The sequence below is a fragment of the Eleutherodactylus coqui genome, chromosome 10 (genome assembly GCF_035609145.1).
Source record: "Eleutherodactylus coqui strain aEleCoq1 chromosome 10, aEleCoq1.hap1, whole genome shotgun sequence".
NCBI lineage: Eukaryota > Metazoa > Chordata > Amphibia > Anura > Eleutherodactylidae > Eleutherodactylus > Eleutherodactylus coqui.
In genome coordinates, this window is record NC_089846.1 from 29,910,740 (window position 1) to 30,199,097 (window position 288,358).

At 44.2% G+C, this 288,358-nt stretch overlaps 1 protein-coding gene across 2 annotated transcripts; it reads left to right on the top strand.

Annotated features, from left to right (window-relative positions):
* Positions 1–17,004: 17,004 nt before the first annotated feature.
* On the top strand, positions 17,005–235,764 carry PBX3 (PBX homeobox 3). 2 transcript variants are annotated; one of them, XM_066580761.1, is made up of 9 exons: positions 17,005–18,577; positions 20,006–20,079; positions 199,767–200,008; positions 205,910–206,100; positions 210,964–211,099; positions 221,011–221,176; positions 224,439–224,551; positions 226,689–226,778; positions 234,938–235,764. In XM_066580761.1, exons 1-9 carry the CDS (start codon positions 18,381–18,383, stop codon positions 235,028–235,030), a joined length of 1,302 nt encoding a protein of 433 aa, XP_066436858.1. In that variant the 5' UTR covers positions 17,005–18,380; the 3' UTR covers positions 235,031–235,764. The 2 variants fall into 2 exon arrangements, with proteins under 2 accessions (XP_066436858.1, XP_066436857.1); XM_066580760.1 differs by lacking the exon at positions 224,439–224,551 and having other exon boundaries at positions 234,938–235,019.
* The last annotated feature ends 52,594 nt before the right edge of the window (positions 235,765–288,358 follow it).

Genomic DNA, 288,358 nt, shown 5'->3' on the forward strand with positions numbered 1-288,358 from the left:
TAGCTGCCTATTTCAAAGAAAGAAATCAACATCCGAAAAGAAATCTCCAAAAATTGCACGGCTAGCCTTGATCCCAGTTTCATCAGCACTGCATCCAGCACCTACTCACTTTCTATGTTAGAACCAATGACAGTGGAAGAAGTCTCCAGGCTGCTTTCCGCTGCCCTCCCCACCACCTGTGCTAGCGACCCTCTCCCCTCTCACCTCCTCCAGTCCCTTTCCCCAGCTCTCATTACTCACCTCACCACAATCTGCAACCTCTCCCTAACCTCTGGCACCTTTCCCTCCTCATTTAAACACTCTATCATATCCCCTCTGCTGAAAAAAAACCCCAACCCTTGACCCGACCGATGCCGCCAACTACCGACCCGTCTCAAACCTCCCTTTCATCTCTAAATTACTAGAATGCCTGATCTATTTCCACCTCACACACTTGATCCCTGACAACTCACTCCTCGACCCCCTCCAGTCTGGTTTCTGCTCTCTACACTCGACCGAAACTGCCCTCACAAAAGTATCAAATGACCTGATGAGGGCAAACTCGAGAGGTGACTACTCCCTACTAATCCTCCTTGACCTGTCTGCTGCATTTAACACTGTCAACCATGACCTCCTTCTCACTATGCTCCGATCTATTGGCCTAAAGGACACTGCTCTCTCCTGGTTCTCCTCCTACCTCTCTAACTGCTCTTTCAGTGTTTCCTTCGCTGGCTCTATCTCCTCTCCACTTCCTCTTGCTGTCGGGGTACCCCAGGGCTCGGTCCTTGGTCTCCTTCTCTACTCTATCTATACAGCCCCAATTGGACAAACCATTCGCAAATTCGGTCTCCAAAACCATCTCTACGCTGATGACACCCAACTATACACCTCTTCTCATGAGATCTCTGAACCATTCCTCCAAAATATCACGACTGTCTGTCAGCTGTCTCTAATACCATGTACTCCCTTTTTCTCAAACTTAACCTCTCTAAAACTGACCTTCTCGTCTTTCCGCCTTCCAACCGACCTTCCCTCAACATCTCCATTACAGTGTCTGGCACCATCATAACCCCCAGACAGCATGCCTGCTGCCTTGGAGGGATCACACTGGACTCGGACGTCTCCTTTACCCCCCACATCCAATCTCTGGCGCAAACATGCCACATGCACCTCAGAAATATTGCTAATATACGGCAGTTACTCACCACGGACACGCTAAAGACACTCGTGGTCGCTCTCATCCACTCCCGACTCGACTACTGCAACTTGCTACTCATCTGCCTCCCCCCACACCAGGCTCACTCCACTCCAATCCATACTAAATGCGGCAACTAGGCTGATTTTTCTATCCAGCCATTACTCAGATGCCTCTGCACTATGCCAGTTGCTGCATTGGCTGCCCATCCACTGCAGAACTAAATTTAAACTCCTCAACTTCACCCACAAAGCTCTGCATGGCACCGCACCACCATACATCGCCTCCCTCCTGTCCATACACCCCCCAGCACGCTCACTGCGATCCGCTAACACATTCAGACTAAACACCCCTCAAATACGAACCTCACATACTCGCCTATAGAACTTCACCAGAGCAGCACCATCCTCTGGAACGCTCTACCCCAAGGAATCTGGACAATTCTCAAAGCACAAAATTTCAGGCGCACCTTAAAAATGCACCTCTTCAGGGAGGCATACCAAATCTCCTGACCTAGTCCCCTGCCACTTCCTATGGCTCCCCACACCTTCCACTCTGCCTATCACATACAACCTCTACCCCTGCACCTCCTCACCGCCCCACCCCGTTTGCTTTCTAATAACTGATTTCCACATGAAAACCCCTACTGCCTGTGTTCCCCCATGCTTTACCTTCCCCCCCCCCCTCTGTACCTTCTGTACTACCCCCACCCCGTTTGTTTCAAGCTGACTGTATTTCACATGTAATTATTGTATTGCTTGCATTTCTCCCATGCTTGAAAGCGCTGCGGAATAAGTTGGTGCTATACAAATAAAGATTATTTTTATTATTCCGAGAGGTGGACCCCTGCTGGTCAACTATTAATGATCTCCTGAGGATAGGTCATCAATAGGAAAAGTCAGAACAGAAGGAAGGGAACATGACTGCAGGATCAGACTACACAGGATTTGTTTATAGTCAGTAAATAGAATGTCCTCCTTTTTACATTCTGGAGCAGCAGAGGTATGTATTCAGATGTTCTGCAGCATCTAAGATGTGTACTGTAATGCTCATAGCAAGGTGTGTGTTATGAGGTTCTGCAGCTGAAGAGTCATGTGTTTGGATGTTCTGTAGCATCTGATCTGTGTATTGTGATGCCCTGCAGCATGCTGTGTATTATGATGTTTGCAGCATCTAAGGTATGTATTATGATGTTCTGCAGCAACTGGGATTTGTACTGTGATGTTCTGTAGCATATAAGGTGTGTATTATAACAGTCTGCAGCATCTGACGTGTGTATTATGATGGTCCACAGCACCTGAGGTGTGTATTATGTTCCGCGGCACCTGAGGTGTGGATTATGTTCCGCAGCATCTGAGGTGTGTATTATGTTCCGCAGCATCTGAGGTGTGTATTATGTTCCGCAGCATCTGAGGTGTGGTTTATGTTCCGCAGCATCTGAGGTGTGGTTTATGTTCCGCAGCATCTGAGGTGTGGATTATGTTCGCAGCATCTGAGGTGTGTATTATGTTCTGCAGCATCGGACGTGTGTATTATGATGGTCTGGGGCATCTGAGGTGTGTATTATGTTCCGCAGCATCTGAGGTGTATATTATGATGTTCTGCAGCAACTGGGATTTGTACTGTGACGTTCTGTAGCATATAAGGTGTGTATTATGATGGTCTGCAGCATCTGACGTGTGTATTATAATGGTCTGCAGCATCTGACGTGTGTATTATGATGGTCTGCAGCATCTGATGTGTGTATTATGTTCCGCAGCATCTGAGGTGTGTATTATGTTCCGCAGCATCTGATGTGTGTATTATGTTCCGCAGCATCTGAGGTGTGTATTATATTCCGCAGCATCTGAGGTGTGTATTATGTACCGCAGCACCTGAGGTGTGGATTATGTTTTGCAGCATCCGAGGTGTGTATTATGTTCCGCAGCATCTGAGGTGTGTATTATGTTCCGCAGCATCTGAGGTGTGTATTATGTTCCGCAGCATCTGACGTGTGTATTATGTTCCGCAGCAGCTGACGTGTGTATTATGTTCCGCAGCATCTGAGGTGTATATTATGATGGTCTGCAGCATCAGAGGTGTGTATTATGTTCCGCAGCATCTGAGCTGTGTATTATGTTCCGCAGCATCTGAAGTGTGTATTATGATAGTCTGCCGAATCTGAGGTGTGTATTATGATGGTCTGTAGCATCTGAGGTGTGTATTATGATGGTCTGTAGCATCTGAGGTGTGTATTATGTTCCACAGCATCTGAGGTGTGTATTGTGCTCCACAGCATCTGAGGTGTGTATTATGTTCCGCAGCATCTGAGGTGTGTATTAAGATATCTACAATGTCTCTGCTGTATTATGTTTTGCCGCAACTAAAATGTGTATTATGATGTTTTGCAGCATGGAAAAATACCTGCACAATTAAAAATATATGGATATTGTGTGGAACATCACGATACGCACAGTGAAGGAGCTCTATGTAACGGTAGTGTTCATTTTTAGCCCATAATGCTGGTGTGAACCAACCTTCGCTGTGCCCTCTGAAAAAGGAAGGATGAAAGCAACTCTCTAATCAGATCAACAAGCTTCTTAAGGCTACGACTACACAATGACTTTGGCCACTAGACATTAAGTTCACAATGTCGCAATTACAACAAATAGCAGTGACTGCGATTGTGTTGAGAGACACAAAGTAGCAGCGAAGAGGCAGTTGCCAAAACCCCAAACCTGCTGGATTTTGACCTGACCACATTCACTATCATTAGCTACGATTTAGTAGTGCGACATTTCCAGGAAGCAGTGCCTGTCAGTCAATGAGTAGCTGACGCAGAAGGAGGAGGTAAGTGGTGTCCGTAGTAATACTCATCTCTTTATAATCGTCAGCTTCTGACATCAGAACGTGATGTTAATACAAATATCATTTACAGACAATTCAATATTGATGTGTATTATAGCCATTAGTAATGCTGCACAGGATATCTATTGATTCGGTCCGGACCATTTGTTATTGATCAAGCCTCTAAAATTTTAGATGCTTTTGGATAAGAGTCGCTTCTCTCAGTGCATTTATGTGCGTGCAATAGATATTTTTCGAAGTGGCTGCCTGAGCATTACAGAGAGCAGGTAATGCCAGCAGGGGGAGGAATAGAGACTTGAGATTTCTGTTGGTTGTGCTGTGATGTGATGCATGCTGTATCTGTGAGAACGGTTAATTAAACTTCAGGTAGTCATCTGATTCAAAGATAAAATCTATCTATTACACAGTATAATTGCGAGCTGTGATCTAACACAAAGCAGAACACAATTAGAGAGAACAGATTTTAGGGCAATGGAAAATGAAATTCATGATGGCAAATATAGTCAAATATATCCGTGATTCTGTGATGGGCATTTGTACCCATTACGAAAATGGAAACATTGGGGACCCAGGAAAACACCCAGCGCCATAAAGAGTTAAAAATCAGAAATAAAACTAGTTCTCCGCAGTATTTAATGTTATATATAGTACTCAGAATACATACTTCAGTCGCTATTAGTACCCAACAAGGACAAGGGGAACGTGCCATAAAGAGTTAAAAATCAGAAATGAACTAGTTCTCCGCAGTACTCAGAATACATACTTTAGTCGCTATTAGTACCCAACAAGGACAAGGGGGACGTGCCATAAAGGCAGGGGTGTTCCGTCCATAAGGCAAATTGAGCCTGTTGCCTCAGGCGGCACCATCTAGCAGGAAGGGGGAGGTGGTGCAGCAGAGAGGAGAAGAGGAGGGAATAATATGCAGAGGAAGGACCTGCCATATTGTCATAAGACGCAGAACTAGGATTGCATCCTTTGTAACCAAAAAACACTGGCCAAGGTAAAGGGGCCATGCGTGGCTTATCATGATGTGTGATTTTTTTCTTCGTTATACCACCTGTAATGAATGAAATAACTGACGACTATCTGCTACCATTCTTATATTGTGACACTTTTCTCTAAGGCACCCTTGAACTAAGGTGCTATCTGCCAAGGTCTTCTTTATTGTATGGCAACTGGTGATACTCCATAATAAGGGATCAGACGTAGACACTCCCCATATTGTAGCACTGACCGTTGTACTCGCCAGCTAGTATAGTTAGAGGTGTACATAGAACTCAGGAGCCCCATAGCAAAGCCAAGAATTTCTCCACCAAAAATGTATATATATTCTGTATGAAAACCTCATAACACCATGGGCATCGATACAACAAGCTTAGATACAGTGGCCCAGCTTTACCATATCTATAAATAATGCAGTCACCATATAATAGATACCAGCTGTTCACAGTGATAGTGATCATAGTGCAGTTACTTCCAGTGATCACAAGTGGTGGGTCTTCTGATTGGAGACCTCTTCTTTTGTTTTTTTGGGGGTACAGACTGCCATGAACAATTTTTTCAGCCATAACTCATTTCTGCCCAATCTGTCCACCCTAATTCTACCCCTCAGTACCGCCATAGTACTAGTGTCCCCTTCTGTAGCCCCACAGCAAATAGCTTTCCCTCTTAGAAATTGTGTCTCCTTCTGTGGGCCCTTAGCTATAGTTCTCCCCTCTGTACATGTAGTTCCCCCTCTGTGCACCGCCTCTTAAATACAGTTCCCCGCCCTGTGGCTTCTTTTTAGATTTAGCTTCCCTCTCCATGCCCCCCCCCCCCCCACACACACACACTTAGATACAGCTCACTCCCTCTGTGCTCCCCAATATGCTATTAGTTCTGTGTTGTGCCACCTTGCGCCTTAGTTATGGCTCTTTCCTAACTTGGGCAACCAGGGATATACCCTTCACTAACCAGGGCCGCCAGGGATGTGGCGCCAACCCTTTTAGTGTTCCTGACACCCTTCGGGTATGTTCACGTGTGGCAAATACGCTGCAGAAAATCCACAGCCTATTACAGCAAAGCGCATGTGATTATGAGAAACCCCATTCACATGTTACTAAAGAAATCTGCAGTGTAAATTGGCTTGCAGTGTTGATTTTAAATCAATTTTTGCTATAAATTTTCAGTGCGGACGTCTCTTCTTTAAATGACGAGGTGGAATCTGCATCGAAAGCCACGCTGTAATCCACGTTACAAGCGGATTTTGGTGCCGATTCTGAGGCAGATCCAATCTGCTGCACCAAAAATCCACCAAGTGTGAACATAGCCTTAAAGGGGCAGTCAAATAATTAAAAAAAAAACAAGAAAATGTCCTAGAATAGAAAAAAAAACCTAAATAAAACACCCCTCACCTCCTGAGGCTCCCTCCAATCCATCACAAATGCTCTTCTGGCTGTCTGCTGGTGCTTGCCAACACGCTGGCAGTGCTGATGTTCTGTAATGGTACGTGGCCACTGCAGCCGATCACTGTCCTCCGCGTTACCTGTTGTTCTTACTGCCATCATCGCAGTGATTTTCAGTGATAGTTATATGGTGTAAACACGGGACCCAACGGTACGGAGCAACGAACCGCTCACTGAAACGAAGCGACTAGGGACTTCTCATTCAGTATAAACAGGCAGTCTTTCATCTTTGAATGACTACCTGTTCACAGTGAATGGAGGGGGCGGCCAGAAGAGATCTCCGCTGCTCTCTGCCAACATTCACTGAATGACTTTCACTCCTGTGTGAAAGCACAGGAGCAATAGTTGTCCCATGTAAAGTAACCCTAAGTTTGTGCATACTTGTACAAACATATATATAGTTTTTCTTCAAGGGGCGCCATCTAGCTCTTTGCCTCGGGCAGCAGAAAGGCTAACATACCCCCGCATATAAAGGTAGCCAATGCAGCTGCTATGGACCCTTGGAGAGAGTGTGGGCAGCCCTGGTGAAGCCCCCTTTGCAGTTAGCTGCTGAAGACCTAAACAGGGCTCCCCTAGAGGAACTGCACAAGAAGTGCAACAATAGTCTGCAGTAGCCCATGTTTGGTCAGCGCTCAATTGGCTCCAACCCTGCCACCAACTAAGAGTCAGCGGTGCACAGGAGACTTCCACTGGTTTCCCTGAGTAATTCGTCTGGTCTAAGGGCCTGCTCAACAGTCTGTGTCCGTCCACTGACAAGAAACCCTTCCGGAAGACCTATGGTTGGCTCACCATAGCTACTAACTCCATGCTTGTGAAGTGCCGCAATGCTGCATTATAGCAGAAAAGATACCCATCACTAGGGCTGAGTTGGTGATACTTGCTTCACCTTGTAACTAAAAACTCATACTTTGAACCCTTGACCAGTTTTCTGTTTATATTCCCCTACTGTACCTCATCCTAAATCTCCATTCCCAACCACCTGTCTCACCTGTTCCCACTGATGAGAAATGTTACCCCTCCTGACCCACATCACAGCCTCTCACTAGCCAAGGCAGGATCCTACTGCACACTGGTGAGGGGCAAAGACCCTGAAACAGCTGTCTGTGCATGGATTCTGGCTTGGTTTTCATTTCCTAATCATTGCTCTACAGACCTGTATAAAGGGTCAAGCATTGATTTGAAGGAATGCTGCCATTCAATAGGTGGCGCCGCAGAGGTATTGGTCCATCTTCCTTATTTACCTTTTCCCACTGAAGCGCCTTACTTACAACACCCCCCTACAGACGTGCTGCGGGCACCAGCCTTGAGGTCAGCGGCATCTTACCCCCCCAGACCCTCTAACTATTTTAGCTAAAGCCACTACTTCGCTTTTTCTTCTTAGGGGACCACTTGGCCCCTCTTATGGTCCCTCATGGGAACCCTTGTAGAAGAATTGACCCAAGAGTAATTGAAAGAGCATGAAGTGGAAAACAAAGACAAACCCTGCCTGGATGGCAAGACCAGTTACCAAAATTGGGGGTTTGATTTTATCTTTGCTATGGAGGTCCCTCTCTGCTGTGGTCACTGCTGGGACTGAAGTGACATTTATCCATCTGCTGTTAACAGCATACGAATGAAAAGAAAGGCAAGTAAGAGTCAGTATTGTGGGCTGTAGGACTGTGGTGTGAGTGACGGAAAGTTATTTCCTCTGTGGTAATCAATAGGATTTGTATTAGGAGGGTCCTGATCACATGTCCTAGAATTCTGTAAGGGCGCCAATCCACAGTGCGGATTTCCGTCGCAAACACAGGTAAAGATTTGCTGACTGCCAAGCGGCGCCTAGAAGAACCGCTGTAAGTGTGATAGAAGGCATAGCTCCCACTGAAATCAGTGGGAGCTATACTTTCTGTTGCACTTCCTACTCCGACCTCAATGTGGATGGAGCTGTTGTAAGAGAGGGGGGTGCGGGGTAGGACTCCCTTTATTTCCCCCCCCCCATGTTATAAGGATAGTGCAATATGTTCTGTTTGCAATGTTTCATCTCTTAATCGCATCCCTTTAAGATGGCCTGGTAAGCGGCCGCTGGTGAGGTCAGCGGTCGTGGGCAGGACCTAAGGTCACCGGATGTGTGCAGTGGTCTGGCAGTAGCTGTGTGGTGAGGGCGGCCGAGGGAGCAATGGAGTCGCAGGTGGGACTGAAGGGAGCAATTCCTGTCATCCAAGAGAGTACACCCTACGGGATTCTTGACGTTAGCTACCTATCTGTCCTATGGACGGTAAGTGACTGTGTCAGGAGGGAGGAGTCAAATTCTGCGATATCGGTACCGAGACAGTTGTGCGTTTCACTAAGCCACTCCCCCTGGCAGAGCCAGTGCTCTTACACCAGCCATGTTTTACCAATATTAGCGCGGCATCCCAAACGCCTCGCTAGTCACGGTACAACGCTCCCATTAATTCAGACCTGCGCTTGAACGTGGCGTTTTTAATGCCGTAATTTTCGAGCGCAGTCTGATGTATTTTCTGTGCGTTTTCACGTTTTTTAACACACCCCATCCCCCATCACAATGATGGGGTGCGTTAAAAACGCTATCAAACGCTGCGACGTGCGTTCCAAAACGCCATTCAAATTGCGGTAAAATGCATGTGTGAGAGTGGCTCAAGGGTCCTTCTAGATGAGTCGATTCTCAATTGAACGAGCGGGTGACGTCACCGCTATTGAACCCGTCCAATCCGCAGCCCTTCTGCAATGACATTGCGAAAAGGTCATGGATTCCGCGTCATCGCTAGGCAACGACGCGGGAAAAGCCGTAGTTAAAAAAAAAAAATCTGTACTGCGCATGTCCGACGGCGAGCCGTGCGGATCATCTACAGCACAGATATAAGCTGAAAGTGCCAGGTGACGCGCGGACGCCGCTGCTCCCAGGGCGCAATGGGCATCCGGCTGTGCAGGAGCCCTTAGGGGGAAAAGATTTTTTTGCATAGGACTGAATGGCTTTTGCAAGGTGCCAATAAAATGGCGCATATGAAGAGGCGCCCAATTCAGTCATGGAGGTCGAGAGCGTCTCCAATATTGGCGCTAATGCCCGTATTCGTACACGTGTTCAGTATTAGTATCGGATTAGAGTGTAAACTGCCTTCATTATACAGCGCTGCTCTTTATTAGTCTGCATTGCTCGGCTCTGGCTGGGTCTCGCTGTGAAGAGGGCTGCTCTGCTATGAGGAAGCCGCTCTCATCATGCACAGCATCCCTCATCCCTCTGCTCTCTTGCTGCCATGGCAATCAGCTGAGGACCAGCGGAGGCCCCGCCCACTCACCATGACATCAACTTTCGAATCAACCAATCGTAAGCAAAAGAGGCGGGCGGGAAAACACGTGCTCTCAACCAAGCTTTTGCTACACTTGCAATGCCAATCTTGACATACGGAGCCACACCGTTCCGGCGTTTCATTGGTCGTGTGTCGCATCTCCCTTAGCAACGGTGGCAGGTTGCGTGACAACACTCGTCCTAGCAACCACCTCAGCGCGCCATTTCTCTGAGGTAGTAGTAAGTCTCGCCGGTCTCCACCTCCGGGCGGGGATAGGTGAAGGGGGTCTGAGACGGAGCTGTAACCCTTTCACTGCTGGAAAGGTGACCTGCGCTGCTCACACTGCAGTGAGGACAATCAGTCAGGAGTTTAAGGGTTATTCACTGGTCACCGAGTCCTGTGTATATAGCATGTATATAGCAGGGAGGGGGGACCCACTGAGGGTAGCTCCGACAGACGACAGCTCGGGGACTTTCTGCAGTGACAGCACATTGTCTGTGTGTGGAAGTTCATGTCAAGTCTTCCACTTGCGGTCTATGGACGGCTTGTATGACATTGTCGTACATGTGCAAAGAAGCCTTGTTCAGTGTGCCAAAGTAGCGCTGAGGTACCCACAAATGTGCACGCGCTCGTGGGATGGGGGGAGGTGGAGAAAGGTGCAGCTCTGGGACCCCGCAGTGAAGTGTTAGGGCTCATTGAGCTAATTACACTAATTGCCCATTTCAATTAATGGGAGCGCGCTTTTGTGTTTTTTGCGTGCGCAAATACATGGCACAATTGCGTGTATGCCCGTGTAACACCGGCCTTAGGCTGCTCTCATTTCAAACGCCGCGCGAATCGCGATACAACGCTTCCGTTGATTTTAATGGGGTATCGAAGACCAACGCTCGAATGCTGCAATTTTCGAATGCCGTCTGCTCTATTTTAGCTACTTATGATTTTGTGTATTATGGCGCAAGTGTAAAATGCGTAGTCTGATGACAGAATCCCTTTACGGGTACGTTTACACGTAGCGCAAATGCTACGGATTTTCCGCGATAGAAATTTTAATGGTAAAATCAGCAGCATTTCCCCAAAGACAGTGAGTTAAAACCCACGCCATCCGTGCGCAATTTGACTAGAGATCAGCTGCATTTCAGCACCTCCAAATTCTTGGCGCTGTCAGCGCTTCCCCACCTCTAGTGAGTGCGGCGCTGCTGCTCGGGTGATGCCACGTCCACATCATCTGACCAGCAGCGCTGCGCTCACAGCATTTGCGCTACGTGTAAACGTACCCTAATTGCAGAAATGCTGTGGATTTGAAGGCGCAATGTCCACGGGCGGATCGGATTCCGCATGCGGGAGCCTGTAATGGCCCCTACCCGCAACCGAGGACACTGCTTCCCCGACCGGGTCTTCTGCGTGCCTGTCCAGGTCTTCTATTACCTTCTATTATATGTGCTAAGTGCCGGTCGCTGTGGAGTTTTTTTTTTTAACTCCTGCTTTCCCGCGGAATACGCGGTCCATCAACAATTCAGTTGCGGACGGGCCACAGATCGGATGGCTTCCATTGACTTCAATGGGAGCCGTCCATGCAGGAACCGCACTGAAATGGTCCGCAAAACAAATCCACATGCTGGGATTCAGCTGCGGACGCCCATGCTTCTCTATGGCAGCCTGACCTGTGGATCTTCCGTGTGGATTCCGCAATTCAAGTCCGCCCGTGGACATTAGTCCTAACTAGAGATGAGCGAGTATACTCACTAAAGGCAATTACTCGAGCGAGCATTGCCTTTAGCGAGTACCTGCCCGCTCGAGACCAAAGGTTCGGGTGCTGGCGCGGGGGAGCGGTGAGTAGCGGCAGTCAGCAGGAGGGAGGCGGGGGGGGAGAGAGAGGGAGAGAGAGATCTCCCCTCCGTTCCGCCCCGCTCTCCCCCACAGCTCCCTGCCCGCTGCCGGCACCCGAACCTTCGGTCTCGAGCGGGCAGGTACTCGCTAAGGGCAATGCTCGCTCATCTCTAGTCCTGACGCTTCTATTTCAAGGGTTGAAAACTGCAGCAGAAATAGACATCTGCAGCATGTGAAAAGGATTTAGACGTTTCCTCCACATGGCTTGTAGTGGAAACGCTGCAGAAGTCCCGTTGTCATTCCGGCAGCAGACGTTCCGCAGCGTTTCTGCCGTGTGTGAAACGGCTGCCACATTGTTAAAAGAAACAGTGCTTGGAAATGTTTCTAGAGAAAACTGGGATTGTGATGAATCTTCTACAATAAGGGGGGTCAGTGCTGCTCCTCCTGAGGAATGTATGAATGGATTGAGATCTGGGTGTTATCAGCTGGGAGGAGGTGTCTCTGCAGAGTCTCACATTGTCCAATCAGTGCTGACAGAACCAAAATGTAAGGACACACCCCTTTGGCAAGAAGAATGGTAACACCCAGTTGTCATTTTATTTAGAAATATCTAGGAGGAATAACGGAGGAACAGCAATGAGATGAGAGGTACTGTTGTATCTTGTCTCCAAGAATGGAAACCAGAATCCGCTGGTCTGTGCTCCTAGCTCCGCTGTTATAATTCCCCCGGCGACCTTCTTCCTTTCCAGCTTCAGCGGTGTAAGTTCCCCCCGACCTCCTCCTCCTTCTCTTCCTCATCCATTGCATTCCCGGCTGTCACTATCCCCAGGCAGCAACCCCTCAAGCTGACACCGCTGTGGGCTCGTAGGTCCGCAGTGATACTTCCCCCTGCGGCCTTCCCTGCTGGCGTCGGCGCTATAATTTCCCCCTTTCCACTCCGCTGCATTCCCCCGCTTTCACTGCCCCGGTGCTCTGCCTTCTTCTCCCGTCCTCTGCCTTATTCTCCTGTCCCTCCTCCGGCGAAGTCGGTCACCCACTGTTAGTCTCCTCGCCGGCATCGCGTAATGCTTGCAATAGGTGACGGCACCGAGGAGACTGACAGCGCAGGAGATGTGAAGGGGACAAGGGAGAGTGGCGGTGTGTCCCTGTCCCTGGCGCTCTGCCTTCCTATCCTGTTCCTGCTCCGGTGCAATCTAGTGCAGAAGCCGGTAAGGGCACAAGGGAGAGCGTCCGTGCGGTCAGTGGCACAACGAGGCAGGAGGGGACATAATGGAAACCCATTCTCCGGCCCAGCCAATCAAGTTGTGGCCGTTGCTTGTGGGCATGCAGCTTGTCTCCACCCATTCTTCTGGTGGAGACAAGATACAACAGTACCGAGATGAGACACTCCAGTATTGTTATATGGTAGGGAATAAACTAGAGTATTTTTCTGACTATAAGGGTACATGCACAGGAGTGCAAATCTTGCGCATGTTTTGTGCGTTGCAAGATGAGTGAGTCTTGTGCATTGCAAGACACGCAAATATTGCGCAAATATGATGCAAAGTATAAAATAGCCGCATGTCCTATCTTCTCGTGTTCCTAATCCATTGTTTTCAATGGGACAGTAAAACACATTGCATGCAAGTGTGATGTGATGTTTCCAATTGAACTCAATAGGAAACATTTGTGGTCCTCTAGCACGCATGAAACATGCACCTGAGGATCGCTATTTCACAGAAGAATGAATGACAAACACCTTGCATCCACGTGTAAAACGTACATTGGCAAGCGCAATATCGCGCCCGCTTGTGTGAATGTAGACTGAGACACAATTTTCAGCAGGATAAAATTTTGCTGAAGACACATATGCTCCTTATTGTCCAGAGTCAGGGGGGTCTGATAGATCCACAAACCCCTGAACGCTGCCTTAATGATCTGGCAGTGCACTGATACAGGGGAGAATTCTGCAGCCATACAGTCCCCCCTCTTCCTGCCCCTCCAGCAGATAACCCTGGAGATCACTCACATATCTTCCCCGGGGTGCAGGTCCTCCCCTGTACGCACAGGGACATACAATAGCAAAGTTCAAAAGTCTTGCAATAGCGGCAGGACCATAGATGATGCCATAACCAGCTAGAAGAAGTCATGTATTACTGCACTTGTATGTGGGCATTCAGTGGTAATAAAATCAGTGTGTAGCATGCCAGCTGCAGGTGTGTGTGTGTGTGCATGTAGCAGAGCTGTGTGTGTGCATGTAGTAGAGCTGTGTGTGCATGTAGTAGAGCTGTGTGTGCATGTAGCAGAGCTGTGTGTGTGCATGTAGCAGAGCTGTGTGTGTGCATGTAGCAGAGCTGTGTGTGTGCATGTAGCAGAGCTGTGTGTATGTAGCAGAGCTATGTGTATATATTACAGAGCTGTGTGTGTTGTGTGCATGTACAAGGTGTGTATGCAGCTGTGCTGTGTATGTGTATAATGTGAACTTATCTTCTTTCGCCATTTTCAAAGTTAATGATGGCAGCCCCTCCACTTTATTAGACCCCAGAGATGTTTGCATAAAAAAAGACGTTTACCATAAAAATATGGTATTTGCTAAGACAGACATGTCAGGAGAGGTGACATGTCCACTTCAAGGCCACTCTCACACACCGTCTGTAAAATGCCGCGTTTTACCGTGATTTCACCCAGTGTTCTTGAACACATTCAAGAGCGGTTTTTAACGCACCCCATCATGACAATGGCTGATGAGATGTGTCAAAAAGCACTAAAATGCACTAAAATAGAGAAGCCAGCATTCGAAAATTGCAGTGTTAGAAACGCCACGTTTGAACACTAGTCTGCGAAGCCCTATTGAAATCAATGGAGGCATTTAACTCAGCGTTTCAAACGGCGCACCGACGGTGTGAGAGTGGCCTAAGACTAGGGTGAGGCTCTGTCCACACCTGCATGGACAGCTCAGCTCAATCACAGGTGCAGTCAGAATTTAAGGAAAGAATAGCGCAGCGTGCTGCTGGCCGCCGCCAGTGTGTACACCGACCCCAATACAGCTCTTCAGCGCCCGGACAGCTGTTGCACGTGTTCTACGTGTTCCGTACAGGACAGTTCTGTTAGGAGGATGGGCAAAGCGGGCAGACGGTGAGGATATCACAGCCCGGCGTCCAACAAAGAAACCTCATGTGACTGAGAAGTAGAGGTACACCTTAAGCCCCAAAGTATCATCAGCACAGACCGTTCTCTAGTCCCAACTCTTAATGGGCCGCTGCAGTAAAAAATATGTTGGCATATTCCCTACTAGGTAATCCTCAACTATTAAAGGGGGCGCTATTAGGCCAGGGCTACAACGGCGACCTTGGCCGTAACACAGGTTGCAGTGCTGCAACATCACAAACTAATGGGAGTTATTGCCATCACATTGCGGCTTGCAAGTCGCTGCGACCATTGCAAGAAACCTGCAGAATTCCGATTTCTTATGACTTGTGTGAGCCACAAAACAACTGCATTGACCCCCATCAGTTTGTGATCTGACAGGACGGCACTTTGGTTTGTCTCAGCCCTAACACCATGGTGCGAATGTTAGCACTGGGCACAGCGCAGGCTCCTTCTGCACTATTCTGTCCGCAAAAATGCCATTCGGCATATCAGAAGCTGGACAAACCCCATTAAAGCCAATGGAGTGCCCACTCAGTGCCGTTCGCTTCTGCGTTGTGACAGTAAGGGCTTGTCTTAGTATTTCCAGCTCTTGGGCAATTTGACATTATCGTGTCTTCAAGTTATAGGAGATCTTTTACTCATTTCTGGGGGTGTCATCTTGCAGCAGTGAAAATGGAGCACCGCAGGGTATTCTTTACAGTTCAGTAAAGGAGTCTGCGCTGTGTCCAGTGCTGTCATTCAGCACCATGGTGTTCAGGGCTGAGAGGCAGCGCTTGCTGTAAAGAGCCAGATGCAGCAACCTGAGGCCGGGGCTACATGGTGACTTAGGTCAAGTGGAGACCTGTAACAGCGCAAACTGATGGAAGCCAATGAGATTGTGTTGCAGCTCACAGGTTGCTGTGAGACGGGAGTTATAAATTTTCTGGGTTTCTTACAATGGTCGCAGCAACTTGCAAGCTTAAAGGGGCCTCTCACACTTCTAGCTGTTTTAGTCAGCTCCATACATGGCACAGTGGCCTGGCTTGGTACTGCAGTCCCATTCATTTCAATAGGATTCCGCCTGCAGTACCAACCTGGGTCATTGTGCAATGTACAGAGCTGTCTGAAAACAACTAGAAGAGGGAGAAACTCTTTTAGAGTCACAGAAGAAGGTGTCTTTGTTGGACGCCGGGCTGCGATATCCTCGCCGTCTGCCCGCTTTTTCCGTTTTTTTCAGAGAGCGGAAGATGGCTGATAGACTTAAATTTAAAAAACTGTCCTGTAGTTTCTGATGACAGAAAAGAAAAAGGAGTGCCATGTCATATAGCGGTCAGTCTCAAACACGGACACGACTTGCACGCATATCGCTGTATTTTACTGTACTTTTTCCGCCGCAGGGCATATTCATTTGCGCGCGGCAAGCAAGACGCACCTCTTGCAATGGCTAATTAGTTTTTTTCCAGCCGAATTACGCAGCGTATCATTGCGTGTGTCAATGCCCCCCCCCCCCATTGACTTCTATGAGAACCTTTTGGTGCGCAGGAAAATAAAGCATGCTGCTTTCTCTTCGTGCAACCGAAATACGCAGGACTAGTCCTCGTCTGCGAACAAACCCATTGAAATCAATGTTGTATTCTCTGCGTATCGCACGTAAATCCGCCCGTGTGAGAAGCAGCCCTCACTGAGCACGTTATCATCTCCCTGCACTTCCCTAGAATTTCCGCGGCGCTCGCTCCAGACGGATCACGAGTTTTTTTTAATTACCCTTTCTTACAACTCGGAGTGTAATAAACAACCTCATACAAGCTGACCGCAAGCGGAAGACTTTGACACGAACTTCCACGCGACAGACAATGTGCTGTCACTGCAGAAAGTCCCCCGAGCTGTCGTCTGTCGGAGCTCCCTCGGTGGGCTCGCCGTAGAATGTTCCCTTCTGCACAGAACTCAGTGGCCATAGAACGTTATACATTGTATCACCCTTTAACTAAACCGTCGCGAGGAGCGTGTCTCCAGCAGTGAAGGGGTTACAGCCCGTAACTTCCACCAGCGGCGAAGTCCCATCGTTCACCAGAAGGAGCCGGCTCCGAGCAGCGGCTGGTTGGTGAACGACCCATCGCTAGTGCGAGGCAAGCAGCGCCGCCTTATCCCCCCACCTTCTTCTCCTCCTCCTCCCGGGGCTGAAGACACGGGGAGGAGGAGCCTGCCTCCATTATTTATATTTTGTCTCCCTTTTTATTTCCTCCCCTCCTTCAAAGTCTGACACGTCCGCAGTGAGTGAGTGGCGTTGGCAGCCTGTCAATCCGTCACCGGGGCCGGCAGCAGCAGCGTAAAGCGGGGCAAGCAGCCGGAGCCATAAATCCCGCCCGGGAGAGCCCCGACTACCGGCCCCCCATCCATCTCTCCCTCATCACCCGCCGCCGCTGAGGAGGAAAAAACTTTTTTGATTGCTGCTCTGAGGCATCATCATCATCATCCTCCCCATCTCACCGGGCACCTTAACCATTTCTATCACCTCTCTCCCTTTCGCCCCGACTCCTCTTATCATTAATACTCCCCCACCCACAAGTTCTTCTTCTGCTTCCCAGAGACTTTTTTTTTTTTTTTTATACATCTTATTTGTTGTCTTTTTTTTTTTTTTTTTATAATCCCCATTTATTTTATTGGCGGTGATCAGCGAGGAGCTGCAGCGACTACTACTACTACTCCTCCTAGCACTACTACTCCATCATCGGGCGCTGATTTATTTCCGGGGAAGACAAGTGGCGGAGAGAGATTGGCAGCTCCTGGACGCAGCGAGAGAACAGGGGGATGAAGGATTGAAGATCCGAGAAGGAAGAAAATAAAAGACAACCCAAGGACTGTGATCCGAGAAGCCGGGGAGAACCATGCCTTCTTATTACTCTTCTTCGTGACACCTAATCACAATCTTTGGGGGGAGGGGGGGAAATGATCTTTTTTGAAAAAATGATTTTTTAAAAATTTTTAGGATTTTTTTTTCAATTGTTTTTTATTTTTCTCCGTGGTTGGAATAAAGCATTCGCTAATCGATTGATTTCTGATCTTTAACCCTGCCGAGCTGAAGAACTTGTCCTTAGAAGAAAGTGCTGCTTCTTCTCTACAGAACATCCTTCAAGACGTCGGCTTCTTTCTTTTACCCCCCTTTCTCATTTTTTTTTTTTTGGGGGGGGGGTCTGGACGGAATAAAGCATTAAATTGCGAAAAAAGAAAAACTGATTTCTACTTGGGACGTTTGATGACCAATGCATTGAGGGGCTTCTTTTTTTTTATCTTACTCGCGTCCTAATGGGATGAATCGGAAGTGGCCTTGCCAAACGCTAAAGAAGCCGAAGACCTTTGACCTTTCATGAGACCCCCAGAATTTGATGCATTTGCTGTAGGCGGTGGGATAAAACTGCACTGGAAATAGACTTGATCTATGTAATTTGTGTCTAGAAGAGGAGCTGCAGCCTGCGTTACTTTGTATCAGCCGACGGCAGCAAGGTTTTTTTTTTTCGTATGGAGTGAAGAACTATATTACACACCTTGTTTGCCAGTCAGTGTACCCAAAGGCTGGAAATTTTACGCTTGTTGTCATTGTTGATGTGCGGGGCACTGACCCCCAAGCGGTTGTGCCCCTGACTGTGAGGTTGTCTCCTTGCAGTCTGTATTTCAATTGATTTGGCTGCGGAGAGGAGTATGGACGAGCAGACCAGGATGATGCAGACTTTGGCCGGGGTGACCATGTCCGGTCACTCGGTACAGGGGGGAATGACTTTACCTCCACCCCATGGACACGATGGGACAGACGGGGATGGCAGGAAGCAGGACATTGGTGACATCCTGCACCAGATCATGACCATCACTGATCAGAGCCTGGATGAGGCACAAGCAAAGTTGGTTTCCATTGCAATAAAAAAAAAACACGCACACACATATACACGCAGCATCACGCTTTTTCCCTCCCCACACATGAGAGCAGCTCATCACTCCTGTACATCCTGGAGTGAGCAACTTCTCAATGCAGGCAGTTTGTCAAATAATCCGACACATGTTTGGGTAGCGACGACGAGCTGAGGCTGCCATGCAGCTGGAGGCTCCTTCTCGCAGGGGGGACGAGGTGATGCTTTTATAGGCAAACTGATATAAAGAGGGGTCGCAGCAGCTGTGTGTGTGTAAAGATGCTGCTCCCTGCATGCTGCTTCCTCTCTGGGCAGGATCTGGCCCTCTATAGGAAGACTGATCATGATCTATAAAAACCAGCACGGTAGGGGCTACACACAAGTCAATCCTGTATTAATCCATAGATTGTTAAAGCCATGACCATAAACGCAGCTAGTCCCTATATAGAGCATTATTTATAGGTCAAAGCTTTCAGGACCACTTAGCTTCCTCGCAACAAGCAATCATCTGTAATGTAAGACAACACAAGAACTTCCTCTTTAGACCCAGCGTCTTCCACCCCAGCATCTGCTGGCTTATTCCTTTACATTTAGAAAGAAGGTGCTGTTGGGATCATACAGCTCTTTGTGCCCGTTTTATGCCCATCTTATTACCCTTAAACAACCCATCTGCCACTCTCTTCACCAGCAGACTCGTTACTTGTCTATGTATGTTTTTTGCATGTTTTTTTTTTTTCCGAAGATGCTACCGCCAAGAAACAGAAAAAAAAAAAGGAAAATCAATGTTTTCGGAAAATATACTGCTGTGTAAAAGTTGGCCCCTTTTTTAATAAATCAGTTTTGATCCGGATTGAAGCCGTTTATTGCCGACAAGTGTTGATTTATATTTGCCATAATAGCTGGCTAATCTGACGTGTGACTAAACATTACAAATTGTCAAGCCTTTTAGTGGGGAAAGCTCAACTTTTACACTTTTTTTAATTAGTAGCGCTCTCAACATGGGCACTGGGCATTTAGTGGAAAAGTTCAGGACAACTTAGCAAAGTTCCCCTGATAGTGGCATCAGATGTTTGTTGTGGTAGGTAGCTGGAATCATGCTATGTGTTTATGGCAAATACCACTGTAGTATACAGTTATGGAAAAGGTATAGTGTTTATATAATATGCTGTATTGTATATTTAGGCATTTATAGTTATACAGTAGTTTATATCATGTAGATTTGTATATGTAGATTTTACCCGTATGAACACATAGAACATATACATGAAATGCTATCTATCTATCTATCTATCTATCTATCTATCTATCTATCTATCTATCTATCTATCTATCTATCTATCTATCTATCTATCTATCTATCTATCTATCTATCTATCTATCTCCCATTGCTAACATTGTTCTTCTGCATCCTTTTTTTTGCAGAAAGCATGCACTAAACTGTCATCGGATGAAGCCGGCCCTCTTCAGTGTACTATGTGAAATCAAAGAGAAAACAGGTAGGAGTTGGGATCTTTTTGTCTTTATTAACCCCGTTTGCGTTCAGTTTAACATTTACACCATTGCTTATAAGCCGGGCAACGCCATCTTTGTTTCCCATAACATCGCGTGGTTAAGAACTAGTACAAAAAAAAAAAAGAAAAGAGTATTGATCATTTGTGTGCAGATCGTTGTGTATGTCGGGTGGGGAACAGGTCACCTGCCACAGGCAACACTTTCTTCTGTCAGGCTGTGGACCAAGTGACGATGAAAGGTTAACCCTTCAGAAACTGGGAGGGAGGCAGTTGTTCACGTTGAACAAGAATAGGCCACAAACTTGTCCCTGTGTCTTACAATTCCCCAAAAAGAAGACTTATGTGTATGTGTGTGTATATATATATATATTCACATATATTATAGGATTCTGAAAGTGATACAGAATGTGGATAATATTGTCAGGGTTATTTTCTTCCATGAAACCCCCCCATGAAAAGATCAATAAGGAATCTGTTGGTAACGCCAAATCACATCATTTAACTCAGTGCCAAAATCACTGGTAAAGATATCGTTCTTTGGACGGGTGAGAAATGAGTCCCCAATATAATCTCCAATTAAAGGGAAGAAACAAATAGAAGGAATTTTATCCAGGATTTCCTTGACTAGTTGGAAGCGCCCTGTTCTACATTCACGAGCACAAGGCAGACCTATGTCATACTTATACTGTACACGCCAGTACATTTCTACACATCACATGTATATTCTATACACACGTCATACATACATGACGTGTGTAATATATACGGCGATACGCCAGACTATCTAACGTCACAGAATGTGTACACGGTTGCGTCTTCTTAGTACATAGGTCACTCACATTCCTCTTTTAGGAAGAAGAAAAATGTATATTTTTTTCTACATTTTTTTTTTTTGTCTTTTGTGGAATGTTCTTATATATTTTCATAGAAAGTGATCATTAAATAATCCAGGGATTTCAAGGGTGTCAAATCACCAGAACCTATTAAGGGTGTCAGTTTCAGTGTTGAGCTTGTCATTGATACATTGTAGCAAATCAAATGACTACAATATATATATTAATTGCTGGCACACCTAATCAATCACCGTCAATTTCTGTGTGCAGAAAGATTTTTTTTTTTTAAAAACCCCAAATCTATCTCTGTAATTGCTGCTTTCTGCTGAAATAATACACAATGACCTGATCTTAGGAGCATTTTATAATGTTTACTAGAAAACCGCTCAGTCATTTAGGAAATCAGAGGTAAAATTTTTTTTGTATGGCTGTGTAATTCCTTTCAATTTCACGCTCATTATATGTGTGCGCATACATGTATATATAAATATCTATATCATAGTGTATATGTGTGTATATGTATGTATATATATATATATATATATATATATATATATTAGGATCAGTCAGTATAACAGCACAACATGGCACTTGCATCGTATTTAGCGTCTTATTTCCCAGCCTTTGTCTATACATCGCGCGGCTTTACAACGTATGTTTCCACTTAACAGGGAACATTTTAATAATTGAAATAATTGTACACTTCATTCAGCCTGCAAAACGAACCTAATCAGAGTGACTAGTGCTGTAAGCAAGGTGTCAAATCTCAGATCTTCATAGATTAGATAGAGGCGAAAACCGCCTCCGTGGCTGAGAGGGCTGATCGGTACAAATGTCCACTGGCACCCCCGGCTTATAAAAGTGACAGTAAAATTGACAAAAGGAAAAATGGAAATTGGAAAAGACGTGCCTATTACATTATGAATGAGCACAGGACTCTTTAGTCGTTTTAGCAGACAAAGAACGCGGAGCATTGGCCATGACATCAATAACCAGCAGAATTGTTTAAATGAGAAGATTCGGTTTGCATCATCATCTTTTTAGCGTGATGTAAAATCTTCGGGCGTACGTATGGGTTTCACACGTTGCAATGCCCGAGCGGTTGGAAGCAGCTGCCTCTGGAGTTAGAAACAATGCAGAATTTCAAGTGTTTGTTTTTATCCTCAGTGGCGGCAATCTGTTTAATGTCACAGAGGGCGGCTGGTGTGCGTGTGCTAATACCAGCCCGGCAACTTTACCTTATTAGCTGGGAGAAAATGAAAAGGGTCAGGAAACGGCTTTGTTTTCTGACCGCTTCATTGTTTCAAAGCTTCTTCCCTATACAAGAAATCTATCAAAATATTGCAGGAGGGAGACGCTTCCCTCTATCCCCACCTACACTTCACCACTGTTGTATTATGTTTATTCATTTTAATTATCACATCCGCCGCCAGGTTTTATTGAATAAAAAGCCAGATAACAAGCAGGTTTGACTTTGGCCGGGACATTTATCTTCTTCCCATTTTTTTTTTTTTTTGCATACCGGAATTTTAGTTGCGATTCTTGCTCCCCATCACTGAGAATTGGCGTTTAGAATGACACACTAAGTTACCAGGCTTATTTAATGTTTGTGCTTTGTTTACGGCAACCACAAGGTAGCAGCATGCTTTTGCCTTTTTTTTTTATTATTCATAATTATAGTTTTTTTTGTTTTTTTTTTAACCTAAAATCTTGGGTTTTGGGGACAATGACAGTGTTTTGGGAATCAGATTTAGAATTGGAGACATTAACCTGCTCAAGAATCATCATTCTCCTCTAATATATCATTGCTATGATAAATTTTTAACTGGAAGCCCAGGCGAGGAAAAAAAAAAAAAGGCGAGAGAGATTAAGGCTGCTTGAGCTGTGTTTGTTGCATGTAGATGAGAAATGACCTTTTTTGGAATTAAATAAACAGGCTCTGGATTTTTCAGCTAGCCACAGGCATAAAAAATCAATACACGTGAACATATGATTGTGTATGGATGTGTTTTTTTTTTTGTTTTTTTTCTTCCTTTTTTTTCTTTTGTCAAGTAGCCTGAGCCTAAATGTAAGTTTTTATCCCCAAGTGGGTTACACACTGGCAAAACGTAAGATTGCTTCATTAGTATTTGTGAACCAGGAAAATTAGAAATATTTGTTAGTTTGTCACGGAGGCTCCTGTAGCACCATAGATCTTGGGACACAAAATGATATATATATATATACACAGTATGTAATATTAGAGTAATTTGTCAGCCCCCTGGCAGTACACCTGTGCCTTCTTCCACAACTGTATGTTTTCATCTTTGATTTTAGCATAAAGACTTAACAGCAGAAAAGGTCCACTGACAGCTGCCAGCCACCCATAATATAGGCACCGCGGGCAGGGAGCTTAAATGCCATTCATTTAGTAGTAATGTCTAATGGCATACATGATGGTTTGCCAGATTTGTGGCCTTTTGCGAGTCTTATAAGCAGGACGGACTTGGGAAGATCATAAAATGTAATGAACTTCTCCACTGAGCGAGGTGTCCGCAGGGGGAAGCCAGAAGGACCGTCTCAGGCTACTTGAAGGATTTTTATATGCCTAAAGAGAGTCAGTAGAAATGCTCACTGAACATTTTTGACCCAGAAAACAAGATGTGAGTCGCCAGTCGGGAGAACGTTAACCTGTTTGTCACCGAGGCAAAGGATGGCAGCGCCGGGTTTAAACATCTACATGCGATACAACATATAGGATAAAACTTTGCAAGATAGAAACATTACAGTCTAGAAGTAAATACTGTATAGGATAAGTCTATTCGCTTCACTTGTTGGTAAAGCGTATAATGTCATGAATCAGTGGGATAACCTAAGCAGACGATGCGAGTGTTAACCTGCCGGCACAGGTATCATCAATATATATATATATATATATATATATATATATATATATATATATATATATATATATATAGAACAAAGCACAACTAGTGGCCACCTATTCGGCGCGATCATTCGGTTCTCTTCATCCTGGGGGGAGAATAAAATTATCTATAGTTAGAGAGCAGGAATGTGCCAGGGTACACGGGAGAAAAATCTCCGATATTAATTTCTCAGCTTGACATAACCTTTAGAAAGTGCTGATTCGAAGTGATCAGGCATACCTTTGTTCTTATGTCATTTTTGGAGTTGTAATAAACCACCTCACTCAGATCTTCCCCCACATGTGTCTCCCTGTGTGTTTTCTACACCCACCGCTCCGAGTCCTCACAGATTACAGGCTGCCCTGAGTAGATGGTAAAGATCATCCATATCACACATACAATCAGCGCCGCACGTACGAAATCTTACTGTACATAAACCATTTTTGTACCTTTATGTCATTCTTTTTTTTATCATACAATTGGTGGCGTATTTGCCTGATCGTTTTTACTGTAGATCTAACGGTCCATGTATAATTTGGCTATAACGACACCTCCTCAGTGCCCCTCTTTTGGAAGGGCAGTCCCTATTTTGGACTCAAGTCCCGCTTTGGCTCTTAAATATCCCTCTTTATGACCTTGGAAATAGATTAGCATTAATAAACTTACCGTGTTGCTCCGTAAACGACGGTTCCTAACTAGATCTGAGCCCAATTTGCTTATTTTTTCCATTCTATTGCGTAAAAAAAAAGAAATGGACAAATAGAACCGTCACACAATGAACCGTAAGTGTCAATTTTTGACTGTCCAAAAAGTTGGGAGGTATTAATATAGCCGTGCTCATTTTTTTGACCACCCTTGAGCTGCTTCGGTTTACCCTACGATCCGGTGTGATCTCATGTAAACACTATGGTGCACTTACTTTTACTGCATCTGGAAACCGCAACTCTGCTACATCTGAAGTAGGTCCCCAAATCTTTTGTCGTCAGTCCTATTGGTTCTACTTAGGAGCAGTAGTGCAGTTTTCTCAATTCGTATATGGCAGGGTAACTAATTCGGAAGGTCGAACTGCAGTCCCATGTAAATACTGGGATGCATTCACTATCGCTGTGTCCGGCAGACTAAGCTACGCTACATTTTTTTTAAAATTGTCATAAATGGTTTTTATATAGGTCTAAGATGATCTCCAAGTCCCCCATGGGTGCAGCTCTTTCAGGCCATCCTGATTCTCAGTAGTTCTGCATTCGCATGGCATGAACCTCGCATGGTTCTATATAGGAGCAGTAGTGCAAGGAACGTATGGGTTAAACATCCAACAAAACTTCAACTCAATTACAGAGCTCTGTTTCCAGTGTACATCTCAGCTTCCTCTTGAAAGGTTAAGCGGCAGCCAGTTATCAATGCAAATTTAATAAATGAAGATAATGAGGGGCCGTCTCAGACGGTAGGAAGCGCGCTCCTGCGTTCTACGTAGCAATGGGGATCTTTGGAATAATCTATCTTAAACTGGTTTTATTGTGGACTTTGGAGCCAGTGGATGGTACACGGGACCGCAGCCTCACCCTCCGTCACCGCAGCCTCACCCTCCGTCACCGCAGCCTCACCCTCCGTCACCGCAGCCTCACCCTCCGTCACCGCAGCCTCTCCCTCCGTCACCGCAGCCTCACCCTCCGTCACCGCAGCCTCACCCTCCGTCACCGCAGCCTCTCCCTCCGTCACCGCAGCCTCTCCCTCCGTCACCGCAGCCTCTCCCTCCGTCACCGCAGCCTCACCCTCCGTCACCGCAGCCTCACCCTCGGTCACCGCAGCCTCACCCTCGGTCACCGCAGCCTCACCCTCCGTCACCGCAGCCTCACCCTCCGTCACCGCAGCCTCACCTTCCGTCACCGCAGCCTCACCCTCGGTCACCGCAGCCTCACCCTCGGTCACCGCAGTCTCACCCTCGGTCACCGCAGCCTCACCCTCCGTCACCGCAGCCTCACCCTCCGTCACCGCAGCCTCACCTTCCGTCACCGCAGCCTCACCTTCCGTCACCGCAGCCTCACCTTCCGTCACCGGGCGCCTTTTGTGTCAGGCATTATGCGGTGGATTTTGTCTTTTTTTTCTCCTGAAGTGATGCATATGTTGGCGACATATAAAATGTGCAATTATTACAGTGTTGGGACACGGGAATATTACACATTTTATTTCTTGTCTGCACATCGAGAACCATTTTATGAGGACGGCATGAAATGTCATATATTTTCTGATAGCCCAATAAAAGTTAGCACATCCCGAATAGGGACTCTGAAATAGAGGTTTTTTTGCATAGAGGACATTTTACCGTAAAGTAGGACGGTCCGAGCGGAATTAGTAACTTGCGTCAAGGAAGGATATACTGCCGATATCGGGGAATGGACTTTTTAGTTAGTTCTAACTGAAAAGTGATGTCGCTTTTAAAGAGATCGCTGACGCCGCAGCTGGAGCAATAGCAATCAAGGATTCAATATGATATCCTTTACCGTATATCGCTCCATAGATCACACTGTTTTCGGTTTCCTGATCTGATAGAAATCTTAGGTAGTGTTGGGAAACCGTACTACGGTAGTCACCCTGAAAATGAAAAGTAGGATCGGGGGTCAATATTTCGCAACACACAGGATTCAACCTGTCGATTTGGATTTGTAAACTATGTGTTCACTACATGCGTCCCTGATATATTTTTTAATGATCCCTTTTTCGCCGCCATTGTAATAACCGTATCCGCTTTTTTCCCCCAATAGCTTTTATCGTTGATTTGAAGAGTTGCCCAGTATACAGTATTGTGCAAAAGTCTTAGGCAGGTGTAGAAAAAAGGCCGCAAAGTAAGAATCTTTTCACAATTAGAAGCGTCAGTTAACCAAATGCAAAGTGAACGAACAAAAGAGAACTCTAAATCCCATCAATATTTGGTGTGACCACCGTTTGCATTCAGAGCAGCATCAGTTCTTCTAGGTACACTTGCACACTGTTTTTGAAGACACTCAGCAGGGAAGTTGTTTCGGACATCTTGGAGAACTAAGCACAGATCTTCTGTGGATGTCGCTCAAATCCTTCTGTCGTTTGTATTCCAAGACAGACTGGATGATGATGGGGTCAGGGCTCTGTGGGGCCGTATCATCACTTCCAGGACTCCTTGTTCTTCTTTACACTGAAGATAGTTCTTAATGACATTGGTTGGATATTGGGGTGGTTGTCCGCTGAAGGATACATTTGGAGTCCATCAAACACCTTCTGTTTTTGTAAAGAATCCTTACTTTGTAGCATTTTTTCCCACTCCACACGTTCGCACAGTACTGACATATCTGTATCCAAAATGATTGCAAAGTATAGGTGACGCAGCGCACGGCGGTGGGTCATCTCGTGTACGACGGGTCAAACAGGTGACATTCTTGCACGTTCTTTCTGCGTTTGTCCACACTGTTGCTTCTGTTATATACGTTTCTATCATCACCTGCGCTGACAAACGCATTAACGTTGTAACAGGTCGTACTGATACAGGTACTGGCTGAGCATCTGACACGTCTAATTGCTGGAGAGAGAAGGATGTGTTTGTTTTTCTCTCCCATAATCCAGGAATTCACACCAGGAGGAGAATGCAGGGTTTGTCTTGTTTTTTTTTTTTTTCACAGCCCCAAACTCTGCACCAAGGTGAGCCGCCACAAAGCTGGCCCATCTCCTCCGCATGATAACCTCCTGTCACTCCTGCTCTTTAGACGGCCCAGGTTTTGAATTATGAAGGTTGTAAATAATTCACATCAATATTTAATATAAATTATTAAAGTTTCTGTCAGGTCTTACATTCGCCGTCTTTCAAAAGTGCGGGCGAGTTGTGATGAAGGCCAATCTGCAAAAAAACATGCAAGTTCGGGACAGAAATGCCGTAATTTAGAGCTCCACCCTCTTACCGAGCGCCCCGTCACCACGCGACTTTTCACTTTTTTTTTATAAATGCAGTATGAAGCGAAGTGGGAGAAGGATTAGGATGGGACTATTCCTGCTTCGCCTTGGAATGCTTCTGAGCAGACGACGGTTATGGCGTTACAATGTGATAATCCTAGGCTCTTTAGACGCAAGGAATAGATTTATCCCTTACAGAGATTTTCCCAGTGCTGCTTCTTTCTGAAACTGTGGACAGTACTGTTTTTTTTTATACTGGTAATTAGTTTTTTATACATTTTATTTAGATCGTAGCTGAATTTAATCACAAACCATAGCACATAGGCTATGCAGGCTGCTACCCATTTTGTTTGAGAGATCTCCTATGTTCCATGCGTAGTCTTTCCTGACCTACTATACCGCTACTATTTATTGTATTAATTCAACTTTCGGCATGACTTTAGTCCTTTTTTAAGAAGTTTGTGTGACTCCACCCCCCCCCCCCCCCCACCCCGCATGTTCCCCAGAACTGCACTCTCTGCCTTATGACATAATTTGCATCTTTTTCTGACCAGGCAAGTGTTGTTGTTTTTTTTTAATGCATTTTTGTAAAAAAAAAAAAAACCTAAAAAATAAAAACAGCTAAATATCAAATAACACCCCATTTATTTTAATCGATTGTGCTCAAGTCAGTGCAATTTTGGGGCTCATTCACACGAACATATATTCTGCCCATGTTAGGTGTGTATTTTCTTACGCGCATAGTGCGCACAGCATACGCCCCATTGATTTGCATTGAGGTATTCAGACGTGCGGTTTTTTACGTGCGTAAGAAAAAAAAATATCACAAAATGCTCTAGTTTGTTACGGACTGAAATTGCTCATTAAAGTCTATGAGATTGTGTGAAAAAAAACAGCAAATACACAGTTGCGCGCGTACTCGCTGCATTTTTACGTACGTTGGCAGGGACAGTGTGGAAAAAAATTTAGTGACATCCACTGGGCCTTCTTGACTTTTTATTTTTGCGTGCGTGAAATAACGTCGTCTATACATACGCAAAAAAATGCATATGCACCAAATACGTATATATATATACCTGCAATAAAAATGCTGGGCATCTCATAGACTGAAATTGCATACGCCCGTGTGAATGAGCCTTACGTTATCTTTGCGCCCTGTTTAAAAGAAGCTTTCATCATTTTTTTTTAATTTAGTTTTTTTACGGGAACCAGATCGACAACCGCTGCCCGGGACAATATCCATCATTTTCAATCAGTTACCTCTGTGATTAATCACTAGGGATTCGGTTTTTTACTTCCCATCGGCTTTAATAGGATAGAAAAACGTGTGTTTTTGTGGGGCAGATGTCAAAATCTTTTTTTTTGCCTCCAAAAGTATTGAAAAACCGAGGCGGATGGCGGTCGCCAATTAGATCAGTTGTAGAGAATTAAACAGGCAAAAACCCCTAGCCTGACATAAACTTCGGAGTAATTGTGTGATTTTACTGACTGTAACAGGCAGACAGATCCGTCCTTACATCAGCGAGAGCGCATAAAAAGGCAAATTAGAAAGCCGGCATTTTTACAAACTGTGTACGATCTTCCCGGTGCGTGTGTTCTCCTTACAGCCGCAGGGAGCTTATAGAAATTGCCAATAAATTTAACAAAGCCCCAGAAACGATAGACCTCAAGAATTCCCATTTTGTCACATAAAATTGCAATGCACACTGAATTAGCTGCCAAAAGGGGTCATCCGTCCTGCGCGAGGTTTCCCCCCTTAAGCCCAACGTCAGAGCTTCTGTTCATTGTCTACCGTTTTCGAGAGGGACACGGGCCAACAATGTGAAGTGACAGAGCACATTCTAGCGCGGTTACAGATGTACGGCTGGATCGCTGACACCGGGAATCACAAGTGAAGTGTTTTAGAGCAGGAGATTATAAATAATCCTATTACACATATGTTGCGTCTTGTGTTTTTTTATCGGCGTTTGTATTCCGCACACCATGAGTGGCTTTTATTTAAACCGCCGCAGCGAGAGGAAGTTTGTACTGCGCGTAATTATTCTTCAGCGTTAAAAGTAACCCCCTAAGAACCGGAGTGCAACTAAGGTGTAACCAAATGCCTCGATCAGGGAGAAGTGTTACCGTAGGTCGGTCGATACGGTATTGTATCATGTCGATGACGCAACACGCAGACGAGTTACTCGTAAGTAAGTCGTGGCGTCGTCACGTCGAAGCATTCCTGGACCTTGTTAGTGCAGACAAATGCCGAGAGATATACATTTGCGCTTTCAGGCACAGCACGTCCTGAGATAAAACACACAGACAGACTAAGTCAGCAATAAACACCATCCACTACTACAGAAAGTTTATATATAGTTCTGTCTCACAGCTAGTGAACTTTGAGCTAAGGCACAACAGAAATATATGCATCATCCCGGCGTCCTTGCAGGGACGGCAAGCCGTCTACGGACTTTTACTGATTTTCACGTGTACTATTATTTTCGACATTTCCTCATTATTATTCATTCATCAGATTAATTATTATTGCTTGGATGGCGTCGGTAATATCGGTCTCTACTAGGTTATAGAAGCAGTTGGTATTGCTTATCACCAACTGGTCACGGTAATGCGTCGACACCATATTGAATTATGCTACACCGATATTAATATGAAGCAGGTTTGCGTCTTTGTTTTCTCTACTAGTTTATTGTTTTTCATTCTTCACTCTGTTGCACTATTGTATTACTGAGTTATTCCGGAGCTTCATTGTCTATAATGCTACTTTGGTTGGGAAAGACTTGTTGCCGGTGTCATGTATCAATGAAGATGATCAGATGGTCGTCTTTATGTTACTCCATTATCATCGTTGGGTAAGGGTATTTAATTCGTGATTACAGGGATTTAGTCATTGTCCCTATTGTAGTAAGTATCATGGAGAACATTTACTTTGTCTTTAATAGAGAATACATGATTGTTTATGATTGTTCGGATTGGTTTGCTGAATAATTCAATTAATGCAGATGTTTTATACAGATTTTATTTACTCCAAATTATAATTTTTAGTTTGCTCATTAAGATTTAACAAGAGCTGCCGACATGCTAACGGCCAGGAGTACGGCCATCGGAGGAAGCGAGAATCCAAGTAGTTGTAATTTGACCTGTTTGATCATCGGAGATAATCGTCATCGGAGGTGGCCTCCTGGTCTCGGATAGTTGACATTTAGTGTCAATGGGTAGCTTAAAGTTGTATTATTCTGCTGGATGCCATTTGCCCTCTAAATAATTACCCGAGAAGAAAAGAGACTGCGTTTTAATAGGACGACACAGTTCAAATAAGCTGAGGTTCTTGTAGGTACGCTCGTAGATGCTTTTGGGGACAACTCCGGGTGTGTAGAAGAAAACCAGTGATAGTTGCCATCACACCTAAGGAATTCTTATCATTAGCAATTCAATCTTTACTAATTATCCATTGTGGGGTTGAACCAACTGCATCCACAAGTATGTATACTGATATGGTTTAGTTATCTAAGAAGGGGGCTGACCCAACCTTGAAATGCATTGTTTATCTTGGGCAAAGATTTAGTTTGTACTTGCCTATCTGAGTTTTTAAAAAAAAGTTTCAGAAGCCGCCCCAGGTCTTCATTGGCTGCTGCACCCAGTTTGAACTGCATCGTTTCATTTTTACATGTAGAATTTCCTATTTTTTTGGCTGCCTTGCTGTTTGCAATCTACTTACAGAAGAAAGTGTCCTAAGCAGCCATTGTGACAGTATTGTTGTGGCTGAGACTTCCTCTCCCACCCTTCCCATGCTGCCTTGCGTAACCCTGCTCCAATCAAGGCAGCCTCTGAATGCCCACCTCTTTGTTGCATGTAGTAACCATTAGTGTCCCTCTTTCTAGAGAAACCAAATGCCTAACAACAGGCAGTGGATTGCAAAAGGGCTGGAAAGGAGACCCCTAATGACAGCCACTTCAAACTTGGATTTTCAGTGCTCAAGTAAAAAAAAAAATGAACAGAAGTATATTACAAGATTGATGACACTTAGGCCGTTAGATTAGCATACGTTGTATGAAAATGTAGTGTCCATCATGGCTATGGAAGAATAGCTTGTTGGGGCTCTCCTGGCATTGGGCACCCAGAGAACATGTCCCACCAACACCCCCTACAATGCCTTTACCAACAGGAAGCAGAAATGTCTACAGCTGAAATCTTATTTTTTTACCTTTGGTCAGGAGTTGAATTCCTCCATAACTTTATTTATTTAAACTTCAAGAATAAAATAGGTTCCCAGATAACAGGTGAGATAACATGGGATTCATCACCATAACTAGTGAGAAGAGGAGGAATCCGTGGACCCATCTGTAGGTTTTCCAATATAACTGTCAGATCGGCTCCAGCATGTGAGGAGCTTCAGGCCAGGCACTCTGGCAGCTGTCGAGCTTTATAAAGTACTGCTGTGATCCACATAGTTTTCCAAGCTACACAACCAAACCATGGGCCAACTTTTTCTATGGCTAAAACGAGTCCTAATAACTTCAGGCAAAGCCAGCGCCTCTCCTGCTGGGTTTCATAATTTTATGCATATCATTAAGCATGCAATACTTATATTGGATATACACTGGGGGAAATGCAAATATTGCAACTGCTGAAATATATATTCAGTGTACTTTAAAACAGATACGCTCCAGCTGTTTGGGTAAGCGGAGCTCCTAGAACTTTTTAGTTTGTAGCGATCAGTTCCTCCTTCTCCGTGGGTGAAACGCCGATGCCTAGTAATGATCCAAATGTCATCGGGCGACTGCTGGCGTCTTTACGGTTTCTGTAGAGCGTGCCGTTGCTTATCATGCCTGGTACGATCTGTAGCATTGGTGTTTGCGGGTGTGGACTCATTCAGGGGCTACTATTACGTTACTTTTTTCAGTCAACCATCAGGAATGGTATTTAAGTCTATGTAGAAAGAGATAGATGAAAGCTGTGCCAGAGGTGCTACCTATGCCCCTTTGTGCCAACGCTCTTCCCTCCCATTATTCAAATGACATGCAAATTCAGCCTTTTCATCGCGATAACTATTGGCTGAATGATTTGCAGATTAGGTAATCAGTGGTTCCTAATCTACACGAATTCTGCTAAAATATGCCTTAAAACCGCCCACTTTTACAAAAGCCATCCCCCTTATGGATGCTGACCAAGTATTATAGCTAGCAGTAATATTATTAAACTGGACCTGTTATGTTGTAAAGTCCATGGAGCCACAATATAAATAGAGAAGTCCTGCAGCACCACTTTCAATACCCAAACATGGGGAAGAATTCTCTGCTGCGGATCTCCTTCACTTATAAAGTCCATGGAGCCGGCTGCATAGCCCTGCTGACTCTTATCAACACTTTCTTTTTTCTTGATACTCACCCGGTTGCCCATACGGGCTCTTCTTAAACCCACCTCCTGGTCAATCTGTCAACTGGGCAGTCCACACCACTCATTGTCAGTGGGTGATCTCAGACGTCATTGACAGTGAGCGGTGAGAACCACCCACTTGACAGATTCACAACACCAGGAGTCAGTCCTAAGAAGAGCTTGTATGGGGGTGAGTATCAAGAAAAGTAAAAGCAGCAACAGACCCAGCGCCCCACTGACTTTACAACATGACAGCTCCTCTTTGAGTAAGTAGGTACAGGACGATTTCTTAGAATTGGCACTTTAAAAAATTGTGTCCACCTATTGTACAGCAGAAGAATGGTCAAACTACATCTAGGAACATCCGTTTTTTTTAATGTCATGCAGAACTGAACCTAAAGTTACAACACAAAGTTTTTACACAAAATAGTCAAGAAAATGATTGTCTAAAGGTTTTACCCTAGGACTCCCCACATATACAAAATCTGTAATGTAAAAGCCTGCAATATGTGTGCAGTGCTATATAAGTAATTATCTATCTATCTAATATCTATCTATCTATCTCATATCTATCTATTTATCTATCTATCTATCTATCTATCTCATATCTATTTATCTATCTATCTATCTTATATCTATCTATCTCATATCTGTCTATCTATCTCATATATCTCTATTTATCTATCTATCTATCTATCTATCTCATATCTATCTATCTATCTATCTATCTATCTCATATCTATCTATCTGTCTATCTATCTCATATCTGTTTATCTATCTATCTATCTATCTATCTATCTATCTATCTATCTATCTATCTATCTATCTATCTATCTATCTATCTATCTATCTATCTATCCATCTCATATCTATCCATCCATCCATCCAGCATAACCTACAATGTAGCAGTCTCTGGATCTTGTAAATTCAGATACTTAGCAGATGCCGATAAGTTTGGCAATTATCATTTTCCTTTCTTTTCTTCCTTCGTCTTGGCGAACAGTAGTAAAACAGTGTGCGGTAAAAGTGTTTAGAGAGAGAGATAAATAAGTTGAACAGTTTTGCATTGCAAAGTGGTTGGTGGTATGTGTATTTTTTTTTTTTCTCTCAGCCTTTCTTGGCTTCTTCTAAACTGCTATTGTGAGCCCCAAGCAGATTTTCCCATTGCTAATGTCCTAGAAGTATTAATTCACTTTGAAATGCTAATTAGAGGGCATTATGCAAGAAATGAGATTAAGTGGCAGCGTGAAGCCATTTGCCTGTCAGTAAATTGAGAGTTTTAGCATCAAGAAGAGCTTTGTTTTTTTTTTTTTTTTTCTGTGCGTTTCCCTCGATTTTGCATATAAATAAAATTGATTGAAAGCACTCAAGAAGCTTCCAGAACTAAGCAAGATCTTTCCATCTTTGCATTCACCCTTTGTTGCTTTTTTTAAATATTTTGGATGTTTATGAAGTAAAGGTGAAAGCTACAGAAAGATCTGAATGAAGTAAAGCTAATGTAGCACGGCCCCCAAATGATCCGGATAAATATTTACAGAGTGGCATTGTCCGCGCCACACTCTGCAGTCGCCATATACTACCAGTATAGGGAGAACTTGACGGTAACAGCATGCCAGAAGTTACAAATATTGCTGATTGGAACAAACTGACTGAAATTCTATATAATATGAAAGAAATGTAACAAGAACAGCGTAAATTATATTGGGAAAGGGAAAATAAAAAGGGCGTTTCCGAGAATTGGGGAAAAAAAATAGCCATGGACTGGGAATGGCACAAAGCAACCTACTATAAGCCATACCCGCTGGGCAGATGTGCCATGGGTCCAGCGCAGCCACTCCAGTTCAGGAAGTTGCTGCAGCAGTCATGTGATGTTCATTGTATACTTAACTGCTCACCCAATCCCTGGCCTTCGTGTTCATGTCTGCATGAACGGGGAGTGATCACTGAGGCCAGTGATTGGCTGAGCCACATGTCCAATGAACGGCAGGTTTAGCGCTGTGGCTGCACTGGATCGGGGGGACATTTAACCGTTGAGTATGGCTTATTTTGTGTCAATGTAACGGGTGTAGTGTGTGATGCAGCTAAAAGTTTGAGAGTTAGGGGGCAAGAGAAGCCGTGGAAAGACCATCAAGGAAAGTATGATCTACTGTGAGCCCTAATGAGCCTGAATACGTGTGAGAGACACACCGGAGACAAGTAAACTCTTGTTTGTGTGACAGCGAGGTTAGTGAGGAAACTACCGCTGTGAGGGCCTCCCACATGCATCACCTGGTTCCACTTGTGAAGAGCATTAGAGAAAAGCACCGCAATGCAAGCATGTGGCCCTGTGGTGTGTTGTCATCCATCTGGCACCCCAGTCCCTGGCAGACCATCCACAGGCAGTATTACAAGCAAATGACCCAGTATGTCAGAAGTACATCTTGTGTCATTCTTAAGCCATCCCGCCACCAGGGTAGACCAGTCCAGCGGCCCTGTACAGACTGTTAAACCATTCCCAGACCTTTGCGAATTTTTCTTCAACTCTCGGAAAACCCCTTTTAATGCTCTTCATCACACTTCCTGGTAGTCTAGTATAGGTACAGGAATTAAGGGGTAAGTAATGGGTTACCCATTACATTCCAGCAAAGCTCCACCAAGTGATGCATCATGGGACCTAAATAAAAATCTACAACTAGTATGTTTGTAAAGTCCTATTCTCCAGTGTTATTACTGATATCCTGTTGTCAGCCGTGTAATGATTTTTGGATGTAGGGGTTGAGATGAGGTTGCCCAGTTAATAATGCATGCTTCTGATGGGCCCTTTTACATGAGACGACCTGTTGAATGCAGATGCCCAACAGGTCGTTGTCCCAGCGATGATTGTATCTGTGTTTTTAACACCGGAACGAGCATCACTTAATGAATGGACATGGAGGAGGACAGAGATCGTTACGACCCGCCTGCCTTCATTCATAGTAAACAGGCAGTTGTTCATAAATGAATGACTGCCTGTTCACATGGAACAATCCATTTTTCAGTTTTATGGATACAGAAACTAAGTGACGAATGAGAAGCGAACGAATTGTCGTTTGTTGTTCAGTCGGCTTTAGAGATGAGCGAGCATACTCGCTAAGGGCAATTACTCAAGCGAGCATTGTCCTTAGCGAGTACCTGCCCGCTCGGAAGAAAAGATTCGGGTGCCGGCGGGGGAGAGCAGGGGGGAACGGAGGGGAGATCTCTCTCTTCCTCTCTCCCCCCCTGCTCACTCCTGCAACTCACTGTTCACCCGCGCCGGCACCCGAATCTTTTCTTCCGAGCGGGCAGGTACTCGCTAAGGACAATACTCGCTCGAGTAATTGCCCTTAGCGAGTATGCTTGCTCATCTCTAGTCGGCATGCATTTATCGTAAATGATAATGGTTCAGATTCCCGCTGGATGCAGGAATCTGACCGATTTATCGGCCCGTGTAAAAGGGGCCTAACTCTTCCGGTCAGCAGAGATGGCCACATGATTGGCGCCAGTGGTGTTTGTCATAGGTCCCCAACCACAGACGGCGGAGGGATACACTCAGTGCTGCTGCTATTGGCTGCATTCTCTTTGTGAGGCAGGCTGAATTACAGTATTTGCTGCATCCATAGCTTCCTTTGCTTGTGATTATTTATATATATGTTGGAACCAGAGCTCGCACAGTACTAGTAAATGTCATTACTTTGTATTTTATAAGAGCCATTCCTTACAAACTGGCCAACCCATTGAAGTCAGTAAATTGTAGTAGACAGCGGAAACTCCTGGAAATCCGTACACTCCCAAAAACTTGGCCTACGGTAATTTGTAGCCACGTGGGATACTGCGCTTCCAGGTTTTGTCTAGCTGTGGTACATGCAAAGAAATGTAAATCCAGGAATGCTACTTGGTAGCAAAATGTAACTCGAATACTTTCCTGAAAATGATCAGATTTAAAGGAGTTTTGTGACAACACCAATATTTTTGATGGACTTGAATCTACGCTGTAGGCCGCAGTACACTTTTTACTCTGTTCATAAAGACCCCTGCCAAATATATTCTCCACCTGCAAGGACTCCATGGGGAAACATTAATATAATCACTCAATGCAGGTAATGAGTCTTCATGAATCAACTCCATGTCCACTAAGTCCGCTGTCTGTCCTAATAACTCCCTGGTAAAGATATCTTCCATCACAATCCATCTCATTAGTTAATGTTGATGCATTATATGATAATGAGAACCAACAGGTCCACTAGCCTGTGACTAGTAAAAACAAAATACTCATCAGACAATCGGGGAAACCATGAAGCAGAAGACGTTTTGTTTCTTCGCCAAGTTTACAGTACTGTAGTCCTGTTTTTTTCATTAGCCGTGGACGACTATCTTTTTATGGCTACTGATAAACACTGATTGACCTATAGTAGGTCTTTCAGTCCTGAGGTGCCGTTGATCTCTATGGGAGCGCACACACACAGTCCGATGATATGGCCCGCCTTCTGAATGCACGGTCCGCCTGACGACTTACGGGGCTGACAGTGCATAAGGAGGTGGGTAAGTATAAAAAATTACTCCACAGGCTCTTGGGATCCAGTGTTATGAGCATCATAACTTTGTTTATGGTGCTTATAGCCAGTGACAGGTTCTCTTTAAAGGGATTTATGTCACCAGGTTCAAGAAGTTTGACTCAAAGCTGAACTCAGAGTCAAAAAGGCGGGCCATGCCATGCCGGCTTCTCAACTGTCCATTCACATTGACTTACCGCGCTCTCTCCCTTTTGTATATAGGGAGAGAGCCCTCACTCTTTATGCTGTGGCCCCGCCTCCGTGACTCGGAGTTCAGTTCCGAGTTAAACTTCATGAACCTGGTGACAACCCCGTTAATTGATGGGGATCGGAAGAACAGGTGCAGCTGATGGTTTCCTCTTTGCGTAGCATTTCCATGTGCCTGACAGTAACTTGTCAATTGCCTTTATACGGGGGCAGCCACCGACCGATGTAAGTTTCAAAACATTTCCGATACATTTTTAAAAATGTTTTACTAGCCCTACAAGTCACACAGTGACTATTGTGTCTACGGCCAACGTATCACTTCTTTTTACATCGAAACGGCCATGATCCTGTATATACCTCCTAAGTTTAGTGGTCTCATGCCTGTAACATCAAATCTGAATAGTCTGCAGACTCAACCGACTAAATATTCCCAGTTCTGCTATTTCTTACAGCTCTCTCTGTCTCAAAGTATTTGCGAATTCCTCTCCCTATATCCTGTCATAATATGACTTAGGATTTTAGCCTTATGGTCAAAATGTGCAATGATTCCTATTTGACCTCCTGGATGTATATATCTTACCATTCCTGAGTAAATTACCCCTCTATAAAAAGTACAGCCAGCGATTGTGCAGAGCCTAACATGATCCATAGCGCCAATGTGTGAGTTTTATGGCATTTTATGCTGAAGTTTTCTCAAAAATTATAGCACAATCCTGTCACTATAAAACCAGATGATAGGTAATAACAGGCAGGGGGAGGATTTCAACATTTTTTTTCTTGTTGTTCCTGAAGAAATTGATTGTATTTTTTTTTTTTGTTTTTCTTTTTTTTTTTCCTTTTTCCACAAGCAAACAGCAAGCTCTCTGAAAATTAAACTGTGGCCTAGCCAATAGATAGGATGGCGTTTATCGGGACAACTTTTCATTGCACCTCTATTAATACTCTCGAGTCTTTATGACAGCACTGATGTTATCAGTGCGCCAATTAGTAAATTGCCCCAAAAATAGAATTCTGGACTCTTTTTACACTCTGATCAGACTTTGTAATAGTGTTCAAAGGGGTTGTCGCCTCATCACAGCCCATTTTTAATGCCTTTTTATGGCAGATCAGCCTACTCTTGGGGCTGCCTGCTCTATTAGCCACAGCCGAGTCCCACTAACAAAAATTTGAATGGGTGGCATGTAATACTACTTTTTTCCTGCTGTGGATACTGCAAAGAGAATATATGCCTAGCCATAGCAATAACTGCTGATCACCAGGGAAGTCTGAAGCTGGACTCATAGCAGTCGGCTGATAGCCAAGCCCAATTTAATCTAAAAAGGCTTATTATGGTAAGAGAACCCCTTTTAGAGGGCTCAGCTAGTTTCCTGGGATATAAGAATCATTCCGGTCACAGGAAAACAAATTCTCTGCATAGAACGTTCTTGTCTAATTGTAGTTAATTACTCCGTATATCGATACATGGAGAATGAGAAAAATAGTTGAGCGTCACTGACATATGTTTTGGTACTCGTAAAGAATTGTTTTGTTAGGTATATGTATAGACTTAGGCTAAGTGTACACTGCGTCTGTGCAGTTCGGCTAACCTGCGTACCGGGAAAAAGGTCTCTGAATACATTAAAGGGTTATTCCTAAAAGTGACTTTTATCACCTATCCATAGGTCACTGTTGAGACCGCCACCGATCCGAAGAACCGATTCCGTGTTCTCCTCTTCTCCTTACTGTGCGTTTACTGCACACCCCGCCGTTAAGAGATTGAATGGAGCGGCGGTTAAGCACGAGCAGCATCAGTCCCTTCATTTCAATGGCGCTGACGGAAATGGCGGTGTACAAGCGCTTGACTGTGTCCAGCAGTCCCACTGAAGTCGAATGAAGTGGCACCTTGCATGCTTGACCGCCGTTGTTTTCAATCTCCTTTTCACTGCTGGGGATGCATCACTGGGGAGAGGGGGACGTAGAACCATTCTTGGGATCAGTGGGGGTCTTAGCGGTGAGACCCTCATCGACCAGACTTCGATGAACTTTTGATCAACTTTAGGAATAACCCTTTCCATGGGGTCCTATTCACCTTTCTGGCCAGTACGCACCTCGTAACGTTTTGTCAACTGTATAGGAAAGCATAGCAGACTACCGCCCAAAAATATACCATGCAGTACGTGTGTATGTATGTGTGTGTATATAATAAATATATTATATCTCTGATGGAGGCTTGTGATGGATGTATATGTCCTGAGCATATGTACCCCAATGTAAGCAGAGTCTTACAGGCATGACGTTTTGCCATTGGTTGCGTCTGTGAGAAGCCTTATCCCAGAAGTATCTATACTGTATAGTCTTGGTATAATTCTGCAGTTACATTTGCTATGATTGGCGATGTATTGGATTACGGATCTAGTTCTGCTGGTACCAGATGTTACCCATATCTTACGTACACGTGATTTTTCTCTGCAGTAAGTGCTTGTCTTTTCCTCCAACCTACAATCTCCGTTTTCTTTCCGGGCGTCAAGAACACTTACGCGGGGCAGGCCGCCTCTAACAATTGCAGGTTCTGCACACAATAGTTTATAATGTAGGAATTCTAATAGTCTATACTTAAGTACACAAAAAAGTTCTCTGAAAAGAATAGCTCTCACAATAAATAATGAAGTAGTCATAGTTATTTAATACTACAGAGGAAAATGACATAAATGTGTTGTTCCTAGAACCGTGCAGTAAGTAACATGCCTCAACAGCGGAAATGGAAAAGGACTCGTACCTGTCCTCTATAGTCAACCTTTCCATGACCATGGGTCATTCATGTGCCCGCATCCGGGTCACATTCTGCAATTCTGGTATTCCCAATGGTATTTTTATGACACTTATTTTGCAGGAGAAATTACACTTTCTCTTTATTCTGTCGGTCAGCGTGAGTCCGGCCATAGCAAATTTATTTAGTTTTATTAATACTTAAAAAAAATAAAATAATATGCCTTTAAAAAAAAGAGAGAATTGCTTTCTGTCGCCATAATTTAACCTCTGAACTGTTTTATTTTGCTGTTCATGGGCTATGCGAGGGCTGGTTTTTGCAGGGAAACTTGTAGTTTGTAATGGTACCATTTTGGGGAACATAAGACTTTTCAATGGCTTTTTGCTCCATTTTTTTTTTTGAGATTGAGTGACGAAAAACGCGCAATTTTGTCAATGTGTATTTTTTTTTTCTGATGCACGGTTCATAATGTGATATTTTCATTAACTGGACCATTATGCATGTAGAGATACCAATTTTTAGATTTTTTTTTTATATTTTGGAAGCATTTTTTTTAACTTTTAATATTTTTAATATTTACAATAATTGAAAATGTTTATTTTACTTATGTTTAACTTTTTCTTCATTAGTCCCCATAGGGGACCAGATTTTGCGATCACTTGATTGCTTATACAGTGTAATTCAATACGGTGGCATGTCTTTAATAGGCAGGCTGTTAAAATACAGTATAATGCAATACTGTGGTATTGCATTATACCGTATTTTAACAGCCTGCCTATTAAAGACCTGCCATAGGCACATCTTTAATACGCAAATGATCATGGCAGCCCCAAGGACTTTCGGAAGCCCCCAGGCTGCCATGACAACCGGTCGGTACCCCTGTTTGGGACATTTAAACCCCGATCGGGACATTTAAATGCAGCTGTCAAAACCTTTGCAGGCAGGCGTTGGCTGTCGGAGACAGTTGATTCCTACTGTGTACGGAGGAGGTTCAGCTCCCAAGCCTATTCCATATACTGCTTAGGCTGTGGACGTCTATATACATGCTAACTGCATGGCGTATGTATATAGGTGTGATGCGAAGGGGTTAACCTATCATTATATGCACTTCGGACACTAGTTCATCTCAGTCTGTGGACAGATTACTAAGAGACTGACACTCTTGTTGCAAATCTGCCTTTTGCTGCTTAATGAAATCTGCAGGATGCAAATAACCTGACTTATTTTTTTGCAAATCGATTGCTGGGACGCTGACAGCTCTGTTTTGCATGACAAAATGGTCCTTCTCTTAAAACTCTTCCAGTTTTAGGCTTCCTCTGCTTATCTGGGTACTCAGGGCAAAGATTTGTATATTTAAATGAAATTCAGATTTTTAATATTTTGCACGTTTCATCATAAAGCCGGGCAGTCTTCATGGAAATTGACTCCTAGAAAATATGGCCTTACTGTTTATAGAAGCCAAGCAGAATTCAGCTTTTATACTGAATGGCCACCTTATTACTGCTAACGAGACCATCACTGATAGACTGGTTGGGGCCAGGATTTCATACCCTGCCAACCTGGTGCGGTTTGCTAGTGCAACGTTGTGGAGAGTTTCCTGAAAATGGTGTGACCAAGGATCAATGTTTAGTAAAAGGAGATCCTATAAACAACTAGTTGGCGAAAGGGGTCAGAAGGAAGTGTTAAGAATCGTTCTGATGAACAGAGGCCGTGCACAGTCAAGCATATTGCAGCCGAATACAACGTTTGGGCTCCAACCAGCATGTCCAAACACGCAAGTCGTTGTTCCTGAACACAGATGGGCTATAATAGTAGACAACCAGTTCGAGGAAGATTGTTGTCTAAAAGAAACAGAAAGGCAAAACTCCAGTGGGCCAAAGAATGCAGAAATTGTATCACCGTGCAGTGGAAAAACATCGCCTTGTCAGATGAATCCAGACTTCTGTTGCACCATGCTGATGGGAGGATCTGATTTGGCACAAGTAGCATGAATCGATGACCCCTTCCCATCAAGGGTCAACAGTTGAGGCTAGTAGAGGGGGAATAATGGTGTAGGGAATGTTTTCTTGACACACCCTAGATCCTATGATACCTGTGGATGGACGCCATGACTGTTCTGAAGGGCAAAGAAGGTCCAGCATCCTACTGGGTGGGTTTATCTAGTCAAGTGGCCATTCCGTGTCTTTTATCATTTCGGACTAAGAGATAAAAGGTGAACTGAGATTATTTTTGACAAGACAGCTTAGATGTTCACGTATCATACAGCTGTGCTCCAACACACCACGAGTGTTGAGGAGTACATGAGTGATGGAGTTGAGCCCAGATACTTGGAAACCCGTTCTCTATGTGATAGTATATCAGATATGGATATGCTATTGGCAAGTTTTTTTTAAATTTCATTTAAATGGGTTATATCCTGACTAGATACTTTTGTGAAAGTCACATTGGTGGACATTTTGCATTCGGAGAGTTCAGAGTAAGAAGACCTGATGTCTATAGAGTATGAGGTTAGGCGGACCAAGGGTCTAATGGGCTAGAAAGTATCACCGTATCGCCAGTGTGAAACAGATCAGATGACAAATGGTAATCTCAGGAGAAATCAGCCACAAATTGGAGGTTCGGAGCAGAAGAGCACCGAAAGATGACGGGATCTCGAAGGGAACAAATAGAAAGGGGAATGATGGAAGTCCAAGGAAGAAGCCTGGGGGCTCTTACAAGGCAGTAGAAGACAAAGGAAGATATGAATTTTGAAGAGTAAATGGAGCAAGGGAGGCCGGCGTGTGACGGGAAAATAGGCAAGGGGACGCGGTAAGAAACGGGACGTGGAACTAAAGTCATTGTATTTTTTTGGGGGGGGGGGGGGGTGGTGAATATGTTCTCGCCAATCATTTCTCATTGCTTTTGTAATGTATCAGATAACATCAGCCTGAAAGGTGGTGCGTTCCGTCTTTCATGACTCCTAAACATAACTGCAGATAGCTTACAATTAAATGGGTTGTCTCCTATACAGTTTTAATAAGGCTGTTTAAAAAATCCCCGTCCAGCCTCTTTACCCTCTATCGCCTGGCGTCCCCAGCAGTAATAATAACACAGATCACAGCGCTGCTGGTATGTCACCCCAGAGGTGGCTGCACGCTGACCTGTGAGGAATAATTGTAAGAGCACAGTGGCACTGATAGATATTATTACAGATTGCCTGTCCTGGCTGGAGCTTTGCAGCAGGAAAGCAACTTGTCTTGTTCACAAAGTGCTAGTGTTTCTGCTCTTAGCCGCAGCATCAATATAACCCATTCTGTCAGCGGCCCGGCTGTGGTCAGCAGTAATGTAAATATTTGTAGGATGAGCGTGTTCTACAGGCTTCAATCTACTGGTGTAAATCTGTTCTGTAAGTATATGCCGGAAAACAGATTCCCATTCATCCAGAAAACAATTGTCTTTCTTATCGGAGAGGCTGTCCTGGTACTTACGCTGCCACCAAATCCAGGCCCGCTGCCACTAGCTGGTGGTAGCCACTGCCAACACATACTTCCCATGCGTCAGTGCCAGGAAATGGATACTGAAAGGGGATTTATCACAGCTCTGACAATTTTTTTTTTCTTCTCCCCCCTGTATTGTTGAACGGATGGTTAAATGGTTTACACGAGGACCAAAAACAGGGAAGGCAGAATAACGACAGAAATGTTCATGTTTCGCTTTCCACTGATGGCTGCCTAGTGAAATGTTCATTGCAAGTCATATACCGCACAGCTGTAAAGCCTGGTTCCACATATATTCTAGATTGTTAAGTTGTCACATCATGGCACTCAGATGTTATCCTGAGGATTTTACCCTCACAAGTGCTAGCCATGGAAGCATAACTTGAAGCTCCCAGGCTCGGTGAAATATTACGTATGTCCTGCGCCATGTATAATACTGGTGTTTTCTCATGAGCTCCGTCGGAACCAGGGCTTCTATCGAAGCCTTGTAGGCACCACTAGCTACTTCCCTGCATGGAATTTATTAAGGGAGATGCCTCTGGATAGACATTGGTGTCCCATCAGGGAATCCAGCAACTGTGCCAAAGTGGCTGTGGTGTTTTATGGGCAATAATGGGTCGACCATGTACTATACAAAGAAAGCCAACAGAAGACAACATGGCAAACTGATTTCCTAGTTCTCATGCCACGTTGTTTTAGCAAATGACAGGAGTTGCCGTGGTTAAACCCCAACCATCTGACATTGGTGGAATATCCTTACATACAGGGTGAGTCAAAAGTCAATGATTATATTGACTTCCAATGTGTGAAAGTATTAATTGGAAGGGAGGCTACGTTTTTGTCAGAGATTTTTTGGCGGCCATTTTGAACTCAGCTTACTTGTCTAGGAGTTAAATGAGGGCAAAGTTTTAAAGAGTGTTTTACGTGATGTGTTCAGTGTCCACCATTCTGCCAGATAGTTAAACATTTAATCCAGTCTTTGGGAACAAACTGAATAACTGCAGGTGATATTTCTCCACAGCACTGTAATTTTTGCTATTTCTGGTGAACCATACTGCGTATTTTTTTTCTGCATCCACAAGGGACTTTAAATGGCCCCTATAGATAAAAGTACAAAGGTGTTAAGTTTGGTGACCTTGGCAGCCATTATACCTGACCTCTATATCCAATCCAGTGCCCAGGAAATGGCACATCCAGCCGTTTGTGTACAACTACAGCAAAGTGTAGAGGTACGCCATCCTGTTGAATATAATGTGGGAACTTCACGGTTCTTATTGAACACAAATAGGAATATGGTATCTTGTAACATCTGGTTCTCACTGTTAAGTGATCTATCAATGAGAAAAGACCCTGAATGTCAGACACAATTTACCAACTTTGTCCTTGCTTACCTCCTAAACTAGTAAAAGTAGGGCAAAACTGACAATTTACAGTGTGTTTCTGAGTTAATTCTAGCCAGGAATGATATATCACATAACCCCATTCCCATTTGAAAAACCTGAGCTGAATTCAATAATATCACCGGAGTTCAAAATGGCCGCCGGAAACGTCTCCTCCACCAAAAAAAATGCAGCCTCCCTCCCAATGAATACTTTCACACATTGGAAGTCAATGTTCTCATTATTACAGCAGTTAGGAGTTTTGCCTCACCCTGCATATCTATCTTCAGACTACCCTGTTAAGTAGGACATGTACACGGACATGGTAAGGTGTGTCAAAATGTGGGGACCTTTGTTTTCATATGTACAAAAATATTTATGGAGAGGAAACTGGGAAAAAAAGTTCAAGTTCAGTCTTGGTCTCAAAGCAAGACAATTGGGTACTTGGCCTAAATCTGGTTTCCTACTACCACTATAGAAGACTCAAACATAGTTTCTAGTCCATTGTAACTTTCATGTAGTCCACCATGTCAATCCTTCATTGTAAAAGTCATTAACTGTTGTAGTCCTGCCAGCCTGTTGGTAATGCCTTGTACATGCGTAACCTAGAATCACCGGAAGGAGGATCTCTCACCGCAGCTCATTTATCTCCATGATCACTCAATACTTTCTGTTTGTGTTGATATATGATATATTGTACTTTGAAGCAATGATGACTTGGCACGTGTCACTTCTGCTGTCTATGGCCAGTGTTGAGATCTGATGGGTATGTGTATGAAGAACAATGTGAGCCTATGCAGAGAACTATCACAACCTCAAACAAGAGGTCAACGTGTACAAATTCTATGGACACAACACATCCTGGTAATGAAATATTGTATCTTAATAGTCCTGACAAACACATTTGTCTTCATATACAAGGAACGCACATGGTACCATATGTATAGGTACTAAAGAGGAGCGAGCACCTTCGGATAAGTCAGTTACTCGAGTGAGCCTCGCTCTTTTCGAGTAACTGCATTCTTGTCTGAGCGTGCTCGGGGGGGACGGCGGGGGAGAGAGTGAGAGAGATTTCTCTCACCCCCGCTACTGCCCTCTCACCCTCGCTGCCCCTTCGAGCACGCTCGGACAAGAATGCAGTTACTTGAGAAGAGCGAGGCTCGCTCGAGTAACTGACTTATCCGAAGGTGCTCGCTCCTCTTTAGTACCTATACATATGGTACCATGTGCGTTCCTTGTATATGTCCAATTAATTTGTTACCACCTCGCTGATAATGACGGTTGGTCATAAAGTCATGATCCGGTATTGTAAGCGTCATAGTACTGCGGTTGTACCTATCTGAATAACAGATTGATAGAATCCTTTCAGCATCTGCATTATAGATGCCATATCACTCATGTACAGCGCCACATATTTCCTGGTGGAAATATTTGGTACTATAATCCCACCTTTAATTGGGTTCTGCCCCATATTGTTTCGCTAGAGAGCTCTGTACAATACCTAGTTTAATTATCCCCATGAATAACCACTTTTTGAATGTCAGTGTTATAGCTTTTAATATGATGAATGCAACCGGCTATTCGAATATACTATATTCACTTGCTGGTGTGCGATTCACCAGCTGGGGCAAAAAAATCAATTTGCTCCCTCCTGGAAACTTTAGACTCGCCCCCAGGTGCAGGAGGGAGCAGGTAATAATGTCACCAACACCAAGGCCATGTGACTGCTGCAGTCAGTCAGCCAGTGAATAGTTGCAATGGTAATACATCCTGGTAACAATGATGTCAGTGCTCTGCACCCAGAAGTGAGGGCCAGAGGGGACCACAGCAGCAGAAGAGCAGAAAAAATTAGTATATCTCATTTTAATACAGCCAGCTGAACATCTTTTTCAAAACAAATATTCCCAGCTAAGCGCTCTTGCCCCTTAGTGATCAGCCAATATTCCTGACCCTACTTCAAATGGCTGTAGCTCTGATTCTCTAAGAGCCAAGCCAAGAATCCTGGCTTTAAAATCATACCAAAAGCATGTTGGCAATACAGAAAGAGCAGCAGCAATATCCATTTAAATTACAATGAGCTCAGTTCAATTGCAATGTTAATGGGTTATCTTGCCAGGCAGATGCCCCCCTTCCTCTTAGTTCTTACTGCACCCGTTGCACATGCCCCACCTGCCCCCTTAGCTATGCCCCTGGTCAAGAGGTGGAGTAACACGAATATGCCTTGGACTGTGCAGAAGTATTGGTTCTGTTACCCTTCCACATACCTTTTTTAGTGCCTGATCACTCACTGTTTACCATTTGTGATGGATATCGCGCACATCCTACCTGCATTGCTGGGGTGTTATATCGCTGATATTCTACAGGGGTGGATAATCCCTTTGAGGGTGGAATTTATGGTCATGTAGTAATGATATTATTGATGGTTTGTCTGCAAATGTTTTCTATAATTTATTATGGTTTGTATTATACAACGATTTATTGCGGTCCTGGACTGCACACCGCGAGGGATGGAGGCATTTGGAACTTAGTTTTGCACAAATTGAGGTTTTGGAAGGAACAGACTTTTTGGCTTTTAGATGAAAGGACTTTTTTACATTTCTAAAATAAATTTTTTTATTTAACTACACAGAAACTGTACCTCTGGGGAAAGGCCTATGTATATACAGTAGAGCAGATTCACTTTAGTTTTTAGTGGAGATGGGATTATATATTGTTCGGTAAGGTCTCCCAGCTAAATCATTGGAAGCGCTGCCCTTTGTTCAGACTTGTATTATAATCCTGTAACCACAAAACCACCAGCTCTGTTAATGAAAAGGAGGGATGGAGGCAAGCGAGTCCTGCTTTTATCTTAATCAGCATCAAATTCGGCTGTTTTCAGCCAAGGATATTTTATTATAGAGCAGTGTATAGTACCGGTACTCCTCTACTATGATTGGTGGCGCAACCTACCATTGCAGTATTTATGAGACTATAGCCAATCACTAGTGACTTCACTAAAGCTAAAGGCGTAAAGATTTCATCCCAGTCTAACAAGCAGTACGTTTTTCATTTGCGTTTGTAAAGGTCCTCAGGACAGGAGTATACATAAAAAAAGAGAATTTCTGTGATATCAACAATTTTTTTTAAAGCAAAATCCTTAATAAAAGAATAGAAATATCATGAATTTGTGTTTTTGTTTCCTTTTTTTTTTTTTTTTTTAAGTGAAACGGAATTTGTCATTAGAAAATGACTTCTTGTATAAATTAAGGTTTTATGTGAAATCTACTTTTAAAGAATTTTTGGTGATTTTTATATATGTTGTTTTTTTAAAAAATTCTCGATGTCATGATTTATAGTAATAAAAAATATATATAATCCTGCAGTTTTCACGCTGGCCATTAAACCTAATAATAAGTAGTCTGACACTTCCTGTTCTGTAGAGAGAACTTTTCAGCAGTCATCTCATCACTGGCAGGAATACAATGAAAGGTAACATCTATTTTTAAAGAGGGTGTAGTCAAAAAGACGGATCCAGCGATGTATCTCAATCATGGTGGTCCTATAGTGTAATAGCAATAGTGTACCTAAAAAGGAAGTCATGGATGTGCTAGATGATGGTATGGCGCATGGCCCCTGTAAGAGATGGAGAGTAAAACCCAATTGCAAAAGTAAAGAGTAACATGTGAGAAGCAGAAGTCCGCTTTCCACGTCTCTATAAGTCCCATAAGACCGCTGCTATGGCTGATGTAAGGAAAGTGTGCTCGAAGTGGCCTCCTTCTGTTACAATACATACACGGAGCTGTTGTTGGACCTGTGTTGATTCCGGTACGTAAATCTCCTGCAGATAATGGCAGATGACTTCCTGGATGATCTGCCCCTATCATAGCAGAAGGAGGACACTTTGAGTACACCTTTCCTTACTTCAGTCATATCGGCGGTCCCACAGAGACGCGGAAAGCGGATTTCTGCTTCTCACATGCTACTCTTTAACTTTGCAGTTGAGTTTTACTCTCTGTCTCTTACAGGGGCCACAACACAGAATTGAAATCCATGTTCTAGGGCCCCCAAGGAGTCTATGTGCCGTACCATCGTGTAGCGCATCCATGCCTTCCTATTTAAATATGCTATTGTTATTTCAATATAGGACACCAATACTGATATGTACCCTATTTCCCATTAGATAAGTCCTACCCCAAAAATAAGCCGTAGCCTAATTTTCAGGGAGGCTTGAAATAACTGCCCTATCCTGAAAATAAGCCCTAATTACACTACATTAAAAAAAAATACATTACCTAACAGGCTTGATCCAGATCCCTCCTGCTGCTCTCTAGGGGTTCGGTGCACTTCTCGCAGTCCTCAGACGCTCGTACAACATAACTTCCTGGTTACTGGACTCTTAAATCCCACCTCCAGGAAGCGATGCCTGTAATTGGTTCTTTGACTGCTGTTCAGCCAATTAATGCAGCGCTGGATGAACTAATGCGATGGCTGTGATTGGCTGAGGCTCAGCCAGTTCATAAATCCTCTACAATGTGATGGCTGTTGATTGGCTGAGCAGCGGTGGAAGAACTAATCAACAGCCATCGCTTCCTGGAGGCGGGATTTATGAATCCTGTAACCAGGAAGTGATATTGTATGAGCGGCTGAGGACTGCAGGACGCACGTCGAAGCTGTAAAGGGGAGGAGTGGAAGAGAACCTGGATCGAGGTAAGTATAATAAGAACTAGTGCCTCTTTTGGGGCAAAAATTAATATAAGACAGGGTCTTATTTTGGGGGAAACACGGGTAGCAGTGGATCAGTCTTTGACTACACCCTGTTTATTGTTCATACAGGATCCACCACCAAAAGGTGATGGTCATGGCTAACCTCACCCTCTTCCTTCACAATGATCTCTGCATAGGTCACAGAACATGCCTAAAACACCCCCGTAGAAGTCAAAGGCTGGGTTTCTATGCATTTTATGAATGGCCTATGAGTTCTGCTCTAAAGGGCCATTTAGACACAACGATTATCGCTCAAAAGATGTCTTTTGAGCAACTTTTGATTGATAATCATAGTGTCATTTACAGCGCAAGATGATCGCTCAAACGTTGATGATCACCTTGCGCTCCCGAGTGGAGGATGCAGAAAACAAGTGGGGATGCTTGTCTTCTGCATACTGTTGTTCCCCGCTCATAGCGCCCGGCTGTTGTACAGCCAAGCGTTTCGAGCGGAGGATGCAGAAGACAAGCGGGGTTACCCAACTTGTCTTCTGCATCCAGCTGTTCTCCACTCGGTGCGCTCGGCTGTTATACAGCCAGGCGCTCCGAGCGGAGGATGCAGAAGACAAGTGGGATGTCACCCCTTGTCTTCTGCATCCAGCTCTTCTCTGCTCGGAGTGCCTGTGTGTTATACAGCTGAATGCTCCGAGCGGGGTATGCAGAACACAGCTGTACCGCTCTGTTCCTCATACCAAGCCTGTCAGGGAGCAGGATACAGCTGAAACAATGGTATCAGCTGTATCCCGCTGTGAAATCCCTGATAAGGCTCATCATTGTCTTTCAGTATGCTTAAAGACAACGATGAACGACGGCTTAACGAAAACTGTACGATGTCAGTGCAATTACACACAACGATTATCGCTCAAAAGACGGCTTTTAAGCGAATTTTGAGCAATAATCGTTGTGTCTAAGTAGGCCTTAAAGCATATCTTTGCTGTTATCTGCTGCTCGGACAAGATGGACACCCCATAGTCCTACACAGACAATAGAATAAAAAAACCTTCAATCATAAAATAAAAACAAATGAAAGAAAGTGAAAACTATTTCACTATCTGGTTTTACTTAGTTGATACATTCCTCATTAATGTAGCCAATGAAAACCGATACTTAATGTTTTTGCGCGACAAAGAGTTAATAATGCCTTTTCATCCATGTACAAGTCCTCACTGTGTATTTTTATTAGACCATTCCAAGGACACTCTCATTAAAACTTCTCAAACTAAGATTCCTAAGCCAGGCTGCAGAGTTCACCCCGGTAATTCATCTGACTTGTATTTATACATTCTTTTACCCTGAGGTATACATTTTCCTTTTCACTTTGGGAGGACTGTAAGGTAATACAATATATATGGCCCGTGTAGAGCCTTCAAAAGTGGGTTTCTAAGATGAAAAAAATATATGATTGCACAGAAAAAGAAAATCGAGATAAGCAGAATCTGGGAATTCAACAAGCAAACAAAATATGCAAATGTTAATTACCGCACATTGATCAAGTTACATTCTTCATTTTGGAACGACCGTTGTAAATTGAAAACTTTGGAAATCGAGGCCATAACTGCATGGGAAATTAGTAATTGGATCCAAAGCTCTAAATGTCAACCAGAAGTAAGAAAAAAATGAAAAATATGTAGATAGTCAAAAAAGATAAAACAAAAGCCAGAAAGAGTTGTTGGAAGTTGTAACTGACTTTGCATGTAGAGGAAGGGAGCAGAAGCTTGTCCGGGGTCTAGTGCAGTGCAAATACCGTCTGTTACCAAGAATGGGGAATAGAAAAAGTTTTGGTAACATGTTGGCCAAGAGAACAAAAATGAAGAGTCTCTCCTTACCTACTTGTTTGCTGGGAGCCCAATCTGTGGCAATGAATAGCAGCTACAGATGGCATATCTGGCTCATAACATCGGCTGATGAGAGGTTAAAGAGAACGTGTCCGACGCCCTGGCCTGCGGGTAAGACACACTGATTTCAGCGGGCTGCCACTTATACCGATCGATTTAGTGTTTTTGCAAATCTCACTTTTAGAATTTTGCAGGGCCGGACTGAAAAGGAGTCCGATGAAGCACATATACAGTATATTCATATATGCACACTCCCCCCGCCCTCCTCCTCCCTCCAGATGCTGATTGGCAGGTCCTTCTGTATGCACAGTAACACAGGACGACCAGTCAATCAGCTTCTGGATGGAGGAGGAGGGCAGTAGGGGTGTGCATATGTCGCGGGTGGTGGTGCAACGCAGGTTCAGGATGGCGCAGCAGCTGACAGGCACAGGCAGAGGCGGCACATGTTTACAAAATAACTTTTTTTCAACATTTGCATAATAGACAATATTACGCTCCATAGTAGACTTTTTGTACTTTAACGTTACGTAATAACTTGAAGTAAACCCTCTCTTAAGTGACAGTGTGCTACATATCCTCTGCAACGCTGAATGTACTTCTCATCACTCTTCTGCTACTAAGGAAGATGGAACAATACACCTGGCAGCGCCACCTATTGGGTGGCAGCATTCCTTCAAATCAATGTTTGACCCTTTATACAGGTACTGGCATCTGTCGCCGACATTTACATCTCTTCTCATAGGCTCTTGGCCGCAGCCAAACAAATGACTACACACAACTATCAGCGTTTTTACAACGTCTCTTGTCTGGGGTATAACCATTACATACATCATCTTTATGGCCGTAGACCTAGACCTCACATACCCCATAGCAGCACTGTCCTTACCCACAGAACACAATGCACATTGTAGACATCACTAATATCCAGAGGTTGTCACAATACTGGCAGTTCAATACCCCATGTCCCCTTACTTGAATCCTTGCTACCGCTATACTCTGTCATATGCCTCACTATGCCATTACAGATCAGCATCCGCTTAACATCATATACATTACACTTATGCATAGCTCCTTACATAATGTCATATCACACTGCACCATAACACACCATGACTATTCTCCCAAAGTCTCTGAGTCTTCCAACAAATGGCGTTGTGCGTCTCACTACATTGCCCTGCTTCTGCCACTGCTCTTTCCGGTAGGGGACTGGGCCGACAAAGAGGTCCGTTAATGGCACTGGGAAGCTTCATTCTCTGCTACGCTCGCCGTCCCTCTTTTCCGACTACATCTCAGAGATGGATGGGGCAGTGCTACATGCAGTGGCTGTTGGCAGCCAAGGCAAGCGCTGTATGCCGCTCCTCAGTGTAAGGGGGAACGCTACTCCGCTACTCTTGCACATATATGAACATACATGGACTTCGTTGGACTCGACTTCAGGCCGGCTCTCCAAAGTTTCCAAAGTAAAAAAAATTCTAAACCGATCGGTATAAGTGACAGACCGCTGAAATCGGTGTGTTGGTCATTATACCCTGCTACTCGCAGCCTGGCCAGCTTCAGGCACCAGACAGGTTTCACTTTGATAAGCTTCAGCCAAATACTAGGAACTCTCCAGTAGGTTTTGGAGATTGTCCTTTCCCCTTGCAACCTCCCTTCTTTACTTTGGTCCTACATTTCCAATATTGACTTAGTTTGGTGGAATAAGTCAGAATTTAAGGTCTTGGTACATCGGACATTGGTGACAATACTGGGATATGCAACCAATGTCCCATCGGCTGGAGTATAACCACTGTGAACCCCCCTCACTGATCGCTAATTCTGCTCCCGTTGGCTTCGCTCAAATGGTTTCCAGGTAGGTTCATGAAGGTCCATTATAGTAAATGTCAGACAGTCCCCTAACTTTCGGACATTATTGATATATCTTATGCCATATGCCATCAATGCCCCCTTTAAGCAGGGATACAAGAGCTACTTGCCAATCCATGAGAGAAAAGCAGATGGCACTCCATGTAATCATACTTATTTACGATGCAGTCATAATCCAACAGGATGTCTCCAATATCGTGGATTTTGACCCAAGTATACAGGGAGCTTCATAGCATAATCTTCTCTTAGATGGATGTACCCAACTGTCAAGGTACCCATACAAGGAGCAAGTACTCTTCAGATAGTTGCCCAGAGAAGTCGTTGAATCGTTCGAGCGACAGTCTTTCGTTTGCTTTTATATAGAACGATGATTGTTCATTAGCTCTTTGCCAAGATATCTGTCATAGAGGGATCTCCATGCAAATTTGTTTGCACGTCGTTCAAATACAAACGACCGTGACATCAGATGGGTTTCGATCAACCAGCGACTTCTTGTTTGGTGAGCTGAAGTTCTAGAATTAGTGACTTATCACTCATCACTGTTGGTGACCATGTTTACTCTCAACAACTAGTGTTTGAATGTTCTCTTTTGTGGATAGTCCTCCTGTGTAAAGATATCTTTACCAGTCACTATGTAGGTGGTTTAGAAGCCTCCTCCATCACATTGGTCAGTGTCAGTATTAGCTGAATTGATGAAAACCCAACCCTGAATGAGGGTTGAAGGAAACGCTTGTCGAATACATGGTTGGCTTCTATTTTGCTTTCTGTAAGAGGCCTTGTATTCTACATATTGCCCCTCTAATTCACCGAGTATATAGTAGTCCATCATGCTAAAATAATAGTCCATTATTTATATTGTTAAAGGGGTTATCCAGGCAGGTAAAAATGTGTAAAATCAGAGGAGTGGGGTAGAAAAACATTAAAGTCCTACTTGCCAGATCCCCCACCGATCCCTTTGCCTGGTCCCTTGCTGCTCTCCTCTTCCTGCTGTAGCAATCAGGGCCATGTGACCACTGCAAACTAATCACCAACCACAGTGAGCCAATGATTGGCTGTAGCAGTCACATGTCCTCACCGGATGAACAGGAATGATAGGGATTGGATGAGGTGAGTATGACCCTTTGCCACCACTTTCAACTAACTTCAAAACTTTTTTTTTTCCCTTCCTAGATAATGGCTTGCTCCAGAGGCGTAAGCTTCCGGGCCCCAATGCAAAATCTTTAACAGGGCCCCCAATTATAATGCTTGATTCAAAGTACTGGGCTCCCAATATGGAGAAAAGAGGCCTTATGTGCCCCTAAGGGTCCTGGGCCCGGGTGCAACCGCATCCCCTGCATCCCCTATAGTTACTCCCCTTGCTTGTTCACATCAGCATTGGACGTTCCGTTCAGAATTTCCATTGCTGAATTCCATGGAAATAACAGGATGAAATCGTTTTCCGTGCAGCGCTGTTTCATCCTGTCCACTTCGGTAAAATGCCCGATGGCCACCAAACGAATCCCATTAGTCAATGGGGCCCATTCAGTGCCTTTCAGTTCCGTCATGACGGTTCACTCCCAACTACTGGGTGCGGTTTCCTTGTTCCCATAATGGAGTAGGCAATTGGAACCCAAAAGTGTCGACATGAACGAGCCCTAATCCCTTTAAACATAGTGACGTCTTACTACATAAATAGGGATCACCCTGTGAAGGTACCTTTACAGAGCAACTATTATGCAGACGCTCAGAAAACACAATGAAGCGTGCGAACAACAGACGTTCGTCTGCTTTTACCCAGAGTGATGAGTGGTCATTATAAGTTGTACGCCATAGTATCATAGATGGGATCGCAACGCAAGCCTGTTCGCAAATACCAATGACTGTGACTTTACACCAGACGACTTTTGATCAGCCAATGATTTTTTTTTCGCGTAAGGTAAAGCGAAACAACTAGCGGCTTATTACTGGTCACCCCGTGGGCGGCCATGTTTTATACTGAATGACTATTGATCGAATTCGCTTTTTCGAGCGATTACCCGGCTGATAGTGGCTCCGTGTAATGGTACCTTTTATAACACACGATGAAATAAACAGACGGAGACGTGCTGTTCCTGTACAGTACAACTTGATAAACCCCTCTTAACTCGCTGCGTTTTGTATTCACGTTCATTTATATCAAAATATTCAGATATATAAAAAAAAAAAACCCTACTCTTGCGACGAGGCGCGCTGTTCTAATATTTACATTTTGCTGTGACATGTCAACATCCCCTCGGTGCCATTTCTGATATGTTGCTATCAATAACTTTGTCAGGCACAATAGAAGCTTCCCATTTCAATCCACCCACCTCTATGTTTAATCACACACTTTTTTTTTTTTTTTTTTTATACACGAGATGTGAAATTAAGCGTACAATCGGGCTGAGGAATCTCCACCGCTTCTGCCGTAGAAGCAGGCAGCCCTTCTCCTCGGTGCTTAGAATTCACCGGCGCGTTCCGAGTCTCCTTTCAACATGCTTAAATTTACTACTGCACAACACACCATTCAATATCTGTTCACTTATGTACACTGTAATTGAAAGTATTGTATTTTCAATAGGAGTAAAACAAGATTTTTCCATCGTTATGCCGACTGATTAAAGGCTCCTCTTTCCCTATTAAGAAAGTGCGCAATTTTCTAAAACTGTTTTTTTTTTCTTTCTGTAGTATTGGGCGCTATACATGCAGAAGGAGCTCAATGCGCAATGATATCATGTATTTAACCCCTTTATGATGCCCCCCCACCACACCTTTTTTTTTTTCAATATTTGGTTCTTTCTTCCGACTTTCAAAAAATCATGACTTTTATTTTTCCGCCAAAGTAGCTGCGGGACGAGTTGTATTTTTCAATGGGACGATGTCAAGTGCCATATAATGTACTGAAAAAACTTTTAATAATTTCCTCTAAGTGGAGTGAAATAGAAAAATGTTATTTCAGAATCTTTGGGGGGGGGGTTATTGTTTTTATGGCATACAAACTATGGCAGAAATTGCGTGATAACATTATTTTGTGGGTCAGTGCGATCACGATTAGATCAATTTTTTTTTTTTTTTTTTGCTGTACTATTTTTAAAAAAAATAACATTTCTTTAAAAATCGACATAACTATTTTCTGTTGCCATCTTCGGACCGCCATGGCTGTTTTAGATTTCCGTTGAAGGTGCTGTGTGGGGACTCATTTGTTGCAAGATGATGTGTGGTTGTTTTTTTTTTTGTTAAATCACTTTTTATTCTGGTTTTTACAGTTTACATTTTAAGCCTTTGCAATCCAGTTTTGGATTCAGGATTTCCTAGGGAGCTTTCTCTTTCTGCCATTATACAATGGTGCCATCTGCTGGCTAGAGCCAGTACTGCGGTATGGGACATGCTGGAGAGGCCCCCCGATAACAGAGCGGCCAGTAATATACAATAAGAATACCCTGCTGGACATCTTCCGACATCGGAGCTGTACAGCCTTCAATCAGAATGTCTTCAGACGTCAGACAGTGGATTGGAAAGGGTTAATACAACTTTCCAAATTCATTCAATTTTTCCTCAGTGTTAAATGCAAAACATTTCCAACTGTATTACAATTTTAAAAAAAAGCATGTTTTCAAAAATTGGACATCTCCATAGGGGGTTTCATTATATGATGCATGTGACTTTTTGGTTGCTTTTTATGAAATTTTTTCTTATAGACAGGGTGACCGAAAACTGCAATTCTGTTGTTGTGTTTTGATATTTTCTGACGACTTTCCCCTTTGAAGATAAATAATGTTTTATTTTGATAGATTGGACTTTTATGGACACGGCAATAGCAAATATATATTTTTTTTGTTTTGAGTTTTTTATTTTAATTATGGGAGTTTTTTTAAAAAAAACAAAACTTTATCCTCCTATTTTTTTTTTTTTACAAATAATGCAAAAACTTTTTTTCACCTACTTTTCCTTTTTCTCTTTTAGCTCCCTAAGGGGGCTTGAACTTGCTATCATTTGATTTCGCATACAGTATAATGCAGAACCATAGTATTGCTTTACACTGTATTCTGACAGACAGTCTATTAAGATGTGCCACCGGTGCGCTTAGGTAGGCATTCATTTATGGCAGCCCTGGGGGCCTTCAGAAGGCACAACCAAATGGCACCTTGTGATCTCGTCACGAGGGGGCCATTCGGGACCACTGAATGCCCCCAATTCTACTCCATACAAAACTCGCACCTGGGGGACGTACAAGTACGTCTTTCTGGATGAAGGGGTTAATGGGAGCATTTTTGACACAGTTTTTTATTGAGTAGAGGTTAACCAAGATCAATATTATTATAAAGATCACTGAAGAATATTCTACGAATCGATACGGAACTTTTTAGAGGGACCACAAAAATATACCGTCTCCTCTTCGTTTATTATGCGCCAAATGCAATCTGTTGTCCCCTGACATATTCTTCAGTTGGACGGCCGTTGAGAGCGGCGGAAAGAAAAATGTCTGCCTCCATGATCACTACTTCATCTGATGTATCTCCAGTTCTGAGAACCTGCAGAAACCTTTCTATGTACAGATGTGAGTGATGGCAGCAAGGCTGTTTGGGACCTTGTAAGGTCCCTTCACAAAAAAAGGGAAAGGGGGACTTGTTATTTGTATAGTGCCAATTTACTCCACAGTGCTCTCATGTAATTTGTTTATTACCTCCCAGCAAGCTGGGTATTCATTGTACCGACCTCGGGAGGATGAAAGGCTGAGTCAACCTTGAGCAGGCTACCTGAACCCTGCGGGGATTGAACCCGCAACCTTCAGGTCATGAGCGAGAGTTTAGGACTGCATTCTGCTGCCTTAACACTCTGCGCCACAAAACAATCACAAGGTCCGGATTATAGAGCCTGTATCAAATGCATTCACCATGCAATAACATAACAAATAGGCCTATACTCTCCTCTCCCCACTGTGTCCCATGACGCCGCTCCGGTCTGCCTTCTGATATCAGGTTTAGATGCTGCCCCAGCGTGCTTATGGGACGTTACAGGTACTGCAGCCAATAACGGAGCTCATCAATCGATCGCTGTGACGTCCCACAAACCAGGAGGGACTGCAGCTATAGACAAACAAAGGAGCGGAGCTGCCGAGAGGCGCTGTGGGGCGCAGCAAGGACAGTATAAGCCTATTTGTTATGTTACTGCATGGCGATTGGCTTTTACACAGGACCTATAACTTGGACAACCCCTTTAAACTATAACCACGTGATTATGGATGACATCATCAGAGCGATATGACTGTTTTCTGATTAGTATCATAACAGTAATTTAAAGGGGTCGTCTAGGATTATAAAACCAATGTAGAGAAATAGCGCCACTGTAGGTCTTAGTCTGAGCCAGGCATTGCAGCTCATCCTGATTTTCCAATTAACTCACTAACGTCAATTCTTTATTTTCCTGTGCGAGTTCCATCCATATTGCAATTGAACGGCCTATTTTAAAGGCGTTTCCAGGGTCATAAATGTTTTTGGTTTTTTTTTGAGAAATAGCGCCACTCTAGTTCATGGTGGAGTCTGGTATTGCAGCTTACCTCCATTCAAATAAACAAGCAAGGCTGAATTGCAATGCCGGATGCAGCCCATGAACAAACAGGGCGCTGTTTATCAAAACCAAAAAACAAAAGCAGTTCCTTTTTTTTTTTTCCCGATCCTCGATCACCTTTTCGGAACGGATGAGTTCCGTCCGTCGCCTTACTCACGTCATCTCTGACAAGTCAGGACTTTGCGGTTTTGGCTTCTTTCAGGGCCCCCGTCATATTTTTTTCTCAGCCTCTCAGTATTGATCATCCTTTGGGGAAATATTGAAAGTTATTAGCTTAAAGAGGGTCAGCGGCAGAGTCGCCTTCCAACACGACTCCTCTCTCCGTAATGACGCCGCTATTTATAGATCCCCATTTCATTAGTCGCGGAGTTTCAGGGAAGAGGATTTCTCCTGGGGAATGGGATACTTGAAGTTCATTTTCTCCCTGATGCACATTAAAGCGCAGGGAAGGAAGAAAAAAAAAGGAAACCTTCACGCCGCCTTCATCTCTCCGTATTTATCTAGGACACAAGCTGACATCTGGAGGAGGCTGGTATTCCTAAATATATATTTGTAGCCAAGTCTGTGGCAATCCGAGGGCAGCGCGTTCTGTGCGGTGTATTAAGTATCTGACAGCGCGATATCACTTAACCCGTTTCTTGCCAGTGTGATCTCGCCCTCTCAGGCACACGGCGCGCTTTAAAATCAAGTGCATCTCGCGGAGGGTCCCTACTTAGGCGGGGGCGAGACGAAGACATCTGTCACACTGCGGCCTATGGAAATGCACGCAGCTGTGATGTACATGTAATACCGCGCCCTTTTGTGTTACTTGCAAAAGTTAGTTGTTTTTTTTTTTTCTCATGTGGATTCTGAGTTTTTGTTCATTTTTTGTGTTTCAATGTAAATGAGTCATCCGGGTGCAATCCGTTTTTCATGCACGTGAAAAAAAAAAAAGGCAGGCGGCCCAAGTGATGTCATTTAAAACTCCCACTGTTATTGGGTGCGTGAAAAAAAGAGAATGCGTTCAGCTTGCCGGTGTATTCTGTTTATTCTGTAACTCGCTCTTTGTGGCGGATATACTATTCACAATAAGAGTTTTCTAGAGCAAATCTTGCCAGGAAACGGCCTGCCACGCTCTACGCCACATTTGCGATCTCTTTTTAGACACATTCGGACAGTTTTTCCTCCAAAAAAGGGGCATGTCCGCCATTGTGCCCAAAATTGCACCAAATTTTGCCAAAATTTTGGTGCAATTTGCGTTGGAAACTATGCCAACTATTAGGTGGTCTTAACTTCCACTAGACCACTTTAAAGTTCATCAGAACTATCATTCAGCCAAGCTATTAGGATAAATCTGAGACGGTCTATGCTAAGTTTCCACTGTCTAATTTTTAGACCGTATTAGTAAATAAGCCCCGTGGCTTATATGTGTGATTCCGGTCCGATAGAATCACACCAGCATAAGACTTGCTATGATTTTCCTTTTTTTGACACGGACCATTGGTCCATGAAAACAATCAAACATGTGAATAAACACATTGGGGCTTATTTACTAATACTTTCTCAACGTTAGATAGCGCAAACCACAGCCTTAAAATGCACCCGATTTATCACAGTAGTTCAACTGAAATCTGTCAAATTTTAAAACAGTCTACGTTTTGACCACCTATTAGTCGGTTGAGTTTATACCATCGATTGCACCAAAATTTTGGTAAAATTTGGCACAATTTGGGGCACCATTTACAAATTGCACCTTTTTGGGACGGTTGGAAAACCTTCCTAAAGTGTCTAAAAACAAATCGTAAATGTGGTACAAAGCATGTAAGACCGTTTGCTGCAAACTGTTGACCAGTAAATCTGCCCCGTTGAGGTCGGAGTTCTATCCGAGTTCTATCAGTTAAAATGGACCTTGTGAATAAGCCCTTAGGGTGCGTTCACACGTCGCTCATTTACACTTTGGCGCAGATTTTGGGGTTGATCTGCAGCAGATTGCACGCTTTCAACCGACTTCAAATTGAAGGTGTGAAATCTGCTGCCGATCTGCAGCAAAGTGTGAACGCACCCTTATTCTCACGCAGCTTATATGTACAATCGTACCGCGATCTTCCAGCCATAGGGTGAAAAAAAAGTTTACTTATGTCGTGTACCTTCTAAATCGCACAAAATAATATGCGGTTCGGGCTATGAAAATCTTACGTATGTGCTGAACATAGCCATAGGCTATAATATATATTCAATAGGCATTATTTCTCACTGTATGGAGACACGTACGCTACCATAAATGGATCACGGACAATGGGAGTCACTGGGGGGACGTATGTAACTACCGTATATGGCATACAACGATATACAAACAAGAACCGAGCCGCAATCTACCGTAGAATCGTCCCATTATTTTACGACCGCCATGCAGATTTCCATTTATTGTCTTAATTTATAAAGCTTTATGTTTTTATGAAAAAAGTTATAATTTTTTTATTTTTAATCATTAGTATTTAAAAAAAAAAAAAATCCCCAAACCCCTCTTTATCTAGTTGCGTTCCCCTTAATTAGAAGTGACTGGCGAACGCTTCCTCGCAAGGTATTTATAGTATTTTCTTTTCTGTATTTGCATTCCCGAAATTAAGTCCCCCACGCCAGTACTCGACATGCCTTTCATACATTAGAATGATGAATTGAGAGCAGAAATGGGGGAAAGACTGCAATGCAATGAAAATTTAATCAGCATCTTCTGCTGCTTTAATAAGGCAAATAATTCTTATTGGTCGCCGCGTTAAGATTTCTAATATTTAATTCATAACAAACCTTGCATTATTTCGCAGCGGTCTCAACAGCAACACTTTGCTGCCTGCCAAAAAAAGGCAACCATAACAGCTTAAAAGCAGATGTAAATGCCTGGTACAACTAAAGTGACAAGGAGGAAAATCCACCACCGTGTCACCAAATCATTTGACAAGTCCAATCTGTTTACCAGATCATATTAATGATGGACAAGCGGTCGGCCGCCTCGATGGTAGGCGGGAAATAGACGGTCGACGTGGCGGTATATGGTGGTGATGAATATCTGCCCCCCCACCACCATTCCCAACCCCACCCTCCTCTTTCATTATTACCGAAGGGATCTCAATATATATATATATATTTTTTAATTAAAGCCCGTTGATATCCGTAAAGCCTCGGCGCAGACAGTATTAGTGGTATCTTTCAATTTTAAGGTTATTAAACCATCCGCACGCATTTGAGCTGTCATGTCCAAAGGAAAAGAGATGTATGGCAAGAAGCAAGAGCTGGCTGCTCCTCTTTGTCATGATATTGTAAGCAGTCGTGCCGGCTCAAGTGAGGCCGTACTACAGCGCAGGGCTAATACCGTTCATGTCAGTCTAGCCGCGCCGCGTGGAGTAGGATGCAGGGATGGGGGGGGTAGCAGCACCTTGTATTGTGTGCCGTTACGGCTTAGAAAGGGTCGTGTCGCTATTCTGTGTATTGCAATTAGGATTCCATTGAAATGTAGGTGTGCAAAGCCCCCCCCCTGCATCATGCAGATGTAGCAGAGCCGGATTGGTTATTTAACCCTTCGCATCATTTGTGCATTGTTTTAACTCTTTCGGGTGAAGCCGAAAATCGGATGTCGCGATACACGCAAGCGCGCGCACGTTCTTCTCGTTTTAAAAATGCACGTTGTATTGCTTTGAGACCGGATTTTATTTTCGGAATATGCTTTACATACACATTTTTATTTTGTAGTAGGCAACGTGGATAATTAATGGGGCAGATCCCCCCCCCGTGCCGGCTCCTAATGGCGACCTCAAAAGTAATAGAGTCGGCAGCTTTTAGTAATGTAACCATGTTATATGAGACATCCAAAAAGTCAGGATATATATGTGGGTGTGTGTATGTATATGTGTGTGTGGATACATATATTTATATATGTGTGTGTGTGTATGTATATATGTATGTATGTATGTATGTGTGTGTATATATATATATATATATATATAATGCATGTGTATGTGCGTAATCTATGTATATATTTATGCATGTTGATATATGTATGTTATAGAGTAGGCAGCTTATAGCAATGTAACCATGTTATAAGACATGCAAAGTGTCAGCACTGGACGGGTGAAAGATATATATAATATATGTAATGTGTATGTATATATTTATGTAAGAATATGTGTGTGTGTGTGTGTGTGTGTGTGTGTATATATATATATATATATATGTACACACACACACGTGTATATATTTATACATGTATATACGTATGTAATAGAGTTTAATTATACCAATGTCATTATGCTATATGAAATCAGCAAAATGTCAGTACACAAAGGCTTAAAGATATGTGTGTTTATGTATATATTCATGCATGTTCATATATATGTGTGTGTGACATGAGACAGCAGAAAATTACATAAATACACACACATGTATATAATGTATGTGTCTATGGATATATATGTATATATTTATATAATGTATGTGTGTGTGTGTGTGTGTGTGTATATATATATATATATGTGTGTATAGATATATATGTATATAATGTATGTGTGTATAGATATATATGTATATAATGTATGTGTGTATAGATATATATGTATATAATGTATGTGTGTGTATAGATATATGATGTGTGTGTGTGTACAGAGATATATATGTATATAATGTATGTGTGTGTATAGATATGTATATGTGTGTGTGTATAGATATATATATGTATATAATGTATGTGTGTGTGTATAGATATGTATATGTATATAATGTATGTGTATAGATATATATATATGTATGTGTGTGTACAGAGATATATATGTATATAATGTATGTGTGTATAGATATGTATATGTGTGTGTGTATAGATATGTATATGTGTGTGTATAGATATATGATGTATGTTTGTGTATAGATATATATATATATAATTTTCCGCTTCATGTTTGACAACAGCCAACACTCCAGACAACAAGCGATAGGCAGGTTCCCCATTAGAAGAGCATCCTTGTTCTCCAAACTCCTTTAATTGATGTCATTTCCCCAGAGGTGCAGCGCTCCCCTCAGCCCCGGAGCCGGCACCGTCCACCCTCGCTGCGCCCTGACAGTCCCCGGCCCATGTTTGGCATGACAGGAATTAATACAGGAAGGCTGCAAGAAAGCAGTGATTAATGTCAGGTGGGAAGGGATGCTCGCTTGCTCTCGCTCTGCTTTGATCGGGATTGAGAAGTGGAGAAGGCTCATTTCCTTCGAAGCAGAAAGCAGAGGTCGTGCGGAGTACATTAAAGTCAATTTCTCCTTATCTTCAGTTTCCCGTTAATATTTTGAACCCCTTCCACGCCGGCGGCGGAGAAACGTCTTCCCATGCAACGGAATTTAATTCTAAGTCATTGTTTAAAAACCAACGCATTTTTACGTCCTCCCCATTTAGTCAAACGATCCTCCAGGGTTTCCGAAGGATAGGTCAACAGATCCCTCTCCCAACGGGGGCCTCCCTAAACATCCCACCTCGTTAACGCATTTACTTAGCCACTTTTATGTGTCCGGAGGTAAGTGCTACCTCTCTGCGTGCCGTGCGGGGATCACGTAATGACCAGCGTCCTACGGATATAATAGAGGATCGGCGCATTGTAGTTATTTACCGCAGTCTATACGGCCGCAGAGCCACAACTCCGGGGGAAACGTCTCGCAACTTGGCATCTGATGACTGTAATTCTATATCATTTAAAGCATATTCCACAAATGTAGGATCAGAGGGAAACAACAGCACATGTCAAGCGCGGCGCGGAAGGGCGAACGTAAATGGATCGGGGAAAGCGCACGGAAAATTGGTATTAATCGTGATTACAGAGTTAAATAGTAGGGGTCTATTAAAAGGCAGCAATGTGGCGCCCGCCGCTTACACTGCATTCTGCTTGCACCGGGGACTTGGGGATAACACAACGTATTAATCCGCTTACAATCTATTCACGCCTCCATCTATATAGTAAGATATACCCATATAGGGGCCTTTGTGCTATAGAGAGCCGGGATACCTCTTCTTCTTCTTCTTCTTCTTCTTTCCCATTCATCTACAATGCAATATATATATATTTTTGGCTCCAAGTAAAACCTGTATCTCCTTTTTTTTGTAGTCCCCATGCTGAAAATAAATGATAATAAACTCATTTCTTGGTGTTTTCCGCCTTAAGACATATCCTGGGCTTTTATACCCCAGTGAAACGTGAGCGAGGAGCCTGTCAGTAGCAGTGCATGACAAAATAGATTATTAATGAAGATCTGATCTCCAGAACTCTATTAATTTATGTCTGCCTGTCGCATCTCACAGATATATCAGCCTCCTCACTCAGGGAAAAAAAAGATCTGCCAACATTTCTGCTTTGTTTTAAAGTTCCTCCTAAGATAAAGGATTCGTTAGGAGGAACACGGTGTTTGCCGGCGCTTTAGCTGGAGCATAGAAAAAAAAAAGGTTTTTTTTTTTTTTTTTATCATGTTTCTAGGAAAGGCATTGGCAAGAATTAATAACTAGCCAGGTAGATGCTAAAAAAACGTATCTCCACGGGAGAAAAATGAAACGGCGAGACGGGTTTTTTTTTTTAATAAACTAAACTTGCATTCATTAGACGAGTTTTGTCTTAGGTGATTATAGCGAGGAGCAAGCAAATAAGTGTATAATCTACAGGGCTGTGCAAAAGGTTTAGGCAGGGGTGGGGAAAAAAGGCAGCAAAGTAAGGGCGATGGTATTTGCACGCGGTTTTGGGATATACACGCGCAACGCGCAGTGAATAGAACCCGTTGAGGGCGACGTGTTTTGTTTGGACCTACTGTAGCTTTCTGAGAACGGCACAGCAAAGGCCCGTATGGGAGTCTATGGCGTGTGCAATACTCCGCGCAATTCTGTGACATAGAGAACAGATATGGACCACATTAGGATAAATACTTTATACATGTAAGGCGGGGGTGGGGGGTGTTGTGTGGGCATGGGAACAAGCCCTGCATGTACAAAAAGAACAGCACTATGTGCGCAAAACCACCGCTTGGTGAGATGTGCGCAATCGCTGATACGGTCGTCTGAAGAAGCCCCTGGAATGCTTTCAAAAATAGAAGTTTTATTTTTGGTGATTGACAAAGTGCTAAGTGAAGAGAAATCTAACTCACATCAATATTTGGTGCGACCACACTTTGCCTTCAAAAGAGCATCAGTTTTTTAGGTACACTTGCACACCGTTTTTGAAGGGGAGATTGTTCCAGACATCTTGGAGAATTTAGCACAGATCTTCTGTGGATGTCGGCTCACTCAAATCCTTCTGTCTCTTCATGTAATCCCAGACAGACTGGATGATTGTGAGATCAGGGCTCTGTGGGGCTGATCTTCCATCACTTCCAGGACTCCTTGTTCTTCTTTATGGTGAAGATGGTTCTTAATGGCATTGGCTGGATGTTTAGGGTTGTGGCGGAAGTATCATCACTTGACTAACGGCGCTGCGCCAACTAGAGGCCGCCAGGATGTGCTGACAGCGCAAAGACTTCCGAGGTGAGGCGAGCGCTGAGGCTTCTGAAATCAGTTGAAGATGCGCAGCTGATTCTGGACAAACCCGCGCCAATGCTGTAGAATCTTCTGGTGTGGAAATTCCGCAGAATTCCGCTACGTGTGAATATATCCTTACGGTCCTTTTACACGGGGCAATTGTTGCGCACTTAGGGGCTTGACGGCTGCCCCAATGATTGTGACTCCTATGCTTTCACACATGCGATAATCCTTCAATGAGCAGAGGCGGAGTGCGCCGGAGATCTCTTCTGGCCGCCCGCCTCCGTTTGCAGTAAACAGGCAGTCATTCATAGACAAACAACTTCCTGTGCACATGGATTGATTGTCGCTTCATATTTGTGTCTTCCTAAACTGAACCACCGACGATTCACCGGCAGTGTTAATGCTGAACGATTATCACTCAGTTTCGCCCAAACCGGCGAGAATCTGAACAATAATCGTTCCGTGTAAAAGGGCCCCATGCCATGCAGATTCTGGCGTAGATTTCTACGGCGGCAAATTCCAGGACGCGTGAAAGAGCCCTAAACAGATAATGATTGGATGAAATGGATCTGACAATGTAGTGATTATCAGTACGATCGCAACGCGCCATTCTTACTATACATACCCAATGGTAGCGTCACACAACTACTATACGCAGCGCTTCACAAGGTGTATCCCAGCTTATTGCAATCCAATGAATTGTTCAAAGGCCAAATAATATAATAATAGCATTTATATCTGATTGCCATCCTCACAATCTCCCGCATACATGTTTACGCATTTTAAGCCCGCTTACGCTTTCGTTGTTTTCGCTGTTATGCAGTGATGTTTACACGCAGGCGTTTGCTTCGCGCTCGTCACCGAGTGTTGTTAATTTCATTTCTAGTAATCGCTGTATATTTACAGTACACAGCATTGTTTTATTGCCTTTAGTATATGTTCTGGATCCGTTTCCAATCTCGCTGCTTGTTACACGTTTTTTTTTTTTTTTTTGTGCCCGGAATGTAAGTTGCTTTTCAGACGTAAGAATGAAAAATGAACGTCTGTGTCTTTAGGAAGTAAAGGCAGAGTGCTCAGTTCCTTCATATCACCTCCAATAAATGCATTGAAGCCCCCCTCCATGTCCCCTCCTTCCAGACACATAGACGCGTTTTCGAGGCGGACAGCTATATTTTTCAGAGTGCCTCGCGCTGAGAGATTTCTGCTCCCTGCCTGACACTAGACACCAAGAATATTTCCTGAAGTCGGGAGAATTTTTTGAAAGGGTAGAAGAAGAAGAAGAAAAAAAAAAAATGAACACGCCGCAGGATGAGATTCCGTTAGACGGGAGGGGGGAGGGCAGGGGTGACCAACAAATGCATTTAACCCATTTTTGCAGCCAACTTCATTATCAGGCCTGCATCCATAACCTTGTAGAATCAGTAAGGGACCTAGAAGACAATAGCCGACACGGTGTCGACGTCTCCTTTAAGGACACGCAAAGATGCCTTTCCGGAAAGAAGGAGTAGTTACAGCACAACTAGGGTGATTATGGAATATTTAGCAGGGCATCCCTTTGCTTGCCATGCATGTCCACACATTAATGACAGTTTGCTAAACAGCTTGGCCATTCAGCTCTTGGAAAACGCAGTCCTTGGCATCGAGCCTTTAGCAGTATGAAGTCCATCTCATTTGTAGGGTGCCGAACTCTCCTCCAGCACCGGCCCCCGCCGGCCCCCACCGGCGGCAGAGGGTTTGTATCTTTTTGGTTTAAAAAGAATCGTCTGGCATTCTCTAAGAATTTATTTCCCCCGCTGGTCTCGGCAGCCAGATTTTTTTTGCATGCGTGCATGAATATTCTGACGAGAGCAGGGACTGGAAGCATCCCATGGCTGCACAAAGACGCAAGTTTGGCCAGCTCCTTCTCTAGGAAGAAAAATTGATGGCCGTGCAAACAAATCATTTCTATTTGCCAGTGCCTTAACCATCACACACAACAAGGCGAGGAACAAAAGATAAAATAGCCCAATCAATCTGTTTAGCAACATATGCTTTACACAGGGATTTGGATACGAAGGTGTCGAGGTGGCAGATAAAGCTCCGTTATGTCACAGTCTCATTTTATGGCCCACAGTATGTTACGGTTATAGGAATGGGAATGGGTTATGGAGCGGGGCTTGCAGCCGTTCTCGCTGGAGCTCTGGAAACGGGAAGTCAACCCATAGCATCTGTTAATTGTGTTCTGTATAGTAGTCCTACATTCCCAAATACATTACTTGACTTTATACTTTTTTTAAAATAATTGAACAGAATTCTGGAAAATGTATTAACTAATTCAGTCTTACAGCCTCTCATCAGTGCTGAGCATCCATTGCACCAAGGCACAAGTATAAGACCAGGACTTTGATGCCTAGTTGAGTTCTTCGCTACTAAAAATATAGTAATATTGAAATTTTTTTAAATTTATGATGCTGAAATTTAACACGAATGTTGGATCTGCTGTATTGTCGCTATTCAACCCTCTTTGTTCAGGGGGTATATCAATAATAACCGAGAGAGCTGGGGAGAAGTTCCCATTCCTTATAGTTTTCTTGCAGATCTGTCTGCAGGCATAGGCCGTTCACAGTAGCCTGTAGTATGGAGTCCATTGACGGACTACCGGCATCCATTAAAACCTGCGGATAGACCTACAGTAAGAGTATATATATACACGTGGACAGTTTTCATGGGCAAGTTCTGTATGATTGCACTAAGGACAGCCCATTTGTTTGCAGTTCTGCGCTTCTCTACAGAGTCCGATCCGAGAGCAGAACAGTCTGAGCGGTCACGCAACCTCGTTGTAAGAGGTATTGAAAGAGCGACTTCCGACTCACTGACAAGTTCTGTCTCCTGTTGTTCATGTAAAGGAGGCGGCTCATTCATGAATGACCCGTCATTACCCCGATCCATGTCCTCCGGATCATTGGGGGTCACAGTGGTCGGACCCATATCTTGTAGATAGGGAGAAACTTGCTTTCATGGGGCAACCGCTTTAAAGCCTTTGTATTGTTACATTGCATCTAAAATGAAAAACAAAGGAACTTTATAAATAGTCGTGATTGGATATATAGCATTTTCTGTCTACAGTTCCTCTGCAGACCTATGTGTCTCCATGGTAACAGACTACCAATAAACTGTAGTCTGATTCTGCAGTAATTCCCTCTACGTCCTGCTAACATACAGGCAGTAGTTTACCAACAATTTAAGGGGTTGTTCCACTTCCTGCTGTTTTGCTCTGCTCATTGTGCAGTGGCCTGGGCTGAGGCCCAATCACTTCAATAGGATTCAGCCTGCAGTACCAACCCAAGCCACTGTGCGGTGTATGGGGTTGTCTGCTTCCTGCAGCTAAACAGCTAAAGGTGGGACAACCCCTTCAAGGGACAGATGAAAAAGGATCAGACTACACATGGGTTGTTTATGGCTTGTAACCATGGAAGAGAATGGCAACATGTTTTGAAATGTATTTTAGATGCGTTGAAGTAATAAAAAAATGGTTGCATAGATGTATATAGCTCTTAAATGGGTATTCTAGCTCTGCGGAGGTCATCAGTAGTTTATGGGTGGGAGTCCACCGATTTGGATTCATTAGCTGGGATCTGGCCTGCTGTCAGTCCTCAGCGGTTAGCGCAGAGAGCGTCGGCCTCACTCCCATTGAAATCAATGGGAGCGCCGCGCTGCTATTCCACTTCAGGCTCTCGAATAGAAGCTCGGCGCTATCATTGCTTTCATTGGGAGTAAAGCCGACGCTCCCACTCTCTGCTCTGCCAGCAGGCCAGACAGTCAGCCGACGGATCCCAAGCAGCGGACTCCCGTCCATCCACTACTGACGACCTATCTAGACGGTAGGTCATTGGTTGAAAAAACAAAAAGCCCCGAATACTCCTTTTAAAGCAAATCCCGAAGTCACAGCTGTTTGCTTACTTGTAAGATCTCCATCCTCCTTTTTGTTCAGGAAGGAATATTCTTGTATGTTTGTGTTTTTGTTCTTTCCTCCTTCTACACTTCATTGGGTAACATGGATCCAGCAGCCTGCTATGAAGATCTTCCTTTTGTAAAGTCCGTCATACCCTTCATTTGTACAGCCTTATATACATAAATTAATATTTACACCTGCTTGCACAGGAACATCCCGAGCGTTCTTGATCTCCTCACATCCAGCCGCCTGCAGAAGGCTTAGCATGAAGTAGCATGCATGCGTTAGTTAGCAGAGGATGGGACGGCTGTAAAGCATGGAGCGATGATCTGCTCCTTCCCCGCCACCAGCATCTGAGCACAAGTACACGGCATCCACACATACATCTTCTCTGTGGAGTAGCAAAGGACATTTGTCTTTGCGAATTGTGGTGAGATTTTAAAGAGCGGGTTTGACAGGAGACATTTTGCTGACATGGAATATTTTGTTCACTTCTGACTCTGGAATAAGTGCTACTTCTGTCACAGTGATTGATTTATATTTGTTTCAGGCCGCACCGCTCTCTACCGTGTGCTGCTTGCCGTTTCCTCTTTTGGTGTTGATCACTAACGCTATATGCGACAACACATTTCTACCGACTCACACTTCGTGTCAAATAAAATATAGGGGAAATTAAATGTAGCTAGTTTGGATTTTTTTTTTTTTTTTTATCTCTTCAGTTTTTTCTCACACCGGGCAGAATGGCGTTGTTGGGGCAGATTAGGATCACACGGCTTCGAGTTGTCTTCTTTACGTCATAAATGTTTGCAAAACACTCTATATACAGTATACAAAAGATATTACTAAATGGCATGAGCTACTGTAATACCGTAATATAATACTACTAGATATAAATATACATGCAGTCTTAAATCAAAGGCTTATACCCGAAGACTGCTATACATTGTTCTAGAATGCCCACACAGTATTGCCATTAAAGGGGTTGTCAACTATTGATGGTGTATCCTCAGGATAGGTCATTATTAATAGATTGGTTGGGTCGGTTGCCTGTTCAACAGAGCCAGCAAGGTCACGAACTGAGCTGATTTCTACAGGAAGTTGACAGCTCAATTCTTACTGTAGTGGTCAGGCTGGGTATTGCAGGCAAAGTTCCCATTAAAATGAATGGGAACTCGGCTTGCAATTCCAAGCCATGCCACTACAGTAAGAACGGAGATGTCTGCTTCCTGTAAAATTCAGAATATGAATGCATTGGCCCACTGATTTACAATTGCATTTAGTGCATGAGTGCATAGTAGATCAGTAAGGTACCTGAGCAATGGATCTACCATTGATGACCTGTCCTGAGAATAAGCCATCAGTAGTTTACAACTAAGTGCTTAAATAATACCTCCATACAACGTCTAAATAGCAAGGGGATTAAAGGGGTTGTTTCATCACAGCTGAGATCTGCAATACTGCCTTGACGCGTCTTGACCGATGGGACAGCATAGGCTGTGCATCTACACCTCCACTCCATTCACTGCAGTGGGACTACCAGGGATGGCCGAGCACCTGAACTCCGCTATCTCCGGTGATCCCTTTAAACAGAATAAAGTGGAGGTGTGCATGCTCGTCATCCGCTGCCCCACATATTGGACTACATCGGGGCTGCATTGCAGATATCAGCTGGGATGAGACGACCCCCTTACTGATGCCTGTTGGCCTAGAGTAGATTGGCTCCAGTCCTGGGGGGCCCCTTACAATGTAGTTTTCCATAAAGTGAATAGAACATTACAAGTTGTTAGGAGCTCTTCCTACCTGTACATGGAAGCTTGTATTTCCACCTTTGTATACTACTAAAAGGTAAAGGGAAGTTCCTAACTTCCTTCTGTACGAGGTGTTTTATGGTCCCGATTAGAGTTATTTATTATGTTCTTCTTGTCGATAAGAGTAAAACTAATGAGCTTCTAAAAACGAAACTCTGAACTTATCTGCTTTCTTCTCCTTCCAGCTTCGTAAGATCCGCATTACTGCTCTTCTATAGGTTCTCGTCGCACGGGACAAAATGTTTTAGGTCTTACCATTCCCGTTGACGATTATGGTTCTCAGTATCTGGGGTTTTGTTACCTTGAAGCATCTGCTCTGCAGACACAGGCACGCCAAGATAATCCTAATTTCCATTATCTGTGACAATGTGAACCAAGCCAGGAAAGTTTGGCATTGAAGCTTTTGCACAGAGCACACAGATTGTTCCACCGTACGAAGCAAAGCCAGATACTGACTCGGTCTCATAAATCAAGTGTTCTGTTCTGGGACTGTGCCTGATGAAATCCACTGCCTCAACACAGGATGGGACCTTTTGTCAGACGCTTTCTGCGGGTTTTTTTTTTTTCCCTCTGTCAAATTAGCGCTAACTCCGGTTGGAGAATGGTAAAAGCTTTCTTACAGCACAGTAGGGGCAAAATAATATATTAGTCATAAAAAAGGAAAAGAAATTAAAAAATTGTTATAATTGAATCGATTTATGCTTTAAAAAATATTTGGATTTTTACGGATTGCCAGTCTTCATTTCTAGCTCTGTACTAGCTGCAGCTTGGCCAACATGTGCTTGGTAAAGCTTCTATAAGCATTCCCCGCTAACACAGTAAGACTGGCGGGCACATAAGGACCTTATAGCTGTTCCAATGACTGTCAGAGGCGGAGTGGGCCGGAGATCTCATTCCCTGCCTGGTACTGTAGACTCTGCGGAATGTCCACAGCCATTCCAAAAGCGGGAATTCCGAAGAGGATCCTGCTGTTGTGAAGGCGCTCTTAGGGTTTCACAGTTATTTCTATGAGTTGCGAGATGCGCAGAAATCGTACGTGGACAGAACCAGTTCAATGGCTTAATTTACATGAGCGATTTTTCGCTGGCGCTGTGATTTTTGTTCTCTCGATGTCCTATTTTTGGGTGATTCTGTTGAAGAATCGCCCATTATTTCCCATGGGAAGCAATTCGCGCCATAGTTCGTACGGCGGAGATATTAAAAGCTACATCACATGAAAAAAAAATTGGCATGTCAATTCTTGACATGGTTTCTAAACTACAATCGTACATGGATTTGCCCTATTGAAATTTCCTACACACATAGCTGATCCACAGTGGTGCAGATTTTGGTGCTGATTGGCCACTGCTCCATGTGGATGAGATTTTTAGAACTCCATCTACATGGTTTGTACTGTAAATGCTGCGGATTTTCTGCAGCGTTTACAGCCTAAATGGAGCGGCGGTCAAGCATGCGCTCTGCCACTAAACGTAAAGTCTATGGGGCTACTGGGAACCGCAATGAACTGTACTCTACTGTCTCTGTCAGTCCCATAGACTATGAATGGAGCGGCAGGGCGCATGCTCGACCACAATGGATATCAACCCCTTTTTTGTGGATCGGTGATAAATATCTGTCGTGGGACAAGCCCATTAAACTACGCTAGAACATAGATACAACTGCAAATTAAAAGGGTAGCATATTAGTTTAGATCACAGGTTCTCAAGTTTTAGCTCTTCAGGTCCAGCGAAAATATAACCCAATATGTCAGCTACTATAATTTTGCAAAAATTACAGTTTTGATCCTAATAATGCAACAATTTTGGGGGGGATTTTCTTCTTCACTTCTCAAAAGCCATAACTTTATTATTTTTCTGTTGACATGGCCGTATGAGGGCTTGTTTTTTGTATGGCGAGCTGTATTTTTTATTAGTACCGTTTAATGTATGGCATAACTTTTATTAATTGTTTTTGGTGGGCAAGGAGAAAAAAAAAACTGATTCTGCCATTTTTTTTCCCCACTGTTAGACCGGCTTCAAAAGGGGCGTCAAAATCGTATGAGATTTGTGCACAAATATTCAAAAGAATGGGGTCATACACATGAGCGATGTTTTCCTGCATGGCACCGCGATGCGATGCAGAAGGCAAATCAAGGCATCACAGCAACCATTTTTTCATTGAAAGCAGTGGAAGAGAGACACTGCAATCTTCTACTGCGGCTGTGACAGCCGCGCCAGAGGATCCCTGCTTTCCCGAAGTGATACAAGGTTTTGCCATTAAAACGCATCACATCCCTGGGGATTTCACATGTTGAGGAGTGTGATATGGGGGCAGGATTCACGGCTTCATATCGCGCTCACCCGTGTGAAGTTAGTCTTAATCATGCAGCATTGGTTGCGGGTTGGCACGATTATGACAGTAGCAAAATTACATATTATTTATGGGGTTTTTTTTTAGGTTTTCCAACTTTTGCACAATAAAACACCTTTTTTTGGGAAAATATTTTTGCGTTTGTACAGCTGCATTCAAAGTCCCATAACTTTTCCATTTTTCTATGGACTGAAATTTTATGAGGACTTGAACCTTTTAAATGCCGTGATCGCGGCATGTAAGTGTTTAACAGCGGGGATCTGTGTTATCCCTGATCCCTGCTGTTGCAGGGTGTACATTTACCTCCCAGGGTGGGAAGGGGTTACATCCACTCCACATGGCTTGTATTGTAAATCTTGCAAAATTTCTGTAGCACTTCCAGCAATGAAAATTTCACACTATTTCCTTCCTGTGAACGCGGCCTGAATCAAGTGCTCCTCCCATGGATTACATTGTTACCATTTCTCCTGGGTAAAGTTTCTGTCTATGAAACTTCTCTGGAGTAGAATTCCCCATCCATAGAGAATTAATGTAACGGATCGCGTACATCTCCCTCTGACCCCACTGCCCACTAATGGCTTAGAAAATTGCTCATTAGAGCATTCGATACCTAACAAGCTAACACCTCAACAGCTAATATCCACCTTTCAGATGGTTGCTCGCTTTCCGTTTTATAACCACATTTGATTAGGGGTCATCTGAAGCCAAAGTCATCAACCTGCGTGATTTGCGTGAAGTTGGTTGGAAATTTCGAGTCTGACGTGCGCTGTATGTTTCATCTTTAGTGTCATTTCTCAGGTTTGAAGCGTGACATAAATCATATTTAACCTAAGGTTGAAACTAGCAAGAAATATTAATTTTCTCAATGTAGCTCAGTTTTAGTTCGCACGTTCTTTTTGGGTTAGATTCACACACTAAGGGGAAAAAAATTTAGGGCCAGTGTTTCATAAGTCGGGGTTAATGTAATTTCCGCCGGCTCACATTGCACTTAAAATATGACGAGGCGCGCGGCTGTTCGTATATTCAACAAACCATGCCCACTTTTCAGGAAAGTGGCAAAGAGTGGTGTACCATCCAATCTGCCAGTTTCAGGTCCTACTTTCGGGCGTCCAAGATGGCCTACGCAATATTCAGACTAGCTAATCCCCACAGTGCCTTGGTAGTGTTACATTAATAATGCTCTATATTTGCTCTCTGATTGGCCAGAGCTTCTCATGTGATCAGCACCGGCCAGTTAGAGAGTAGTTCACAGTGTGCATTAGCTGGATAGAGAATTGCAGCCGTCATTTTGGATGGCTGAAAACCAGGACTGGAATTGGAGGATCAGACGGATGGCAGAGAAGTGCATGTCATGTACACCGTGCCTCCCCATACGGAATTTTGGGTCGTTTTATCAGAACACTGGGTAAAAGTAAGGAACAGTGATACTCCTACTCCAAGACCCGAGGGATGGTGATTCAAGTATTCTCTTTGGATGGCCGATGTAACATTTTCCATCTCTTTAGGTCCTACACCAGGCATAAGCCAGTATATCAGTTTGGCTGAAGTGTTCATTTAAAGGGGTTGTATCAAGAGCATATTTCTGTTTTATATGCCCTATTGGGGCATATGAATGGCAGACCTTGTGCCGTCCTGGTATTACAAGATGGCTATCCATGTAAATGGCCATCCAGTAATACTACATTTCCCCTGCAGGGGGCACTATGGGGGAATTGTGTGGCTTCTTTGGTTTCTCCCGTCAAAATCAACTGATTGCCAGCAGAGTCGAGAACAGGCCCCAGGGCAATCAGCTCTTCGGCCGGGCCGTACATTCTGAGCGGGTTGGGCATGTTGGCAAAAAAACCTTTAAATTTAGAGAAGCTAATTAGTAGGAAATATACTTCAATGAGAAATACCAGCCTTACATTCTTTTGACGTACCATTAATCCCTTTGTTTCACCTGATTTTTAAATATCCTTCTACGCAAGTCTGAGTAAATAGCGGGGACGTCCTCCGTTCAGGATCCTCCTCTGTTAGCCAGACGGTAGACCGACTACAAAGATCATGTCTCTCTGGAGGACTCAATACATGGACAGCTGATTGATTTCAATAAACACCGTGTAATACCTTTTTTCCCCTGTCGTGGCGCTGCAGGTAAATGAACCACTTGTTACCAAATTCCTTTGCCCATTACAGCTGATTGCTGGGATTCTAATCAACTGGACACCCACTAATCAGCTAATTACTGTATCTGGTGACCCTTCTAACATGAAGGGATTTGCCCCAAGCATACACCCCCCTTAAGCGTAGCGAAGTTCCAGCTCTCTATTGCAATTTGATTAAATCTTAACCTGTTCGCTGGACATAAAGTAGAGAATTTTCCGTCGCCTAGAACTGCAACAAACACTTTGCTTAGAAAATAAACTTGTAATAACCAGGTGTAAATAGCGAGGCGGGCACCTCTGCTCTCCGGGAAGTAATTTCTTCCTCTAGTTAAACCATGTCAGGCTGCGTAGGCATAGCCCTGTCCTTGCCTGTTCTCCGGAGAGCGCTGCACAATATTTGTATCCTTTGCCGTTGCGGAGGTCAAGCAGACTAATAACAATGGCGAGATAAAACGACTGGAGTAAAGTGGTTATATATTGTGTATACCTCTCGGTGCCCCCTTTATTAGCACAGGACATGTTATAAATTGTGTGGGCTTTTAAATGGCAATGATGCCAGGATGCATAGACAGAAAATATTGAGCATCTCATCCCAGAGAACCATGCATAATGGAAATCAGTTTTAGTACATGGGTTTTTGAACCTTTTCAAACCCACGCCTCATAATCTCTTGTTGGGCTCCCTTTAGAGATACGCATCAATGTAACACCCAGGCGCAGTCACGTCAGGTTGAATGAAGCAGTGGTCGCGCATGCGCGGCGCAACCCCATTCATTTCGATGGGGCTGACAGAAATGGTCCCTTTGAAAATTAACGGAGCAGCGCTGCACATGCGTGACCGCCGCTCCCTACTATCTCCTCTTCATTGCAGGGAGTATAGCGAGCCTGCAGTGAGGAGAAGAGGGGGGCTTAGGGTTGGTAGGGGTCTCAGTGGTGAGACCTCCACCGATCAGTCTTTTACCGCCTGTCCCATGGATAGACGATCGAAGTGAATCTTGGTACAAGCCCTTTAATACCAGTTCTGCCCAGAGATCTAGTCTTTGCGACTACTGCCAGCAAAACGTCTTTTAGGGTATGCACACAGGAACCAATTTCCAGCGTTGGTTCAGATGTGCTACTGCAGAATGGGTAAAAAGTTGATAAAGAGAAAAAAAAAAGTTGACTCCCTTTTTTTAAAATCCTCCCCCCAATCCTGTACACAGTCGCCCGGTCCGCACTGGTTTCTTCTGACCTCCAGCAATGTCGTGTTATTCCATGTGACCGCTGCAGTTTATGATTAGGAGCCATTGATGGAGGTCAGGAGAGGACCAGGCAGGCCTATGCAGGACAACAAAGAGAAGAAGTCAGTACAATGGATTTTTTTACTTTACAGCTTTTTTTCCCCTACTGTACAAATGTCCCCACGTGAGTATTTTTCTGAAAGTGATGTGCAGTAACATTGGGATTTGTTCGGCATTTTGCTTTCCCCATTGACCTCAATGGGCAAAATCTGCAACAAATCTGCCATCAGTCCGCAGTATCATTTTAAAATCTGCACCGCCGGCCAACCTAACTTTAAGATTTCTTGATATCGCTCCCGTTGACCTGTACCGTAATATGTGGCGTAGTTTCTGCACGCTAATCCATGATGGAAAATACAAAGCATGTACACCACATGTGAACATAGCCGAAGGCCGCCTTAGAAGGGGCCACAATGCTGCCGAATCTCCACTAGCAGAATCGCAACGGGACAAGCCATGTTTCCGTAACAAATCCGCATAGCGTGTTTAGGGCGGCTTCAGATTGATGTATTTGCGCGTGTTTTTATGCACACAACATATGCGCTCGCAATATGCAGAGAATAGAACCCAATTCTGTCAACGGGTTCGTCCTCATTCCCTTTTTTTCGTGCATGAAAAAAAAGAGGACTTGCTCTATTTTTTTTATGCATATCTGTGCACCCCGGGCCCCATAGACGTCTATAGGAGATGTATGTGCAAAACTGAAGAACATGCGCAATACGCTGCGCCATTTCTATGAAGAAGAGAACACATTTGTACTCATTAGGCTAAATAGCCCTTTAAATCAGGGCGGGGGGGGGGGTGTGCAAAAAAATACAGTTCTATGTAGAGACGCGTGCAATTAATCCTAGTTCAAGCATCTTGTGCGGAGGCGAACGCATTCAAACACCCCGGCCAAATCCGCACTATTTGGGTGCGCATTTCGTTACTGTGGTTTTCCGTTGCGGACTGCCCGAGAGCGATTACGCCTTATGCTTCTTACGGACCAATAGTAAAAAAAAAAAATCCATGATGTAGGGCCAACAAACCCGTGGTGGTGGGGTGGGGGGGGGGGGTATTGTCGCACGCCGCCAAGGGTCAAATTGGGTAATAATAAGAATAGAAGGCTCTGATAGAAAAGATGCGCTATTTGTTCCGAGATTTCTTGCTAAGGCAGCACCTTTTACGCTTTAAACAAAAGTGGGAGACGGCAGCAATATGTACCGGGGGAGGAAGGCGAGAAATAATCTTCCCAAACACGGCGCATTATGGATATATTTGACAACATTAGCAATGTAAACTACAGATTGAGCGTATAAAAAACTAACTAGCAGGGAGAGGGCTCGCAGTAACGCCGGCGAAGGGAGCTTCTGTGGTTTTCATGAGCAATCATCAGTTATGGTGTAGCAAGTTCACAAATCAGAAATGATATCTTCAGGCAGCGCTGTCAAGTACTATTCAAATAACACCAGCCTCGCATGTGAAGAACAGCAGACATTTTGAATTAATTAATCAGAGGAGATAGCCCGATCCCTCTTCTCATTAGTCTGCGGATTGGGAACAGGGAGATGTATGCGATGACGATGATAGTCTTGTCTTTAATGGTGATTTATGAAGATCCGGGATTGACTGAGATTTGTATGAGGGCTTCGGATAAAATAAACCTGTGTTTTTGATTAGAAGCGTCAAGCAAAGCAGGTTCACGCTTCCTTCACTCCACCGAAGACCTCGCGTAGTAAATTATACTAATCGCCGTCTACTCGGCACGACGCAGCGGCAAAACACGTGGACTTTCAGGCAAAATAGACACCGATGCAGGAAGGTGCGGGCACACGGCTACGAGGGGCGATGCAGGAAGGGTGCGGGCACACGGCTACGAGGGGCGATGCAGGAAGGGTGCGGGCGCACGGCTACGAGGGGCGATGCAGGAAGGGTGCGGGCACACAGCTACGAGGGGCGGAAGGGTGCGGGCGCACGGCTACAAGGGGCGCTAATGCCAACTATCTTATTATGTTGGCAGGGGTCCTTCCGACAAGCAAAGGCGCGAATGTCATTGCGCAGTGAATGAGGTTGATTTGCCTGCGTATCGGCACTTTGTACTGTACATTTTGCGCACGAAGGGCTTGTTCATAGGCGCGCGTGAGACCCCCTCACTCCCCCCCCCCGCCCTGATTTAAAAGGTTATTTAGCCTAATGAGGTCCAGATGTGTTCTATGCGTCATGGAATTGCGCATTTGGGGACTTGTGCTGCGCAAATATGTAGAACCATAGAGCAGGGCCGTCTGAAAAAGCCCTTAGAAGCAGATAATGGCGGTATGGCAATAGAGTTTGAACATTCCTGCCAATATCCTGTAAATTTGGTTGCAGTTCAGCAGAGGGGCCGCCTGACAAAATGGCGACTAACGTGAAAGTGTGTTTAAAGCAAAGGCGTGGAATTTAATTGCTCCCGTTGACATTCATCGACACTTGCTGAACATTTACGAAGACTTAACGTTGGATGCAGGCGCAGTCAGGCGGTGGCGGCGCATTTCAGCAGCGGTGACGGCCATGGGAAAGACAAAACCCATTCTAGACAGCTATACAAGAAGCAATGCTGTGCGGGGTGCCATAGGAATTCAGAGGCATACAGCAATATAAGAGGGGCCCCATAAAAGTCTATGGGGTGTCCTGTTATGGCTATGCACAATGTAAAGGTTGCATGAAATCCCCTTAGCTGGAGTTTTAAGGATGAACAACTGGTCCCCCAAATGTGAGCGAAGATGGACTTTATGTTATGCGCCCCTTTAAAGATTGGCGCCTCTTTTCACATACTTTGGAGGTTGGGTCCATCAGTCATTTTCTCTTTGTACTCCTTTCTGCTCTGCTGCTCACTGTTCTTGTGCATGGGCAGAACGTAGGTTTTCGGAAATTCCCTTGCTGTAACCAGTTAAATGTCTTCACAGCAGTACGTTTACGTTGCAACCTATCAGATATGCCTATCACTGGTACCTACTAAGTGGACAACTACATGAATTAAATGGGCTTTCTAGGAGTAAACTAAGGTGAATGGGACTGAGCTGCAGTACCAAGTACAGCCACTATACAATATGTGGCGCTGTACCTGGTATGGACTGAAGTGACAGCGCTACTCAACTGAGTGCCGATGTCACTTCAATCAGCTGATTGTCGGGGATCCCGAGTTGCAGACCACCCCTGCCGAACAACTATTGACGACCTGTCCTGAGGATAGGTCATCAATAGTTTACTCCCAGAAAACCCCTTTAAATAGGCATTCTACTAACCGTATGTAGGATGCATTACTTACGGTATTACTTGTTCTTTATGTTCCGAGTTCAGATACTGAAGGAATCGGCACTTGGAGACAGAATCTTAAAGAGACCTTTTCATCACCTCTGAGCACCACAAACAACGTCAAAGGAGAAGGAACGAGGAGTTCGGGGAGGTATGCTTCATACTCACCGGGTGCTCCGTTCCTGCGCTATATCCCCATGAAGTTGGTGTTTGCACACAGTGTGACTCTTTTCAACCGCTTTTGTGCGCACGCTTTCCCATTCATCTCTATGAGAGACTGAGCCATCGGAAAAGAGTCACATTGTGTGCATGCGCTAACTGTGGTGGGGACAGAGCGCAGGAACGGAGCACCCGGTGAGAATGGAACCCTCCCGCATTCCTGGTTCCATCACCTTCATAACATAGCTAACGGTGCTCAAAGGCGATGACCGGTTCCCTTTAACGCTGTGGATTCGGCAAGGCCAAATTTCCAACTCCTGTATTTTTCCACATTCTCGAATCCATTATAAATGGCGCGCGTACATCAGTTACATCTAGAATGTTCTGTAGTAAATACGTAACATCAGGCTTAATATATATTACATATTAATATATAATCATTTTATGTCTCGCAAGTCTACGGATTCCACGCCTCCGACCGCGCAGCCCTCGTGTTCAGATTAATGCTATGCCTTTAAAGACGCTCGCCCCCTATAACGATAAAGCGCCAGTCTTTGCACTGGAGACCTGCTTAGTAGACGTGGGCCCGGGCGTGAGATCGCTATTGGGATGTGTGGGAAGAGCCGAGACTCTGCAGTTTCAGACCTTTTTTACAAGCTTATCTTTGCAACTGTCAACCGCCGCTGTAAACCTTTACTACCAGCCGTTAACTGGCTCTGCTTTAATTATAGGCAAATTCCTCATTCTGTCCTAAGAGGAAGTTCCAGCAGTTCTATATTTACAGCCCATAACAGAGTTACTAACCCGCTGATACAGATGTCAGCTTCATAAAGGCAGCCAGCGCCTGCCAGCCGGAGCACACAGCCAGATCTGGGAGCGCTGACGAAGGTCAAGGGAGGAAATTACTGGTGGAAGCGACTTGGGCTCGTTCACATTCATGTTCAAGGTTACACGGACCCATCCCGGCCGTACCAGTAATGAGAACAAACGATCAAATATACTCGTTTCGTAGTATTAACCCATTAACGACCAGAGTATTTCACACCTTACGGAATCAAACGCAGGCAAACCATCGATTTCCAAAGTGACCTAAATCCAACTAATACCATTTTTCCCGCAAAGCAGGATTTTCTGTTCTGCGACTTTGGACGCTTTGGAATTAAACGTGAACGTTTTGTCGGTACTTGAGTGATTTTTGACTATAACCTATTGCTAACGATGCAGTAGGCACCATGAAAAGTACTTAACCGCTCTTCGGAAAGCGGGGAGAAGCCACTTTAGAAATCACTTCTTCCCTTTGTGCTGTGCTGTGTAGGTGGGGGTGGGATGCCAGAGCGATTTCAGCATAGATTTTTTAACTTTCTAAAATTCGATTTTTTTTTTTCAACTAAAACTTTATTAATTGTGTAGACTTTTCTCGCTGCTTGGGCGATTTCACACTAGCAAATGGATTGCTTTCCGTTCGCTTCCGGTTTCCATTGACAGTAATGACCACTGCCATGGGCAGTGTGATTTTTGTCTTTTTGTCTTTTTTTTAATTCCCCGCTCTGTTTAAAGTGGGATGGCATATGTATCGCCGCTCATACAGAATGTATTGCGTATGTATCGCCGTCCATACAGAATGTATTGCGTATGGACCCCGTTGCATACACTGCCCATAGAAAGGAACAGGGCTCACGCTGCGTGGCGCTCAGAGAAATAGAGCATGCTGCCATCTTTTTCTCGTACGTATCTACACGCAGTGTTTACACGCTAATGTGATTGGATCAAAGATAGTCCGTTTACTTTCATTGACTCCAATCACCGCGTATCATGCAGCCGTGCATCCTGGGCGTAGTACATGCCAAAATCACGGCCGTGTGAATGAGCCCAGACGGAAACAGAAAACGCTAGTATGAACATAGTCTAAATGTATCTAAAAACAAAAATCGTAATTAGTAACTACCATATCTTGGCATGTTGTGTATACAGCTCCCATGCAGTTAATATGTCTACATGGTTTGGAAGACTGTAGGTTAGGGCTCATTCACACGGGTGCTTTTTTACAGTCGTATTACAGTCTGCATTGAAAACCATCGATTTCCATTGGAGTTTTTCATGTGCATCAAAAAAATTGCCGTATGTCTAATTTTGGTCTGTATTACGCACCACAAACGCCCATTGGAGTCTATAGGAACATTTAAAAAAGGCAGCAAACCTTGAAACGGTGTAAAAAAAAAGTGCCATGAATTTAGTCTTTTTTGCGTTTTTTTTGCGTGTGTGAAAAGCGCAGCAGTGTAGTATAAGCGCAAAAAAAGGCATATGCACTAAATACGCTCATATACATACAGTGAAAATTGCATGCTACCATGTGAATGCACCCTAAGGCAAGCTTCACTGGAGCGTATGCACAATTGCGCATGCCTTAGCACAACTTTTATGCGTTATGAGAGCAGCTTTAAATGGTACGGTACGTGCAAATACATTCACCTCGGCACAACATATTTGCGCAGTGAACGAGATGGATGAGGTAGATTTATGAGCGTATCGGCGCATAACTGTATTATTTGTATCTGTGTTCACTGCTTTTTTATGTGCGCAAAACAAAAAACAATGTAAAGAGGCCAAAGTGATGTCAGGGTTTGCCAAAAAAGCCCCCAAAACGCAGTGAGTATAGATGCTAATGCGTATTCTCTGCATTTCTTTTTTACGCACCCATAGACTTACATTGACCAAGTGATGACCTGCTGCACTGCATGGAAGTGACTGCTATACATACACAGGAGACCTCCAGAGTGCGACGGGCAATCAAGCGAGGGGGGCAGGGATAGAAAAATCTGTTTTCCCTGGGGTGACCCTTTAACTAATATTTTCTTGAATGGGTTTCTCTTGTAGTTTCTCTTTTAACCAAACAAGCCCAATAGTTCAGCCTCCATCTGAGAACAGTAGTAGCCTAGAATCAGCCGGTAGCCTGACCCCCGAAAGTCACTTCCACCCAAGTTTTCTCCTTGCCGCGAGTCGCTAACTTCCAAAGTCCTTTTTGTCGTTTTTGTGGCCCAAAATGTGTAGTACACACGGTAAAAACAAGCTTCATGTCAGTGTGTGGATGTTGACGCTTTAAGCCGTCGGCTGCGCTTCTCCTCTGTTCTTATTGTCACATCTTCAGACATACGTGCAAGAAAATGGAGCCCACATGGTGTTCCAGGTAAAAATCAGATTTATTCCACAGCAGCAGGAGTCACAAAAATCATCTCATAGTTTGCAGACTGATGTGACAATGCCTTGTTGTAGAAAGGACTGTCAGTATTCTAATGCGCATCACCAACGGAATAAGATCTGGTTACTGTCTTCAACCTCAAGACGTACGGGAAGACTCCCGACCATCATGACGAACGCTTATTAAGGGCTGCACCTACAAAAGAAAAAAAAGTCACGGAGTAGTCGGAATTGTTACTTTTAATGGTTAATATGTAAAATATCCCCTAGAAGAAATGTCAATATTCTTAGGGCATATGTCATATCCGTGCCTGAATATCGGCAGAATCACCATTACTGTCTATGAGGTAGAAGGGCTCATCGTTATTTCCTCGCTCTCTGTACAGCGAAGGGCCTCTCTAGTGCTCTATACATATTATGAGAAGGCAAATATGTTTTGGAGGGTGGAATAAATTGCCAAATCATTCAAATAGTGCAGGTTTTATGGCTATGAAAAAAACATTACAAGAATTTGAATGTGCCCATTCATTCCTAAAGAATGATTCTTAAACTGCAGGCAGAAAGGCAGAATGCACAGGTGTTACTGAGTGAGCCGCTCATTCCGACGCGCCCAACATATGCTCTGTATTATTCCCATTATTAATTGTGGTAATAACATGTAATAGTCATCCGATGAGATACAAATGGATGCCATTCAATAGACTGCTCCGACAGCTCAGCAATTACCCAGACAGCTCGCAGTCAGAAAATCTGTTCAAATCTGAGATTATCACAGATACACTGGTGACAATGGCACCTTGTCAGGTCTAAAGGATGTGCGCAATCTCCATCTTAATTGGCCTTGTTTATTAATTATTCTTATAAGACAATCTTCATTTGTTTTTATTGCGCCCTGATTTAACTCTGTCCTTGCAGGCGCAATGGGGCTTTTGGAATGGGGTTTAGATTAGTTATAGCGGTATGTTCATGTCCTTCGTTAGGAGAAAATATTCGCTTCCTTTGTGTCTTAAAAGGGTTTTCTTGGGACTAGGATATTGATAACCGTCATCAATATCAGACTGGTGGGGTCTGCCTCCCAGGACCCCGCTGATCAGATGTTCAAAAGGAGTGCCTCAGCCTCGTCTCAGGCTGGTGGCTTCATGTTCATTTGTCACAAGGCCTTTTGGCAGCTCAGTCACATGCAAGGGATTGGGACTGAGCTCCTATAACAGGCGCTAACACTACAGCACTGTCCCTGGTATGCACTGAAGAGACTACCTAAAGTGCCCCACAGCAGCTGATCTGCAGGCGCCTGGGGGGTGATGAGTAAACAGAAACAGTTGAACTTGTTTCAAGTCTAACTTTGCTAAAAGTTTTGGTTCCATGTGAATCCGAACTTCAGGCAATTAGTTTTGGGTGGATCGACTAAAATTTTTGATCCTTTTCATTTTTCTTTTTCTCCTTTATTCTTATTTCTCTCTTTCATTCATCACCTGCTTCTTATTCTTCCTTGTCTCCTTCTTCTCCTCTTTCTTTCTTAGTATCATTCTTCTCCTCCTCCCCATCATCCCTCCTCTTTTTCTATTTCTCCTCCTTTTCTTCTTTTTTTCTTACTCCTTTTTTTCTCATCCCCCTTTTATCTTCTTCTTCCTCTCCTCTTTATTCTTCTTCTTCTTCTTCTCCTCCTCCTTCTCCTACTCCTCCTCTTTCTTCTTCTTCTCATCCTCTTTCTTCTTCTTCTCATCCTCTTTCTTCTTCTTCTCATCCTCTTTCTTCTTCTTCTCCTCCTCTTTCTTCTTCTTCTTCTCCTCTTTATTCTTCTTCTTCTTCTTCTCCTCCTCTTTATTCTTCTTCTTCCCCTCCTCTTTATTCTTCTTCTTCTTCTTCTCCTCCTCTTTATTCTTCTTCTTCCCCTCCTATTTATTCTTCTTCTTCTTCTCCTCCTCTTTCTTCTTTTTCTCCTCCTCCTCCTATTTCTTCTTCTTCTTCTCCTCCTCCTCCTCTTTCTTCTCCACCATGTTTCTATGGCTCCAAGGCCGGTCTCACACGAGCGATCAGGATTCCGCATATGGGAGCCTGCAGTGGAATCCGGCTCTGACCCCTGCCAGTGACCCTGCATACCTGTAATTTCTATACTGTGGATGGCCACAGATGCTCACTGTGCGTCATGCACAGTAGAGGTTGAAAAAAAATTGCACTTCCCACACCGCCACTAGGCAATAACGAGAATAACTGTGGCCTATCTGCAATGTCTATTGCGGATGGACTGCGGTTTGGACAGCCCCTATGGTCTTCAATGAAAGCCGTCCACGTGAAGTCTGCAGCAAAATAGAGCATGCTGCAATTTTTCCCCCGCTCACGGGAATCGCAATTCATTTACGCAAATGTGCAGAAAAAAGCAAAAGTAAATAACTTTCAACATATGCCTTTTGCTGCGTATCCTCCGCAGTGCAAATGCGGGCATGTGAGGCCGGTCTTAGACTGTGTTATGCACCAGTTTTAGGGTTCTTGGTGAAGTTTGGATTTAGTTTGAACTAATTTGGACTAAACTTCTTGCCCAAATTTGGCAAACTGGCCGAACTGAACTTTTTAAAAGTTTGCTCAGAACTAGTTCTGAGTAGCAGACCGGCACTAATTGGATATTGATGACCTGTCCTGTGGATAGATCATCAATATTTGAGTCCCAGAAAATCCCTTTAAAGCTTTTATATTTGCTTTGATACTAAGGACTCCTGTACATGGCCAACATAGACTGTACAGAGGGCACACGGCATCCATTCAGTGCTATAGGATGGAGCCGTATGTAGTCTTGGGGCAGACATTTGGTACTGGTTTTGGGTGCATGCCATTCTTTTATAGGATATTGCCTCAATACAACATCTGATCTGATGGAGCGTTGCGTATTTTTATTACACTTCAATTCGTACAACATCCAACTGAAATCAGAGGTACTGTACGACCCCCATAGACTTCTAGGTATTCTTCTACAACCCTAGCTATTCCTTTGGAGGGAATTGGATGAGCTAGCTTACCTTTCTCAAAGGACTTTAAGTGCAGGTTCATCTGTATGCCCCAATCTACTATAGATCTGCAAGGACAGCGATTCCTTGATAGATTCTTATCAATGATATGGCTTCTTTGTCTAGTAGTTGCAATCCGATTAGTAGGATGTCAGCAGAATGGCCTGTCTATGGAGCAGCAGACGATCTTAAAGGGTTCCTCCGGGATTAGAAAAAAGTTGTCAGATTTTTTTTTTCTTCCAGAAGTTTTGCCCATGGCCTTCAGTTTATGCAGCATATATGGGGTGATTAAACAAGTATGGTGCAAAAGTAAAGCTGATTTCTTCGTAGGTGAAGTGACATACAGCAGCCAGAATGACACGACATGATAGAAGAACTCTTGGAGGTTTTAACCTTACAGATGTTGGATGTGGGCGCTGTTGTGACACGGCAGATGTCAGCTCAATAGTCCAGTTCTGCCCAGATGCGTCCTGGCATATCCTCCGTTATCAATTCCACTGCAGTGGAGATGCCTTGTTTTAGGTTGTCTAATGTCACAAGCGGCACTCACATCAAACATCTGTAAGGTGTATTAAAAGCTTGAAGGGTTCTCCTAGCTTTTCTGCTCATTTTAGCTGTTTGTATGTCAGTTCACGTATGAATAATCTGCTTTACTTTTACGCCATTCTTTTTGGAATCCCCCTATACTTGAATGGAGGCTGAGTGCCAATACCAGGTATATCCTGATGGCAGCATTAGCGCTGTTTTTGGAAAATGGGCAGCCCCTTTTTTTACCAGTCGTGAACAATCCCATTAAGTTGATCTTGCTACTTTTTGCTTTTCTTTGGTTTGATGGACTGCAATGATAACAGCATCTTACGAGACTAAAACCCTAAAGAATCCCCGAATGAACACACAAGGCTTATCCTTTTCTTAGGAGATTTTGTGGTAACTAGTTCCCAAACTGATACGACCAACATTTAAGAGGTGTTTAAATAGAGATGAGCAAAATCAAACCTGTGGAACCTGAATTCAGGTCGAACTTTGGTAAAAATTTGGTTTGGTGAGAACCTGCACCTCAGGCGGCTCGTTTTTGCAGAACCAAACACTTTAAAACAAGTATGATGTGCGAATGGGGGTCCTTATTCAGTGGCTGTAGCTCAGTGATTAGCAATGTTGCCTTGTGATGGAGTCCTGAGTTCAAATCTGACAAAGGTCAATGTCTACATGGAGTTGGTATGTCCTCTTTATGTTTATTCTTGTTCTCCTTTGGAGAAGGAAGAAGGAGCATGAAAGTTTAGTGGTTAGCACTGTTGCCTGGCAATGCTAGAGTCCTAAGTTCAAATCTGACCAAAGACAACATCTGAATGGAGTTTGCATGTTCTCTTTGTGTTCTTGTTCTTCTCCTCCTCCATGGAAGGAAGAAGCATGGTGGCTTAGTGGCTAGCGCTGTTGCCTTGAAGTAATGGACTCCTAAGTTCAAATCTGACCAAAGACAACGTCTGCATGGAGTTTGCCAATCCTATGCAGATGTGCTTGGTCATATTTCAACCTAGGACCCGAGCACTGCAAGGTAACAGTGCTAACCCCATTGAAGAGCTACCACCACCCACGCTGCAGCATTGTCTCCAGGACTAAAAAGTATGGCTTATGGGTATTTACATGATTATTCCATGTATCATGTCTGTGAAGCCGCTGACTAGTCCATATATGCAGCTTGTCCGATCCCTCGTAACTTCAGTACATCTTGTGCAATTTTGGTCTCCTGAAGATCCGCCTTGAGTGACCGAATTGGGACATGGTCTTTTTCCACGATGCAGGATATGTATCATTGTGGAGATTCCTCTTATCAAAACCATTGTGGATTGTGAGATAAAAGCTCTCCTTAACATGACTTAGTGCCTTCCATTCTTGTTTTATTGATGTACACGAGTGATATCTCTGAAGGCCAAATGTGTGTGTGTTCTGTCGGGCAGAGTAGACTTTGTTGGCTCCTTGGGAAAAGAGCAAACCGTTGCTTACTTTATTGAATAGAACAGCTCTATAAATCCTTCCTGTGATCAACACCAGGCCAGCTCACAGCGAAATACAGGACACGACTTTACTACATGATAGAGACTGTGGAAACTCATTTTCACGTTCAGTAGGCACCTCTCCGAACTTCAGGGCTGATTTATAATTATACTTTTATTATTTGACTTTATACTGATCTCCAGTGTCACCGGGAATGGGCACAACCAGATACTGCAAGATGCGCTCTGTGGACCGTCCATCCTAAATACTAAGGTAAAGGGGGAAGGCACATAGGGGGCAAATATCCTAATCTGCAGGTATTATGTAGGAAGTACTGTCATGTCATGACTTATTCATGTTCCTCATATAGCGAGGTTCACCACTATGAGCGCCTCAATATGGCTTCAAAGCCAGGCAATAAGGAAGTTGCCGTAAACGGAACTTCCTTGACATCGCTAGTTTATCTTGGATCAGCGGCAAGTTACCTTCGCTACCCTTTAAAGGGGTTTTCTGATACTAACCTATTGATGACCTATCCTCGGTATGGGTCATCAATGATTGACTGACAGAGATCCACCACTTGGGATCCTCCCTAATCAGCTGATTGTCGGGGATCTGGAGTGGTGGATAGTCTATGTCAAGGATAGGTCATAGAAAACCTCTTTGAGGTGCATTTAGGCTGTATGTACACAGGCGAATGCGATATATAGGTAAGTGAAAATCTGATCTAAATTGGATTTGCTTACCAGCAATTTTCATGCATGTACGATGCATTTTGGTATTAAAAACACACAATTTGCATTGATATGCATGCATTTGTCACGTGAGTGAAAAAAAATTGCATGTGGTTAAAATGGTAAAAGAAAACATCACACTCACATGGCATATGATTTTATTTTTTTTTTACTGTCATGTGAAATAATGGCTGGTTCTTGAACAAGAATCACCCGAAAATAGAAAAATCGCAGCATGTCCTATCTCAGACTCTTGGTCCGAGAGAAAAATTGCTTGTGAACAGAAACCCATTGAAATCAATAGGTTCTTTTCCCGTGTTCCATCCACATCGCAATCAAATGGACCTCACACCGGAATAGCACCCATATGAATATAACCTCAATATAACCAAACTTCATTGATCAGCTATTGCTTATATGGCCTTTATCTGTGCTGTCTCTACAGGAGATGTGCCATTGCTTCTACAATCGGGGCTGTGATTGGGTAGAGGAACATTCGTTCATGATCATTGCCCCAATGAAGAAGACCTTTACCCTTGGCCTATCATTCCTGTTCGAGGAGATGAGTAATTACTTCTGCTTTGCACCGTACTTATCTAATCGCCTTTTTCCAGAGGTCATTCTTGTTCTACTCTGGCACCAAAGTGGGTAAATCTTCCATCTCTACCCATGGAGACGCTATCAACAGCTGCAACAGTAACAAAGTTAATAAAGTTACAATTAGACCTAACTTTGAAACTTCACTTCCCCATCTCTCACACAGCCCTGGATGTTGGAGAACTGCCTGTGCTGGAGGGTAAGACATACCATAAATTTGTCTGCGCCCCCTATAATTTACCGTCGCCACCTCTTAACTGCATTTCTCCCCTTGATGCAGCCATATTGTGTCCACAGCATACACTCTTGCTTGGTGGACTAAATGCTTCATTTAGGAACCATGGCATCCCAATAGATTGTGGAACGACAGATCAGCTTGGGGGGACAGTTAATTGCAGATGGCACAGACAGCTGCTTTAAATGAGATCCCAGTACGACTTATATGCAGTAACAGAGACCTTCTCCTATTAACTACCAACTCAAAACTCTGTTGTATTGTACATCCGAGTCACACAAATTGCTTTGTTCCTGCATGCTGATCCTTTAGGGGCTTCGGTAGAAGACACCATGTTATTGAAACTCCTAGGAAGCAAGGCTTACATATCGGAAGATAGAGGAAAGACGTTTTTAACCATTTAAAGGCCAAGGCAGCGCATCACGACTCTTGTATGATCCGACAAATGGCTAAGAGCTCTGCCGTGGCACACAGGTGTATTAGATCGCTTCCTCATAATGAATGCTTGCCGCTGGTATAAGGAGGATGAAACCGTAATAATGTTAATAAAGATTCAAGAACTGCTGGCAGCCCGGAGCACTTCCTTAGCTTCTGTAGCTGTCCGACTTCCGCTGTTTCATTTGAAATCAGCAGCAGAACTAACGCTACTCATGGTCCTAGCTCGGAGGTAGCCTCTGGCAAACTGCTTTATCTCCTTGTGTTTCTATTTACTGAAGTCTAAGGGGGTCGTCATAAAAAGACCATTTCCCAGCATCTTTCCCACTGACCACTGTATGCTCTCGTCTCTTGCCAACCACTGCCTGCCAAAGAGCCATTTGAAAGGCAGCAATACAATTTAGCTCAGAAACTGTAAATTGTGGGAGCGTGTTACTTGACTGCAAGATTACGAACGTTGTCAGCCGATGCTTCTCTATAGAGCTCAACACGGACGTGACTGACTCCGCACCTTGCTTTTGCTGTGTGATGTTAGATACTCTTGTATAAAAAAGCCAACAGTATATGGAGGTGATACCTTTATTGGCTAACCAGAGAAATTGTATGAGCAAGCTTTCAAGGCTACTCGGGACTCTTCATCAGGCTGCTGTAACAACATATATTAGAGGAATATATAATATATATATACATATATATATATAAACAGTTATGCAGACTTTTGAAGCTACTTAGATCTTTTCATCAGGCTATAGTAACAATATATAACTGGAGACACTATGTACAGTGTGAGTGCATTTGTGTGTATGTCACGTGACCATTTCACCTACGCAATATCATTGGTCATCATAGCCAATGACCATCTGCACCTGCTGAATATGCCCCATGACCAAAACAAAAACTCTCCCCTATGGTTTGTAATACTCCTTTCCATCCTCTGTCTATTGCATGCACTGTGAAGGCAGGATATATGTAGGGGGGGTTGGACTGTAATAATAGAGAGAGGGAGGAGTTTTAGCTGCAAGAAAGGTGGGGAGGGAGGAGTTAGAGCCGCAAGAAAGGTGGAGAGGGAGGAGTTAGAGCCGCAAGAAAGGTGGAGAGGGAGGAGTTGAGCTGCAGGAAAGGTGGAGAGGGAGGAGTTTGAGCTGTAAGAAAGGTGGAGAGGGAGGGGTTTGAGCTGTAAGAAAGGTGGAGAGGGAGGAGTTTGAGCCGCAAGAAAGGTGGAGAGGGAGGAGTTGAGCTGCAGGAAAGGTGGAGAGGGAGGAGTTTGAGCTGTAAGAAAGGTGGAGAGGGAGGGGGTTAAGCCGAGGGGGAGGAGGACTGTAAAAAAAAAAAAAGAAAAAAAAAAGAGAAACAGTATCTCCCTATGATGTACAGGAAATAATTGACCCGACCCTTTTATCAGGCTTGTTGAGTTGAACAGAGCACAGTGATCAATGTAACCGGTGGGACAAAAGGAGAAGGAAAACTTTATATAATTGGGTCTGTCTTTTTGCTGCAGAAACAGCGCCCCTCTTAGCTGTGTCTGGTATAGCAGCTACTTACTTGGCAATTGAACAGAGCTCAGCACTGAGTCACTGCGCGGCCCGTCGGTGCTACAAGGGTCCCATCTTCACATGTTTCTCCCTATAATGTGTTCTGCCTTCTTCTAAGCACTATAGAGTAGTCAGGTAATCCCGGTATAAGAGACCCGCGCCATTTATCATTACACATCCCCTTTCATAAAGCTGGGATTGATAAATAGAAGATCTCTCGGCCATAGACGCGTTTTATACTCGGCAAGGAAAATGGTTAATTTGTTCCAACAATGTCAATCGTTGATATATAAACGGTAAGTGCATATCAATACTTTCAGAAGGGTTATGAATTTGCAGAACAGATAAATTCTGTTCTAAGAGCTCATTAAACCCACAAACACCGAGTCCTGCGCAGGTATCCATTTATCAACATTCATTTGAAAATGCTCCCCAGGTACAAATCTACATTCAACTTAGAGTGATACCGGCACCGCTCACTGCAGCTAAATGATCGGATAGGAAAACAAACATCTGCATTGATCTGGCATTAAAAGCAAGAAGGCCGGATGGGGGGGAGGGGGGGAGGGGGGGGGGGGGATTGCGCCATTACAATAATGCTTCAATACATTCAGTAAAATACAGTAGTATGGTGCGCGCAGTGCAGTATGCCAGGCGGGGTTCACATATTTCCCATGACAAACGGAAGGCGATTTCAGGGAGTTCCACATGCTAATATAATGTGTACCATTTGTCCAAAAAGGGAATGCTATACCTGTATTATTTGTCATTGATTAAAAGCAGATACTGGATAAATATTCCCTTTTCATTTTCTGATTGTAGGTTATTTTTGTACATTATTTTTTATTCCATTGTCTGTATATTACTACGGGGGCAGCCATATTGCCTGAGCTGCTGTTAACACCATTCAGATGCTTTACATCATCCATAGGAACCTGTAGTCCGGAGAAGTTATTTGACTTCTATGGGAGAATGTTGTGCAAATGCTCTGTGATCTTTGCAGGAAAGGGGCGGAGGTCAGCTGTGACCGTCACCTTATGAACGTCGGATCCCATGTTAACCCGTTTCATTGTATTCCTGCCTGTGATGATAATGTGATGTTGAAAAATTGTCTCTATAGAAAAGGACGTTTCAGATTACGATTGGGCTTAGTGGTCATTGTGCAGAGGGGGAGGAGGTGAGCTGTGAGGTCAGCTATTGTGAATAGTAGATCCTGTATTGCCTATACATATGTGTCCCCTTTCATTGTAATCCTGCCTGTGATTATAATGAGATGACTGCCTATTGAACAGGAAGTATCAGCTTATTATTAGGCTTAGTAGTCATTATACAGGGAGGGGGAGGAGGTTAGCTGTGACTATTTTCTATTGTGAATGGCAGATCCAAAGTGATGTATATGTGTCCCGTTTCAATGCAATTCTGCCTGTGATGATAGTGAAATGACTGCGGAGAAGTGATCTCTACAGAACAGGAAGCACAGATCAATATTAGGCTTAGCGGCCGGTGTGAAAACTGCAGGACTTTTTAAAATATAGATGGTGACATCGAAACTTTAAAAAAAAAATTACTAAAAATTGTAAAAAATGTTTAACATAAAAACTTTATGTCTTAGATATGCCATTTGCTCATGATACATTCTCATTGCAGATAAATGCCCCTCCGAGTCGTCGCTGCACCTATATGTTAAATACATCTGTGTCATTTAAAGGCCCATGTCATTCAATAAGAAAAAACAGCTGGTAGGTCAGAAGTTTTGATCAGTGTGGGGGCGCAATAGTGACCACTGATAGGCCCTGAAGTGTCCTCAAATGAACACTACTAAGACTTTGATTATGATATGATCCATGGTTTGTCCAAATTAATGCCAGATATGGAATTGGTGACTCTTGTGGGTAACGATTGTGACATACAAATACAGAATAGCCCGCAAAGTGATGGCAAAAGCGTGCCCACCGGCCGCTCGCCTTGTTGCTATATTTTCCATAGCTTGATACATTTACTACTTTTCGTAAGTGAATGCAATAAAGACACATTTAGCAAACTCTAATTGACGTCTGCGCAACTCTTCTTTCTATTTCTCATTGTTCTTTCCATGGCGTAATTAATGCAAATATTAAGAATATCACCAGGTGTAAAATAGAAGTGACAGTAGGTTTACCGCAACGTTATTAACTCAGACAATGGGAGCATTAAACGAAGAGAAGTGGGAAATAAATGGCTTGGAACTTGCAGCAAGTTGGAGAAGCCTCCTGCCAGGGAGATAGATTTGGGAAGAGGAGGAACAGACAAAGAGAGAAGAGAAAGTGTTGTCTTTGTTTTCACTTCTACACATGACATGTCAGCAGCATGAAGGACACAACTTATTCTAGAGCCGTGGATTGGCACCGCTTGTCAACACTTTGTAATGATGTTAAGTCAGCAGTATGTAGGATTTGGGATGCCACAATGTCTCAGTGTCTCCCGGGATGCATGTTTTAACTGTGCCACTTCACCAACTCCTCACTGAATCATTAAAAAAGAAAGTCTGTGTTTCTTCACTAAACCTGTAGCATCTGGCAGCTGAAAAAGTGCAGCCGAAACGAGCAACATGGTGCAGAGCATAGGAGAAATTTCATATTGTGACAACACATCAAAATAAATTGCTGTCAACAGACCCAAACACAGAGTGCTGTGATTTTATCTGACGTGTGAAGGGCTGAGACAGGCTGTCTTGACAAGTATTCCTGGAGCACCTGATATATACACAAGACAGTGATGTAAATCTGATTTGCCTGATACCAGTGTGTGGATACAGTTACAGCTGTAGAAAATATCCCTATTCTCTTATTAGTCACACACACACGCTGGCCTTTGATTCTGGCTCCAGGTCCCTTCCATTGCTGGTCATTGTTGGCCAAACATAGCAAAGCGCTTTCCAAGCAACGAAAGAAACTCCGCCAGGGAGACACAGCGCGTTTGGCCGGCCCAGTTTTACGTCTACATCTACGTTGTGCTGTAAGAAAATAAAAACTGAACAGCAACACTCCTACATACTGATTATGCAAGTTGTTGATGTTGGCAAGAGCAAGAAGAGTCATAAACCGTTTGAAAGAAGAGTTAACCGTGGCCTGCAAGAAGAGTCATCCGCGGTCTGCAAGAAGAGTCATCCGCGGCCTGCAAGAAGAGTCATCCGCGGTCTGCAAGAAGAGTCATCCGCGGTCTGCAAGAAGAGTCACCCGCGGTCTGCAAGAAGAGTCATCCATGGCCTGCGAGAAGAGTCCTCCGCGGCCTGCGAGAAGAGTCATCCGCGGCCTGCAAGAAGAGTCATCCATGGCCTGCGAGAAGAGTCCTCCGCGGCCTGCGAGAAGAGTCCTCCGCGGCCTGCGAGAAGAGTCCTGCGCGGCCTGCGAGAAGAGTCCTGCGCGGCCTGCGAGAAGAGTCCTGCGCGGCCTGCAAGAAGAGTCCTGCGCGGCCTGCGAGAAGAGTCCTCCGCGGCCTGCGAGAAGAGTCCTCCGCGGCCTGCGAGAAGAGTCCTGCGCGGCCTGCGAGAAGAGTCCTGCGCGGCCTGCGAAAAGAGTCCTGCGCGGCCTGCGAGAAGAGTCCTCCGCGGCCTGCGAGAAGAGTCCTCCGTGGCCTACGAGAAGAGTCCTGCGCGGCCTGCGAAAAGAGTCCTGCGCGGCCTGCGAGAAGAGTCCTGCGCGGCCTGCGAGAAGAGTCCTGCGCGGCCTGCGAGAAGAGTCCTGCGCGGCCTGCGAGAAGAGTCCTGCGCGGCCTGCGAAAAGAGTCCTGCGCGGCCTGCGAAAAGAGTCCTGCGCGGCCTGCGAAAAGAGTCCTGCGCGGCCTGCGAGAAGAGTCCTGCGCGGCCTGCGAAAAGAGTCCTGCGCGGCCTGCGAGAAGAGTCCTGCGCGGCCTGCGAGAAGAGTCCTGCGCGGCCTGCGAGAAGAGTCCTGCGCGGCCTGCGAGAAGAGTCCTGCGCGGCCTGCGAGAAGAGTCCTCCGCGGCCTGCGAGAAGAGTCCTGCGCGGCCTGCGAGAAGAGTCCTGCGCGGCCTGCGAGAAGAGTCCTCCGCGGCCTGCGAGAAGAGTCCTCCGCGGCCTACGAGAAGAGTCCTGCGCGGCCTGCGAAAAGAGTCCTGCGCGGCCTGCGAAAAGAGTCCTGCGCGGCCTGCGAGAAGAGTCCTGCGCGGCCTGCGAAAAGAGTCCTGCGCGGCCTGCGAGAAGAGTCCTGCGCGGCCTGCGAGAAGAGTCCTCCGCGGCCTGCGAGAAGAGTCCTCCGCGGCCTACGAGAAGAGTCCTGCGCGGCCTGCGAAAAGAGTCCTGCGCGGCCTGCGAGAAGAGTCCTGCGCGGCCTGCGAGAAGAGTCCTGCGCGGCCTGCGAGAAGAGTCCTGCGCGGCCTGCGAGAAGAGTCCTGCGCGGCCTGCGAGAAGAGTCCTGCGCGGCCTGCGAGAAGAGTCCTGCGCGGCCTGCGAGAAGAGTCCTGCGCGGCCTGCGAGAAGAGTCCTGCGCGGCCTGCGAAAAGAGTCCTGCGCGGCCTGCGAAAAGAGTCCTGCGCGGCCTGCGAAAAGAGTCCTGCGCGGCCTGCGAAAAGAGTCCTGCGCGGCCTGCGAAAAGAGTCCTGCGCGGCCTGCGAAAAGAGTCCTGCGCGGCCTGCGAAAAGAGTCCTGCGCGGCCTGCGAGAAGAGTCCTGCGCGGCCTGCGAGAAGAGCCCTCCGCGGCCTAAAAAAAAAGAGTAATCCACCGCCTGCAAGAAGTGTCACCCACCGCCTGCAGATCACGTCTTAAAGCATTTGTAGAAACTCTCGAGTTTCCCTTTAACCACTTATCAGCAAATACTTGCAGTATTTAGAGGTTGCTTACATGTCTTCTGCATTGTTGCCGGTCGGTAAAACCGTCGGTAACTTTTCTTAATGCGCAAGTGTTAAGCGCGCGGCATCTTGAAAGCGATAGTTGTCTTCTTGTATTTACCTTGCACAGACAATCCATTTGGCACCTACTCAGAACCATTACAGATCATTTAGGAATGCTACACAATCTCCCCCAGATTCTCACCGTCCTACACGTATAAATACTGCATATTTCATCTTGCCTGTGGCAGCAGGGAGCTCAGAATGATGCATAGAAATTTGACTCTCACTAGATCATCTTCTTGTATGCATATTTTGCTTCAATCATCTCAACGCATTTTGTAAATGGAGGAGAGTGATTGTGGAAGAGCTATGCTTTCAGTGCGAAGAAAGAGGAGGAAGAAAGCAGTGCATGTAATCTGCATGTCAGGGCATTATGCATAATTCTGATTTTTCTCGATAGCTCTATAAAACAATATTTTGCTTGTGGTCTCCAGAGACATTATGCATGAAGTGAGTGGATTCACATTGCAATTTGCATATATTGCAGCGCTACTGCAAGGTAGAAGAGCAGACTATATAAATAAAAAAGATTTCCTACGCTGCTGACTTTCCTTTTCCTCTGTAGCAAGAACCCATAATTAATGCTGAGAGTTGTAGTTCTGCAGCAGTTGGAGATCCACAGATTGCTGATCCCCGATCTGACTTCATATATTACAGGCTCTTAGACAATTTCTTATGTAATGCAGGTTTCGCAGATGTGCAGCTGAGCAATGATAACTGTATGAAGATGAATGATTGTATTAAAGGGTTGCTCAGTTATAAACTATTGATGGTCTATTCTCCGGTTAGATCATCAAAAGTAAATCCGTGGAGGTCTGTCACCTAGGAACCCCACTGATCAGCTGTTTTCTGGGCTGATGTGCTTGTGCATTCTGGTGATTTCTGCAGGAAGCAGACAGCTCTATTCCCACTGCAGTGGCCAAGCTTGATCTTGCAGGCCAAGTTTGCATTCATTTCAATGCCTGCAATACCAAGCCTGGCCACTACAGTGGGAACAGAGCTGTCCGTTTCCTGCAGAAATCTGCTCAGTGCCGACCGCACTGGCTCAAAGAACTGCTGATTGACAGGGGTCCCTGGCGATGGATGACCTATGTTGAAGATAGATCATTAATAGCTTATAGCTCGACAACCCCTTTAATTAAAGTTCATCCCCATACTGCAGATCATCTGCCTATGTAATCATGATTATCATGCTGATTGTGGGTTGACGCTCATTGCGACTGGCAGATGATCTGCCTTTGTAAAAGGACCCACACAATACTGCTGTAGTACTAGTTTACGGTCCAGCTGTCACTATCTAGTCCCTGCCTTAATCATTGCATGTTAACCAAAGGAAGAAGCTCAGGAGAACATTTGCATATATTTAAATCATTTCCTTATCAACTGCTGGGTGAGAAAAGTAGATTTCCTCAATCAGGTCTACTGAGCCAGACTGGTAGAAAGCGGCTGCCGGGCTGCAGACTTGGCGCAATTGTAGAGGCATACAGAGGGGCATCTACGGGTGTTAACTTCTACTTGCTGGACCTGGGAACGAGGGTGATAATTGCTGGTCAGCTTCCCTCTCAGAAAGTTCTTTTATTATTTTACTTCTATTTGTGAGTAAAAAATGCAATAATAATAATTGCTATTTTTATTATTTTTACGAGAGCCAGATAGATGAAGAACATTCAGGGACATTTACTAATTGTGACTTTTCTGCTTTCTATGCTAGCCTCACCACCTTCGTGAAAAGCAGGACTTGTTGGAAGGGGGTATGGCCGCCCCAAAACTAAAGATTTACATATAATTTACACTATAAACTGGTCATGCCAGGTCAGACCCGGCGTACATTTCCATTTATGCCCACGGAGGTGCAGAGATGTGCCCGTTACATGAAGAGCCGTAAACCTCTTTATGTATTAGGTCCATTGTGCGCCAGGGGCAGTTATACTAAGGCCGTGTTGGAAATACTGGTCTTAGTAAATTTCCCCCATTGTTCCCTGTGATGTTACTACTCCCGCATTTCCTGTTCTAAAATCTCTTCTATGTGAAATTGGTGATCACTTACTAATGGTAATGTTGGGGTTGAGTGGACAAACTACTACAGTAGTAACTTCCATTCTTCTGTACCTCATTTACTCATTGTTAAAGGGAATGTACCAGAAATGACTTCTATCACTATTCATGAATTGATGATAAAAGCCTGATCGATGGGGTTTCGTCACTGAGACCCCCAGCAATCCCAAGGACAAGGGTTCCGTGTCCCTCTCTGTGTGCTCGCTGCACCCTCACAATGAGGAGGAGCGTGCATAGAGCGGTGGTCATGCATGCACGGTGCCGCTTCATTCATCCGCAGCGACCGCTATTTCTGCCAGCCCCGCTGCAATGAATGGATCGGCACTGCGCATGTGCGACCCTTCAATCCCCTCTTCACTTCAGAGGGTGCAAGGAGCGCACAGTGAGAAGAGGAATTTCTAAGGATCTGTGGGGGTCTCAGTCTATGGATAGGTGATAAAAGCCAATTCTGCTACAATTGCTTCAAGATTTATATTTAGCTATTTCTTAGAAAGCTGTACGATCGCCCATCTGGCTACTATTTTTGGGCAGCTTTCCCTAATTATTGAAGGGCTAGGGCGCGTTTCACACCAGTATTGCATCTTCTGTTTATAACAAAGCCCACAATGCTGTGCCGGATGTCTTCCATGATGGACCCATTCTGTCCTGGTGTTGGTTGTTTTTATTGCAGATATACCACTACATGCAGCACTATTTCCCCACCAGCTGTCCATCCACCTAAAAACAGCTAAAATAATGCAAAATCAGATAAAAGAATACAAGCAGTAACTTTCACCCTACCGATCCCCCCCAATCCCATTCCAACAAGTTCCCCACGGGTCTCTATACTCCTGATGACACCGACATACGACCGCCGAAGCCGTATCATCAGCCGCATCCTATCTCGATATCATTGGGATTCTGCTCCGTTTTCTTAAACCTCCCTGCCATGCCTAAAGAGTCGAAACTTGCGAAGAGCCGACGTCCGTCCCACCTATAACCGAGGCTTTTGTAGCAATCCCACTATTTTTGTGTTAAAATGCTAGTCGCCTTTTTCCTGTATTGTTATTTTATCCCTTAAAGGCTGCTAATGAGAAATAGAGCCTCATTATGATTTTAAGGATGAGAGAGGAATGCTTTTAATTAATGATATGTAAATGCTCTTGAATTGATTATGTTAGAATATCAAGAGAGATGGGTAGAAGCTGTGGTGTAATATATTTTAATTAAGAATTAATTAAAAATGATGGCAATTTCATAAAGCCTTGCAGAAAATAGTGGGAATTTACTTTCTGTCAGGAGTAAATTAGCTCGTGATTAAATAAAAGGGCCTTGCATTAATAGAGGAGTTATTTTTACATTGCGCAATGAAGGATTGCACCTCCCTCCTAAATCTATAACCCACCATTCTATGCATTTCTTGTAATGCTGCAAACATAAAGATAACGGGGGAGGGAAAAAAAACAAAAAAACTCGCTAAGAAGTTTTTGGTTTTTTTTTTTTAAAGACAAAGGCACGCACATAAAAGAAACGTATCGGCGGCCGGCTGTCAGTTTGTGGCTCCGACCAAACATCACAGGATGCAGTAGATGGATCATGATGTCTGCGCTGTGTTGCATCTTCCCAGGTGACAGTCAACTCTCCTGTCTTAATATATGCCTGGCTCCTGTCCATACTTTAATATGATGTCCCAGGGTTAGTAGCATCACTTGTGCAAGGTGACCTGACTGGTAACGTGCGATACCCATTACTAGTACAGAGGAACAGGATGAGGAAATCATGACAAGTAACCAGTAAATACCATTACAAAGCCCGCAGTCTTAATACTGGAGATTTGTAAAATGTTACTATATAAGATATTGTGTGTCGGGATTTTGCTAACCTTATTCTTGATAGCGACTATAAATGAGGGAATATGCATTTATTTGAAGGGGTTGTCAATCTACCTAAATAGAAACATTAAAGGCTATATAATAACAAGAGGTAATAACAAACAAAAGACGTAATAACAAACAAAAGACCTACCCTGCTTCCCTGAAAATAAGACATACCCTGAAAATAAGACCTAGCATGATTTTCCAGAATTTTTGAGGATGCAAAATGATTTTTCAGGCTTTTTGAGGATGCTTGAAATATAAGCCCTACTCCAAAATTAAGCCCGGCTAACAGTTAATTTAAAAAAGTCAATTTAAATAGTGTCCAGGCAGCTATACATGTAAAAAAGTTAAACCTTTTTGAACAAAAATTAATATAAGACACTGTCTTATTTTCGGGGAAACGCGGTAATACCTTATTAATCCCCCATAGCTCCCATGCCGATGCTTTCAGGGTTCCCCGCCAGCCTCTGTTCTTCCTGCCCCAGTTATATGACATATGATTGGCTGTAGTGGTCACATGTCATGTCAACACATCATCACTGGAGGCGGGGGAATATAGACCAGCGGAGGACCAGGAAGTGTTGGCACAGGAAATGTGGGGGATTAGTAATGTAACTATTATATTGTGTTATTTTCTAACATTTTATACAGATTTTTTCCCTATTTAGAAGTGGCCGGACAACCCCTTTAACCAGGGGAGATGGCTTTTCTAAAGCGCCGCCTTCATTACTTAAAGGGGTTGTTGCTCACTAATTCACTCTTCCAAGATGTGGCTCGCCAATGTCTGGCCACCCGCCGACTCCCATTGTGGTTTGCATTGGGGTTTTCAGTAGTTTCATTATCTTTGGTGGTCTCTTCATAAAAGATGCTCCTATTAGGACACTTTGTAAAGGGGCACTCCAGCTATATATGTATGGCTTTATTACTGCATAGGTAATAAACTCTAGATCTCTGCACTCGGCTGTTGGCGCCTTAGCATTAGATTAGAGCGGCAGAGCGCATACGCCACCACTGCTCCTTTCAGACTCCTCCTAGCAAAGTCTTGTGGTTGGAGAAAAGAGGAAACGGGGTTCCCCCAGTTCTGGTGATCGGGGGGGGGGGGGGGGATTTGGTTTTTCTTACTGCTTTCATTCTTCTATGTAGTGTAATGCACGTTTGCCTGCTATACAAGTGTCATCTTTTCTGCTTTACCTTTGGTTGCTTTTGCTATATACTTATCTGGAATTGTTGCTTTGTGATAGTGTTATCAACCCACTAGGATCCAATGATGGGGAGACTTTGGCATAAAAAGTCACTACCTTGTATGTTTTAGGTAAAGTATACTCTGTTTCCCTGAAAGTAAGACATACCCTGAAAATAAGACATAGCATGATTTTCCAGAATTTTTGAGGATGCAAAATGATTTTTCAGGCTTTTTGAGGATGCTTGAAATATAAGCCCTACTCCAAACTTAAACCCTGCTAACAGTTAATTTAAAAAAGTCAATTTAAATAGTGTCCAGGCAGCTCTACATGTAAAAAAGTTAAACCTTTTTTGAACAAAAATTAATATAAGACACTGTCTTATTTTCGGGGAAACACAGTACTTGTTCATTTCTTGGACTTGGCATATAGGTTGAACTAGCTGTTTAGCGGTTTCAGTTATTTCATATACTGTATAATAATTTATTGTCTCACTGGTCTTAAAGGGAACGTATCGCCTATATTTTTGAACTTCTTAAACGCACACAGTGAAACATTTTCCATTTTCTGATTGTATATTTTTTTTATTCTATTCTCTATACATGACTATCGGGCAGGTCATTTGCTTGTGCCGCAGTTACTTTTAGAGATATGCTTTATAGCATCCTAATGGCCTTTCACACGATAGATGTTGTAGGCATATTCTGTGACCTGTGCAGAGATCATTGAACAGGGCAGAGGAGGAGGTGAGCTGTGACCATCATCTATTGTGGTCCTGTTTTATCTATATATAGGTGTCACTGTTTAGTATAATCCTGTTTGTGATGATAATAAGATGACCCCTGAAAGGTTTTCCCCCTCGGAACAGAAAGTGCTGGACTATTATTAGGCCTAGTGGTCAGTGTGAGAACTGCAGGATTTTAGAATTTTTTAAAATATAGATCATGACACTGAAAATTGAACAAAAAAAAGCCCCAAAACTCTTTAAAATTATATTTAGCTTAAAAACGTAATTTATACAATAGGCCTTTTTTCTGATGACGCATCCCCTTCAAGAATAAGACTTAAAGGTACACAGAGGGTAAAAGCCCATCCACATCCTGTCATTTTACTGCGACTCTTGGGCAACCAAAAGTCTCTTGGAGCCGAGCCTCCCAGCAAAGGCAAGTTCTACTTTCATCCATCGTCGCCCTGAGATGACCCTTCCTCATTACTCCATTGGAATCAACAGGTTCGTTGGGTGAATATCATTCGTTCCCCTAAACACTGAGGATACTACACGCCACATCCATGTTTACTGACTGATATATGTACCTACTGTTATTTCTGTATATTTTTGCTGCAGAGTGCCCACCGTGCGTTCTCTGTATCGCACCCCTCAGGGTATGCCTGGCACGCCTTACCCTCATTCCCTACGCATAGCATACAATCATTGTGTTACAAATAAAAGCCTAATTGGAAAGCCGGCGATATTGTAGTGGTGTTAAATGTCTGAGTGCTATTCCCCCACCCCTAGCATGGCAGGACAACCGACGGCGCGTTCTGCTCTCTGCCTCCCCGCGCCTCCGGTTTCGAGTGAAGAGTTCGGTTAAAGGAACATTCCTGATCTCCATACACGCCATGGGTTCAGAAGCACTTAGCCCTGGGAGGGAGGCAAAGACTATCTCTGAAATGGTTCTAAATTGACTTCACACCCATCGGAGCATCAGGGTTCATTCTCTTTAAGTATTCTCTTCCTCACCACGATGCCACCTAATTGCTTCTTGAATAATTTCCGTGTTTCTGCCTGGACAGTCGTTGCCCGCCGGCCCAACCGCATTTACCATTCTCGGCGTGAGAAGCGTTTTCTGCTCCTGCCTTGAATTAGCTTTGCTCTTAATCTCTTGTTCCATCTCTGTTTGTGCTCAACCAAGATCAGCTCATTTACTTGCTGGGTAAAGAGTCTTCCTTGGCATGCTCCGCTACTAATAACTTATATTTACATAAACACAACAGCCATTTGCATTAGAACTTATTTTAGTTCATTATCCGCTTAGTGAATAATTTGTTCGCTTATTATATAACATTTAAAACGCGTTAGCTATGTTTTATTGCCTTTTCTCACTCATTAGGATGGTATCATCTCGGAATCTGAAGGCACGATGATGACACTTACACAAAACGCGCCGTCACCCGTACTCTTCGAATCCGATCCATATGTGTACGTACACGAGCGCGTATAGCTTTATCGATGCTTTTATCGTTCCGCGGATATCAGACTTCAGTTTTTCTTTTTTTTTTTTTGGCTGCATTAAGCAAAAGCTTTGTTTTTTTTTTTCCCCCTCCGCGTTAAGCGTTTTTTTTTTTTTTTTTTGCTACGCTGCCCTCCACGGTATCCGCACACTTAATTAGCCATCAAATATTCACTCGAAGGGTTAAACCAAAGGCAAATTATATATGCGTACCTGCCAGCCAACTCTTGTCACACACCCATCAGCCGGAAAACATTAAATGAGTCGGAAAACATTAGCGAGATATGACAGCAGCAGCTTTTAAAGCATTTAATGCGTCTGCTACCACTCAAACCACAATGACCTCCCAGGACTGAGGGGTCTCGCAGAACCCGCTGAGGGGATGGCGGGGGTGCATTTTTTTTAAAGACGGAGTTGCGAGGAAGGGGTATAGAAAGGTGACGGTAATTAAAGGGATAAGTTATTGGATGACTTATTTCATACACACGGGTCTAGGAGCGTTCAATAATCTTTGTCGCGTTCGAGTCCGTAATCCGACCGCTATATCGTTGCGTGTGTGTATGGTACGGTTTACGTTAAGGCAAGCAAAGGTGGTCAAGTGAGGTTAATGGAGGAAAACAAGAGCTTGATTGATGAAATATTTCACATCTGTGTTTATAGCCATCAGCATAAAATAGCTTTCGGGCCCGAACATGACGTTCGCGGTCCTTGCAGGTTGCCATCCGTTCGGTGTCACATGCCACATCGGTGTCGTGAAAATGATTTGTCCTCTCTTTTGTGCTACTTGACATTAAAGAACCCGCAGCAAAGATCCAGTAACAAAAGGAACATTTCTAGCTTGGCGAGGACTGCGTTGTAATTATACAGTTCTTAAACCTTCAGACCCCCTGGCTGCTTCCCCCCCCCCAGCTGTGCGCCAGTCACATCGCACCCCTGCCGTCTCCCCATGCCTTCCCAGGAATCCTTCCTCACACCACCCTCTGCGTTACAATCTGCCAGCGCAGATATAATTGCCGGGTAGCTCCTCTCTCTCTGTCTCTCGTTCTGAGCCTGTTAAAAGTTGGAGCTGACACTGCCCTATGAATCTCCTGTCAAAAACCGTACAACCTGAGCTCTTAACCCTCGATGTGCAGGACCGGCGGATGGCTGGCGGGAAAGGAAAATGCAAGAACGAGCTGCTGATTTTTTTTTTTTCCCCATTTCTAAATAGATTTGCTACATTCTAAAATCACATGTTACAATTTAAGAAACCATTTATTTACTACAGTAAGCCCGCAAGCTACACTTACTGCTTATGTGTTTTTTGCATTATATACTGTGCTTTGCATAGGATAATAACGCTTGACGAAGTAATAAGAAAGAAAATCGCATTTGGAATACAAACCGGTTTACCTTATATTTACATACATGGTAGTTGTGAATCAGCACCAGAAAAGGGGCACTATTTAGGTTTTTTATTATGAAGCCCCTGCTTCTCTATGTACATTGATTTGAAGGGAACCTTGTACGTCCCTACCGCACTATAAAGTATTGGATGCAATTTTTATACTCCCGGGATCCAGCGGTGTTCTCGCTGAAGTCAGTGTAATCCCAACTTTTTGCATGTGCGCGCATTCTCCTAACAAGTCTATGGGAAAGCACGTGCATGGGACTCTAAAGAGTCCGATTTTAATGCCATGCGCCGTTTCAGAGGGCGACACCTCTGGATCATGGGCGAGTATAAAAATACATCACCCAACTCCTGGTCACCGCCCCTAACAGCACCATAACTTAGGAACCTGTCACTAGTTTTGTGGTGCCTGAACCTTGGACGGCATGCACCTGGGACAGGTCTGCGCATTGCGCCCATGTATGTTTTATTCTGAATCACTGTGGCTGTGACTTCGCACCACAAATCCGCAATCTCAGAATTCATCCCAAATTTAAAAAAACAAAACATTGGTCAAAGCCAACTATTTGTATTAAAAAAATCAAGTGTTCAGCAGCACATACCTTCAACCGGAGTTCAGTGAGGTAGAAAAGAGATACAGCGCTCAAAGAACTGTGAACCATACGTCCTCACAAGGTCCAAAATAGAGAGATGAGGGCAGCAAACTTTGGTGCAGTTTAAAAAACTTCTTTTTATTCCTGTACGACATTAAGAACAACCAACAACGTTTCAACCCATCCAACTTGAGGAAGACCCTGATTGGGTTGAAACGTTGGTTGTTCTTAATGTCTTAGAGGAAAAAAAAATAAATTATTGATTCTATATTAATATGTGGATTGTTTCAACACAATCTTTCCGTTGGGTCAAACCAGATTTCTCTTTGCTACCTGGACCATGACTGGTTCTTGTGTAGCTTGGTAGTACTAGTGGGTACAGCCAAGAAAATGGTAGTTAAAGGGAGCCGGAATCTCAGGGCAGATCAGTTCTAAGGATAACTGAGAGAGATTATTGACTGCAGACACGCAATATGCCCAATTGCCCATTCTTATTAGCATGAGTTGGGGTTTCAAAACTATTCCTTATCCACAGGTTAGGGAATAACTTTCAGATCAGTGGGGGTCTGACCTCTGGGATCCCCACCGATCCCAAGAACAGGGCCCCAAAGCTTCTGCATAAGTGGAGTGGTGTCAAGAATGCAAACCATTGCTCCATTCATCTCAATGGGAAAGCAAGAAGTAGCCAAGTTCAAGAGCATTGGAACCATCAGGATTGGTGGGAATCCCAGCAGTTGGACCAACACAGATCTGAAAGTTATCCCCAAAGGTCCTTTTACATGGGACAATTGTTGGGCGCTTAAGTGCCCAATAGTCATCCAAGCAATTATTGCTTCTGTGCTTTCATACAGGAGCAATGATCACTCAGTGACTGAGGAGGATCGGGCCGGAAAGCGCTTCTGGATGCCCGCCTCCATTCACAGTAAACAGGCAGTTGTTCATATACGAATGACCGCCTGTTTACGGAGGCCGATCATTGTTTGATTTTTATGCCTGCACAAACTGAACGCCAAATGATAAGCAAATAACTTATCCTTCGTCGTTCAGTCTCTGGCAGCATTTACAATGAATTATCATTCAGATTCGCATGATAAAGCAAGAATGTGAATGATGGCAATTCTGTGTAAAGTGGCCCTAACCATAACCTTCAATCCTCACACAGCCCCTTTAAATCGATAGGAACATTTATTGTAAATGTTTATTCACTTAGGTGGCTGCTTGGGGTTGGGGGGGGGGGGGATCAGCAATTATTTAGAAGCCCTTTAGAGGTGGTCCTAGGTTCTCACCCTTCACTGTAGTCGAGTTCTCTGCGATATTGAATAAATTTGTTTCTTTTCATGCCTGGATCTTTCAATTCTCAACGCCTCTTGCTAGCAATAATAATCACACAGTATGTGGCTGAGCTGATTATACAGCTGCTGGCTCCATAGGATTTTTCATAACAGATATTTTTAATTTATGTTCATAATCATATTGAGGCTCAGTTCACACTAGTATTTGGAAAGGATGAAGTATTTAAACAAAAAATGGTAAAAAATAGGGACAGGAAAACATTACGGCAGGAGAGGTTTTGGGTGATCTTTCTTTTCTTGCTTTCTCCATTTAATTTTTTTTTTTCATGATATTAGTGTTTATAGCTAATACAATTGTTGATGTTGTTTGGTCCCCTTCACATCTACAAATAATCCAAAACACATAACCTCCCCTTCAATTCACAGTAAACAGGCAGTTGCTCATCGATGAATAACTGCCTGTTCAAACATGCCGACAATCGCTTGGTTTTAGGTGAGCTAAAAACCAAGCGACTCCGACAAGTGAGTGATTTTTTTATATTTACACGGGACGACAGTTGCCCGTAATAACTCTTTTGAGCGATTACTCAGGTGGCTATCATGCCATGTAAAAGTAGCCTAAGTGAAAAGGTCCTGTTTAGAGATGAGCGAGCGTACTCACTAAGGCAAACTACTTGAGCGAGTAGTGCCTTATGCGAGTACCTGCCCGCTTGTCTCTAAAGATTCAGGTGCCAGCGGGGAGCAGCGGGGGAGAGCGGGGAGGAATGGGGGGGGGGGATCACTCTCTCCCCCTCGCTCCTCCCTGCTCACTCCCGCATCTCACTGCTCTCCCCCACCGGCACCCGAATCTTTAGAGACGAGCGGGCAGGTACTCGCATAAGGCACTACTCGCTCGAGTAGTTTGCCTTAGCGAGTACGCTCGCTCATCTCTAGTCCTGTTATACTCCATAGAATTGCAATTTAGAGAGTCCAACCAAGTGCCAATCAGTTACACATTCATTGGCTATACTGTACTTTGCTGCTTTACCCTGGTAGGTTCTTCCTCATTGGAAATCAAAAGGTGAAAAAATGGCACAGAAAAATGAGAGACATTACAGTTTATTAAGAAAACCCAACAAAAACAAAAGCAGGCTCCTGAAACAGTCAGCAATGTGCCGAAATGGTATAAATAGCATTTGTTAGGAGCTTGTGCACTACTATGCAACATCTGCCAGCTGCCATAAAAAGAATGCACGGTGCTAGACCGTATCACACTACAAGGTGTTAACGAGCCCTTACCTATAGAGCCAGGTCACCTCAAATAACGCCGGAAGACGAAAGAAAGAGGTCGGATTATTTTTCTATCTTACAAGAAGATCTATAAACAATCTATAAACCAAATGAGGAACGATACCATCCCATTTACTGCAGAGTCAGCAACCTCATTCCTAGCCCTTCACAGTTGGGAAGTAATAATTGCCATAATTGATATGTACACAAGTGAATGGTTTTACGGACTTCATGCGAAAACCCATCAATGGTTGAACGCAGGGAGATAGATGGAGTGATCGAGATGAGAAGTCGTTCTTATGAGCAATAGAATAGGATAGAAGAATAAGACATTCATGTTGTATAGAATTTGGATCCTCACAGTGACCCCAGTGACAACACTTACTGATGTAGACTCGTGACTAGAAGCACTGTCATCAGGATCGGCACCGATCTCCGCTTCAAGGAATCTGTTCCTTCATTCTGCTGACTGTGGGGGCCTAAGGGTTGGACCTCCTCTGATCATAGTAACATAGTATCTTAGGCTGAATGAAGACAATGTCCATCTAGTTCAGCCTATTTCTACCCTCTAGTTGATCCAGAGGAAGGCAAATACCCCAAGAGGCAGAAGCCAATTGGCCCATTTGGGGGAAAATTCATTCCCGACTCCATAATGGCAATCGGAATAATTCCTGGATCAACCTTTGATAGTTCCTACCTGAATGTAAGACCCGGAACTACAAACCTGCTGGTCACATAATGTCTATATCCTGTAATATCATAGCACTCTAGAAAGACATCTAGTCCCCTCTTAAACTCCTCTATGGATTTTGCCATCACCACGTCCTCAGGCAGAGAGTTCCACAGTCTCACTGCTCAGACTAATGGCCTATCCCTAGGATAAGCTATCAATGTGTTTCCCTAGATGTCCACCCTTTTTAAATGATTATTTTAAATAGTTCTTTCCTCCTGAAACTTAATACCAAATATTTTTCCACATTGCATTTGAAAGATATTGTCCCAATAGGTGATAAGGTATGACCAAGGCATTTGCATTGGGTTTATAACCTTGTATCCAAGGTCTACTGTTGGGTCACACATCAAGGCCATTGATGTGTTAAGCCACTCAACCCTAATTTTGTCAGCATCCTAGTACGGTATATTGGTAATACCCTGGAAATAATAAGGCAAGTAATATACTACCGTGGTAGGTCAATAATGGAATGAGTGAAGATGAATTAGGAATGTGAGAAGTTTTTTATATTTTTGTATCTTTAGTAGTCTTTTCAAATATTTAGCACAAACAAGGGCTGCGGCGACTTTCTTTTACAGTGGTCCTGGTATTGGTAATATCCAAGTTCTCCCACAAATGCTATGCCCAATAAAAGTGTGGAAATGGGTGCAGCAACCCCAAGAGGATGCGTATCCTTGTGAGGTTAATAATAATGATATATCAGGTAAGGGTACAAGGTGCTGCTGGACCACGGGATGCCTCAAAAGTTCATGGGTGTGTCAGTAGAGACAAAGATAAACCATAAAAACTGGGTAAATAGTGCAACCCATTTCAGATGATAGACACTTGAGACCAGGATAACGTGACTTCTCTTCTTATGGTAAAGAAACCAACACCTTGACCTCTTTCGGAGAGGGGGGTGCAGCCCCTTCCTCAGAACCGATGGATAGGGCACAACTTTGTGATGATGTAAAGCCTAGTTATGTCCTTCAGAGTGGATGATCTATAAGGTAGTTGTGTCCTATCCATCTGTTCTGAGGAAGGGGCTGTGTCCTCGAAACAGGTCAATGTGCTGGTTTCTTTACCAATAAAAAGGAGTTAGGTGATCCTGGTTTCAGGTGCCTATCATTCGAAAAGGGCTACGCCATTTGCCCAGTTTTTCTCTTTGTCTCTATGCCCAAAGAAAGATGTTACACCCAGCCTCAAGCCAAGGAAGAGATCTTCTGCTTGAGGCCAACCGGTTGGAGCATCTATTGAATTTCCTCTGAAAGGTCGATAAGATATCTTGTTATCATTGAAGGCTTTCTGAGTCAATAATAATTTCTTTAGAAGGTCTGACAAAAAAACGAACCTCACGCCTCTGCTGAATTCTGCATTCCTCTCAATATTAGTTCAGCGTCTAAAGATTTGGGTTCATTACCAGTACTGAGGCTTGTTGACCCCCGCCAATGCTATCTTCACACATCTGTCAATGACCTAGCAGCACATTTCTAGTCGGATAACTTTTGAGCGTCTTTTGTGTCCCTTGTACCGTCTATTCTATCCATTGGCATCATGTGGCTTTGTGCCCTCTGCTGCTTATTATTAGGAACAATTTGAGCATTTAGCACTGTACTCTTGATATTTTCTTTTATATGGACAACCTTTGAGAGTGTTACGGTCCTCGCAACCTGGCACCGTCCGTGGCATCACATTCTTTAGGTGCTACTCCTCCCTGGAACCAGCTGCAATATATCACTGTCAGCCCGGTGCCCTCCACACCTCGGATCTTCAGATCAGGTGCCCGGGCGGCACTCACTGCAGCAGCTGAACAATCCTGACACACTGTCCCCGGTGGAGAACTGAGGTGAGGCACGGTTGGAAGGCAGAGAGATTGGCGTCACTGTCTGCTGCCTCCTTACAAGGGGAAGCCTGATTAAAACTGAAAGGAAGAATTTATCGTTAGCTGTCGACACGGGCAAAAGTAATCCTACAGTACGGGGTGCACACAGATCCCGCACACCTCTTATTACTCACCCTGCGGCCGTCACTTCTGTAAACCACGACATAAACGGGGTTATGGGTTTCTTGCATCAGTTATCCCGCGGGCACCGCACATCATTTTGCAATGAAATGCATCATTATTGGGAGTCGTATAGTAAAGTATTTCCTACATTTGCAACCAACCGCTACATACGTGTAGTACTTTATGTCTTGTGTTAACTTTATCAGGCCCTGCATACGTACCGTTGGCCATTGCTAGGGATCTCATACTGAGGAAGGAAGGGGTTAAGTGTATTAAACAATGTGCCGTTTCGATCCGACTCCTTTCCATTGTCATGGCGGGTGTGCAGCAGCAAAGAGTTGTGGAACGGTGGCAGTCACAGGGACGGCGGGGGGAGTGTGGATGTGGCTGGATGTAATGTAGGCAGTGACACAGGGACAGTGTAAATATCCCAGTGCGGCACAGGGGAAATTAGATTTACTCCAGCAGCTTGGAATCAAGGACAGGCAAGCGCCCAGTGCGTATTACTGTAATAAAGACACACTGTTCCTTGTGCAACGCTACAAGCCACCCCTTGTGTGTGATACCGTAATACTGATGCCCAACGCCGGGCATTTAATACTTGATAATGGATTTGGTGCGGCTGGGTAATACACTATTGCTTTGTAGGTTAGAGAGTAATATACTCTGCACTGTAATTCGGAGAGTCGGGTATTGTAAGGACATCTGACAATTACCAAGGGGTTATTTATAAAAGACCTGTTCCAAGATATAAAAAAAGGACGTACTGCCAGCCGCAAGACTGGGATATAAATGGAATGGGAATTATGCAATGCATACCCCCCTATTACTTTTATATGTGACTAACCTGTGACCCTGTACAATGGCATGTTATATTGTATTACAGGGTACCGTCAAACAGACGGATCCGGCGCTATATCTCAATACTGGTGTCCTATGAGGAAATAACAATAGCGTACTTGGATACTCTACACGATTGTTTGGGGCATGGGCCTCGAAGTGGAAAGTACTCGAAGTGGCTATAATACATACATGGAGCCATCGTAGGACCTGTGTTCATTCCATGGACTCTCAATACTGATTGTTTCCTGAATCTCCTACAGACCATGGTGGTCAACTTCCTGGATGATCTGCTCCTATCGTAGCAGAAGGAGGACACTTTGCAGACTTCTGCTTCTCACACGTTACTCTTCAACTTTGCAGTTGGGTTTTACTCTCTCCTGCAGGGGCCACAGCAGAAAATTAAAATCCATGTTCCGGGACCCACAGGGACCATACACCAAACCATTGTGTAGAGCATCCATGCCTTCTATTCAATTACACTATTATGTCAATATGGGGCACCAGTACTAAGATATAGCTCCGGATTGGTGTTTTTAACTGCACCCTTTATATTGAAATGATCCTTGTAACTATAGGAGGTCTAGAGGTTGCAATCTCACCAAATTCCTGTTTCACACAAGAGTGGCCTAAGGAACCCTCAACTGTATCAGTGGAAGTAAGTACTACAAGCATCACGATGGTGAGGGGGTTTGATATGGATATTGAATTGAGGCCCACCAGCTCCAATTTTCCACTTCGCCTTACAACATATTGTTGCCTGTAGTATAACCTCACCTGGATTCGTGTGATTGCTAATTGGACACTAGAGGACTGGCAACACGTGGTCCAATGAGTCACGGTACCAATTGTTTTGGGTTGATGGTAGGCGTCATCTGTGGCACAGACCCCATAAAGCCTTGAGCACTAGTTGTCACCAAAGCACTGTGCAAGCTGGTGGTCCCTATTGGTGTGGAGTTTGTTCTTATGGCATGGGTTGGGTCTCCTGGTCTGCCTAAACATGTTATTGACCGGTTCCTCTACGTTTTACTGCTTGGTGACTATTTACAGCCCTGTAGGGACTTCATGTACTCCCACAATGATGGGATATTCCAGCAAGATAATGCACTGTACCATTAAGCCAAAGTTATCCAGAATTGGTTCGAGGAGTATTCTGGAGAGTTGTGCCCTGCACTTTTGCCCAGCATGAGGCAATCTAGCATTCATGGGATGTGGTGGAGAAGCCCGTTCGCACCCAAAATCCTGTACCTACAAATACCACAGAACTGTGGGTGGCTATCCAGATAGCATGGCTCAACAGTCCTCCAGGCGTCTTCCATACTGTTGTGGAGTCAAGTGGTTGCACTTCACCAGCCTAAAGGGGATTCTACAGGATATTAGTTCCTGTCCCATGACTTTTGGCACATCATATAGCAGGTGCATTATATATACAAGTGACTAATGTACATAGCCGCTACCTGTACAGCATTAGTCCCCAGTTGGTCTACGGCCCAAAACGGTTAATAAAAACCATTGCAAACTTACTTAACATTTAGCATCCAGTACAAAGGACACTAAGACTGGCTTCACACTGCCGAGAAAATCAATATCGCCCATTGTTTTCAAAGGGGCCGGCGGAAAAAGTGTCGGCCCCATTGAAAGCAATTGGAGAACATCGCGATCCCCTGCTGAGGCTGTGACAGCTGCAGCAGGGGATTCCTTCAGCCCCACGGGGATGCCAGGCTGTTGCATCCAGGCGTTTCCACGTGTTCTCAATGGGACCGGTTTGTTGCAGACATTTGGGTGACTGCCCCGTTCATCTGAATGCATCTTGCTGTACGCTGCAGATACAGTGGATATAAAAAGTCTACACACCCCTATCACCCCTGTTGAAATGCCATGTTAAAAAATCTAATAAGGATGACTTGTTTTAGATTTATTTCCTCCTTCACTGTGACCCGTTATCTGTATAATTCCATTGGAAAACAGACCTGAAATCTTCCAGGGTGGAAAAAAATCCAAAAGAACCCTAAAACAATGCTATTACCTAAATATACACACCCTAAAACTAATATTTGTTGGTGTACCCTTTGACTTTCTGACAGCACTCAGCCTCGTTGGGTAGGTGTCTCTCAGTGGGGCACATCAGGACTTCTATCCCCTGTATAGCACCATTCATTGGGTGGAACAGATTTGGCAATCTCTACCACCAACCTGCCCTGTGTGACCAGTTCCATTCATCTCTTCCATGTAAGATTCACAAGGATTTGGTTTGCCTTGATTTAGTGCTGATTTGAGACGTCTTGTAAATGCGTCTTATTTAGGGGCTTTTTTAATTGTTGCTTTCAGAAGCTTTTTGTGCCGCTCCTTGCCTCCGCCTTCTGCATGGTTGGTTCTTCTATGTGGCACTTTGTATGGGGAAGTCATGTTTATCTCTTACAAGTAAGCAATATGTCAGCGCACACCCAGGCTTCTAACTACGAATGTGCGCAGGCAGCAGATTCTCTGAATGAGGTATACGTGGCCATATGTTTAGCTCTACATTTAGATTCCTTAAATGAAACTCCTATCTTTAGGTTCCATTGTTTCCTTAGTGAAGTTGTGAGGCCGTAGCGATGGTTAATTGATGCGCCGTCCTGCAGAATCCATTGGACGATCCTCTTATATGTCACTAGATCTGTATGGACACAAGTGTGTTGGCCGAGACATGAGGAGAATTGGAACACTGAGTTTGAAAATGTTCCTTTTTTTTACGGGCTTCTTACATTTTTGAGAAATGTCCGAAATTCAGATGACTATCAGACAGAAGTGTCATTACAGTAGGATATATTGGTGGGACTGGAGTTCCAGGTAGACCCCATTAATATCTTTTCGTAAGATAGGTCACCGGTATTCCCAGAAAACCTCCTCAAGCATCAAGATAAAATTCCGTCCCAGGACCGAAGAGGACAAGGGGGTACCTTGCCTACAGTTGTTCTTCTCTGCCATCCTTCCAGTTCTGGGTCCTGTTTTCGGCCATCAAGAATGGCCAATGCAATCTTCAGACTGCCTGATCCCTACAGTGCATTGGTAGTGTTAGACTCTTAATGCCCACTATACCTGCTTTCTGATTGGCCAGCACTGGCCAATCAGAGACCAGTGCACAATGTATATTAGGTAGATAAAAAATTGCCGTGGCCATCTTGGACAGCTGGAAATGGGGCCTGAAAGTGGCAGATTGCTGAGACCACCACTGATTTCCAGTATGGGGGTCCTGTGTCCCCTTCGTCTCTTAATTGCGTGCTTGTTGCACCCACCCGCATTGATGTCAGGTTGCATGGACCAGTGGTCACACATGGGCATCACCACTCCATTCATTCTAATGGGGCTGAGGGAAATAGCTGAGTACAAGTGCTTGGTTAACTCCTGCGGTCTCTATGAAGATGAATTGTGCGGCACCATGTATGCACAACTGGGGCTCCATTCAGTCTCCTCCTCACTGTAGAGGGGCAGTGAACACAGGACCTCCTTTATCAGGTTCGGTGGGGGTCTCCGCAGAAAACCCCTATTGATCCGACTTTCATTACCTCTGCTGTGGATGGGAGATAAGTCTATTCTGGGAAACTCCTTTACAATTGGCAGCTACTCCACATTTCCTCTGAATTAGTGCTGATGGATTTCCCCCATTGTTTACAGTGCAGGACAGCTCAGTGTGGGCGGGGCTACGGCGTGACTGACAGCTCAGCTTGCTGCACCTGTGGTCCTGTGGGTGGAAATAACTGCATAGTCAACGTAAAACCTCATCACACGTGTGAAGATTAGGGTTTACAGTGCCCCAATCTACACACAAATGGCGTAAAACTAATAGTGTGCTGGCTTTGTCGGCGGAGATGATATCAGACGGCAACATTGTTACATCTCCTGGAGTGAAGAAACCGTTCAGGTTCGTCTTTTTAGTTTTTTTTTCTCTTTCTTCCTTTTTTTTTTTGACTAGACCAGAATTACCCATTTTAGCATACTTTTATGTGTATATTAGCCATCTGACCATCCTATACTGTGCCATATGGTGCGTGCGGGGGTCATTATATATGGTGCGTGCGGGGGTCATTGTATTATATATGGTGCGTGGGTCATTATATTATATATGGTGCGTGCGGGGTCATTATATTATATATGGTGCGTGCGGGGTCATTATATTATATATGGTGCGTGCGGGGTCATTATATTATATATGGTGCTTGCGGGGGTCATTATATTATATATGGTGCGTGGGTCATTATATTATATATGGTGCGTGCGGGGGTCATTATATTATATATGGTGCGTGCGTGGGTCATTATATTATATATGGTGCGTGCGGGGGTCATTATATTTGGTGCGTGCGGGGGTCATTATATTATATTTGGTGCGTGCGGGGGTCATTATATTATATATGGTGCGTGGATCATTATATTATATATAGTGCGTGCGGGGGTCATTATATTATATATGGTGCGGGGGTCATTATATTATATATGGTGCGGGGGTCATTATATTATATATGGTGCGTGCGGGGCTCATTATATTATATTTGGTGCGTGCTGGGGTCATTATATATGCTGCATGCGGGGGTCATTATATTATATATGGTGCGTGCGGGACTCATTATATATGGTGCGTGCGGGGGTCATTATATTATATATGGTGCGTGCGGGGGTCATTTTATTATATATGGTGCGTGCGGGGGTCATTATACTATATATGGTGCGGGGGTCATTATATTATATATGGTGCGTGGGTCATTATATTATATTTGGTGCGTGCGGGGTCATTATATTTGGTGCGTGCGGGGGTCATTATATTATATTTGGTGCGTGCAGGGTCATTATATTATATATGGTGCGTGGATCATTATATTATATATAGTGCGTGCGGGGGTCATTATATTATATATGGTGCGGGGGTCATTATATTATATATGGTGCGTGGGTCATTATATTATATATGGTGCGTGCGGGGTCATTATATTTGGTGCGTGCGGGGGTCATTATATTATATTTGGTGCGTGCGGGGGTCATTATATTATATATGGTGCGTGGATCATTATATTATATATAGTGCGTGCGGGGGTCATTATATTATATATGGTGCGTGCGGGGCTCATTATATTATATTTGGTGCGTGCTGGGGTCATTATATATGCTGCATGCGGGGGTCATTATATTATATATGGTGCGTGCGGGGGTCATTATATTATATATGGTGCGTGCGGGACTCATTATATATGGTGCGTGCGGGGGTCATTATATTATATATGGTGCGTGCGGGGGTCATTTTATTATATATGATGCGTGCGGGGGTCATTATATTATATATGGTGCGTGCGGGGGTCATTTTATTATATATGGTGCGTGCGGGGGTCATTATACTATATATAGTGCGTGCGGGGGTCATTATATTATATATGGTGCGTGCGGGGGTCATTATATTATATATAGTGTGTGCGGGGGTCATTATATTATATATGGTGCAGGGGTCATTATATTATATATGGTGCGTGCAGGGGTCATTATATTATATATAGTGCGTGCGGGGGTCATTATATTATATATGGTGCGTGGGTCATTATATTATATATAGTGCGTGCAGGGGTCATTATATTATATATGGTGCGTGCGGGGGTCATTATATTATATATGGTGCGTGCGGGGGTCATTATATTATATATAGTGTGTGCGGGGGTCATTATATTATATATGGTGCAGGGGTCATTATATTATATATGGTGCGTGCAGGGGTCATTATATTATATATAGTGCGTGCGGGGGTCATTATATTATATATGGTGCGTGGGTCATTATATTATATATAGTGCGTGCAGGGGTCATTATATTATATATGGTGCGTGCGGGGGTCATTATATTATATATGGTGCGTGCGGGGGTCATTATATTATATATAGTGCGTGCAGGGGTCATTATATTATATATGGTGCGTGCGTGGGTCATTATATATAGTGCGTGCGGGGGTCATTATATTATATATAGTGCGTGCGGGGGTCATTATACTATATATAGTGCGTGCGGGGGTCATTATATTATAAAGGGTGCGTGCGGGGGTCATTATATTATATATGGTGCGTGCGGGGGTCATTATACTATATATAGTGCGTGCGGGGGTCATTATATTATATATGGTGCTTGGGTCATTATATTATATATGGTGCGTGCGGGGGTCATTATATTATATATAGTGCGTGCAGGGGTCATTATATTATATATAGTGTGTGCTTGGGTCATTATATTATATATGATGCGTGCGGGGGTCATTATATATAGTGCGTGCGGGGGTCATTATATTATATACGGTGCGTGCGGGGGTCATTATATTATATATGGTGCGTGCGGGGGTCATTATATTATATATGATGCGTGCGGGGGTCATTATATTATATATAGTGTGTGCGGGGGTCATTATATATGGTGCGGGGGTCATTATATTATATATGATGCGTGCGGGGGTCATTATATTATATATGGTGCGTGCGGGGGTCATTATATTATATATGGTGCGTGCGGGGGTCATTATATTATATATGATGCGTGCGGGGGTCATTATATTATATATAGTGTCTGCGGGGGTCATTATATTATATATGATGCGTGCGGGGGTCATTATATTATATATAGTGTGTGCGGGGGTCATTATATTATATATGGTGCGTGCAGTGGTCATTATATTATATATGATGCGTGCGGGGGTCATTATATTATATATGGTGCGTGCGGGGGTCATTATATTATATATGATGGGTGCGGGGGTCATTATATTATATATGATGCGTGCGGGGGTCATTATATTATATATGGTGCGTGCGGGGGTCATTATATTATATATGGTGCGTGCGGGGGTCATTATATTATATATGATGCGTGCGGGGGTCATTATATATAGTGCGTGCGGGGGTCATTATATTATATATGATGCGTGCGGGGGTCATTATATTATATATGATGCAGACGGGGGTCATTATATTATATATAGTGTGTGCGGGGGTCATTATATTATATATGGTGCGTGCGGGGGTCATTTATACTCTCGGCTGTATCTTCTTTCCCGTCTTCTCCATGTTGTCACAGCAGATGATTGGACATTCTCTCCATACAATTAGACCCCGTTCCTCGTCCTTTCTTCCTCCGTCGCTTCTCTTCGCCTTGCTTTTATTTATTAATAAATGACAGCGCAGCAAGAGGGGACGAAAAAACAAAACAAAAGATTTTTAATAGCTGGCGCTGAGTCTCCATGGCAACACCCCCCCACCCCCCTCCCCGCCAATATACCATACCGCTTGCTTTCTCTTAAAGGATATGACATTAGGGCCCAGAGAAGTTTTCAAATCTAAGTAATGGAACGCGTTAGCCGCCACGCCATCTACTAGTCATTTTGGCCACGGCGCATAGAGGTCATATGCTGAGTTCAGTGAAGGGAGCCAGGACGCCAAATGATGCTGAGCGTGCGTCTGGGATATGAGAAGAACAGAATTACAAGAAGAGTGCAGACCTGCTGAGGCAATTACCACTTAATGGGGTCATTTGGAAGGCAATTGCTAGGGGTTAATGTAGTATGGAGAGATGAGGTGAGATTGAAGTGAAATTTGGGGGCTGCAAATATCTTAAGATAAGAGAGATCAGAGAGCAGAGAATTTCCTTGCAGCCGGGACACTGATGGAAATAGTCGCAGGCAGGAAGGATGGGGGGGGGATAAAAAACAGTGATGTCACAGGGGTGTCATGGCGGAGGCGCCGGCTCCTGGATGACCGGTAGCCATGCTTACCTGACCCTATGAAGAATAGACGGCGCTTAGATCTCGGCAAACGTCCTATTAGATGTAGAAGAGCCGAGTTTGTCATTCAGCACAATTCAATGGGTGTCTTTAATTATATCAATTGGGCCACCTTCCGTTTTTTTTGACACGCTTGAAAAACGGATTGCACTCGGATGTTAAAGCGCAAAAACGAAACCGAAAGTGATGTTAGCGCACGTGCACTCGCAGTGACCGAAATGGCACCCGCCCATGTGAATGAGACCTACAAGCTGTATTCACACCACACTCCTTGAATCCAGTACGTTTACCTGCATCGTGACAGCGGAATGAATTGCGCCAAGTCACAAACGGTGCTCTGCTGCATTTGGCGAAGTCAGCTCTGCTACATCTGTGAGCGGTCAGGTTCACACTTTGTCGTTTTCTCGGCTAAGGCTCGTTCACACCCGTGTTCGGCCTTTCCGTCTCTCTTTTCCGTTTTTGCAGCGGAGAAACAGAACTAAATGGGTAATCAAAATAAAAGGAGTTTTTTCAGTTTGCTTCCCTTCTGACATTTCCGTTTTCTTGAATGGAACTAATAGCATTGCAGACTGCGCCATTTGTTTCATTAAAAAAATATGAAAAATTATGGAAAAAAAGCAAACTGAAAGCATCCTGTTTTTTTGTTTTTGAAAATCTATTAAAAAGCAACAGGTTAAAAAAAAACGGAAATGTTTAATTTCGCTTTAATTCCTTCCTTCTTCTTCAAAAACGGAACATAGAGACGGAAAGCCCAACGCAGTTTCCACCATACATTCCTGGGGTCGGAAAGACACGGAAGTGTGAATTACGGCCGTTATACAGTGAATGGTTATCATCCGGATCTCGCCGGCTCACGGGAATCTGTATGATAATCATTCGGCGTAAATGCCGTCAGCGACCGAACAACAAACGATAATGCGTTCGCTTTTTGTTCGTTTCTACAGGCGTAAAAATCAAACGACCGCCGTCAGTCGTTCATCTGTGAATGGAGGCGGGCGGAAGCGATCTGCGGCGCGCTCTGCTTCCGTTCGCGGAGCGATCATCGCAGCTGTGTGAAAGCGCCGGAGCGATTACCGCCGCGACGACCATCATACGTCTAATAATTGTCCCGTGTAGAAGGACGCTTAGACTTCGGAAACGGCGTTCAGGTCACATAATTGAAATCTGTTGGGCGTCTCCAAAAACTTGGCTTTTTAGCAGAAAGAATTTAAAAAAAAAAAACAACAAAAAAAGTAAAAACAAAAAGAAATCTCTCCGCGGCTTTGTTTGATTCTCCGGCGTGCGGCTTTGGAGCACATCACGTTTCCCAGCATCAGAGCAAAGCAAAGAGAATGTCAAAATATTATATGAATATCAGCTAGCGTTCTCTGAATGGGTATTTGGGTTGTGCGGAAAAATTACAGGTGTTTCAATTAAAAGTGTCAAAACGCTGATGGCATAATGAAAGTCATCATTTTTGTGTTAACCTATATTTTAGGCACTCGTGTACAAACCGGGCCTGGAAGCTGGGAGTTCAGACTAATTTCTGAATAAACCGTTGGGAATTTATTAACTATTATAAGGATCACAAAAAAAGAAGCGGAGACTACGGTAGCAGAGAACCGCGTCAGTGATAGGCAGTGAGGACTGCGGAATCGGGAGTCGTTGGATGGAAGCGTACCTCTATATCATCGGAACACAAGTAGGAACGTTCCCATAAAGGATTATTCCCAAGGTAGACTTTTATCACCTATCCACAGCCTGATTGGTGGGGGTCTCACTGCTGAGACCTCCACCCCAGTTCTGAGCCGCATGTCCCCCTCTTCCCAATTCAGGGTTGCAGCAACCACCCGCAGTGATGTGGAGATTGAATGGAGTGGCGGTTGTGTATGTGCAGCGCCTCTTCGTTCATTTCAATGGGGTTGACAGGAATGGCCGAGTACAAGCGTTCTGCTATCTCCGACGTTCCCATTGAGAATTTGTGGCGAGTGGCATCGCGCATGCATGGCCATCACACCAGTCAGTCTCATCCTCACTGTGGGCGGCACAGTGAGGCTGCAGTTAGGAGAAGGTGGGGGGCATAGGACCCCCGTTCTTGGGATGCCTGAGGTTCTCAGCGGTGACACCCTCACTGATCAGGCTTTTATTACTTATCCTATGGATAGGTGATAAAAGGTTTTTTGCGGTACTACTACTTTAAAAGGGTTATCCCTTTAAAATCATTTATTATTTGTCCACTGCATAGGTGATAAATGTAGGATAGTTAGGGGTCTGATGGCTAGGTGACATACATAATCTATGGGGATAGCCGAGCGATGCACTCAACTATCTCCCTCTGTCCCATTGAAGTGAATGAAGTGGTGGTCATGCAGGCGCACCACTGCGCCACTCTTTAGTGGGACAATGGATTTGCCCTTCTTTTAGATAGCTGGGGGTCTGACCATTGGGAAACCCAGCCATCCAGAGAATGGCACACCCTGAATCCTGCTTAGTGATTGCAGTGGCACCACTGTTCCATTCACTAGGAGGGGTTTAAAGTGCACCATTCCTGTGATCACCGGGGGCCCCAGCAGATGTAGCCCCTTATACTAATTGTGCCCCCAGTGTTGTCTCTTATAGTAATAGTGCCTCAAATGTAGCCTCTAATAGTAATAGTGCCCCAGGTGTGGCCCCTTATAGCAATAGTGCCCCAAGTGTGGCCCCTTATAGCAATAGTGCCCCAAGTGTGGTCTCTTATAGCAATAGTGCTTCAGGCGTGGTCCCTTATGGGAATAGCGCCCCAGGTGTGGTCCCTTATAGCAATAGTGCCCCAAGTGTGGTCCCTTATAGCAATAGAGCCCCAAGTGTGGTCCCTTATAGCAATAGTGCCCCAGGTGTGGTCCCTTATAGCAATAGAGCCCCAGGTGTGGTCCCTTATAGCAATAGTGCCCCAAGTGTGGTCCCTTATAGCAATAGTGCCCCAGGTGTGGTCCCTTAGTAATAGTGTCCCTATGTGGCCCCTTATAGTAATAGTGCCTCAAGGTGGCCCCCTGCTAATATTTGCCTTAATAGCATTAGTGTCCTGAAATATGGCCAACAAATACAGTAACATGGCGGCGACTCTAGCCTGTGGTGTTGTCACATCAAACTTCCTGTCATGCCGCAGCGCCACTCAGTCACATCACCTGGCAACATCAGAGCCCAACTCCTCCTCTGTGTCTCACGTGCCATACAGCATGGACTGAGCACTGGAGACAAAGGGGAGGAGTTGGACTCCTTATGATGCTGCTGGGCGATCATGTGACAGAGTAATGATACAGCTTGATAGGAAATCTGACGTGAAAGCACCACAGGGCGGCACTGGTTGGGGCCCGCATTCATTAGACTGGATTATAATAGGGGTGGTTTGAATGTCGGTGGTCCTCTCTGGAGCCTTGGGCGCAGGACGGTTGCCCCTGTTGGTGGATACCCTTATTAACAGTACACCCACGGGTGGCTTCCTACACTTTGAGATGCTGAAGAACTGCAGTCAGACACCTTTCTATTCCTTTCCTACTTCATTGTGAAGGGGAGCAAGAAGTAGGGTACAGAAGGATGGGAGTATGTCTGCAGTATCAGACTACGCAAGGTTCGGCTTGTAGTCTGTTACCATAGCGACCTATAGGTCTGCATAGCAGCCGGAGGCACAAAACATTTGAATATTTGTAACCAAGTTTCTTTTTACATTCGGAGGAATTAAAAAATATCAAGACACAGCCCGAAGCAGATAGGTCGTCTTCCGGCTCATCTTCCACATTTCCTTAGAAAGAAGTGCCGCCGGTCTAATTTTCTTGCAATCAAAGACGATCGCTCATCAGCCCTTCATGGCCTTTATGTAAGAACTGCACGGCCGCTGCTTATCATGATTGGATTTACCGCTAATACAGGTATTCCAGCCACTCGTTGCGTTTGCCCACATTATCATTGTCGTTCATGTTCCACCCTGAAGAAGATTTGAAGGAGAAGAATGTTTCCATTCTGAAAAAAAAAGCAGCCTTTTCTTCCTCCTCAAAGCGAAAGCGCATAACGAGAGAAAGCATTAAACAAGAGAGGGAAGCTAGAAATTATGACTTAAAAAGTCTGAAGGGTTGGAATTCATTGCCGGCCACGTCTGGACTGTTGTAAGGTAGAAAAATCAATGATGCAATCTTTTCCCTCTCTCCTTGTCCGAGGCCTAATTGAAATGGAAAATCAGATGAACGGCCAGCAGATAATTGTTTTATCAATAGTGCCTGCCTGCCCTGGAAGGGTCAGCGTAGAATGATCGCGAGCCAGAGGTATGACGGGGACAAAATGTGAAATTGAACGGGGAGGAGGTCATAAATCAACCGTGACAAGGAAGAGTGACCGATGTGCGTGCAGCTGCTGGGACAGACTTGCTCTACTGCTTGGGATGTCTTAACCCCTCGTGGGGATACAGGTGTTCAGAAGAATATCTCGGGCATGCTAATTACAATGATGTGTGGCGAGTGGGCAAAATGACAAGAAGTTGGCACAAGAAGGTTCCACGTAGAGTCATTCCGCATCAAAGCATGAAGGTTCCCGGTGCCTGATCGTTATTATTACAATTAACTTCAAGACCGAAACCTTCATCCAAATACGCTTTTTATATAGTAATATTAATGGAGCGCCGTCTATATTTAATACCTTGAGAAACGCCAGAAACGACCAGACGCTTAGATTTATTTATTTTTAGCTTTTTATTTAACTTACATTTATTATATAATTTTTTTTTATTTTTATTTTTACAAAATCAACGCTTTTTATAGAATTTAGGCATTTAAAAAAAAAAAAAAAAATGTAACATTTCGTTAGGTTGTCAGGTTCAGGCCGGGCTTATAGAATGATATGGTCATTGCATATTATCAGCGCAGTCTTTAATACGCGGTAGCAAAGAAAAACGCGCATGTTCTATCCTCGGGCGTGTTATGCTCGCATACACATCAAGATGGCGTATGGGGATTGGCGGCACGCTGGAAACACGGTCATGTGAGCCCGACCTCAGGGCTCATTTACAGGAGCGTGATTTTATCGCGTATTACGCGGCGATTGAAGTCAGTGGAAGTATGTTGATTTTCATTGACCCACTCACACGAATAGGCGCATAAAAAGAACGCAGCGTGTTCTATTTTTTCACGTATTACGCTGGTACAGCCCTTTTGTTCTCTATGGGTTGCGTATTCATCGCAGTACATACGCAATACCTGCGGCGTTTAATACGCAACGCCGTTGAGGGACAGAGCAAGGAATTAAAAAAAAAAAACTGGTCACGGTGCGTGGTCGCTACCCTACGCAGCGATTGCCGGCTCACCGCTGGCTCACGCAGAGGTTTATGTATACGGCCTTGTGAACGAGCCCTGAGGCCACTCTCAGACATGCGTTCAGGAAACGGCACTCAAAATCGCGCCATTTTCACTGCCATTTTGAGCGGTGTTTGTGAACGCATGTCACAGCGTTTTACAGCGGTTTTTAATGCACCCCATTATTGTATTGGGTGAGGAGTTGCTTTTAAAAAAAATCGCTAAAGTACGCAAAAATAAAACGGACCGCTCAAAAATAGTGTCGTTAGAAACGCCACGTTTGAGAGCATGTCTGCGACACCCCATTGAAATCAATGACGGCGTTGTACCGCGGTTAGCGCGCCGCGTGAGACACCACGCTAATCGGGGTAAAAAGAGGTGTGTGTCAGAGTGGCCTTAAGGATGTGGGTTGTTGTTTCTTTATGTTGTTGTGTTTATATGGTTTTTTCGGTTTTATGTTGTGTTTATGTTGTTTTAGGTTATGCTTATATTGTTGTGTTTATGTTGTAAATATCGTGTTTATGTTGTTGTTTTTTAGCTTTTATGTTGTGTTTATGTTGTGTTGATGTTATTGTGTTTTTTTCGGTTTTACGTTGTGTTTATGTTGCTCTGTTTTTATTGTGTATTTAGGGCACAATTAACTGTTACGCCAGGATAATAATCCATGACTGCCGACGACAAAAAAATGGGTTAAAAGAAAAACCTAGAGAATAATTAAAGCCAGCGGGATTGGGTTAAGTCCATAAAGACGCCTCCACTGGTATACGGTATATCCTGTCGTCTCCCTTCCTGGCTGTGCAGCAGTGCAGTCCCCGAGGTCTGAAGTGTGGATGTAACCTCTTGTGTCTGGAAGATCATGACGGGGATGCACAGATAACACGTCTCATATATCTAATTCTGATGTAACTTGTTTTGAGCAGTAAATGGCATGATGTTGATATATATCCCCACCTGACATTATCTAGCAGCTGGAGCATCAAGCTGAATCCTCCGTCACATGGGGATCCAGGTTTAGTGCAGTCAGACCATCCTGACAGCCAGTTGATGCTTGGAGAAGCAATGTCCCTTTGTGCCTTCAACACATGAAGAAGATGTTTCCCTCCAGTCTCCATGTTGCTCATGTCAGGTGCTTGTTTTGGTAGAACCTCTTGATTTTCAGGCACCAGTTGCTCCTTCTTAAATCCGTGTACTGATGTAGCAGAGCTGAGCTTGTCAGCACAGCAGAGCGGTGGTTTTTATTTTGCACTAAGACATCATAATACCTAATCAGCTGTTCTATACAGTTTACTTCTCATAGATTTTTATTTCAATGGCACATCTAAGTAGCCCTCATACTGTTTCCTTGGGCCGGACTCACACGGATGGGTCGGATTCTGTATGTGGGAGCCCACAGCGTAATCCGGCTCTGTCCCCAGCTGGCGACAGTACAGATTTTTTTTAAAAAAATCTTTGATTTTCCTGCACCGTCGCTAGACGATGACGCGGGTACCCATGACCTATCCTCATTGTCAACTGCGGATGGGCCGCGGGTCGAACAGCTTCCGTGGACTCAAATGAGCGAATATGAGAATGTTTTGTTTTTTTTAATGTGTGTGGAATACCGCGGATCGTCCGCACAGATGATCATCACAAATTCCGCAATTCAAATTTGGTCGTGTGAGACCGGCCTTAATCAGAGCAATGTGTGCGGGAAAAAAAATGGACCGATTTCGTAATCCTCATATATGTCTGCCTGTCATCTGTATGCGTTGCGCGTCTCTGTTTTTTTTTGCTTGCATGCAAAAAAATAACCGAAGGAGGCCTCGTTTTTAATTTTTCTTTCCAGTGTCGCTTAGCAGCAATCCGTGAAGCATTGTGGGCACACCGATGTCATCCATGGGCTCTCTGTTTTTTCCTTTATTTTGCGCACTTATTTTGGCCTATTCGTTAATACCTTCTAAAAGTTAGACAGGAGGACGATCACAAAACTTTTATACCAGTTTCTGGCATTAAAAAGTTGCTAATTTCTGCACAAGTGAGTCTTTCTGCGCCATCCTTGACTCTTTCATTAAAAAGCGGATGGGGTAAAAAAAAGTGCATCGTTGCCCTGGATAGACACATTTATGTATAATTTCTATCATAAACCGCTATAAATTATACCAGAAGTCTACACCAGGAGTACTTTTCGGTGTAAGTGCATGGAGGAGCCGGGAGGCGCTTGATATATGAATGGGCGCCACGTCTCTGCATGTATCAGGCACATCCATGAGCATGGGGAAATGCTATAAAGACGTGTTTAAAACGCCAGTCTTCATATCTCTCCCCCATAGTCTTAAAATGCTCACAGCTTGATGGTAAGGGTGGATTCAGACGACCATATATCGGCTCGGTATTCACGCCGGGCCGATATACGGTATCCTCATCTGCAGGGGGGGAAGGATGGAAGAGCCAGGAGCAGGAACTGAGCTCCCGCCCCCTCCTCTCCGCCCCTCTGCACTATTTGCAATGGGGAGAGGCGGGGCGGGGCTAATTCTCAGAATTTAGCCCCACCCCCATCTGGCCTCCTTTCAATGCAAATAGTGCAGAGGGGCAGAGAGGGTGTGGAGAGGAGGCAGAGAGAGAGGGGGAAGCTCAGTTCCTGCTCCTGGCTCTTCCATCCCCCCCCCCTGCAGATGAGGATACCGTATATCGGCTTGGCGTGAAAACCGAGCCGATATACGGTTGTCTGAATCCACCCTTAGTCTGTAAAATTGTAAGTCTGTCTTGATTGTTTGTAGCACCTTAGTTGTCAAAAAAATTGCACCAAAACTTTGGTGCAGTTTTTTTGAAATTTGCACATCTTCTGGCGGAAGTTATGAAAAGTGTCCGAAAGTGCCTAAAACACATAATAAATGTGGCACAAGGCATGTGAGACACAAGTCACACCAGGAAATCATTGTATTATGAATAGTAAATCTGGCCAATAGATTGAAGTCTCCGACGCACATGTGAATAGAGCCTTTGCCATTCAGGACTCTGAGGGACCTTTCACACGGGTGGAATTTTGCCATATCTCGCACCAAGACTCCGCACCTCAATCCACCGCTGTGGATTCCACTCCAATCCGCAGGTCTTATTGGGGATTTCGATGCTGAATTGACAGCAGGACTAAGCCATTTTCATTCTGGATCAAAGCATGCAGTGCGGTATTTGCCGCGGCACTGGATGAGGAAGAATTCCACACATGTGAACAGTCCCTAAGAGTCTGATCACACAGGGCAGAAATGCTGCAGAATGTCCGAAAATTCCGCAGCATTTCCGTATTCCAAAACAGAGTCAAAATCCATGCCATTGGTGCGGATTTCGACTGACAATCAGCTGCATATCCGCAGTGGCATCACCTGACCAGTGGCTCGGCGCCTTCTGGAGGCTGCCAGCGGCATTGCGGGGTGCGGAGAGATCTGTATCTGCTGAGATATCTGCAGCTGGTATAGAATTGCGTGGATTTTGACTCTATTGTAGATGTAGAAATGCTGCAGAATTTTCCACTTCGGACATTCTACAACATTTCCACCCCGTGAGAACATACCCTCATTAGACAGATGAGGAAACCATGATGCCGGAGCTGAGCTGCGGGACTGCTGCACCCAGTTAGGTGTTGGTCACAGACTGACTTCTGTGCAGTAACAGTCATCTAGAAGTACAGAGGGGCAGATTGTTTTTGTAGTGTCTTAAGCATACGGCCTTGAAGACTTACAGGAGACTATATATATATATATATATATATATATATATATATATAATTTGGTCACTTAGAGATGGACTGTGCCTACTGCCCATGGTAAAAGACTCTATAAAGGGCAAAGGACTGATCGCTTCTATGTACTTGCTGAAGGGAAGAAAAGGAACAGCAGAATAGGAATCAAGAGTAATGGTAGCGGTGATTATCCCCTCCTTATGTGCCATGAATGGAGCGCTCACCTGCCGGTGGCAGCAAAATTATTTTATTCAGGATTAAAATTAATATTACCTTGAAATTGAGAAGACAGTCATGCGGCGGGCTGCGCAGGGAGGTCACACACTATTGTACGCCATTACAATATTTCTAATTATTATAATTAAGCCTTCAGTATCTTCGTGCTGCACAGTGCTCCTCCGTTACTGCTCAATGCTTTCTTGGGGGGTGCGAGGGGGTATGATTGGGGTCCATGTCAGCGTATTATGGTATGAAGGTTACATTAACGCATAGATCTTTGTGCATTCGTGTGTAATTAAATACCCGTTCCTGCAGGTGGCAGTGTTTTAGGTTTAGTGTAATATGCACCGCTTGGTTTATGTTGCCATCTGTCACATTATGTTACCAGGTTGTTACATCCAGTCAGCAGATAGCAGCTGTGTTTGCTACTACACAGCTAGAATATATATATACTGGCCACTGTATTGGAGACCCCCATCTACTAGAACTCCTTTGGTCTGCAGCAATTCTTGTGGCATTCGTCAGTAGGTATTAGAGAACCGGCATGAACAGCTAACAGCAAGGGTTCAGCGATTCATGCTGCTGGCACCAAATTAAGCCCTTTCATCAGCACGGTGCATCAGAAATCTGGATTCCTCTAAGCAGGCGATGTTTTTCCACTGCTCAGTGATACAATGTTTGCGCTCCTTTGCCATCTGTTGTATCACTATTCTGTTTCTCTTAGACAGCGATGATGCTGGATCGGGTTGTGTCCTGTAATAGCTCATCCATGCTTGGAAACTATGAGTCGTGCGTTCGGATATATTAGTTGGAGCGCCAGCGTTGTATTCGGCTGCAGTTTACTTGACTGCGCACCGCCTGTTCGTCAGAACGATTCTTAACATCCTCCACTGACCCCTTTCAGCGACAACCTGTTTCCATCCACAGGATCCCCGTTCACTGGATGTGCCACCATTCTCTCTATACTCTCCACATTGTTGCACTAGAAAAATCCACAAGGTTGGCAGTGTATGGAATCCTGACCCCAGGTAGACTAGCACCAATGACCCGGCCTCGTTGGAAGTTGCTCAGATTGCGAGATTCTCCCATTCTAATGTGGATTCACACAAACTGATTCACTTCAAGCTGGCTCACTTGACTTTATGCTTTGTGCATTGGTGGTAAATTTGGTTTTCCCCCTCTCCTGCTCATAAAACACAATTTTAATGATAAAGACATTTAAAATAGCAAAAGTAAGAAAATGTTCAATATTCTTATCAGAATTCCTTACTGTTCCATTTTTGCCACTGTATCCCCTACTGCGTATTGATTACATATCTTTACACCCTTGATTGCACATCACATGAGTGAACCAGTCATTTGCAGGTGACATGAAGGCACCATGCCACAACTAGCTTTCCCTCTCACACAGGGACAGTTGTGATGGGAGCCTGAACAGCGGCAGTGACTAAAAAGTGAAAAACTCTTAACCAATCTCACACCGGCCATTTTTACTGCGTTTAGCGCAGTGTTTGAAACGCTGTGAAATGTCTCCATTGATTTCAATGGGGCCTCTCAGACAAGCGTTTGCACAGACTTTTCAGGGCAAATCCGCCCCATCTGCACCCCACTTAAGTAAAATATATTGAAAAGCTTTTTTTTTTTACATGTTGAGCAATTTTACATGTTTTTTTTATTTTTGAACCCCCCAAAATGCCTTTAAATATGAATTAGACGTCCGGTACAAAGATATAAAAAGAGGTTTATGACATCATAAATTCACAATCCGCCCCCCGACATGCATATCATGTATTGGGAATCATCCGCTTATCAGCGAGCTTTAAAGAATCTCTCTCCATACAACCTCCAGCTAGAAGCACTTGGACAAAATCATCACTTTGCTTCTACCTAAAGTCTCTTCCTATCACGCTCCCGCCTGGCACAGAGAATTGACAAAAATATGAAATTGATTTGGTCGAGGAGTGTTAAAGAGCCGAGAGCCAAATGTCACAGCAATGAATGGCCACCGAGCCGGGAAAATCGATGCGGAGGTTACGGTGGGGCTGGGCAGAATGTTGTGTTCCTGGAAGAGATCAGTCTGCTACGGCCTTGGAGAGCCATCATCCGAAGAGCCTGAGAGGTTTAATGACAGTGGATACGGAGGGGCTGACAGTACGAATGTATACACAGAGAATCACTACTAGAGATGGAGAAACTTCATTAGGCAAGACCATATTGCCTTCACGTATGTGAATGTCTACGCAAACCGCGCCGAGTCACGGAGCTTACACTCTAATATTGCCAACGATGGCATTAGATATTACAGCGTCTTGTGAAGGATGTTCGTATGTGTGTATATATATATATATATATATATATATATATATATATATATATATATATATACTGTAGAATATAATCAACTGCCATAGAGGTTTGATCAGCTGGGACAGCGGGGATCCTAAGATTTGGGGGTCCCTTGTCCTTCTTGTGTAGAGGAGAGGCAGCTGCACACCCTGCCTGTTATACCCATGGGAGCTTTAAATGTATCTTTCGTAATTGCATTATGAGCAGTCCGGATTGGCAAACACTGCTTAATTGCTGCAGGCATTCTGACATCCGCATGGCTTGTACTGTAAATGCTGCGGAATTCCTGCTGTGAATCCGCTTGCGGAAATTCCGCAGCGTTAACTGCCCTTATGAAGATGACCCAAGGCTGCTTGAAATGTCTCATTGCTGACTTGCAAGTATTGTGAGCAGTCAGTAGTCTTAGGACTGACAGCTTACAGAGGCTGTCGTGATGCCCATCTAACGGCCACTGAATGTTGCTGACAACACTGTTAATGGTGGACTACTTCCACTTGTAAAGGCAGAGATTCGGACAATAAGACTCGGTTCACACAACCCTTGATGGATCCATTGTCTGGTGTAGTGTTTCTCAATTCCAGTTCTCAGGTTTCCCCAAAAGTTCATGATTTGAGGATTCGCTATAGAGAGAACGTGTGGGGCAAATTCTGAGACCCTGACAATAATTACATCACTAGTACAATACTGAATGCCCTTTTACACCCTGTAATATCTTTCCAGTGACTATTGCCAATCAGTGAGGTGGGTGCCTGTTTACCTCCTTGTGCACACAGGGAAATGTGCTGCCAACAACAATGAATGTTTTCGGTTGCACAATTCTCAGAGGGGCTCCAATGGGCTAGGTGGGAGCTGCTTTATAGAAGTTGGGTTTCCCAATACTATGGGGCTTACCTTTTGGCCGGTAGACACACTGAGGTTGATGGTGAAAGAAGTCACAGGACAAGAAGTTCCTGGAGACCAGCTGGTATGGAAGTAGATTTAAAACTTTACTTAACACCGTTGACAAATCAAGTCCGGAAACAAATCACGGCCCGGAGTATTGTACCACTTCGTTACGCTCTACCAAACGTTTATTTCCGAGAAGCCTTTATGTGCTACCAAGCTTCTGTCCTGCAGCGGCTTCCAAAAGTTACTGCAAAGTTAGCTTCAACTCTCATGGCAGCCCTCAACCTTTTCCACCCGGCAACTAAATTTTGAAGAACTATGTGATTAATGAGTTAAAAAACTTTCTCAACAAACGATTATTATACCCTCCAAGGCTGGAGAAAACCCCTTTACACGATCATGCGATGAACGAGCATTTGGCTGATTTGGGTGCAGCTTCAGATGGCCTAATGTTCGGGGAAACTAACATTTTTACTTGTTCATCAAGTTGTGTGGAAGGTCCTTAAGAAAGTCTTGCAAGCCTGACTTTTTGAGGACTGGAATTGACAAACACCGGTCTGGTAGATCCAAATGGTCATTGACCAATTCTAAGGGGTCCTTCAAAATTCTAGCAAGCTTGACAGAAGCCCCATCAGAGGTTCACGACATAAGTCTAACTCAATTCTAAGATCTACAATAATAATCTCCATACCGATAACACTATTAGGAAGCTAGTAATGCCCTAATATAATACAACTACACCTTGGGGAACTCCGAACGAACACGTCCCCCTTTCACAGCCCCCAAAGTCTTTCCTTGACCCGTATTTACTCCACGACGTCTCCTCCTATTCCCCTTCTTTCTGTAGCTTTTGTCTGTGTTTCTGTGCTCCGGTGTACAATCCACACACCTGCCAGACTTTCATTGCACCACCTTTTGCTCCCACATCTTAATTACTTCCCGTTTTAATTCCCTCTTTGCTGCCAACCCCCGTGCCTCCCCTAGGCTCATCATTGCACACCCCATCCCCCCCCCCCCTTTAGATTCTGCCTGTTTTCTTTCCTTTTCTTTTCCCGAAGAAAAATCGCCTCATTAGTGTTAAATTCCCAATTGCCACATCATCTCAAACAGGGAAGATTATAACCTGAGAGGAAGAAAAGACAAATATAAAGAAAAAAAACCCTGCAAACCTATGGCAAATAGTCTGCGAGTGGACCGCATCATAAAAATGCCCCCTATGTTGTTGGGAGTGTGTTTGGAGAGCCGCCGCCATATGTTCCTTGGGTTTTTTCGCTGGGATTATGCCATCATTATTGCTGATAAAAGCTGTTTACTGCCTTGGCAGAAGATTCCTGCTCGGAGCCATTCTGGAAATTGGCATACAGTTTACAGAAAAGTTCATTTAATGCCAGATGCCACAATACAGGGCTTTTGTTTTACGCTGCGATTCCAGGCTGCAGCCCGGCCATTCCTTCTTATTGTCCCTCATATTTGCCTAGCCAATATCACTTGGGTTTTATAGATATTGTTTTGCCATTTGGGAGGCTAAACATACCAAGAATGCAACATGGCAATTATATACTTTATTAGTAGTAGCGTATGAAAAATGGAAAGACCCCCCCCCCATCCCCACCCAACATGTGGTTACACATGGGCATCGGCACTCTCTCTCTCCATTGTCTTTTTCCTTTCTGATCTATGCAGCATTTAAAGAGTTAAGCCGGCATCCGAAATAGTGACCCGACTAGGACTACAAATGTCAGGTTTAGCTACACTGTCTGGTTTAGCACCGGCTGACCTTAGAGAAGTAAGCGATCTATAATTCTCGTTTGGGTAGGATTCAACCTGCGCTCTCAAAGTGTATAAAATTTACTGCTCTGCCCGCTGTAAACTTTAACGGCTTGTGCCAAGCTCATACTATAAAAGTGGGAGCTTTTAGGAAGGAATGGCGCTCGTAGAGACTCACATGACATAGCAATCTTATGGCCTTCCGAGATACTACTGGCTCCGCCGCTTAAAATTGATGACTTGCCACTTTTATTTTTTTGCATGTCATTTTCATTTTTATTGTACATTTACATAATTATGTTTTTTTTTTCCCCTAAGAGCGGCTGCTAAGGGCATATACAGAAGACAGGGGAGGCTCCTTCAACGGTTATTCCCATCTCTGCTTTTTAGAACCGAGGTGGAAGAACCTCTGCCACGGCTACTAGCCACCCAGTTGGAGCCTACGGAAAGAGAAGAGGGATCAGCACAGCTTTGTTTCAGTAGCTCTCCTTGAAGTGTATGGGAGCTACAATGTTGTGAGCTGTGCCACTCTGTTTACCATAGCGCCCATTCGCTTCAATGAATGCTATGGGAATAGCGCCGTTCTAAGCGCTCGGCTCTTTCCGACTGGTGGTTGGGATAGAGCTTCCGGGTTTTCTCATCTTGGCCATGAAACGTCAAGATGGGAATAATATTTAAAGGAATTGTCCTGTGTGAACAAGCCCTGCTTATGTTAAAGGTCCGCATGACAATGTGTATGGCGATGCTGGTTGAAATAAATTAGCATATCATACGTAGCATGAATGCGGTGGTTTCTGCAGCAAAAGATCCACTCTTTTGCTGTGGCTTTCTGGTCTAACTGATACAGAAAAGTCGCAATCTGGGATCCACCCTCGTTAGTTATATCACAGGACATATGAAAATGGGGTTCCTAAGCAAACAGCCCTTTTGATGAATACAGAATGAGTTCCATTTGTTTTACTGATACAGGTTCATGAAGGCGGCACATATACATTGGGTAGCTGTCGGTTGAGTGCTCGTCTTTCCAAATCTCACCATACACCCCAATACACATGTACACAGGGCTTTGCCAGATTGCATGTGTTCTGGATGTAGAGAGGGGAGAATGCTGCTGGTTGGGGCTTATCTCTCCAAGAACAAAAGGATTGGGCAGTTGAAATCCCTGTTTATATGTAGGAGGGAGTGTCACTCTAGATGATGCGGGTGCGGAGAAACCCCCATGACTCCATGCTGCATTTGGAGCCGATCATCATACATGCCTACAATATACATACCTTTGGGCACCATGAACCTAGTAATAGATTCCCTTTAAATTGATGCGTCGGGACAAATGTGTCAATACTGTCTTGGAGAAAAACTGGTCCAAATGGCTTGTATGAGATTAAAAAAAATAAATACGGATGTTTTCTTAGAAAACAATGCCCCTGCTGTCCATGGGTTGTGTTTGGTATTGTATCTCCTCCAATTCAAGTGAATAGGCCTGCCCTGCAATACTATACATTGCCTATAGGGAAGAGTGGTGCTGTTTTTTGAAAACTTTTACATGGGGTGACAGTCGCCCGAGTAATTGCTCAAAAGCACAATTATGAACAACCGTCGTCCCGTGTGAATGAAGCAGGTGGTGGTGTTATGTTTGGCGGGTAGGCGGCACATTTTATAAAAACTGAACTTTACTGAAGAAACTAGAATTATGCGTCCCTCCATTGAGGGTATGAACATGTCTAATGTAACATAGAATTAACTGGGATTTTACACTTAATAGAACAGTCTCCGCACTCCGCGCACGAGAGATCAATGCACCATAGGTGTAGGATACATCTCCTCCACTTCCCTTGGCGTTTTTGGCCAGCATGTCCCTTACACATAAGGGGCTGACTTCGACAGGACCAGGCACTTCATACTTGTACTTCTATCCATTATCACTAACCCCTGTCCTTATGGTACTTACTACTCATCATTGTACTCCATATTACTGAAGGGCCGCAGCATGTCAACCTCGCACCCTAATGCACCGTGTCACTGCAGGCTCACACACACCGTAGGTGCGAAGATCATCTCGAGTAACTTTAATCTCAGCTGAATCTAACATCATCTCATATAAGCATATAGTGCTGTCTTCCCCGAAGTGCCCTGTCCCCCGTCACAATGCTTTACACTTCACATCATATCAACAAACATCCTATAACATGTGAACATCCTATAACTCCCATCGAGTAAACCTCATATAAATCCCATTATCTTACTAAACACGAAGCATCCCACTGTGGCATCTCAATTCTTGCATTCCCTGGGCAGATACTCCCTCAGTCCAAACTTGTCCGTCATAGTCCCTGTCCCTAGTGTGTGCACACTACAATTCTGCATTTCTTGCAACTCTCATGGAGTACAAGTCCACGGTGCTATCATCTTTTTCAGGACTCCCTCTCCTTCCACTCAGTCTGTAACCTTTTGGCCCCTGGATCATTGGGCCCTCTCGCTGACATCTCTGCTAGGTCTCTGATAATAGCTGCTGCCACGTTCTTCGAAGCCCTGCATGCCGCTCTCACACTATGGTTGCCCACATACTGGTTGGAGTCTGTTTCTCTCTGTCTCTGTGAAGCAGCTCCTGCTGCTGCCACATATACCACTCAAATATATGGGTCAAGATGACCACCATGACGTCACCTGCGGCCGGGATTTAGACCTCATGCTCAACCCAGCACACAGAAGTAGTCCCAGTGACTTTCAGGACCGTAGTCATGTCACAATCTCTATTTCTGGAATCATGTGACCTCTGTTTCTGAAGGCCCTTCTACCCAGGCAAGAGTATCAAAAAGGGATTTAACATCCTACGTTCCCCCCTTACATAAACACAAGTACCCGGCATGTGAGACTTGTTTGATTTTCATCTCACCTGAAAAACCAACAGACTAAAAAGACCATTATCCATCGATGAAGACGGCTTCTTTATTATGAATGGAGGCGGGCGGTCAGAAGAGATCAGCGGCGCTCTCTGTCTCCTGTGAGCGATTTATATGTCCCGCGTAAAAGCACAGTAGCGACAATCGTTTTTACGGCTGTGGGCGCCCGTGTAAAAGTACCCTGAGGCCTCCCTCACATAGGCGTTCAGCAAAGCCCGCGATTTTACTTTCGGCCGCCAGCTGGTTTAGCATACCTCATCATTGATGAGGTGCGCTAAACGCCGAAAAATAGAACAGACTCTGCTCGAAAATAGCGCCGCGATCGAGCGGCTGTCTGAGAGGCTCTGTTGGAAACCATGGGATCGTCTTACCGCGTTAGTCGCGAAAAAAAGCACCCGTGTGAAGGAGGCCTTAGGGCAGGGCGCTCAATGTGAAGATTCCCATCATTACACGTGTCGCTTTGTGCCCATAGGCACTGGAATGAGGAAGCATGCCCTCTGATTGGTTGCATTGGGTGAAACAGTTATTTTTTTCCCCTTACACGGTCTTCAGGCCCAGGACGTCTCCTGTATGAAAACCGCTTTATGGTGACGGTCACTTTTTGGTAGACGAGGCCCGTTGTGACTTCCTGTACTAGAACACTAGCAGATTGGTTTTTCACCTAAATGAATTGTGAAATGCGTCTGCCAAGAGCATCAGTGTAGAACAAGTGTTAGACAAGTCTAGCCGCGCCGCATTGTCTTTATATGAAAATTTCCCTGTTCTTCAGTCCATAATGAAACGGTAGTGAATTCATCACTGTCCCAAGCTGTTTTACTTGTCCCCTGAGCAACTATACATTGTCAGCACAGGCAGGTAGGAGAGGAAGCAAGGCTCTGCCTAATATCAGACGTCCCCCAAAACCCCAGCCGACCACTACTTTTATTATATTCACTCTTCATTCATCATTTTAATACTACAGCCACGTGACATTTATCATAATGCAGCCAGGGGTCTGAACTGCGACAACCTCCAACCATTAGAGGTAAGTCAATGTAGAACGAAGACCGGTCCCCATCACATCCCACATACTGCAGCCTTCTGCTATGGCCTCTTTGCTATAAACCTAGATTCTGGACCTGCTGACCATTTCCAAATCCATGCCCTATGCATCGCCGAAATGCTGCAGAATTTCATAGCAGATTTTTTTATTGCAATACAAAGAGAGGAATCCATTGCTATATTCGTACTTAACCCTTTCCAATCCACTGTCTGACGTCTGAAGACATTCTGATTGAAGGCTGTACAGCTTCAATGTCGGAAGAATTCCGGCAGGGTATTCTTACTGTATGTTACTGGCTGCTCTGTTGTCGGGGGGAGCCTCTCCAGCATGTCCTATACCGCAGTACTGGCTCTAGCCAGCAGATGGCGCCATTGTATAATGGCAGAAAAAGAGAGCCCCCTAGGAAAACCCTGAATCCAAAGTTGGATTGCAAAGGGTTAAAGGGGTTGTGCCAAGATACACTTTTATCACCTGTCTCACCGCTAAGATTCCAACTAATCCTGAGCCCTGAGTCCTCACAAGGTAGTGTAGAGGTTTGCACCCGGACCCTAGAGTCTTAGAGGACCCATCGCGTCTCTCTTCCCCATATGACCAGTACTATAATGAAGTTGGGGACCTCGTTAGCAGATTTAGCTTTGGGACCCAGCAGCTTCAAGTTACACAGTTGCATGCCCCTTATTCCTCACTACTACAGAGATGCTTCTCCCATCGGTAATGAATGGCATGGTGGCCATACATGTACGGCTGCCGCTACATTCAGTTCAGTGGGGCCGACGAACACTTGCACTCGGCTATTGAAAATGAATGGATTGGCAATGTGCACGTGCGGCCATAGCTCCATCCCATCTCCTGTGCAGATGCAGCCAGTCCATGGTGAGAAGGACGGCAGAAATGGGACCCTGTTGTCAGGATTGGTGGGAGTCTCAGCGCTGAGACCAGACTATTATTACATATCTTGCGGATAGGTAAGCCCCTTTAATTCTGCATGGAGCATACTGAAGACCTTTCATTAATAACATCACAGTATCATCCATTTTTTTTTTTATATTAGCGACTTAAGTAATGAACCGTTGTCAATGACCCGGGCCCATTAGACCCCTGATCAGGTCTAGCCGCCTGGAGAGACAGATGCAGGTCACCTAGCTAAGGAGAAATCTACTACTCCAGCAGAAGTAATAGGCTTTTCCCAGAGCTTGAGGGTTTAAGCAGCCAGCTCTGTTGTACGCATTTTCAGCTCCAGCCCAATTAATAATTTGCATAATTAACACACATATTAAATTGGGACTGGCCTTGCGTGTTTGCTGTGACGGAATAATGAAAGCACAGAGGGGCTGCTGCAGATCGCCGTCAGCCAGCACGGGGAAGCAGTAATTTGCGCTGGGACTGACAGGCCAGTTCGGGCAAACCCTGTTTGGCAGCTTTAATCGGTGACAAACGGCTCTTAAAGCCGTAACAGTGTTTCTGTCACTTACCCGGTTTGATGTCACCGTTAGACACAATAAATCAATAGTGTCAGAATTCTGCAATGTTTACAGCTAGCAAGCTTTATTATTTCATACGCTCTGGGCTGCGGACATCTGCAAATCGTCATAGACAGAGCCCTACAGAGCCGCGTTGGTGTAATATCAGAGCGTGCACGGGGCGCGGACAGCATTGGGCGCAGAGGTGCCGGCACCTCCTATTTGGCGTCATTTATACATATAGTGTGCATAATCGGATGCATGCAACGATGCAAGACCTTGCTGAATAGTTTGGGCCCATATCGTAAATGGAAAGTGACATTCTAGTGGGGTTTATCCAGAAAGGACGGTATAATATATAGGTAATAACCATATGATATATAGCTCTTCCATTACAACACTCCACTACTCTCTAGTACTTGCTCGTTAAAGGGATATTCCCATCTCCGCACTTCCTGGATGAGATGAGAAGGCCATGGCTGGTTTCCCGACCACCTTGCCCGGAAACAGCTGAGCCTTATGTTGGTTCTGTAATTCCCATTGAAGTGAATGGGAGTTACGGAAACAGAGTAGCACAGTATAGCTGTTCTATGCTGTTTCCGTAACACCCATTCACTTCAATGGAAATTACGGGAACAGCATAATTAAGGCTGCTACGCTCAACTGTTTCCGTAACACTGGGCAAGGCGGTCAGGAAACAAGCCGTAGGTTTCTCATCTCAGCCAGAAAGTGCTGAGATGGGAATACCCTTTAATTTAACAGTTTCTTCTCCCCACAACCAAGAACCCCCTTCTTCCCCGTATACAGAGCGTTTATACTTGGCTACATCCAGAAGTCGCATTGAAATGAATAGAACGGTAGGGCACACCATTTCATCGATGCCCTGGACCCTCATTCTTGTGATTGGTTGGGGTCCCAGCAGTCAGACCCTCAGCGATCAGAAACGCATTACCCGTAGAGTTGGTTCTGATGATCATCAGTAAGAGCAATCACTGATTTTTACACCTTGGCTTTGATGTGTTGGTCGCACAGAGTCCAATGCGTATTGCCCAACAGTAATTCTTACCTTCTTTACCCCAGTTGACTGGATGTGGATTTTTAGCGCTGGGCACAGAAAGCTGCTTCTCATGGGACCTGTTAGGGGTTTGGCAGACCAACCTGCCTTCAAGCTTACTGTATATGTGGTGACCAATTTGTCACATCTGAACATTGTCCGATAGACTTGGAATTAAAACCATATAGTCAATTATTGGGTTGGGAGGATTGGGCTAACTTTGATAGTATTATAGCAGTTGTCCATATACACCGAATTGCCACCTTATTAGAGACACCAAGCCTTTTCATGATTGGAGCTTGGAAATTAAGACTCCTGACCCCGGAGTGCAACATAAAAGCAAGTGACAAGTTTCTGTGCATCCATTTCAGTGTGAAGCCACATTAGATGGGGAAATCCAGCGATCGGAGCGACTTCCAACGAAGCCTGATCATCGGTGCTAGACTAGCCGGGGCCAGGTTTTCATACTCTGGCAGCCTTGTGGGGTTTTCTCATGCAACAGTGTGGAGAGTGGTGTGATCAATTAAAAAAGCATCCAGCAAAAGGGGTCCTGTGGAGGCAGACCGCCTGGATGTCAAGAATCGTTCGGACAAATAAGCGGTGCATATTCAAGCAAATTGCAGCAAAATACAATGCCGGTGCTCCAAATAATGTGTCTGAGCGCACAACGCATTGTTCTTACCACAAATGGGCTATAATAGCAGGTAACCAGTTCAAGAGTTATTGCAGTCTAGGAGAAAAGGAAAGACAAGACTCCAGTGGGCGAGAGAGAAGAAATATTATACCGCTGAGCAGTGGGAAAAATCACCTAGTCAGATGAATCTAGATTTCAGAATTTGACGTAAGCATGAATCGATGACCCCTTCCTGTCAGCTGGTCGGAACATATCAGCACCTTCATCTAGTTTGCGGTAACTTCAAGAAGCTTCCTGTCCACAGGGGCCAACAAATTGCACAGAGCAGTGTCAGCACCTAGTGGGATCTACGCCACAATGAATTGCTCCGGTTTTGAAGGCCAAGAGAGGTCCAACGCGCTACTAGACTCTAATGTCTGTAATAAAGCGGTCATTCGGTATAGATTGAGTTGTAACCATTGCCATTCTAAAAAGCCAAATGCTAATATGTGGCATCTATACAAACAGACCAGTGTGCACCTTTCAAGTGCCTGCCTCTGCCATTCACAGTAGCCAGTCACTTAAGACTAAATATTCAGTTAACACCATCAATACCCCACATCCAGGGGCCGAACTTATTAGTGAGTCATTCTCAGTGCATTACTTAAAATGCTAATTTACCGGAGCGCTTGCAACAATTGTAAAATGACAGCACAGAGGTAGGAGGTGGGAATGGATTGTTGACTCTAGAAAGAAGGAACGGGAGGGGGGGGGCATCTCTCTATAACCCGTTCCTCCATCTTTTTTCTATGATGAATAGAAAATGTGACATCTGAAGCTCAGGAACAAACATGTTGTGTCCACACAAGGGGTCAACATGGCTAACCTTAGCGGATGAAACCCCCCCAGCATGCCCTCCCCCCACAAACACCGCACTCTCTCAACCACACTCACGAGACAAAGAAGAAAAGCCTAGATAATTAGACCAAGCTGATCGGCAGGAGGTAGCCAGCCTCTCTCAGACTGCCTCTTGTATATTCATGACCCTGAGTGATTGATGGAAGGACAGCGATTGTTGACACTGTCATTTGCAAGTGGAGAGGTAGGGACAAGAGACTGTGATGCATCTAAAAGGGGCCTTGGCGCCTTCTCATTTGAATTCTATGCTGTGTGTCACCCACTTCCAAACAGGACATCTGCTAATATGGGTGACAATAGGGGTTAACTCCACCACCGCCAGTGTACTCGAAAACCAAAGCTTCAACTTCTTTATTTGATGGTAGAGAGTCCGGCCTCGGAATGGTTAAAAGTCCTCACAACGCCAAATACATTGAGATTGCCGATTTACAAAAACAATTGGCACTTGCAATCTTCCGAATCCTCCCTGTGACATCATATACTATATTTTATATTTAATTTAGCCCTCCGACTGCAGAGAAATTACACGCAATTTAATATACCTTAAATGCTCAATAATTAAGAATTCATGAATCAAATCTAAGTACAAAGGAAATCATTTCCACCTGCTTTCAATTATACCAGGGCTGGTCTGTAAACAGGCCTATGTGATTCATTTACAGACTCCCGTTCTTTATAACCTCGTTGACTAAATCTTTTCCATGACATAAGAGTCATCACATATCACCCTTGTAAATGCTGGCGAGGGAGACCAATCTAAAAATGAGACCATTGCCCCTAACACAACTTGTGGTGTTGGGAAATGACCAAATCCATAGCCCAAGAGCAGCTGCCAGGCTTCAAGTGATTAAAGACAAGGGTTTGTTTGACTTTAGGATGACTGGTAATGGGCAAGGAAGACATTTTGAATCTCTCTTCGTCATCTGCCCAACTACAACTAATAGAGCAAGAATGACTTTGTCAGGATCAGCGGATGTGGGTCTACTGAGCTACAGACTGGTTTGACATTGGGCCAAATCAACACCTGAGATACCCTGGTCTTCAACCTTTAACTCCATCCGTCAGGATGTGGGTTTCGCTGCAGGGCTTCAAGGCTGTTACTGAGGAAGTGGTCCAGGTTCTATAACAGCTGACTCTACTTAAGACCTAGGCATGGTACTTGAGGGTATGAACAGTAGCGGAGTTAGAAATTCCGGGTCGGGAGCAAGCCAGAGATTGGGTCACAGAGAACAGGTTCAGAATGGTAAATAAGGCCAGAGGTGAGGGCAGGCAGTGGTCAGTAGCATAACCAGACTGGAGTGGAGAAGAGAATGTAGTCGGGGATAGTCAAGGTCAGGAAACGAGAGAATTAGAAGGCACTTGTAAGCACCTTGAGCGAAACCAAAATGAGCGGTTCCTGGTGTCTATATTACACATGGCCAACTTTGCAATGCAATCAGCTGGAACTGCAGACCCCATCCACGTGATAATTTGACATCACTCGTTAAAAGGGGTTCTGTCAGCAAAATAAAACAATTTATACTCACCTACATCACGGCCTGCATCACTGTACAGTCTAACCTATGGAAAGAAAAGAGTTAAAAAAACAAAGTAGACTTGCCTAATCCCGTTGTATTTCTTGCCTCCATTGTTTAGCTGTCGCGCGAGGGGTCATCTCCCTTGCCGTCGACCTGGCCGCGTCTAACCTCTGACGTACTCGGCGACGAGTGCGCAAGCGCGCTGGGAAGGGAGACGCATGCGCACTCGCCGTTGACTCTCCAAGGACTTCAGAGGTTAGACGCTGCCAGGCCAATCAGTGGGCGAAGCTTCACTTATGATGCGTCAACCACTGACCCGGGTGGCAGTACTTGCTGTCTGGCAGTCATCAGAGCAGTGGCGATAGCTGGCACTTTGCCAGCTTCTGCACTGTGATAAAAAGGCTGCCGGAGAGACATCAGCACGGAGGACATTATATAGCAGTACTGGGCAGTATAGATGTAAATCAAGCACACTAGCTGCTATGATGTCTTTCATACACTGCACACATAGAGAAGAGGAGGCTCTGCTCCCCTAACTCTCTGTAGCACACCCTCAAAGATAAAAGCAGCCCTGAGGACATTATGCAGCAGTACTGAGCAGTATAGATGTGAATCAAGCACCCGGGTGAGATAGAATACTTACTAGAATATGCAGCCACCTGAAAGTGGGAGTCTCTTTGCCTCTGTCCCCCCAGGAGATCCCTCCCCCTGCCTTCTCCATAGACTTTTGCTGGTTGTGGCATTTGTCTATGTGTCTCTTTGCCTCTCTTTTCCTCCAGCAGCTCACTCCTCCTCCTCCTTTCCTCACCATAGACTACTAAGGGCCGCAGCTATAGTCTGACCTCCCTGTGAATGGACTTTATCAGTACTTTCAGAGTGAGTGATCAGTGCAGGAGCCAGGCGGAGGAGAAGTGGCTCTTAAACAAAAAAAGTTTAGTTACTCTAGAAAGGGTCATGTCCTATGAGCTCCATGCACTAAGGCACCATTGAGGACATCAATATGTAAATAAAGGGAACATTGAGGCAGGTGAGTATGAAAGTCACACCCCTGCACTTGGGCGCCCCCTGTTCTTAATTTATCTGGCTCATAGGATGTGACCGGTTCCCTTTAAGGCTTTACACCCGGTTGTACATATATACTTGTACAAACCGCTTGCAGATTGCTCTGCTCCAGTGGACAAGCTGATTTGACTAATAAGGGGATTATAGTGGTGTGTGCAGTAAATGGCGGGATCCGGCTATGTATGGCTAACTCGACTCACTAATGATAGACATATACTGACGGGGAGAATGAAATCGATCTTCCTGAGTTTCCGAAACTCTCGCCTCCAGTTCACAAATGGAGCCCAATTCCTCTGCATCGCTCTCCTCCCTGCTCTCCCATCCCACTTCTAATCAACTCCACAATTTACGGCCATGCTCTGAATTGAACGCCCTCAACTGCCATCTTTGTATTTACATCAATTAACACATAAACTCTTAATTACCCTGATCAGGGGAGTTCCCAGCCCATAAATGGGTAGTGACACTGCAGCTGCCAGCACCGACTCAAGGTGACAATGAATAGGGACGTATCAATTAAATGACAGTCCCTGAGAGGCGCGAGCATGCACCGAGCAGAGGGTGCGAGGCGATGGGCCATGTTTAGCCGAAGCTGTAGGCAGTTAGAGAGTGACAACCTCTCATTCAGACGGAGATGAAACGTCGCTTCACATTTTATGTCATCGGATATTTTTCATATGTTCCGATGTAATTTGTTTTATTACAGAAATCATATTTTTTTTTACGAGAATCTCTGTGTTCGCTGTATTTTCGTTTACACGGGGAAATATATTGCCTTTTTGTTTTTTTTTAATAGCTTAACCATTTGAGGAGGGAAATGAATATTAATATTTATAAGATAGCCACCTTACTTATAAAAAAAATCCCCTTTTCCCCCCATTTCCTCCTTATTCTTCCATGCTCCAGTATCATGTAAATTCTAGATAAAGGCTTCATTAAGTGACATACTTAACAAAGAGAAGCATTTCACACATTAAGCAGACGGTCCATTAGCATAAATGTTTAACTCCGTGGAGTACACAGAGACCACGGTAAAAAAAAAGAAGAAAAGAAAAAAAAAAGACGCCTGCTTTATTAGAGAAAAATACAATCCTCATCTTTGTGCCTGCAGAAAATATGAAAGCGCTAATTGTACAGAGCGTTCCCTGTATATTTGGCTTCGTATTGCATTAACATGACCTGAATATGTCCCACTATGGGGTCATGCGCGCTTTTCTGTTAAGGGTGCGTCTACATGTGACGGATTTGGTGTGGATTTTCGGCCGCGGAACATCCGCACTAAAATCCGCGTTAAATTCCGTACAGGTTTGATGCGCATGTTAACACGGATCCGCAGCAGACTTCACGCTTTCAATTAATTCTGCACCAAAATCTGCCACGTGTGAACACACCCTTCATGAGGCGGATTCCACAGAGGGATTTTCAGCACAGAATCCGCCTAGTGATCCATGGCTAATCTGTCGCGGTTTTTTACCATGGATCTGCATACGGATTTAGTTCCGCCAATGAGCAAAATCCGCGTGCAGAATTTCCGAAGCGTTTTTGCTCTGATCCCACATATCACTACTTTCCCCGGAAATGAATCAGAAACTCTGCGTCAAACTTTGCCCATTGACAAGACTAAATCTGCTTTTTATATGTGGATTCGGCGTAGACAATTCCGCCCCGGAATCCATCGTTTGAACATACCCTTAAGCCATAGATCTTTGTTTTCTAATAGACATTTTAGGTTTTTAATGATTGATTAATTAGCAACTCCTATCACACGTTGACTTCGAAAAGATCCCAGTGTCTCCCTGTACTGGTCAGCACTGGACAGCGACCGCTGCCTTACGTGAAAGCGCTTGGTGTGCTACAATGGACTGCTATAGGAAGAAGGTTCATTGGATTGGATGGAACAGCGCCTCTTTCATACCTTTTGTGATTAGCATATTTATAGGAGTTCATCAAGGCATTGCAATAGTTAATAAGCACCCCTTTTACCCTTCCCGAGACACGGTGTGAGAAGGGAACGAGCCTGCTGGGACCTGGCGGTTCTACCTGAGGAGCTGTCGTCTTTTGGGCGAGAATTATGGCTGTTTTCGTTAGAGCAACGACTGGAAATTAGCTCCAGTCCTCCAGCAATTCTTCCTCCCGCCCGGAGCATCTCAGTGTGTTTATACATGGCTTGTATGGCAGCCTTCATAAGACATTTACCCCATGATTTGCGATGAGCTTATGTGTGAATAATTAATGGCAATTAATCCTTAATTACAGTAATTAGGCAAGTCACAGGAAATTAAGCTGCAGCTGGAGAAGACCATGCCTGCATAGCGAGGGCTGAGGGGCTGTGTGAATTTGCCTTTCACTGACAAGCAATGCCAAAGATGAGGGTTTAGCGGTCCCTCCTGGCTGACTGATGAAGAAGGAAGAGTAACTACTATGATGTCAGACAAGACCGAAGGGTTAATAATGCCTGCTCCTACCCTCTTAAGGCTGCAAGGGATCAACCTTGTTTTAAAAGGGAAAACCTAGTCAGCCAGATGTACGCTGACACTCCAGGAGTATTTAGGCAATCCATCCCCATCCGTAGCATGGCTCTAAACTTTGGTTTCTCGCACTTGTGCGCCGCATTCTGTGGTGTTATACGCTGTACGGCGGTAGAGAGGAGAAAGCTGTCCATCTACATGATGAGGTGAGTGCATAGAGGTTCATAGGAGACCCTTGATCCCTAATTACAATGTAATTTTGCTCTTGAGTAGCCTGCACAATGCAGTACTCCACATGTGCGTTCTATTAGGGCACATACATGTGTGTCATTAGGGGGCTTTTTGTTTAATTGCTAGCAGACAGTAATTCCAGGTAGTGAACGTTTTATAGCCCTGTTATTGTAAAGGAGACTTGTCACCACCTATAAGCACCATACACTAAGTTACGGTGCCAGTAGGGCAGATCCCGAGAAATCCAGGGATGTCGTTTTTAAAATTACCCGGCTCTCTGTTTCCGCGCTGTCTCTTGTGGAAGTGTGCGGACATTGCAGCTGACTCATCTCTGCAGGCTGTGCATGCACTCCCATAGAGGACAACGTGTGTGTGCATGCACAGGGAACTCATCTCTGCAGGCTGTGCATGCACTCCCATAGAGGATAATGTGTGTGTGTGCATGCACAGGGAACTCATCTCTGCAGGCTGTGCATGCACTTCCATAGAGAACAACGTGTGTGTGCATGCACAGGGAACACCTCTGCAGGCTGTGCATGCACTCCCATAGAGGATAATGTGTGTGTGCGTGCATGCAGAGGGAACACCTCTGCAGGCTGTGCATGCAAACACTGTTCTCTATAGCAGTGCAAGTGCACAGTCAGCAGAGATAAGTCCCTACACTCCGAATTGCATGGGTAGCAGCACAGGATTGGGAAGCCAGGTAAGTATAAGAAGTACATCCCCGGACCCCTCAGGACCTGCACTATGAACACATTACCCTAATTTATATTGCGTATAGGTGATGACAGGCTCCCTTTAAGGACAATAGGATGGACTCTTCTGGTAAATAGGACCAGATTTGAGGTGACTGATGAAAAGTTCTGCAGACGTGTATATTCCACATGACTGAAGACATAAAGACGTTCTTAAAAAAAAAGCAGTCATGTCTACAGTCCGCTCGCTCAGTCACCTCATAGACTTGTATCACTCTCAGAGAAACCAATAATCTTTATACATTTCAATCAATGGATCAAAGGAACGTTCAGGTTGACTACGTTTTTGTTTTTGGAATATGGCCAGAAAATAACGAAAAACTGCTGAAACAGAGAAGTTACTGGTCTCTGTCTCAGCAATATAAGTCTATGGATCGGTCCGGGGTTCTGGCTGAATCCTGATTTCAGGAATTCGAACATAACCTGGGACAAAGTACAAAAAATGAAGTGTGCATGGCATTGGTAGGGAGATGCCCAATGACCCTGAGAACGGGGGTCTTATGCCCTTTTTCCCATCGCTGCGGGCTTGCTGCACCTACCTGCACATCAGATTGAATGGAGCAGTGGTTGCGCATGCGCAGTACTGATCCATTCATTTCAGTATGGCTGCTGGAAATAGCTGAGTGCAAGTCCTATTAAGAATGGATGTAGCAGCACTGTCTATGCATTGGATCTTCTCACTGCAGGGGTTAAGGGTGTTGTAAGCCCACAGTGAGGAGGAGAAATCAACACCGCACTCGATGAACCACTGCGATGGCTCTTATTGGTGCATCGAGCGCTGCATTGATTGGCTGAGCTGCGCTCAAGAACCAATCAGAGCCATTGCTTCCTGGAGGTGGGATTTATAAATCCCATAACCAGGAAGTAATCTGTGAGTGGCCAAGGACTGCAGGAAGCGTATCAGGGCTCTGGAGAGCAGCGGGACCGAGCCTGCTAGGTAATGTATTCCTTTTAAGGTAATGCAGCTAGGGCTTGTTTTCGGGGTAGGGCTTATATTTCAAGCCTCCCCGAAAAGCCTTAAAAATCAGGGTGAGGCATATTTTCATGGTAGGTCTAATTTTCGGGGGAACAGGCTATAAACTTAGCCTGGAGAGTCTTAAAATCCATAGATTTATCACTCAACGCATTTTAAGACCGTCTAGTCTAAGTTTGCACGGTATTAGTAAATAAGCCCCGATGTCTTTCTCCGACTCGCTGTATAAAAGTTAACGCCGCTTCTCCCTTTTATTAATAACAACTGCAGACATGTTCGCGGTTTATATACCAATTATTAATACAGAAGGTTGGGGCCTTGTAGGTTATTCAGATCTAGAAAATTGGTTTGGCTTTTTCAAGTCACTTCGCGGCGCCTGTCTACGTGACGCGGAGCGCCATTTTCAGCAGCCTGCAATTTTGTACTCTTACAGTTATAAATGTAGGAAAAGAAAAAAAAAAAAAAACTAACAGCCAGAAACTCCATAACAGGAATGAAGTGTGCGTGGATGAGTTCTACACATTGTCTTTGCGGACGGGTTAATTGCTGTGAAAACTATTAAAATAGGATTTGTGTCAAACGCACAAAGGGTGTCAGATTCTCACTAAGCCCTTAATTATGAGTTGTCAACACTTAGCAAAACGAGCCCTTGTCCTTAATTAGCTTTGATTTAGTATATTCATTGTTAGAAAGTGTAAACAAGCGAATAATTATTTTCTTTCTTTCAAGCCTGCAAAATAAGGAAATATCAGTGGTGTCGGAAACTGTTAAAAGAGCAGTCAGTGGGGTTTAGAAAGGAGGAGAACACGTAGAAATCCTTCATCCTGAGCGTTAACGCTCCAATCGCCGGGGAATCAAAACCGCAGGACGGGAATTTTTTAGGAAAATGGCAATTTGTTTTTCACTCATCTTCATCCACCTTCTATCAGCCTCCATAAGCATTCTATGTATTCAGGTGCTAAAAGGGATGGATCACTCGTATATATATTTTTTTTTTACTCATTAAAACCAGAAAGTGAAACATTTTTCTTTTTTTTTTTCTGATCTGCTTTTGTTTTCTGATTTGTAGATTTTTTTAATTCTATCCTCTGTGTAGGACTATGGGGGCGGCCATATTGCCTGAGCTGCCGTCATTTAAAGATATGCTTTATAGCCGAACTCATAGGCCAGTCACATAATTGACAGAAGCTGACTAGAGATGAGCGAATCTACTCGGTTCGGGTGTTTTTGAACTCGAGCACCGCTTTTTCCGAGTAACTCACTACTCGGACGAAAAGATTCGGGGGGGGGGGGGGGGGGGTCGGGAGGCGGCATGGTGGAGCTGGGGGTAGCAGTGGGGATCCCTCCCCCCCCCACTACCCTCTGCAACCCCCCGCTCACCCCAGCGCCTCCCGAATCTTTTCGCCCGAGTAGTGAGTTACTCGGAAAAAGCGGTGTTCGAGTGCAAAAACACCCGAACCGAGTAGATTCGCTCATCTCTAGAGCTGACCTATTATGAAAGAGCGCCGTCGGCATGGTCTGTAGAAGTCGTTGTGTAGGGAAGGGGAAGACATGAGCTGTAATGATCACCTATTGGTGGATCCTGATAATATATATATATATATATATATATATATATATATACACACACACATATAGGCGTCACCTATCATTGTAATCCTGATGACTGCTGAAAAGTTTTCTCCATAGAACAGAAAGGATCAGACTAGGCCTAGTGGTCAGTGTGAAAACTGCAGGATTTAGGGATTTGTTTCATAGACAGATCATGCCATCAAAAATAAAATAAACTTAAGAAAATATGTTTAAGTTAAAACTTGATTTATAGAATAGTTCATTGTTTTATTACATATTCCTTTTAAGGAGTTCACTGTCAATAATCTTCAAGGACATTCTAATGTTACGTCTCTCAAGGTACCTTTACATGGAATGACTGTCAAGCACATAAGCACCCAACAGCCATCTCAACAACTATCGTTGCCATTCAGTGAACAGAGGCAATGAACAGAATGAACGGAGGTCGGCGGCTGGAAGAGATCTCCGGTGCGCTCCGCCTCTATTCACTGAATGGCAGTTGTTCAAAGATTGAATGATTCCTGTTTACACTAAGTGAGAAATCCGTCACTAGTTGCTTTGTTCCAGTGAACTGCAACAAAGTGACTACAGAGCGATTTCTCACTCCCTGCCCTGTCGGTGGCTGTGTGTACACGGGACTTCTATCGACCCATGTAAAGGTACCTTAAAGAGAACCTGTCACGTCCTCAGAGGACCATCAACTAAGTTATGGTGCTGTTGGGGAATGTGATAGGGAGCCAGGTGATGTATGTTGTTATAGTTATCCACTCCCGTAACCCAACGATGTCCCCCTTTAAAGTCAATGCGCGGCACAAAATTCTGACAAAAAGGTTACCGTTAAGACAACCCCAAGACAGTTCCATCTGTGTCCATTGAGTCTTATTACTACAGCTCATCATCTTTCTACTACACAAGTTGGTCACACCATTGTAAAACCATTGACCAAATGAAAAACAAGGCAGAAGTCAACTTGATGGTGCATCTTAAAACCATTCCCATGCTCGACCATAATTTGCTTGTCCTGTGTTGGACCACTGATAAAAATGTAGATATGTAGTAGGCTGATGACCATTAATAACCTCATCTGTTCTGTGTCCATTCAAGACTCAAAGAGTTCATCTCCTCGGCCCCAGCATTGAATAGCTCTACTGTTTCCCTTCTAAATACTTTCATGAAAAGTGGAAGTCATTCCATGCCCATCTCTAATGAATATCTAGATACAATCCATTAACTATATGTTGGTCTAGACCAGGGTTCCCAACTCCAGTCCTCAGGGACCACCAACAGGTCATGTTTTCAGGATATCCTATGGTAAGAACACCTGTGGCAATGTCTGAGGACTGAAGATAATTACATCGCCTGTGCAATACTGAGGAAATCCTGAAAACCTGACCTGTTGGTGGTCCCTGAGGACTGGAGTTGGGGAACACTGGTCTAGAGCATTGTTTGCTAACCAGCGACTTGGGAACCACATGTAGCTCTTGGTTACCTTCCATGTGCCTCTCCAGCTCTTGGCAGCTCTAGGGACTATTGCACACTAGTAGCACCAGGAATGTAATAACATGTCTAGAACTTGGTTCTAGACTCCAAACCATATCACTTTGGTAAAAGCCATATTACCAGGCCGGAGATTTAATATTATTCTTCGTGTTGTCTATTCAGTGTTTGCTCAACACCGTCTGTCATATTTGAAAGTGACTTGTGACCTACAGAAGGTTGGAGACTGCTGGTCTACATTAAAAGTTTCATCCAGTAGAACCTAGAATCAGGGCAAATTCATTCCTACAAGAAGCTAGTTTTCTTACTTTGCGGTTCTTGGGATTTGCGCAGATTTGAAGAGCGAATATAGAAGAGTTGAATGTGGCAACAGTACGGATTGACTTATCACAATTTATCATAGTGCATACATGAGCAATAGGGAAGCATGCTTGGTCACCAATCCAAACAACTGCAAGGACATCCCGGTGGAGGAGGGAACAGGGAAACGGGTTAAAGAGTGCGGACCTCACCGGTGGACCGCCATCAAACATTGAAAATAGATGTTGATGGCTGGAATACAACTTAAAATACCAAATTCAGCTCCGCTTGATATTCTATATTACTAATTGTCCATATAACGTGATACTTTTTTTTTAGTGGATTGGAAGCCCAGGTGACACCATTCTTCGTGCGGCTCAGTGAGAAAAAGAAAACATTATTAAGATTAAATACAAGGGAAATTCTGTAGGGACAGGCATGCGGTGACATCTGGGGCTGAATGTAGATGGAAAACATTTCAGACCTGGGCTGCCAGATTGAAGGGCATGGATCAATTTTTAATTTACTTGTACGTACAGATGACTCATTTGAAAGAGAGAGATGGCAGAACGAGAAGAAGGAGCGAAAGAGCGAGCACAAAACACATAGAGAGTGCTAGCGAAGAGCGAGAGAGACGGCAGCGCAAAATGGAAATGAGAGCGTGGTAATGGGTGGGCAAGAGTGAGAAGCTAATAGAGAATTCAGGCAATATGCAGGAATTATAGGGAGCATGTGTGAAGACAAGGGGAGGGCTGCGCTCTTCATGCTGATTAAAGTCACGGAATTCTCTGAACAGTGTTTGATTTTATAAATGATTTTACCGCCCCCCCCCCCCACCCCCCTACTCCTTTACGCCGCCATCTCCCCAACCTAGCAAACTAGCAGCACATTCATTTTAATATGTAGAATTGGTTTGCTAACAGGGTGACAATTTCAAACGGACACCCCACTGTGTCACAAACACTGCAAAGATTGTTGCCCATTTACCCCGCCAAGGCAGTTGTTTAGAAGCGAGATGGTCGTCCCTGGAAACGCTTTAAAGTGCTGTAATTTTATTTAGGATAATGAGGATTTATAACAGTTTGCCATACAAGAACCTGCCTTTAAATGGACGTCCAAATAAGCTGTTTAGCTTAGCTGAACGGAGCGCCGGATTAGATGAGCACTAAGGAGATGCAGAGTTAATAACTGCACACTCTGCACATTATCTAAAGACAAATCGTACACCGCAACATTTCGCCTGGTTTTCCCAAGTCAGTCTGGACTAAGAGCCTCGGCCTCTTTTCACATCGAAGGAAAATGGTTAATTTTGTAGTTTATACAGTCCGCAGTGGATTCGAGAAAAAAAAAAATTAGACTATTAGCTCCGGCTCCCAGATTCCTCCACAGGGCTTTGAATAGATTTTGGTGATGATTTTGCTTAGTAATTTCGACCCTCGTTATAAAATGCATGTGATATAGGGACATATAGACGGCAATAAAATTATGGTAAAGCCCATGAGGGTTTATGGACATGGTGGTGGATGGTCCCCCTCTTGGGACTCTTCTCTATTAGCCTACTCCTACTAGTCCTTACAGTCTAATAGCTCCTTTTACCTCGCCCGATTTGGGCCATCTAACGGTGCTAATCAACAAGATTGGTGATTGTCTACCTGGCCTTTACACAAGCCAAAGCGGACTCTATGGGTGATGGAGGATCATTTATACGTTCCTTCCTCATCCATGGAGTTTCACCATTTTTGGTAGCATGTCCCCCCTTATATGTGCTGCCAATAATGATGATTCTGGTGCTGCATGAAAGATGTGATCCCCCAATGATCAAGTGTTTGCTCGTCTATCGGGTGATCGTCAGCGTCTTCACAGATGATCAGGTGCACCTAGGAATGTTCCTGCTCAAACATCGGGGCGTAGAAAAGGCTCTTAAGAGAGATATTGGCCATACCAATTACATTTGAGTTTCTGTTCTCAGCAAAGTGAGAAGATCGGTGCCAGTTGTCAGGACTCCCAGAACGTGGACTCCCTCGGGGTACACAAATTAGCAGACGTTTACCCTTTTTCTAGCAATCTTGCCCTACATCTGTATCAGCCCAAATTTTCCAATTTGGCCAATCACATTTTCAGCAGGCATAAACCTACCTACCTAATGGTAGCCTGAAATGGCCAAAATTAGTCATTGCTGTTGACTTTTCTCTGACTTGTATGGCTGAATTTAGATCAAGCAGTCTAAAAATGTGCCAAATTTATGGCTGATGCTGGATGATAGATTTGGGGCATCTCTGTTTACACTACTCATTGGTTGGGCTTTATGCCAACATTTTAATAGTTATAGTCCAGTTTTGGTTGATGGTGTTATTCATTTAAGCCACGCCAATCTCCTTTCCTACTAAACCTGGTCTCCTTGTCACAGAGATGCTGAAATTGCCTACATTGCAAGGGTTTTTTTTTCACAAATTGAGCTTTCTGGTGCATTTAGCTTAGTACATCTCCTCCAGTCTATCAGTTTTGCCCGGAGTGTTCTTTTAAGTCTGTTACATTTTTAACAGATAGTTATGGGTTGCAGAAGAGTTTTAAGACCCCCATACACGTTAGGTGTCCGAACCTGCCAATAACGGTGGGTTCAGGTGACTCTCTAATGTGTATGAGGGTAGGAAGGATAGGGGATGCTGAATTTCAACGGCCGATCTTTAATTTCCTGGGAGATGAGCCTCCACTAGTGCTCTCTGGTCCCGGTTCAGAGAATGGTGGTGCATTGGGCTGGAGATCTCTTCCAGTCGCCCGCCTCCATTCACTGCAAACAGGTAGTCGTTCATAGATGGATGACTGACTGTTTACACAAACCAAGAGCCACTTCATTGGTGGTGCTAAAAACCAAGCGAGCGATTTCAGTGCCCTGTCGGTGGCCGTGCGCACACGGGCCGTCTATCGCTGTTTCCAGCGATTATTAGGGCGATAATCACCCTATGTAATGGTAACTTTATCGGACTTGCCTAAACAGACGAACATTTCGCTGAGCCTAACATCTGTGTGTATGGGGGAGCTGTTGGATGAATGATTGGTGGTCCAACAGTTAGTTAAGGTGTATGGGGATTGGGGTGAGGGGCCTTTATTTGGCGATTCCTATCTCCTTGAATTTCGGGCAGTAGACCATCCCATGTATTGTTTGTGCTATAGGCCATTGCTTGTCCACCTATTGAGTCCACCATCATTTTGATATCCAACATCTTCCTCCGTTTACACCAAGCGACTTATCATATGAACGACCGAATAATATCCGAGTTCTCTCATTCACTTGGACAGCCGGTGTATACAGGCAGATACATCGCTGGCTGGTTTGAATGAGAAATCATTCATTCATTAACTGTAAAAGTGAATGGGAAGAACCGAACGATCGCTATTTAAACCGAAGGATTAGTGAATGAGCCCGCATGAAACGAACAATGCACAAAAAACAACCGATTTATCGTTGGGCGTTCGATTTTTAATTTTTGCTCGTTTATTCCTAATTTTCGCTCGTTTCAATGATAATCGTTCCATGTAAAAGGTCTTTTACCGGTGAAAGGCAACACAATCCTTAGACCGTTTTTTGGGCGATTAACACCGATTTGCAATGCCGGTTAACCCATACAGAGTAGCCAAACCAATTGTGGGGATACAGAGCGATCAGTAGCTGGACGTGAGGCGTGAATATATTCACAGACACCTCATTGCTGCTGTAATAGGATGCGGTTAACACAATTCTATCCTGTGGTTGGAGTCCTCATATTCTGCACTAGTGAGTGCTGATATTAAAGCTTTATATGGCTTCTGCTTCTGCTCACAAGGTCAGTGTGTTTGCTGGTTTAATAGCTCCCCATCAAGAATAAAATCAATGAGCTGCCTCACATAGCATCTCTGGGGATTCTCACCTACTCCACCACTAGGATGTCAGCCTCATTTCTAGAAGGAGTTTTAGATATTTCTTTTTTTTTTTAATACATATAGTTTATATATAATGTAATGGGCACTAGAGGCTGGCACGTAGGAGCCATAGCCCACTTCCTGGCATAATATATCTCATTGCTGAGAGTGTGAACAGTTGTGTAATTAAAGAGGTATTATCTCGGTTCACATCTACATTATGGTTTCTGCTATGAACTGAGCTCAAACGGCAATCCAGTGCCGAATCCATCTCACGCCGGAGGCCAGCAGCACCTACCGCACCCCATTTACTTATAGTGGGGTCCATCCGCTTCTGCCAAGGTGTCTGATGGAAAAATAACAAAGCCTCTGACATGAACGCCAACGGAGCCTAAATTATGCTTGCCAAGGCCAGGCCCGTACGGCCATAAGTAGCAGCGTGCCACGCACGACCACACATAAGTACGCAATGGCGTATGTACTTTCTACGTGCCACTAATCCTCCCCATAAACTATCTTGGCATGTATACGTGCGTAATACATGCCAAGTTAGTGCCACGATTTCTTTTCGCAAGTAATACGCAGGCGAAAAAAAATGCAAGTGTGAGTGCCCCAATAGAAATCAATTGGCTATTGGCATTGTGTCTTGCAAGCGCGACATGCAGTGACAGTGGGCTCGAGTAAGAAAAACCTAATGTTGTTTGCCAGTAGGGACTCTTCTTGCTCCTAGCCGACCTCTGCATCCAGTCTTTCATAGTTCACAGGAGGATGCAATGCCCTCTCCACCTTGTAGGCATGTGCTTCAGGGCTGGGGCACTAAGTATGCCAGCTGGATGTAGAGTGGATTCTTCCTGTATTTCACCCTGATGGAGCGCCACATTGGCAGGGCTGGTTGCAGATGGCGATAGGATTGGTGACTGTTTTTGGTACCATCTGGAGCCCTGCATTAGAAAATTGATTCCTATTTAAAGGGGCTTTCCGAGTTATAAAACATTGGTCGCAGTTGGGGCATGAATCATATATAAAAAGACTGATACTCAACTCCCCGCTTTCTCGCTGCTCACCCTCCACGGCTCCCACGCTTTGTTTGCTTGGTCTGCAATGGTCACGTGCATTGTTTAGCCATGTGAATGCTGTAGCCAAATCAGCTAATAGGAGGCCCGACTGAGACGTCAACAGATTTCTATAATCTATGTTTTCACTGATCTTTGCTATGGCAGCAGAAGGCCGGCTGTCAGTCACAGCCAGCTCCCATTGCAGATGGCGTGGGCTCAGATCTGACCCTGTGCCATCCATAGGACGTAAGTTTAGGTGCCCCCTTCCCAGCTAGGATGTAAACTTATGCCCTGTATTTGGAAGGGGCTAAAGCGACCCTCCTGTCCTGGAAAACCAAGATAGTCGCAGCACTTCTCTGACTACCTGATGCACATTGTAGCCTAAGACACTAGATGTTATTATGCCCCACCCCCCTTCCACCCCCAGCACTGCTCATGTGGGCAGCACTGGCCAATCAAAAGGTTCGCTTTAACAAATCCTGAAGTCTGGAACGTTCCTTCATGGTGGACAGGTCAACAGAATAGTTCATGAACCTCAACAAGAAGACAAGACATAGACTAATATGGCTTCCGCGGCTGCTCCACTTAATGACATATAATAACAAAGCGTAATAACAATGTTACTGGTTAATATAGATTAGTATATAAGTCCCAGGCAACGCAAACAGGAAACTCTGCCTGAAATCTTATTATGCAGACTTCCACAGGTAGAAGTAATACAACCAGACTTCCAATGAAGGATTCCGCGGACCCTTATTAGTGTATGCGGAGACTACAGACATTTCTCACCGCTGACTCTCTAACCTCTTTGACCCCTCTGCTAAATACAATCTAATGTAATGGAAGTAAAACAAAGTGAACCCCGGCGTGAACACAGGAAACGACTGGAATCGCTGACGGGAATACATCGCGATCGCGTTCCCAGTTATTACACGTCCTCCAACGCCATCTTGCAGACCTGTCAAATATTTTTTTTTTAATTTACAGGCTGGGCCACAGAAAAGTAGCCTGGCAACACACTCCTAAGTGTAGTGTCAGTGCATCTTATGACCTATTCGCATCTGTCCCTCCCTACACTGACTTATATTCGGCCGGTCAGGTCAGATAGAATAGCGCAGCATGCTATGCTATGCAACGGGAACCTGATGGAAAAGAACTGTTTACAATACGATTTCCAATGAAGTACATTATTTATATATTCAACTGTGTAGAAAAATCACAAGCCGATTCTGGCTGGAAATGCATTGATGCCGAAGTGTAGCGTGAACAGCGCAGGTTACCGCGAAGATGCTTGGCAGGGGGTTGGGACGAGTTTTCCTCGTACCAGATTACTGCTCGTTTTCTGTTGCGTCAGTCGCCACACATGCTGTGAAGGGGCTCAGATTTATTTTACAGTCTCAGCAACACCAACAACAACCTCCTGCCTGCTCCCAGAAGCCATTGCTGTTGTTGAGATCTGAGCCTCCTGCCCCCTACGGTGACTCCAGCGCTGTGTTCCTGACAATTCATTTCAGAGCACGAACCAGGCTTAATTGTGCATTCTGTGGTCGGCAGGTGAAAGCACAACTCATCTTCTGCACCCACACACCCCACATAGATTCTCGTATGTCTACTCTCATGAATATCTCCAGCCCTGTTCTGCATAGATAGGAGATATGTCCCTTTTACACGAGCCAATTGTCGTTTGAACGAACGCACGAGTGAGTAACTTCACCGCTAATTTTGAAGGAGCCCTTAGCAATCCCAAGATCGGCACACCTCGAAAGCTCATGTGAATGGAGCATAAGTGCGCATATGTGACCACCGCTCCATTCACTTCTGTGGGAAGGAGCGAGATAACCGAGCGCATCCAGCTCCCTACATCCCATTAAAGTGACGTGCACCATACCGCTCCATTCACATGGGCTTTCAAGGTGTGCCGTTCTTACGACTGCCAGGGTCCCAGTGGTTGGCCCCCAGTAATCAGACATTTATCTTCTATCGTCGCAAACAGCACTTTTTTTTTTGGTAAGATGCCACTGTAGTTTTTGATGACGTTATTAAGTTAAAGTCAAAAATGGATCCAGCAGGAAGAAGTTATATATATATATATATATATATATATATATATATATATATATACACATATACACATGTAGCAGAGCAGCCCTTAAAGAGTGGCACGCTACAGCAAACCGCCAGCGCCTGTAAGCCGCACAACGCTAATCACATAACCCCGGATTCACTTTGAACAGCGGCCCTACTACACAAATAGCATAGCCACAGCGAGCCGTGCTGAGCCGCGACTCATTAGTGAAGCAACTCGTTAACTGCGGGGGTTTTTCAAAAAACACTGGGGCTTATTTACTGATTCTATCTAAAAGTTAGAGAGGGCAAACATAGAACCTGTTTTTATGGAATAAAAAATCCTTTTTTGACACCGCACCTTGGAAGCTGCCTCCTACGTCTGATGATCGATATGATCGGGTGATCGGGATTGTTCCCACAGAAGAGGTCGGCATCCCTGCTTTTCATACCTTTTAGAGTGCTGTTCAGCTTTTTTTTGGGGGGGGGGGAGGGGATTTAAGACTGTCTAGTCTAAGTTTAGACCTCCTTTTTAGTTGCCTAGTTTTAGTTCATGCCAAAAATTGTGCCCAAATCGTGGCCTAATTTAGGCTATGCCTTCTTTTTTACGAAACTACTGTAAAATATCTATTAGGGAATAGCACAAATAGCGGTTCCTTAAAGGGGATCCGTCGCCTACTTTTAGCCCTATAAGCTGAGTTTATGGACTGAAAGTAGATGATCCGTAAAGTCCAGGGGTGTAAGTGTTATGTATGTACTTACCTTCCCCATGGTTCCCCCCCCCCCCCGTGTCAGCGCTGAAAGCCACCACTGCAGTGCATTGAACGTCAAGCTAAGAAGTCCGCTCATTCTAATCTTGTAATGGACGGACTACTTAGCACACCGCTCAGTCAAGTGGCGGCTTCCAGAGCTTACATCAGGGGTATGATAGGGAAGGTAAATATAACACTTAAATTTCCGTACTCCACGGATCACCTAATTTCGGACCATAAACTAAGCTTACAGGGCTGAAAGTAGGTGACGGATTTCTTTTAAAGGAGGTTGTGCCCTTTAGGCCACTCTCAAACAGGCGTTTGTAAAAACAATGCATTTTTCAGCGTTTTGAATGGCATTTTCGACCATGTCTGCGCTGTGCTAAACGCTGTAAGCATACGCCTGTATGAGAGAGGCCTGAGACTATCTCTTTAAGTTAAAGGGCCCCTTATGATAAGCTGATCCAGCGATCAGTTATGATCTGTGAGAAAATTGTACAGGAACTATTCAATTGCCCTGCAGCGCCACCACAGGGAAGATGATGCATTACACAGTTCTTGCTGAAATCAATGGGTTCTTTGTCTAATGAACAAATTTACTGGGTTCTCAAGATGAAGATGCTCTTCGCAGCGTCTTTTCATTCTGGCTAATAAATGAGGATCTTGAAGTGCAGACGACCTCTTTAATATTAGGTTTTTATCAGAATTGCTTCCTTTCAGGCAGTTTCCAGATTTCCACCCTTACAAGTACACGTATTCCTTTCTAAGAAAGTCCAGAAGTCCTGAACATTTACTAATCTGGCACCTATCAAGTCAAACTAGTGTGGGATTCTTAGAGCATGTTCACATGGGCCATAATGTCTGCAGTGGAAAATCCTGAAGCGTTACATGAGGATTTTGGTGTGGATTCACTACGAAATTCATCCCCTTATTTGAATGGATGAAGTATGTGGTGCAAGGCCACAGGATAAATTGTCTAGCTACTAGAGATGAGCGAGCGTACTCGGCCACGCCCCTTTTTCGCCCGAGTACCACGATTTTCGAGTACTTCCGTACTCGGGAGAAAAGATTCGGGGGGCGCCGTGGGTGAGTGGGGGGTTGCAGCGGGGAGTGGGGGGGGGGGGGAGAGGGAGAGAGAGAGGGCTCCCCCCTGTTCCCCGCTGCTACCCCCCTCGCCGCCACGCCTCCCCCTGGCGCCCCCCGAATCTTTTCACCCGAGTACTGAAGTACTTGAAAATCGCGGTACTCGGGCGAGTAATTACTCGAAACGAGTACGTTTGCTCATCTCTACTAGCTACTGATTTAAAATCCTCACTACGTCAATTTACTCTATGGATGAGATTTATTGGAATCTCATCCACTTTGCAGATCCAGATTTGTTTGCAAGCATAGATAGATAGATATGAGAGAGAGATATTACATAAATATGAGTTGGATATGACATAGATATGAAAGAGAGAGAGAGAGATTACATAAATATGAGATAGATATTAGATAGATAGATATGAGATAGATAGATATGAGATAGATATTAGTGAGATAGGTATGACATATGTAGATATGAGATAAGATAGATATGAGATAGATATGACATAGATATTAGATAGACAGATAGATATGAGATGGATAGATGTGAGATAAGATATATATGAGATAGATAGATAGATGTGACATAGATAGATATGACATAGATAGTTAGATGTGAGATAGATGGATGGATGGATAGATAGATAGATATGAGATGGATAGATGTGGGATAAGATATATATGAGATGGATATTAGATAGATATGAGAGAGAGTGAAAGATATTACATAGATATGAGATAGATAAATATATTAGATAGATATATAGATATGAGATAGATAGATGTGACATAAATAGATGTGACAGATAGATATGCCATAGATAGATAGATGTGAGATAGATAGATAGGTAGATATGAGATAGATATTAGATAGATAGATTGATATGAGATAGATATATGTAAGATAAGATAGATATGACATGGATATTAGATAGATAGGTATGAGATAGATAGATATCGGATAGATAAATAGATATTAGATAGATAGATTGATATGAGATAGATAAATAGATATTAGATAGATAGATAGATAGATATGAGATAGATATTCGTGAGATAGATATTACATAGATGTCGGATAGATTGATACATAGATATTAGATAGATAGATAGATATGACATAGATAGATAGATATGAGATAGATAGATGGATAGATAGATAGGAGATATATCTATCATCTATCTATCTCATATCAATCTATCTATCTCATATCTATCTATCTCATATCTATCTATCTCATATCTATCTATCTATCTATCTATCTCATATCTATCTATCTATCTATCTATCTATCTAATCTTCCATTGTAATAAATGATAGAGTAGTCACAACGATCTGTTTTTAATTCAATCTTATGTCAAAACCCAGTAAGCTTGCTGCGAGGAGTATACAGCACGGCTGCTCCCCTTCCATGACGCGCGGTTCGGAATGACCCCCATTAAATCACATGACAGTTATTAGTACTGACATCAGAGACGTGTAACAGTTTGCAGTGATGGGAGTCGGATGATGGTCTATAATACAATTCTGCCATCGTAGCCTCCCTAGATAAACTTGCCACACGTTTTTATTACAAAGTAGGTGGCCTGGAGGAGAAATCTCTGTATTCTTTGCTTTTGGTATAAAATATGCACTGGGGTTTCTTATTTCATCTCCAATCTGTGTTATTCTGTAAGAATGCAGCAGTGCCCAGGGTCCTCTTTAATATTTAATTCAACAAGTTTTTAATCTGTCATTATGCTGTGATGAAGTAAGCATCAAGTGTCGCCGAGAAAGATTAAATTATACTTGGAAATAGGAATTGAAATGATTTAAGGCTGAGACTGGAGTATTTGCTTTGGACTAGTAATAGTTGCTTTCTTTGTGAGAATGAATAAGTATATATATATATATATATATATATATATATGAATGACACGTATATGCATGTATGTTATACATAGATTGGCAGGAGTAAGTAGACATCAAAGTTACTATAGATATATATATAGATTAGATATACATACATATATATAGATAGATAGATAGATAGATAGACTAGATATAAATATAAGCACACACTATATTTATATATATATATACACACACACATAGATAGACTAGATACAAATATACGCACACTAATATATATATATATATATATATATATATATATATATATTGCACACACTTTAAGGCTGAGCTTGTGATTCAGCTATTATCCATACTCCATGGCATTGGCGAACATGAACAATCCCAGGTAAGACTACGTTTCCACCTGTATTCGGCTCTTCCATCCGGGACTCGCATTAAAGTTTTTGCTACTTTTGACGGCACTGGATGCAGAAACAAGTCTACGGGGTCCATTGGGTGCGGTTTCGGTTCATCTTACGGATTCGGCGCAGCATTAAACAGAAGCCATAGTGCAGAGAGAGCCTAATACATCGTCGTAGCACTCTGCTACATCGGACACACTCACCTCTGCTGCATCTACAGTTCTTGCCATATAGATAGCACCATTTTTTTTTTTTTTTTTTAAGGCGGTTCGATCCGGCCTCATCTATACGCATTACTTAAAGATCAGATCTTAATTCCCTCGCATCCCAACAGCCACCTGTCTTATACACTCCCAATCGGAATAATGCGGATAGACACCCCCCCCCCCTCACCCCCTCCTCATCCGGCAGCCGCTTCTACCTCCCGCAGCCCCGTGAAGCAGACAGGTTCCCTGCTGCCAACGCACTCTGCTGATCGGGCAAAGTAAATGCATGGCTGTGTACAGGAATAAATAAACCCGAGCGGCTGAGTCAATAAGCAGGCTGAGTTCTGCGCCTACAGCAATGGCGGACAGCTCATTTTGTAGATGTGCGAGTTTTGTTTACATTTATAATGCAGCTTTATTTAATGCTGACAGATATAGCTTGTGGCAAATGATAGTCAGAATGTATGAGCAGTCATAATGCTTCTGTCTTCTTATAGTGCTGCGATGAAAATAAGCACTTCACCTCTGTTTTTATTGAGCAAAAGATAGCAGACAGCTATGCTACGCAAGGCTATTTATTGAGTTGTTTTACTGGCTCTGAACATGCCGCTTTATAGCCGTTGTGAAAATGGACTTTTGCTGGTGTGTGGGAAAGGAAATCGCTCGGCAGTGTGGAAGAGCTGTAAAAAATATCTCTATAAATTATTATTATTTATTTTATTTTTTTTTATTTTTTTATTTTTTTTTTTCACTTGAGCTGGAAAATGTCATTCGAGCAGCGGCGCTGCAGATAAGTGGAAATGCCTGTATAAATCGGGAGGACTCTAAGCACCATATTATGCCGCATATGCTTATATGGTCTTATACAGATACTCGGCTGGTGGTTTGTTTTTTTTTAAACGACTCGCTTCTTTCTGTACCCGGCATTGTCCATCTAAATACGTATTTTTTTTTAATGCTATTTCTTACTTGCACAGACTCATTGTTGGCTTTTGGAAAGGAAAAACATTAACTATTTTTTTAAACATCCTTTTTTTATCTTTTTTCTAACAATTCACCGTCTGTAATATTTTTTTAGTTCCTTTTTTAATCCATTTGATGATTTTTTTTTTTTGATTTTTTTTTTTTTTTAATTTAAAAAAAAAATAAAAATGTATCTATGTCATAATTTTTAGTCGTTCTTGAAAACCTTGGAGCATTCCAGAACCACCACACGTCTAAATTATTCGCCACGTTGAAGCACAAAGCTTCTTGTTTTACCATAGATTATACAATAGGCCTCATTTATTGTAATGGTGTTAAAAAAAAATGGGTTTGTTGCACCTCAGCCGCTCGTTATTCCTTAAAGGGGTTGTCCGCTCGTTATTCCTTAAAGGGGTTGTCCGGTTATGTATGGATGTTTTAAAATGAAGTCCAAATGAGTTAAAACAAAGGGTACTTACCCTCCTCAGTGCCAACGATGCTACAGACCCCCTATTCTCCGGGCATCTGTTGAGTGCTACCTGCCAATCAGAGGCTGTAGCATCACCATTCTGTACTCCTGGCATCATGGTGCCCAGGGTGCGAGAGCAGTGATTCTGTGGCCTCTGATTGGCAGGCAACAGTCACCTGACTTGTGATTTCCACATATGTGGAGAGAAAACCCACGCGGTTTGCAGTGAAACACGGGTCCCACTAGTCTGGCACTGTTGACCCGCCCTCATTGGAAGTTGTTCTGATCGCTGGACTTTCCCATGCTGCACTCTGGGGTCACGGGGAGAATTTCCATACAGGGAAGCTCCAATTATGAAAGGCCGGTGTCAGAGGTGTAAATAGAAGCTCTTGGGCCCCCATGCAAAATCTGTAACAGGCCCCCTACCTACCATGTGATGGAGGGGGCTTTGGGCTCCGGGGCCCGGTAGTGACTGCTACCCCTGCATCCCCTATAGCTACACCCCTGACAGGTGTCTCCAATAAAGCCGCCATTCAGTGTTTATGTATGCTGGGTGTCACATATGCCCAAAGAGTGTCATATTCATTTTCTTATGCCCTATGCGTTTGTACCCCCATACGTTTTGCATACAAATTGATCCCATAACATAAATACCCCATGCCATATTTTTTTATTTTACAGTGCGAGTCAATAAGCAAGATATACAAACAGTTACATACATCCGGGCCTCACGGTCACCCTAAGATCCAGGAGCAATTCCCGATGTTTGCGCTTTACGTAGAAGAAACATGATGTGAACATGGGCAGCGAAAAGTAATATAAACATGCCATTAATAAAACTTCGTAAAATCCCGAAAAAATGTGAGGCGTTGCAATATATCTGACAGCTTTGTGTGCGCCGATCCAAAAATTCTATAAAAACGTTCTTAAGACAGACATTATTAATTAAAATGCATCTATTACTAAAAAAGAACGGCTTCCTAAGAGCATAAATGAGGCATTTTACTTTCTGCCATAAAGAGACGGACCGTAATATTCCAATAACTCCGCATACATCTTTATTTTTTTATTCTTCAGCCATTACCGGTAGTCTTCCGCTAAACATGGAGATCAATTTCATCTAATTGTTAGCATGATGTCATACAGCTATATTAAATAAAATCCGGCGTGCTCCTTTATCGCATAATCCTATTTTTTAGACGGAATGTGCTCCAAGTCAAAACCGCCTGCACTATGCCGGTAGTAGTAAGCACTTCAGTTGTAGGCGGTTGTATCGTGGCGCCATGGAACCATTAATATGGCACCTGTGGAGGTTCGAGTGGTCACACTGTACCTCTAGATCTCTCGGATTTCATAGAAACCGCCAGAGTCCATCAGATGTACCATATAGCGGCACATAGATTGTCTTTGGCTTCATAATATGGGCAAGAGGCAAACTCGTTTGTATGAGGCTTCAAGAGTAGAACGTCGAATGCCAAACCTTTCTGGCATCATGGCAAAGATCCGCGTATGTGCATAAGTGCACTCGTGGATTGCTGGCCTCAATCCAGGGGGCTAATTCATATGGGGTAAACACAATGCGGGTTCCACGTCAAGATCGGACATATCCCTCCTTTTTGGGATAATTCTGCACCTAGCCTAAGGGACTATTCACACAAGGGTATGTTCTACTAACTGACTAGCACACTGACCCATCCAAACCCATTGGTTTATTAAGGCATGAGTTTTTTTATGTAGACCAATGGAGTGCATAAAAAAACTGCAGCGTGTCCTATTGTGGTCCATATTCACAAAGCAAAATTGCCCATAAAAGCATGAAAAAACCCACACCGTACACGGATGTTACATGCATGTGTGTTGCATTTTTTTTTACACATGTTGCTAGGAGACAGTGAAATTGAAAAAAATGACATCAATCGGGCCTCCTTGCATTTTTTTTTGCGCACATAAAAATGTATGACACACTAAAGGCACGTGGATGTTAAAGAAAAAAAAACGTAGAAATGCAGAAACGCAGTGAAGTCGGTGCATTTTTTTTCTCAGACCGAAATTGCATATGCCTATTTGAATGAGCCCTAAGACCTCGTTCACATGGGCGCCATATTGACGCGATGTACGCGCATCACAAAATTGCGTATAAAAGCTGGTCGTGGCTATTCTTTGTCCACCCGATTTAGAAGCTTCGATAGCCTCGATTTTTTTTTTTTCTTCTTTTAGTGTGGCTGTTGGAGCGCTAAAACTACGTTCATGTGAAAGAGTTCTTAAGGCGGCTTCAGATGACCGTATATCGGCCATGTTTTCACGCCCGGCCGATATTTGGTGTCCCTCTCTGCAGGGGGAGGAGGCCTGAGCTCCCGCCCCCTCTCCGCCCCCTAAGTTTCGAAACTTAGCTCCACCCCCGTCCAGACCCCTTTCATTGCAAATAGTGGCGAGGGGCGGAGAGGGGGCGGGAGCTCAGTGCACTGCTCCTGGCTCTTCCAGCCTCCTCCCCCTGCAGAGAGGGACGCTGTATATGAGTCGGGTGTGAAAACCCAGCCGATATACGGGTGTATGTACACAGGCGAGTGCAATATTAGAAAAATTTGGATTGATATCACACCTATAAACCTGTAATTTTTATGTTTTTTTGCGATTGTGATGCGTTTTCCGAGACCATCACATCACGTTGCTATACATGCGATTTTTATGCATGTGGAATAGAAAAAAATAAAACGCATGGTGTTCTAATCGCTGAAATGTAAAACAAAAAAACAAAAAAAACCCCACCACATTGCATTCACATGCAAATCATCACAAGGCATAAAAAAATATTTCACTCCCCCATAGGTCACATGAAGCATCGTCATAAATCAAGGCTGCGCAAGTTGTCGCCCCCTTTACACCTCATATCAGTTAACGATGCAAACGATTGAAACTCAAAAACACATTGAAGTAGCAGTTGATCTGTTAGGCAGGCTCCTACCACGTCCGTCCTCCCATCAGCATGGGCATCCATAAAGACGGACTATACCTCCCCGCCGTCCTGACCTGCTAATGCACATCTTGTGGCTGTCACTAATGACTTGATTCCAGTTTGGCAAATCACACAGACTGCAACTCATTAATTCCACATGGGTCGAAGTCCACCATTTAATACATAAGGAAACACTTATATTAATTAGCTGCGCAGGGTAAGTCCATTATTCAGATCACAGTAACCACAACTTTATGCACTAATAGATATAATACAGTCCCACTTTATCTCTGTGTACACTGCCAGATCATCAGTAACCATCCCTGCAGAGCCCGGCCATCTGATTTAATCAATTTCCATGTTCCTTTATGATTGAATTTGCATTGATTAAACTGTATTAATAGAAAAATCAAATGTTCGGATGACATCTGAAATTAGTACAAAATTGTAGCGTCCTTATGTGCTTCATGACACCAGCAGTACATTGACCAGGGTCAGGTGACCCCGGGTCCTTTGGCTGGGAGGAATGAGGACAGAGATTTTGTGAACTTATCACCCCACTAACTGGCTGAGCATCAAAGTTCTTTACTTCGCTGCTGGGGCCCCATCACCTGCATGGAGCCAAAGTGGGACCGTAGATGCTGCAAAATCAGCAAAACTGATTGGCGGATTACTTAGCCCTTTCCTGCAAATAGGTGGGATGGAACAATACCTCTGCAGCGCCACCTATTGGATGGCAGCATTCTTTCAAATCAATGCTTGACCCTTTATACAGGTGTGTAGAGCAATGAATAGGAATTGAAAACCAAGCCAGAACCCATACACAGACAGCTGTTTTGGTTTTTTTTCCCTTTATCAGTGTGCAGTAGAATCCTGGCTTGGGTAGTGAGAGGCTGTGACGTGGGTGGATGACCGTATAACTCTCCTCACTCACCTTCTTGGTGCGCTCCTTCAGAAGTGATGTTACCCCTCTTAACTGTCACACATATAGTAACATAATATGTTAGGCTGAAGGGAGACAATGTCCATCTAGTTCAGCCTGTTTCCACTTCCCCCTTGTTGATCCAGAGGAAGGCATTAAAAAAACCCAATGAGGCAAGCCCAATTAGTCCTCTTGGGGGAAAAAATTCCTTCCCGACTCCATAATGGCTATATACATCCTAACTGCATAGGCTATGTGCAGAAAGACATCCACTGCATATGCTGTGTATGCAGCGGGGCTTGCTACATATATGGCGAGTATTGGCTGTCTTTGACAGCCAACAACCGCCTGTAACAGTCACGATAGGATATAACTGATTGTGGTTGTCAACCATTTAAATCTCCTGAACGGCCCTGTGGGTGTCATTGCAGATTGCAGGGTTGCCATATGGGTCCTATTGGAGCCTTCTGAAGGCCCTCAGTGTTACCATGATTGTTTGCCTATTAAAACGTGCCTGTGGTAAGTCTTTAATTGGCAGCCTGTAATAAAGTATAATGAAATACCACAGTATTACATTATAATGTATAAGCGATAAAATGTTCAACCCCCCTATGGGAAGTAAAAATAACTGAAATAAGTTATTAATTGTTACAAAAAAATATATATTAAAAAGTAAAAAAAACCTTTACCCTGTTGTCACATCAAAAAAATAAAATAAAAAATGTGCAAAAAAATATTAAGATTGAATCGCTGCATCCGTTATGGTCCATTTTAATAAAATGTCACATTATTATTCCTGCCATGTGAACGTTGTCAGAAAACAAAAAAAAGACCAATTCCAGAATTTCACTTTTTGAGTCACCCAGTCTATAAGAAAAAAAAATGGAATAAAAGCAGTTGAACTCCAGAATGATGCTAATAAAAACTACAGGTTGCCTCGCAAAAAAAAAGAGCCCTATCGATGGAAGAATAAAAAAGGTAGGATTTTCTGAAACTGGGAATGCCAGAACTGCAGAATGTGACCCGGGCACCGGAGCATCCATGACTCTTGGCCATGAAAGGGTTAGTTCACTCCAGCTTATAGAAGGTATGAATCAAAAGGTTCTAGCTTTAGCCATTCTGATTTCATGTAAGAGAGAGGCTGACGCATTTCACATGGGAGATGTGTTTTTTTCGCATTGGTTTTAAATGAGAACTACAATATGTAATACTTCATATCTCCTGTGGTGGCGCTACAGGAGAATCGAACACTCGCATTGTAGTTTGCGTCTTAACTAAAGAAAATCCAGCACTACGCTCAGTCCAATAAAAACTGACTTTAATCCAAATGAATACATGAAATCGAATGGAAGATAGCTGACGCATTTCGTGCAACTGGTGCTTCTAATTAGTGTTGAGCGAATCAAAGCAGTAGAACCCTGTTTTGGGTTGAGCTTTGCTCTAAGCTTAGTTCAGCACAAACTCAAACTGAGCTTTTAGTTCGGTTTGACCCAAAAGAGGATTCTGCTGGTTCGATTCACTCCACACTAGTTCTGAACACTGGTGTATAGCACTGTTTGAACGTATTATACACAGCTTTTATGGCTCTTAGACAGTGTTATACACAAGTTTTAGTGGTTTCGGTGAACTTCTACTTTGGTTTCAGACCGAACCAAAATTTTTACAAAAGTTTGGCGAAGCAGCCAAACCAAACTTTTTTCAAAAGTTCTCTCATCACGACTCTTAATATTAGCAAAAAAAATGTTAATGTGACAGAAATTTTTGAATGGGTTGTCCAGGTGTGATTCGATTTTTAAAAAATGGATCTGAATCGGTTGAAACAATGAAAGCAGCTGCACTTACTCGTTCTCTTCCCTGGCGATTCGGCCCCGTGGTCGTCCAGGTCTTTGTTTAGAAGCTATAAGCTGACCACTTCAGCGAATCAGAGTCTGCAGCGCTCATGTGCCACTCTCCTGGCATCACTGCTCAGGAGCCATGATACCAAGAGAACAGCACTTGACCACAATGGCCTCTGGCTGCAGTGGTCAGGTGGTAACCCTTCCTAAACAAAGACCAGGAGGACCTCGGGGCTGCAGTGCTGGATGGCCCGGGAAGAGGATGGGTAATTACCAGTGCTTTTATTGTTTTAACAGACTTGGATCAATTAAAAAAAAAGCATTGTGTACCCGGACAACCCCTTTAAATATATGTAGAAGCTAGTAGAATAACTAATTGAAAAGGAGGCTGAATCAAAGGGGGTGGTACTAAATTAACCCCGTGGTGGTGCACGGTCCTCCTCAGCCAATGCTAGCTTCTGGACTTCTGCCCATAAGGCATGCGTGCTCTCCTGCCGTTTTTCTTAAATCTGCTAATCGGGCATCCTCCCCCATATTGTTACGCCTCTGTTCACACCTTCAGGTACCACGCCTTGGCCCAGTGTAGCATCAGCAGGCACACAACTGGGACTATCTGTATATGTAATGGCTCGGGGACCCCACAGCAATACGGTATCCATCTTGGAGGGGTTAGCCGTGAAGAACGGGGTTCTCAAACCGATGCATGGCAAGCCACCACATCCGTCGGCCTGACAGGAGTTTCAACACATATCAGATTTGTTGGGTATTCCACCCTGAAATATCCAGTTGCCACCACCCACGTCTACTTGATGTCCTACTGGCTTTCTCACGACAGCGATGGGTTCCATGTCGACATTTTAAACTTAAGTAAATATCGACTGTGACTGTACCGTTTCCGTTCTGGTGACATATGACCTATGACCTATGTCAGTCTTGATGTTTCGGATCATGTTCAGATTCCCCAAACCAAGGAGTTGTTGTGATCGCCTTGTCTCAGCCACACTTAAGCAATCATTTATTGTTTAAATACAGCAGAAGCCATAACAAAACGCTGTCAAGAGCCATCACACTCATTAACCTAGCAGCTAATTAGCCGCCTCCTGCTTGAAGCCTGACAAGTTTTGCAGTGTGAACCTATCACTGTAGTGTCAGTTCAGGAGCGTGAGGGGATGAGGGGGGCGTAGGAGGTGCCCATTAGGTGCCTGTGTGCGGAGGCTGTACGCGGAAGGTTCTTATTCTGCACTCCCACCAAATGTTACCGCCGTTAATACTCTCAGCTGTAATTAAATTGGCAACACTTAATTACTGTAATTAGCGCATTAACTGTTTTATTTCATGGGGAGATGAGAAAGTGAAATCAGGTGCAGAATGGTTGGTGAGTGCTAAAATCACTTTTAACCCAATATTTTCCTTTATGTGTTAATTACATATAGAGACATTCTATCCACTTTAATTGCAATATGGATATGTAATGCGCTGTGGTGGGCGTATAGTAGAAAGAAAACACAAAATGATAAGTTTCATATAAAAAAAATAATGTATATGAAAAGGGTTATGAATGACATGTAAGAGATGAGGGGATTCTCGAAGCCATAATCTGTTTGACAATAACTAGCCTGGGTTGCCGAGTTTAAGGGATCTTCTGGGCTTCACCTTCAACACCCACAATGAGGTATGGACTTTTGGGGACTTTAGCCTTGGGATCTTTCTAGAGCAAACAGTCATGAATTAGCAACAGTAGCACTGGATCAGTAGTAGCGTAGTCAGGAACCGCACCAAGAGGCGTTCCTGGGAGAATGGTCAGGATGTCATAGTAGACCAGAGGATGATATAGAAGCATAGTCATGAATGAAGCCTAGGGTCAAAGTCTGGACTAAAATAACAGGTACCAAATGAACAAGTCCAAGATCAAGGCAGAGGCAATATCCAGAAGCAAGACTGAGGTCATGAACAAGGTCCATCAGGAGTCAAAGCCAGGAATAATAGCTCAAACAACAAGACCCAGGAGAGGGTTGAACTTCAATCAGCAGGATAGGAATGAGATGACAAATCCCCTTTAAGTAGGCGGCCTAATCTAATGTTCTCTTTGAGCGCTGGTTGCCTTAAGCTGAGGAGTGCTGCCTGGCCTAATGTTGTCTTTGAGCGCTGGTTGTCTTAAGCTGAGGAGTCCCACCTGGCCTAATGTTATCTTGGAGCGCTGGTTGCCTTAAGCTGGGAAGTCCCACCTGGCCGAATGTTATCTTCGAGCGCTGGTTGCCTTAAACTGATCCTGCCAGTGCAATACAGCTACCGCCCAATCTGCCATGGCAGAAGACAGGATCTGCAGAGGAATTGTCCAGTTGCCTAGCAAATAGACACAGACGCTCATTACGACACGGTGTTGCAACCAGGAGAGTTGAGAAACAGTCCAGTTCCCATTCAGTTGTTCTGTCATGAGACTTTAGTTAGACTATGGGTGCCTAAAGGGTGTTAGTATAGTGAGCTTTGAATGACTGGACACCAATCTGAATGACCCCTTATATAGTATTTGACAACCAACATCCTAAAGAAACTATCATTTAAAAAAAAAATCCCTTTTACAAAATCCTTAAAATATATCGGTCCAGTAGATAACCTTGACACCAATTTGCCACCGAGCCCAACAATGCAGGTCAGGGAGCTTTTTTCTGATCCCATAAAGCCACCAATCAACATCCCAGCTGATAATGTGCAGTCTGTCATCTATCCCCAAAGACAAATAACTAAACTTACCAGTACTTCCATCAACAATCATGGGCCATTTGAAGCCCCTCGACCTCAATTTTGTATTTTGACGCCTCCAAAATAAACCATAACAACCCTTTTTAGTGCGAATCAACCTCTTTATGGTAAAATTGTACAAGACACTGCTGTAAAACATAGTCCCATTTCCACACATGCATTAATGCACCTTCTTATTTTACCCCTTTGTGCAATTTAGCATCATTGGGTAAGCCAACAATCCCTTTCCCTTAGCGGAGGACTAGACCGCCGATGAAATGCGCACTTCCCCTTTAAGTGTTTGCAGGCTTCCTAATCCAAGCCATTTTATTAGCTTCTAAATATGATTCCTTTTCTCAAACAGCAGATAAAAAGAATACCAGGAAAGCATCTGATAAAAAGATTTAGCGGCAGAGGGGCAGGCAGTGGCACGGATATAAACTCCCACATACAATTCTCGGAGTGCAGAATATTAGCTTTAATTTACAAAACAGCCTCATCTTCTATGCAGATAGCAAAGACAGATATAACCCAGGGCAAGTTTAATTTCAGATTGGGATTTCGCATAATGTTTTATTCATAGTATTATATCAAAAGTCCACTGCAATCAAGTTAAGCTCTAAACTTTAACCGTTACGTCAATTTCAATTTCGCAGGACACAGATAATTTATTCTGTCCTGCTTTTTTTTTTTTTTTTGAAGAGGGTAGCGTCCAGACCCCTCCTGAAGGATTTCTGCTGCTTGACCTGGTTTGCGGTTTTTCGGCATCTCTGTCCATCTAATTAGCATGTTCTCCAAAGACCAGGGCAGCTCTCTGTGTACAGTATGGGCCTGGGGCATTTAATAAGTAGTTGCTCAGTAGTAGATTTGCATGTTTCTCTCAGGGTCTGAATAACGAATTACCTTGAAAATCCTTATGAGCTGCCCCCCCCCCCCCATCTCTGCTCACTGTTCCTCCTCAATTACCAAAATCAGGCCACTGCATTGTAATGCCAATAGAAAGCTGGAGAGGACACGAGACCTTGGGATACATGGATGAGGAGCAGATGGCACAATAAGTTTCAATTTTGCTTTAAGGCCAATACCACTTGTATGCAGACACCCATTGTATCCTGACGGCCACTTACTGTAAAGTAGGATTAGAAGACTCAGACCTTCTGCACTTAGAGATACTCATTGATACAAAGCTTCATATCAGAATCAAATGATAGGTTCAAAAGGAGGAGGTTCCTTTAAAATATAGTAATACATATATATAGTGCAAATGAAGATGTGTATTATGGCCTGGCCATTGGACACGGATCCTATATAGACTATATGGTTACGGCTGGGATTACTTGTTTACTTAGTTAGTGTACAAGTTTGTATACTTGGGACCCCGTGTACGAGGGTGAGTCAATAATTATCCATATTTTAGAATTTTGGAATCCATTGGTAGACACTCCATCACAGCAAAGCATTGTTCCCGTGTCGAATGTTTTCGATGGATTTTGGCCCCCTTCAGATGGGAACGAGCTGCAGAACTGGATTTTTCACAGCAGAGGTCACTGATATGGTGATGGATTTCACAAAGGGCCAAAAAAAAATACAGAGTGCTTCTTTAAGATGAAATTCTAAAACAATTCTAAGACAATGGGTGTCTCTTATGATTGCCAGGGAAGAGATGTTTAATACAACGTCTCAGAAGCTACGAGACCTCTTTTATGGCTCCTCTGACAGTGGACTGGTAAATGTGAGTCTCTGCTTAATATGACCAAAATCATAAATTATTTTCTCCCATCCCTAAAAAAAAGGTCACCACCATTCATCAGTTCTCCGGTATCCAAGGTGAGCTTATTTCACTACACCACCCACCACTGATTCACAATGAGGTATGTGGATTGTAAAGGGCACAGCCTATCTGTATGCTGTCCCTCTTGTATCTGCAGCAGGGTACTGCCAGCTCTGACTCGACCGTGCTAATAAATACATCACTCATATATCTACATCGGTGGGATCCAGGTTTTTAGATGACTAGGGGCACAAAAGCAATTTGGTGGGACAGAACTGACCCACGGCCTCCTGTTCCTTTTTTACATACTGTTAATCACAGATTAGACGGGAGAGGGGTATATGGCAGGACGAAAATGCCTTTCTTTATACTTGTTTGCTTTTTTGGCATATATGGGTGGCTTTACATGGGACGGCTATCTGAATAACCGCTTGAAAGTGCAAATGCAAACGACAGTCATTCCATGTAAGCAAAGCCATTAACAGAGCGACAAGGGGTAAAGTGCTCACTGGTCATTTAGTTTTAGCCCACCTAAAAAGTAGTCACTGGTTGATCAAAAGTCGTCTGCTGTAAAGTTGCAGTCGTTCGCATTGGAACAACTTATAAAATGTAGATCCCCTCTATCATCAATATCTCGGCAAACAACTAATGAACAATCATTGCTTTGTCTAAAGACTTTAAACAACTGTTGTTCATACACATCAGCGACTTTGCTGAATGATTATCTGAATGATAGTCGCTCAGCGTAACGTTACCTTTAAAGGGTGGTCCCATCTCGCTTTTTCATGGGCGAAATGGAAAAGCCCAGCCGGCCCTCTGTTTTTGACCACCTGTCATAAACAGCTGAGCACTTCAGCCCAGTATGGCTTTCGTAGCTCTCATTGAAGTTAATGGAATCAAAGGAAACAGTATAACCCAGCGTGCTGCGCTGTTTAGGTAACTAGATCATCCTAGAATAGTAGAGTTGGAAGGGACCTCTGGGGTCAGCGTCTCCAACCCCCTGCTCAGTGTAGGATCACTAAATCATTGCAGACAGATGTCTGTCCAGCCTTTGTTTGAACACTTCCATTGATGAAGAACTCACCACCTCCCATGGTAACCTGTTCCACTCATTGATCACTCTCACTATCAGAAAAGTTTTTTCTAATATCTAATTTGTGTCTCCTCCCTTTCAGTTTCATCCCATTGCTTCTAGTCTTTCCTTGGGGAGTACAGGGAGTATGGATCCTTGAGGGAGTATTCTGGACATGTAACCCCTTCCAGTATTGATGATTAATCAGTAGTTGATTAGTGGTGATCCATCGTGTGGGAACCCTAGCGATCAGTTGATCTCGGCCACTGCAGTGGAGCCAGATGTCTGCAATGGGGACCTGAGCCGGAAGTGTAATAGAAGGCTTTGCTACCTTCTACTGCACTTCTTGCTTGACTCAGAGCTGTGAACATCTGGCCTGCTGCAGTGAGTACGAAGGCTGAGGACTGCTGATCCCTGGGGGTCCTGAATGGCAGACCCCAGCTAATCAACTATTGATGACCTATCCAAAGGATAAGTCATCAATACTGCAAGGGGTGGAATGTCTCTTTAATTAGGCAAATATATTATTCAGAAGTCTAGTAAAGCTGGGTGAAAACTACTATAGGAGCAGTAAAGGTGGTCTTGGTCTGTTGATTTGTTACCCATCCTATCAAAAACAGACACAGGGTATATTCGCAGTGGTGGATTTTCTTCATGATGTCAAAAAATTAGTCCCATTATGCATGCGATTTTTGCATGCTTTCATGATTTTTCTGTGTAATTTTCAACTTTTTTACATGCGTATATGAACAAGTGTTTCCTGATTCCCTTTTTTAAAATTTATGGTTGCCATGGTTACGTGCTTTTACAATGGATCGCACTTGCATCATGCAACGGCAATCAATTTTTTTTAGACGCGCACACAGACTTGAATGAACGATTTTCATATGAAAAACGCAGTAAACTACAGGCTTATTCAGGAGGAGCAGATTGGGGGAACTAATGACAAACTACAAAAGAGAAGCACACAATCCACACATCACTGGAAAAAGGAAGGTTCAATGTTTTTTTATGATGTACCAGTGAGTTCCATTTTTTGCCCAGCCGCGGCGCTGTTTCTTGTTGTTTACAATTCATAGGAAAATGGAGTCACCGCAGGAGAAATTGTTTCGTGTGCTTGAGTTAGCTAAGTGTGAATCCATAGGTCAAGTTCAATATGAATTCTGGTGTTGATTCCATAAACAGCAAATTTATGAGTGGCACAGAAAATTTGTTGAACTTGGTTGCACATGTGTATGAACCTCGGGGACCATAAAACTGAACGAGACACCCAGCGCTACGATGTGGCAGAAAATGGAACTTACTAGTAGGTCATGAAAAACATTGAACCTTCCTCTTTTCAGTGATGTGTGGATTGTGTACCTCTCTTTTGTAGCTTGTTTATAATTAAATCCCCAAATCTGCTCCTTCTTTTTGAATGCCACCATAGGATACGCCTGTGTCAATATACCCTTAAAGGGAATGGGTCAGCTACCTTGAACCTTATAAGCTAAATCTATGGCCTTAAAGTAGTTAATCTGTTGAGTTTTATACTTTTCCAGCTGTTCCCTCAGTGTCAGCTGCTTAACGCGTCCGTTGGAATACTTAGTAGAGTGCGCCTATTTAGTTTGCGGAATGCATCGCAGCGACAGGTTAGCTGACAGTGGGGGAACGGAGGGGAAGGTAAGTATAAAACTTACACCCCCGGACTTACTATGTCCGCTCCTTGTAGCCCATAAGCTTAGCTGATTTGACTCAAAGTAGCTAACAGACTCTTTTTAAAACCCGATAAAAATTGCTAAGCTTTTGGAACTTCGCTACAAAACTGAAACGTTAAAAAAAAAGATGATTGCAGTTTCTGGAGAATGTAGCGGCTTCCTAAAAATGTATCGATACAAGTCCACGGACCAATTGGAAACGAGCAGGTGGCGTTCATACAATAAGGTAATTATTACTACACTAACTTCGCTGATGTCGAATGCAAATCAGTTAATGTGGTAACGACCCGTTAATTACTTTAACGTGTGAAAAGCAAAACTCCCTGGGGCACTTTCCCCGATGTGTCAGCGTTAACAAACCAAGTGTATATAACAGACTGCAAGTCGGAAGAGAAAATAAACACGAGGAATATTGTAAACATAAATTAGAAATGAAATTAGACTTGAAAGCGGAGATATTTCTTCCTGGCAGAGTTGATAAGCAGTTTTCCGTGTTATCAATGCCAGTGTGAAGCGAGTCTTCTTTCCTTCCTTTATTTCCACTGGGAGAGAATATATGTTAAGGGATTAGCTTTATGTTAGGGAAAAATGAATGGCTTTATGGTGAAAATCTTGTAATAAGTTATGGGCTATTAAGTTCTTTGTTGCACTATGGAGAAATATGGGACGCTGGCGTCTTGGGATTAGGAAAGTATCCCCCACCACCAGCCCCACCCTCTCATATCCAAACTTTTATTGGCTTTATTCAGGCTGATCTAAAATAAGATGCCTTATTTTGCAAATGTGATGGGAGTTGTTACACATCTGTCTGCCTTCCTTAGACACTCATCCTATATGCGAGACAGCAGGATGTCTCGCCCGTGAAGGCCATTTCCAGTTCCTTATTTCTTCTCGAGTTGAATACTTTTCTCCTTAGGGAGATCTAGCAGTAGGGCAAAAGAGACTTAGCTACCTCACAGTATATGTAAGTAGGCTAGTGTTACCTTGGTTAGTTATTCATTTCCGTCTGAATCTCCTGTTCTCTTTTTTCCTCAGAAAGTCAATTCTGATCAGCTCAGATTTACTTGGGGTTATGTGTTCAGTTTCTAGTCAGTTTCTCAGTCTGTGTGATGCTGTTACATCAACTCTTGCACAGAAACTGCCTAGAGGGGGGCACACAAGCTCTTAGCACAGTTACTGATGATGATCACACAGTTACTGTCACACAGTTATAATAGAGGAGATCACTTGTGATCTGTAGCTTATTTAGGTGAATATAGAAGGTAATGTCAATGTGTTCCCTATAGCAGAGGTGTACAGTCTCTAGCTGCTCGTATACTGTAATAGTTTTCCATTACGCATATTTTAGGGGATATTTTCTAATCAGTGGGGATCTGAGTGTAGATATCTCTAGAATTGGGGGTTGTGAAGGCCTCCATATTAATGGAGCAGCAGGCGTGCATGCATGCTGCCACTCTGTCAGCTTAGAAAGGAACGATGGAGATTGTTGAGCGCTTAAACTCAGCAATCTCTGGTGCTCCCATTGAAATTAATGAAGCGGCGGCACATGTGCAATCCCACTCCATTCAGTCAGGGACCTTCAGGATCCTCGTTCTTTTGGTGCCAGCAGTCAAGACCCCACTGATCAGAAAGTTATTCTGTATCCTGTGGCTAGTGATCACTTTCTATCTTGTCTCAATCTTTTAGTGCAATACTACCTGGGAAAAATATGCAAATAGCTTTTCTTCAAAGGAAAGAACACTGAAAGGGCATGTCCTTTTTTCGGATGTACTTGCATTTCCCATAAAATAGCAATCCAGGTGCATGTTGTCTCAAAACATAGCTTTGTGCCAATGCCACTCCTTTTGGAAACACATGAATAAATTGACAACTGGGTGTTAGCATTTTCTATGGAGTAGGTGTCCTCCTACACATTCTGACACTATCCAGTCACTGCCACCAGTGTCAGACAGTTTAGGAACACACCCTATGGCTATGGAGAATGGTAGTACCCATATGTCAATTTATGCACACATTTACAAGAATAATGACAAAGGCCACATGCCCATGTGGGGTGCGTCCAGAGGCCAGCTGCAGCAAGAAGAAGGGCAGCGTAAGGTGCCAAGAGGGCTCTGACGACCCGGGGCAACCGACTTTGCACCCAGCATGGAAGGAAACAGAGATTCCCTTTCTGCATGAGACCGGATGGTGACATGGACCTGGAAAAAAGAATAAACTGACAGACATGTAAGACCGGTCTCCAACAATTCAGTGTGCACAGGGATGGAACAATGACGGAATGCCATTGACTTCAGATATGGACTGAGGGGAGTTCCTCCCCATAAGGAACTGTAGTAATACTGGGATGTTGACATATGGTTTTCTTGATGTACTGTTATAGGAAGTGATGTTGTGTGTGGTTAGTAAGGGGTACTGTGTTTACTTATTGTTATAATGGGATGATAAGGCACTTAGTCGGGCATTATGCCCCGTATCTGTGATGGAAGTGACATTCTGCATTCTGTGGACCTGTGACGCATTAGGACCTTCAAGAGTCTAGTGTAGAGTATGACAATGCTTAGTTACAATGGTGAATTAGGAATAAAAGTCCAATATACCAAGTGACTTGCTGTTCCGATGTAGATATTTATCCTAAGTGTGGAATTCATGTTAAATCCCGATACATTTAAGCAACAGACACTTTCCTACGGAGTGAAACAAGTTGGAAAGCCAGGAGTTGTGTTCAGTAAAGTTTAGCTGGGTTTAAAAAAAAATGTCCTTGCCTGTCAGTTGCCACTCCGGCAACTAATTGGGACCCGTTTCAGCAGACAGACCTCGTATATTTTCAGATTTGAGTTTGGTTTAGCTTTTAATGAGAGATTAGGGGGTGATTAGTGCTGTCTGGATCACCCGTTGGCCGCAACTACCTGTTGTAGGACTAACTGTAATATGATAACCTATGAAATGGTATGTTACGCCGATAAAATAAAGCAGCGCTAGTTTACTATCCTATTAGGTGACAGCGGCATGTTAAATCAAAATAATATATTCTTTACTCAAATAAATGACTTGAAAATACTCCAGTCATCGATCTTTGGGCAGTTTGACCAGTCAGGTCACCTTATGGCACTAAACTGGCCAATAAAATAATCATATGCTCAGACAGCATATGAAGAATGGGAATTATGTTGAAAATGATAGTGGGAAGTATATGTCATTCTAGCACTCCTATGGCTTCTGCACCTCTACAAAGTGCCTACAACGTCCAATAAAGCAATCTGAACCATACTGGAGAGATACGAGACAGAGCGGTAATTGGTACAGTAGAACCGCTAGACGTCTTCAGACATCAATTCTGCAAGATTTTTTTTTTTCCCCTCTTGCCTTCACCGCCATCATCTCAGCACAGGATGTTGTTACCTGGCAGCAGACGGGTTAAATATAGTTTGTTTTAGCTGCCTCCCCATATCGCACAAGGCCATTACAAAAGGTTAGCCGCGCCATTACAACTGCTCCAAAATGAGGGAGGAAGCGGTTTTATGGGTCTCTAACTCCCACTTCAGCCATGAGAGCAAACTAGCATCAGTTTAAAGGTCAGGCGGCTGCGGCATGACAGAGAAAGGGGGGGATATTAGAGGCAGGGAGCAGGTGAAGAAGCAGCTCAGCACCGGGGTGATTCCGCAGCATCAGCCTGCAGAATTATGGCCACCCAGAGACTCAGTATCACTTTAATGAGTCCGTCTGAAGAGGAAGAGTCGCGATTTATGGAGCTGTTCATAATTTTCTGTAGAGAGGGTTTATAGTACACTCCTAAAATCCACATTGCTTTTCTTTTTTCGTATATACTATATTACCCAAATTTTAAGATCTTCCCCGATACCCCTTCCAAATACCTCACTAATTGGATTATATCCCAGCCACGGATGACAAAGCCCAAACCTGTGGATTTCTGTTCATCTCAAGCAGACGTGATATTAAACGCGAGCGGATATTAATATTCCTCATCCTGCAAATAAACATCTTTATTTTGGAATCGCAGAACGCCCCCGTATTCCAATCCCCTCTAACAACATGGGGCGTTCAGCGAAAAACTTCAATATCACAGCAGACGTCCCCATCCTCCTTCTATAAATCATACAGATTGAAATTAAGACAAAACTACATGTTCTAAACAGATCAGTTTGTGCTCGTAAATTGTCTCCTTCTAATGAGCAGCCAACTAAAGAGTATAAATAACTTTCTTGGCATGAAGTGTGTTTCCAAGGTGCCAGAAGCATCGGAGACATCACAGGAGTTAATGAAATTGTCTGTTATCAAAGTATCATAAAACTGTACAAATTAAACTGCTGGCCATTTACTGTACTGCTCGGCAGACTTAAAGACAGAAGGCAGGAAGAGCCGCTGACGGGAACTATCCGCCTCTGGTTCATTGGATAATGGGGAGAAGGGGGAGGTGCTGCTGCAGAATAACATAATACACACCTCAGCTGATGCAGAGCTTCTTAATGAAACGGGAAGATTTTCTATAAGCCAATAGTCCACTGAAAACACCCCCTTGGTTCTTTATAAAGAGATTTTGCAGCAGCTAGATTATGTGTTATAAGAAATAATGTATACCCTACTAGAAATTATAGACACCCTATGTAAAGAGTATACAGGGTGTAGCCAAAAAGCCAGATCCAGCACTATATCTCACTACTAGAGTCCTATATTGCAATAACAATACATGCTTGAGCAAGAAGGCATGGATGTGCTACACAATGGTATGGTTTACGGGCTCTTAGGGGCACTGGGACGTGGATTTCAATTTTGTGTTGGGGCCCCTGTAAGAGAGAAAGTAAAATCCAATTGTAAAATGGGCATCAAGCTGGCCTGCCTCAATGGCAGGGAGGGCCAGGCCAAGCTCCACTAGAGAGGTCATAGTCCCCTACTCTACAGCTCCTACTGGTTGTGACACCAGAGACACATGGCCAGGTTCTGGTTCAGGTGAAAAGCCAAGTTCTGAAGTAGGCCTGGTCGGTGGCCGTGGTCCAGAGACTTCGGCCAAGTTCTGAAGTAGGCCTGGTCGGTGGCCGTGGTCCAGAGACTTCGGGATTAGTTGACATGCTTTACGGAAGTCGTCATTCCAGAACAAGTTTATTAGCCACAGAACAAGGAACAGGCAACTTGTAAAGTGCAGTCTCTTAGAACAGTTCAAAGGTCTGTGAAAACGGTTTAGCAATTAAGGTTCTATACTCAGTTGACCATGAATTAACTCACTCAAGGCCTGTTAGCATGGGTTAGGAGGAAACGGAGGAACACACTCCTTCAGCCGTTTAGGCGTCCTAACCTTCTCTGACCGGCCTGCTACTCTTCTCCCGGAGGACCCTGCCTATAGGACTGTAATGCTACACTGCGGCACTAACTGGGAGAGACTCCCTCACACCTCTGTCTACAGCTTAGCTGCCTTCTGCATACCTCACTTCCTGTTCCTTCCCGCTCAGCTTGTTCCTGTTCCCGCCCCCTCTTAAAGAGACAGTACAATGAAAATAAAACCATTTTATTTTAACAGGAAAAAAACCACAGCAACTCATAACCACTTACAAGAGTAAAAATGTTGTCACACGCCAGTTTCAGACGAGCGTATCGTCACACCTTCATAATACCGAGTAAAAATATGCTAGTCTGAAAGCGGCCCAATCAGGCACATGATTGCGTCAAATTAAGCCACGCCTCCAAACTGAAAAATGTGACCAAACTTTATACATATATTCAGCTATCTTCTATTCTAAATGAAGACGTTTGCACTAATATCTTATGTGTTTCTTCCTGAGGTTATTAAAGGGGTTTTCCAAGTTTAGAACTATTGTAAATCCAACTCCCCATGCTCAAACATAACTATAAAGCCTATAGTCTCCTTATGGGCCACTGGTTCTACAACTCAGGCATCCCCTTTAAGGAGAGTAGAGAGTATGAGGAAGGTTGGAACACTATAGAACCCTATAGTAAAACTGACTTGTGATGTGGACAGCAAGTATATAGAATATACCATTAATATGTCATACAGAAGAATAATCCTTTCTGTGTAATACATTGGGACTTGTCATTTTCTACATCTGCAGTTTGCCCGCATATTACCCATCTGCATTAAATAACTCCTTCAGGAGGCCCCAGAAGATTGCAGCTTCAGGTGCAGCATTGCTGACGGATGATGATAACATGTTTTATGGCAAAAAAATATTCATCTTTATCAAAATTCCATTTTTATCTGATCTCTCACGGTGTCATGCACTGCAGCACACTTTAATAGACTCGCATTTAAATAGAACCTATAATATGATTCATCCTCATTTTCCTGCTTCATATTACAGTGACAGAACTACAGGGAGAACTGACACTTAGCAGGACCGGCCATTCAGAGCCTGCGGAAAGCTGGGTGGTGACTACTATAGGTAACGGCAGACTTTAGAACAGGGGTGTCCAGCCTTTTGGCATCTCTGGGCTGCATTGGAAGAAGAAGAGTTGGCTCGGGCCACACATTAAATATACTAATGATTCCGCACGTCGGTTTTGCCCTTTGAGAAGGCTAAATCCATGTGCAAAGCCATGGCTAAAAGCGCTGCAGAAATTCCACCATGTGAACGTAGTCTTAGGGTTTAAATAATCCATTAATGCCCACCTGGGACACGGAGGCTGGCAGCACTGACCTGATGACTTCTAAATGAATGCAGCTGGGGTGGCTGACCTGGCTGGTCTATTAACTGCCGTCTGCACTGGGCATTATCTCACATAGACTCACTAATGGGCACTGGACGCTAGCCTAGCTGCAGCCCAAGAGAGTTAGAGAGGGGACAGGAAGGGGCGGAGCTAACAATGTCACCAGGCGGCTTGCCACTGCTCCGCTGAGTACATCCCGATGGCATATATCCCTATTCCACACCACCTCTACTCGAGCCAACCTAAACAACCAATCACCGTGAATCAGCCAACCCAAATAACCAATCACCATGAATGAGTAAATCCAAACAACCAATCAGGTTGTGAATGATGTGGAGGTGGGGTTGGAATTTAGTTATACGCATTCCGATGGCTCCAGGCTGGTGGTGTGTCACGTGATCTACTAAAGACCACTAAGCGCTGGACCACTGAGGGGGCGTGACCTAAATGCAACATTGTATGACAAATGTTGGTGCAATTTTTGGCATAAATGAAGCCAACTAATAGGTGTTATTAAAGTAGACACTCTAAAGATCTGATAGACTCATTCAGAGCCGATGAAGCTGACGCATTCCAACACTGTCTAGTCTGAGGTTATACTGTCTAATCATTAGACAGTATTAGTCAACCTTCCCCAGTGGCTCTGACCATATGACGACTGCCTTCTACCTGTGTTGGCCATAAATACATCTCAGCGTCATTCTAGTTTTCCGAATTTAGGAAGTTGAAGAGGAATCCGTTGAGAGAATTTAAAGGGGTCCTTCTGGTTTTATATATTTTTTTAACATGTGAGAACATTACATTGATGTCAGTCACATTCTAAGACACAATATTAGTCCAGGGTAGCTGATCACAAGAAGAACTTGATTTTCAGTGGGTTTAGTAACTAGTAAGGCTAACTAAAACCAATTGTCATCTGTGTCAATGAATCTTCAAATTAAAGGGCCACTCTGGTGAATTTTTTTCCCATTTATTGTGTAGCTATCCCTCCAGTATATAATAAGTCAGCTAGTGTTACCTTGGTTAGATATTTCTTTCAGTCTGCCAGCCTCTTTCTCTGCAGATGGTCATGTAATCGCTCTTATTTACTTGGGGTTATGTGTTCAGTTTCTAGTCTGTTTCTCAGTCTGGGTGATGCTTTTACATGACTCTACCATAGAAACTGCATAGAGGGGGACACGGACATTTCTGGCACAGTCTGGGTGTAAATACGCTGCGTATTATGCGCATATTTTTCATGTGCACAATACGCAGTGCATATAACCCATGGATGTCAATGGGCTTATTCACATCTTTGTATTTTTCACACGATTTTCAGTCACGTGAAAAAACACGCAGCTTACCGTATTTTGGTGCGTGTTACGCACTGAAAAAGACGTTAATGGGCTAGCGCAAATACACAGTGAATAAACATGAAACATACGTATTCACTGCGTATTTGACCATCAAAACCATCGTCCCTTCTGTCTATATTTTTTTGGGGGGGTGCGTAAATACGTTACGTATTTACTTGCCAAAAAACCCAAAGAAGCGCTAAAATATGCATGAAAGTAAATGTAACATCAAGATGGCACCTGATAAGCATCAGACAGGCAACTACACTGCAATACACAAAGGAGACCTCCAAAGTGTGACAGGCGATGAAGCGAGGGGGTCACGGATAGAAAAATGCGTTTTTACTGGAGTGGCCCTTTAAGAAAAGATAATTTAGTACAAAATTGACTGAAGGAAAAAAGCTGCCAACCTAATTGATACATTTATTAATAATGAACTATGGGATCCAAAAATAGTAGCAAGAATGAAACCCAACGTTCAGAGTCTGCAAGAAGCGCTCCGTGACTGTAGGCCATTCAGCAGCCGTGCGGGTAGAGCTGCATCTGTACACGCTCTGATCTCCGATCAAACCGGTAGGAAAGCAGCAATATACTTCACCCTCAAAACTAAATATTCCAGCATAAACATTTACTGCCCCCAAATAAAAAAATAAATATGTTTACCACGGGAAGAAATCTCGTGCCGCGATTACAACTTTCTTATCAGATTCAAAGGAGCTTCTGAGGAGGCCGAGAGAAAGGGAGTATAAATCTGCCTCCAAAAAGGGTTTATCTGAGCCTGGAAATGAAATAAACATTTGAAGTTCTCGATGCACTGTGGCTGCGCGCACTTTACGGGGATTTAGATTTATTTCACTGCAGTTGTACTGCCAAGATTTATCAGCATCGCTGCTTAGAAATTCATGTTCGCTTTTCCATACTTGGCATTAAAGAGTTAATAGCGCCGGCCTGATGCGCTAGAGGAATTTAAAGGGGAAATTTTTAAAAAAAAGGGGGGGGGGGTATATTAAATTTTTGAAAATGGACACAACACGATGATTTTACCAAATTCATAAGCTACATTGTTGGACAAATGTAAGGTAGAGATATATTGTGTGGAAGGGGACGCTTCAGAGGCATTTAGGTGGGGCTGGCTGATTTGGCCTGAAACTAAAATCTAGATTTAATTTTTTTTTTTTGGTTTCTTAAATCTCTTTTAGCTTTTTTAAAATCTTGATTAATTTTTTTTCCATTTTTGTTGTGAAACAAGGTAAAAATACCAAGACGCCTGTTCTTCCATAAGAGGATCACATACATAGAAATGCATTAGTGTGTGCTGATTATCAGAACTGAGTGAAACAATCCTGGTAATCAGTACTTATCAAGGAACTAATGTCTATATGATTCCCTTAAGGAAAAGAATGGGGTATAAATTAGTTATATATACATGAAGGATGGCTTTCACCCCCCCACAGTAATTAAAGCCTCCCATGTACTATTCATACACACCCCATCACAACAGCTACCATACACTGTCCTCTCCTCCCTTATCATAGCCTCCATATTCTTTTGCCTACCCCCTCATCATGGCTTCCATACACTTTTCTCTTCCCATCATCACAGCCTCTATACACTGTCCACTCCTCCATCACAGCCTCCATATACTGTTGTCTACCCATCATAGCCTCCATATACTATCCTTCCCGTAGCCATCACAGCCTCCATACACTGTCCTTCCCCCTCACCACAGTCTCTATATGCTGTCCTCTACCCCTCATCACAGCATCTATATACTGTCCTCTACCCCTCATCAAAGCCTCAATACACTGTCTTCCCTCCAGTCATCACAGCCTCCACGTACTGCCCTCTACCCCCTCACCACAGCCTATATGTACTGCCCTCTACCCCTCACCACAGCCTATATGTACTGCCCTCTACCCCTCACCACAGCCTATATGTACTGCCCTCTCACCACAGCCTATATGTACTGCCCTCTACCCCTCACCACAGCCTCAATGTACTGCCCTCTACCCCTCACCACAGCCTATATGTACTGCCCTCTACCCCTCACCACAGCCTATATGTACTGCCCTCTCACCACAGCCTATATGTACTGCCCTCTACCCCTCACCACAGCCTCAATGTACTGCCCTCTACCCCTCACCACAGCCTCAATGTACTGCCCTCTACCCCTCACCACAGCCTATATGTACTGCCCTCTACCCCTCACCACAGCCTATATGTACTGCCCTCTACCCCTCACCACAGCCTCCATGTACTGCCCTCTACCCTCTCACCACAGCCTATATGTACTGCCCTCTACCCCTCACCACAGCCTCCATGTACTGCCCTCTACCCCTCACCACAGCCTCCATGTACTGCCCTCTACCCCTCATCACAGCCTATATGTACTGCCCTCTACCCCTCACCACAGCCTCCATGTACTGCCCTCTACCCCTCATCACAGCCTCCATGTACTGCCCTCTACTCCTCACTGTCTTCCCTCCAGTCATCACGGCCTCACCTCTTGGCATCCTGTGCACCCCACTTTCCCCAGCCCTATATTGGCCCCACTTTTACAATTCTAAAGCAGGGCCAGCTCCAGAGTTACTTGGGCCCCGGGGTTGAAATAAATTACTAAAGGGGCCCACTGTGATTCTATGTCCCATTGTGCTCCCTGAGTCATTTTCAGGCTCTGCTGTGCCTTCTTAGTATTCTATGGGTCTCATTATGCCCCTCAGTAGTTTATAAGCCCGACTGTGCCCCCTTAGTAATTTATAGGCCCTACTCTGCCCCCCTTAGTAATTTATAGGTCCTGCTCTAATCATTTATTGACCCTGCTGCGCCCACTTAGTAATTTATAAGCCCTGTAGATGCAGGTACAATTGATTTCAAAGAACGAGGACCGGATTGATCCCATATCTGAGTGGGCCCCTCAGGTGCAGTAGGCCTTGCCACTTGCTCTTGTTTGCAGATGCTGATGTCAGCCTAGTTATAAAGCTAAAATTGTGTTGCAGGAAAATGAGGATTAATTGAATTAATTGCTCAGCCATAGAGTTAAGAATCGTTTTCACCGCCCTTACTGAAAGCACCATGCAGCGCTTTTTCTTCCGTCCCAAAGTTGGCCAGCTATGCGGAAAACGAGTCAATGGGGTCCATCTGGGGCTGACAAATAAAAGCACTTCCTAGTTGTGTAGTCTGCTGACTGCCTACAAGGGGCCATGTGATATACCAATGAACTATTTGCTTGGCCTCTGCACTCGTTCACCAAGCTGATTTCTGCAGGAGACAGACAGCTCCGTTCTCACTCTAGTGGTCAGGCTTGGTATTACACCCATTCATTTCAACGGGAACTTGGCCTGCAATACCAGGTTTGACCACAGCAGTGGAAAAGGAGCTGTCCGCTTCCTGCAAAAATCGGCTCAGTGCACCAACACATCAACTTAGTGATTGTGGGGGTCCTGGGCGATGGACTCCCACTGGTCAACTATTGATGACCTATGCTAAGGATAGCGCAGCGATAATTTACAACTGGAGAATCCCTTTTAAGGTATAATTTTTCTGAGATTCATGACTCCTACTGAAATATTCATGTGCGCTGGTCTTACTGCCACTTTTGCATGCCTCACATTGCTCCTCCTATACACAGAAAGGGTAAACGGAGAAGAAAATGTAGAAGAAAGAATTATTGATTCCAACAGAAGAAATACAAGTTGTTTAGACTCACTGCATAGTAAATAAGCAGCAACAGGCTAAAACCAGATGTAGCAGCTAACTATGCCTCCCTATGTAAGGGCAGCACATTCTAACTACATGTTCGACTACCACTCCATTCAATCTCCATGGCATTGCGGAAGGTGCAACAAAGCTGCAGTAAGGAGAAAAGTCAATTTTGGGATAAACCCTTTATTTGGGGTTTCCTAGTCTTTGACCATCTAAAAATCTGTTGATCCACACAGAAAAATCAATTTAAAATGTGGGTTAAATTTTAAAGTCTTTTCAAGGAAATGAAAATTTGTTTAGACATTTCAGAAATTAACATTATAAGCAGGCGATAAGCTGAGCTGGGACCACCGACAAGAACAGGACTCCATTTTTAATTTGATTAAAGGGGTTTTCCAGTGTACAATTATTAGTGGCAGTGGGGGGACAAAGTGTCTAATGGAGTACAAAACATACATGCTCACCTCCCATTACTGTGCCGCTGGCCACCGCGCCAATCCTCTGTTTACTTTAGTGGCTGTGGTGACGTGGGTTGTTTACCCACATGACCGCTGCAGCCAATAGGAGGCTGTATCGGCATGTCATCAGTGATGTCCCATAAGCCTGCCTCGGGGCCTCAACATTAGAAGCCCACATGACCGGTTTACATGATGCCACCCAGCCTTCTGGACGGGCGACGTCACCTGTCAGATGCCGTGGTGGCGGTCCTGTGCCACGGTGATTATATTTCTTTCATATAGTTTTGGGCATGGGGGCAAAAACTATATATAAAAAAAAACAACTCAGAAAACTCGTTAAAGGATTGTTACGAATAGGATCTCCCATAGAATAACTTGGCGTTCTCTTTAAGGCGTTACGAAGAATCCCATTTTGTGTATGAGGTTTTTGGGCAGACCTCCTACCTTTTCGACGTGCCAAAAAGTTGAACCTGAAATCCACTGCTGAAAGCGGCCCTTTATGTGACAAATGCCCCATTGGCTTCCACAACAACGATGAAAGTTTGCACTGAGATCAGAAAGGGCGAAAATCAAAAAATATACATCTGTTCTCCACAGTTTTTGGCATCCTAGCGCTTATTGATTTAAATCTGGCTATTCAGAAAACACCCTCCGACCCTCCTCGAAAGACGACGCCATTACTCTGATGTATCTTACCCCCCGTGATTAGCTGCCCTGTCCCCCGAGAAGATGGCAAATTAAACATGGATATAATTGGCAAGTAGCAGTCATAGGTTTGATAGAATACATCCTTCATCATACATCTTTTCTTCTGTCTGCCATGCAATCACCGTAAGGAGGAAGATTCGCACCAAACCGCGTAGAGAGAAGCCAAGTAATCATTTTCTTCCCCTCTCTCCTTGGTTTCCCAAATTGAAGCAGACACATGATAAAAATGTCAGCCCCACTCGGCACGTCAGGCCCCTAACAGGATTACATGTCAGCCCTTAATGCCTGGCTGTGTTTCCCCCTCACCATGAATGGCTGCATTATTGCTGGCGGAAAGTTCCGGTAATATATAGTAAGAGACAAGTAGCTCTTTATGGCCAGTGATTATTCGCTTTGAATGAAACCTGTGATTTATGTCCATTTAACTGAGCAGCTCCTTGTAAAATTCCCACCGCTGCATTTTTCCTCAATACAGAATGACTGAAGCGAAAGTGACAAGCGGCTTGGCGTGGAAATGTGCAGAGCGCTGCGGTGTTATATTTAATATACCTGACACAGGAATCGTGTACAGTTGACTAACCCTTGCTTTGCCAAAGGCGAAGATGCTGGAACTACTGGGGTTCATTAGTTGGACGCTTGTAAACATCACGGCTCTCCGACTCAAGGTGGCCATAGACAGCATGATCATTCACGTGAGCCAACTGCGATATGCTCATCGATGACGGCAATGCCATTGTCTGACCGAGAATATATCAAATATACTTCATGGTAGCTATATATGCCTTTCTGTCGGGAGTCATAGATATGCCGGTCAAATGGCAACACCTTTTCTTGCCAGAGAACTTAGATTCTTTAAAGGGGTTGTCCAATTGTATACTACTGATGTTCTATCAGCAGAATTGACCTTCCATAATAAATCGGCAGGGGTTTGTCAACCAGGCACTTAGTTGTTTGCCGAGTCGGTGTATTCATACAATGAGCTGATTTCTGTAGGAAGCAGAGAGCTCCGTTCCCACTGCAGTGGCCAGGCTTGGTATTGCAGGCCAAATGCTCATTCATCCCAATGCAATCTGTGCCTGCAATACCAAGCCTGGCACAGATTGCATTGGGATGAATGAGCAATAAGCCATGATTTTATGAGATAGGAGCAACCTTTAAAAGACTCCCTACTAAAGATGAGCGAGCACCCAAATGCTCGGGTCCACGTTATTCGCGTCGAGCTTTTCGTAAAATTCAAGAGCTCTATCCGCGTAACCAACCCCATTGACTTCAATGGGAGACTCGAGCATTTTTGTATGGGACCCGCCGGGTCTCTCTCGCCAGCCAGCCAAAAAAATTGCCGTTGACGCGCGCAGTGGGGAGGGGCAAAAACTGGAGCGGGGTCGAACACGGCGTGATGCTCGCTCGAGTAGCGAGCACCATCAAGTATGCTAATACTCACATGAGCATCAAGCTCGGAAGACTTCACTCAACTCTACTCCAGAGATTCTATACAGGTCTTCCTGTGGCCATTGCATCCGGAAAAACCATGGACAACCCCTCTAAACTCATGACCTAGTCTTGGGAGAACCACTCTAGAATTTTGCTACTATTGCCCGTCTCATTTAGTATGAAGGCTATTTTTTATGCTCACTACATGATGGGATTAGGGTCAGTACGGTTGCAGCTTTTATTTCAAACTCATCTTGGCATCCATAAAAGGATTTGGTTGCGTTCTAGTTGGCAGACATGGGATGCCCTACACGTTCACCTTAACTTCCCAGGTGAGCCCACTGATTGTGCAGCGCAATATTGTTCTGATGGAGGCGAGCCGGCAGTCCACACTCCGCAGGGTGCTAATCTGTTTATTTATAATTCAAAAGCATTGCCCATATATTAATGAACCCTTAATGAGCCGCTGAAAGGAGTGAGATGATTACATTTAACCATACCCTGCAATCAGGAGGCACCCGGAGTGGACGTTTTAATGCAGCTTTACAAGAGTGGGAGCGGGTATTACTGCGAGGTTAATATTCCAACTGACCTCAACTTTTATTATTTGGTCTGGAAACGATCCCTCCTATTCAGACCCTTTTATCTATTAAATAGACAGGGGAGGCAGGTGTTTGCATGCTGAAAAATACTTAATTAAGATTTGCTGAAAGATACCCGGCGACGGATGCGAATTCCACACTTTCCGTGATCTGTGACAAAGAGATTGCCAGCGCTACACAAAACGTTACTGTCAATTACTAACTAACATTTGTGCCGTTCTGGATCCCAAACTGATTATCTCACAGCCGAATCTGTTACATTTAGGAAACTCGCATGGGACTGATAGTATAACAGAACATAGCCCAAGCTAAATGCAGGTATATCGGAGATAATTATTCTCTGGCAGCCTTCCCTTTGCTGTGTTAGTCGTGGAATAAAGCAACTTCAATATGCAAGCTGCATTGGGGGGGACACATCTTGTTTATTACAACTATATATGCCACATATTCATTTCTCTGCTGCAAATGAGTCATTTCCACTCATTGCCATAATAAAATAACCCTATGGATAAAGTTATACAAAGTCTCTCAATTCAATGCAAGGAGCTAGAAGAGAGTAACATAGTATACTAGGCTAAAAAAAAAAGACAATTATCCATCCAGTTCAGCCCTTGTTGATCCAGAGGAAGGCAAAAAAAAACAAAACAAATGAGGCAGAAGCCAATTTACCCCATTTTGGGGGAAAAAAAAGTTCCTTCCCGACTCCTTAATGGCTGTCAGAATAATCCCTGGATTAACATTAATGAAAAGTTCTGACCTGACTCCAAGACCAGCCGTCAGAAGATACCCGGATCAACAACCCTTTTGGGTATTTACTGTCTATATCCTGTAAATGATTATTCTGTAAAAGTATAGCTTAGCAAATATATAGTATGATGTACCTTAGCATTTCACCATTGGCTCAACAGAAGAATGGTAAGGATAGCCTTTGGACGGGGTTCCTTGGGCCCACCAGAGGTGGAAGGCCCTCTCTCTATCTATACAGGGGTACATTCTTTTTTAGTGTCATTGCTATGTTATCATTGCACACACAAGACATACACTATCCTAGCAAAGGTAATTGGGACACCTGACCAAGAATTATATATGTATTACTACTTAGTGGGGCTCCTTTGGCCCATATGACATTGGCTGCTGTCCATGGCAAACTTTCTAGTGACGTCTGATACACTTCACAACTGGTATTTCCCTTCATTGAATGGAATAAATTCTTCATTGAAAGGCAATGTGTGCGCAAGGAATGAGAAGATTAGTTTGCTCAATACACCAAGAGAAAGCTTCATGGGCAGAGAGCAAGGAAACGGGTGCATGTTAGTATATAAATGACACCCCAGACTCAGCGATCCCAGTGCTACAACCCATAACCTTATTTATGAGGCTTAGATTCTCTTCAAGGGTATGCTCACACGACACATTTTTGCAGAAGTCCACATCCCATTACATTTAGTTGGACTCTATATATTTCCACGCATGTGCAGATTTCAAATCCATGTTCGGAAATGTGGAAGTGACGTGTCATTTCTTGGCATGGATTCTGTGCAGAATCTGCGTTGGATATTCCATATGCAGAGTTGCCCATTGAAAAGAGATAAATCCACATGCAGATCAGCGGCCAGTTCTTTCCATAGCCATGGCAGAAATCTGCAGCTCAAGTACGGGTGTCAACCGCTGTTTTAGAGGCGAATCCATGCTGAAAAATCTGCATTGCATTCTGCCGTGTGAGCATAGCCTAAAGGCATTCAAGACCCATCCTTAAAAGTGTTGCCAGAGATCCTGGCCAGTGGATTCACATCCATCCCGGAGATTACTGAAACAGAAGCAAAGGTGGATCTTCTTGTTGTGCTGCCATGTGGAACTCATGACGGAACAATTCTTTGGAACTTCAATTTTAATTTATGTGAAAAGCAAACAATGCCTTTTGAAGTTGGACCGACTTCTTCATCAGGGGATAAAACACAATGCGATTTAGTTTTAAAGGTTTGCTGGAAGCAACATATGGACAGGGGAAGGTCACAGGTCAAATTGAACACCACTATGTTGTGGCTGTATAAAACCAAGAAAACAGCCTATAATCTAAATAACTTGATAAATAAACTTGGACAGTATAGTACTATAGTTTGGAATAAGAGAACAGAGACAGGCAGACTCGATGGTGGTCGGAGTGCCCAGAGATTCGTTAAAATAACTACCAAAGACAAAGAAAATAATCTGTTCACTTCACAGCTTCAGATGGCAGTCTACCACTGGGCTCAATAATCTGTGTAGGATAAAAAAAGGGCTCGTGGGTTCCTTCAAGTACCATTCATTCATTCATTCAAGTTCATTGCTCAGCACAGTTTACCTGTTGATGAACCATCTGCCCTCTGTTGCGTTACTCTTTATTTGCATCTTTTGAGTATTTTTGTGCATTTATTACATCCAGCTCCTATTATATACTACAGCTCTTTGAGTTATATTGAATGTGATTATAAATTACAAGATGGAAGTCACTGGAGCACGTCTAGGGAGGTCCAGGGGGATCCAATACAACTTTTGTATCTTGATTTAAACAGATATAAAGAGGCTAATTGTTCTGGGACGTCCTTCTATTTCTGTCCTTCTGCAACTTTAATGAAAAAGCTGATTTGAGACGATCTAAACACTTAGTGTTTATCCAGATGTTACGTCCCCCATAGTCGATTGGAAGAATTTTCCCTAATTTTTGGCCAGTGACCTCTCAAGTAATATAAAACAGTGGATGAATTTTAGGCAAACAGTGAAATGCAGAAATGCTGAGACTGATAACTAGAAACTTACTAGGAAATGGCATTTATGCGAGGATTCATGGGACCAATTAGCTGGCATCTTTCACAATTTTTCCCCTCTGCATTCTGTGTATCCATAGGTTAGTTCTCTCTGAGCTGGTGGGAGGAGTCTAGCTGTTATGTTGGGTTCTATACAATGTGTGAGCCCTTCCCCAAATAGATCTCTCTTCTTTTTCTCTGTTCTCTATAGACTTCAATGGGCAGGATGAGTTTTCACCCTCCTTCACTTCTTGTTATCTGTTTTATCTGTGTTACTAGAGACAGGAATCACTTGGCAAAAAGCAATGAATATCAGATTAGACGAAAGGGAGACCCCTAATGGCCAGCGTTGTAGAGTGTTTTTTCAACATAAAAAACATAATTTTAGTAAACTTTTTGTTTGCAATGTTAGTGACCATTTAAGCCTTATCTTATTAATAAGGTAACCCTTCCCAGCTCTGAAGGCCAAAATTATATACAATATAGTTATATATGGAAAGATTTATTCTGAGTTTTCTTGGCTTTTATAATGCACCCCATGATATTATCTGCCTTAACAGCAGCTATCTGGCATCGGTTGCTACTAGTGTTGAGCAAACTGAGCCAGTAGAACCCTGTTTCGGGGTGAACTTTGCTAAAGCTTGGATTGACACAAACCCGAACTGAGCTTTTTAGTAAAGTTTGACCCAAGATAGGGTTCTACTGGTTCGGTTTGCTCAATACTAGTTCTAAGCATTGGGGTATGACACTGCCTAAGAGCCATAAAAGCCTTGTATGACACTGAGTGTTTTTGGCCTCATACTTTTATGGCTCTTAGATAGTGTTCTGCACCAGTTTTAGGGCTTTTGGTGAACATTCGGTTCAAACGAATCCAGATCAAACCGAACCCTTTGCAAAAGTTTGCCAAACCTGACAAACCAAACTTTTTAAAAGTTTGCTCATCACAAGTTGCTACCATTGAGCTTTTTACCTATACGAGGTAAATATACCATTCTGAGTTTAGCAGTTATAAGCTTCATAATCATCCAACCCATGTAGCGGGTGGGCTCCAGCATGGGTTTACTCCACCAACCAGGGGGTGGTGTGAAACGACACAGGGCTTCCAGGCAGTAGCATTTTCTAGTCCCACATTAATGCAGCCATTCTCCTTCTCTAAGCCTATCCCTTCTTTTCTGAGATGGAAGAGAGTGGTCGTGTAAACCAACATAACGGGGACCAATTCTTTATTTTGTCATGGGTTGCCTCTCCTCTGTAGGCACCTTTATGAATTGTCATCTGCCGACTTTTATGGTGGAGCTTCATTGATTTATTGAGTATAGGTATACTAGAGGGTTATGGGATTATAATGAAATTAGAGATTGATTTAAAAGAGTGTGTGCTCCAGAACAGAGAGCCAGGAAATCTTATTGATTACTGAGTGACTTGAGTTGAAAGGATTTATGACTCCCTCCACAGTAGGTGCACATAGCATGGATTTGTATGCCGTAATGGTTGACGGTGGTCAAGTGGAGGCTCTGAAAATGAGTTTGCTGCATATGAACAAAGCCTTACAATCCACTCTTATATTTGCTGTTTGTTATTAACCACATACTCATATGCTAATACCCCTGTTTCCCTGAAAATAAGACATACCCTGAAAATAAGACATAGCATGATTTTCCAGAGTTTTTGAGGATGCAAAATGATTTTTCAGGCTTTTTGAGGATGCTTGAAATATAAGCCCTAATTCAAAATTAAGCCCTGTTAACAGTTAATTAAAAAAGTCAATTTAAATAGTGTCCACGCAGCTATACATGTAAAAAAAAGTTAAACCTTTTTGAACAAAAATTAATATAAGACACTGTCTTATTTTCGGGGAAACACTGTGTTTTTAGGTGAAATACTAATCTGGATTTATTTAGCTTTTTTTGCACCACCACAATTGGCCTCTTTGTTAAATATTCTTTATGTGAGATCTGACAATCAGCTAGTCGTCTCATACTAACATCATCCTTTCTTTTAAACCAAAGGTCTCAGCATCCGAGGGGCACAGGAAGAAGACCCCCCAGACCCACAGCTCATGAGATTGGACAACATGTTGCTGGCAGAAGGCGTATCTGGACCTGAGAAAGGAGGCGGAGCTGCAGCAGCCGCAGCGGCGGCGGCAGCATCAGGCGGAACCTCAGACAACTCAATAGAACATTCCGACTACAGAGCCAAACTCAGTCAGATCCGACAGATTTACCACACAGAACTGGAGAAATATGAGCAGGTATTCGGGCCAACTATATTCTACATCGCACTGTTTTACGATAACTAGGAAAGACTTGTCAATAAGACTCCGGGTGGCACATCTAGTTACTGAGGTTATATATGGTCGGTGTTTAAAGGGGTTTGACTTGTGGGGGCCTGGTATGTCTGGTTCTGTAAAAGTGAACCAGCAGGACAGAAGGTGATTGGGGATTCTCATATTTTCTATACAAAAGAATGGAGAATACCCAACTAATCCGACTAGCACCTCCGACTGAGTTCAGTGACAAGGGCCGTATGTTTTTTGTATATAACACATTCTATGTTTGTCTGTCTAGAATCTCCTTACTACCCCTTACTGATTAACACATTGAGGAACACATGCACTCACCTGTATTAAAGGGATTCCTGTTTTTACCAGCCATGGTTGCAATGGAAATACATCTCTATATGAGAAGCTGGAGGGGCTGTGAGCATGGAAACAGATGAGCTGGTTTTGCAATGGTCTTTTCCCTAAAAGGGTATTCACAAGGTAAACCCCCTCTGGTCCCGAGAATGGGGGCCCCTTGTCCCTCTTTCTCATCGCTATGCTGCACCCACCCAGAATGATGTCAGAATAAATGGAGAGCCAGTTGTGCATTATGTGGTGCTGCACCATTCATTTCAGTGGGGCTAAAGGAAATGGCGAAGTACAATCACTCAGCTATCTCCAGCAGTCCCATTGAAGCTGAATGGCGCAGCGCCGCACATGCAGGACCTCCACTTCATTTAATCTCCTCCTTGCTGCAGGGGCTGCAGCGAGCTCGCAGGGAGGAGGAGAGAAGGAAAAGTAACCCCTTGGATTTGGTGGGAGTCTCAGTGGTGAGACCCCACTGATCAGACTTTTAGCGCCTATCAAAGTCACAGCACAGTCACAGTAACTTTGGACTTAAGGAAACAGCGTATTTCACTTCAGCGCACTGTTTTTGTGACTCCCATTCATTGGGAGTTATGAAAATAGTGTAAAGCAGCTCCACTCGTCTGTTTCCATAATTCTGACCATCCCCGACGGATGCGGGCCCCAGCGGTGGAATTCATATTTTGTGGCCTATCCAATCTCAGTGTGGCCCACAGGAAAACCAACACCTGGCATGTCCTGTGGATATGCCATAAAAGCTGAAGATGGGAGTACCCCTTCAAGGGCTCATTCACACGAACATAAATATGCTGCGAGTGCATGTTTCACGCAATTTTTGGACACATGAAAAAAAACGCAGCCTGTCCTATTTTGGTGCGTATTACACACCGAAATAGCCCATTGAAATTAATGGGCTTGCATACGAATGCAGTAAATATGCAGGAAAGCTACTTAGTGGCCGCATATTTGCTCAAGAAATCAACCGTATGTCTTACGTTTTTTTTTTTGGCTGTGTATTTACGTGTTTTTAAAAAAAAGGCAGATATTTCGAATACGCTTCAAATTCAGAGACCAAAATACGCAATACACCCGTGCAGACGAGCCCTTAGACATCCTTTAAATGCCCCGAGTTACAAATCGGTACTAGCAGACGCACTCTAAGCCGTACTGAACCCAACATACATGTCAGCCACGGTGGCCACATGTCAGGTTGTCTTCACAAGCACCACATGACCCAGATGTTATCATACGGAGGTGAGTAACAAAAGCCCTATGCAGATCCCCAGCCTGCGGCACTAGCAGGCGGTATACAGCATGACTATAGGCGAATCCCTATTAGCCTTGGCTATTGCCTCCAGTGAACACCATGCATACAGTATACAGCTTTCAGCAAAAGTTACTTGTACGAAAGCGCCCTGTACATTATCCGCAGCTGCCATAATTTAGATGACACTTTAAGAGCTGCCTTTCCAGAGCTGCACTCAAAGTTGGTTTTTGCTAAAGGCAAAATTATGGAGCAAAGGGTCCCCTGTGCCCCCGAACATCTGGGAGACCAGGCGGCCGCAGACATTGATCTCTCCTGAGTTCACCCCAAATTGAGAATTGGCAGGAAAGCCTGGATATCATTTGGGGATACAAACCGTGCAATAAAAGGGCAAAAAAAAAAATCTTGGATCGCAATGGCGCAGCGAACGCCGTCAGACCCGTAAAATGAATTCCGATATTTCCCACTAGCATATAAGAGACAGCAAACACCTTATAGTTCCCCAGCAAATGAGGAGGTGTCTGATGATTAGCACATTCATGAGATCCAAATATCAGCATTGTGCACTTTGAAGTCAAGAAATGCGCTAAAAACTGTCAGTCTATTCTACGCACACACATATATATATATATACTGATACATAAAAGCGTGCCGCATAATCCCGAACGCAGAGCCTCTAAGTAACCCTATTAAAGCCAGCCCCGCGTTCTCCTCCTCCAGAAATAAATAAGAAGGTAACACAGCCTTTAATGGAGCAACAGTAAAGAAATCACTTTAGCAGAAGTGCATGCATCTTTCTTAAGGGCGTACCCGGGTTTTAATTATCTAAATGTAAATACTTAACGAATTTTACTTAGAGTAATGAGCTAGAGTGCATACTACATAAATGAGATGTTCTAATTAATCTTGTATGAACTAGTGCTTTAAAGGGATGCTGGGTGAATCCCACAAACCCTGGGCTCATGCCAAATTGCTAATCAGCCTTTCAGTTCATACATGGCTTCCCTTAATAAGCGGAGATAACGTTCAGCTAGCATTTCAGGAAATAAATCCCCACTTATTCCCAGCGATACGTGCAAAACATTTCACTTCTGAGATCCCAGCCCTCACCGCAGGCACCAGCGGATCGGCGGCGCTCGTCTTTATTCACGGATACAATTGATTTGGAGAATTTATCGGATAATACAAATATTTTTCAGCTTTTTTTTTTCTTCTTACAACGCTATTTTCTTACCGTGAAATAATCATTGACGTTACAGGGAGCCCGTCAGCATGGCCGAGCTGGCCTAGTCATCGGCAGCATGAAATGCTGACGGGCTCCCTTAGGAGCCTGACCACACTGGCGCTTTCCTGTACGCGAAAAAGACGTGTAAAAACGTGCACATTTTATCATACGTTTATTTTTTAAATTGTATAGGTTTTTATCCGTTTTTTATAAGTAGTTTTGTGGGTCACGCTTCAGTATGAAATGCGTTTTATTTACTTATAACTCTGCTCATTCAGAGGGCGGTTCTCTCAGGGATTAAGTAAATAAATCTTGTTATTTTGTATAGCGCCAACTTATTCTGCAGCGCTTTCAGGTGATTTATTTATTACCCCCCCATCAAGCTGGGTATTCATTTTATGGACCTCGGAAGGATGGAAGGCTGAGTCAACCTTGAGCCGGCTACCTGAACTTTGCGGGGATTGAACTTGCAACCTTCAGGTCATGAGTGAGAGCATAGGACTGCATTTCTGCTGGCTTACAACTCTCCACTACACAAGAGAAATCTGTATGTCACTCATAGGACCGCCCACCGGACTCCTAAGCTCACAATGTGCAGAGATATGAATGGATAAAGCACATTATATATTTAGTCTTTTCCCATAAAACTATATATCAATCTGCGCAGCTCCTTCTATAACCTGCAGCCTGCAGAATGGACTGCATTCTCAATTTGACAGGTTCCCTTTAAATGTATCTATATCAGTATATAAAATACATTTGTGCTGTGCTTTTGTTTCCCAAGATCAGTACCACCCATGTCCATGAGCCGTGTACGGCGTCGCGGTTCAGCCCTTTTTACTTGGATGGAGCTCAGTTATAGTAGCAGATACAGTTCATGGACAGGAGTGGTGCTATTTTTCTAATTATGTACAAACAATTTAAAGAGGTTGTACATTTGTAAACTATTGATAGCCTATCCACAGAATAGGCCATCAGTAGTAAATCACTAGGGTCTGCTGCATGGGATCACCCCTGATCAGCTGTTCACCAGGCCAATGCACTTTTGCACTGAGCAGACAGCTCCGTTCTCACTGCAGTGGCCAGACCTGGTACTGAAGGCCCAGCTTGCATTGAAATGAATGGGAACTTTGCATGTAATACCAAGCCTGGCCACTGCTGTGGGAACAGAGCTATATGCTTTCTGCAGAAATCAGCTCAATGCACAAAGAACACCAGCCCGGCAAACAGCTTATCAGTTGGGGTCCCAGGTGGCAGACCCCCGCCAAGCTACTATTGATGGCCTAGCCTGAGGATAGGCTATTAATAGTCCCAAACTGGACAACCCCATTAAAGGGTTATTCCCATGATAAACTTTTAGCACCTGTCCTGTGGCTAAAGACTGATCAGTTGGGAGTCTCACCAATGAGACTGTCACCAATCCAGAGAATGGAGATCCTATGTTCCCTCTCTTCTCATCACTGTGGTCTCACTGCGACTAACCATAGTGACATCAGACTGAATAGAGCAGCGGTTATACACTTCTGTCCGGCTCTCCATTCATTTCAATGAGGCTGTTGGAAATAGCGGAGTACAAGTCCTCGGCTATCTCCGGCAGTCCCGTTGAAAATAAACGGAGCGATGCTGCACATCTGCCGCTTCATTCAGTCTCCTCCTCACTATGGAGGTGCAGCGAGCCCACGGTGAGGAGGAGAGGGGGACACGGGGTTCTCATCGCTGCAAGAGCAAAATCGCTCATGTCAATAAACACATCGAAATCAATGTGTTATTAATACACGTGAGTTCCGTCCATACCGCTATCAGATGGAACTTGCTTGTGAAACCTGCCCCTGTGAATACACCCTCATGCTGGATCCTCCGGCTCGGTCTAAAATGCACAAGGTAAGAAAAGTTGTGCACTCATATAACCACACTGCTCGGTGCTAGAAACTGGTGGACAGCCCAAGAAAATCCCGAAACTAAATGTTGGAGGAATGCGGCGCCAGTACTTTTACACAGTAGCAGGCAACATTCTGCTGTCTACAATAGTCACCAAATGATTACCGCATGTTATAATCAACTAGTTGCCCTGTGTCCGGCCTCTCTGATTCCTGGTGATCAGCAGTGATTGCTGCAGAAAGATCTATCTGGCTGCTCATTATCCCTGCAGCGGCCACTACAGGAGGAATGCAGTATTACACAGTGCTACTTCAATGAATGGACAACTGAGTCCACTACAGCAGGAGCTACTCTGTCTATAGTATTGTAGTAGGCTCCTGAGCAGAGGACCATTCTCTTATATCCATATCTCCTAATAGGAAAGGAAGTTGTGCAGATAGAAACATCCTCACGGTGCTGAGGAGATTCCCAATAGCCAATATCCTGTATTGTTTCTTATGGTGCTTCCTGTGTCTAAATATACAATGTTATCACTCTCTCGGATGGATTTCCTCAAAACGTTACCTTTTTAGTCCACTTTTGAACATTGGTGTCCCAGATCAAATATCAATATTAGCGTAGGTAGGAATTCCCTAACTGCACACTTATAATGTATTAGGCAGCTCCCTATATATATATATATATATATATATATATATATATATATATATATATATATATATAGTCTGTAGCTTATATACGACCTCCGAACGGGCCTGATGATGAATGCACGGAGCACAAAGAACCACTATTTTAGGCTTTGTTTAACCTGAATTTACCTTTAGCTGAACGCACTCTGCAGCCAGGCACCATTGTGGTTGTTTAACCATCCATGAGTACTTACCCTCACGTTGGTTTATATGCCAATTGTCTGTTAACTATGTCATTTCTTTATAGTCCATTGATGGAGCAAAAACATTCAGCGTTCAACACCAATTCTAGTGCTAACTTTCCAGAAAACTGTAAAAATGTGGTAAATGTAATGGTGAGGAGTCACAGAATATTAAGCAGAGGGATCCAGAAAGCAGCAGCATGGTCGTGTTGTCATTATACTGGGTGTCATAGTTTTGGTTCTTTTAACTTTTTTTTAAAGCTCACTTTTTTTTTTTGCTTTTGCTAGGCATGCAATGAATTTACAACCCATGTGATGAATCTCCTGAGAGAGCAAAGCCGGACGCGCCCCATCTCCCCCAAAGAAATTGAAAGGATGGTGGGCATCATCCACAGGAAGTTCAGCTCCATCCAAATGCAACTGAAACAAAGCACGTGTGAAGCTGTCATGATTTTAAGGTCGAGGTTTCTCGATGCCAGGTCAGTATTGTGTCCGTGTCCCAGCACCTGCCTTATAGTGGTTGGTCAGCAGTGCCAGCCTTATGGTAGATGGCACCCTGTGCAACATTTTTGTCCCCCTCTCCCTGGGTAAAAAAGGTAATACACTCATTGTCAAAAAAAAAAATTATGCCCCGAGAAGGACTGGAATGAAACTTTATGTGTGATTGTAACACTGATATAAGTAAGATATCAGAGCAAAAGGGCCATTATTGCAGAAAACTGACCGCTTGAAGGGAGACTCTAGTACTCAGTTGTACCGCCTCTAGCTTGGATACAAGATGTGATACGGGCGAGCATGGAGGCTCTAGTACCCTGTTGTACCATCTATAGCTTGGATGTAAGATGTGATACAGGTGGGCATGGAGGCTCTAGTACCCTGTTGTACCGCCTCTAGCTTGGGTACAAGATGTGAGACAGATGGGCATGGAGGCTCTAGTACCATGTTGTACCACCTCTAGCTAGGATACAAGATTTGGTATAGGCGGGCACGGATTAACACAGGTTCCGTATGGTGTCCTGCGGCATATCGCTCCACATTAGCTGTAACTGAGCTTCTAGATTGTGCAAACACATACGCTGTCCCATACATGTTCTATTGGTGATAAATCTGGTGACCGGGCGGCCACAGAAATGTGACAATGTTGTGGGGACATCCCCGTGACCCCCCTGTGTGCGGCCGAGCATTATCCTGCTGGAGAGCCTTTTTATAAGGTGGAACCACTTTTAGGGTCTCAGGTGGCAAAACCGTTCATCTAATCACACCACAACTCTAATCATTTGAAGTTCTACCTCAGATGGAACTGCATGCCGAGTTTTGCTGCAAAATGACAACTTCTTCTAGGGGCTTAATTTTTTTTTTTAACAAAGACTGTAGTTTTCACTAATAAGCAGCCTGCTTGTATTCCGCTTGTGCAGAAAGCAGCAAGATAGCAGCATACCCACACCAGAACAACTCATTGAATAAATACCGTACCAGAACTAAGGCTGTAACATAATTACAGCTCTAGAACCAACCTCTTAGCATAAATACGGCACCAGAACCAAACTCATAACAAAAATAAAAGTAGTAGAACTAGGCGATTGTGTTGTGGCATCTCGGAACATCAGAGTGGAAGCAATATCACTTAAGTGGAGAACGATTCATGTCGATTGACCAGACGCTGCGGCACAGAGGAAGAAAATTATGTGGTTGGGCGGACCTAAGGGGGGCGAATTTCCCCAGCCTACATCTGCCTGGTTCTGATAACTGGCGCCCTGTGCGAACACACGGGTCGCATGTATCTAAGGCCAGCCATGTTCATATCGATTAGTGAGAGTGCTTACAGTCGCTATGGCCACACAACTCTCCCAGAGTCCTGAATGAGAAGTCTGCCTGCAATGATTTAGAGGCAAGCACTATATTGTGGCATAGCTATGCAAATCAGACATTCAGGAGTCTCAAAAAGCCAAATGACAGTCCCGCTCTTGGAGCCGTAATTACCGCCCTACGAGGGGTATAATGGCAGCGATTTCCCGCTGTCACATTTGCAAAGCAGAGGAAAGAAACAATAAAAAGGGCAGAATTTATAATTTTATTTTTTTTAACCGTAAACTAAATATGCCATAAATTCTCATTGTTCTACCAACACGGCATGAAGACTGTGCGGAGCTGGCCAAAAGTACAAACCTATAGCTATTGGGTTAGCACATCACTGATCACAGGCCGACCGAGTGTCAGGGAAACTCGAGAACTAAAAAACGGAGCAATTTATCACGTAGACTTCCACACTTGAGTAAATAACATAAAAATTACACAGAAAATGTTCCGGCTGCGTGAATTGCTTAACTTAGCAACTGAAGCATAACATGGAAAGTTACTTGGAAGCGTCGCGTTAACTCTTTGCTCAGCCTATAATTCTGGTAGTAAATGGCACTAGTGCTGAGGGAGAGGAATGTAAGTATAATGGAGAATATGAGAGCAATGAGATCCTAGCAGCCTCAGGCAGGCAGTTTGCCGAATGCCTTATGGCACAGTAGCCCCGAGGCCTGCACATTTCAAGGCTTCCCACAGGGAGGTTGTCTGAATCCTATGAAACATGTATAACCGCCTGAGTGTGAACCCATCTGTGCTGGGAACTGTATCCTGCAATCCTTGGATTGTTACATCAAGGCTGAAACACATAAAAGTCCTTAGAAGGAGCGGCATGAAGGCAGCCTAGGAGGGGAAGAGCACTAAACACGCAACGTGTGCACTAAGGCACTAAGAAAAGGGCCCCTACCGAATAATCTAACTGAAAGACGTTGGCGAAGATTGCAAAAACGTGGCTACTTTCTTGCAGAAATAGCGCCACACCTGTCCAGGAAGGGTTGTGTCTGGTATTACTGCGAGGCGAATACCGCATACAACCTGAGGATAGGAGTGGCACTACTTTTTCATAGAAGGCAGTCCTGTTTAATTTTGGACAACCCCTTTAAGTCCTTAAGGACATGGTCTCGTTTGATACTTGTGGTATAAATGACTTGATCACTTTTTTCTGCAGGTTGGTCCAATGATGACAATACCAAACTTATATATTTCTTTGTAGGGTTTCCAGTTTTTACAGCAAAAGTCCTTTTTTTTTGGCAAATAATTTTTTGGCATTCTTTTATTTTTCCACGGACAGTGCCGTGTAAGGACTTGTTTTTTCAGGTTGCGAGCTGTAGTTTTTATTGGTAATGTTTTGGGGTACATTTGACTTTTATGATCATTTTTACTGCGTTTTTGGAAGGTGAAATGAAGAAAAAAAGCATCTCGACTCCCCTTTTGTGCTTTTTTTAAAAATAGTTTTTACTGCGTGGGATAAAAAATGTGTTCTGTTTATTGTACGGGTTGTAACCGATGTGACAACGACAAATGTTGTTTTTTTTGTTCACTTCTTAAACAAAAAAAAAGGGAAAGGTGTACAAAAAAGTTTTTTTAAACATGGATTTTTATACTATTTTTATTTATTTCCACCTTTTTTTTAATATCCTTGAAGGGGACTTGAACCTGCAATGTTATGATCACTCAGATAATACACTGCAGTATCTCTGTATTGCAGTGTACATTCTGTAATTATTTACATTAAAAACCATAGTAGACCCAGGGGCCATTGACTGGTGGCCGGCTATAGGAAAACGTTGCATGCCGCTGCACTGGTGCAAAAAGTGCACCAAAAAGACATCCGTTGTGTCCAGCTCAGGCATCACAATAATGTCCTGACACAACTGGTTAATGATCATCAAGGGGCCGGGTGCTGAGACCAACACTGATCACTAAAATGCGGAGGTAGAAGTGCTTAGCCGATGTACTCAGACTTTCTAGTGAGTTCATATACTGCTCCAGGCAGGGACTAAAAGAGGCACAACACTCGCACTCAGAGGCGTAACTTGAAGCTCCCGGGCCCCCATGCAAAACCTGTAACAGGGCCCCCAACTATAATTCTTTACTTATAGTACTGGGCTCCCTATATGGAGAGGAGAGGCCTTATGGGCCCCCTAAGGCTCCTGGGCCCGGGTGCAACCGCATCCCCTGCACCCTCTATAGTTACGCCCCTGCTCGCACTTCTACCTTTCATTTTAGCGATTAGTCAGGGTCTCCGCACCCGGGCTGCCTCGGATTACAAAAAACTCACGTATCATAGTGACATGTTTTGAAGCTTAGTTGCACTTTAACAAATCATTAAAACTTTTCCTTCCATATGCTATATATCATACTAGCAATACCTCTAGAACTATATACAGGGTGAGGCAAAAGTCTGCACACACTCGTTTAACTGATGTAACAATGAGAAGATTGACATACGTTGTGTATTAATTGGAGGGAGACTGCATTTTTTAGTGCAAGAGATTTCTTCAGCAGCCATTTTGAACTCAATTTAAATTCAACTTGAGTTTTTCAAATGGGATGGGGATCATGTGATCTATTAGTCTTGGCTAGAATTTACTCAGAAACACAATAGAAGTATTAGTCTTGCCCTATCTTTACTTGTTTAGAAGTTAAATGAGGGCAAAAGTTTCACAAAGTGCTTTACATGACGTGTTCGCTGTGTCCACCATTCTGCCGGATGCATATGGTTAAACACTTAATCCAGTCTTTGTGAACCCACTGAAGAACTGCAGGTGATATTTCTGCACAGCACTGTGGGATTCGCCATTTCATGCATATTTTGCATTCACAAGGGACTTTAAATGGCCTCAGAGAAAAAAAAGTCCAAACTCATTAGCTCCAGTGACCTTAGTGGCCATTCTAGTGGACCTTATACGTCTGACCCAGTACTAAGGGAATTGCACATTCAGCCATCTGCGCCATCCTGCTGAAAGTAACGTGGAAACTCCACTGTTATCGTCGACCACAGATGGAAATAAGGAGGTCATCTGGGAGGTCCTTGTCACCCCTAAGTAATCATCAAAAAAAAAAACTGGATGCCAGACACAATTTGCCAGCTTTGCCCTCGCTTAACTCCTAAACAAGTTAGGATTGGGTAAAACTGTCACTTCCAGTTTGTTTCTAAGTAGATTCCAGCCCAACTCGATATATCACATGACCCCCTTCCCATTTGAAAGAAACTGAGTTGAGTTCAATATGGTGGAGTTCAAAATGGCCGCTGAAAGCGTCTCCTCCACCAATTAATACTTTCACCCATTGTAAATCAATGGTCGCATTATTACACCAGTTAAATGGGTGCGCTCAGTCTTTTTCCTCACCCTGTACAAGAAGGTGCTTGACTTATACCATGTACGTCTATGTCTACGTGTCATAATGTGCCCAAAGGCGCCCCAGATATGATCAGGTAGATATTTAGGGTGTTACTTTCTTTAATTCTTTTATTTTTCCTCCCCCAGGAGAAAAAGACGTAATTTCAGTAAACAGGCCACAGAGATCCTAAATGAGTATTTCTACTCCCACCTCAGCAACCCTTACCCAAGCGAGGAAGCCAAAGAGGAGCTGGCGAAGAAATGCAGCATCACAGTGTCACAGGTGAGAAAGTCCCCGGCGCTCCACCCGTCACAACACTGGAGACGATCTGGTTCCTAGGAAGGATACTATGTATCTGTAAAGAAAAAAAAAAACGTGGAAGTGTTAGTGTTAAGGAAAGTGTGATTCATTAATTACAACTAATTGCAATTAGTATAATTACGTGTAATTAATGCATTACGAGTAATTAGAATTACTATACCCCTGTGCATTAGGCATTTAATTGGGTTAAGACAATAGAATTGTTCCTGCCTGTCATTAGAGCCATTGTTCGCCCGGTTTCTCAGATTCCCATTTGCAGGGGTGGCCATCTACTATCTAGCTGCGCTCCACCAGCGAGGCCCCAGCACAGAGGATATTAAATGCCACAGCACCCAGTCCTGCCAGCGAGCGCCCCTCTGTCTGTGGGCACTGTCACGTCTCATATGTCACACATGACATTTCCAGGAGTGTGCCTGGCATATGCCAGATTTCTACAGGCCGACGAGGCTGCTCATTTCCAAATCCCACGTTCAGGGGTCTATTTATGAGGCCTGATTTTTGCATCCTTTTAACCCAAGGAGTTTTTCTTCATGGATTATATGTGTTGAAGTGACACATTGGGTTACACTGACACAATGACAATATCTCTCCCAGAGCTAAACAAGCAGAGATGTTAGAACATTAACATATTCATGGAGTTTAGGCACCGGGTTATACAGGATATAGATTTTTTTCTTAAATAATCTCCCCACATGGAAATAATCGCTACTGTGGGGGGGGGGGGGGAGCTCAGCATGAAACCTTTCCTTTGACACAGAGGAATGTATTCATATGGATAGAAATAAAGAAAAAAAAAAAGAAAAAAAATTAAAAAAAATAATATATATATATATAAAACTTTATTTATTTATATACTCCAAAGTTATCCATCAAAGTCATTCCTTGAACTCTGCTTCGGACTCCTCTGTTATTCCTCTAGGAAATCTATTAATAAATTGACAAACTGGTAATGCCATTCCTGTTGTCAAGGGGGCGTGTTCTTACTTGACAGTGAAACGTTGCCCCCAAACCCCCCCCCCCCACTGAGAACAGGGCATTGAGCGAGAAGTTGCTCAGTAGTCGCTAGTCATTCCATTTCAGTGAGCTGAAACAGAACGACTGCTGCGCCGCTTCTCGGTCAGTGTAAACAGGAGTCACTCAATCTCTGAGTGTCTGCCTGTTTGCAGTGAGTGGAGGCGGGCGATGGAAGAGATCTCTGGCCCGCTCCATCTACATTCTCCAATAGACTATTACTGTTGTGTTTAAAGCACAGGAGCGATAGCTACTGCAACGCTTGGCGGACACTTATGCGTTCAATAGTCTTACCATGTAAAGCTACCTTTAGACTGTGTAGGAACACCCCACTGTGAGAAAAGAAATGGTAACACCCAGTTGTCAGTGTAGTCATGCATTTCCAGGAGGGATAACTTCCAGTAGCTCTGCATTGTGCCATTTCTCTAAGACAACCTGCTCCAGAATTGCTATTTTATGGAGAGTACAAGTATATAAAGGGGTTGCCCAAGTTATAGCTTCTCAGTAAGACCCCCTTCTCCATGCACTAACGTAACAAATAGAATCACCTCTCCTCGTGGTGTACCGCAGCACTGCTCGGTCCTCCACTCCGGTGTTTGTTTATTGGCTGCAGTCCCGCCTGGTTTATGGGAAGTCACAGGCGCTGCAGCCAATGCAGAGCTCAGCTACCGAGTGTTGAGGTCGCCATTGGTTGCAGCACTTGTGACATCCCATATAAACTTTCATCACATGCTGAATTCAGTGTTTGATACTGAAAACAACAAGGGGGCATTTACTTAGTGGAAACCCCCTAATGGAAAAGAACAAAACCCATCACACGGTTACCACTTTGGTCTCCGTTTTACAAGGATGCCGTTCATTTCCATCATATTTGGAGTATAGAACATCCCAGTGGATTATACACTATCGTATACTCCAAATATAACGGGAGTCAATGGAACTCTTGGAAAACGGACACCAAATAATTCCGTTCCTTCCCGTTTGGGGGTTCCATCACGGGGCTGTTGTAGCGGAACCCCCTGACGTAATCACACAGTGTAGTAAAAACATGCTGTGGACACGCTCCTTATAAAGCATTAGAAAAATATATCCCAATAACTGCTGCCAAGATTCTTTCCCTCTTCTTTGCCTTCAGATCAGGAGCGATCATTTCAGATCAGTAGGTCAGGGCCCTTTAATACCGAACGATAACCATTACGATTCTTCCAGGATCGCGGGAATCTGAGCGATAACTGTTAAGTGTAAATGTGGACAGCGACTGAACGATGAAGAGCAATTGGTTCGTTGTTCAATCTCTGCAGACCTAAACCTCAAAGAATGATCGGTCTGTGTAATCAGGCCATCGTTCATCCATGATAGATGGCCTACTTGTTGTGAATGGCGGAGCCATCTCCAGCCCGCTCCTCCTCCATTCACTGAGTGATCCCCACGCCTATGTGTAAGAGCACAGGAGCGATCATCGCTGGGACGGGTGTCGAAGCGCAAGACAATTGACCCATCCAAAAGTACCCTACAAGACCTTTCATACGGGACGGAAGAAGTCCGCTCGTATATTTCAAAATGTTATCCTTAGGTTGTGTATTCCGCGCCTGTTAAAATCCGCGTGTCTTTAGGTCAAAACCACAAGGGAAGGACTTCTTGCGGCGTTATTGTTGCAGTTTTCTATCATACAGGAGATACAATTCTGCAATTAAAACGTTCGTAAAAAAAAACAACCCACAAGACGGCGTTAAATAGCGCCAGCCAGAACGTCCCTAACAGTGTCAGCTAAATGCAACTGAAAAGAGGGCAGAGAACGGGCACGGAGGCTTGGCAGCGCCCAACGCTTGTGCTTACCCCCATTTTAATCAGGTTTTGTTACGCATAAGTTTAGGCGAAGAACAAACTTCCAAGTCGTCCTTTTTTCCATCCCGGGACTCTTCGCTCCTCGCTGATGCGGTCCAGTCTCTGCCATGTTTTATATAAGGAGCCCAGTGACCCCGTTATCAGATGTGACCCTCGTAGCCGACTCCAGCCATTGTGTAAATCCTCCGCTAAGTGCCGCGTACGGCGCGCCGGTGCGAAAGCCTCCGTGCCTGTAGGGGCTTTTCTAAAAACAGGTGCATGACAGTTGTCTCATTAAAGCCTCTCCAGCGAAGGAAATAAAGCGGCTTTCTCCTACATAAAACACATTGCGGCGCTGCAGAGAGATGAAGCATTTACCTAATAATTTATAGAGGTTTTTTTTTCTTGCCATGTTAGCGCTGCAATTAGCTTGATAAATAAGCAAAACAAAACCCTTCTTAAACGAATCTGCAATTAGAACCGATTCATTAATTGACTTTAGGCGACGGCGAGAGAGAAGATGCTTATTCTTATATCATGCAAAGATTGTTTTTTTTGTTTTGTTGTGTTTTTTTTTTTTCTGGAAGCGTGCGAGAGCGAGGGACAGGGGACAGCATGCCTGCAGCATTGTTTAGCAAGGGATTCTGGGATGTTGGCTTCCAGCAAGGAGATCTGCTGCTGCCATTTAACCTTTGCAGTGCCTGAAAAAAGATCAGAAGATGTTAGGGCTCTGTATGCCTGTACCTTGTCGGTAAATGGAATTAGATCACCAGCCTCATTAAAGGGAAAGGCCTGGCAGATAAATGTGCTTAGCTTAATTATTAGTAAACTCGCAAGATGATAAATGGGCTAAATCCACCTTTTTTTTTTTGTCATTTCTAGACTACCGGCTGCTGAGAGATTTCACATGCAGTCTTCTAGATTTACGCTATCCGATAATGGCACATTCACGCGGGCGTAGTTTTTGGCCATATCGCATCCTTATTAATACGGACAGCATAAAACCCATTTTTTTGCATTAGGGTATTTAGACGTGCGTTTTTTTTACGTACGTTAAAAAAAAAGGCAGCGTGCCTTATTTTGGTCCGTATCATGCGTTTTTACGTATGTGGGCAGGAGACAGTGGGTAAAAAATAATCTCAATTGAACCTTCTTGCGTTTTTTTGCATGCGTGAAAAATGCAGTAAATATGGGTGCTATATTAAAAAAAAGGCACAAGCGCCAAAAATTCACTGCAAACACCGTGAAAATGATGGAATTATTAACGCGCCAAAAATTACGTACGCACGTGTGAATGTACCCAAAGTAAAGATATTCCAAACGGATAGCAAACATTTCAGGTGACTTTGGAGAATAAGCTGAATATGTGCACAAGAGGAATAACACGATCTGGCCATTATATGACTTGTAACCTGCATTTATCTCTAGTTTTCTTCTGTGCAGGCTGCATCTCTAATTCTCAGACTTCCTTGTGTTGGTGAATGGAAACTACTGTTATGTCATCTCCTATATACTGCACTTGGAGAAAACTGCAGCTCCTGCTCCCTATCTCAAACAGAGAAATACCATCAGCACGGAGGACACTGCACAGCAGTAATGAGCAGTGTGGATGTGATTTCACACACAGTAAATCACTCACTGTTAGGCCTTATTCAGACAGCTATGTGAGTTGCGCCTGAGAATCTCGGGTGTAACGCACATCAGACAGCACACGCCTCTTAGTCCCGTCTTCCTGTTATCCTTTTTATTATCTCTTTCGCTAGAGATAGATGTCATATGACAACAGACAGCAAATTAGAAGGAAGGGAGACCCTAGTGGCCAGTAATTTCAAGTGTGTTTCAAGTAACAAAACATCCGTTTAGGTAAATAAAGCGAATTGCACTTTTTATAGTTATCACATTAGCGTCATAGTAACGCAACTTATCTCAAAGTGCGGTGAGCATTGAACTATGGGGATTGTAAATTATGCACACGTAGATACGCATACGCTTCATTTCCTACAGATACTGTATTCGGGATGCTTCCTCTCCATGGCTAGGGGCTCAACGTCACACCGACTGTAGGGAATTTGTCAGAACGCCAGTGAAAACCTTACCGGCAGGATATATATCATGCGTCCTCTGAGCTTCGGTGTAACATTCTGTTAGATGGGCCTACAGAGTACAGGCTGCCACTTTATTACCATGTTTCCCCAAAAATAAGACAGTGTCTTATATTAATTTTTGTTCAAAAAGGTTTAAATTTTTTACATGTATAGCTGCCTGGACACTATTTAAATTGACTTTTTTAATTAACTGTTAGCAGGGCTTAATTTTGGAGTAGGGCTTATATTTCAAAAAGCCTGAAAAATCATTTTGCATCCTCAAAAATTCTGGAAAATCATGCTATGTCTTATTTTCAGGGAAACAGGGTACCTACAGGACATACTGACCGGCCAACAGTTTGCAGTCATGTGAAGGAATTTTAGATCTCATGCGGCAAGCCTCCACAAAAAGAAAGTTTTCTCTAGTAGATTTAGGCTAACAAGTCATCAAACTGACAACAAGAGCGCCATAATACCGTAAACAGTGACCTACTCAGAAAATACCCCCGTCCGGGCACAGATTAGCACAACACGGTAGAATTCAGCCTTTTTTTCTCCTCCAGTCCTTCTATGCCCGCTGCTAAATTCAGCTACAATCTAGCTTTCCGTCTTCAAAGACACGATGACATCGGGAACGCACAACGGACACGGGAAGCGCTTGTTTGATATGGCGGTGTAATTTTGTGCATATCTTTTAACCAGTCGCCGATACTAACCGGTACTTTCCATGCAAGTTAAAGCATAACGTATGAGCAGCGCTCCATTCACTGCTTCCAATTAAACCTTGCTCGTTAGTTTAACCTCAAGGTAATGCCATCAAACAATGCATGTCAGGGAAACACTGCCCACAGTGGCAGTCATTAATTTTAATTGCCTTGATATTAAAGATTAAGAAGCATTGAAGAAGCTGGGATGGATTCCTATACCAAGTCAAGAATATCCAGCACCCCGAGGCCTCCCAAGGCTCCGACGATATTAAAATGTAACGGGAAGGGGGGGGGGGGGGGGGGGAGCGGATGGAAGAAAGCCTTTATTAGACATGGCTATTGTTGAGACTAGTGAATTGTCCCTCGTCTGCACACGCCAGAGATTTGCCCACTTCTAAAGCTGTTAATAAAGCAGTAATTTGATTTTTTTTTTTGCTTTAACAATAATTATCCGCCCGCCTTCATTAATGTATTATTGCCCTGCTGGCTGGCAGGTTAATGGTAAGCAGAATGTATAAAATGTAACGCCAAGTATCAGCTGGGGAAAACACTACGAATGAGGTATGAACTCAGGGTCACCATGGAAGGGCTGCTGGAAAGCATTTGTGCTGTAAAAATATGAATACCGGGTTTTATTTTATAACACACTTCTCTTGAAGGTTATTACACAATTACCAAATATCTCAAAGTTATGGAGTTCGGGAACGGAAATAAAAGGGGCCCATGCACATTATTGCCACTCCAAAGCGTATGGAGCTAAAATATGGCACTGAAAGGAATATATTACCTAGATTATTTTTTTTTACTAATTAAAACCACATAATGAAGCATTTTCTATTTTTTTTTTTTAATCTGATTTTTTAAAATAAATTTTTATATTTTCTATTGTATGTACATAACTATGGGGGCGGCCATCTTGCTGGAGCTGCAGTTAACAGCAATATATACATATGCGCTACAGCAGCCTCATTCACCATTCAGACAATGGACCAGAGAGAACTCATTGACTTCTATGGGAGAGTGCTGTGACCTGTACGGAGGTCATTGTGTAGGGAGCGGAGGAGGTGAGCTGTGATCACCTATTGTGAATCTGGTGTTAGCAATATATAAGTGGTACTTTACATTTAGAGATGAGCGAACATACTCATTTAGGGCGATTTCGCAATCGAGCACCGCTTTTTTCAAGAGTAACTGACTACTCGGTCGAAAAGATTCGGGGAGCGCCGGGGGTGAGCGGGGGGTTGCAGAGGGGAGTGGGGGGGGGGGGGGAGAGAGCTCCTGTTACCCACTGCTCCCCCCCGCTCCAGCACACCGCCCCCCGAATCTTTTCGCCCGAGTAGTCAGTTACTCGGAAAAAGCGGTGCTCGATTGTGAAATCGCCCTAAACGAGTACGTTCGCTCATCTCTATTTACATTGTAATCTTGGCTATGATGATCATGATGACAGCTGAAAAGTTTTTTCTACAGAACAGGAAGTGGCGGACTTTTGTTAGGACTAGTGGTAAATGCGAAAACTGCAGGATATTAGATTTTTTTAAAAATATAGATAGCGATATCGAAAATTAAAGGAAAAAGCACCAAAAAGTCTTAAAAAATAGGTTTAACTTAGAATTGTATGGTGCCCTATTATACCTTCCTGTGCCCCTGGTTTCACATGGAGATATACAGAGATTACTTTTCTCTCCTGCTTACAGAATAATAGAGAAAATACCCCATTGTGCGATGTTCTTTCAGATGCTGCGTTACGCCGATTTCAGACGCGTGTCTTGTAACACGCCTGTAATATGCCTCCATGATACGGACGTCTTGCAGATGACATTACTACCGTATGGCAGCACTATTTTTGCCTGCATATCTTTTATTTTCTACTGGACAAATCTGTATTTTTCCTAAAATAATAGCAATATGGAGGCAAAAACTGAAAAAATAGGTCAATCTACGTTTTTTTAAACGCTCATGAAAAATACGGCCATGTGAATAGATACATAGATTTACGGTCCGCACAATGGGGGTATAATGCATCACTTATACCCTGTTTCCCTGAAAATAAGACATGGCATGATTTTCCAGAATTTTTGAGGATGCAAAATGATTTTTCAGGCTTTTTGAGGATGCTTGAAATATAAGCCCTACTCCAAAATTAAGCCCTGCTAACAGTTAATTAAAAAAGTCAATTGAAATAGTGTCCGGGCAGCTATACATGTAAAAAAGTTAAATCTTTTCAAACAAAAATTAATATAAGACACTGTCTTATTTTCAGGGAAACGCGGTAGGTAAGAATATACCAGTAGTACAGAGATAGCATACAGCTGGTTAACCCACAGCTCCATACTATCAAGTCACTGTGACTCCATGAAATCTCTGGGGCAGGTTTTTAGGGTTTTCTTCTATTTTACCCCAGCCCCTCCATAATACATTTTTCTCAGAACATCACATGTAACCCAAAAGGGTGTCATTAAAGAAAATACAAGTCATCCGGCAAAAAAAAAAAAAAGCCCCCATACAGTTACATCAACAAAAAAGACTAAAAGCTGTGGCTTTTAATAGGCAGCGATGAAAAAAGCTCTGCTCTTAAGGCCCAAAATAGCTTCCTCCTTGACCCATTTAGGCGTAGGTTGGGACTTAATGTGCTGCTCTGTTTTTTTGGCTATTTCATTTCCATATTTGAAAAGCAATATTCTCCCTTTAGTACTGCCGTGTGGGGGCTTGTTTAGGGCAGAACAAGTTATATTTTGTAATTACACCATTTTGGGGTACATATACCTTTATTGTGTTACTTTTATTACATTTATGGCATTGTATGCGCAGTAGAGATATTGTTATCATCAAGTGTTGCAGTAACTTTTTTTTCTGCGAGTTATTACAAAACAGCCAAAAAGTAATATTTTTCTAGATTTTTATTTGGCACAATAAATTACTATATTTGAACATAATTTATTTGGCGTTGCAGCAGTGGAGGACCCGGAACTATTTCCCTTTTCTATCCACAGAGCTGTGAGAGTTTTTTTGTTTTTTTTGCTGTAAGACTTGTAGTTTTTCTTTGTGTCACTTGATCACTTTCTTTTGCATTTTATGGGAGGTGGAATAAACAAAGAGCAGCATTTTGGCCTGTTGTTTTTTCTTTTTTTAGAATGCTCACCGTAGTACACATATGACGATACCAATTATGTATAGTTCTTTTTACATTTCTTTTTACAAAAATAAAGGATTAAGTAAAATGTGTTTTAATTAGCTTTTTTTTTTATTTCTCTATTTTTGTTTATTCATTTTTTTTTCACTCGGCTCATACACAGTAATACACTGCAATTCCGAAGTATTAGGACTATTATTGTTGATTTGACAGATATGGTAGCCCCGGAGGCCATTGCTCAGCAAGTGATTGCAGCAGTAGATCTCCTGAGTCCTTTCCAGGATTGCGCTGTAATAGCACAATGGCTCATGCTAATTGCATAGCAACTGCAACATTTTATTATTATTGTCATGAATAGTACTCTTGTTCCTAGTAACCCTTGTCCCTAGTACCCTTGTCCCTGGTACCATTGTCCCTAGTACCCCTGCCTCTAGTACCCTTGTCCACCGTACCCCTGTCCCTACTGCCCTTATCTTTAGTGCCCCTGTTGCTCGTGCCCTAATCCCTAGTACCCCTGTCCATAGTACCCTTGTCCCTGGTACCCCTGTCTCTAGTACCCCTGTCTCTAGTACCCCTGTCTCTAGTACCCCTGTCTCTAGTACCCCTGTCGCTAGTACCCCTGTCGCTAGTACACTTGTCCCTAGTATCTCTGTCCCTAGTACCCCTGTCTCTAGTACACTTGTCTCTAATACCTCTGTCCCTAGTACCCCTGCCTCTAGTCCCTAGTGCCCTTGTCCCTAGTATCCCTGTCTCTAGTATCCCTGCCTCTAGTACACTTGTCCCTAATACCCTTGTCACTAGTACCCCTTCCTCTAGTACCCCTGTGACTAGTACCCCTGCCTCTAGTATCCCTGTCCCTAGTGTTCATACACGATAAACAACGGTAAGTACAAAGGGAAATAGACACGTCCATCTGCAGATCTAACAATCTCGCACAGGAACGACTTGTTTGTGACTTTTGTTAAAACTATGGATTAACCTAATGTTCTGTAAAAAAAAAATGCCCGCATTATTCATGTGACTTTCTGTATGTCTTTACCGAATCAATAAGTTGATTTTAATGTAGGACGGTATTAAAATCCTATTGACACTAAAACCTTGTTTTCCCCTCTCTAGGTATCCAATTGGTTTGGCAACAAGCGAATTAGGTACAAGAAAAACATTGGCAAGTTTCAAGAAGAGGCAAACCTGTACGCAGCTAAGACGGCCGTGAACGCAGCCCATGCCGTCGCAGCTGCCGTGCAGAATAACCAGACCAGCTCCCCCACTACACCAAATTCTGGTGAGTTTGCAAAGATGGGTACAGAAAACAGCAGAAAAGCTGACGTCTAGATGGTAGGCAAGGCTAGAGGGAAAGCTAACAGGAGGGGAGAATCATGTTGTTACAATCCTGTGATCACCTGATATTCTACCAGCACGTAGGGTCACCTGGCACATATGGGGCAAAGGCAAAAAAATGGTTGCGTTTGGAACTTCCTGTATAATGAATGGGAAAAGCCTGTTTCCTGCATAGTGTGAGACAACGACTGGACTGCAATCCCCATTCATTAACGTGCCCAGAGCAATTCGTGTGAAGTGGAAGTGCTTCCTGATATGGACAGTATTGTAGTAAACAATGCAAGCTTGAAATATATATCTATACATACATATATAAAAGAATTCAAGGAAACCGCGAATGGGTGCAAGCTAGCCAGATCCTCACCACAGTTCCTCATCAACCAGAGAAGCAGCAGGATATAATGAAATTCAGGTCAATATAGTCACCCATAATGCAACATTTCAGCTATTAGCCCATACCTTTTTCTCAAGGTGAGTCATGATAGTCATCAACAACCCTCATTTATTATTTATTACAGACTATACCCAAAAAAGACCGCCATGGAACATTGGGTTCTTATTAAGGATGCCTAGAGTAGGATGGGGCTCACATCAAACCCCAGAAGGTTTTTTTTTTTGGCTAAGCACATCCTAATATTGTTTAGTCCCCTAAGGGGGGTTTCACATCTGCCTTGAAACCTCTGGTCGGATTCCGCATGCACGAGCCCGCAGTGGAATCTAAACCTGCCCACGGCCAAGGACCGTGCGTACCTGTCTTCTTTTTTCTTTACTGCGCAGTAGAGGTTTTTTTTTTTAACTCCTGTTTTCCCGTGGAATCCGCGGCCTATCCACAGTGTCAATTGCGGACAGGCCGCGGATCGGACGGCTCCCATTGTCTTCAACGGAAGCCGTCCGTGAAGGAACTGCACTGAAATGGAACATGCTGCGATTTGATTTCCGCATCAAAAGATCCGCAAATCAAATCTGCATGCTTTAGTTCAGGTGCGGACATCCATGTTTCCCTATGGGCGTCTTGAACTGCAGATCGTCCACGTGGGTGCCTCGCACGGATTCAATTCAAATCCACCCATGGACATTGGGCCTAAGACAAAGCCGTTTGGCAATGGGGTTTCCCCTTTCCTGCTCTCCGAATGGAGCGGGAAACCAGAACTCCCGACATAGGTCTGAAAGCACACTAAGTTAGTTCTAAGTTCAGACTTTGTATTGATAGTAATAATAATCTTTATTTATATAGTGCCAACAGATACCGCAGCAGTGCACTAATCAGAAGGTCCTTGTACAGACAAAATCAGACATTGCATACAGTACGGTAGTAATTTAAACAATAGAGCTGAGGGCCCTGCTCACAAGAGCTTACAATCTATGAGGAAATAGGGTTGACATGAGGAAATGTGCTTGTACTGTACAATGGTCCAGCCATCCTTTAAAAAATTGGGTAGTATATATAAATCTGCATGAGTCAGTCACCAGCTGGTATCTGTGTATGTGCAGATATGAAGTGTATTAGGATGCATGGAGTAGGAAGAGCAGGTTAGTGTTGAAAGAAGGGTTCGGGAGGAATATAAAAGAGGGGTAAACAGAGAATAGTTAGACTAGGAAAAGTTATAGGCCTCCCTAAAGAGATGCTTAAAACTGTGGAAATTGGTCTGAGGTAGTGCATTCCAGAGAACTGATGCAGCACAAGAAAAGTCTTGGAGACTAGAGTTGGAGGTCTTGGTTATGGAGAGAAGAGGTCTTGGTCTTGGAGACAGGAGTTGGAGGTCTTGGTTATGGAGACAGGAAATCTTGTCTTGGAGACAGGAGTTGGAGGTCTTGGTTATGGAGACAGGAAATCTTGTCTTGGAGACAGGAGTTGGAGGTCTTGGTTATGGAGACAGGAAATCTTGTCTTGGAGACAGGAGTTGGAGGTCTTGGTTATGGAGACAGGAAATCTTGTCTTGGAGACAGGAGTTGGAGGTCTTGGTTATGTAGGAACTTAGCCTGAGATTATTAGCAGAATGGAGAGCATGGGTAGGGCAGTAGACAGAGATGAAGGAGGAGGTATAGGGTGGCGCAACACTATGGAGAGCTTTATGGATGAGACTGTAAATTGTATTCTATAGTGGATGGGCAACCAGTGCAGTGACTGGCACTGGGTTGAGGCATCAGTGTAGGGACTGGCACAGAGGAGACATTGGTGCAATGCCTGGCACAGGGTGGAGGCATCAGGAAAGAGAAGTCTGACTTCTGCGATTAGGATAGATTGAAGAGGGGAGAGTTTAGTATTGTAGATGGTAAACTTGTGAACTTGACTAGACATCTAGTTGATGTTTGTAAAAGCTAACAAAGATAGCGATGTGTTCTGTATTGCGGGGCCTGTGGTGTGTAATTAGTGATGCTAGATGGATTGTAGGTAATCAAATTTTAAGAGGAATATAGAATAGCTGCCACAAGGCAATACCCATTCAAACAGGAATTTGCCCCTGAAATAATAAGATGATATTGCCTTCAAAACTCCCATACAGAGGTGAGTGGTGCCATTAAAAGTAGTAGAAGCCTTCTAGCATATATAGCTATGATATTGTATATGCATATAGAGTTGTGTCATTGAACAGTTAATATGTACCAAGGGCCGTAAGCAGGTTCCTCGGGGTCCCCTAGAACCGATAGTAGAGTAGATGAAGGCCATCACCAGTATTCACCAGGCTTCAGAAATTGACACATTGTCCATTGTATGAGAGCAAATGTGACACATACTGTAGCTCTATATCTGAAAATCCAAGTATGAAGAACATTATCTGTAGAAACAGGTTCCAGGGGTCCTTCTTGCTGTCATACGTAGCCTCTTGTTTGCCTGAGTGTTGTCTGTTTTGAAGTGGATCTGGACAGAATGCGTAATTCACGTCTATGGGATGTTGATAAGTCAAGCAGTGATATTCATGTGTATTGTGTTAACACGGTCTACATTAGACATATAATAATACGAGGAGGAGAATTATGACATTCAACAAGCCAGAGATCACATCATGTAGTAGAAGGAGCGGGATCTGACATACATAGCGTAGTTGTACTGGCTCCAGTCGTAAGACGCTTGTCACCTATGAAACTAATTTCACACGTCCAGTTTGTTTATTAAGGTTTACTAACCTTTCAACCCCCTTTTTTTTTAATCTCTTCACACTTTTTTTCAAGCATCCTCTCAGATCCTTCACTCTTTCCTTTCCTAGGTTCTTCTGGTTCTTTTAATCTCCCAAATTCAGGCGACATGTACATGAATATGCAGAGTCTGAATGGGGATTCTTACCAAGGGGCCCAAGTTGGAGCCAATGTGCAATCACAGGTAGGAGAGACGCCCCTGAGTCATTCCTCAGTGCACCTCCCACAGCTACCACCAAAGTACATGCACCAGCCCAGGGTGTGCTCACAATTGGCACCATCTAGGCCACCCTGGTCTTTCAGGCCATTTGTTACTCTTGTGAATGCCTTCGGCTCTGACTTGAGTGCTCGAGGAGAGAGGTTTGGTTGTTAGCGTGAAGAGGTCTTGTATGAACACCAGAACCTGTTAATAAATCATATTACTAATGAGAAGGAATGGTTCTGAGTAATGAGGTAGCAGGGCGCTACTATATGTTCTGCAATGAGGGACCTTTGATATGGGATAGAATTGCCCCGCAAGCCGCGGTAAATTCTGTACCGAAATCTGCAGCCTACCCGCGAATTTTGATACAGAATTGAAAATGGCTTAAAATCTGCTGGCAATTCCGCATCAAAATCCACAGTAAGACCTGCGTATTTTGGGGGGGAGTTCCACAGCTGTGTCCTAATTCTGTCCCGTGTGAAAGGTCCCAAACTGATTTCCAAAAACAGCAACTGCAATTTCCGATTCGGCAGCGAAGTCAAGGTGTGAATACGATCTTCTATAGGTATAACTGACTCTTACTTGGCAATTCTCTTTTACAACCCTCAAAGGTGTGTGTATATATATTTATATACACAGGGTTTCAGAGAGCTAAGATCTGGGCTGCTCTTCTAGATCTTCACTAAGGAAATTGGCTCTTGGTCTCCTTATCCTATAGAACTGCCATGGAGAGAACAAGGTCACTCATGGATTAATGTCATTTAATTAGCACTTACTTAAAGGGCTTGTCTCACCAAAGCTTTTATGTGGAATGCAGCCCAGCGTGTTCTGAAATGTAGTGCAGCAGAAGACGTGTATGTGCACGGCCACTCCATTTATTTCAGTTGGACCGCTGGAGATACCTAAGCGCTTTAGCCTCTCCCCAGTCCTGGTTTCTATGTTTTCCATGCTCTGAGCATGCTTGGAATGCAGTGATGAATATGCCCATAGTGCTCTGGTAAAATGAAAGCTGAGCTCCTACGGCTGGACAATTTTGATAAATAGGGCCCTATCTGTGAACCCCCCTCCCCAAACCCATAGAGTCGCTGTCAGTGATGGCCATCATGTTCCATTAATGTCAGTTCTGAAGGTTCAGAGAAAGCAAGAGTATCTATTGAGTCCAAGAGCCCTAATAACAGCACCATAGATCTTAGTCTCTTTATCTCTGTGGACATGATATAAAGTAGGGTCGGAGGTTGTATATTGCTGCATTCACATCTTAATTTCGCTAACGCTGTTCTTGGATGAATAGTCAATCAGGAGAAAATTAAATGTAACCTCCAGTCAGAAACTACAGGTTTTCTTTTTAGAAAACCTATTCATGTTACTAAAGTTTTCCCACTTTATATGTATCTTAAAGGTGGGGTCACACCTACCTGGAGAAATCGGGGTGCCCACTGTGCCATTGTGTAAGCTGTGACAACTGATTAAAGGGGCCGTGCATGTTCATGGCTCTATACATTGAAGTCTGTGGGTTTTACAGAAGCAACTGAGTAAGCTTGGGATATATTGCGGATGTTAAAGGGGTTGTACAGTTGTAAACTAATCAATGGCTTATCCTAAAGGTATGTCATCAATAGTAGATCAGGAAAGATTCATTGCTTAGGAACCGATTGGTGGGTCATTGCACTTGTACCCTAAGTTGATTTCTGCAGGAAGAGGACAGCTCCATTCCAACTGCAGTGGCCAGACTTCATATAGCAGGTCAAGTTCCCATTCATTTCAATGTGAACTTGGCTTGCAATACCAAGCCTCACCACTGCAGTAGCAACAGAGCTGTCTGTCTCCTGCAGAAGTCATTTCAGTGCATGAGGACATCGACTTAGAGAACAGCAGATCAGCTGGGATCCCTGGCAACGGACACCCACTGATCTACTACTTATTATCTATCCTGAGGATAGGCCATCAGTAGTTTACAACTGGACAACCCCTTTAAGTATTAGAGGCACTGTCCATACAGATTAACCCTTACGGACTAGCAGAATGCATCTTACAAAGCAGAAAGTTTAGACAAGTTACAAACTGTGCGGAGAAACGGTCAGAACAAAAAGTTAACAATGTATTTTTCTGTACCCCACAGGTGGATACCCTTCGTCATGTTATCAATCAGACGGGCGGATACAGTGATGCCTTGGGAGGGAATTCACTGTACAGTCCACATCACCTGACTGTAAGTACTATTAATGCACAGTATTAGGGCCCTTTTACGCAGGCCGATTCCTGCCCTTCCTTAACGAGCACCGACCATCAAAATAGCATGTTGATTGGCGCTCGTTAAAGTAGTTGTACACAGGCAGATGATCGTTAGTATTGGGACAAATGATTGTTAATACGATGGTTTGTCCCCATACGGATAAGCAGCTCATCTCTGGAAATAGGGAGTTGTTCTGCCAACGAATGGAACCAGATTTGTGCTCACATTAGCGATGCAAGCAGTAGACATACAAGCATTCGCTCAGTCTTCAGCTGATCGGGGGCAAACGAATGCTCATAGCCAATCATCGGCCCGTGTAAAAGGGCCTTTAATAACAGTCATTAGGGTATGAGAGCAAAATGGTCACCGATAGGGATGCATTACTGAAGGTTAAGTCAGGCTTGTGTAGTTAGCTTCTTGCAGTCCTTCTACAAGCAGGATACATCCTATTAAATACATGCAACACCCATCCAGTTACACCCTCTTTCTGTAATTTTGAATTTGCCACAGCTACAGGCGAGCCGGGCACCCTAAAGAGAATCCCGTATGGATGGCACAGCAGAGGTGAGCTGGTTTCTCTGTTGTATACCAGTGTATCCGTATCATTCCATAGAGGATGGTAACATAGTTTACCTGCTCATATGACAGTGATGTTCTAGAAGCGCATTTCATTTGATAAGTGACGCTGATCCGTGTTTCTTTCAAGATGTTTATGTAGCTGAAGCGCCTCTTGTCATAAGAGCTATGTTCACACCGCCGTCATGGCCTCCAGTTATAAAGGAAGGCGTGATGTTGTGTTGAATATATCATACGACAGGGCAAATCACTGACCAGTGGACACCATTTACTTATAATGGGGGTCCGCCAGGGTTGTGTTGACGTTTTTGTCATTTTGACAGTAAGGATGCGCCTATGTGTGCAAAGAAAATCGCGTCTATTAGAACCATTGGTTTCCTATGAAGTGTTCACATGTCTGTTTTTTTAGAGGTGGAAAATACTAGCACCTGCAAAACATAGGACATGCGTGCCTATAATGCGCGCCGGTAGGGTCCGTGCTGCTTGTAAAGACATCGTGTGATGTTACAGAGGTGACAGGGGATGATGGGACTCCCCGAAGGTTCCGTCATCTGTCATTCAATGGCTGAGCGCTGTCTCTGATTGGTCACAGCGTTTAGCCAATCAGAGGCAGCGCTTTCTGGAGGCGGGGATTTTTTAATCCCCGGCCACCAGAATACAGAAGAAGACTGCTGGGGACAGGGAGAAGAGCCAGACAGCGCTTTTTTTTTCTACAGCTAAGGAGGATTTTCGGGGTAGGGCTTATATTTCCAGCCCTCCCCCCTTTTCACATAGGCACGCAAAAAATATCGCTCGTCTGACCGAGCCCTAACAGGGCCACATTATTTCAGGATCAGCCGACACAGGGTTTGTCTGTTGTCAGGGACCCATATTTTTTTTAACCAAGACAATTTGCAGAGTTCACCTTTTTTTTTTAGCCTACAGGTATTGAAAAAGGTAGACATCCTCTGAAATAGTCTCTTTAAAGGGGCAATACCTGCTCAGCAAGTTATTCCCTATCCACAGAACTTGATGATCAGGGGGGATCCGACCGCTGGAATTTACACCTATCCTGAAATTTCACCTGCGGCACATTCTGAAGTGGCTGCACAGGCGTTTCATTGCTCCATTCAATTCAATGGGACCACTAGAAATTGCTGAGTTCAAGCGTTCCGCTATCTCCGGTGGTCCCAACTGAAGGGAAAGTAGCAGAGTTGTGCTTGAGCGGCCACCACTGTAAAAACTTCAGGATGCAACGAAGGTGAAATCTTGGGATAGGTGGGATCCCAGAGGCCAGACTAGAACTTCGAAACGTGCCAGGGCTAAAAAGTCAGGGTCTGTGTATAGGGGATAATTTGCTTAAATTTGGAATATCTCTTGAAAGACTAATTGTCAGTTCTGATAACCATAAGCCACGCACCGATTTCAAGTGCTAAAGTTAATCAAAAATGTACTCCTTAACACACAACGATGTACCTGTAAGTCCTAGGTTCCTTACAAAAAGGCTCGATGCCCGACACATGATTATTACTGTGTGTGCGTGTGCCATCAACAGCAGGACCCCCACTCTAATTGACTGTCAGACTAACGGTAAGGATCAGAGAAACTTCTGATCTTGGCTGATTAACCTCTTCGATGCCCTGGTCAATAGCAAATTGGGAATCTTGACAGAGGGAGACGGTTCCCTTTGTCTGCCCATTACGACGATGGAGCGCCAATGGGGTATCATAACTACGGGGGTCCCCAGATATGTCATTGGTAGAAGCCTGTTAGGCTCTGTCAGAGTGTTAGGCTAGGGCTCTACTGTGACTTTTGGCTGCGACAAAGATCACCGTGTTGCCTGTGACCTCGCACTCACATTTAGGTTAACGGGTTGCTGCAAGTCAAGTTTTGCCGCCTTTTTGTTCCGTCTTCGGAGCAGAAAATGATGGATTGGCAAATTCATCTTATGGCGGACACCAATGACTTATAATAAGGTCTGTCTGTCAGCGTCCATCATTATGACTGCCAGAGTAGCACTCCGTGCCGCGCTATTCTTCCCGTCAAAAAGGACAGATTCTCCAGACAAAGTGTGAACAGAGCCTAAAAACACGACGTTACCCCGCTATCCCGAAGACAGGCTCCCTTCAACACGCGTCGAGGATGTGGTGGCAGAACATCATCTAGGGTGTGCTTACACTTCCGCTGATTGCATGCGCTCAGACTTTAGGTGGGGTACAGGCTATAGATTATATGTATCATTAGAAGGCTTAGCAGGCGCCCGGGTGTCCAAAGCCGAGGAAACGGCACATCATCTCAAGACGTGGCTACATCTGACCATGATAGGTGTGAGGTGTTAAAGTCGATATTAACGGTATTCCTAAAAAATACGCTCCGGTGTCTTATTGTGATATTTCTCTATTAGTGCGCTGCCATTGCCTATAAATACCATGTCACATCACCGGAGCCAGCCACATGACAAAGTCAACTAATCCCTGGTAGACTTTAAAGAGCAGACATTTTGTTAGATCACTCGCTATTTAGCACTGAGAGCTTTCCACCCTGACAATGTAACGGTGGTTGTACTCCTTTAATCGCAGGAGACAGGGAACGAAGTATAATATAATAGGAACTTGTAAATGTCATCCGCTTGGAAAGTGGCAGCATCAGATATTACCTTACCTTACCGCTAAGGTCTCCAGCAAGCTGATCATTTAAGGCTCGCACTTTCTGCACACAGCTTGGATAACTAGGCTCTTCTGGCGGACTTTAATATTTAAAAAGGCAGTAAACTATAAAAAAAATATATATTTATAATTTATAGATCTTTAACATTCCTAATGATCACATCTAAGAAATAGCTAAAAGATATAATGCTTGTCCTGCTGGTTCACTTTACTACCTCCACCACTAGGAGTGCTGTTCTACTGAAATGCATTTTAAGGAATACGTTATTAGGGCAGGCTCCTTTAAATATGCCCTTATAATAGTGGATGTTATTACGTTCACCCAATGGCTCCCAAAGTTGTGATCACATAAAATGTATCACATATGACATTAAAGAAGTTGTCTGGGACTGTTTTGATTTTTTTTCTATTGATTACCTATTTTTAGGATAGTTCAGCTATATGTGATCAGTGGGGATACCTGCTGATCGGCTGATTCCTGGCACCGCTGTCAGTATGGACAGCGCTGGAAGCAGATAGGGCCATCTTTATTGCATCAGCCCAGGTTTGGTACCGCAGGCACAGCTCACATTGAATTCACTGCAGTACCAAATTGGGTCACTGCAATACGGCAGCCCTATGAGCTTCTAATGCTGCCCGTACTGACAGCGGTGCCAGGAACCATTTGATTGCCGGGGATCTCCAGCACCAGAACCCCGCTATTCATGAGGCTGTATTTACAGAAAATATTTCCCCCTTGTGAGTTCTGTCCGGCTGCAATATGATTGGAACTCTCACAGAAAAATAACCCATTAATTTCAATCGGTTAATTTAAAAGAGTGATTTTTTTCACTGGCACTAATAGTGCGAGATCGAAAAATCGCAGCATGTCCTATTTTTGGGTGATTCTCTTACAGAACCACCCGTTAGAGGCAAAAAAAAAAATGATGATGCAATTTTCTATTTTTACTATTGAGAAAACATGCGACTTTCATTGTTTGGACCTATATCGCACTCACCCGTGTAAATGTCGCCTGAGGATAGGTCATCAATAAAAAAAAAATCACAAATGTTTTGGACAACTCCTTTAAGTATATATGTGGTGGTTTCGCACTGTCAGCCAATTATCATTGCCAAGAGGAATCGCCAGTCAGACTGCCACACCCCTATTCATTTGTGATACTAAGGAGCTGCAGCAGTCAGTGTGGTTGTTTCTGGTACTGCAACTCAGCCCCATTCAATTCAAGTACCAAACACCGCCTTACTCATATGTATGGTGCTCAACCCAGATAAAGGTGAGGCAACCCCCACTGATAATGCTGGGCCATCATTTTAAAGTCCTGGACAACCCCTTTAAGCTTAGAAATCATGACCCTCCCAGTTAGGTCGGGTTCATATCAGTACTGGGACCTCAGAGGTCCAGTTAGAGATCCAACACAAAATACCTGAAAAAATAGCGCTGCATTTGGTAAAACGCCAGGCAGCTGAGCGTAAACCAAATCGACCCCATTATAATCAATAACCTCCATTTGGCGCTGTTCAGTTCCATCGTAAGACGTATCCATTCGACCAGGGGATTCCCCTTTCTTGCACCCGGGTCTGAGCCCCGCCGCAGATGTGAAAGCAGCCTTATTTGTGTCAGCAGCAAGAGACTGGCTCCCTCGTGCCTTGCCTCTTATTATAACGCCCTAACTTATTGGTCTGCCAGCTCATACTGAACAAACTGCATTGTCGTCAGCTACGTAGCGGCTGCGGACCGCGGTTTGCTTATTTGCATGTTTTTACATCCTTCACCCGCAGCCCGTCTCCCGTACGACGCGGGAGAATGCATCAGACTAAGAGAGATACACAGACAAACCGAATGGGTTTTAAATATCACACCGCACAGCTGTACAGCAAAATATATAACGTAGCGTAGTAATAATAATTACAATATAACGCTCCATCTTCATCGCGCCAGGCCTTACATATTTCCGTTCGGCTAAAATCGAACCGGCTGCAGCCAAGTAGAGCCGCGTAAAAAAAATTTAAAAAAATCAAGCACACAATATCTCGCCGTCCGTAAACTACTAGAGTTTTATTCCCTCCCTCCACGTGTCAGTCAATATTAACGATTCCCCGAATGATTGAAAACGTTGTGTTGTAGCTAGGAGAGTTGGGGGGGGGGAGCGGGCAGCCTGGGCGATCATTAAATACGCAAATCGTTTGCATTTGAAATATCAAATGGGTTCTTTTGGGGGGTTATAAATAACTCATAATAACCCAGAAGAAAATGTCTGAAAGAGGCTTTTAGTTACAATGTTCCTTTTTCATTTAAAACATCCCGAAATGCTTCAGAGAGTTTGCAAAATCCTTATCAACATGATAAAATATGAAGCTGTTATTGCCTGCAGCATTATAGCAGACATGAATTCCATCTTTTCTGATGAGGTTTGATAAGGCGCTCTCTTATAATACACAGCGTAATCTCAAACCACCAGAGGAAAGATTAATTTATTTGCAAAAAAAAAAAAAAAAACCCGCCAGAAGAGGGGGGGCAAAAAGCTGACTGACATGGTCTCTCCCAGCTGCCGCGCGCGCTAAAAAATATTACACATTTGTTGTTTATAAATTAGAATGAAAAGCCATAAAGGACATAGGGGAAAGAGTGATAGGTATTATGAGTGATAGATATTACATATTTGGGGCCTGGCTGTCGGGAAGTGAACACATCGCTATAGATCAGAGCTGTAACACATCTCAGCATCGAGATGCGCAGGGCTTTAACCCTTCACGTAGGAGAGGGCATTCCAGGACAAGAAACTAATGGATAATGCTAATAAGATTAAAAAAAAAAAACATCCATGTTTGCCTCCTCCGTCTTACGTAAAAGCGCCATTAGACGAGTTGCCAAGCAGGACAATACATTACATTTCTGAACATTAGTCATAAAGACTGTGGGTAATTGACTTTATGGGGACAATGTCAAAGCCAGTGATGCAACAACCGTATTCCGGGTAGCACAAGGCCACTCGTAGGGCTTTAAAGAGGTTTCGCATGGGGCGCACATAGGAAGGAGCGTTGCGTATGGAGTTTACATTGACATTCCAGCTGTGTAGAGTTTGCTTATAGACCTACGCAGAATTCTATCCTCTTATGGGACCTTTCATATGGGTGGAAAATTTCCACCGGGACGCAGCGGAATGTAATGGCGTGGAGTTCTGCAGCATAATCCACTGGGTTTGGGGGCCTTTTACTCGGAACCGAATTACGCCATAGGATACAACCAAATTCGCAGCTACGGCGGTTTAACTGCAGATTTGAATGCGGAATTCCAGGCAGATTTAAAGCCTGCGGATTTTGGTGGAGAATTTACTGCGGTTTGCGGTGCGACGCGAGGCCGATTCCATCCCGCGTGAAAGGTCCTTTCATTGCGGATTTAAATGCGGAATTGCAGGCTGATTTAAGCCACTTCAATTCTGCATGGAGACGTGCAGATCTTGGTGCAGAATTTAGGCACGGAGCGCAGAAATAATCCGCCTGTGTTAAAGGTCCCTGGTGAGTAGACGGAGTGTCCCAGAGATGTCTGCTCTGTAGGATATACTATGCACAGTACGTATGTAGAGGCCCCTTCAGCGTATGTTCTCATGTAGTGAAAATGTTGCAGAATTTGGCAGGGATCCGCACCAGAATCTGCAGCAGATCTTCTGCTGCAGAAACTCCACTAACTGTGAACATAGAACATATACCCTTAAGGGTATTTTTTTTATTCTGCTGCGCACACTTTTTTCAAAGTCTGTGGAAACATCCAGAACAGCATTCATCATATAATCGTAATCTGTACTCTTAAAATCTACATATACCTAATGGTGTAGATTTAAAAAAAAAATTTTTTTTTTAAAAAGCACAATCTGTTTTTTTACAGATTCCTTTTGGGCTTTCTTCACACAACTTTTTTAGAATTGTAAAAAAGAAATACCATTAAATTCATGTTTTTTTTTACCTGTGTTCTTTGGTCACACATTTTTGATAGGTGTTTTTTCAGGTTTTTTTTTTTGCTCCTTTGTACGAGAGATCTATAGAAAAATGCCTTAACTCTAGAACCACTGTGATTTTTTTACTGCATTGTCTTTGAACTGTTGAAGGAGTCATAATTGACTCCCATAGCAGTTCTGTTGTTAAATAATGGCCACATCTAGAACGTGCTGTTTTGAAAAAAAAATGCCATGGAACCAAAAAAATGCACCAAAAGTTAGGAAAGTGTCACAAAAAAAAACACTGTAGTGCATTTTATGACTCCCTGTAGACCTACAGCTTACATCTTTTAGGATAAAGTTACTTTTACATTTACATTGGTTGCTTTTTGTAAAAAACCTAATTTTCAAATCTGTTTCTGAATTAAAGAGGTTGTCCAGTTATAAGCTGCTGATTCCCTATCAGCAGAATAGGCCATCTCTAATAGAACGGCAGGAGTCTGCTACCTCGGACCTCCGTTGATCAGCTGTTTACTGGGCTGGTATGCTCATGCACTGGGCTGATTTCTGCAGGAAGTAGACAGCTCCGTTCCCAACGCAGTGGTCAGGCTTGGTATTGCAGACCAAGTTTACATTAAAGTGAATAGAAACTTTACCTGTAATACCAAGCTCCGCCACTGCAGTGGGAATAGAGCTGTCTATGTCCTGCAGACGTTCATGAACACACTGACTCGGTACAAAGCTGATCGACAGAACCCCAACGATCTACTATTGGCGACTTATACTAAGGATAGGCCATAAGTAGTGGAAAAAACCCTTTAATGACCAAGTTTAAGGGAAGACACATCTGTACTATATTGTGTACTAATTTATGTACGTGGACGTACATTGAAAACACTTGAATTTTGCAAATTTTTGGAAAGTGTTTAATAAATTCTTATCATGCTCTAACAAGTGAAATATGTCTATTTTCTTTTTTCAGGCTAATGGAGGGTGGCATGAGGAGGTAACTCCTTCCTCTGTCACTTCCCCAACAGAAGGGCCCGGCAGCGTGAACTCTGATACCTCTAACTGAGTTGACCCATCATAAAAAACTGTGCATCCCAGCTCTCTGGGGGGACAAGGCATCACGTTAGGTCTTTATTCGATACTTAGTCAAGCAGATTCCCAGCTCGGAGGACGCCGACCTTCCCCTTCAGATAAACCCTCTACAGCTCGGTGGCACTGGTTTGCCGATTTCAACTAAGGACCCGCATACAGCTGCATTGTACATCCCAGCTGAGACAAGCTGCTGGATTTCCAGTACATGTTGTTTTTTTTTGTTTTTTTTTGCTTAATCACCACTTTGAAAGCACTTTATCTAATTGGGCCAAGATCTGCGTTCGAATCTGTAAAATGATCTCCATGTCCCATCGGCACTTTTTAATAAACGACTAAACTGAAGCAATGAAGTAGAAGCTTTAAGGAGAAACGTTTGCATGTTTGCCTAGAATATCCAGGGTTACAGCGAAGAGACATTTTACAGTTTCCAAACCTCCCGTCATTGATAATGATGATGATGATGATGACGACGATGAATTTTTAAATTTTTTTTCTTACTTGCTCGTTTCCCTATAAGACACATCAAAAGCTCATGTTGATCTGTGAAGATGCATCCACTTCTACAGGGAAACAAGATACACATCTTATGCAGCTTAATGAATCATTTCACCGGATGGACTCGTTAATGAAACTCTTTCATGTTGTCATTTTAAAAAAATCGGCAATTTTTTTTTTTTTTAAAGAATTCAAAAACAAAATTATGGGGGCGGGGGGGATTCAAAAACTTTGCAAAATTTTTTTGTATGACATTCTCTATAAAATTAGATATTACAAAACGAAGAGAAAAATTAGGGTATAAGATTTCCAACCAATCAGAAAATGGGAATTTTAAATAGTGACGATGATTTCACTTGACTTCGCCATAGCCAATCTCTCAGTTAGACATCACATTGTGGTTCATAGATATAGGATAAGACAAGAAGGGGCATCTGGTCCCATAACAACAAACCAAAGAAGCTTTAAAATCACAATATGGGATTTATGTATTTTTCCATGGGTCATTAAAAAACATTCACGATGTTTTTTAATTTTTTAATTTTTTATTTTTATTTCTTTTTTTGCGTGATACATTTTTACTGATAGCAGCTATTTGTTTTCGGTGCTTTACTTATTAGTCACCAATGTTATAATTAAGCGAATGCATCTTCGACAGAATTTTCTCCAATAATGCAGTAACATTTTGTTTCCTATTAGCCGTCCCCTCCCCCCCCCCAGCCTTGTAAATACCCCTTTCCGTGACAAAGGGTCATGATGATAGGAAAGGGATTGATTTCCCAAAAGTGGTGTTTTTACAGCAATGGGTTTAAATGCTGTATAATGAATTGTCAAAATCTGCCATTTCTAGTGGCAAGACAAAAAAAATAAAAATTGTAAATATTGTAGCAAAAGAGAATTTATACATTGTCACCGAGCGAAACAGCTTTATTTACCTCATAAAAACTCATAGGAACCAACAGACATGTCACATGTAGATTAGTCTGCCCACCTACTACCTCTGAATAACATGCGTAGTACGTCTAACTTTCTATCATCGTGTAATTAGAACAGCAGATTGGGCCATGGCGCCCCGGGATCATGCCAGAATGTATAGTAGTGCCACAATATTGTAAAAAAAAACAAAAAAACAAACTAGTCAAAACGAGCTAAACCATATGATGTCGACACTAACTTTTTTTTAAAGGGAATGTCTCTTCAAAAATTACATTTAAAGGGATTCAAAAAATTAACCTGGTCATGTGATAAACTAACAAAAAAAGCTGTCCTCGCCTCTCTTCTCCTCCCGGGAAACAGCAAAACGACACCCACAGCACTCTCAGTCTGTAGTGTTCTGAACTCATGGCGCCCAGGATGTGAGCGCTGATTCCAGGAGAACGAGTGGTGACACTGCGGCCTCTGATTGGCTGCATCGGTCACCTGACAGCTGATGTCAGTACAGACCAGGAGCGTCACCTAGGGAGCATTTTCACTGTTTCCCGGGACAGAGAAGAGGGGCAATTATTACTTTTTTTTATTGCCAGCTGTTAAAAAATGTTTTTTTTAAACTCGGACAACCCCGATATAATTTTAATCATATCTATTTATGTTTGGTGGTGGTTTTACTGTACGGGTTTTCCTTTACTATCAATATATAGAGACTCTTGTATTCCAGTTTGCACACAGGAAACTTTAACCTATTATGTTTGTCCAGTTAGCAGTTTGCTGCAGCTCACTTTTCAGCTTTGCTATATGGGCGGGGTCAGAAGTGGTGAACCAATTATCACATGTTACTCTGTTGTTGGCCGTGTTTACATTGAACAACTGTCACATTTTCTTGATTGAGCTATTATTCAGACGGTAGTGGTTTTATGTAAAGTCACCCTACATTCACACGGCCAGCACAATATTGGGCCAAGAAACTCGGCTCGATTATGCGCTTACCAACTTGCCTTTTTCACGTGCGTCGGAGGATCTCAAGTGTTTCCCATTGACTTCAATGGAAAACATCACATTGCACTCGCATGCACATTGCACGTCATGTGAGTGCCAGGCAATGTCTTTTAAGTTCCCATTGAAAACAATTGGTGAGGACTTTTGAAGGGGCGGCTGCTTAGTAATATACTTGCACAAAAAGAGAGCATATATAGGGTGTCAGACCACATAATACATATAGTGCACCATGCAGGCTTACAACCTATTAATGACACCATGTTTCAATCCAGCGATAGCCTTGCACCCCACAGGTGAACCACACTGGCACCCTGGGCTTCCCCAGCTTTCAAAGCCGCACTGCATGTTACTGATAAATGCGAGGTATTGGTTAATAGTTTGGCCAAAATACGTGGGCTCACAACCCGCGTCAAGGGTCCGCGTTTCCTTGTGGGTCCCTACATTAAAATCAATCAAAATCACAGAAAAGGAAAATATAAACAGACAAAAATAGTCGCAGAAAGTGGCCATATACTTACTGATGTACTGATACAAGAGAGCAGTTAAAAACACCACATCCCAAACATGCAGACAGCCAGACTGCTATCTGAAAGAGCCACCGCACAGGTAAAGGCACTGATGAACAGCAACTCACACACCTTATAATGCTGCTTAGTACTATTCTTGCATGAAAAGAGAGCATATATAGGGTGTCAGTATCAGTACGTATATGGCTGCTTTCTGTGATTTTATTTCTTTGCCTGTTTATATTTTCCTTTTCTGTGATTTTAATTGATGTTAGTGTAGGGACTCACAAGTAACGAGGACCCTTGACGCGGGTTGTGAGCTTGTGTATTTTGTCCAAAATATTAACCAATACCTCACATTTATCAGTAACATGCAGTGCGGCTTCGAACGCTGGGGGAGCCCAGGCTGCCAGGGTGGTTCACCTGTGGGGTGCAGGGCAACCGCTGGATTGAAATATGGCGCTATTAATAGGCTGTAAGCCTGCATGGTGCACTACACGTACTATGTGGCCTGACACCCTGTATATGCTCTCTTTATGTGCAAGAATAGTACTAAGCAGCCATCCCTCCCCTCAATATAAGGAAGATGTGTGAGTGACAGTTCATCCATACCTTGCACCTGTACGATTGCTCCTTCTGTTTTCACCTGCCATCTTGTATCAGTAAGTTTATGGCCGCTTTCTGAAATTTTTTTTGCATTCAAAAGAATGGCGTTTAAATTCGTGCGAGTGTTGTGCATCTCACGATGTACAAAACCCGCGTGAGATTTTCACCCGTGTGAATGTAGCTTAATACTGGATATTCTCTAAACATACGGGTTTATGTCAGGCGACATGTCAGCCTGCGATAACAGTGGTGCCATAACCACACCTATAATTTTATATTAGGTTTTACATATGTAAAAAAAAGTATCAATACGAACAATAATGACAATAACAGGTGCGCAATACGACAAATTTTTAATTCGACAATTCGATGTACTTGTTCCATTTTTTGTGCATATTCTATAATCTGACTGATATTCATAATTCTTGTTGAATATTGCATGAACATTTTTAGTCTAATCCACTGATCGACTGAGCGGTTTCTATCAATTTGGTGTCACCTGACGATCTCTTGCCCCTAATTTCCAGCTTTTTTTAGTGTAAATAATGATTGCCAAGACGAAGGCTACATTTTTACATTTTTCCACAAACATTTTAATAATTTAGTTATCATCTGTTTGCCGTTTAAAGAAAAAAAAAATGGCTGCGCAATTACAATGTAAATGTTTTTACTATTTGTAGAATACATTTCGTTTGTTGCAAATGCATTTTTTAAACTTTTTCACTAGCGTCAGGCTACGGAACAGATTTTTGCCGTCATTTGTACCTCCACAAAATGAGGGCAAAAACACATGGGTGCATGCGCTAATACGCCAAAATCTTCACGGCCGCACAACGGGGCTAAAACAAGCCCATGTTTTTAAGCCCTTATAAAAAGAAAGGGGCACCAAGACAATTGGAAACTATTTAGGCTTCTTTCGGAGCCTCCGTCGCAGATTTCTCTTAAAATACATAACAAATATCTCTGTACGTGGCGCTATTTCGCTCTTCGCTCTGTACACTGCGCTATTCTGTTCTGTATTACTCCAGGGGGCATAGCGGAAGCCAATCGGACCCCCGTTAAAGCCAGCGGGGGTCATCTGGTTCTGTCATACGATGGATCCGTTTTGGCAAGGGATTTCGTGTTCCTATGACAGAATGTGGAAACGGAATCCATAACGCAATGTTAACGAACTCTCAGTAAACCGAATTAACGATTTTAATTAAAAACACTATAAAGTGTGATATTTAGCACTACTATACGATTCTGCATTTAATTATGGGTGGTATAAATCCATACATTTTGTAACACATTCTGCTGCTCTTCACCGTTTTTGTTTTTTTTTTTGTTTTTTTTCATTCTGATACGTAAATGTACATTGTAATCTTTTTTGGAGATAAAAATGAAAAATGTATCTTTTAAAATAAAAAATTATAAACTTTATAAAGCTGCTTTTGCAACTTTGAAGCTTATGAGTAAACATGAGGTCTTATGTTCAACACTTAAAACTAAGATGAAACAGTAAAACTGTTGTATATACTAAGAGACATTTTAAATGTTTTTTCATCTCGTTGATTCCACACATTAAAAAAAAAAAGTTAAAAATGTTAAAAAAAAAAAACATTGTAATGCATACAGATTTCAGTATAGGGTGGGATATGTGATGGGGGGGTGGGTGAGGCGGGTGGCATTATGGGAATATCTTTTTTTTTTTTTTTTTTCCTTTGCTTTGATTTCACTTTTGTATTGTATGAAGATCTGGCTGGGGTTGATTCACGGGAATACTGATGGTAATGACAATTTGTGGCAGTGATTCTAACGTATTAAAATCCAATCTGTTCGGTGTTTACTTTTTAACTGGATTATACCCCTGGATTGAGAAAAAAAAACAAACAAAAATTAAAAAAAAAAAAAAGTCTTCCTTGTGGTAGTTCTATGTAGTTTAAAAATACAAATAAAATGTTTTTGATTTGCTGTGTGACTTCTTTTTTTTTTATTGTTTTCACTATTCTTGTATTTATAATCAAGTTAAAGGGGCAGTACCATCTACGGGACGGGTGATAAAACCCTGATCACCGCTGAGACCCCACCGATCCCCAGAATGTAGCATGCTCTATTTTCCAGTGCATTTGCACATTAGAGGCCAGCATAGAAATGAATGGAGATGTGCGAGAAGTAGGAGATGCGTGAAACACTGTGCAAAGGTGCAGGAAAAAGAACACATTTGGAATTCAGACTGATTAGCGATTTAATTCGGCGTGTCTTTGATTCCCGCCCGCAAATGATCACGTCTTACAGGTGAAGAAAGTGCTGTAAAGTGCAAAAAAGCATCGCTCATATGCGAAAAAGTTGTGCTGAGGCGCACACAAATGTGCCCAGACTCGCAGAAGGGAGGTTCAAGAAGGAGATTGAATGCAATGGAGGGTGGGCATGCATGAAACCGCTTTAGTCATCTTCAATGAGACTGCTGGAGATAGTTGAGCATTTATACTACATTGAAACTAATGGAGTGGCGCTGCGTATGAATGACCACTGCTCCTTTCAATCTCCACATCACTGTGACCCAATGAAAACAAAGGGACATGAGACCCCCATTCTTGGGATCAGCAGTAAGACCGCCACCGATCCTGTGGATAGGCGATAAAAGTCAATCTTGGTACAAGCCCTTTACTATATGCTATTACCCCTGCATCTGTGCGCACAAACATATCGCTTTCTCCTAAAAACAGGACCACACTAGTTCCCAGGTGGCGTCTGGTATTGTACTTCAGCTCCATAGAAGTGAATGTGGCCGAGCGGTAATACCGTATGCTGATTGGACAAATGTGGTGCAGTTTTTGAAAGAGAGTAGCCAGAATTCTTTTTAGAATGGCCCAATACATTGTGAGCGTGAAGGCACAATAGGAATAAATCTAGTTACTATTGTGCCCAACAACTACTGTTCCTGTCTTTCCCCCCTGATGGTGGCATTAGTGCCCGTGTACACCGCTAACCCATTAGACATAGGGTAGTCCTACACAAGCGAGCTGTTGGCTGACTCTCGTTCAGTGGTCGGCTATTGTGCCCAGAGCCTCCACATACATACATGGAGAGAAAACTGCTGCTGGACAGCGGCTTACAGGGGGTACCCAAACAAAACCGGTGGGCAGGTGTGCTGTCATCTGTTTGCCCACACAGTGTTAATTTTTTCACATGAGTGTATGCACATTTACACACTCCTGAGCACTGCATATAGGCGGAATGAGCGATGCGTATTTGCACGTCCATCGCATATTTTATTATACTTTTTGCGCCAACAAGGCATGTTTATTTGCACACAGCAGAAATATCTGCACCGCTTGAGATGACTAATTAGTCTAATTGGTTCCAGATGTCTTCTCTTTCCTGCGCAATTCCGCAGTGTTTCACACACTTAGCGTATTGCACATCCCCATTGACTTCTATGGAGAATTTGGATGTGCAAATGCACAAATAGATTGTGCCGCCTATTTTGTTGCGCACGCAAAATACGCTTAGGTGAAGGAACCCACTGAAATCAATGGGTTCTGTTCCCTGTGTATTCTGCATGCACAAATACGCCTGTATGAAGGGGTCTTAATGGAATAAACTGATGCAGCTTATATAAAACATTGGCCAATCGCCTTGTACCACACACACCTCCCATTCGTCTGTTTCACATCCATGAGTTTTGGAGCCCAATACTAGTAAACTGCCATGTGAGGGGTCTATGCCCATAAGATAATTTACTTCTATTGGCTCCAAAATTCTATTGTCTGTACATGACTACGGGGGCGGCCATCTCGCCTGAGCCGATGTTAACAGAATTAAGTGATCTGCTTTACAGCAGCCTCATGGGCCATGGGAATCTACTGACTGGAGATGTTCATTGACTTGTATGGGAGAATGTTAGAAGCATGCTCTGTGACCTGCACAGAGGCCATTGTGCAGGGAGGGGGAGGAGGTGAGCTGTGACCATCCCCTATTGTAGATGATGGATCCTGTGTTATCTACGTAGAGGTGTTACATATTTTTGTAATCCTGTCTGTGATGAGAACAGGAAGTGTCCGCCTATTATTAGACTCCGTAGTGAGTGTGAAAACAACAAGATTTCAGGAATTATTTTTGATATGAATAGCAACATGGAAAATTGAAAAAAATACACTAAAAATTCTTAAAAACTATATAATAATATAAAATACAGTAGCCTTTAAAAGTGAGCCTGTCTGCTCTAGTAAATACTTGTGTTCCCCATGGAAGAACAATTCGGAAGCACCTTTCTTTGCTCTGCATTGTTCCTCTATCGTTCCTTCTGGAAATGTAGAAAAATACAAATTGTTACTTGGCTGTTTTAGATGTTGCAGAATTGGTATTTTGTAGGGGATATAGTTACTAAAACACATGACAGGGAACCGGCCCACTTAAAACAAGCCTCCGGTTTTCGGACAAAATTCTGTCCCTGAGCCGGTGGGAGGAGGGGATATATCACCTGTAGTTGTTCTCTGGCATCCCTCCAATCCGCCGGTACTGGGTCTTATTTTTGGCCATCGAATATGGCCAAAGCAATCTGCAGACTACCTAATCCCCACAATGCATTGGTAGTGTTAGACTACCAATGGACTATATGTATACTATAACTGGCCAGAGCTGCACATGTGATCAGTGCTAGCCAATCAGAGAGCAGCACATAGTGTTCATTAGGGCTTATTCAGACAGGCGTATCGGTCAGGTTTTCATGGCTGGCCTATATACGCTGTCCCTCTCTGCAAGGGGAGGAGGAGGGCTTGCTCTAAGCTCCTGCTCCCTCACTTGCTGCTTGCAATTAGAGGTTAAGGCGGGGGCGGAACTAAGTTTTGCCTGTCCTGCTCCCTCCCATTGCAAACAGTGGAGAGGGGGCGGGAAGTCAGAGCACTGCTCCCGGCCAGACCCGCCTCCTCTCCTTGCAGAGAGGGACAGCATATATAGGCCGGCCATGAAAACCCGACCGATATACGCCTGTCTGAATAAGCCCTTAGGGTGCATTCACACGACCGTATATCGGCCGGGTTTTCACGCCAAGCCGATATACGACGTCTCTCTCTGCAGGGGGGAGGAGGCTAGAAGAGCTGGGAGCAGTGCTCTGAGCTCCCGCCCCCTCCCTGCCTCCTCTCCACTCCTTCTCCGCCCCTCTGCACTATTTTCAATGAGGAGAGGCGGGATGGGGGCGGAGCTAATTTCCAGAACTTAGCCCTGGTCCGCCTCCTCTCATTGCAAATAGTGTGGAGGGGGCGGAGAGGAGGCGGGAGCTCAGAGCACTGCTCCCGGCTCTTCCAGCCTCCTCCCCCTGCAGAGAGAGATGCCGTATATCGGCCGGCGTGAAAACCCAGCCCATATACGGTCTTCTGAATAAGCCCTTAGGTTGTATTCACACTGACAATTGTGATCTTTAATAAATGATCTGATTTTTTGTGCAATTTTCATGCGTTTCAGTGAATTTCCTGCACATTTTCACTCTGTTTTGCGTCTGTTTTTCACACATGTAAAAATAACCACATAAAGTCCAGTCTTCGCACTTCCTGCTTCTCTTAGTTCTTTTCAATAGTCCCACCATGTGAATGTATCTGTTTTTTTAAAGTATCCATTAACTTGAATGGGTCGCGTTCGTCAGGATAAAAATGGGACGCGCAGCGTTTTTTTTCTCAGACTGTCCGTCCAAGGTAAAAGGGGGAGAGCCCTAAAATGGAGTAATTATGCATGCAACTGCGTATTTTTTTCTGCGTTTTTACCCAAAGTCATAGATTGGGTAAGTCCGCATTGCTTGCATAAAAAATATGAACCGAAAATGCACCCTAAGGTAGGTAAAAAATTGCAGCAGCCATCTTGGATAGTCGAAAACAGAGCCTTAAACCCCCTCCGGTCCTGGGACAGGATTTTATCCCAAAATCGGAGCCGCTTGGCTAAATAAATCGCAAAACGCTGAGTAAAATTGTCAGCGTTCCGTCTCATTTTTCATACAGCATTGGCTGCATGCGGAGGGTTCATAATGGGTCATCATGTATTTTAAACGCCAGCACGGAGCTAAGTAGTCATCTCGCTGATTACACGGAGTTGGCTGACATCATGGGTTACGCCAGGTCACTGACTTGTTTAAGAAATGAAGGCTTCCTATTTGTTAGCAGTAATGAGCAGGAATATTCCCAGCAGCCCGCAGTGAGGAAGTTATTAATAAAGTCGTAGCGATCTCTCGGAGGTTCTGCTTTTCGCTTCCGCTCTTTCCCTGAAGTTTGCGCGCAGGACTGCGGCATTTCTTCCTTTCCTCGTTACTGCTGTGCTCTGTCTGCCCCCTCCTCCATTATATCGAATGGGAAGCATGTCAGCAGGGACTACGGCAGCGTAATGAACACACAGCCCATCTCGCTTTTTTTCCCCCATCACATCTCCAGCGGCCCACAGGCTACAAGCTGTCATACGCTGATGAGGTTCATAGCTGGGACTATCAACCAGGCCTCCCCCGCCTGCCCACATTTCCTCTCATGCCCGGCGCCCAGGGGGCATCATTAACGCACCCCATCTAGAGGCAATTGAGAGCCCTCTCCGCTTACGGGGTAGCACGATGGCCTTTCCTGAGAACTGGTTGGCCAGTATTAATGTTATACCTTGGAGTCACTCTGGTGTTAACCCTTTTAGGTCAAGACTGGAAGAATTAGTTCTGTTTACGTCTGAAGGAGCGCAGATATTTAAGGCAAAAAGTTCCACGTTCTTTGCTGATTTTGTGTCAGCTTCTATTCTTTTAGCCAGTCTTTAGTACATAAGAATGATCTACATATTGAATAGCATTAAAAGTAATTGGAAGCCTTCGTCGCTGATGTCCGTGAAAATCCTGGATGAGGTAACACTGCACGCAAAATGCGGGAGTGGAAAACGGCACTAAACAGAATCCATTAAGGTCAATGGGTTCCGTTAAGTGCCTGTTGGTTCCGTTGAGTGCCATTAAGATCAATGAGTTCTGTTTGGTGCCATTAGAGTCAATGGGTTCCGTTAAGTGCCTTTTGGTTCTGTTCAGTGCCATTAAGGTCAATAGGTTCTGTTCAGTGCCATTTGGTTCTGTTCAGTGCCATTACAGTCAACGAGTTCTGTTTGGTGCCATTAGGGTTAATGGGTTCTGTTCGGTGCCATTTGGTTCCGTTTAGTGCCATCAAGGTCAGTGGGTTCCGTTCGGTGCCCTTAGGGTCACTGGGTTTCATTTGATGCCATTAGGGTCAATGGGTTCTGTTCGGTGCCATTTGGTTCTGTTTGATGCCATTAAGGTCAATAGGTTCCTTTCGGTGCCATTCAGGTCACTGGGTTCCGTTCGGTGCCAATTGGAAGCCACCTTTGTCATTGTTCAGGTCCTAGGAAAGAGCCAAACGGTGGACATCTGTCACACAAGTGCAAACAAGTGCTAATGCAGATGTAACAGATCTTGGTTTGTCATTTGATTTAACCTGGAAACCCCCCACCTATGATTCTGTTGAACCGAGAAAAACATATAGTGATTTCAAAGTTAAGTTCAGTGACAAGCTGGAGGTCCAGGTGCCATGGCTGTACTAAAGATGCTAAAATGCAGCAGTATTAAAGTGTTGCCGGGACTTTTACTATTGATGACCTATCCTCTGGATAGGTCATCAGTAGTTAATTGGCGGTAGCCCACTACTCATGATCCCCACCGACCTGCTGATTCCTGGCACTTCTGTCACTGTGGACAATGCTGGATGCAGATAGTGCTGTCCGTATTATAGTGGCCTAGTTTAGTACTGCAGGCACAGTTCTCATTGAATTCAATGAAGGCTGTAGCTATAGTACCAAACCGGACTGCTGAAATATTGACAGCACTATCTGCTTACAGCCCTTTCCACATTGACACATCCTTAATGGCTTTCCCTGTCGATCAACTAATTAATGACCTATTCTAAGGAGTATATGTCCCGCTTTAATGGCAGTGTGAAACATGCATTATATGCAACCATTTCAGCTCTGCTCCAATTTCCTTAAACTGGGTTTTCCAAGATCTAAAAAAATGTACAAAGGGCAAGCAATGGTTAAAAATAATAAACTATGTTATACTCAGCCTTCAGATCCCCCGCCGGTCCAGCACCACCGTTCTCATCCTCACTGGCGGTGTGCATATACATTGGCTGCAGCGGTGACATTTCGTTTACACACATGTCAATCACTGTCCTCAGCGGTACACGGCTCAAGACTCTTGGGGCCTGTGATTGGCTGCACTGGTCACTTTTGTATATGGACTCATCACTGCTGTAGCCAATGTAAATACAGGCCGGTGGTGAGGACTGGTGTGGCAGCGCTGGACCTGCGGGGGATCGGAGCAGTGAGTAAGACCAGGTTTATTATTTTTAACCAATACTTGCCCCCTGCTCAATTTTTCTAGAATTCAGGAAAACTATTTAAAATGATGTTTTTAGGAACTTGGTAAGATTTCCTTCGTGTATACCCGCGAGTGTTTAAAAAAAAAAATCTTGAAATTCAGGCTTTTTTTTGGTGTTGTTTTGGTCATATTTTGGACATCAGTGCCTTTTTACCTATAGAGAAATCTATGGGAAAACACCAGAAAAAAAACAGCATACCAAAAGCATGGTGTATTGTAAAGGGGATTTCCAAACAAAAACTATTGTAGACCTAACCACAGGATTGGTAACCGATAGTTAATTGCTGGCGACCCACCAATCAGGATCCCCAGTGTTGAGCTGATCGCTCGACCCGCTGGCAGTGCATCAGAGCCGGATGTCATCGTAGGGGACAGTAGTGGAAGTGCTATAGCTGTATTCACTCCCATTAAAATCAATGGAAGTTGAAGTCAGCTATTATAATTCCTGCACTTCCGCCTCCAACACCGGAGACGGGTGCGGAAGTGTAATAGCCAGTTCAACTCCCAATGAAACTGAAGCCAACCAGGGCACTTCCACTGCCGTCCCCCATGATGGTGTCCAGCCCCAATGCACTGACAGCAGGTCGGCAATCAGCTCATCGCCGGGATCCCAAGCTGTAGGTCTCTGGCGATTAACTATTAATGATCTATCCTCATCATAAGCTCTTTAAGAAAAACACCATAAACCTAAAAAATAGACATACCAAAATCACACAAAGGCAGACGTTTTGCAGTATCTCACTATTGACCTACAGCTTTGGAAGTAGAGCCTGGTGGGGAACCTAGGAAGCATCAGAACAGGAGTAACAGAGAACCGGTAGGATGAGTGCGACTTATTTTGTTATTTTACAGGTATCCTGCAACATATCGCTCCACAGTTGCTGTAACTGAGCTTCTAGATCATACAAACTCGTAGGTTGTTGAAGTTGGCGTCCCAGATGGTTCCATACATGTTCTATTGGTGATAAATCTGGTGATTGGGAAGACCACTGATGTATGACAATGTTGTGAAGGCTCCTGTGACCCCCTTGTATCCTGCTGGAAGCCGCCATGAGAGGAACACATATGACTGCAGGATGTCCTAAACATATCGATGAGCTGTCGTTGTCCCTCGTACCACTACTAGGGGTGACCGACTGTCACATGTGATGGCTTCCTTGACTATCACACCAGCAAGGGACAGTGTGCCGCTCCACAGCATAGGCAGGATGAGGCGCTCACCCCTAGGTTTCCAGACATGAACATGGCCATCTTCAGTGCCCAAACTGAACCTGGATTAGTCGTTGAAGACAATGTAGTTCCACTCCGTAGCATCCAGTTTCGTCCTTCATGACACCACTGCAAACAGAGGTGACAGTGGGTGGCTGTCAAAGCCAGTACAAGTAATAGCCGCCATGAGACCAAATGTCCTTAAGTCAAGCGCCTGGAAATGGTTCCAACAGACACAGAGGTCTATACCAGGTGGAGCTGCTTGGGCTTGTTGGATGATAAGTAGGAACTATCAAACATTGATCCAGGGATTATTCTGACTGCCATTATGGAGTCGGGAAGGAATTTTTTCCCCAACAATGGGCTAAATTGGCTTCTGCCCCATTGGGGTTTTTTTTTTCGCCTTCCTCTGGATCAACAAGTAGGGGTGGAAACAGTCTGAACTAGATGGACATTGTCTCCCTTCAGCCTAACATACTATGTTTCTTTGATCCTCTCTACTGGTGGTCTGTCGAGGGCGTCCTGAGCTCGGTTGCCATGTGTCTGTGCGCTCGCAGATCCACCGGTCCCCACATCTCATAACAGTCTGGTTAGAACAGTCCAGGTGGGGGACAATTTGCCGATACGACCATCCAGCTTCTCACATCCCAACAATGCGCCCCTGTCAGACTCTGGTAAAGGGGCAAAATCTCTTCTCTGCGTCGTAGAGGCGTCTAGTGGTCAGCAAGCTCTACACAAGCGGAAGAAGAGGTCACTACACACAAGGAGCCTCTGGTCACCCACCTGCATTCCAGGGGGGAACCACGTTTAGGGCCTTAGGTAGTAAGACTGTTTACCTAATCCCACCACAACTCTTATCATGTGTATATCTGCCTGAGATGGAATTGCATGACAAATCTGTAGCAAAACAAAAACTTCTTCTAGGGGCGGGATTTTATTTAATTTTTCTGACAAAGAATGTGCATTAGACAATGCTCATATCTAGTTATTGTCCTTGGTTTAAAGGGGTTGCACCAAAAGACTTATCCATAGAATATGTGCTAAAAGTCTGATTTGTGGGGATCTTACTGCTTAGAATGCCACTGATCCCAAAAACAAGGGTCCTGTATCCCCTTTTTCTCATCACTGCGGACTTAGTGCACCACCGCCAGTGACGCGGAGAGTAAATGGAGCTGATGTCGCACCGACGCGGTGCTGCTTCTGCAGTGGGCCAGACCGAGGAGGAGGGCAGCGAAATGGTGCTAGTCCTATTCTATGGATAGGTGATAAAACTCTTTTTTAGTAAACTACTTTTACCATATACGTTAAATGGATACCTCCAATGGATGCCGCTCAGTGGCATCTGTCACCCATGTGGTGCCATTGTAAGTTAACGTATACATTTTTTCTTTTACTGTAAACCATTATATGAAATAATATAGCTAATTATGCAATTCCACACTCGTTTCTTGCTGTATACTGATGCATACCAGCAAAGCAGAAGCCAAAAGGACACACTTTTGGCCATTGGAGGAGGCATTTATTTTTTTTGCACCTCACTTGCTGCCACGAGTTATTCTATTTACTCTTATGGCCTCTATTGGGATTATATACTGTTATGGACACGTTTAACGCATACGTGGGGCGTATACACTACATATACATCACCAATGTGCTGTGATCATAGCGTTAATATGACTTCAGAACACCGTTACATTATTGTCCAGTGAATAGGTCATACACTATAGCATTGCACATTAGGAGGTGCGTTATTCTGCATGCCAGGTCGGACCATGACAGGGTTTTACTTTTTTCCCCTCTTATGACCTCACACTCCTTACCCTTGACTACAGCCTGGATGCTAAGGCTATCCGATAATACGCTTAGAATAATATTGTTTTTTCACCAGAGATTCGGAAGAACTATTACATGTAGTGATCCCTTTAATGACCAGAGCAAGGACCGGAGTAGAGGGAACGGTTTGAGAACTGCAAACAAAACCCTAATTTACTGCACAGTTTGACATCAGAACTCGCTGCAGATAAAAATTACCTACATGGCAAGTAATAGACCGGCTCCTGACCATGCGTGAAACAACTATTGTTAAAGTCTATGTGCCTTATATATAAAGCCTATGTGTTAACGCCTGTTCACCTATATAAAGTTTTCTGTGCCTGTTATCTTACATTCTATAAGCCAGCATACTTATTAGCCATATTACCTAAAGAGTTATTCAGATCCTGTAAATTGATGGCCAGTGTTGCAGTTGTTAACTTGTCATTTAATGCGTAACTCAACTACAATGTACTACAATGCTGTAAATTGTATCACAATGTGCATGTCATGTTAACATTTGCTACATCTGTGTGGCTAGGATATGCCATTACTTGATGGGGCTGTGACCTCTTGGACTCCATTGCTTTGGATAATAAAGGAGTCGCCGTGTTATTTTTATGCTACATTCGTTTCACTATTTTATTCTGCACGGTTGTGCCCCGGCCACCCGCTACGCAGGGATTTGCAGTGAAGTAGTTTTGAGGGTGATCAATGAGTGGAACAGGTTGCCATGGGAGGTGGTGAGCTCTTCAAATGGAAGTCTTCAAACAGAGGCTGGACAGACATCTGTCTGGGATGATTTAGTGATTCTGCATTGAGCAGGGGGTTGGACCCAATAACCCTGGAGGGAGATTCTGAAAAAATGCTTGGTTGCAGGGTCGTTGCCAGGCCCTCTGCACTGCTATGCATTATTCACCACAGTTTTCAGTTCCCAATCATTGATTTAAAGACTTGTTTAAAGGGTCTGACATTGATTTGAAGGAATGCTACCATCCAATAGGTGGCGGTGCATAGGTATTGTTTAGGGATGAGCGAGTATACTCGCTAAAGCACTACTCGTTCGAGTAATGTGCTTTAGACGAGTATCTCCCTGCTCGTCCCTGAAGATTTGGGGGCCGCCGCGGGGCGGGAAGCTGCGGGGAGGAACGGAGGGGAGATCTCTCTCTCCCTCTCTCCCCTGATCCCCGCCGCAACTCACCTGTCAGCTGCGGCAGCTCCCGAATCTTCAGGGACGAGCAGGGAGATACTCGTCTAAAGCACATTACTTGAGCGAGTAGTGCTTTAGCGAGTATACTCGCTCATCCCTAGTATTGTTCCATCTTTCTTATTTGCATATATTTCCCAGAGGAGCATGGATAGCCTTATAAGTCTCCTCACTCACCTCCTAGGTGTCTCCACCCACCTTCTAGGTGCTCTCCTTAAGGAGAGACGATACCCCTCCCGACTCACCATAGTTCCACATACTGTTATCATACTGTGCAAACTTTTAATAAATGGTCAATGAACTGGGTGCTGGTTGGTGAGTGCTTTAGGAACCAGTGAGTGTAGCAGCCATCTCTGTATCCAAACCCAACTGTAGATAATGGGCCTTTTCTTTCCTTCCGATGGTCCACTTGTAACCCACGGCAGCAAGTGCTTCTTTCCTGCCACCTTCACACCAGCCAGAGCTCAGCTTTACACATCTGACCTCTCTCTCTATCCCTCACTCAACTGCATCATCGATATGGCGCATGTCCACCTTCTGGTTCCTGTTCCTTCTCAAGTCAATGCAAACAAAAGAACAAAGTCGGGTGCATCATTGTGTAGGCAAAACTTAGATGGGGATGAGACACTTAACTAGAACACCTTCATTCTTTGCTTGAGAAGGGCCCATTATAGTGCCGAAACGCGTTGCAACCTTTATACAATAAACCATGGCTATTTGAGCCTATCACTTAGACGGCTTCATTTTGTTCCCGGTAGATTGTTTCTTTCTATACATTTTTGGATTCCTTTGGATCATTGAATTCTCAGAGGTCAGACGCCCACCAGTCACAAAGTGATGTCATATCTTAGCAATATGCCATCAATTTACAAGATAGGAACACTACTTTGACTTAGGACAGGACATCATACCATACATGGTCAGCCATTTTGAATTAATGAGATTACATATTTGGGTCACGCAAAAACACAGGCAGGAAAACAGATGACAGGCATAACGATCTTTGAAAAATGATGAACCAACGGAAATAAATAGAACAGCAATCCAAGGGCGAATAAATTATAGGTTTCAGATTCACTCTCCTTAATCTTAGCACACCTGGTCACCCACCTGCATTTCAGTACATATAGCCTTTTTCCTATTCTCGCCTTTCTGGTGCAGACCCCGATGTAGCTCTTGGATTAAACTCACAGAACAACATGAAGGGAACATATGTGACTTATCAGCCTGTGTAAGTGACCTATTAAAGGTGTTTTCTGGCCATTTACTATTGATGACCTATTCTTAAGAAATCAATGGAGTGATGCCTTTTAGGCTGCCACGTCCGGCTGCTTCCGTAACAGCTGACGAGGTGGTTGAGAAACTACATGCGGGTTTCTCATTTTAGCCAGGAAGTGCTGAGAGATGAATATCCCTTTAAATTGTAGGTTTTCCAGCCCCTCTCACCTAGTACTCTCTACCAGAGTTCCCTAATCCTTTCTTACTTATGAGCCCAAATACGACAAGTGTTGTTGAGCCAATCAAAATGAAAAAAAAAGTCTACTAGAGATATAGAAAGGCACATGTCTCTTAAAGGGGTTGTCTAAAAAAAAAAAAATGGCCGACGTCTGCAGCCTGTGAGAAACCCTTCTTGGAATGTAACCAGGACAGGTTTGCAGGTCTTGATAGGAGGGGCAGCACATAACATTGCAGTGTTCATTGCAGTCAGCCTGACGGGAACGAATACTATGATGTTAGCCTCTGTACCCCAAGTCTCATCAACCCAACATTCCAGGACAGGTTCACACAGGCTGCAGTTGGTGGCCATTTTGGGGATTTCCTAGCCTACCCCTTTAAGGCTCTTTTACACAGGCCAACAATCAGAAATGAACATCCTTTAGAATGCTTGTTCAAACCATAACTGCCCCACGTAAACAAGGCCGTGATCACCTGATAAATGAGCAATTGCTCGTTTGTTGGCTGATTGGATTGTTGGTGTTGCCATAATAATTATGCCAGTAGTACCCTGTTTCCCCGAAAATAAGACGCGTCTTATATTAATTTTTGCTCCCAAATATGCGCTACGTCTTATTTTCAGGGGGTATCTTATTTTGCCACGGCAAATCCGTCTGTGGCCGCTAATCCCTCAATTGGCCAGCTTTGTGGACGAAATTTCTCAGAAATCTCGTCCACATGGGACAGCAAATCTGTCATGGCAAAGCTGGGAGAAGCCGATGTTGTGGTGCGGATTCATCGGCCACAGAAACGGAAAAACGTGCAGCCAGGTCCCTTCAAAACAAGTGGCTGAGTGCCGTGGGTTATAAAGCAGCGCTTTCCCGGCGGAAATCTCGCTGTTTATCGCTGTGGCCAAACTGCGAGATTTCCACTGGAAATACGCTCTGTGAGAACCCAGCCTTAAGAATCACACACAGGTTGCCTGACTCACACACAGAGCCATAAAAAAATAAGGGCTGTAAAGTAACGTACCTGTCTGCTGACAGAAGTTCCTGTACCACTTGTAAGCAGGGATGGTATTGCAGCTTCCGGCCACCAGGGGGAGCTCATCACAGCAGACATGTACAGCAGGAACAGAACGTACAGTATGGACTTTTCCAGCCAGCAAGGGGAGCTCACAACAGCACACTCGTACAGCACAGCAGGGACAGGATAACAGCAGACTGTCTGCAGATCTACCTATACATGTGGAGGTAGGAGACAACGGGGATGGCAGCAGGGGACAGGCCTCTTGACTTGCCTGCACACTTTACTATGCCTTACTATCGGGGGGCGCCTTATATTTGGTACTTCTGCAAATTTCAGGGGGTGCCTTATTTTCGGGGAAACACGGTAGGTGTCCCGCATAACCGCATCCCATCCTCCCGTATAGACGGTCGTTCGTCCCCCTTATAAGACTGAATTGGCTCATGTAAAAGTCAACTAAACAAGTGTGGATCTCATAGACTGATGCTTGTCATCTGGCTTGTATCAAGCTGTAAAAAAGGAGCTTAGTCTAGCCTTTAAGGGATTGTCCTATCCAAACAACTCCTGTTCGTATGACCTTCTAGGGTGCAGATGTAGCACTTCTCATCTTGACTGTCAAGGCACACTACATAGTTATCATAGCTTGCCCAGCTGTTTTCATAGCCTGGTAGTCAATATAAAACAATGGGTTACAAACAGTTCCAGAGCGCCCAACACTTTACGGTGTCTATCACATCTATATGACCAATACTCTACTAGACTAGAGTTGCCCATGTCAATTTAATGACTGCATATAATACCATATTTCTTTTGTAGTAGCCACTACATGGAAAGTAGGCATCCAATTGGGCATCCAAAATCAGTCATGCTGTTGGGGCCCTAAAAGGGTTGTACCCAAATCAAATTTCATCACCTATGAATAGGATAGGTGCTAAAAGTCTGATCGGTGGGGTCCCATAGGAGAAACCCCTACTAATTCCAAGAGTGTGCTATGGCCCCTATTCTCCTAACTGAGGGCTCGCTGCAGTGAGGAGGAGATTGAACAGAACGGCAATTGCACATATGGGGTGCTGGCCCATTCATTTCAATGGGGCTAATGGAAATAACAGAGTACAAGCGCTTGGCTATCTCCGGTAATCCCAATGAAATGAATGGAGCGGCATACTCATGATTGACCACCGCTCCATTCAATCCCTTTCTTCTTGTTGAAGTGCAGCGAGGAAGAGAGGAGTATATGGGATCAATGGGGATCTCAATGGTGAAACCTCCGCCGATCAGACCTATGAATAGGTGATAAAAGTCAGTTTTGGTCTGACCCCTTCAGGAGCCAGCTGTGGAGCACGCACATTGCTCAGATCCGGTTGGTATATAAAGCAGCCATTTACCTGGGGTATGAGATATTACCATACATTGAGCATTATGATTCGATGCATGTCTTGACTTCTCCTTGAGCGGACCCGGTAGACTGGAGCTAAATCAAGATTGTAGATACATGATACAAATAAACTATAATGTATAGATAGAATCTCAATCTCCTTATCATTTGTTTCCTGGTGAAGATGTGAGAGAAGAGAGAAGGAAACTGAATTATGCCTTTTGTTTGACTAGTATTTTGCATACTGAAGCTTGTTTCTGAGAATTAAATCATGCAGCAGTCAGATCCTTGGCTGAGAGTCTTATGTCTTACTACGTCTAGTCTGCTACAAGTGACCCCCACATTCCTGTCTCGTGATATCACTCAGTCTGTCCCCGCTCTGTCTGATTTCAACTGCGTCACTCCCAGAAATTTATTGCTCCTGGCCTGCACAACCTTTTCCTTTCTGAGGCAAGAACGCGTAGATATATACAGACATATAATACCCAGAGACATATATACACCGCACATATATCACGTAATTACAGAAGCGCATTAACACGCCGGATATGTGTTTAACCCGCTGGGGTTGTATGCAAAAGGAATAGCTAGGTAGGTAAGAACGGGCCGGCAAGAGTAGAAGAGGGCTGTTGGCCCCGGGAGTCACTACTTGTTACAGATGGGGCCACCATCAGTGGCGTAACGTGAAGCTGCTGGGCCCCAATGCAAAATCTGTAACAGAGTTCCTCAACTTGCGGTTCATGGAATGCAAGCACCGGGTAGCAATTTAGTTCTGGTCTTTGGAGCGCATGCTCTTCTATGGCGACCGCATCTTACAATCCCGCAGCAATGTGGTGAACGCCGGTGCACCCTGCTCCCCTCCTCCCGCTGTCACCAATGAAGACGAGGTAATATATTCTATAAAATCTGTTCTTTGCCACATTGTATCTTTAGAATGGCTTGATAACGGAGATTGTTTTCTCCGAAACGCGTTGCAACTGTACTTGTTTTTTTGGTATTTTCAATAAATAACTCTACTTCCCACCATTTGATATTAATTTGGGATTACTTTTTTGGCCCACCTGGATGGACATCAGGTGGTCCCAGCACCCCCCCCCCCCCCCACTGCAGTAAGTGCCCTCTATTTAACATAGTATTCAAGGCCAAAAAAGACAAGTCCATCCAGTTAAGCCTACTACCCCCCATTGTTCATCCAGAGGAAGGTAAAAAGAAATGAGGTAGAAGCCAATTTCCCCCATTTAAGGGGAAAGAATTCCTTCCTGACTCCAATCTGGCAATCGGAATAATCCCCGGATCACCGAGCCTTCTGAATATCCTAATCCATATTTTATCTTTGCCTGCACTCGGAGCGCTGGAATCTATTTTTGCCCTCATATTGGGAAGACATATCTAATGGGCCCCATAAAGCTCCAGGACCCAGGAGACTCATGGGACTCCTGCACCATTTCTCTGTACCCTTCATAATTTGGCTATTATTTAAAGGGGTTTTCTGAGAGTTAAAAAAATGATATGGGCAGGGAATGAGTTAAAATAGAAAAAAGTAAGCCATGCCTCTTAAATGGCCCGCTGATCAAAGGCGGAAGTCCTGATCCCGGTGCTCTGATCCTGGGAGAAGCTGAGGCAGTCGCATGTAGATCATTGGGAATATGTGACCTCTCAGCCATTACAGGCTTTTGTGGCCACTTTGACACGGGCGGCAAAATCACGGGATGCGGCAGTGCTACAGATCGCATGTATGTGAAGCCCGTGCTTTCCAATGGGCTCCTTCACACTAGCCATGTTTTGTAGGCTGCTACATTGCGAGAAAAGAAATGCGGCATGCTGAATATTGCCGCGATTTGCAATGTTTTGTAGCCCATGTTTCCCTATGGAACCTTCCTTTGTGTTACATCGCATCGCACAAAATCACGTTTTTTTGTGCGGTGCAACTTTTACAGTGGGAAGTCCTCCTGTCTGTCCCTAAAATAAGCCCTAGCTGTATTTAAAAAAATGTAAACAAGAAGCCATGGCTGAAGACTGCAAGCAAGTGCAGAGGAACTTCCGGAGAAGTGCTGCGGAGCAGACAGCACCTGTTAGGTAATGTATTGTTTTTTTTAATGCAGCCAGGGCTTATTTTTGGGTAGGGCTTATATTTCAAGCCCCCTCCGAAAATCCCGGGAAAAGATCGCTAAGAAGTCGCACGACTTTGTAGCCCTACAAAATCGCGATATCGTCACAAGAAAATGCAGCGATCACTGTCGCCCGTGTGGAAGAGGCACAACGGTCATGATTCATTCACAGCAGTATCATCACTGAAGCCGGTCATTGGCTGAGCACAATGAATGGCACGTGACCACTGTAGCTCCTTACAGGATCGCAGCGTATTGGATATACAGGTTATACAAGCCGCTGCACTCAAGCCGTCCATCACAAAGTACAACGCATTGGCTCATCTATAATGGTGCGAGGAGCGTCCACATTGGACAGTTGAGCAATGGAAGAACTTTCTATGGAGCAACAAATCACGCTGCTCCATCTTTACATCAGATAGACATATCTGGGTGTGGAGGATCCTTGGGAACACCTTCTACCTGTGTGTTGTGCCAACAGTTAAGTATGACGGAGGATGTTTTACTTGCCATGATCTCAGTCCGTTCGTTGTAGTGGCAAGAACCAGGAACGCAGAGATGTACCTTGACATTCTAGACACTAATGTGCTGCTGACAATGTGGTAATACTCTGGGAATGGTCGGCCATACTTCCAACAAGACAACGCGCCTTGTCACAAATCCAACCCTGTTTTACATTGGTTGACGATATGAATGTTCCACAACTGGACCAGCTGCACAGAGTCCCAGCCTGATTCCTACTGAACATCTTTGGGATGAACAGGAACACTGGGTCAAGAAATATGAAGTGTCCATCTTCTTTGAGAACTCACCAGACATTTGCAGGATGAATGGAGGGAACTATCAGCTCAAGTGTATCAGACGTTAGTAGATAGTATGCCAAGGGGAGTATCTCATGTCATTAGGACTAAAGAAGGCCCCACTAAAGGCCAATTTACACATAACGATTGTTGCTCAAAATTAGGTCAAACGAGCGAAAGTGCTTGATAATCGTTATGTGTAAACGCAAAGCCATCGTGCACTTTTTGTTCACTTTTCATTTGTCACTCAGTCTCAGCCAGCATAAAGATCGTCGCCGGCTCGCTCGCTTCTCGTTGCATCTAAACACTCCCCATTCAGTGTTTTACATAGGAATGTGAGGCGCTGAATGAGAAGTAAGCGATTCTCAATGATGATCTAAACATTCTGCACGAGCGCGAACAGCTGGCGGTGACGTCACCCACTCATGCACTCGTTTAAACGAGAATCATCCCAAGTAAAAGGGGCATAAACATTAACATATGGTGATAAATACTACTTTTGATTCTTGCTCATGTGTCCAATTACTTTTAGAAGGCTTGTGTAGTAAGCAGTACTTTATGTTTAGTGCATCCTCCTGAACCATCCCCGCTCAAGCCCTGCACCGCCCCCGCTCAAGCACTGCACCGCCCCCGCTCAGGCATAACACAGTATCAATTTTACTTTTTTTAAACTTTTTTTGGTCTCTCATTTATGGACTGTACAAAACACAATGAGAAGCTATGCTATATGACTTCTGTGAAGATACAACATATGCTACAGCTGTCATCTTGTCCAAGCCTTAAATGGGTTGTCCAGGACTTTAGAGACTTTCCTATTGATGACCAACCCTAATGAAAGATTATCAATAGTTGATTGACTGCTGCTCAAAATTTATCTGGCATGCTGTCAGTGTGAGCAGTGCTGGAAGCAGATAGCGCTGTCCATAGTGCAGTGGCCCAATTTGTTAGTGCAGGCACAGCTCCCATTTAATTCAATGAAAGCTGTGCCGTTAATACCAAACCAGGTCACTGCAATGTTGAGAGTGCTATCACCGTCCGCACCGACAGCAAGCTGAGCAAACAGTTGATTGCCGGTGATCCCAAGCAACAGAGCCTCGCCGATCAACTATTAATGACCTATCATGAGGATAGGTCATCAATAGAAACATCGCAAAAGTCCCGGAAACCACTTTATTATGTTGTGTATCGCGGTACAACTGATCATCCAGTGATGATTTCACCTGCTTCATTCATAGAGGATCAAGCCGCCCCATCTTGGATCATAGGCTCAGCAAAGTATTTCTTAAAGTCACCTGCCATTCTATTTTACTATACAGATCCGAGGAGGAAAGTAAAGGTTAATGGGCAGCCCAGGATATTCCACAAAGGTGATTTAATTACTATTTCCTACATCGCTTTCATTCTTGTACTTCTTGTATTCCCCACTTACATTGGGCTGCTTCTTATCAGGTTCTACCGGGACAACTGCCCGAGGGCAAAAAAATGGAAGGTTCAAACACATTCAGTGTGCTCTTAGGTGATAAATATCCAGACTCCGTCATCAAAGAGCCATTTGATCATACCCTGTCACTGCAGTAATAAAAAGGATTAATTTATTTTTCCGGACTGCCAAATCTCTCCTGTGTCCCAGGGTTGAAGTTCTGCGTGCGTGGGACTAATTATAAGTAATTGTAGGCTGCATGCAAAGAATGTAGATATCAATAGTCACCTCTCAATGTACAAGTAGATTGTAAGCTCCACGGAACAACAAGCAGAGGACCACCTGTAGCCAGGTGACATGGCTTTTCAGTACATAAACAGCAAGATGACAGTCACATAAGGGATCATGTATTTCGAACTATTGTGAGGTGTAAAAGCTGCATTTTAGGGGATAAGAATAGGTAGTGCCGTATCAAAGAGGCAAATAAAAAAGGAGAATAACCGTAAAGGCGAACAGCGCCCTTTACTAGATGTTTCCCATATTCACTCCCCCTATAATACTTGTATATGACATGAGATGTAGGATTACTACCCAATATAATATACTAGCGTACCCGTCGCGCGTTGCTGCGAAGACAGACATACATACATACATTCGTTTTTATATATATAGATGACGGCAGCAGCGACCACTGAGGTTTTGTAGGCCGCTGGGTGGGAGACATTCTGACTGCTGGGAGAATCGCTGGCGGGGGAGCGGAGGCATGACTGCTGGGAGAATCGTTGGGGGGAGGGGGGGCATGGTGACTGCCAAGAAAATCTCTGTGGGGGAAGGGGGGCATGATGACTGCCAGGAGAACCGCTGGGGGGGAGCCATTATGTCTGCTGGGGGAACCGCTTGGGGGGAGGGGGGCATTATTATTGCTGGCGGACAGCTGGGGGTGGCATTGTGACTGCTGGTGGACCACTGGGGGGGGGGTATTATGACTGCTGGGGGAACCGCTGGGGGGGGGGAGCGGGCATTATTACTGCTGGGGGACCGCTGGGGTATGTCACTCTTATTACTAATGGGGGGAGTGTCACTATTATTACTGCTGTGGGATGTCACTATTATCGCTGGGGTGAAGGTGTCACTATTACCGCTGAGGTATGTGTACATGTGGCAGAAATGGGCAGGGCTCTTTCAGAATAGACCGGGTGCAGATTTTGACTGCTTTTTAGATGCGGAAATGCTGCAGAATTTTCCACAGAAATCTCCGCTGAGGACATTCTGCAGTATTTCCGCGTCCAAAAAGCAGTCAGAATCTGCACCCGGTCTATTCTGAAACAGCCTTGTCCTTTTTAGAACGACGGGGGTAAAATCATACGTTGTGATAAGCCCCGCCCCCTGACGTGTTGGCACTTTGCGATACATAAGTGGGTTTTGGGTTGTAGTTTGGGCACTCGGTCCCTAAAAGGTTCGCCATCACTGGCCTAGTACATGTTTGCCCACTTCCAACTCCAATGGAGACTGACTGTAAATGGCTGGCGTGCTCTAGTATTTATGGTTTCAAGCTGTACGTGTCATTGCATACAGTCTGTCTATCTATCTATCTATCTATCTATCTATCTATCTATCTATCTATCTATCTATCTATCTATCTATCTATCAGGGTTATTGCATACAGTCTATCTATCTATCTCATATCTATCTATCTCCTATCTATCTATCTATCTATCTATCTATCTATCTATCTATCTATCTATCTATCTATCTATCTATCTATCTATCAGGGTTATTGCATACAGTCTATCTCCTATCTATCTATCTATCTATCTATCTATCTATCTATCTATCTATCTATCTATCTATGACATCAGGAAATGAGAGAATTAGATTTTGTAGGCCGCTGCTTCCCCCTTGCGGGCTGAATAAAATAGCCGTTGGGTGGAACATACAATTTATCCGGCTGCTGTGGCTTCTTAGGAAGATATCCTAGTACTTGTTTACCCACTTCCAACTCCAATGGTAATTGGCTGGCGTGCTCTAGTGGTTCCAAGCTGTACGTGTCATAATAGAGCCTTAATGACATCACAATGCAGCTTTATAGAACATGTTGGGGCATGTTCAAGGGCGTCCGATGTTGATGACATCAGTGATGACATCACAATAGCAGGTGGCTTACTTACTCGATCTACGTGGGGGGGGGGCGTAACTTTCGACGACGCTCGCGCGCCATTTATCGTAGGATATTTGTACTATGCCTATAATCTTCCCAGGAGTGTACTTAACAACTTCCCAAAGTTTCATGGCGATCGGATGAATGGTGTAGTAGCGCATAAAGGACAAACAGACACGCACGCAGACACGCACGCACGCACGCACGCACGCAGACAGACATACATTCAATTTTATATATATAGATAAAATTGCATTCTAATCATAGGAATCCACTATACTTTCTGCAATACCACCTTGTGGTGACAGCTGGTACTGCAGCTTTGTGTAAGAAATACTAACGGGATAACTTGGTGATCGATGGGGGTCCTGTGTCCTCTTCTGCATGTCACTGCAGTATTGCTTCTCCCCCTGCAGTGATTGGAGCGCTGGTTGAGGATGGGCGGTCGGTGCTCCATTAATTTTAATGGGGTTGACGGAAATACCCGAGCGTTTGCTGCTTGGCTATCAGCAATGGATTGACAGTGTGACCAGTGCTCAATTCAGTCCCCTTCTCACGCAGGGGGTGCAGTAACCTCACAGTGACAGGTCAAAGGGGTCACGGGACCCCCGTTCTTCAGTTCGGCATGGATCTCAGCGGTGAGACCCCTACCAATCAGCAAGTTATGCCCTATCCTGTGGTTAGAGGATAACTTGTAATTTTAGTACAATCCCTTTGACTACATGTAGTCAAGCCTACTTTGCTCTATATGGATCCTAGTAAGTAAGAAGTAGAGGCTTACACACATAAAATCATATTAACTACATAGTGTTTGCATCCATAGGCCACCACCTAGAACATGTACAGTACATCGCATCTCTCTAAACTTACTTATCTGGCAAATGCATTCATTACAATTCCCTAATATATCATCATCCGGAATATTCTAATAATAGGACATTACATTAGCAAACTGCTGTTTTTGCACTTCGGGATGCTTCTTATTAAAGACCCTCCAGTCAGGAGCTTAAAATTACTATGTAAGCAAGTACCTATTTATTCTGCCTCACATTTCACTTCTTGGCTGCTTTTCAGCTCGACTCTACTGTATTAGAACAGAGCTGTAATGATTGACTACAGCTTATCTGCAGTGCCTACAGGAGTCTGAGACACACCCACTGCTTCATCATTGGTTCAGGCTGCAGAGGAGGCAGGGGTGTGTCCCAGACCACGTCATATTAAGCTCTGTATGTAAGCTATAGTTCCAGATCACGAAGATCAAAATTCTATCCTAATAGAGTCAAGCTAAAAAGCAGCTAAGGAGCAAGTTGTGTGTAAAAATACATAGCAAGTAATTATCCCTCGAAGGTATTGGCTTAGCAGTTTTGAGCTCCTGATCGGACGTTTGCTTTAAAGGGGTTGTTCAGGTGTAAACTATTGATGGGGTATCTTCGGGATAGTCCCTCAACAGTAGATCAGCAGAAGTCTGCTGCCCAGGACTCTCCACTGATAAGCTGTTCACCAGGCCAGTGCACTTGTGCATGGAGCTGATTTTTGCAAAAAGCAGATAGCTCCGTTCTTACTATATTGGCCAGGCTTTGTATTATACCCATTCACTTCAATGGGAACTTTGTGTGTAATACCAAGCCTGACCACCGCAGTGAAGATGGAGCTGTCTGCTTCCCGCAAAGGTCAACTCACTGCAAGAGCACTGGCCCAACAAGTAGCAGAATGGCGGCGGTCCCCCCGCTGATCTACTATTGATGAGCTGACCTATGGATTTGCCATAAATAGTTTACAAGTGGACAACTTCTACTGTAAGGAAAGAATAAGGCCACATTCAATTTATTGTACCCATAGTTAGCCATCTGTATTTTGGGGTAACACCCTGATCCCTAATAGTTCCACTGGACTGAGCTTATGGTACCTCATGGATCTATGGACAGAATGCTGAGGAACCTTTGGGGGTCTGGTGGTTACACCCAGAATACTAACCAATGAATAGGGGTACGATAGATACACTTGTTTGAATTAGACCTAAAGTTGATATCAGATGGATGCAATTATGCCTTTTATTATCAGAGTCATATTATGGCAGCAGGAATCCGGACCTTTTGGTTCTACTGGGCCGCTCTCAGATCATAATAGCACTCTGTAGTAGACAATAGACTAGAAGCTCTGGAGGCTGTCTCAGACCTTCCTTGGGCACAAGGTACACTGCAGAACCACAGGGACGTCGGGTGTCATATGCTTCTGGCGGAGAATACCCCATTTACCATATTTAGACTGTTTTTTGCTGGTATGGTCCCATTCAGCTGGATGGCAGCCCTGCTATGGCCATAATAGCTATAATACGGCCATATGCATGATTTCTAGTTGGCGGTAGAGTTGGCACCAGTAAACCTCCAGCCCAGCTGGTAATAACGTTCCTATGCAACTGAATGGGCTGCAGATTTGCTCCAAAATCCGCTGTTTGAACATACCCTTAAATCACGCATCAATCTCCAGGATCGTGGGCCGAAACCAGCCTGCCACGTCCTTTTATGTGGCCCACAACAAGATCCAGACACAGAAGGACCGGCGCACCACTTTCCTCAGAGGGTGCAGTCAGCACTTGGCAGATGGGGCATTTCCAGCCCAGTAAGCAGGTGCCATCTTGGATTTTGAGCTCCAGCGCCCACCTCCACAGCACTCTATTCAGCAACTCACAGGTGGTGGCACGGCTCTGCCAGCCCTACCCGGGCATCCTAGCCACCCTGCAAGGTAGAAAGCTCGGGGCTAAAGAGATGGTAGGGAGAAACCCCATCGTAGTGCAGAGAGCTCCGGAACCATGTTAAGGAGTACTTACACTCAGGGCGGAATACGCAGCGTTCTCACAGACCAAAACTGTGTGTATTCACTGCATATTTGGACCTTCTTGCTTATTATTTTGTGTGCGTGTATTCACTACATTTTTCACATTGACTGCACATCTTTTATGCCCATTTATATGATCTCATTGGCTTTAATGGGCAATTTCGGTCCGCAATAGGACATGCTCCGATTTTACACATGCGTGAAAAATGCATGTTTGAATACCCCAATGCAAATCAATGGTGTTTAAGCTGTCCATTTTGTACTTGAAATACAAAGCGCAAATACGCCCACGTGAACGAGCCATTATAAATAGCCCTTTGAAGGCGACCATAAGGGCTTTTTCGCATGAGCATTTCATCGCAGCTATTTTGCCATAATTAAACGCCATCGGAACATTGCGACCATCTGAAGCATTGGATTCCAATGCATCCGTTCAGATGGGTGATTTCCAGCACGTAAAATCGACCGCCCGGTAAAGATAGCACAAACGGTCTATGCTTTTATGCGTGGCTGGAAAGGATAGGACACACATGTCCTATCTTTTGCTGGAATACATAGCCGGTTCCTATGGAAGCCTATGAGAGCTGTCAGAAAAGGGGAGAGAGGTGGGAGGGAGTTTAGCAGTGGATCGCATTGGGGAGGGTGGGAAGAGAGGGGAGGGAAATTAGCATGGCAAAGTCCCTCTCCCTCCCTTTGCCGGCAGCTCCCATAGGCCTCTATGGGAGCTTCTATTGCCACGATCAGCCGGCAAAGGGAGGGGAGTGAGGGGGCAGACTTTAGCAGCGCTAAACTCTTTCCCCCTAGTCAATGGAGTTCCAGGCTGCGGCGTATATATACCGCAGCTCAGACGTCTGAATGGACGACAAAGCAGGAAATTTAGCCCGTCTTGGTCAGGGCTTTATCTTGTTCATGCATTTTTTACCATGATGCGGCTGGCCAAAAATCGCAATGCCCGTGTGAAAGAGCCCTAATACTGATATGGCCTTTGGGGCAAAAGAGTTTGACCCACCTGCCTTAAACAAACATGTGCCTGAAGCTCAGGAACTATATTGGTAAAGTGATATCCTCCACATCAGTGTCACTTTACCCATGTTGGGGTATATTCAGTGGATTGGCCAAGTCACTTAAGCTCGCAAACCCACTTCAAGTGTCCTCGTTGTCTTGTGGGTCCCTACTCTAATGAGACAACTACCCCCATGAAACCTGCCTGCAAGCAGGGCGATCGTCCCGCCAAGGACGGCCCTGCACTGGAAACTAAGGACTTAACTTGCCCAGTGATGGTAAACGACCCAAGCAGCACAGGACACAGTCCACACTAACACAGCCTGGAAACGCACGCAAAACAGAAAAGGACTGCTCACACCACATGTCTGGCAACCAGCTTAGACACACAGAACACATCGCAGCTCACACCCACCGAACAACAAACATGAATACAAACACAAGAGGGAATGAGGAAATCCTGCTAAATCCTGCTAAATCCTGCTCAATCCTGCTCAATCCTGCTCCCTCCAGCCAGGGGGCTGATATTTATATGCAACAGACCGGTGGTGATTGGTTGGCTGAAGAACACCACACCCAACCAGCTCAATCATGCCACACCTGTGGAAACGTGCTGCTGGAAATCCATAGTACAACAGGTCCCAGAAGCACAACCTAACAAATACGAAGGTAAAAACACAAAAAATAGGTCATACTGCATTTTTTTTAAAAATGGTCGATAAATATACAGCCATACGTATAGATACATAGATTGACATTACCTCCGTATTACCGTCCGGAGCGTGAAAGTGGCCTTACCATGAGCTTGGAAACTATGAGAATTTTGCCACACCCAATTCCTCATCTGATCAGTTCTTGCTTCTCTAACATCCTCTATTTGGCCAATGGTCGGAGATAACGAGCTTGTGGAGATAACGAGCTTGTGGCCGCTATATTAGCTGTGCATTAAGATCATAAACAGAGATGACGATGGCGACCCGATCCGGAAACAACTAGTAATTAATCTATGACATTTCTTTCCGGATAATTGACAAAGGCGAAAAAAATAAATAAAATGCCACTAATTGCAATAAACAGAACGGCACTTTTCTCTTTTTCCCCCTCAATTTGTCTTTTTAGAATTCAGCGTTTAAAAAAAAAGCCTCATTAAATATGTAAATCTGGAATTTAGACCGTAATTGACTCCATGTAAACTGGCGCCAATTAAACATGAAAAGATGTCATTTGTAGAGAGCCATGAGTTCAGTTGGTATTACATGTGAAATGCAATTTTCTGCTGTCTTTGATTTATCGCTGTTAGAAGCATTGTTCAAAGGAGCATGTTATATTTCAATACAGAAATATTGTTTATTCATTAATATTTTAAACCCGCTTTATTGCGGTGCCCGCCTCTCACTGCATAAAAACTTCACATTTAAAAACATGAATTAATGAACGCATTTGAGAAGTGTAAGGAGATATCATAACTAGAGATGAGCGAACACCAAAATGTTCGGGTGTTCGTTATTCGTAACGAACTTCCCGTGATGCTCGAGGGTTCGTTTCGAACAACGAACCCCATTGAAGTCAATGGGCGACCAGAACATTTTTGTATTTCGCCGATGCTCGCTAAGGTTTTCATGTGTGAAAATCTGGGCAATTCAGGAAAGTGATGGGAATGACACAGTGACGGATAGGGCAGGCGAGGGGCTACATGTTGGGCTGCATCTCAAGTTCCCAGGTCCCACTATTAAGCCACAATACCGGCAAGAGTGGGCCCCCCCCCTCCCAACAACTTTTACTTCTGAAAAGCCCTCATTAGCATGGCATACCTTTGCTAAGCACCACAATACCTCCAACAAAGCACAATCACTGCCTGCATGACACTCCACTGACACTTCTCCTGGGTTACATGCTGCCCAACCGCCCCCCCTCCCCCCCACAGCGCACACCAAAGTGTCCCTGCGCAGCCTTCAGCTGCCCTCATGCCACACCACGCTCATGTCTATTTAGAATTGCGTCTGCCATGACGAGGGACCGCAGGCACACACTGCAGAGGTTGGCACGGCTAGGCAGCGACCCTCTTTAAAAGTGGCGGAGCGATAGCCCACAATGCTGTACAGAAGCAATGAGAAATAGAATCCTGTGCCACCGCCATCAGGAGCTGCACACGTGGGCATAGCAATGGGGAACCTATGTGCCACACACTATTCATTCTGTCAAGGTGTCTGCATGCCCCAGTCAGACCGGGCTTTTTAATTCATAGACACAGGCAGGTACAACTCCCTATTGTGAAGTCCCTGTCGACCCACAGCATGGGTGGCTCCCTGGAACCCACTGGCGGTACACAGAAATATCCCATTGCATTGCCCAACACAGCTGAGGTAGTAATGTCGTGCTTAATGCAGGTGGGCTTCGGCCCACACTGCATGCCCCAGTCTGACTGGGGTTCTTTATAAGTGTACAGATGTAGTAAAAACTCCGTGTGCACCTACAGCATGGGTGGGTGCCAGGAAGCCACCGGCGGTACATAGAAATATCCCATTGCATTGCCCAACACAGCTGAGGTAGTAATGTTGTGCTTAACCCTTTCCAATCCAATTTGTATATGGTTTTCCTAGGGGGCTTACTCTTTTTCTGCTGTTATACAACGGCGCTATATGCTGGCTAAAGCCAGTACTGCATGAGCTGACACGTAGGATAGGCTCCGACAGCAGAGAGGCTGGCAATATACAGTAAGAGAACCCCGACGGACGTCTACCAACAACGGAGCTGTACAGCCTTAAACCCTAATGTCTTCACAGGTCACACAGTGGACTGGAAAGGGTTAATGCAGGTGGGCTTCGGCCCACACTGCATGCCCCAGTCAGACTGGGGTTCTTTACAAGTGGACACATGTAGGTTTAACTCCCTGTGGACCCACTGCCTGGGTGGGTGCCAGGAAGCCACCGGCGGTACATAGAAATATCCCATTGCATTGCCCAACACAGCTGAGGTAGTAATGTCGTGCGTAATACAGGTGGGCTTCGGCCCACACTGCATGCCCCAGTCAGACGGGTTCTTTAGAAGTGTACAGAAGTATTAAAAACTCAGTGTGCACCTACAGCATGGGTGGCTCCCTGGAACCCACCGGCGGTACACAAAAATATCCCATTGCATTGCCCAACACAGCTGAGGTAGTAATGTCGTGCGTAATGCAGGTGGGCTTCGGCCCACACTGCATGCCCCAGTCAGACTGGGGTTCTTTACAAGTGGACACATGTAGGTTTAACTCCCTGTGGACCCACTGCCTGGGTGGGTGCCAGGAAGCCACCGGCGGTACATAGAAATATCCCATTGCATTGCCCAACACAGCTGAGGTAGTAATGTCGTGCGTAATACAGGTGGGCTTCGGCCCACACTGCATGCCCCAGTCAGACGGGTTCTTTAGAAGTGTACAGAAGTATTAAAAACTCAGTGTGCACCTACAGCATGGGTGGCTCCCTGGAACCCACCGGCGGTACACAAAAATATCCCATTGCATTGCCCAACACAGCTGAGGTAACGTCAGCTGTAATGCAGGTGGGCTAAAAATTAATTTGATTACACTGTAGGCGAGGGCCCACAAAAATTGCTGTATCAACAGTACTAATGTACATCCCAAAAATTGGCCATGGCCAGCCAAGAGGGCAGGTGAAACCCATTAATCGCTTTGGTTAATGTGGCTTAAGTGGTAACTAGGCCTGGAGGCAGCCCAGTGTAACGAAAAATTGGTTCAAGTTAAAGTTCCAATGCTTTTAAGCGCATTGAAACTTATAAAAATTGTTCAGAAAAATTATTTGAGTGAGCCTTGTGGCCCTAAGAAAAATTGCCCGTTCAGCGTGATTACGTGAGGTTTCAGGAGGAGGAGCAGGAGGAGGAGGAGGAGGAATATTAGACACAGATTGATGAAGCAGAAATGTCCCCGTTTTGGATGGTGAGAGAGAACGTAGCTTCCATCCGCGGGTGCAGCCTACGTATTGCTTACGTATCGCTGCTGTCCGCTGGTGGAGAACAGAAGTCTGGCGAAATCCAGCCTTTGTTCATCTTGATGAGTGTTAGCCTGTCGGCACTGTCGGTTGACAAGCGGCTACGCTTATCTGTGATGATTCCCCCAGCCGCACTAAACACCCTCTCCGACAACACGCTAGCCGCAGGACAAGCAAGCACCTCAAGGGCATACAGGGCTAGTTCAGGCCACGTGTCCAGCTTCGACACCCAGTAGTTGTAGGGGGCAGAGGCGTCACCAAGGATGGTCGTGCGATCCGCTACGTACTCCCTCACCATCCTTTTGCAGTGCTCCCGCCGACTCAGCCGTGACTGGGGAGCGGTGACACAGTCTTGGTGGGGAGCCATAAAGCTGGCCAGGCCCTTAAAGACTGTTGCACTGCCTGGGATGTACATGCTGCTCGATCTACGCACATCCCCTGCAACATGGCCCTCGGAACTGCGCCTTCTGCCACTAGCGCTGTCGGCTGGGAATTTTACCATCAGCTTGTCCGCAAGGGTCCTGTGGTATAGCAACACTCTCGAACCCCTTTCCTCTTCGGGAATGAGAGTGGGCAGGTTCTCCTTATACCGTGGATCGAGCAGTGTGTACACCCAGTAATCCGTAGTGGCCAGAATGCGTGCAACGCGAGGGTCACGAGAAAGGCATCCTAACATGAAGTCAGCCATGTGTGCCAGGGTACCTGTACGCAACACATGGCTGTCTTCACTAGGAAGATCACTTTCAGGATCCTCCTCCTCCTCCTCCTCCTCAGGCCATACACGCTGAAAGGATGACAGGCAATCAGCCGGTGTACCGTCAGCAGCGGGCCAAGCTGTCTCTTCCCCCTCCTCCTCATGCTCCTCCTCCTCCTCCTGTACGCGCTGAGAAATAGACAGGAGGGTGCCCTGACTATCCAGCGGCATACTGTCTTCCCCCGCCCCCGTTTCCGAGCGCAAAGCAGCTGCCTTTATGGTTTGCAGGGAATTTCTCAAGATGCATAGCAGAGGAATGGTGACGCTAATGATTGTAGCATCGCCGCTCACCACCTGGGTAGACTCCTCAAAATTACCAAGGACATGGCAGATGTCTGCCAACCAGGCCCACTCTTCTGAAAGGAATTGAGGAGGCTGACTCCCACTGCGCCGCCCATGTTGGAGTTGGTATTCGACTATAGCTCTCCGTTGTTCATAGAGCCTGGCCAACATGTGGAGCGTAGAGTTCCACCGTGTGGGCACGTCGCACAGCAGTCGGTGCACTGGCAGCTTAAAGTGATGTTGCAGGGTGCGCAGGGTGGCAGCGTCCGTGTGGGACTTGCGGAAATGTGCGCAGAGCCGGCGCGCCTTTACGAGCAGGTCTGACAAGCGTGGGTAGCTTTTCAGAAACCGCTGAACCACCAAATTAAAGACGTGGGCCAGGCATGGCACGTGCGTGAGGCTGCCAAGCTGCAGAGCCGCCACCAGGTTACGGCCGTTGTCACACACGACCATGCCCGGTTGGAGGCTCAGCGGCGCAAGCCAGCGGTCGGTCTGCTGTGTCAGACCCTGCAGCAGTTCGTGGGCCGTGTGCCTCTTATCGCCTAAGCTGAGTAGTTTCAGCACGGCCTGCTGACGCTTGCCCACCGCTGTGCTGCCACACCGCGCGACACCGACTGCTGGCGACATGCTGCTGCTAACACATCTTGATTGTGAGACAGAGGAGGAGGAGGAGGAGGAGGGTGCTTTAGTGGAGGAAGCATACACCTCCGCAGATACCAGCACCGAGCTGGGGCCCGCAATTCTGGGGGTGGGTAGGACGTGAGCGGTCCCAGGCTCTGACTCTGTCCCAGCCTCCACTAAATTCACCCAATGTGCCGTCAGGGAGATGTAGTGGCCCTGCCCGCCTGTGCTTGTCCACGTGTCCGTAGTTAAGTGGACCGTGGCAGTAACTGCGTTGGTGAGGGCGCGCACAATGTTGCGGGAGACGTGGTCGTGCAGGGCTGGGACGGCACATCGGGAAAAGTAGTGGCGACTGGGAACTGAGTAGCGCGGGGCCGCCGCCTCCATGATACTTTTGAAGGACTCCGTTTCCACAACCCTATACGGCAGCATCTCAAGGCTGATGAATTTTGCGATGCGGACGGTTAACGTTTGAGCGTGCGGGTGCGTGGCGGCGTACTTGCGCTTGCGCTCGAACACTTGCGCAAGCGACGGCTGAACGGTGCGCTGAACTACACTGCTGGATGGGGCCGAGGACAGCGGAGATGAGGGTGTGGGTGCAGGCCATGAGGCGGTAGTGCCTGTGTCCTGAGAGGGGGGTTGCATCTCAGTGGCAGGTTGGGGCACAGGGGGAGAGGCAGGGGTGCAAACCGGAGACGGTGAACGGCCTTTGTCCCACCTTGCGGGGTGCTTGGCCATCATATGTCTGCGCATGGTGGTGGTGGTGAGGCTGTTGGTGTTGGCTCCCCGGCTGAGCTTTGCGCGACAAAGGTTGCACACCACTGTTCGTCGGTCGTCAGGCGTCTCTGTGAAAAACTGCCAGACCTTAGAGCACCTCGGCCTACGCAGGGTGGCATGGCGCGAGGGGGCGCTTTGGGAAACACTTGGTGGATTATTCGGTCTGGCCCTGCCTCTACCCCTGGCCACCGCACTGCCTCTTGCAACCTGCCCTGCTGATGCCCTTGACTCCCCCTCTGAAGACCTGTCCTCCTGAGTAAGCGTTGCACACCAGGTGGGGTCAGTCACCTCATCGTCCTGCTGCTCTTCCTCCGAATCCTCTGTGCGCTGCTCCCTGGGACTTACTGCCCTTACTACTACCTCACTGCAAGACAACTGTGTCTGATCGTCATCGTCCTCCTCACCCACAGAAAGTTGTTGAGACAGTTGGCGGAAGTCCCCAGCCTCTTCCCCCGGACCCCGGGAACTTTCGAATGGTTGGGCATCAGTGACGATAAACTCCTCTGGTGGGAGAGGAACCGCTGCTGCCCAATCTAAGCAGGGGCCCGAGAACAGTTCCTGGGAGTGTTCCCGCTCCTGAGCAGGTGTCATTGTAGTGGACTGAGGAGGCTGGGAGGAAGGAGGAGCAGCAGACAGAGGATTCGGATTGGCAGCAGTGGACGGCGCAGAACTGCGGGTAGACGATAGGTTGCTCGAAGCACTTTCTGCCATCCAGGACAGGACCTGCTCACACTGCTCATTTTCTAATAACCGTCTCCCGCGTGGACCCATTAATTGGGCGATGAATGTGGGGACGCCAGAAACGTGCCTCTCTCCTAATCGCGCAGCAGACAGCTGCGACACACCTGGATCAGGAGCTTGGCCTGTGCCCACACCCTCACTTGGCCCTCCGCGTCCTCGGCCACGTCCACGTCCACGTCCTCTAGGCTTACCCCTACCCCTCAGCATGCTGTATTACCAGTGATTAGATTTCCCAGGCAGGAAATAAATTGGCGCAAGACTGCAGGCCAAATATAATTTTTGCCCTTTTTGGAAAACGAAAGGCCCCACTGCCTCTAGTGAATGAATTATCTAAGTTTAATAACTGCGCTGTGTCCCTGCTTATGTGTCACAGAACGTGAGGGTAGCAGAGTTATTATAACTCTTGGAGAGCAGGTATTTTTTTTTCCCAATTAAGGAAAGCAAATGGCGAACCCAGCAGTAAAGCGTAGCTGGCTGCGTATGATTTAGCAATGTTTTTCACGCAGCTCACACGTCTACACAGGCGTAAGGACGGACACAGGCTGGACAAATAGATTTGTTTTCAGTTTTTTCCCACCAACAGGCAGCACTGCGTATATTCAATGAACCTGCGAAGTTTAATAACTGCGCTGTGTCCCTGCTTATGTGTCACAGAACGTGAGGGTAGCAGAGTTATTATAACTCTTGGAGAGCAGGTATTTTTTTTTCCCAATTAAGGAAAGCAAATGGCGAACCCAGCAGTAAAGCGTAGCTGGCTGCGTATGATTTAGCAATGTTTTTCACGCAGCTCACACGTCTACACAGGCGTAAGGACGGACACAGGCTGGACAAATAGATTTGTTTTCAGTTTTTTCCCACCAACAGGCAGCACTGCGTATATTCAATGAACCTGCGAAGTTTAATAACTGCGCTGTGTCCCTGCTTATGTGTCACAGAACGTGAGGGTAGCAGAGTTATTATAACTCTTGGAGAGCAGGTATTTTTTTTTCCCAATTAAGGAAAGCAAATGGCGAACCCAGCAGTAAAGCGTAGCTGGCTGCGTATGATTTAGCAATGTTTTTCACGCAGCTCACACGTCTACACAGGCGTAAGGACGGACACAGGCTGGACAAATAGATTTGTTTTCAGTTTTTTCCCACCAACAGGCAGCACTGCGTATATTCAATGAACCTGCGAAGTTTAATAACTGCGCTGTGTCCCTGCTTATGTGTCACAGAACGTGAGGGTAGCAGAGTTATTATAACTCTTGGAGAGCAGGTATTTTTTTTTCCCAATTAAGGAAAGCAAATGGCGAACCCAGCAGTAAAGCGTAGCTGGCTGCGTATGATTTAGCAATGTTTTTCACGCAGCTCACACGTCTACACAGGCGTAAGGACGGACACAGGCTGGACAAATAGATTTGTTTTCAGTTTTTTCCCACCAACAGGCAGCACTGCGTATATTCAATGAACCTGCGAAGTTTAATAACTGCGCTGTGTCCCTGCTTATGTGTCACAGAACGTGAGGGTAGCAGAGTTATTATAACTCTTGGAGAGCAGGTATTTTTTTTTCCCAATTAAGGAAAGCAAATGGCGAACCCAGCAGTAAAGCGTAGCTGGCTGCGTATGATTTAGCAATGTTTTTCACGCAGCTCACACGTCTACACAGGCGTAAGGACGGACACAGGCTGGACAAATAGATTTGTTTTCAGTTTTTTCCCACCAACAGGCAGCACTGCGTATATTCTATGAATAATAACTGTGTTGTGGCCCTGCCTATACAATTCTTTCCCTGCAGTATCAATGGAGGGTGCAATGCTCTGCAGAGGCGATTTTGAGAAGCCCAAAAAAAATGCAGCACAGCCAACAGCAGCCTGGACAGTACTGCACACGGATAAATATGGCCCTAGAAAGGACCGTTGAGGTTCTTGAAGGCTACACTCACTCCTAACACTCTCCCTGCCTATGCAGCACTTCTGTCCCTAATGCCAGGTGCAACGGTCTGCAGAGGCGATTTTGAGAAAAAAAAAAAAATCCCACTGCTAACAGCAGCCAACACACAGCTATCAGTGGCCCTAATAAGGACCTTTGGGGGGTCTTGAAGCCTACACTAACTACCAATTCTTTCCCTACAGCAGCTCCGGTATAAACAGCACTGTCCCTCATCTAACTCACACCGCATCTGAGGCGAGCCGCGGGAGGGGCCGACTTTTATATTAGGCGAACACCTGATCTCGCCAGCCACTCACAGCAGGGGGGTGGTATAGGGCTTAAACGTTGCAGGGGGAAGTTGTAATGCCTTCCCTGTCTTTCAATTGGCCAGAAAAGCGCGCTAACGTCTCAGGGAAGGAAGTGAAAGTAACCAGAACACCGCATGGTGTTCGTCACGAATAACGAACATCCCGAACACCCTAATATTCGCACGAATATCAAGCTCGGACGAACGCGTTCGCTCATCTCTAATCATAACCTCTCATTTTTCATCTTGAAGCCGCGGGCAAAAGTATTTTTATTATTATTGAGTTTTCCCCCCTCGTATTCTGCTATACCTTTAAATAAAGCAGGGAAGGAATATGAAATGGCTGTGACACGTCAGATTGATCCGAAACACGATGCAAATCAGATGGAGAGGCGTCGCTATGTACTCCACGGGCCCCGATTTGGAGACCAAGGTGGCAGGACTGGATCATATTTTTTGATACATATGACTTCTATTTGATTACTGAGAACGTATACTTGTGTCTTGAAGTCCTCAAGTACAGAGATGTTAAAAATCTGTCTACGGGGCCGTAAAATGGCACTCTAAAGGCATATTCACACGGCGATTTTAATGTCCGAGTTCGAAATGGACAGAGCTCAGACCCATCAAAGTCAACGGAGCCCATTCAGGTTGTATTAATACGGCTCGGAGCAAGTTGCACCCTGTATGTGCAAGCTGTGTGCATGAGCCCTTAGTCTGATATACTGTACCTCAGTCTATAGACTCCTTCATACGGGTGTATGTACAATTGCGCACGCCTCAGTGCAATGTATTTGCTCTATGAATGAAGTTTTTTTTTTGCACACATTGGCATATCTTACTGGACTTTTTGTGCCCACAGGGCATCTTCATTTACGCACAACAGACAATTATGCCCCTATTAAAATGGGTTTGCACAGTGTATTGTGCATCTTTGAGTATTGCAGGCACAGTTGGGCACCCCCTATAGACTTCTATGGGGACCCTTGGTGCGCAAAAGTAGAGTATGCTGCTGTATTGTTTGCACGCACAAAATCCAGAAATGTGTATGAACTCATTGAAATCATTGGGTTCTATTCTCTACTAGAGATGAGCGAGTAGTGCCTTAGCCGAGTATCTCCCCGCTCGTCTCTAAAGATTCGGGGGCCGGTGCGGGTGACAGGTGAGTTGCGGCGGGGAGCAGGGGGGAGAGGGAGAGAGAGATCTCCCCTCTGTTCCTCCCCGCTCTCCCCCGCCGCTCCCCGCCCCCCAGATCTTTAGAGACGAGCGGGGAGATACTCGGCTAAGGCACTACTCGCTCGAGCAATGTGCCTTAATGAGTATACTTGCTCATCTCTATTCTCTACCTCTTTCACGCATAAATTTTACACATGCAAATACTCCCGTGTGAAGGAGCGCTACCTCTGATTTTATCCAAAGACATTCCGTATTATGGCTGCATGCACCGAGGGGCCATTTTATTAGAAATACCCATCTAGTATCACGTTGGATCTCCTTTGGCCTTCAGAACCGTAGAAATGCATCATGGTGTCCATCCACAGATATCAGAGGATCCAGGATGTGCCAAGAAAATGTTCTCCAAAGCATTAGTCTACTTCCACCAGCCTTGCCGACTGCAGTCTTGTCTTTCTGTTTCTCCTAGACAGTAGTGGCATTGGAACTGGTTGTCTACTGTTATAACCCATCTGTGCTAAGGAAAGTTGAGTTGGGCATTTGGACACGTTAATTGGTTACAACTGTATTATGACAGAAGTAACTATTAGACACAATTATTTAGATTGGTGGTTTGTAAAATCATTGCTGAGGATCTGACAGGCATTTCCATTATTCCTGTTGGGGGGTGTTTCCGTTCACCAAGTAAGGGGCATCAATGTTCCTTGGGGTTGGTTCTCGCTAGCCACGAGCTAGGTGCAAATAAGCTATTGTTACAAATTGTACGACCAAAAACTGAGACCTTTGTGGTGGAACGGTTGGAAATACAGATCCATAGACCTTTATGGTGGCACCACTGGAAACATACTGTAGACCTTTGTTGTGGCACCACTGGCAGGATAGACCTTTGTGGTGGAATTGTTGGAAACATAGACCTTTGTGGTGGCACTGTTGGAAATACAGATCCATAGACCTTTATAATGGCACCACTGGAAACATACTGTCGACCTTTGTGGTGGAACCGTTGGAAATATAGACGTCTGTGATGGCACTGTTTGAAACATAGACCTTTGTGGTAGCACTATGGGAAACATAGGCCGTTATGGTGGCACCATTGGAAACATAGACCTTTATGGTGGCACCATTGGAAACATAGACCTTTATAGTGGCACTGCTGGAAACATTGACCTTTTTGGTGGCACCATTGGAAACATAGACCTTTGTTGTGGCACTGTCGGAAACACAGATCAACAGACCTTTATGGTGGCACCATTGGAAACCTACTGTAGACCTTTGTGGTGGTAGCATTGGAAACATAGACTTTTGTGGTGGTGGTTTCATGGATCAGCCTGAAGCATAAATGCAACTAATCCATATGTTAAATAAATATGTGGCTTTAATAGGTTTCCCCTCCACCACATCTACTGGGAAATTTGCACATACACTATATAAAAATGGGTTTTGGGACCCTATAGATTTAGTTAAGCAGAAATACATTGATTCCCAGATTCCATTTGTGGTGATTAATGGGTTAACCACCTCTCCGAGCCGAGTTTCCTGTTTGCAGTTGCCTTATTTGTGGTCAATTTGCAGGGAGAGCAGCTCCTTGCCGTAGAGGGGAGAAAGGTGATAGATGTTGACATCCAGAATAAAGCTGAATATATTTTAAACAAAAAGAAATGATGCAGTAATAGGTTTGGATCCTTGAGTTAGCCGAGCAGACCGAGCTTTGCATCTAGAAGAGAGAGAGAGATCACAAGCAATATACACATAATACACAGTCATTAGCAGCGGGATGAAAACTCGGCCATGTATAGGGCCGCAGAGACTCGGGGAAACTAAGGGGGATTAATAAATTAAAGGGCCAGTTACACTGCACAGCAATGTGACCATAGAATACTTATGAGTACAAGGTATTGCGGTTTGTATATACAGTGAATGGACACTATATTAGAAACACTGCCTGTTCATAATCAGAGGTTTGTTATATGATCTCTGATCATGAAAGGGCCGGTGTTTCTAATGTAGTGGCCATTCACTGTATATACCCCGCAGAGCAGCATAAAATCAAGTGACAATTTTCCATGGATCGGTTTGTCATGTCGTGATAGTTTGTGCTCCTGGGTCTTGTAGTACTATGTACTTTCACTGTTCTACAGGTGTGGGCTGTTTTGGCTGGCTGTTGTGTGGATTGCTCCAACCAGCCAATCACCTCCCGTCTGCGCACATAATTAGCAGCCCCTCTTACTAGACGGGGCTGGTCATTATACCCTATCATCTGCTTTCGGAAGACTTGTGATAGCATGCATGCGATTCTGTCTGAATCGCTGTATAGTCGTAGATGTGTGGACATCTGAATTCCCCTCCGTTTGTAGGTGTGGGGACCCCAGGGTGAACCATCTGTAGGTGTGCCGACGCCTGGTCTGAACCGTCTGTAGGCGCGCGGACCCCTTGTCTGAATCGTCTCTAGGTGATGGACCCCTAGTCTGAACCATTTGTAGGTGGGGGACCCCTGGTCTGAACCGTCTGTAAGTGTGCAGATGCCTGGTCTGAACTATCTGTAGGTGTGCTGACGCCTGGTCTGAACCATCTGTAGGTGTGCTGATGCCTGGTCTGAACCGTCTGTAGGCGTGCGGACGCCTGGTCTGAACCGTCTGTAGGCATGTGGACGCCCAGTCTGAACCATCTGTAGGTAGGGGACGCCTGGTCTGAACCGTCTGTAGGCGTGTCGGCGCCTGGTCTGAGATGTCTGCAGTCGTGCAAACGCCTCGTCTGAATTGTCTGTAGGCATGTGGACGCCCAGTCTGAACCGTCTGTAGGTGGGGGACGCCTGGTCTGAACCGTATGTAGGTGTGCTGGCACCTGGTCTGAGCTGTCTGTAGTCGTGCAGACGCCTGGTCTGATCCGTCTGTAGGTGTGCAGACCCCTAGTCTGCACCATCTATAGGTGTGTGGACCCCTTGTCTGAATCGTCTCTAGGTGATGGACCCCTAGTCTGAACCATTTGTAGGTGGGGGACCCCTGGTCTGAACCGTCTGTAAGTGTGCAGACGCCTGGTCTGAACTATCTGTAGGTGTGCTGACGCCTGGTCTGAACCGTCTGTAGGTGTGCTGATGCCTGGTCTGAACCGTCTGTAGGCGTGCGGACGCCTGGTCTGAGCCTTCTGTAGGCGTGCGGACGCCTGGTCTGAACCGTCTGTAGGCATGTGGACGCCCAGTCTGAACCATCTGTAGGTAGGGGACGCCTGGTCTGAACCGTCTGTAGGCGTGTCGGCGCCTGGTCTGAGATGTCTGTAGTCGTGCAAACGCCTCGTCTGAATCGTCTGTAGGCATGTGGACGCCCAGTCTGAACCGTCTGTAGGTGGGGGACGCCTGGTCTGAACCGTATGTAGGTGTGCTGGCACCTGGTCTGAGCTGTCTGTAGTCGTGCAGACGCCTGGTCTGATCCGTCTGTAGGTGTGCGGACCCCTAGTCTGCACCATCTATAGGTGTGTGGACCCCTGGTCTGAACCATCCGTACGTGTATGGACGCCTAGTCTGAACCAGCTGTAGGTGGGGGACGCCTGGTCTGAACCGTCTGTAGGCGTGCCGACGCCTGGTCTGAACCTTCTGTAGGTGTGCCAATGCCTGGTCCGAACCGTGTGTAGGCGTGCTGACGCCTGGTCTGAACCGTCTCTAGGCGTGCCGGCGCCTGGTCTGAACCGTCTGTAGGCGTGCGTACGTCTGGTTTGAACCGTCTGTAGGCGTGTGGACTCCTGGTCTGATCCGTCTGTAGGCGTGTGGACTCCTGGTCTGATCCGTCTGTAGGTGTGCGGACCCCTGGTCTGAGCCTTCTGTAGGCGTGCGGACACCTGGTCTGAACCGTCTGTAGGCGTGTGGATGCCCAGTCTGAACCATCTGTAGGTAGGGGACGCCTGGTCTTAACCGTCTGTAGGCGTGTCGGCGCCTGGTCTGAGCTGTCTGTAGTCGTGCAGATGCCTCGTCTGAACCATCTGTAGGCGTGCAGACGCCTGGTCTGAATCATCTGTAGGCATATGGACGCCCAGTCTGAACCGTCTGTAGGTGAGGGACGCCTGATCTGAACCGTATGTAGGTGTGCCGGCGTCTGGTCTGAGCTGTCTGTAGTCGTGCAGACGCCTGGTCTGAACCGTCTGCAGGCGTGCTGACGCCTAGTCTGAACCGTCTGTAGGTGTGTGGACTCCTGGTCTGATCCGTCTGTAGGTGTGCGGACCCCTAGTCTGAACCATCTATAGGTGTGTGGACCCCTGGTCTGAACCGTCTGTAGGCGTGCCGACGCCCAGGTCTGAACCTTCTGTAGGCGTGCCAACGCCTGGTCTGAACCGTCTGTAGGATTGCCGGCGCCTGGTCAGAACAGTCTGTAGGCGTGCGGGCGCCTGGTTTGAACCGTCTGTAGGCGTGTGGACTCCTGGTCTGATCCGTCTGTAGGTGTGCAGACCCCTGGTCTGAACCATCTATAGGCGTGCGGACACCTGGTCTGAATTGTCTGTAGGCATGCGGACGCCTGGTCTGAAGCATCTGTAGGCATGCGGACACCTGGTCTGAACTAGTGCATTTGGTTATGTCTGAATCCTCTCCGTCCTTAGGTGAGAGAACACCTATATTCCCCTCCTCAACCAAGATGCCTTTTAGGCCTCGTTCACACGAGCATGTGTTTGCACGTACATAGGTGCATACAAAACCGCGTGCCCACGCATGTGCAAAAATACGGGTGAATGCAACTCCGTGCACCATTGCTCTCAATGGGGCTACCGCTGCTACCAGCGGCCCTTATTGAAAGCAATGGACTGCTGGCAACCCCTGCAGTGATTTTCGGAGAAGGGCTTTAAATGTAATGGGGCCAGGACTTCACTGTCACCCTTGTGAGGTTTTCTCATGCAGTGGTGTCTAGAGTATACCACACCTCTCCAAGAGTTATGTCGGGCGTTGCAGCTTCTTCTCATTATAATCAATGAGAATGAGCTGCAATACCATGCAGAACCTGTGGACAAGTGTGGCGCTGTTTTCGATTTTTTTTAAAGTAAAGCTGCCATGTTTTTGTAATCTTGTACAGCCCCTTTAAAATTCTAAATGCGAACAATGTTGTGAAATGTTCTTACATTATGGGATGCACAAGACCCACTTCCCGCACACATGTTATCTTTGACTTATGGGTAGATTGTGTTTGTCCTCATTTTGAAGCGTTGCACCTGCAGATTTGTCGTGCACAATTAATAGACAGACATAATGAATACAGGACCCTAAGCCCTGACATTGTGGTTGGGGTAGTAAAAAATGAGATAAGTCGGAATATTCCAGAAATCTTGTGAGGGTGAAGTTTCCGGAATAAAGCTTGTATAGTATATTAATATGATGTGGAAGCAGAAGTGTGGCAACAAGCCATGAAAGAGGCCTGAGTGCTGAACGGCTTTAATGAGGCTCCTAAAGAAGAAAAAACGAAACAGAGATTTTAAAACGCCTTATAAACAATTAACCTTTCCATTTATCTATTACAGATTAATAACCGGGATTTAAATGTCTGAGTGCAAAACGGAAGAGAAAGAAGAATATTATCACATCGGCCACAATAAAAATGTTAATCTTTAGATGCTGAGAAAGACAATGATGTCATTATAGCTATCTATCTATCTATCTATCTATCTATCTATCTATCTATCTATCTATCTATCTATCTATCTATCTCATATCTATCTATCTATCTCATATCTATCTATCTATCTCATATCTATCTATCTATCTATTTCATATCTATCTATCTACCTATCTACCTACCTACCTACCTATCTATCTAATATCTATCTATCTCATATCTATCTATCTATCTATCTATCTATCTATCTATCTACCTACCTACCTACCTACCTATCTATCTAATATCTATCTATCTCATATCTCTCTAATATCTATCTACCTATCTATCTCATATCTATCTCTGTATCTTATATCTCTCTAATATCTATCTCATATCTATCTATCTATCTCATATCTATCTATCTATCTATCTTATATCTCTCTAATATCTATCTCATATCTATCTATCTATTTATCTATCTCATATCTATCTAATATCTCATTATCTTATATCTCTCTATCTCATATCTATCTATTTATCTCATATTCATCTATCTAATATCTATCTCACGTCTATCTATCTATCTATCTATCTATCTATCTATCTATCTATCTATCTATCTATCTATCTAGTATCTATCTCATGTCTATCTATCTATATCATATCTATCCATCTAATATCTATCTCATCTGTCTATCTCATATCTATCTGTCTATCTATCTAATATCTATCTCATATCTATCTAAATATCTATCTCATATCTATCTATCTAATATCTATTTATCTCATATCTATATATCAAATATCTATCTCATATCTCCCTATTAGAGATGAGCGAACATGCTCGTTTAGAGCAATTACTCGATTGAGCATCGCTTTTTTCGAGTAACTGCTTAATGGTGTGAAAAGATTCGGGGGGCGCCGGGGGTGAGCGCCCTGCTATCCCCCGCTCCACCCCCTGCTATCCCCCGCCCCCCCCCCGAATCTTTTCGCCGGAGTAGGCAGTTACTCAAAAAAAGCGATGCTTGATCGAGTAATTGTCCTAAACGAGCACATCTAAAATCTACCTCATACCTATCTAAATATATATCTCAAATCTATCTATCTCATATCTATCTATCTATCTCATATCTATCTATCTATCTCATATCTATCTCATTTCTATCTAATATCTCTTTATCTCATATCTCTCTATCTCATATCTATCTATTTATCTCATATCTATCTAATGTCTATCTATCTATCTAATATCTATCTCATGCCTAGCTATCTATATCATATCTATCCATCTAATATCTATCTTATCTATCTATTTCATATCTATATATCAAATATCTATCTATTAATCTCATATCTATATATCAAATATCTACCTAATATCTCTCTATCTAACTCAAATCTATGTATCTCATGTCTATCTCTATCTATCTATTAATCTAATATCTATCTATCTATCTATCTATCTTATATCTATCTATGTATCTTATATCTATCTATCTTTCTATCTATCTAATATCTATCTCATGTCTATCTATCTATCTCATTGTTTACCACGCGTGAAGACTCGTGCGTTAAACAAACCTCGGCATGTCCTATTTGTTTTATGTGCCGGCTCAGCGCATATTCCAGCTGGGCGGAATATGCGCAGAGCGGGTGTTAGCGAGGGGGGGGGGGGGTGGGGTGGAGAGAGAGTGAGAGATCTCTCTCACTCTAACCCCTGCCCCCCGCTGCCCCCCCCCGAGTCTGCTCGGACCAGTAAGCAGTTACTCGAGAAGAGCGATGCTTGTTCAGGTAACTGCTTTATCTGAGCATGCTCGCTCAACTCTAATCAAAACCTTTTAATTTAGTGGGTCGTTTTTCAAGTTTTTCCCATTCCATGGAACGGGTTTCCTCAAACCCCTTGTGAAAAGAGCTTAGGAGCCTGCCTATGGTGTCTGAAGAAAGGCAAATCCTGATCGTTGGAGGAGCCCTTCTCAGGTATATTATAGTTATTCTTCACAGCAGTTATAAGGCTATCGACTGTAGCCGCCATCTTGGAGGAGTGCCCCACATCTGACTCTGGTACGGAAAGATTCTCTGAGAACTCCCTGTCTGAAATTTCCAGATCCGCCACCTGAGTTGGATTAAGGGAGGCGGAAGATGGAGAAGTGGACTCTGGAGAGACCTTGCGGTGGCTGGACCATGAACGTCTGGAGTGCTTGCATCGTCTATCACGAGAGGGCATGCCACGGTCAAACCTATCCACCATAGAAAGAACCACCTGAGTCAGGGGTCTTAGCCATTCCAGTTCGGAGGCGGGTTGTGGCTGGGAAGCCGCACCATCAGAAACGGATTCTAAATGAGGGGTCGCAGGGGGCGGCTCTCACAGAGGAATGCAGGCTTTGCAGAGCAGGGTCGCGTAGCCGCGGGAGAACTGCTTCTGGCAACGTTTGCACGCATTATATGTGGGGATACCAGGTATGGGCTCGGCTCTCTCAGATCTCAGAGACATGATGGTAGTAGGAAAGCTGGAAAACAATTACCATTGGCTGATAACAATAAGGGGTTAACTTGTGCTGCCCTAATGGTAGCCTTACCCACTGTGGACCAGAGAAGATGCAGGAGACCCCTGAGCAATGGTACCCGTCAGTCTGCACTCAGAGCACACGAGGTAAGAGGTGGAAAGGAGCGGGAAGAAAGCCCCTACCTCCTCACTAAGCTGTACACATGAGGCCTATGCCCCCCCCAAGCAGGGCAGGAAGGGGTACAACTGACAGGAGAAGCCAACTTTTGTTCAAGCTTTATGTCACCTCCTAGTGGCAGCTACTACCCACTGTATCCTGTATCCCTGATATTCCTGACAAGAAATTTGTAATTTTGAAAATTTTGGAAGATGCCAAAATATCTCAACTTCAACTCCTATGCAGATCCTCAAAAACGGGAAATCAGTGCGGGCATCGGGCTGTTTGCACTAAGATGCAATGCAATACAATAAGGCTAACTTTACGTTTGTCAAGTATGATATCGGGCCGTAAATCACGATTACGATATCTCGCTCACCAACATGCCATATCCCCAGGGATGTAAGCCGTTTTTATATCAAAACTGCCTCGCATCACTTTAGGGAAGTAGCGATCCTCTCGCAATGCACAAATCTCACACGATCTTCTCGGCCGTGTGAAAACGGCTTAAAGGCCCATTTACACAGGACGAGTGTCGGACAAACGATGCCAGAAACTCGTCCCTGCATCCCCGCCCTCCTGCACCGGAGCTAGCACAGCTGGCTCGCACACAGAGCGGCCAGCAGGGGGGCGCGGGCAGTGCAGGAGATTTCTCTCCTCTCGCTCACCCCGCCCCTCTCCATTGAGATACACAGTAGCCGATCGCCATTGAACGGTGGCTGTTTAAACTGCACGATGAGCGATGATCGTCATCGCTCATCTTTTGTGCTGCATTTTCCAATGGCACCATTTAACAGACCATATATAGTACTGAGAAACTTTTACAAATTTCTAAGTGGGTGACATGTAATAAAACCACAATTGCGTCCCTTTGGGGGGTATTGCTATTATAGCATACATGGTGCAGTGAAAGTGACGTGACTTTATTTTGTGAGTCCGTACAGTTGCAGGGATACCAAATTTATGTGTTTTTTTTTTTTTGTTCTACTTTTAAAAAACAAAACTTTTTTTTTTTTAAATTCATCTTTGCAGCCATCTACTGACTTTTTTTTTTTCCGCCCATGGGGTTAAGTGAGGGCTTGCTTTTTGCGGGACAACTTGGAGTTTCTATTGGTGTCAAATAAATAAATAAAGAAGTTCCCCTCTTCACATCGGGTCGTGCTTGCTCCTGTATACTTTTTAATTCGTATCCTCTTTTTCAGCAGGGAATGCTTCACCTCCAATGCCACTCGATCCCAGTGGCTTGCCAGTCCATAGGCAAAAACATGAAATGGGAGCTTGGATATTGTGAAGCATTTCCTCTGCTTTATTAGAATAGTGCTTGATCACTTATACAATATACTACAAGATGTAAGTATTGCAATATATTGTATTTCAGCAGGCATTCTATTAAGATGTACCACAGGCAGCACTTAGTAGGCAGAAGCACATGACAGCCCAAGGGTCTTCACAAGGCCCCAGGCTGCCATGACATGCAAACAGCACCCCATAATATTTTTGTGAAGGGCCATTTGGAAAACAGAAGGAGCTCCTTCCCTCCGTTGGGCCATTTAAATGTCGCAGTATTTTCTGCTTCTTTTCTGTACTGTGGATGGTCTGCATGGCTCGCTGTCAGGCATGCGCATAACAGATGTCTTTATTTCCAAATTCCTGCTTTTCCCACTAAATCCGCAGCTTATCCACAATTTCAATTATGGATGGGCCGTGGGTCGTATGGCTTCTATTGACTTCAATGCAATAATGCAGGAAAGTGGAGCATGCTGCGATTTTTCATACGCGAGTGGAAACCGCAATTGGTTTCTGCTAATGTGCATGTAGAATCCTTTTTGCATTGCATGCTATGGACAGTATTTGCTGCGAAATCCGGAGGCGGTCGCACTTTTCGGATTCCGCAATTGAAATCCGCCCATGTGCATTCACCCATAGGGCTATTTAAAACATTTTTTTTTCACTGACTTTTTAAAAGTTTTGTTAGAGGTCAAGAGCTAAAAGAAATACATTTTTTAGAATTTATAATTGTTTATTTTTAAAATTAGTATAATTATGCTAAAATAAAGTACAGAAATGGGTTCATTTTTTTTGATGTTGTGATATATGATTTGTATAGTCTCGGATTATATGGCACATATGGTGACGGTTTTGGTTAACGTCAGTGGCGGGTCACTTTGTTTTTTATATATATGTTTTTATTTTATTCTGTAATTTTTTTTTAACTTATTTTTGTAAAAACATTTTTTAACATCTTTGTCCCACATGACGTCATATAAGACCTCTGGGGGTCATTCACATCTGAGGACCTGTTCTCCTGTTAGAATGCAGGAGCAGGAGCTTTAATCCTGCGGAATATTTTTACTAGCGCCCAGGATTAACGACCAAGTGCCATAAATTATAGGTTGTGTGGTCCATGGAGTGATGCAATAGGCCCCTTTGTGCGGATACAATTTCACGCTATAGGTACAGAGTGCGCCACACTGGGGGCTGGAGGGCAGGGGGGCAGGACTTGATTGGCAGCTCATCGTCTGGGGTTCTTGTAAACAGGAAGGCCCATATGTTGGTTTGGGGGCCCATCGGGGGATTCACCGGCTCCCCGGTGGGCCAGTGTGAGCCTACAATATATGGCATTGCCATAATATAATGTAAAAGGGTTGATGGGCATTGATGTATCCCGTTTGAGCATTGATACAATTTGGCATTGATGTATCCTGTGTCAGCACTGCAATGTAGGATACGGACTGTCATAAATGGCGCATATATATTTAGAATAAAAATAATAAGACACAATGTAACAAAAACATCTATTTTCGGCTATTGTTTGGGGAAAGGTGTTTTATATAGAATTCACATTTCCTGCCAAGTGGTCTGATCCCTGGGAAATACAGGAGACTAAAATAGAAAGATAAATTATCAGCGCTGTGCGGCAGGAATTTGATAAGACGGAGGACGCTAAACGCCTTCCTATTAACTCTTTAAATAACAGGAAACATATCCACAAGTCGTAGAATGCAGTCGTCATCTACAGGACCGAAGGGGTCAAAACAATCAAGTCGCTTATCCAACAGGACAAGGGAAGCAAACCTATTTATTAGGGCTACAGACAAGACGTAGATAATGTGAACAAAGCATATACTGTGGGGAATAAGAAGCCATGCATCAGACTGCCCTCATTGCAGCTCGTTAGTTATTTTGGTATTAGCTGACCAGATAAGAAGAAACCTACGGCTCCACAGATAAACAGGACTAGACGTATTGCAGAATTGGGTTTAAAGGGGCATCTGTTACCAATTTTACCCCTGTGAAATAAAGGTAGCGTATCTGCAGTGTCGAAAGCTTAACTTCTGGCCCAGGCCCAAAATTGGATCACGTAGTATCGATCCTCTCTGTGCCTCCCATCACAGGGGCCTGTTCCGCTCATCTTAATAATTTAGCCGGCCCTCTTGTCTATCACAGCCGTTGCAGAGACAAGGAAGGGACAGGCCTAGTTATTAAGGTGAGCAGAACAGCCAGCCCCTTGCAATGGCAGGACGGGCACAAGCCCTTACCACATGACCAAGTGTCGGAACCAAGCGGTGGTGTAGTGGCCCAGTACATACTCTTCTGGCCCGCTGCATAATGTCATACATATATGTCTTATGTAGATGTTCTGTGCAAAACTGTCTTGTCATTCTGTTATATGTAGTGCACAGCTGCAGCAAATGATGGGTTAATGTCTGCAAAGTGTGAGCTGACTGTCTGTAAATGTATCAATTCATGTCCGGTCTTGTTGTATGAGAGGGGCTATAAATGTGAATGACTGAGAGCGGGAAGGTTGTTGTCTTCCATCTTCTGATGCTGAGAGAGCAAAGTACAGAGGCATATGAGGGCACCTTCAGTCCTTATGTGTTGAAGGTGGAAGAGGAGGAGAGATTTCCCAAGCACAAGGATCAGCATGATCAGTAAGTGATCCCCCCAGAGAGAGAGAGAGCGTGACACAGTCCTAAGGCTTTCCTACACAAGGCCAAGTGCAGAGGTACTCTTTTACCCAATTGTTCACACCCAAGCGTCCTGAAGTCTGGGACCACTGGGTGGAGGTACGCGTCTTCAATTGTCACACACACAGGCGTCCTGAAGTCTGGGATCACTGTGTGGAGGTACTCTTTTTCAAGTCTGTATATATTTATAATGCTACCTGCACTTGGAGCACTGTCTATCTTTGCCTAGTATTCTTGGAGTGTTTATTCAA

Coding starts and splice junctions, on each gene's coding strand:
- PBX3 (XM_066580761.1), top strand. CDS start 18,381: ATGGACGAGCAGACCAGGATGATGCAGACTTTGGCCGGGGTGACCATG. Junction 200,009..205,909: donor AACTGGAGAAATATGAGCAG/GTATTCGGGCCA, acceptor TGCTTTTGCTAG/GCATGCAATGAATTTACAAC. Junction 224,552..226,688: donor GAGCCAATGTGCAATCACAG/GTAGGAGAGACG, acceptor TGTACCCCACAG/GTGGATACCCTTCGTCATGT.